At 45.5% G+C, this 288,358-nt stretch overlaps 2 protein-coding genes across 3 annotated transcripts in view; both read right to left on the minus strand.

Annotated features, from left to right (window-relative positions):
- Positions 1-106,440: 106,440 nt before the first annotated feature.
- On the minus strand, positions 106,441-219,109 carry LOC147683315 (uncharacterized). Its single transcript, XM_086943763.1, has 4 exons — positions 218,851-219,109; positions 204,908-205,002; positions 144,388-144,567; positions 106,441-107,669 (listed from the first exon to the last, which is right to left on the minus strand). The coding sequence occupies exons 1-4, from the start codon at positions 218,921-218,923 to the stop codon at positions 107,169-107,171; spliced, it is 849 nt and encodes a 282-aa protein (XP_086799889.1). The 5' UTR covers positions 218,924-219,109; the 3' UTR covers positions 106,441-107,168.
- A 69,136-nt stretch (positions 219,110-288,245) lies between these two features.
- Positions 288,246-288,358, minus strand: part of LOC147683316 (ubiquitin carboxyl-terminal hydrolase 50-like) — a 429,720-nt gene continuing 429,607 nt past the window's right edge. For both annotated transcript variants that reach the window (XM_086943767.1, XM_086943768.1), the window contains exon 12: positions 288,246-288,358. This exon is cut by the window's right edge and continues 1,142 nt beyond it. The gene's annotated coding sequence lies outside the window, so the exon portion shown is untranslated.

The raw sequence follows: 288,358 nt of genomic DNA on the forward strand, positions 1-288,358 counted from the left end.
CTGTCTGGTTACACTGAGTGTATCTAAGGTTTTATTAGAGTCTGAAGAGGTTCATCGTATTATCACATGAATGATGTCATCAGTGATGTGATCAGTGATGTCATTTAAGATGTCATCAGTGATGTGATCAGTGATGTCATTTGAGATGTCATCAGTGATGTCATCAGTGATGTCATCAGTGATGTCACTGACCATGTCATGAATGATGTAATATGTGACATGATCAGCAGTAGATTGCGGGTGCGCGATATATAGTTAGTGCATCTAACTATATATGCGAATTTCAATGGTTTTGTGTGAGTAAAATATGGTTTTGTAAATGCTAATTCCTAACTATATATGGTCTATAACCTATGGTTTTTTTAGTGAATTTCATTGGTTTTTTAAAAGCTAATATCTGTAGCTGTAAAATGCATTTTTCTTTAAATCCAAAAATATATTTTATATGTTTATGATTAATTTTTTTAAAATATTTTTTTTTTCGCTCCCGGTTCGCGAACCGGGAAGCTTTCCGTTAGCTCAATTTGATGCCGCGACCCGGTCCGCTAACCGGTAAACGTTCCGTTTGCGTAACTGGCGCGTTAGAAATCAACATCGTGACGCGTCGCGGAAGCGCAACATATCACGTTGCCGCATAATGCGTCTTATGACGCGCCGCGTTAGGGCACCCGGAAGTGCTCCGGACCGCGAACGAGGCGCGAAACGCAGCTTTCCGGAAGCGAACCGGAGCGCGTAACGTAAGCGGAACAGGTCATGTGACTTGTTAATAAAACTTTTCATCGGTTCATTTCACTTTTGGTTTCCTAATGATGTAAGACTAGGTCATGTGACCTAAAAATAAGACTTTTCATTGGTTTAGAACTATTTTTTTCCCAAATGATGAAAACCCCCACCTTTTTTCTCACTCTGACTTTCAACTTTGAGAAAGGAAGACCTATTTTGGAAAATGGCTTTATTAGTAGCTTCAGCTGCTGGATCCCCACCACCACCACCACCACCTCCTCAAAAGAAGAGAGGACCACCTCCACAGTTCCTGGCAAACCCAGAGGAGGAAGAGGATGAAGAAGAAGAAGAAGAGGAAGAACAGGCACCACAATTTTTAAAAGAGTTGCCCCGGGTATCTCATTATAAAAAAAGTTTTATTTGGCAGTTTTTTTCAATTCCAGCAGGAAAGAAAAAAGTTAATGCACACTATAGGACGTGCCTTATATGCAAGGATGAGTTATCTAGAGGCACTGAAAAGAAGTATAGTTATGGAAATCACACTATGCACCGTCACATGCAGAGGTGGCATCCTCTAAATTATAGCCGGGCAGAGATGCGTGACCTGCAAGATAACCCTCCAACTTCTGTGGCCAGGACATCAGCAGAAATATCTCTGTCGGTTGCAGAAGAACGAGAAACAGTGCCAAACATCCAGAAAAATTTTGTGCATATGAAAATTGTTTGTTTATATTGTGGCGCCTTATTTTCATGTGCGAATATGAGTGTTAAGTTAGTTAATTTAGCCTTTGAAAAACACCAATGCCCTAAACGCCACAAGTAATAATTTTTTTTTTTTGGTCTAGTTGAGACCTTTTCAATGCCTGTTTTTTGTTCTTTCCCTTTCAAAAAAAACAAAAAAAACATAAAATTGTTCAAAAAATACAAAAAAAAACAAATAATGTTCAAAAAAAAAATATATATAAAACAACAAAGACATAAAAAAAAGTTATTTTCAGAACTACCTCCCCTTTATACAAAAATTGCTAGAAAGTGTAACACTCTGGCAAGCTGTTTTTTTTTTAGTTCGCTTTCCGGTTCGCTCGCCGGTACGCGAACCGGGAGCTAACCCCAAAATTAAAAATAAATAAATAAAGGAGTAAGTACAAGGGAAGTAAACAGAGAGTAATGTTAAAAGAAAGACAGCTATAGGGACTAAACCAGAGATGCTGTTTAATAGATTTATTTACCGAAGAAAAGATGGAAGAGGATATAATTGTGGAAAACAAAATAGATAAGGAAGTGAAAGAATCAAGCATTGAAAATGCAATAGGTCACACAATAGAAGAGTTTGTCCTTTTGGTTTTGCAAATGGATGAGTGGCGTTGCGTGGATGAGTGGCATTGCGTGGATGATTGGCATTGCGTGGATGATTGGCGTTGCATGGATGAGTGGCGTTGCGTGGATTAGTGGCGTTGCGTGGATGAGTTACGTGTGTGAGTGGCGTTGTGTGTGTGAGAGGCGTTGCGTGTGTGAGTGGCGTTGCGTGGATGAGTTGCGTGTGTGAGTGACGTTGTGTGTGTGAGTGGCGTTGCGTGTGTGAGTGGCGTTACGTGTGTGAGTGGCGTTGCATGTGTGAGTGGCGTTGCGTGTGTGAGTGGCGTTGCGTGTGTGAGTGGCGTTACTGTGGGGAGGGGGGGACGAGAAATGCACACGGCGGACAGGGGAGGGGACGGAGTCGGGAGAGCAGATTGAGGGTGTAAAGCAGCCGGGGCCTTTGAAGTGAAGCTAATCTTCACTTCAAAGGTGTGGGAGGAGTGCGGCTGAGGGAACAGACGGCTATTTGGTAATGTGCACACGCATTTTAGGTCAATGCACTTGCGCATTGACCTAAAAGCCACGGGCATAGCTCCAAATTTCCACATTTAGTTAAACTTTGTTTAAAGCTCTACAGTCTGAAGCCCTAAAGTAGGTGAATGTGATAGAAATGTAACGAAAAGAGGAGAAAACATTTACCTTATAATTGTTAACTTATTCATTTTTTTTTCATACTTTCAATCTGTGAAAGAGAGAACAAACATTTGAAAAATATTAAAACATGAATTTAAAAATTAGAAAAGACAAGGGAAAAGGTTGAAGGACAAACAGTTTTTCAACAACTTTGACATTTACAGAAGCCTCTGCTTCTCTAGGCCCCCTACACAGTCCTAAAGATATATATTTTAAACTAACAGTATCTTGATGCTGATGAAGTGAGGCCTATTTTGGAACATTGTGCATCTTTTGCACTGCTGATGTCTCACAACAGTGATGCAATGGCAGCGCAAAAGAGATGTAAAGCCATCATAAAATTGTCCCTAACATTTTAAATGATTGTTTCAGGATGCAAATAGGATGTGTCCTTTCCAGAGGTTTGTTTGAGGTGAGGCCTACTCAGGTTTCAAAATAAAACAGTACCCAGAAGTGCAGCACTGTATGCATTAACTTTGACACTTACAGAAGCCTCAGTTTTTCCATGTCTACCTCACATTTCTAAATGTATATCATAAGTACAAAAAGTAGAGAATTTATTATACATGTTAAATGGTTTACTTTTGCTGTTCTCAGAATGTATCAAATTTCACTAAAATCAGTGACTTGAAGGTATTCATCATGTAACAGCGGGGAAAAAAAAACACAATCAAAATGATTGTGTTTAAAAAACCCATACAACATAAGAAATCAGAATTCAAAACTCCTTAAAATTAACTTACTTTCCATGATGTCGAAGGATGTCCTATGAACAGCTTACACTCTGTTGTGCAGTTAATATTTTCAGCCCGCCACTTTCTGAAAGAAAACCTCTATCGTTTTGAAAAATATGTTACATACGATAAAAGACTTCTCACATTCTACCACATGTTTCCACAAGGCCAAATCATGTTAGAGCGATTTACAACTCTTGGAATTCATTCATTTTTTATTTTCGCAAGTTTCAGAAAGAAAATGTTTAAGATTACTTTCACAATCCTGGACTATCTTACCCTTGTTGCTCACTCATGTTCTACATTTCCTATGACACTGATACTGCTTACTATGAATCAGAGTTACTTGCATCAGGTTTATATTTTTGAATTTTTAAAATGACATTATGATCAAAAGTTTGGATAAATAATCTAGACAGCATTGCAGACTTACATTCCCTCTACTCCATGAACCTCTTGAAATTCCTCAGAACAAATCCCGAGATTCTGTCCCTAAAATTTTGGTTTTAAAAACACCAGGTAAGAATTTTTAAGGTCATACGGCAATTTCTTTTTGAAAGTTAAAACAGAATCGTTGCAGAATGACCAGCCGTTTCTGGACTTTAAATAAGTTGTGTAATGTCCTGATGTTGTTGTAGGACCGTCATGACATATAATTCCTGCAGTTACAAAAGTCCTTCCTGATATTGACAACTGCGAAGCAACAACATTTTTTATTAAAGTTGTCAATTTTGTTCCATCAGTCCTACATCGTTGGAACATTAAAATGACATACAGGCCATATCTTCGTAAAAATAATGTTGACATCATTTCAGATTTACATTGGCTACACTCCATGTTGTGATCAGCAGCTTTTACTAGCTTATGAAAGGACACTGATTTACTGTCTGGCAAAGGTAAATATATAAATCTTTCAGAATCTACACTAGTAGTACTTGATACCCTACAATTCTCGCAGTCATGCTGCCATTGATAAGAAAGCCCAAACAGGTGATCTACATCTACACCTTCATCTTGCAATACATGAAGCATATACATTAAAAACTCCTGACAATCCTGCTGAATATTTTCAGAGAATTCTGTTTGACCTGAACATTCGTCTAACAGAAAACGAATTTCAGACACACTTTCTACTCTCGTTCTATCAGCACTACATTTCTCTAACACAGAATTCAACAAACAGCATAAACTTTGTTCCGAATTGTTCACAATCTGTTCTTTTAAAGTCTCTAGTGAAAAGAGAACATTAACCACTACATTAGCATAGCAGTTGACACCAGAACTATTTTCAAATTTAAAACCAACAACATCTTCAACAGAATGCATTTTCTTTCTGCTTATAATTTCAGGTTCATCGACTTTTCGTCTTTTTGCTATAACCTCCATACTATTACTGATATTTCTTCGTTTCCGGCCTACCACACGTTTCTCAAACAAAGGATATTGAGGCAAATGTGGCGCATACTCTCTTCTTAACCTATTGTATTCCTTAACACAATCTAGATCCACACAAATGTTTGTGACATCACAGTCAATCAAGTACAATCCCGATAAAGTTCTAACTCGTGACAATGCCACATATGCCATACCCTCCTTGAACACAGAACTGCCAATATTCACCAAAGCACTATCTACACTTAAACCTTGTGATTTATGGATTGTCACCGCATATGCCAAGCAAACAGGAAAATGCTTACGGCGCACATATAAGTCTTTTACAAGCAAAAATCTGGCAGAAGAACGACCAATTAGCTGTATTTCCTCAATGCCATCACATTTAATTTTTAAAAATTCAATTCCATCTCTATTTCTGTATTTCTCCAAATCAACAACATTACCCATTGATCCATTTACCAGACCTCGTTCAACATGTAAATTCCTTCTCAAAATGATTCGGCAATTTAAGCACACATTCAAAGTCTTTTCAAAACCCGCTGTTTTAGAAATAGTCTTTTCTAATGAATCCAATTTAGATTTCAAATTCTCAGACAAAATAATTGTTGCTCCCATATGCTCTATTTTGTCAATAGCTTCAAGTTTCACAATCTCTTGTTTTTCTAAATTCAACATTTTGTTGTTGAAGATGGCACATTTTGCATGAGTTGGCATCAAACATATTCCAGATTTCTTCACAGTAATTTTCTGAAAAATATTCTCAGGCACAATGTCTTGTTCTGGATATAAATTTGACAGTAATCGTGCATGTAAAGCTTCTTTCGCATGCTCGGTCACTTTTCCAATTCTAACATCTTGTAAAATATTCTTGTAATCTTCATCCTTCGCCTGACGCATATTTTCATACAGTTCAGCATAATTGAAGTTTAACCATATATTGACGTTGCCAATGCTCCGTAGACACTTCCTGGTATCTTCATGCGTGAGTATTTTGAACACAGGTTGTCCTTTCACTGGTGTTAGCTGCAGAAGATCTCCGAAAACAATGATGTGTTTGCCACCAAATAACACATCATACTCTGTTTTAAGAACTTCTTGCATTCTCAAATGCACAAAGGCAAGCATGAGATTTGAAACCATGCTTACTTCGTCAATGATAAGAAGTTTCATCTTCTTCAAGACTCTTGAAACTTCACAACAAGCATCTCCAGATAACTTGTGGTATTGTAATTTGTTGTCATGCTCCACTGGCAACATCAGTAGACGATGCAAAGTAATACCTTTAATGTTATGTGCTGCCAGTCCAGTTGGAGCGGTGACAACACAAGACAGCGATGACTCAGTCCTTTCCTGCAAATAACAAGAAATTGCTTTAATGAGGACACTTTTTCCAGTTCCCGCTTCTCCACTAACGTACAATCGGACAGGCTTCAACGACGTACATGAGCACTCTTTCTTCTCATGATTTAATCCATGCTCAATTTGCTTGGTAACTTCGTCATATATTTTCCTCTGCTCAACGTTGAGTTGTCTTTCCAAGTCTTCTAAGTTAACCGCATCCTCCTGAGCATGTGCCATGGCTCTTTCTACTTCATTCATGGCAGTGGCGGCTTCATTTTCGATAACAGGTCCTCCTAGTGGATCCTGACTCAATGAAACAGAACTCTGACTGTCCTGAGAACTGTCTCTAGCAATCTCGGCTGCAATCGTTGCTTCCTGCTCGATTTCCAAAGTCAACATTTCTAGATATTTGGGAAAAGCAGAACATTCTATGGTTTCCTTGGCGGCATTGAAAGAGTCTTCGTAACAAAGAAAATCTCCAAGCAGTTCTTCTTCTGCACGCCAAGGCTTGAAAAGTTGCAAGAGTGCTAAATAGAAAAACTCTTTTTTTTCAGGAGATTCGCCACTCAATTTTCGATGGTTTACCAAGTGGCATTTTCTTTGCTTGACCAGACATCCCTCACTTCCAATTACAGCATACACTCCTTTCTCAATATCTTCTTTGATGTTCCTCTTGAATATGTAATTTTGTAGAACCTCATATAGACAAACATTCTCGAGGTGACTGCTTCGATTTGGATAATATGTATCCACCATGTTGGTCTTCAAAATGTCGGTACTGTTTGGCTCCTTTTCCGCCAAATACTCAATTTCCCGGACAGGTTTTAGAACTCGATTTCGCGTTGCAGCAAGACCAAGACTCGCCCAAACGATACTCCTGGATTTGGCATAGAGACTTGCTGAAGACAACCGGTCAGAACATTCGTAAGCTCCGATTTCTCGATGCGACAACATCTTCAAACTGAAACTGTACAACTTCTTGCTGAGGCTCTTTTCATGGGAAATATCCTCCCACATATCCTTCAATTCTGTCTTTTCTTTTTTGGTGATGTAAGATGTCATATACCGAGCCACAGCCATACAGTTGTCAGCCACAAACTGTATATCCATGTTAGCATTCCACATGGACAAAATCACTGGGTTGTAGTCGTTGATGTACTTGGACTCTTCGTTTCTTTTCAAATTGTATGTGTTTTTGGGTGATTTCCTCGTCACATTATGTCGCAGCGAAGACATCAAACTGTTTACTCTTCCTTTAGAAATCACCGGTCGTGGAAAGTTGAAACGACATTTGGTATAGAACTTGTCCTTGTTTCTGAATTTACGACGACAGTACTTTCCACAACGATGGCTTTGGAAACGTAGAACTTGTTCTCTTAGGCTTTTCTTCTCCTTTGCGTTTGGAACAGTACACATAGAATACTGTTCTATGAAACTCATCACTAAGTCATCCGGATCTGTTCCAAATTTAGGTGCATCCTTGATCCACAGCAGCATATGTATATGTGGAGCACCTCTTGCTTGGTACTCCTTTCTGCAGAAGAAATCCAACACCTCTCCAAGAGGTGGATTCTTCTTATTCATGATGAAAGACATCATAGCTTCAAATCTATGATTGAAGTACCTGCATACATTCACTGGATCCAAAGAGCACAGTTCTCCGGGTGTCTTGAATTCAATATTTTCAATGTTTCCATTTGCCTCTCGTAGAAATTCAAGTAAGTCTTCCCAGCTATACTCGGCACAGCTGAGAGTGAGGAACCATGTCGGAGTTCCTAAGTTCCTCAGCATACATTTTAAATCACCATGACGACGGTACCAGTACTCATAGTACCACGCTGACACGCCATGAGATTAATTAGGTGAGAATACAAAATACTGTCTTGGACATTGACTTTATCCATAAAGTCCCTTGCCGAGATGTTTCGCATCTGTATACCACTTTTCAAGATGTGGTTCACTGCATATGACAGTCCTGACAGATCGCTTTCAAACAGGAGATGAAACAAATAGGGAATGCATTGTCGAAACCTACCATCTTCCGCATACAATCGTAAAGTCCGATATTCAGAAGCAGGAATTTGATGATGTCGCTCATCATATCTTCCTCCTTGACCTGTTGGAAATAGCTGTGGGAAACACCGAGCTTCCAAACTTTCCTCCCAAACACTAATGGGACTCCCTTTGGCTTGTTTCATTTGAAACAACTCAATAGCATTCCTCATAACTTCTTTGGAATGCAAAGGATGAACACTATAATGTTCATAAATTTCTTCCTTTTTAGAGGCTTCTACTTTTTCAATTTGACCAGGACATAAATCACTATCCTCTTCCTCACTTACTTCCTCTTCTGCAACATATACATTCTTATAGTACTTATTATTTTTTTTTAAATACAATGTTGCCTTTTTGACTTTCCTAACATCCACTAAATCTTGCCATATTTTCTTACTCTTTGTCGGAACACCATTAACTATGATAACTAGAGGTTCCTCTTCCACTTTCTCTACTCCAATTGTGTTAATGTTTTTGTTCAAATCTAGAGGCAAATAAACAACTCTTCCCTTTAATTCTCTCTGTAAATCTGATGGAGGCAACTTCCCCGTCTTTGGCTCCATTCTTACAATAGCCTGAAAGGGATGGATACTTTGAATCAAAATAGATTCATAAGTATTTAAATCCTTCAATTCAGAAGGAATCTCAACCAATTCCAGATTAATATGAACCGCCCTAGCAGGCATCTGGTTTTGGTTTAATTTGTTACAACAATAAGTACACACACGTTGATCCGATCCCAAATCAAAACAATTTTCTACCATCAAGTATGTTGCGAAATCCTTCCATTCACTATTATTTTCCCTTTCACTTTTTGCATATAAATCCACTAACTTAGTCTGATTCTTATAATAAGTGCGTCGACAACACACACTAGTGAAATTAGGCCTCTCACTTGATTTCACCTGAAACGTGGCAATTTCCTTCTGAAAATTATCTGTACTGGAAACCTGTACATTATCTTCAACATTACCCTCTTCTTCTGGGTCAATTTGAACATTCTCCTCTTTACTTCCAAAGTAACAAAACTCAATTTCTTCACAAATATTCTTCACATCTATTTCAGAACCATGGAAAAGAGCAGCACATAATTGTTTAAGCATAATTGCTGGACTCTTAGCATAATACAACATTCTAACTAATTTCCTCACTTTATTATGATGCACTGCTAGCATCCTAAAATGATGAAAAACACTCTGGCATACTCTCCTTGAAAGACAAGCCAGTGAATGACCATGCAAACCTGTCACTTCTCTTACTCTGCAAGGATCTAATTCTTGCAACAACTTCATTTTCTGCTTCAAACTTTTCTTATTAAATGTCCGTACAAAATCACAAAGCAAATTGATTGAATCCTGTCGCACACTGCAAATACTACTACAGTTCCAGGTGTACACAGGACCCTTAGGACTTCTTCCTAAAACCTCATTACCTAACACCTCTTCTGTCTCTGTTGTCACGAGTTTTTCTTTCTCAACTGGACATCCATCTTTCACTTCATAAGCTCGACCACTGGTGTCAACTGCATGCACCAAATCATTATCCTGGAAATAACTCTCCTCATTAAAAAATGCCTCAGAACTTGAACTATGCATCCAGTCTCCTGAGAAAACATCACAAAAATTACTACGATTAATTATTCTCTTCCATCTACTATTTGTTTTGAAATCATAAATTACCTTGTTTACCTTCCTAATTCTGTTGATTATCAAAATAAATAACTTTCGTTTAATTTCAAATGCCTGATCAATAACTTTCTCAACTTTTTCTTTTTCTCTTATAAAAAACCACTTTCTGTTGACCTTTGTTAATATTTTTTAACAAATTGCCAATTATCCTGTTGCGGAACATTCGTTTACGAATGTCCCTAAACTGTTCTTTCCTTCTGCTATCATGCACAGAGTTATCTCTTGCTCTAGCAGTAACATTTTTGATTGGCCCTTCCTTTCCGTTTAGATTGCTTCTCTTTTTCTGGACTGAAACATTTTCTGTAGAAATACTTTTTTTACTACAAATTTTTCTTATGAATGATATCGTGGTCTTACCCGGTGCTTTCTTGGTGACTTGACAAGTTTTTTTTGTAGAGGACTGCTGCAGTAATTGATGGACCTGCTGTCTTTGACGTCTTGTAGCCTTTCTAATTCGATTCTTAGTTGGCATTTTCAAATTTTGAAATAATCTGCAGTTGAATCTGTGCTAAAATATAATAAAAAATGTTATTAATCACTATTACCAAACAGTAAATCAATAACAGTCATCAAAAACTTAACACCCTGCTTGTTATTTTAACATAGAATAATTTTTAGTGCATTGGCAAATTTAGAAATCACAAATAGTAGCAAAGAAATTAAATGCTTCTACATTATACCTGTGTTGTTTTATATGTGAATCTGAACTAATTTTACGAGCATATTTGATTATTTTATTAAAGACACTACACACAAACTATTTTTGAACTTTTGTTTACTTTTAAATGAAATGGTTTACATTTTTACTACATAGGCTCAAGCAGATCAGCTTCCCACCCTATATCATACAATTCTGACAAATCAGCATTCTCATCATATTCTTCATCATCCTCAGGATTTCAATGATCTAAGGGATGTACTTCCACTGACGTTTCAATGACAAGTTCAACGATAAGATCGAGATCAACTGATTGCTCATTATCACTCATGCTTGATGTTGTCGTTATCTTTAAAAAAAGAGAACAACAATGAGATGTTGGAGACTAAGACACAAATCTCAGAGACTAGAATAGTAAAATTGTTTAACAAGAGTATCATTTTGCAGCTATTATTTAGCCATGTCCAGCGATGCTGAAGAGGTGAGGCCTATGTCTAAGTCTTCAGTAAACAGGACTCATCTCTTCTTAACCTAGGATAAGCCTCACCGACTATGTGTCCCCTACACAAACTTAAATGTATAGGGACAGATTTATGTTAACTGGCACATCCCCAGGGATGCACCAGTTAACGTGCACCACTGCTCTGCTACTCATGGTGTGGCACATTTACATTGTGGAACACCATTGAATAAAAACAGCACAGATGCGTCACGCATCAGTGCTGCAAAAGCAACACATTGCACAAGTCACGTCGTAAACACGACATGTCTACTGCAATTCACAGGAGGAAGCCACACATTGCATGGTGCTTCACTCCTTATGCCTGTTTCAAACAGCCATAAGGATTTGATTCAGGAATGCTATAAAGCTGACTCAGTGAAATCTTCTAAATTTCACTGTGTTACTTTTACAGGGCTTTCATGCAAATGAATGCCCACCCTCATCAAAACACCTATATGAAACCTGACGCAAGTTTCATGTGGCACAGGACTTTACAGCATGACACATCTGTCTAGATGCATCAAGTTGAAAATATGTCGCCACATAGCAAATCTTTTGCACCGCCGCTCCAGAGTACAGAGGAGATAATACATGTGAAGGCCTACCAATGAAGTAAGTCATGTCCACTTCACTCTTGAACAAAGGCCAGACCTCTTTTGTGTCCGTGGACAGACCTAAACTTCACCTGCACAATGTTATTCATAAACTTAGGAAACACAGGTGATGTAATTGAAAAATGTGGAGTTTCTTTTCCTCATTGCACAATCACATCACCTGTGTTTCCTCAGTGACTTAAAATGCCCTAAGACACATGAAAGTGTTTTTTTAAAGCCTTTGCACCATTTTTGGATCACTTTTAACATGGCTATGTAAGTCAAATAATCAAAATCTAAATTTGCCAAGCACAGATGGAAGCATATTTACAAGGAATGTGCACCCCGGGGAAAGGTCTTAAATTAAAATGGGAAAAATAACATCAGACACACTTAAATGCCTTATAAATATACCCCAAACAACCTATGAAGCTCTAGCAGTACATATCCAGAAATGTAATTGATTTGAAAAAAACGTTTGTAAACACAACATATAAATCAATTGTATACCTACATTCAAGAGGAAATGACTTAAAATGTCCTTAAGACACATGAAAGGGGTTTTTGATTGCCCTTGCACCATTTTTTGGGACACTTTTAACATGGCTATGTAACTCAGGGAATCAAAATCTAAATTTGCCAAGCACAGGTGGGAGCATATTTACAAGGAAGAAGCCCCACGGCGAAAGCTCTTAATTTAAAATGGGAAAAATAACATCAGGGATACTCAAATGCCTTATAAAGAAACAGACACCATTTTTTCCTTGTGATAAATTTTAAAAGCATTCCTTTTCCTCAAAAACAACAGCATGACACATCTGTCTAGATGCATCAAGTTGTAAATATGTCGCCACATAGCAAATCTTTTGCACCGCCGCTCCAGAGTACAGAGGAGATAATACATGTGAAGGCCTACCAATGAAGTAAATCATGTCCACTTGACTCTTGAACAAAGGCCAGACCTCTTTTGTGTCCGTGGACTGACCTAAACTTCATCTGCACAATGTTATTCATAAACTTAGGAAACACAGGTGATGTAATTGAAAAATGTGCAGTTTCTTTTCCTCATTGCACAATCACATCACCTTTGTTTCCTCAGTGACTTAAAATGCCCCAAGACACATGAAAGTGTTTTTTTAAAGCCTTTGCACCATTTTTGGATCACTTTTAACATGGCTATGTAAGTCAAATAATCAAAATCTAAATTTACCAAGCACAGGTGGGAGCATATTTACAAGGAACGTGCACCACAGGGAAAGGTCTTAAATTAAAATAGGAAAAATAACATCAGAGACACTTAAATGCCTTATAAATATGCCCCAAACAACCTATGAAGCTCTAGCAGTACATATCCAGAAATGTAATTGATTTAAACAAAAACGTTTTTAAACACAACATATAAATCAATTGTACACCTACATTCAAGAGGAAATGACTTAAAATGTCCTTAAGACACATGAAAGGGGTTTTTGATTGCCCTTGCACCATTTTTTGGGACACTTTTAACATGGCTATGTAACTCAGAGAATCAAAATCTAAATTTGCCAAGCACAGGTGGGAGCATATTTACTAGGAACTTGCCCCACGGAGAAAGCTCTTCAATTAAAATGGGAAAAATAATATCAGAGACACTCAAATGCCTTATAAAGAAGCAGACACCACTTTTTTCCTTGTGATAAATTTTAAAAGCATTCCTTTTCCTCAAAAACGATTTTCAAGTAATAATTTGAAAACACTGCACAGCTCCTATGTACAAAAACACCCTGATAGTGCTAATACTTCACATTATTTTCAATTACAATTTCTCAAAGAAACAAAATCTATTTGTAAAACACTTTAGACAAAGCAACATTTTAAAAACACAGCTTTCTTCATAATTTTGTCCTTAAAGCATACTATAGTCTATCTAAATTAAATAAATCTTTTCTCACCTTAGCAAATTCTTTATGAGTTTCAAAACAGTCTCAGAAATACACCAAATTGTCTTCAGCAGAACAAAGAGTATGCACTCCAGAGGCTGCAGCTATAGAAAGCACAGAAATGCAGATATTCATTACACATATCTCTCATGTTAGCCAATCAAAACTCTTCCCTCACTTTTTTCAAATCAAAACCCTTCCCCCCTCTGCCCTCTCTGCCTTTTTTGCATAGCAACCACCTCCTGAAAGACCTCTGATGTTTGCAAGTTCACACAACAATGTTTCAATTGAACTCTGAACTCTCAGTGCACCTGTGTATCCAGTGCAATCTTTCATTAAATATTTTTTCCTTGACCATTCAAATTACATCTTTCAAAGAACACATCCATGCACCCTAACTTTCTGTTTTCAGAAATGGAAATCCACCAATCACTGCTAGTGAATCATTAGCACTGAAACTCCACAGTTTTTTTTTTCTTTACAAACTCCTACTGTTTCATCTGCCATTTCATTAACACACTTCATCTGACTGCAGCAGAAACTTCTCTCACCATGTTTACTGTCTGGATTGTTGGACATAGTTACATCTACTGGGCTCAAAGGTATGCTGAGAACAGAAATTTACCTAACCTCAATTTACAAGATGTGGAAATTGAGTGGTTTGGCCACAGAGGATTAAAATGTCACCAATTGATACCATTGGTGAAAACCTTTATGCATTTGCCAAAACCTGACCTGTTAATTGTGCACTGTGGAGGTAATGATTTGGGCACTTTGACTGGGGTAGGTCTGGAAATGCTTTTAAAGGACACCTTTGAGCAATTAATGGCACTTTTTCCTCAAACTGCCTTGGTATATTCAAATATATGCCAAAGACAGAAATGGAGGTGATCGAACCAATTTTGTCCACAAATTGAGAAGTTGAGGAAGCATGTAAACAAATCTGTTTCAGCTTACATGAGAGACCATGGAATGGGCTCCATGTACAACAATAACTTGCGTTACTGCATGCAAGATATCTACAGAGGAGATGGAGTTCACTTCTCAGATGAGGGCAACAGAATTTTCATTTTGAATTTAAGACTGTGCATTGGTACCTACTTATAAGTACCTAAATGTACCATAAACCCAAAAGCTCTTCTCAGAGCTACCCTACATCTGATCACTCACAATTATTATTTTACTCTAACTTTTTTCACTAATTTTCAACAAAGTACGCTCCCCGGAGCGTTACCCGGTACGCGAACCAGAAGCTAACCGCGCGAAATTTGTAAAAAAAATGTTTTTTTCCCGCACATATGGGCCTCCTCAGCCACCCTCAGAAAACCTAGGGGGTCAAGATACGTCTACCGTGCCCCCTTCTACCCATTCTGAACATTATTTACCCTCCATCTTGTATCTTAATTCGACTAAAACACAAAATGGTGGACTCCCGTAACGCTGCTGGTTCGCGAACCGGGACGCTCCCCGGGAAGCGCTCCATTAAAAAAGGTGGGAAAGTAATTTACAGAAAAACGACTGGAAACACTTTCACCAAATATAGATTAGCTCATACTACATACCAATCCCTACCATTTTCATAAATTTGTTTGGAATTACATTTAGCCATTTAGCCTGTAGACCTCTCTAAATACCCTGAGGTAAATTACTTCACAAAACACATCTGAAGTGTTGGAATTGACAACCAATGAAAATGTTACTTTCATTTTCAATTTTTTTTCCTGACATTTGATTGGTTATGTACCTGAATATATATAAAGGAAGAGAAGGAAACACAGCCATTTTGACTACTACTTCCTGAACTACATTTCAAGAGCATTTTCACCTCCCTGTAAAGTAAATTGATAATTTGTAAGGGGCACTTTAAATTAATTTGTAAAAACGTTTTTTTATAATTATTTACTGTCCCCCTGCTATAGTTATAGCTACAGATAGGCTCCTCTGTTATATTTATTGATTGACTTACACTTCTCTGCTATAATTATGAATTTACTTACTTTAACTTCACTGTTAAAAAAACATAACTACCTGTCTGAACTTAAACCCAACAGTGCCCTAACTCTTCTAATATAATTATTTTTTTATGCAATTTACAGCAAAAAAATGGAAGGGGAGCACGAAAATATCAATGTTTCCTTCGACATTACATCTGAAGAGATTTTAAATGAAGAATTTTTAGATGAAGATTTTATGGATCAGTCTTTTGATGAACAATTTATTGAATGCTTACAAGACATAGAAACATGCATGTTTGAGGAGATTCCAGATGAAGTAATGCTGGAAGTTTTATTGAACTATGAAAATTCTGACCAATACATTTTTATTTAATAATTAAAAATTGTTTGAGACATTATTCATTGTTATATCTAATTCATGAAGTACAACCAAAATAAATAATTTTTTTTAAAAAACCAACAAAACGAACAATCAATAAACATACAATAAGTTAAAAGTCAATCATTCTTTTTTCCTCATAGTACGCTCCCTGGACCGCTTTCTGGTGCGCGAACCGGGAGCTTCCCACGCAAAAAAAAATAAATAAATAAAAATAAATGTGGGCCCCGCGGGGCCCTTTTAAAACCTCCTCTTCAAACCTAGGGGGTCAGGGAGGATCTACTATGCCCCCTTATGGTCATTTCCCCCTTTGTTTTGGCCTCCTCTTGTCTCTCGATCCTACCGAGAGACAAGATGGCGGCCGCTCCGGACTGTTTAGAATGTTGACAGACACCGGAGAGCCAATCAGCTTCGCTTCGCGAAGTTCCGTTACGCGTCAAGTACGCGAACCGGAGCGCTGCCCGGAGTGCTGTCACAGATATATATCTTTTTTTGAACGTTAATTTCTCAAAATCCACTGGAGCACATATATTGAGACCTAGCAAAGGCACATCGGGCTAACAGTCCCTACAATTTTGCAAAGTTTCGTGCAAATCCATTCAGCCGTTCGGGCTAAAAATGAGGCCAACCGCCCTATGGAAAACTCAATGTTAAAAACGCGTTTTGGGACCCCCCTTTTTTCTTAGCCCCCCCTTGACGAAACCCCCCCAAATTTTTAGGGGCTGCTCAGAAACAAAATGTGCCATTTTCCTGAAAATTTCAGCCAATTCCGTCCACAAACGCCAATGTTATTAGACATAGAATTTTCAAAAGTCCCATAGAGAAAAAATCCTAACTATATATACCTACTGGCGACCGCCAGTAGGTAATATATATAAATATATATATATATATATATATATATTTTTGATACCAAATGCCCTGAGCATTGAGAAGGCACACGTCACCTCCCGCCTTCCAGGCTTATTGTGCTGCTTACATCTTGCTTCCCCTGCAATCTGTTCACCTTCGCCGACGCGTTTCGGGGCTCACGGCCCCTTCTTCCTGGGCGTGAACAAACGAGCTCTGAGCCTGCATACAGTGAATGCTTTTTTATTTCACCTCAGCCCCGCCTCCATTGTCACATGTTTAGGTGGTAACACGGGGTGTTGTGGGGCACGTAGTTTCCCATGCAGGATTAGGTTCGAGTTTTCAAGTTCAATTAAAGGTCCATTAATAACTCTGAGTGAGTTGCGGGGAGGTATGTTGTAAGCCCATTATGCACCAAGGGGGATGACGCTGTCAATAGTTCGGATAAGTTCCAAGCTGCAGCTCCGTGCAGTAGATGGGGGGCGTTTCCTTCAGCTGCCGGTGGTGCTCTTCTCCACGGCCGGGCCGCCGTGCGTTAATCTTGATACCAAATGCCCTGAGCATTGAGAAGGCACACGTCACCTCCCGCCTTCCAGGCTTATTGTGCTGCTTACATCTTGCTTCCCCTGCAATCTGTTCACCTTCGCCGACGCGTTTCGGGGCTCACGGCCCCTTCTTCCTGGGCGTGAACAAACGAGCTCTGAGCCTGCATACAGTGAATGCTTTTTTATTTCACCTCAGCCCCGCCTCCATTGTCACATGTTTAGGTGGTAACACGGGGTGTTGTGGGGCACGTAGTTTCCCATGCAGGATTAGGTTCGAGTTTTCAAGTTCAATTAAAGGTCCATTAATAACTCTGAGTGAGTTGCGGGGAGGTATGTTGTAAGCCCATTATGCACCAAGGGGGATGACGCTGTCAATAGTTCGGATAAGTTCCAAGCTGCAGCTCCGTGCAGTAGATGGGGGGCGTTTCCTTCAGCTGCCGGTGGTGCTCTTCTCCACGGCCGGGCCGCCGTGCGTTAATCTTGATACCAAATGCCCTGAGCATTGAGAAGGCACACGTCACCTCCCGCCTTCCAGGCTTATTGTGCTGCTTACATCTTGCTTCCCCTGCAATCTGTTCACCTTCGCCGACGCGTTTCGGGGCTCACGGCCCCTTCTTCCTGGGCGTGAACAAACGAGCTCTGAGCCTGCATACAGTGAATGCTTTTTTATTTCAGAGCTCGTTTGTTCACGCCCAGGAAGAAGGGGCCATTTGGTATCAATATATATATATATATATATATATATATATATATATATATTACCTACTGGCGGTCGCCAGTAGGTAGTTATAGTTAGGATAATTTTCAATGTTAAATCTCAACATTCTATTTTGAATAACTTTGGCGCCGGTTGACGAATCTGCCTGAAATTTTCAGGAAAATGGTCTCATGGCGGTCCGGTCCTTCCCTGAAAGTTTGGGGGGGATTCGTCAAGCGGGGGCCGAGATAAAAGGGGGGTCCCAAAACGCGTTTTCCCCATGTTAATTTCCATAGGGCGGTCGATTTCACTTTTAGCTCGAACGGCTGAATGGATTTCCACCAAACTTGGCAAAATTGTAGGGACTGGTAGCCCGATGTGCCTTTGCTATGTCTCAAGATATGTGCTCCAGTGGATTTTGAGTAATTTAGGTCCAAAAAAATATATATATCTATAGCAGCGCACAGGTGCGCGCACCGGAGTGCGCTCCAGGCGCGACACGCGAGGTGCGCATGGAAAGCTGATTGGCTCTCGGGTGTCTGTAAACATTCCAAACAGTCCAGAGCGGTCGCCATCTTGTGTCTCGGTAAAATCGAGACATAAGAGGTGGCTAAAACAAAGTGGGAACTGACCATAAGGCGTCAGGGATAGACCCCTTTGACCCCCTAGGTTTGATGTGGGGGCTATAAAAGGGCCCCGCGGGGCATTTAAAATATTTTTTTTTTTTTCGTTTTGCGCGGGGGAAGCGCTCGGTGCGCGCACCAGGTAGCGCACCGGAGAGCGTAAAATGAGGGAAAAAGATGACAGAGTTTTAAAAAAATGAAGTTTTCATTTAGAAATTGGAGGTAGTTCTTAAAAGAACTTTTTTTTTTCTTCTTTTTGTTGTTTTATATTTTTTTTGTGTTTTTGGAACTTTTTAAACTTTTTTTGGCTTTTCAAAACAGTTTTATATTTTTTTTGTATTTTTTAGGGGGAGAAACAAAAAAAGGGAATTGAAACTGGCTCAACTGGAGCAAAAAAACAAAAAACCCAAAAAATTATTTCTTTTTGGGGCACTTGTGATTATCACCTGCAAGGACGATGAGCTTAACACTTTGTTCCCCATAGGAGATAAGCTTGCCACAAGCCTTACAAGTAATTTTAAAATCAGCAAATCTTGGCTGAATGGAAGGCATCACCTCAGATGTTTCTGGTTGCGAGGAAGAGGGTTGTTTTCTTTGGGAGGGGGTCCTTGATGACTGGGGGAGGTTACTGGCCAGTTCCCGGAACTCTGCGCGAGAGTAGTTGTTTGGATGCTTTCTTGTCATGTGCCGAATCATGGTATAGTTACCAAAAGAATATTTCTTATTTGGGTTGCCCCGTGAAAGTTCATCATTGCAGATGAGGCAAGTGACTTTGGGCGCATTCACCTTTTTTTGCCCCTCTGGGATTGAAAAAAACTGCCAAATGAAGTGTGGTTTGGGTTTATAAGGTGTGTTTTCTTCAGGCAGCCATCTTCTTCTCCCCTCCTCCTCTTCCTCTTCCTCCTCCTCCTGTTCTTGACCACCAATATAATTTGGAGCTGGTCCTCTTGGTGGTGGTGGTGGTGGTGGTGGCTGAGATGCACCTGCTGCTGCTGCTACTGAAGCCATTTTAAAGTACAAAAAGGTAGAGAGAGTTCCAAACAGATCTTCCTCAGTCAAAGGACAAAGTCAGAATAAGGAAAAAAGGTGGGGGCTTTCATCATTTGGAAAACAAAACTGTCCTTAACCAATGAGAAGTGTTATTTTCAGGTCACAAGACCAGGGGCTTCATCATTATGAAACTAAAACTGTTATGAACCAATGAAAAGTGTTATTTTCTGCTCACATGACCCGACGCGCTTACGCTACGCGCACGGGGGCGCGCAGCGTAAGCGCGTCGGAAGTTTACGTTTTGCGATCGTATTCGTTCGAGTACTTCCGGGTGCGCTTACGCCGTGCGTATCACGCGGTCGCGGCTACGCGATACGTCACGATCATGTTTTCGTTTGCGATATTGGCGCTCACGAGACGCTCCCCGGAGCGCGCCCGGGGGCGCTTTTCAGAAATACGCTTTTCGGGGCGCACTCCGGGGCGCGCTCTGGGAGCGCTCCCCCCAAAAATTAAAAAAAAAAAAATGGGTTAATTGTAGAGACAGGTAGCCCTATTCTGAAGTGGTTTGTAAAAAAATTAACTTTATAAAAATATGTATTGTGCTACATTGGGCTTAATATATGTTAGAGCCAAAATGTAGCCCAAATGTAGCCCAAAGTAGCCCAAAGATGGCCACCAGAGATCAAAAATTGTAAATGTAGCCCAAAATTCAACTAGATGTAGCACAACTGTAGCCCAATGACAGAATGTACCAGAGTGTTAAAAAGAACAACTAGAGTGCTAACAGTCTTATTTATAAAGTGAAACTTATAGTAAGGAATTAGCATTTAAAAAACCTATGAAATTCACTGAAAAAAACCATAGGTTTCACACCAGTTATAGTTAGGAATTAGCATTTAAAAAACCTATTAAATTCACTGAAAAAAACATAGGTTTCACACCAGTTATAGTTAGCTGGAAATTTTACTGACATAAAACCATTGAAATTCCCACGTTATAGTTAGTCGGACTCACTATAACTTGCGCGTGCAATGCACTGCTGATGACATCACATATTACATCACTCATGACATGGTCAGTGACATCACTCATGACATCACTGATGACACCATCCTTGTGACACAGTGACAGACCTCCTTTCAGTGTAATGTAACCCATGAAACACATATTCAAAAATAGAAACTAATATTTTCAAAAAAGTGGATATACCCATACCAGTTACAACAACCAATTCAGTAATACCACCATCTAATACACATCCACTCATGTGTATGTATATGGGTTATTAGATATTTTTATTAGTATCAGTATGAGTGTCTATATGGTTTGGTGGGGGTATTACTTAGCACATAGATGCATGAGTGACTGACTCTTTGTTTGTATGTGTTTTGAAGACAACATATGTACAGGACTGTATGGGTGGATGAGTGTCTATATGTGTTTGTTAGTGAGTGAATGACTGTCTCACTAGTGTCTTTATCAGTAACTACATATGTTTTAATCTAGTATATATGAATATTGATGTATATAAGTGAGTATATGTGAGAGTAAGAGATTGTAAGAGTTCCTGTTTAAATAAGTATGTGTTTCTATAAGTGATTGTTTAAGAGAATAAATATGTGTAATTTTAAATAGAAGTAAGGTGGAAGTGTGTGTATAACTCTATATTCAAATAAATGGATGTCCAATAGTTTATTTGCACGTGTGAATATGTGTGTGAGTAACTTTTGGATGAATGTCGGTGTGTAACAGGATGTATAGGTGTATCACTTCATATGATGAGTGAGTATATGTATGAGTGACTATATAGAACTATTGGTGAATGAGTGGATGTGTATATAGATAGTGGAATTACTGAATTGCTTGTTGTAACTGATATAGGTATCTCCATTTTTAAAAAAATTTCAGTTTCTATTTTTGAATATGTGTCTCAAGGGTTACATTATAGTGAAAGGAGGTCTGTCACTATGTCACAAGGATGGTGTCATGAGTGATGTCACTGACCATGTCATGAGTGATGTAATATGTGATGTCATCAGCAGTGCATTGCACGCGCAAGTTATAGTGAGTCCGACTAACTATAACGTGGGAATTTCAATGGTTTTATGTCAGTAAAATTTCCAGCTAACTATAACTGGTGTGAAACCTATGTTTTTTTCAGTGAATTTAATAGGTTTTTTAAATGCTAATTCCTAACTATAACTGGTGTGAAACCTATGGTTTTTTTCAGTGAATATATATATACACAACATTATGCAAACATTCAATACAACAAATCTAAACAAACCGACAGCCTGTACTTTGCAACTTTGTTATGTACATTTTGTGTTGAAGATATGAGATAGACATCATTGACTCTGAACCTGCTGAATCAGTGGCTGTCAAGTACCATATACAACGTATATTGAACCTAAATATCACTTCCTTAGATGCATTTCTTGCAAATAAACATCTATAGATTCCATTTGTGTTCAATATCTCAAACTTTACACAGATGGGGCAAGAATTTTCCAATAATATACTATAAAGGTCGAAACAAATCTTAATTGGGGATAAATGTACCCTTTAATTACACATGGAGACTAAGACATTTTCAACTGAATACAAAAACGCAATCTTGCCAAAATTAAAATAAAATGGGCTTTTTCTTGTGTTCCTTCAGTGCTGAAGTTTCTGGCAAACGCTCCCTTAAAAACAAACTTGCGTACAGCCTAAGTATATGACAAAAGAAAAAACATAGCTTTAAGATATACAAGTTTGTCAACTGATCATATATTTTGGGTTACATTTGGGGACTAAATAATTGTTTGCTAAATACAAAGCACAGACTTACCAGAATTGAACTAAAGGGGCTTATTCTCTTACTTCTTCAGTGCTAAGGTCTATGACTAATTCCCCATTTTATAAAACAAACTTGTGTGTAGCCCAGGTAATTGACAGAGAGAAAAACATAGGTGTAAGTTATACTGATATATCAGTTAAACATGCAAAAAATCTCAATTCATATATGTCAGCCGTTCAAAATAAACAAGGTGTACCGTATTCCTTTTCGCGGATTGGTATGATGCTCTCGGTATAGTTTTACTCTGTAAGGGTCTAAGAATTGGTCTATCAGCAATATACAATAAGACAAAGAAGAGTTCTCTCAGATCATGTACCTCATATTTCCAAAGTTACTCAAGCTCAAAATAAGACACTGGGCAAACCCCCTCAAATAGTGACCAGCTCGGTAGGCGTTCAACAATACACCAGCGGATAAGGTTAAAGGCAGAGTGTGGGAAGAATAGAGAAATATTGTTCTTGATGGTGTGGCCGAGGGGGTGGAGGGCTGGGGGTCGGGAAATGTTGACCAGTGATGACATGTCTGTTTTGTTGCTATATGAAAAAATGCAAATAAAAATGTAAAAAAAAAAAGAAAATACACCAGCAGGTATGCTGGAGTAACGTGCCATTAAATACACTAAAGATGTGAGTCCCAGCATAAACAAGACATTAGAGGCCATAATAAATTAAGGGGTAATAGTTCCAATATTAGTGTTAAGGTCGCAAGCATTTATCTATAGGAGATATACTCAAAAGAGTATTGTAAATGGGTGAGGCTATTCCATTCCACAAACCAAGTATTCAAACATGCACCAGCTGAGAAGAAAATCTTAAAAAAGAAAGCCTGGTATATACGAGCAAAAGTTTGTGCCATTAAGTCTAGCTTCTAAAGACCTAAGAAGCATTTCCCTGCTATGACTTACTTGGGTTCAAAGGAACGGTCCGTCCATCGTGCAGTCCATGTGATGATGGAACTGTCAAAAATCCTCGCTTTAAATAGCCTGCGCTATAGGTCACCTGAACCGAGTCAGGACCGTAAATAGCCCTAAACAATCGCAAGACCATCCGCCATCTTATAAGGGCATTGGTAACATAGATAAGAAGAAAAATAGTCAAAAGGAATCTATCCAAACAAAATGTCCGCTCTATTCCTGCATCTAAAAAGTGCTCAAAATCAATTAATTCCATATATTGGTGCTTAGAATATTGCCGGCAACATTTGATAAAGGTCGCGTGAAAAACCACCAACTTAGAGAGGTATAGGTTGCGTGAGCACAGTACAGACTTCTTTTGAGTGCCTTCTTAAAGTGTCTTAAGACCCCAGACAGACTCGCATTCTCTATTGCTATGATGCGGGGTACCATCTTATCAGGGGAAAACAGAACGCGTAAATGGCCGCCATCTTAGAATGGCATAAGTTGTGTTCACACAGTGAAGGATTTTTTTGGCGCCATCTTAGAATGTCCAAAGAAGCCAAATGAGCGTGAGCTCTATATGTGTAAATTATGGGCGCCATCTTATCATGGACAACAAGAAATTATTATACAAGATCGAGACAAAAACCGTTGTGCATATGTCCTCAAACTGTAATTGGCCTATAAACGTTTAGACAACTTTTGATAAAAGGATTTATTTGGGAATTTATTATTGAAAGAAGGGGGAATAGATTGGTGCTTTAATAATGGATCTCATTAAGCAACTTACGATGGTTATATTAAAAGATGCAAAGGACAGGACATCTTGTGTTGAATTGCACAATAGGGTCTTTTTTTATATTAATATGCAATTGGCGGTTAGCCACCGATATAGGAGGCAACTATTGTAGGTTCACTTTTTCAAATCTACAATATTCCAACCACAAATGTTATATATTTTACCTGTTAGGAGAAAGTCTTGATTAACAAAGAATAGGCTGTAACTAAACAATCATAAAGCTACTTTATTATATTGCTTGCTATAAATATAAAAAATGGTCTAAAAGTTATTTCCTTGGGATATCGTAAAGCTGCTCTATTATATTGCTTGCTATATATATGATAAATGATCTGAGACATACTTCCCCGGGATATCAATATAAAATACAGAAATAGTGTTCTGTTAGATCATAAGGTATCAACAAACGTAAACAGAGATGAAGTTCTATTAAATCATACGTGGTCTAAAAATAGCCAAGGTATATTGCCGCTACTGTACACCGGTTACATGAGCATTCTGGATCAACAAAAGTAAACAGCAATGAAGTTCTATTAGGCCATAAGAGATCTTAAAATGGTCAAGGTATCTTGTGTTAGGAATTGATTGCAGTCCTCTCTCAGTGACCATGATCTGTTGTCACATGATCTGCCAGTTCAGGATATAGGGCAGTCCTACCTTGCTGTCGGGCTTGTTATTGCTCACCTGTGGGTTCCTGGTTGCTGGTTCCTGTGTTCTTGGATTCGTCTTGCTGTTTCTCACGGGCTCGTGAGAACTGTAGTCATTTCTTTTCCCTTTTCCTTTGAGCATTTTAAGTCTGGTCCCCTTAGTTGGGTTCTTTTTCCCTCGTTGTACCCGGGTAGTTAGTTAGAGTTAGAGACCTTTTTTTCCAGATTTTGTCCCGTTTTGTTTGTACTTGTGCATGTTCCCGTTCTCTTTTAGTACCCTGGGAGGAAGGGGGGGGCTTTAGGGATATTTGTTTTCAACTTGACCGGCACTTTAATTCCCTTTTTTCACCTGGAGAATACGGTGATTGTGGCTGCACTGTCATTATCATTTGCGCTGCTTCGTGAAACACCGCTCCATGTCGTTTGATGCGGAAATGAAATTTTAGGTCATTCCGCAAGCACTGATCTATCCCGTGTTCGTAGAGAGCACTAGTTTCCTTTTAGTCTTCCCGGTACAGATATCTGGTTCCGGTGTTCACGCACAGTTACAAGCGTGAAAGGGTTTTTTTTTCATGTCCAAAATTAAAGTATAGGACGTGCTTTTTTCCCCTAATGAAAGCAATGTGAAGGGAGACACCTCGGATTATTTATCAACCCGATTATTTGGATCCAAGAGAAGAAATCTTGGAGGTGATTTGTTCGAATTGCAGTCTCCATGATACTAAACCTGTACTCCTGACTGGTAAGCACCCATGATTGTTGTAGCAGGATCTGGTCACTGAGAGGTTGAATTTAAGGTAGGATTGGTGTTATGAAGTATATGTTTTTTGTGTTTCCATAAGTGCAGAAGCGTGGAGGAGGGAGCAGATCTTTCTTTGCTCTATAGGGGTGGTAGACTTGGTGTCTCCCCACAATCCACCCCCTTTTCTGGGTCATCAGTATACTCATTGTTTATATCTTGTGAGTGGCTGGTGAGTCGGGGAAGTGGTTGGTACATGCTTCGTTCCTGCAGTGTGCGGGCTGAGTGGGGGCCTAACAGAATAACAAGCCCACGAAAACTCACACTGCCCAGACGAGTATGGATGTGGATGCGCGGGGTCCACCGGGTGGGGGCACTGATGCCCCTACTATGCAGGACGTGATGGGGGCTTTGGCAGCCTTACAGTCCCAGGTGCAAGATTTGCGCCAGGAGAATGTGGGCCTAAGGCAGGAGTTAGGGGCTGTGAGGGCTAGAGAACAGTCACATACTAGAGGGCCTGGCCCGGTTATACAGTCTGCTACGTTCCAGTATGGAGGGGCGGGACAGAGTACTAGTGGAAGTGGGGTCCCAATTGCGGTTACTGTGACATCGCCTGTCCCTGTTCCATTGGCTCCCCCGGAGAGGTTTTCAGGAGATAGTGATTCATTTGGGATGTTTATGAATCAGTGCCAGTTACATTTTTTGTGCAGGCCTGGTGCTTTTCCCAATGACTCTGCCAAAGTCGCTTTCACTATTTCATATCTGGCTGGCACCGCTGCTCAGTGGGCTATTCCTGTGGTGGAAAGTGATGATCAGGTCTTGAGTAACTATGCGGATTTTAAGGAGTTGATGCGAGGACTGTTTGCTAAGCATGCTTTTATGCAAGCAAGCGACACAGAATTACTAAAGCTACGGCATGGCAGACAGGATCTCCTAACATATATAGCCTCTTTTAACCGGTTGGTGTCTGAGACTCATTGGCCTGCGGAGAAGCGGACCTCATTGTTCTACCAGGGTCTATCAGAAGAACTTAAAGACGTGGTATCGCAGGTGGTGAATCCACCGGACGATTGTGCTGCATTTATAGACCTCTTTGTGAAATTGAATCATCGATTGTCAGAGAGACGGGGTGATCATAGTCGTTTTCAAATATCTCGTGGCAGCTATTTAAAATCTAACATTAAGCCGCTTGGGGAACATAAGAGTACCCCCGAACCCATGTAGATAGGGGGAGTAAGGGGACCTTTAACCCCCGATGAAAAAAGACGGAGAAGAGAATTAAATCTATGTCTGTATTGTGGACAGGGAGGTCATTTTGCCAGGGAATGTCCAATTAAACTGTCTGGTGTGGGATATGGAAAGAAGGTTGCCTTTGTTCAGGTAGAAAGTCACCCTCAATGTGTGGAGGAGGTGAGGGGAAGATACGAAGTACTGGGGGCGGTGGATTTGGTTCCTAGACATTTTATTATCACGGCCCATCTGTTGCTCTCAGGGCATGAGCAAGTACCGGTGTCGGTGTTATTGGATTCCGGGGCCACCGGTAATTTCATAGACATTGCCTTGGCGGATAAACTGGAGATTTCATGTCATTATAAACAACAACCAGAGCCAGTAAGAGCAATTGATGGAACAGAATTGACATCAGGGTGTATTACTCGTCAAACCGTTCCTTTGCGGCTGTTGTGTGAGAACGGACATACTGAGATGGTGGTGTTTGACCTGATTGACGCTCCTTCTTTTGGTCTGGTTTTGGGAGTTCCCTGGTTGCAGGAGCATAATCCCAGGATTGATTGGGTGCAGCGTTTGGTGACATTGGATTCCGTACATTGTTTGAAACACTGCTACAGAGAGGCCACTGAAGAGGTCTTGCCTCTGTTTTGTGCGGTGACGGAGGTGGTTTCAGTTCCACCGCAGTATTCTGCTTTCAAGGATGTGTTTGATAAGGGACAGGCTCAGGGTCTTCCTCCACACCGGTCCTTTGATTGTAAGATTGATTTGGTGCCAGGTATTCCTTTGCCATGCAGTCGCATATATGTATTGTCAGAACCTCAAGAATTGCATCTCAAGGAGTATCTTGATGAGATGCTGAAGTTAGGTTTTATTCGTCCCTCCTGTTCGCCTGTGTCATCAGCGATCTTTTTTATACCGAAGAAGGAGGGGACGTTGAGGGCCTGTGTGGACTATAGGACCTTAAATAAGGCCACGGTAAAGAACAAGTACCCTCTTCCACTTATCCCTGTGTTGTTAGACCAGCTCCGCAACGCTAAGGTTTTTACCAAATTGGATTTGCGGGGCGCTTATCATCTTATTCGAGTTCGACCCGGGGATGAGTGGAAGACGGCTTTTAAGACAAAACATGGCCTGTTTGAGTACTGTGTGATGCCGTTTGGCTTGTGTAATGCGCCAGCGGCGTTCCAGTTCTTCATTAATGAAGTACTTAGTGAGTACCTGGATAGGACTGTTATCGTCTATCTGGATGACATCCTTATCTTTTCAAATACCGGTGCTGAACATCAAGAGCATGTGACACAAGTGCTACAGAAATTGCAGGAACATCAACTGTATGCCAAAGTAGAAAAGTGTCAGTTCAGCACCACTGAGGTTGAGTTCCTGGGGTTTATTATCTCAGCGGAAGGCATTCGTATGGATCCAAAAAAGATTCAGGCCATTGTGACCTGGCCTATACCATCTACAGTGAAGCACATTTAGGTGCTTCTAGGGTTCGCCAACTTTTACCGGCATTTTATTTCCCACTTTTCCGATATAGTGGCTCCCATGACCCGTCTGTTGAGGAAGGGGGTTCCTTTCGTGTGGTCTGTTGAGGCTCAGGATGCCTTCCGGTTGTTGCTTAAGAAATTCACGTCAGCACCTGTGTTGACGCATCCTGATCCTGCCCTGCCGTTCTTTGTGGAAACGGATGCTTCCTCGTGTGCGGTGGGTGGGGTGTTATCTCAACGGGAGGAGAGTACAGGTCATATGCACCCTATCGCCTTTTTCTCTAAGACCTTGTTGCCGGCATAACGCAATTACACCGTGGCGGAGAGAGAATTATTGGCTGTGAAGTTGTCTTTTGAAGAATGGTGCCATTATTTATGGGGGGCCGGGCATACAATTACGATCTATACCGACCATAAAAATCTGGAGTGTTTCCGGTCGGCCCGGGCTTTGACTCCGCGCCAGATGCGATGGGTCCCATTCTTCAATGAATATGATTTTATTATAACATACAGACCTGCAGCACAGCAGATTAAATCTGACGCTCTTTCCCGGATTCTCGTTGAACCTAGAGAAGTGAGTTCTCTGAGGGAGGATAGACCGATGATCGATAGTGAGAGGATCATTGGGGTTGTAACAGCTGATGACTTTCCTTCCTTAGTGAAAGAGCGGTTGCGTCAGACGGATTTGGCTCCTTGGTTGGCATTGCCCCAGATAGTATCTCTAGACGGGCTATTGTATAACGAGGGTCGGTTGTTTGTTCCCCAGCTCTGAGAGAGATGGTTTTGGAGTGGTGCCATTCTTCTGCGTTGGTGGCACATCCTGGGATGCGGAAGACGAAGGAGTTATGCTTGAGATGGTTCTGGTGGGAGACTTTAGCGCGAGATATCCAGAGTTATGTGTCCGCTTGCCCTGTCTGTGCCATTAGAAAGCCTTCACATAGTAAACCCTCTGGTCTTTTGCAGCCTTTAGAGGATCCTCCCACTCCCTGGCATACTATCAGTATGGATTTTGTGACTGATTTACCATCTGTGTCTGGGTTGACCTCCATTCTGGTTGTTGTAGATTTGTTTACTAAGATGGCGCATTTCATCCCGCTAGCCAAGATCCCTACAGCTAAGGAGATGGCTTTGGTTTTTATTACTTCGGTCGTGAGGATACATGGCTTACCGTCTGTTATTATATCCGACAGGGGGGCTCAGTTTGTGTCTCATTTCTGGACAGAGCTTTGTTTGGTGCTCAAGATGGAGGTACGACTGTCGTCGGCGTATCATCCGCAGTCTGATGGCCAGACGGAACGCACCAACCAGACTATGGAACAGTATTTGAGGTGCCTGATTTTGTCCCTGTCGTGTGACTGGGTGACTGCTCTTCCTATAGCGGAATTTGCGTATAACAATAGCCTGCACTCCGCTTTGGGTATGACTCCTTTTTTTTGTTCATTAGGGTACCATCCTAAGGCTTTGGCTATCCAACCAACTGGGCATGTGCCAGCCATTGATGAAGTGTGTAAGAGGTTGAGTGATATCTGGGAAGAGGCAGGGACGCGGCTGCAGGAAGCCAAGGCTGCTATGAAATTGCAGGCAGACCGACATCGAGTCCCTGCCCCCTGTTATCAAGTGGGTGATCAGGTGTGGTTGGCCTCTCGCAATCTAAGATTGCAGGGGTCTCGGAAATTGCAGCCACGATTCGTGGGCTCCTTTCCGGTGGTTCAGGTGGTCAATCCAGTGGCTATGAAGCTCCAGTTGCCACAGGAGTATAAGATCCATCCTGTGTTCTACACCTCCTTGTTAAAACCTTATGTCCCTTCCGATCAGGTGTTACCCCCTCCTGCCCCTTTGGTGGTCGATGGACAAGAGGAGTTTGAGGTCCAGGCCATTCTTGATTCCAGGCGTAGGAGAGGACGTTTATACTATCTGGTTGATTGGAAGGGATTTACCCCGGAGGATAGGACGTGTGAGCCAGCTGGGGGGGTGCATGCGCCTCGTTTGGTTAGGATGTTCCACAGACAGCATCCCCTGAAACCTCGACCAGTGGGGAGGATCATTGGGGGGGATACTGTTAGGAATTGGTCGCAGTCCTCTCTCAGTGACCATGATCTGTTGTCACATGATCTGCCAGTTCAGGATATAGGGCAGTCCTACCTTGCTGTCGGGGCTTGTTATTGCTCACCTGTTGGTTCCTGGTTGCTGGTTCCTGTGTTCTTGGATTCGTCTTGCTGTTTCTCACGGGCTCGTGAGAACTGTAGTCATTTCTTTTCCCTTTTCCTTTGAGCATTTCGAGTCTGGTCCCCTTAGTTGGGTTCTTTTTCCCTCGTTGTCCCTGAGTAGTTAGTTAGAGACCTTTTTTTCCCGATTTTGTCCCGTTTTTTTTGTACTTGTGCAAGTTCCCGTTCCCCGTTCTCTTTTAGTACCCTGGGAGGAAGGGGGGGGGGGGGGCTTTAGGGATATTTGTTTTCAACTTGACCGGCACTTTAATTCCCTTTTTTCACCTGGAGAATACGGTGATTATGGCTGCACTGTCATTATCATTTGCCAGGCTTCGTGAAACACCGCTCCATGTCGTTTGATGCGGAAATTACGTTTTAGGTCATTCCGCGAGCACTGATCTATCCCGTGTTCGTAGAGAGCACTAGTTTGTTTTTAGTCTTCCCGGTACAGATATCTGGTTCCGGTGTTCACGCACAGTTACAAGTGTGAAAGGCTTTTTTTTTCCTGTCCAAAATTAAAGTATAGGACGTGCTTTTTTCCCCTAATGAAAGCAATGTGAAGGGAGACACCTCGGATTATTTATCAACCCGATTATTTGGATCCAAGAGAAGAAATCTTGGAGGTGATTTGTTCGAATTGCAGTCTCCATGATACTAAACCTGTACTCCTGACTGGTAAGCACCCATGATTGTTGTAGCAGGATCTGGTCACTGAGAGGTTGAATTTAAGGTAATGTAATGTAATGTAATGTATTGTGACTCATATAGCACGCGTATCACCCGAAGGCATCAAGGCGCTTGCCTTGGGAACCCGTCCTGGCTTTTTCCCTGTGAGATAACCCCTACTGGGCATCCCTAAGGTGAAAACCAGGCATCCCGCAGCGGGTGGGCAGCCGCAGTGGAGATTAAGCAAGCTATTGCCCAGAGTTGCAGCGTGGGACCCCATGATTAGAATAGGCACCAAGGCAAGAATTATCGAGTCCGTGGACATTTTTGGGCTCAGGACCCTGCCACGTCGGGAATTGAACCCTGGTCCCGGGCCAGACCTCTGCATCACGGTCTGCCGCACTAATCAGTGAGCCACTCTCCTCCACTAGGTAGGATTGGTGTTATGAAGTATATGTTTTTTGTGTTTCCATAGGTGCAGAAGCGTGGAGGAGGGAGCAGATCTTTCTTTGCTCTATAGGGGTGGTAGACTTGGTGTCTCCCCACAATCCACCCCCTTTTCTAGGTCATCAGTATACTCATTGTTTATATCTTGTGAGTGGCTGGTGAGTCGGGGAAGTGGTTGGTAAATGCTTCGTTCCTGCAGTGTGCGGGCTGAGTGGGGGCCTAACATCTTGCCGCTACTACACACAGCTTACTTGAGCATTCTGGAACAAGTTATAACAACAGATAGTGCTCCGGTCCCGCTTATACCCAGAACTTTAAATTTGTACATTGCATTATTTGGGTTTTACAAGAAATGATACAATTCATTATTAATGTTCAAACCCTCGTTGATAGTTCTGGGACGGCAGATCCAACCAGCTTCAGCCTGTCTTAGCATTTTTTCTCTGTCACCACCCCTTTCTGGGACCTTCACATGATCAATTGCATGAAACCAGATCGCCGATTCATATGGATGTGACTAAAAAATGTGAGTAGCAATCGGGTATCTGTCATCCTTATTTTTTATCGCTCACACATGCTCTTATATTCTAGTTTTAAGACAGCATATACTGCTACCCATGTACATTTTGCCACAGGAACATCCACTGACGTACACAGTGTATGTGGTGTTGCAGTTTATAAAGGTATTGATCTTAAATTCCCTATCAGTGTTATAGCTGAATTTGGATTTTTTATGTAGTCCAAGTGAGCAAACATTGCATGAACCACATAGCTTCCTGAGTAACCATGAACTAGTGTGTTCTTTCTGCTCTTTAACATAGCCAGGGCAGAGTATGTTCTTAATTGTCTTACCCCTCCTGTAAACTACCCTAGGTTTTGTCGAAACTGTACCTGCGGAGAGCTGTGCCTTAACCAATAAATGCCAGTTCTTGCGTAGTATGTTATATACATGATTACTAAAGGCATTATATTGAGTTATAAAAATTACATTTTCTTTTCTCATTTTGTTCTCCTATTTTTGTCTCTGTATAAGGGTGTTTTTCCTGTCAAGCTTTCGGATTTTTGTTTCTGCTTTTGTGAGGCATTGTTTGGAATATACTCTACTTAGAAAGTTGTTTTTATGGTTCCCAGATTAGCATTAAAGGAGTGTTCCTCACTACAGTTCCTCCTTGTGCGAACCATTTCGCCATAAGGTATCGCATCTATGGTTGCACTTGGATGCGCACTTTCAGCATGGAGCACGCTGTTGCATGGAGTGGGTTTTTTAAACATCTCGCTTGGTATCTTGTTGTCATTTACCGCTAGTTCACCTGTGAGGTGGAATTATTTCTCGAGAGAAATTTCCTAGTGTTCCAGTTGACCAATGCTACTTAATTAGTCATTGCAAAATAATTTCTAGACCAGAATCCAATTGCAGCTTCTACAGAAGTTTATATGGTAAATATAAAAGTTAGCCGTGGTTAAATAGAATATAATTCAGGTTCACAAATTCAATTAGCTATAGCCTGTCAATTTAATGTGTTTCAGATGTCATAACAGGAAACCATTTAACATAAAATAGAGAGAAGCAGTAGCCTAAGCACACATGGTAATTGGAGCTCGCATTTAGAAAATATAAAGTTCATTCACTGCATGCACTGTGTAGGTTTTCATGAAGCTCTCATTACTACAGGTGCATATAAGAAGGTACCAGCAGAGCTGAACCAACATCGTGTACTACGTCTACATATCAAGGCTGTCTCTCTTGTTTATCCACTTCCCCATTCCCCCCTGCTAGTGTGCTGTCCGGAAGAAATTTTATTCTTTCGGGTGGTGTGTTGGTGGTGGGGCATTGGGTCCATCTTCGACTCCTGTGGTTCGGACCTGGCTACTGACAGATTGAAGTGCCAGTATATTTTCCACCTGAGTCGAAATGGTTGAAGGATTGGATCTCAAGACTTTAGCAAATATATTAGATGGGCTACAAACTCAGTTGACACAATATGCAGATGAGAATCGAAGCTAAAGAGAGGAAGTAAGGAGGTCACAGAACGGAACACAACAGATTAGGTTAAGGATGGAGGAGTTAGTTGCGGAAACTACCTCTTTACCTAGAGGGGGCTCGGATAGGAAGTCAGCCTCTGAGGTGGCCACGCAAGTGATACATTCTGTAGTGCCAATTCAGAAAGATTTGCAGGTGACCCACACAAGGCCCAAATGTTCCTCACACAATGTTCCTTACATTTTTTGTGTAAATCAGCGGTGTTTAAGGAAACCAAGGTCGCATTCATGGTGTCCTACATGAGTGGTGATGCTGCTGCCTGGTCCATGCCCATGATATCACGGAATGACCCGGCGTTATTTAATTACGAACTTTTTAGGAAAGAATTTCTGCAAATTTTTGATAGGAGAACCGTAAATCAAGCCACTGACAATGAGCTATTAGAATTAAAGAAAGGCAATAGAGACTTGGTGGCCTATATAGCACAGTTTAACAAATTAATCATAGCGACCAAGCGGCCTGAGAACAAGCGTGCAGCAATTTTTTACGGTGGCTTAAAGGATGAACTAAAAGACGCTTTAGCCCAAATACCAAACAGGCCACAGGAAATTTCTGAATTAATATATTTGGTGTTACAAATTGAACATCGCTTGTTCGAAAGGAAGTCTGAAAAGAAGAAAGAATTTTGAGCCTTCATCCCTCGATTTGATCGAGTCAAAAAAGAAAGTAACAAATCCGAAAGTACTTCAAGTGAGGAACTTATCCAAATAGGCTCTGTTCGAGGACCTCTATCGAAGGATGAGAAGGAGTTGAGACGGTCAAAAAACTTGTGCATGTATTGCGGAGCATCAGGACACTTTGTACGAGATTGTCCTAAGAAGCCAAAAAATAATCAGGGTTTAAAAGACCGATCCCATCAATAGAAGGGATTGCCCTGGTGGGATCTGAGGAAAAGCCAACTCAAGGATCGCAACAACTAGCAAACACCTTGCAATCAGCAGAACCTCATTTAATTGTGTCCTGTACTGTAAAATTTGGATCTCGAGAAGTTAGAGAAGTATCAGTAATAATTGACTCCGGTGACACAAGCAATTTTTGCGATCTACGATATGCTAAATAAATTGGTATATCGGCAATAAAGAAAAGACATTTCGAAGTAGTAAAGGCAGTGGACGGTTCGGATCTCACTTCTGGTCCTATTACGGAAGAAACGGAAACCTTGGAACTGACTGGTTTGCAAGGTCATCGAGAATTCATCAGATTCAATTTGATAGACGCTCCACAATTTCAGTTAATTTTGGGGTTGCCATGGTTGTCAGAGCACAATCCCAAGATTGATTGGGAAAAGAAAACCGTCGAAATGACTTTAGATTACTGCAAGGAAAACTGTTTCATTCATAATGGCAGAGAGGTTGCAAAATCACCAGCTTTTGAACTAGCTCAAATAAACCATTGTTTATGTGTTGTAGAAGTCAAAGAAATTCCAAGGGAGTATCAAGACCTAGCCAGTGTTTTTGATAAGCGCAACGCAGAACGACTGCCACCCCATAGAGAATACGATTGTAGAATCGAATTGGAGTCTGGCGCCATTTTGCCGTGCAGTCGTATATATGCCTTGACTGAGGTGGAAAATACACATCTAAAGGAATACTTAGAAGAATATCAAAGAATAGGTTTCATCAGGCCTTCACAGTCTCCGGTTTTGTCACCACTATTTTTTTGTCAAAAAAAGATGGTACCTTACTTACATGTATTGATTATAAAGCTTTGAACTTGGTGACAGTAAAAAATCGGTACCCGTTACCTTTGATTTCTCAACTTCTAGATCAAGTTAAAGGAGCCAAGGTATACACCAAACTCGATTTAAGAGGAGCCTACCATTTGGTGAGAGTCGCCGAAGGCGACCAATGGAAGACGGCTTTTCGCACCAAATATGGGTTATTTGAATACCAGGTGATGCCCTACGGATTGAGCAATGCCCCAGCTGCCTTCCAACATCTTGTTAATGATGTTCTTCGTGAAGTTTTGGATCGCGTGGCGGTATTGTATATTGACGACATCTTAATTTTTTCTGATAGCATGGAAGATCATGTGACTCCTGTTGGTCCCGCGCAGTGGATTTCGTGCTGCCGCGGCCCCCACAACAAACAATCGCTCCCTGCCACCATCTCGGCGAGGACGGAGGCTACGCCCCTTTCTGAGGCCACGCCCCCAACACCACCCTACAAATAGCGCTGAATACAAGCGCCCCGCACCCAGACAGACCTGTGCTCTTGAGGCGGAAGCCGAGAGCGTTTTTAGCTTATTTTTAAAACTATTTCATTGTTTAACTTGTCACCTTACTCTGTGTGCACTTGACTCTCAGTCACTCCTGTTGGTCCCACGCAGTGGATTTCGCGCTGCCGCGGCCCCCACAACAAACAATCGCTCCCTGCCGCCATCTCGGCGAGGACGGAGGCCACGCCCCTTTCTGAGGCCATGCCCCCGACGACGCCCTACAAATAGCGCTGAATACAAGCGCCCCGCACCCAGACAGACCTGTGCTCTTGAGGCGGAAGCGGAGAGCGTTTTTAGCTTATTTTTAAAACTATTTCATTGTTTAACTTGTCACCTTACTCTGTGTGCACTTGACTCTCAGTCACTGCTGTTGGTCCGGCCCAGTGGATTTCGCGCTGCCGCGGCCCCCACAACAAACAATCGCTCCCTGCCGCCATCCCGACGAGGACGGAGGCCACGCCCCTTTCTCAGGCCACACCCCCGACGCCGCCCCTCCACGCCTATAAAATATGTGCATCTTTCGGACGCGTAGCGGACGAGCGCGGTGGGCGCGCCGCCAGTGCGCCAAAGGCAAGCCCGTCTGCGCCCGTCCGCGCCAGGCCGGGCCCTAGGGCACGCCACGCTGACCATCTCATCTCATACTCGTCTCAATCCCTCAGAGAACTACAGTACCTTGCCCCCCCGCTGTCACCCACAACCACCCGCTGTATGCACACAGCCGGCCTCACGCGCCCTGCTCAACACCATCTATGCGGACGCTCTCCCTCAGCCACACCGATCAGGAACGCTACATCCATCAGGGTGTCATATCTGAACGCTCGCTCGTTAGTGAAACACTCGCAGGACATTTTCATACTGTTGTCTAATAATAACCCTGACATACTCCTGCTTACGGAAACTTGGTTAACATCAGAGTCCCTCCCAGATATCTTGGCTGCCCTCCCCTTCATTATTACATTCTCCACGCCGATCGCCCTGGTGACCGGCCCGGGGGTGGGGTAGCAGCCATCATATCTAAGCGCCTGAACTCTATGTCCTCTATTTCCCTCCTCCTCCCTGAGGTGGATAACTTACTTATCAGCGTGGAGACTGACGCCGGTGCCCTTACCTTCCTCCTCTTATACCGGCCTCCATATCCTATGCCATCCTTCTCTACCATCATGAGCGAACAGCTGTCTAATATGCTAACGCTGCACCCCAGCTTCGCCCTCTTCGGCGACCTAAACTATTGGTTCAATGACACCAACGCTGGCCCCCATGCCACAGAGCTCTTTGAGACTCTTAACAGTCTGAATCTTACCCAACAGGTCACCCAACCTACCCATAACAAGGGCCACATCCTGGAACAGATCTGGACCTGCAATCTGGCCTTGTCCCCGCCAGACATATCCCCCTGTGTCTGGCCCGACCACCACCTAGTTGACACCACCATCACTGTTGCCGGTCAGATTCCTGCTCCTCACGAAAATGGAGAACATATGACTCCCAGGGCTTCCTCACAACCCTGGCCGACACCCGCCCAGTCCTTAACCCCTCCGATAACATCGACGGAATAGAACACGACATCGGATCCTGGCTGAGGTCGGCCAGCGACCTCTTTGCCCCCCTGATCAAATTCCCCCGCACTAGGCATCATTACTCCCATAGGTGGTTCTCTGATGACCTCAAGCATCACAAATTAAAAACGCGCCAGCTAGAACGCATCTGGAGACGCGATTATTCCAACTCAGCCAGACAGTCTTATCTGGCCGCGCGCAAAGAATACAAAGTGGCCATCAGCCTAGCCAAAATGGAACACTTCTCCAACAGGATCTCATCGGCGGTTGACAAATCTAAGGAGGTGTTCAGAGTCATGAACGAACTCACCACAGATGACAGAACCCTCCCAGCCCAGACCCCCACTCAAGAGGCATGCGACACTCTCAACTCCTTCTTTGTGGAAAAGATCACAAAAATTAAAAACTCTATCCCTCCCCCTCCCCAGCCATCCCCATTGGACACTTCCTCTAACAACCCTTCGACCCTCACTACCTTCCCTGCCCTAAACCCCATCTCTTTAGCGGAACTCGCCACTCGCGTGAAATCCGGCTCCCCTAACGACTGCTGCTCGCCATCTGTTCTGCGGAGTATCTGCCTCAACCTACCTGACTGTATTCTACCCCTACTGAACGGGTCACTCAGCAATGGCATTGACCCTAGCTCTTTCAAGGAGGCCATCCTAGTGCCCCTCCTCAAGAAACCCGCCGCTGACCCCGCGGAGCCTTCGAATTATCGCCCGATTTCCCTCCTCCCGTACTTCTCAAATTATTGGAGGCCCACGTCACCCGATGTCTGTCAAACTTTATCGAATTCTCCTGTCACCTCGAGCCCAATCAAGCTGGCTTCAGACCTGCCCACTCTACTGAGGCCGGCATTCTGGCAGTTCTGGACACACTCAGGAGTAACGCGGACGTGGGGTCCCCCCAAGCCCTCGTACTCCTAGACTTATCTGCCGTGTTCGACACAGTGGACCATAACATCCTTCTCCACCGTGTCGAGCAGGCAGGCATCCAGGGTACTGCTCTTGAGTGGGTCGAGTCCTTCCTGACTGGAAGAACACAGGCGGTCCGCCTGGGACCCTACACTGCAACAAAAACTCCCACGTCCTGCGGAGTCCCCCAGGGCTCCTCTCTCTCACCGCTCCTGTTCAACCTATACCTCCGGCCTCTGATCCACTCTCTTCAGAAATGGGACATTATTGTCTATAACTACGCTGACGACTTACAGATTATCCTCCCGCTTAATTCACCTCATGCCATCAATACGTTCCACGCAGTCATGATCCACATCCAACTTTGGATGAACCAGAACCAATTGAAGCTAAACCCCGGGAAAACTAAGCTCCTCCTTCCTGGACTCAGTCAAGCTCACTGGGGCCCGCAGTTCTGGCCCTCGGAACTAGGCTCCCCCCAGTCCCGTCAAAATCAGTAAAGAGTCTGGGAGTGATTATCGACGCTGAACTCTCCCTCAGAGCCCAAGTGGGCCCGGTAATCTCATCCTGTATGTACCAGCTCCGGAAGATCCGCAAAGTTCGTCACTAACTTCCTCCCGCCGCACTTACCCAGGTTGTCATCTCACTTGTGCTCTCCCGCCTGGACTTCTCTAACTCCATCTACTATGGTCTCCTACAAACCCTGCTACACCGCCTCCAAGTTGTCCAGAACCAAGCGGCTCGCCTAATTCATAAAACCCCCAAATGGCAATCAGCCAAACCTCTACTCCACAGTCTGCATTGGCTCCCAATAGACCAAAGGGCAGCTTTCAAGGTGGCCTGTCTCACATTAAAGGCCCTCCACTGCTCCGGCCCCACGTTTCTGAAATCTCTTATCTGCCCTCACCGTCCAACGCAAAACCTCCGATCAGCCCACCGTCATCTGCTAGTCACTCCCAAAACCAAAACCAAGAAATTCGGCGGTCGCCGTTTTTCCCATCTAGCTCCCGGGCTTTGGAATCTTCTTCCTCTCTCCATCAAATCCTCCCCTTCCCTTCTGAACTTCAGAAAATCGCTTAAAACCCACCTCTTCTCTCCCCTTGGCTAAAAATCTGCAACTCTCGCTTCCTTCCTCTGTCTTAAAGTGCCAGGAAGCCTACAGTGTCAGTGCGCTCTATAAATTGCACTTAAGATAAGATAAGAACATGTGCGAGCCATATTACAGAAGCTTTTGGAAAATCAACTCTATGTGAAGTTAGAAAAATGTTCTTTCCAACTGAGAAAGTTGAATTCCTAGGGTTTGTTTTGTCGGCTGATGGAGTAAGCATGGACCCTGCTAAGGTACAAGTCATACAAGATTGACGATCTCCTTCTAATGTGAAGGAAGTCCAAAGTTTCCTTGGGTTTGCCAATTTTTATCGGAGATTCATCCCAAATTTTTTGGCCAAGGTCTCACCCATTACGCAACTGCTAAAAAAGGGGAAAAAAATATTTGGTCCAGCGATGCCGAAGCAGCATTTCAATTTCTCAAGCAGACATTTGTCACAGCTCCTATATTGGCACTCCCGGATCCTGAACAAGCCTTCTTTGCAGAAACTGATGCGTCTGATTTTGCTACTGGTGGAATCTTGTCACAAAGAAACAAACAAACTGGGCAACTTCACCCCGTTGCATATTGATCAAGGAAGCTTTCAGAACCAGAATTAAATTATCCAATTGCCGATAAAGAGTTATTGGCTGTGAAGGAAGCCTTTCAGGATTGGCGGCACTACTTGTTAGGAGCAAAACACTGTGTCACCGTGTTTACTGATCACCGAAATTTGCAGTTTTTGAAATCGGCCAAGACGTTAACTCCACGTCAATTGAGATGGTCACTGTATTTCTCCGAATTTGATTTTGTGATCACGTACAAACCCGGAGCAAGAAATGGTAAGGCCGATGCGCTATCCAGGTTGAACATATCGAAAGAAGTTAGAAATTCATCAGAACACCCCATCATACCATTGGACAAGATTATTGGAGTCATCCAATTAACTGAGTTCGCCAAGGAAATCCATGAACAATGTTTGCAGCAGAGTTTACAAGATTGGGCTAGAGATGATGAAAAGAAGAAACTCATTCAGGAACTTCCCTATTATGAAGATGCATTGTATCTACCAACTAAACAGTTACAGGAAAAGGCTTTGCAAAGTTGTCACGATGATCCTTTGGCAGGGCATAAGGGCAAGAAGAAGACTTTGGATTTGCTCAGGAGACATTTTTGGTGGCCTGGCATGGCGGCTCATGTGGCACGGTATGTTTACACCTGTGAGTTTTGTACTAAAGGAAAAACTAGTAGACAAGCTCCACAGGGGTTATTACAACCCCTTCCAAATGCACCTTATCCATGGCACACAGTGACTTTAGACTTAATAGTTGATCTTCCACTTAGCCAGGGCTACACAACTATTTTAGTTTTAGTGGACACGTTTTCGGAGATGAGTCATTTCGTTCCCCTCAAAGCTGTCCCAACAGCTACTCAGTTGATACATTTGTTTAATCAACATGTCATACACGCACATGGGGTTCCACAAGTTCTTATCTCAGACAGAGGAACGCAATTTGTGTCAAAGGCTTGGAGGACATTTATGCAGGGATTAGGTGTAGACATGCGGTATTCCACCAGTTTCCACCCTGAAACCGACGGGCAAACAGAAAGAGTAAATCAAGAGCTGGAATAGTATTTGAGACTCTACCTGTTGGAGCAGGATGGTGATTGGTCAAATATGCTTTGGACAGCTGAATTTGCATAGAATAATGCTAAACATGATTCCACGGGTTTTACACCGTTTTATTTAAATTCAGGCAGACATCCTAATTTAATGACAGGGAAAAAAAATGAAACAGTCCCTGCAATCACAGACTTGTTACAGCAGTTAGAACACTCTCACAAATTAGCTATATAGAATTTACAGAAAGCTAAAACCTCATATAAAAGACAAGCTGACAAAAAAAGAAGGTTGGGTTCCGAATTTAACGTAGGCGATCAAGTTTGGCTTTCTACTAAACATTTGATATTGAAGGGGAATCGAAAGTTTCAACCCCGCTTCATAGGCCTATTCAAAATTAACAAGAAAATTAACCCAGTAGTGATGAAGTTACAACTTCCAAAACAACTAAAGATACATCCAGCCTTCCATGTTTCCCTTCTCAAAAAGTATCCTCCAGATATGAGATTAAGAAAAACTCCTGCACCAATAGCTGTTGAGTCAGGTGAAGAATTTGAGGTTAGCAAGATCTTAGATTCAAAATGGTCTTGAGGGAAACTGCATTATTTGGTAGAATGGAAGGGTTATGGTCCTGAGGAACGGTCATGGGAGCCATCTAATAATGTTCATGCCTCAAGACTTATAAAATGATTCCACAAGACCTATCCTGCCAAACCAAAAGAGATGGGAGCGCCTTTGGAGGGAGGTACTGTCAGGATCAGTCTAACACAAAGCAAGCAATCAAGAAATAAGAGAGACATTGGACAAAAGCTAATTAGAAAGCATGCCTTGACAGTTACTAGACGCTTTTTAAGGCGTTGTCTTTTGATCCTACAGAAAAGAAACATGGCACCCACTAGCGCCAACGAGGCAATGAAGTCAGCATCCCAGACTTCCAGACGCGCGGTTGAACCAGGGGTTCAACGCGCGAGCAACAATTAGCTGCGCACTTCAACCGTTGCATATTCAAAGTCAGAAGCTTTTTCTTGTGTTCCGTGAGGGACTATCTTAAGGTGTTCTAAACTACTGTAGTTTCTGGTCGTGTTGGTAGTTAAATATTCCAACGCATATTCATAGTTTGTTCCTAGTATTCAGTCTTCAGTTTTTTAACAGAAAATCTTCAACGCATGCGCATCAAGGGAATCCTGCTGTATTGCCAACAACAAAGGAATTCTTCAAGACAGCTGTAGAGGAGAACTGTCAACTCCGATTCCGTGGTCGCGGTGGTAAGAGGTGTCAGTTGACACCACCTCTATTTACCCCTAGTTCACCTGTGAGGTGAAATTATTTCTCGAGAGAAATTTCCTAGTGTTCCAGTTGACTAATGCTACTTAATTAGTCATTGCAAAATAATTTCTAGAGCAGAATCCAATTGCAGCTTCTACAGAAGTTTATCTGGTATATATAAAAGTTAGCCGGTGTTAAATAGAATATAATTCAGGTTCACAAATTCAATTAGCTATAGCCTGTCAAGTTAATGTGTTTCAGATGTCATAACAGGAAACCATTCAACATAAAATAGAGAGAAGCAGCAGCCTAAGTGCACATGGTAATTGGAACTCACATTTAGAAAATATAAAGTTCATTCACTGCATGTCCTGTAGGTTTTCATGAATCTCTCATTACTACAGGTGCAGATAAGAAGGTACCAGCAGAGCTGAACCAACATTGTGTACTACGTCTACATATCAAGGCTGTCTCTCTTGTTTATCCACTTCCCCTTTCCCCCCTGCTAGTGTGCTGTCCGGAAGAAATGTTATTCTTTCGGGCGGTGTGTTGGTGGTGAGGCATTGGGTCCATCTTTAACTTCTGTGGTTCGGACCTGGCTACTGACACCAACACAAGCTAAAATTAAAAACTAGATGAGGACATGGTGGACATGCATTTATTTGTTCAACACGTTCTGCAGGAGCTTTCATTCAAATGCCAAACGTATACTGATCCAGCGGAACTCACCAACAGCCTTTAATATGCATCTCACCCAACCTAGGAGCAATACCACTTTACTCATTGGCGGGGCCCATAATGCCAAGAGTCACATACACATTCACAAACGTACTCCTGGATTCAGTGACAAAGAAGGCGAGCTGCTGGTTAGCGGGGTATCTATCTTCTATAAACATATATACTTTTTATATACTCTTTCAATAAAATGCTATCATGTAATCTGTGAACTCTACATCAAGGTACTGCACTATTTGGTCAATGGATCATCTAGTAAAAGCGTAGTTGATGGCGACTAAGACCAGCTTAATCGCAGTAAACCCATAACTTTAGCATTTTAATTTGTCATGACATTTCTTAAAATAAAACCAAAACTCGAGTTTAAATTTTATATTGAACTAGCAGCCCGTCCCGACGTTGTCCGGGTATGAATTGCAGCCGGCCAGTAGTATATTGTTTTGTAGGATTTCATTTTGATAGCATTTCTTATCTGTGACAGGCCTGTGAAACGCTCCGATTCACAGTGCACTGCTGATGCACTTAAGAGTGCGCGTTCAGTAGTGTGTGAACTCGTTTCCCTACTTTATTTTTCCTTGCAATATTATATAGCGCGAACTCGACAACATGGCACGAGCACAATTTACATTACAGAAGAACACATTCATTTGTGGTAGGCACGGGGAGACAACGCAATTTGCCTGGAATCACAGGATGTTGAGCTGATGCCGAGATTCGAACGTAGCTCCCCAGCTCTAAAGTTCGCAATTCGAGAACTTGTGGCAGGAGGTGTGTCTAAAAGTGTATGTCTGTGCTGGCCATCAATGAGAGAGACCTGTGCATTTTTCAAATGGGTGGTGAAAAAATATGAGTATGTTGCTGGAGATGTGGGCCGCCGTGCCACCAATGTACTTACCGGGGGAGGGTAAACACCCATTATTCCGCAACTTTCTTTCCGCATACCATCACTCCGCATACTTTCATTACGAAAGTACCATGACTCCGCAATGCCATTATAATGCATGGCATTACATTTTATATGCTTTTACCACGCATACATTTACAACGAAATTCGTTGTAAATGCTTGAATTGTAAAAGCATGTTTTTTTTAAATGTTTGGATAGGGTAAGTATGGGTATAGGGGTATATGTTTTGGGGTACTGAGGTATATGTTTTCAGGTGTTTGGGTATTTTAAGGGTTCAGATATAGTTTTGGGTTATGGGGTACAGCGGTAGTTTTAAGGTTTAGGGATAGGTATGGGTTTTGGGATACAGGGGTATTTTTATGGTTCAGGGCTAGGTTTGGGGTATAGGGGTATAGGGGTATTTTTAGGGTTCAGGGGTAGGTTTGGGTTTTGGGGTACAGGGGTATTTTAAGGGTTCAGGGCTAGGTTTGGGTTTTGGGGTACAGGGGTATTTTTAGGGTTCAGGGCTAGGTTTGGGTTTTGGGGTATGGGGGTATTTTAGGGTTCAGGGGTAGGCTTGGGTTTTGGGGTACAGGGTTATTTTTAGGGTTCAGGGCTAGGTTTGGGTTTTGGGGTACAGGGGTATTTTTAGGGTTCAGGGGTAGGTTTGGGTTTTGGGGTACAGGGGTATTTTAAGGGTTCAGGGCTAGGTTTGGGTTTTGGGGTACAGGGGTATTTTAGGGTTCAGGGGTAGGTTTGGGTTTTGAGGTACAGGGGTATTTATAGGGTTCAGGGCTAGGTTTGGGTTTTGTGGTACAGGGGTATTTTTAGGGCTTGGGGATAGGTTTGGGGTTTGGGGTACAGGGTATTTTTATAGGGTAAAGATGGGTTAGTGTTTAAGGGTGTTGGGGTATTTTAAGGAGTAAGGGTGGGTTATGATTATGGGGTGCAGGGGTATTTAAAGGGAGCAGGGTGGGATTAGCACACGATATGAGACATGGCATGAAGGGCAGAACGTACCACAGGCCCCCAGCGTTTGTCACGCCCCCAGCACACGCCCACAGCACAACGCAGACACGCCCACAGGGGACTACTTTGCTGGCACGGTTCTTTTACCTTTTAATTGTATATGATGGGCGTCTGCATAGCCTATGTCCTTCTGCTGCAACTGCCCTTTCCAACGCTGTATTGGGTGTTGTGATTGGTGCTGTGGTTCCTGAGATTACCCGCCTCAAAGGTTTGGGCTCTCTCTTTATTATATTATTAGTATGGATTTATCTAACTCATTTAAAGAAAGAATATTACAATTTATTTAGACAAGCAAGAATGACATTTATTTATACAAGTTAAAAAAATAAGAAATTTAAGAAAAATACATTACCCTCTGTTGTAAAGAAAACAACAGAAACTAACAGGTTCTCAATCTGTCTCTCTATTCTCCTCAAAACCTCCCATCAAAAATTAGGACTCTGCATTCAGTCATCTAAATTTTGCCCCGGAAAAATACAAGTTCTTTTGCACCATAAAAAGAGTTCAAACCGTCAGCATGTCGTGGTGCAATTAAGTCCGTGGAGCAAGTGCCTTTTTTCACCTTTTGAGCACACTCTTTTATACCCTTTTTATCTAACTATCTAATTCTAATGTGTATCATTTAGGGTCCACAGTTCATTCTGATTGGTCCATTTGAGGGGTGGTGAAGATCACCTCATTCATTTCTGTCCAAACCAGTTTATTTTAGCAAAGTCATCCTCATCAAGTTCTCAGGACATCCATCGCTCAATTATGCTTGTCATTTAGTTACAATATCCGCTACATATACTCTGTCATTGTTCCGTTCTCATGGAGTCACAGAAGCAAACATCCCGTGGCAGAGTTCAAAATTTGGGCCAGGCTGACCTTGACATCACTCGCTTTGCGCTCAAACCATTCTGCTTACTCTGCTTTCCTTTCTAGCGCATGTATAAAAGCTTCATTCACGACTTATGCCAATGTTTCAGTCATCAGCCATTTTTCATCATTCTCGCAGATAGACAGCGTAGGCCTCAATTGAGAACTAATGTAAAACAAACACACCAGAAGTTAAGTTTAGAAAATAGAACCCTTATGTTTACCTCCCACCATTCTAATTTCCCAGTTAGTTATTACCTAGCATAAGCAAATTTAAAAAGCACCTTTATACTTACCAAGTATATTTTATTTCTTTTGCGACAACATATATTTACCTTCTAAAAGCACAAATATGCATGCTTATTTACTACATACGCATTAATATAGCTCTATTTTATTAGGACGTATTCACAATTTATGAATATGTTATTTTGCAAAACAGCCATTAAACACAGATCTGTGACTGTGGGTGAATGTTTTGCCATTGTGCAACATTCCGTCCATCAATTGTTGTTTTTGCATTTGTCACCCGAGTGGGATGGGTATGCTCAGACGTGAGTCCCGTGCTCTCTATGCCACTGGAATCAAGCTATCCTGGCTGATGATGGCTGATAGCCAGAAACGGTCCTAGGAGGCTTGATTCAGGTCCAGGGAAGACATGGCTTGGCAGTTCAGGCTGGACTGTTCCCATGAGGCACAGGGTCAAGACTGATATGCATATGGCCATGTCTGAACTGGGGTGGCGTGGTGAGCAAAATAATGTTGGATTAAACCCAGATCTGTGACTGGGGGTGAATGTTTTGCCATTGTGCAACATTCCGTCCATCAATTGTTGTTTTTGCATTTAGCAACTGCTTGCAGACATAGCGGTCCTGCACATCCATAGTCTCTACATACTCTTTCAACAACCTAGAAAACATGTTTTTTGAAAAATCATTAATTGATCTATCTTTATGCAATTCAGTTCTATCTACTAATTGCACTTCGTTATTTTCATTATGTTCTTTTTCACTCTTATTAATACCTTGATTATTATACAAATGTTCAAAACTTGAATGAAATGGAATTAATATTGCTAAAATAATCCATACTAACATCAATAATGTAGTACAAATTAACCACATTCTACAACCTCTTCTAAATATTGCACAATTGGACGTGCTATTAGCAGACATTTTGTTTTTTCAAAGTCTCTTATTTCTTTTCCACAATGTAATGTAATGTAATGTAAATACCAATTTATAACGCGCGACAATCGCTCCAAGGAGCATCTAGGCGCCCAAAAAGGACCACCAGATGTTAGGTAGTTCCTATGCTTACTTGACCGAGACCCGAATTACACTAGGCTTCTGGCAGTCGTATCTTGTAGATTAAAGATCCAGGTTTTTAGGTGTTTACGGAAATCTATTTCTTTATCCAGTAATCTCAACTGGGGGGGAAGGGTATTCCATGCTTTTGCTCCCAGTACCGCCAGGGATTTACCCCCTCGAGTTTTAAGTCTGAAACTTGGGACGGTAAGCAGGTTGGCCGTTGAAGAACGCAGTGCTCTGGTTGGGCAGTATCTGCTGAATTTTTTCCTCAGGTAGGATGGGCCTAAGTTGTGGACAGCTCTAAAAGTAATTAGGAGTACTTTGAACAAAACCCTTTTTGTAATAGGCAGCCAGTGTAATGCCTTAAGGGCTTTGGTTGCAGATGATCTTTTCGGCCACTTTAAAACCAACACAACAATGTCTCTTTGCTATTTCTCACACAATACTATGTGTCCATTTATTTATTATGTCCTTACTGAATTTATTTCATTTTACCTTTTTCTTTCAGTTTTACCACCTTTTTGTCTTTTATTTCTTTGAAACCCAAATTCTTCCTTTTTGCTTTATCTTTCTCACTCACCAGAGTCACTTTGCTCTTCAACGTTACTTTCAACTTCTGGTATATCTGGTAATGAAACATATACCTACTCGGGTGCTTTGTACTTTTGATTTGTTTTTTTTACTCTTTTGGGTCTTTGCAAATTGTCTTTATTGGTTTCTTTTTCCTTTTGGCCTTCTTGACTAGAGATTTCATTCCCTTGTTCTTTTCTTTCTCCATTTACATTTATTAGTTTGAATTTCCGTCCTTTTAATTCTGTAGGCTAATTAGCTCCCTTTTTAGGCCTTTTGGTCACTGGTTCACTTGTTTCACATTCCACTTTCCAAGCCCTTTTTCTTGAACTCCTTCTCAGAGTATCTTCTTCATTACTTTCATCAGAATTTATCTCAAATTCCTTTTCAATTCCTCTTATTTTGAACTTTATTATTTCTGGTTCAATTTCTGAATCTAGTCTCTCTTTAGTCAAATCAGTTCTTTTACGAGGAATTTCTTCATAACTGGTACTTGGAATCTTATCCTTATAGTGAGTTATTTCCTTTTTTCCAGTTATAGGATCAATATTCCTTCTTTCAGAACTTTCTATTTGACTCTCAGACTCTTCATTATTACCAGTTTTCTTTTCTTTCTTTTTAATGTCCAAACTGGTTTTTGCTTTTTCCCGATGTCGACTTACAGGTCGATCTTCAAGATCTGGAATTTCAATTATTTCAGTCTCTGCTTCTGATTCTGAGCTTGTGTCTGATATTTCCAGATGTCGCCCCACAGGTCGATCTTTCTTATCTGGAACTCTGTTTAATACTTCTTCTGCTTCAGAATCTGAACTAGTCTCTTCTTCTTGTATTTGTGGATTGTCTGGTTTTGGAACACGAATAGTGTGGCTTACATGAACCCACCTTTTAACACCTGTACACTTCACTGCAGTAGTGCTGACCAAAATAACTTGCCTTGGCCTATCCCAGTGAGGAACCAGGCAATTTCTCCTTCTGTGTATTTTTATTCAAACCCAGCCTCCAGGACTTAGATCATGAGTTGGATGCTTTTCTCGAGCATATGCATCAGTTCCAACCTGGTGAAACACAGAATCGATGGTGTCAGATAGACCCTTGGAGTAATCCAATATGATATCATCATATACAGCTAGCAGTTTGTTGACAGGTATAAATGCTTGTCTCATCACTCGTCCCATCAGTATTTCATGTGGACTCAAACCAGTTTTCCTGTCTGGAATACTTCTCAATGTCATTAGAACAAGTGGCAAAGCATCAGTCCATTTCAGTCCTGTGGCCAAACACATTTTTCCAATTCTATTCTTAATTGTCCCATTCACTTGTTCAACTACCCTAGATGCTTCAGGTCTGTAAGCACAATGCAGTTTTTGACGAATGTCCAGTGCTTCACAGATTAGTTGTATCAGTTCATTCTGGAAATTACTCCCTCTGTCCGATTCAATTGTCACTGGAAATCCATACCTGGGAATTACCTTTCTTAATAAATATACCAAGTCTGTTTGAACATTCTAATCATCGAATCCCTACCTGTGTGAGCCATATCTGAGATCATGCTATCAGGCATAACAGGTCTTTCATCTTTGTATACCCAAATTTCGTCTTCTTCTCTTTGTCTACAACCTGATTTTATCCATCTATTCTTTTCCCCATCGTCTGCTTCTTCTTGAAATTGTTTTATCTCTTACCATGTCTCAACTATGTTAGTAAGCATTAAAGGACTTTAAACATGTTCTTTTTCTCTGTCCCGATTTATTTTATTACTGAGCAATTGCATCCGCAAATCGATTGCCTTCTGTAATGTAATCATTTCCATTTTTATGTGCAACACATTTTACCACTGCAATATTTTTAGGCAGCTGTATCACCTCAAGCAACATTTTTACAAATTCACCATTTTTTATTGGTGATCCAGCAGAGGTCAAATAACCCCTATGGGGCCACAATTGTCCATAGTCGTGAACCACTCCGAATCCACACTGACTATCAGTCACTATGGTAGCTTGGACATGCTCTCCCAATTTGCATGCTCGTATCAAAACAATCAGTTCAGTTACCTGAGCAGAAGGTATTCCTTTCAGACAAGAGGCTTCCATCACATCAGCTACTGTACATGCCGCATATGCAGCACTCAATGATTCTTCATCATGTCTTAAACAGGAACCATCTGCAAATAGCACATAATCTGATTCTTCCAAGGGTTCATCTTTGATATCAGGTCTCGGTTTGGTACAGTATTCAAGCACATCCAAACATTTGTGATCAACGTCATCTTTTACTTCCACATCTAAAGTATCTGGTAACAATGTGGAAGGATTCACATTTACACACCTTGCAATCGATACATTATCTGCACCCAACATCACTGTTTCATACTTGGTCAGATGGTTGTTTGTTATGTATTGATTGTTGGTATGGGTCAAGAGTATTTCCACTTAATGAGGCACATAAACCTTAACCGGAAAACCCATCACAATGCCTTCACTCTGCTCCAGACTCATACTTGTTGCAGCCACTGCTTTCAAACATCCAGGCAACGCTTTTGCTACTGGATCCAACACTGCTGAAAAATATGCAATCGGTCTTCTCAATTTTCCATGTTTTTGGATCAAAACTGATAATGCACATCCTTCTCTCTCACTGCAAAACTGTTCAAATTCTTTTTCATAATCAGGCATACCCAATGCTGGTGCTTCACATAAACTTGTTTTCAACGTTGCAAATGATTTCATTTCTTTCTCATTCAGCACAATAGGATCTTTAACATCATTCATTGTCAATCTCTGTAAGGGCTTTGCAATCAATGAAAAACCACTTATCCATTGACGACAGTAACCAACCATTCCCAAAAACATTCTCACCTGTTTCTGTCTCTTTGGTGGACTCATTGTTTGTATTATTTTGATTCTGTCTGAAGTCACTTTTCTCACTACTTTGCCAATTTTATGACCTAAATATTGCACTTCTTCCTGACAAAACTGTAGTTTTGATGGGAACACTTGATGTCCTCCCTCTGCTAGATGATTCAGTAGTGCAATAGTATCTGAAATACAACCTTCTTTGGTCTTTGATGCCACTAATAGGTCATCAATATATTTTTCTGGCATGCTCAAACTCTCTAATGACTTTTTCAATAACTGATTGAAAATCGATGGACTTTCTGTATACCCTTGAGGAACTCGGCACCATGCCAAAATACACTCTCCAAAACGGAATGCAAAAATGTGTTGACTGTCTGGGTGTAATGGAACTGTAAAGAATGCATTGTATAAATCAATAACAGTATACCATTCTGCATCATGTAGAATCTGATATAATATCACTGCTGGATTTGGCACAATGGGACAACATGGAACAACTATTTCATTTACCTTTCTCAAATCTTGCACTATTCTAAATGCACCATTTGGCTTTATGAGTCCCATTATTGGTGAATTACTTGGGCTGCTCATGAGTTCTCTAAAAATTCCCTGATCAATCATTTTATTAATCACTGGCGTCACTCCTTCAATTATTTCTTTTGTCAATTTATACTGTGGGATATTTGGATATTCAGCATCTTCTATTATTGTAACTTTCACAGGGTCTACTCCTTTCATTAACCCTATCTCTTCTCCTGTAAAGTCCCACACTTCTTCTTTGATTGTTTCTTTCAATTCACTTGGTATCTTTTCTTTATCAAATATGGGAAATGTCTCACTTCTTTCTGAATCAATTATTGGCATGGTCATTTTATACAGAATATCATCATCTGCAGTTTGAAATGCTATGCCATCTGGTGTACAATAAATGGCACAGTTCATTTTACACAGTATGTCGCGTCCTAATAAATTCACTGGACTGCTGTCACATACCACAAAACGATGCATTTCCTTGAAATTTGCAATTTCTACTTCCACTGGCTGTGTCAATGGAGCTTTAATTTGTCTCTTTGTCAATCCTACAACTTGGATTACTTCACATTGGAGAGGAAGATCTTTGATTTCTACTGATCTAACAGTAGAACGGGTAGCACCTGTGTCCACAAGGAATGTAACATTTACACCACTCACTTTTCCATTCACAAAAGGACCAGACTGATCTACCTCCAGAGTTGTGCCAAGCACGCACTCCTCTTCCTCTCCTCTCTAGTTTTCAAACTATTACTGTTTGAAAACCAAAAGCAGTCTTTCATAAAATGCATGTACAGATTCTTTCGCCTCTTGAATGGTTCTATCAGTCTTTAGTCAATCTGTTTCTTTTGGGGGAATCTTATTTTTCAAAAAGGTAATGACTTGATCATACTTCCTCATAACTTCGGGTCCTGGTGCACCTGTTTTTAGGTCTCTCAGATATTCTGTTTTTGGCAAATCAATTGTGATTTTACATTCTGTCCTTACATCTGCTGGTACAACTATATAAAATAATCATTCCAAATCTTCCCATAGCACTTTTGATACTTTAACAAATCTGTCTACCTGTCTATACCATTCTACTGGTTTTTCTCTCAACCTGGGAAAAACATTTGTAAATGACAATATATCTTGTCTGCTCCAGGGTACATGTACATAACCTCCTCCTGGTATTTCTCTCATAGGGTATTCTGTTGTCACTACTGGTTCTTTCTCTTTTACAGGAAATGCTAATGAAGTTTTATCACTGAATTCTTTCCTTTTCTTTGACCACTTACTTCTCCAACGGTCTACATCTCCCCATTTTCTCATAACACTATCAGTTCTTTTATTTGAGTTAGTCTCCCTGCTGTATTCATATTTATTATGTCTTTTTCTGTCAAATCTACTCTGTATGGCTTCTGTAACATTTTTACCTTTGAGAAATCCATTCCCATGTCACTTGCAAGTTCTTCCAATTTATCATACAGATTTCTAGCTCTCCATGTTATGCTTTTACACATAAATAGCAATTATTCATCCTGATATGTTTTCAGTTTATCCGTCCCTATTGTTCCAATTATTAATTCTTCCATATCTATTTTTAATTTTACCACATCTAGAATTTTTTGTTCCATATCCTTTTGTTTTAACGTTTTAATCCAATCATTTAATTCTTCAGCTGATGGTCCCACAGGAGTTTTATTGCTTTCTAAGTCAAATAGGCTCTTCTCAGGAGTTTCAGATTCTGATTCTGCTCCCATTGGTAATCTATGTATTGGACTGTGATTTAAAGTCAAATTTGGTGGAGTTGCTCTAACCGTATTTTTAGTTTTGTTCAAATCTCGATAAACCCTTTCCTTGACTTTTTGCATACTCGAATTTAAAGGAATTGTTAACGAGTGTTCTTCTATTTTCTGATTTTCAAAAACTGGTATTACAGGACCTATAGTTACAGGTACTGTTACTGCTTCTCCATTTTTAGTTAGCTCTTTAATTTTCTCAGTTAATTCTTTTGTCGTTCTCTCTAATTCTGCATTTGACATTTCAGCTTGTGCATATTCTGACCTTTCAGAGCTATGACTTATTCCTAACCCTCTTATGGGAGACTCATCTGTTCTGTACTCCAGTGGTGGTGCGTTTGGAGTCACCACTGCTGCAGGTGACTGATAGGTCGGAGGTCTTCTATTTAGATGCTTTCCAACACCTCATCCTCTGTATCACTCAATCCATACACACTCTTTTCTGAAACCTGATTATTCCTTTATTCTGTGCATTTTCTCCCTACTGTCTCATCTGCCGTTGGCAAAGGATACATTCCTTCCCACATATCGGCACATCTCCAATTTTTCATTCTACTCTCATGCGTAGTTCCCCAATATCCTTTAAAATTGCCTCGCTTCTTATCCACCGGTTTAAACCTTTCCTCTTCCAAAACATACATCTCATCTTCCCATTCCGCTAAAACTTCAAACTGTGTCAGTCTAGGTCTAGGTTCAAGCTTCATCATCTTTTAACTCACATTTCTCAATACAGCTACACTACACATGCCCATCTCTGGAAATGTCAACCCTCCATCATTCTTAGTGTATTTCGCCCAATTTTCCAACCATATACATGTATGATAGCCATATTTTGTCATCATGTACGATGCAGGCGATGTTGGAGGAGGAAGCAATTTTCCCTCTCTCGTGAATACTTCTTGTCTTTTTTAAACAAATTCTTGAATTTTTTGAACCATGAAGCTTTTTTCCTGTCCTGTTCATAGTAATAATTCATTTTTCGTATTCTTCGTCTCAAAAACAATCATACACTTCCTCTAAATCAGTTCCGCTATTCTGACCAATCCCAGCGCGTCTTCACACTAACGCATCAATCCGTGCGCTCAATGTCACAATCCCCTGACCACACCTAGCGCGTCTCACACTAACGCACCAATTAGAACTGTCTGTGTAACAGTCACGTGGACCAATCCCAGCGCGACTCTTGTTACGTCAGCTTCCACTCCGGTTTCTGCTGACCTCTCCTTTACAAAATTCATCGTCACAATTCTTTGTACAATTTCAATACGGAAACTTGTTAGTACCTACAAAAATACATTCCCATTGCCTGTTTCGCTAAAACCAAAGCGATAGTTTACTCAAATTTACAAGAATTCTGTATTTCCAGTAGGCAGCGCTTACCTCGTCTCTACCACAGAATTTTACTTTTGCCGATAAAGTAGCACTTCCCTCTACCTTACCCTTCTCACAAGCTTCGGAAACAAACCTGCTACTCTCCCAGCGATAAGTTTTAGTCGGAATACCCAATTGATTCCTTTGCTTAAGGCCAAGATTTTACAGATTGCTCTTCGCTGTACATTCACCACTTTCACACGTAAGGTCCCTAACCTGTAACGCACGATGATGTTACTACATTGAAATCAGACAATGCACTGTACGACTTCACTTGCCACACATTTGTCTGCCTGCAGACAGAGTTACCAACTTCCTACATCCCAGAAGCCTCAATTCCGACTACATATAACGCAATATAAACTCAACATGAAGTGTTAAACATTTAACATCAATAATCTCCAAACTAGCCTATAGAAACCAGACCTCTGCTACCAAGAAATCTGATCCAGTGGAGCTCACCAACAGCCTTTAATACTCATCTCAACCCACCCAGGATCAATACCACTTTACTCATTGGCGGGGCCCATAACGCTGAGAGTCACACACACACATTCACAAACTTACTCCTGGATTCAGTGACAAAGAAGGTGAGCTGCTGGTTAGCGGGATACCTATCTTCTATAAACATATATACATTTTATATACACTTTCAATAAAATGCTATCATGTTGTCCGTGAACTCTACATCAAGGTACTCCATTATTGGAGGGGGCGTGGTCTGCATCCCAAGATGGTGGTCGCGTAGGCGATGAGCTCTGGGCCTGGGACTTTTATCCGAGCAATTATCCCTAGCTCCCTACCTTCTCAGACAGTAGACAGGGAGCAGCTGCTGCACAAAGACAGCGGGGCTGCCTCGACGGCGACTTCTAGACATCTAGGGCCCCCTGAAGTGGTCCTGGCGACGGCAGCGATTCCTGGGCATCAAGAGCCACGGCCTATCCTGAGGTCGGGCCGGGCTGTGGGCGCCCTAGCCTGGCAGCGGCGCCCACACGAGTCCCCGGCTCTGGGCCCGAGTGGCGCCTTACCTGCTGTGTCCCCTGAGTGGAGCTCAGCCCTGCCATGCTGAGAGGCGTTGTTTTCCTGCTTCCGCCTGCGGGGACGAGTGCTGCACCAGTGCGTGGGGCTGCTGTGCCCGTTCATGGGGGCGGCTCCCTAGCGGGGGTCCCGAGTGGTTGTGGGCCGCATTGCGCCACGGGTCGTGGCGGCTCCCTGGCGAATCCTGGCACACCATAAATTGCATGCTGATCAGAGGAGTGGCTGGGAGAGTTGGAGTGGTTCCCCCCCCCTTTCTGCTGAGGTGAGGCAAAGGGCGCTGAAGATGAGAGCTGGGGCTTGGAACCTGTGCCCCTTCCCCTGCGCAGGGTGATAGCTGGAGATTCCTCCTGGAGGTGCAAGTTGCTTGGGGTGGTCTCCCTTGTCCTGCCACATGAGGTTAGAGGTATGGAGCGGCGGCGACAGTGTCCCTGAGAGAGTACTCTCACGCTGCGTGGCAGTTGCGGTACCTTGCCCAAACTGGTGCTACCTGTTGCAGAGTTGGGACCTTGGGTGAGCTAGGACTGCCATAAGCCTGCGGTTGGGGCCCTGCATGGGAGTGTTGTTCTTTGGGTGCGCCAGGCTAAGCGGGGAAATACTTGAGCTGCTCTGACCTGGCGACACAGGAGCTGCATGAAACCTTGCTGTGCCATTTCCTTTATTTACACTTCGGAAAGTAGGAGGGGATCGTTGTTATATTGGATAGCAGCTTCCATTCCCTGCTAGAGTGTCTGGGTAGCCCTTCCGCTTGCACTGAGTGGACTCCTTGCTGTGGACCCGTGCGCTTAGCTGGTGGTGGTCGCTGGTGTTTCCGGCACGGCTCTCCGCTGGCTGTGGTGTACTTGTTGGTATTCAGTTGCAGTGGCTGCGGCTCGCTGCCTGGTCCCATCACACTTCTGGCTATGGGCAAGGGAAGGCCCAGGGTGTCAACGAGGTCCGGGAGGGCAGGATCTCACTCTCCAACTTCGGTTCAATCTTCCGTCCGTTCCCACCAGACAGAGGGAGCTGTGGAGACCAACAATTCTGAGGACAAGCTGGACATGATTTTGCGGGAGATTCGAGATTCCCGTGTGGTTTTGGAGGTACAGCTGGGCATCATCTCGGTGGATCACAACGTGCTGAAGGATGATCATAAGAAACTGGCTAAGAGGGCTAGAACGACTGAGTCGCTGGTGGACCTCAGTTACAGGCGCACGAAGAACAACTACAACACATGTATCAGCAGATTGACTCCCTTCAGGCACGGGCGGATGATGCAGAAGATCGGGCACGCTGGAACAACCTTCAAATCGTAGGCCTGCCAGAGGGGAAGGAATGTACTACGCCTACGGAGTACATTGAAAACTGGTTAAAGACAACTGTGGCCCCCACCGGACTGTCCGCACATTTCACGGTTGAAAGGGCGCACCGGGTCCCCACACAGCGTCCTATTTCGGGTGCTGCCCCACGTCTCATCCTGGCCAGGATTTTAAATTACAGGGATCGAGATCATCTAGTACAGGCAGCAAGAGATAATGGTCCTCTACAACTTGATAATGTTAGGATTTCAATATTTGGAGAAGTGTGGCTCAGGCGTTAGAGGAGGCAGACCCGGAAGCTGAGATCGGCCCTGGACCAGGGTTCAATTCCCCGCCTCGGTGGGTCTTGGGCTAAAAAAAAAAAAAAATTCCACAGACTCGATAATTCTTGCTCCAGTGCCTTCTCGACTCACGGGTTCACACTCTGCGACTCTGGGCAATAGCTTGCTTAATCTCCACAATGGCCCCTCGCGGCGGGATGCCTGGCTATCACCTTGTGGATACCCTGCCGGGATATCTCACAGGGGAATACCAGGACGGGTTCCCTAAGCAAGCGCCGGGAAACCCACTGCGGATAAGCTCAAATACAATTACATTTACATTTACATTTCCGGATTACACCCTGGCAGTCCAGCACAGAAGATTTTCCTTTATGGAGGTGAAGGCACGGGATTGAGCAGCGGGCCTGTCATTTGCATTACTATTCCCCGCAAAACTGAAAATCATCTATGATCAGTGTTCCTTGTTTTTTGATACCCCTGAAAGTGCATGGGAATGGCTGGACAAGACGCTCCCCGACATCCAACCAATGCGATGCATGGACTCCTCACTGCCCAAACCGAAGCGTCCCCCTTGGAGGCGTAAGAGGGGCATCCTCACGCAAAGTTCGATCTCCAGCTTCTTGGGCTGTCAGCAAGTACTGGAGGGCAGGAGGAGGGCTATACATGCTGCTTCCACTTTTCGCGCCTCCCGCCCAGAGATCAGCTCTAGCCCGTCGGAAGGATTGAATACGGACACTGATTCAGATGGAAGCATAGCACTGTTCCCTTCAGCGATCTCACGACTCAGCAATGATCCTCTGGCCTCGGCGAACTCTTGATTCTTTGTCTTTTGCCTTGTAGGCTATGCTTGGCTTCCTTATTGTTCTCCTGTCCGGATCGTAGATCTATAATCTACTATATATTAGCGCCTTGAGACCCTCCGGGTAAGTAGTGCGCTATATAAATGTCTGTGATTGATATATGTGCCTTTACTTGACTGGCAGAACATCATAGAACTTGTATGGCGTTTTGACAGGTGGGAACAGATGGTTAAGTTCCCGGGCCCGGTGCACGTTCTGGGCGCTTTTCTGAGTGCCTCATTGCACTTGTGCGACCGTTGATGGTGTTAGCGACCTTCCCCCAAAGGCGGTAGCACTGGTTGAATGTGAAGTATGTTCATGCTGTTATCACGGTTCGGTCGAACGATGTTTGGGCGTTGGACCCAGTATTGGGATTTTGTTGAATTTGATGTAACTGTGCTGCATGGTCGGGGGATTGTGGGGGGGGTGGATGGGGGTGGTTGAGTGGCCTCTAGGGGAGGAGGGAGGTTTTATTCCATTTGACGATGCCTGCTGTTAATTCTTATACTCTTGTCTCATGGAATGTACGAGGTATGGGTTCTATGGCAAAACAACATAGAATAGCTGCGCAGTTGCATCGCTGTAAGGCACACATAATTTGTTTTCAGGAGACCCATTTGATCCCCAATAAAACTGCGAAACTACAAAGGAGATGGCGAGGTCAGGTTTTTGCGACAACATAATTTGGCCTTTTCCAGGGGGGCTGCCATTTGGGTTCGGGCGGGCATTCCCTTCTCTCTAACTGAGAGCAAGTTCGATGAACAGGGCAAGTTTGTTCTTCTGTTGGGAACGCTGGATGGCAGACAGAGAGTGCTGGGATCCCTCTATGCACCGAATACGGACCATGAGGCATTTTTTGTGCGGGTGTCCCAGGTGCTTACTGGCTGGTCCCATGTCCCTTGGCTTTTGGGAGGCGACCTGAATGCAGTATGCGTACTAGGCCTGGATCGTCCTCATCCCCTTTACTTAATACGGCGGCAAGCGCACAGGCTGTAACTTTGACACGTTGGGCACAGGGTTGGGACTTATTGGACGTCTGGAGGGAAATGCATGCGAACATTAGGGAATATTCCTTTTATTCGTATCCCCATAAATTGCACACATGTCTAGATCATTTTCTATGTTCCCCGGGTCTCTCTTCGTCAATTACGCATTGTGAGTTTCTGGACAAGACGATATCTGACCATAATCCCATAGAATTGCGGTTGTCATGGGGTCATTCACCTGCTCCAATTCCAACGTGGAGGATGCAGCCTCTACATTTGGATGACCAGGTGTATCCCGCGGCACTGAATACCTTTGTTGTGGAGAATGAGGGTACTGCTTCGTCTAGGGCTATTGAATGGGAGGCCTTCAAGGTGACTGTCCGTGGGGTTGCCATGGGGACTTTGGTGGGATCACAGAGGGAAGTGATTCGGGACATTACTGACCTGGAGGGGGAATTGCAGGCCTTGGAGGTGGCGGCTCAGAGGAGTGAGGACGGCGCAGAGCTGCTTCAAGCTGTTAGGATTAGATATGCGGAGTTGTTGGAGCGAATGCATCTGTTGGATTTTGATCCTTACACACTGCGAACATACTCTGAGGCAGATAGGGCAGGTACATTGTTGGCGAGACTGATTCAACCCACAATGAGTCCTACTCCTGTTTAGCTATAAACACGGGTGATAATGTGCTGGTTACATCTCAGGAGGAGATTAATGCTGCGTTTCGGGAATATTATGCTCAGTTGTATACTGCCCCATGTTCAGATGTCATGGCTCCCACGCTTTCCTTTTTGTCCGAGGTCCAGCTTCCCACGGTTTCTGATTCAATGGCCAAGGAGTTGGCTGCTCCAATTACTACTGCAGAAATTTGGATTGCACTAAAGGCGTTGGCCCGCAACAAGACACCAGGCTCCGATGGCTTTCCTGTGGAGTTTTATTCCACATTTGCGATAAGTTTATTCCAAGGTTGTTGCAACTCTATACTACTTCTCTAGAGAGTGGGGTCTTGCCTCTTACTACCAGGGAGGCGATAGTCACGTCCTTATTGAAACCGGGTAGGGTACCGACTGATTTTTTATCTTATAGACCACTCTTTATTCTGAATACAGAATACAAGGTTCTGAGTAAGGTATTGGCATCTCAACTCCTTCCACTCCTTCCCCGTTTGATCCATACGGACCAATGTGGCTTCGTACCCCAACGCAGTACATCTTTGAGTATCCGTCGGCTCCATGCCTTGATCCACGTGGCATTCGCCTCTTCCTCTCTTGCTGGTTGCTTGTCTTTAGACGTGCGGCAGGATTTTGATACTCTCAGCTTGCCGTATATGCTTGCAGTGCTGTCTAAATTTGGCCTGCCCCAGTCCTATTGTGCATGGATTCAATTGTTGTATACTAATCCCATGGCGCGCGCTAAAACAGGTAGGATTATCTCTTCCTCTTATTTGATATCCCAGGGTGCACGCCAGGGATGCCCCTTATCCCCCATGCTTTTTGTATTGGCCCTTGAGCCTCTTGCACAACACCTGCGTCAGATTATGATCCCTTATGGCATACAGTTGTGTGGGGTGATACATTCAGTATCTTTATACGCGGATGACATGCTGTTATATTTTCACGATTTGGAAGTTGATAAACGCAAGATAGCTGCTGCCTTTTATAGATTCCGGGAAGTTTCTGGCTTGCGTCTTAATGCCTCTAAGTCGGTGGCCTTCGCTTTCTACAACACTTGTGCGTCTCCTACTCTACAATTTGGTCAAATGTACTGCGCGTTGAGCCTGTCACTTTTAAGTACTTGGGGGTTAATATTTATAGGTCGAATGCTGACACCATAGATGGTAATGTTGCATGTACCATTAACTCGTTGTGCTCCCAGATTGCCTTTTGGAATACGTTGCCATTGACTGTGGAGAGCCGCGTGGCGGTGTAAAAAATGGTTATGCTACCCTGCCTCCTTTATTATTTAGTGAATTTGCCAGTGGTCATTCCGGCTTGGATTTTTAAAGTACTTGATACGTTATTGACATCTCTGATATGGGGGGCGGGCAGACATCGGTTGGCGCTGGCTAAACTGCAGCTACCTAGTACGGCGGGCATGGGGGCGCCTGATTTTGAGACGTATTGTATAGTGGATGGCATATTGGTTGGCCGGTAAGAATTTATTCGAAATTGGATACTCCTTGGATTGCTTGAGACGTGGGTTTCTTCAGGCCCAGCTCTGTCCGGGTGCATGGAAAATGCAGGATCCTCCATACTTGTTCCATGTTGCGTTGCATTATTGGACACAGGCGAAGAGGTTGGCTCAGTTGCCATCTCCGTACGCCCCAAATATCCCCATATGTGGATTGCCTACTAGGCGTGGGGTGCTATTGATGACCCAAATACAGGGATGGACCCAGGAGGGGTGGGGACAGTCGGGGATTTATTTCTCGAGGGCCACTTGATTCCCCATGATGAGTTTGTACGCGCTAACTCGCTGCCTGCCACCTTGTTTCTCATTCACGCGGCTGTAGTGCGTTTTATTCACACTAATTGGTATATAGACCAAACGGAACCCACAACTTTTCAATTACTGAGATCACTACACATTATGGGACATGGCCGATACTTGGTGCAATGGCTTTATCGAGGCCTGAGAGAACATTTGCATGTTCCACTAATACACCTTAGGCGGAAGTGGGACGTGACCTTGGGGCAGAAGCTGGAGGATAGAGAATGGGCCCAAATGCTAGAACATCCCCGGCGAGTCTCTCGGAAATGCAGTCTCAAAACGATTCAGTTACTTGTACTACATAGAGCATACCTTGCCCCAGCTACGATACAGATAATGTTTCCCACGGCGGCCGCTGTATTTGCGCGGTGTAGGATGCATGACGCTGATTTTCTTCATATGATATGGTGCTGTCGGGTGCTGCAGGGGCTCTGGTCAGAGGTTGTCCGGGGGTTGGAGGTGTTGACAGAGCGTGCACCGTGGGACACGATCGAGGCCTGCCTTTTGGGATTAATCCCCCTCCCTAAGAAGGCTAAATTGCTACGCTGATTTGCAGGGTTAGATCTGTTGTTGGCAAAACGTATGATTACACGATGCTGGAAGTCTACTCTAGCGCCGCGAGTGGCGTGAAGAAGTAGGCAGAAGAGCGGTTGCAGAAAGGGAGGCTTTGCACCGTGAAGAATACAGGGGACTGCGAAAGCGGCCGATTTCGTCGGACCGGGCACACCTAGTGGAACAATTCAAGGCTATGGAAGATGTTGAGCCCTCGGGTTCGCATCACAGTAGGCGGGACAGTGGTGCAGTATCATAGGAGCTGCTTACCTACACTTTACCTGGGGGCCTCCTTTCTGCTTCCTTATCCCCGGCCCTGTTCCTTTGTCCCTGTCCCTCTTTGGGTCTTCCCCTCTCCTTGCTCCTCTTTGTGATTCTTTCCCCTCTCCTTCTTCTGACCCCCCTCCCCCCTCCTCGATACACGCCCCTTTCCGGGGTTCTCAGACTGGATGCGCACTGGACGCAGGAACATCAGCGCAGTGTGTAGTCTGTATAGTGGCACTTGAGTTACTTGTTTGTTGGGGTATGGTTTGGGGAGGGTTAGTTTGGGAGGGGAATGTAATGGGTACTGCACAAGATACCACTCATTAGTATTGTAGTTATCTGTTTGGGTTTACGGATTGTACATTTATAATGCAAGTCATGCTGTATTTTCTGCAAGATGTATGCACACCTTATTTTAACATGCGGCCAGGATCGGGGCCGCCTTGCTAATATGCAAGGCCTTTAAAATGCTTATGATTCACCGTATACACCTGTGTATTATTTGCAGTGTTCAATAAAAACAATATTATAAAAAAAAGGTACTCCACTTGGCCAATGGATCATCTAGTAAAAGCGTAGTTGATGGAGACTAAGACCAGCTTAATCGCAGTAAAACTATAACTTTAGCATATTAATTTGTCATGACATTTCTTAAAATAAAACCAAAACTCGAGTTTAAATTTTATATTGAATTTATCTAAGTCATTTAAAGAAAGAATATTATGATTTATTTAGACAAGCAAGAATGAAATTTATTAATACAAGTTAAAAAAATAAGAAATTTAAGAAAAATACATTACCCTCTGTTGTAAAGAAAACAACAGAAACTAACAGGTTTTCAATCTGTCTCTCTATTCTCCTTAAAACCTCCCATCAAAAATCAGGACTCTGCATTCAGTCATCTAAATTTTGTTCCGGAAAAATTCAAAGTCTTTAGCACCATAAAAAGAGTTCAAACCGACAGCATGTCCTGGTGCTAATAAGTCCCTGGAGCAAGCGCCTATTTTTCACCTTTTGATCACACTCTTTTATACCCTTTTTCTCTAACTATCTAATTCTAATCTTTTTTTAAACATATTTTATTGGTTGCATGTTGACAAAGTGCAAGATACAGTACAGGTCACCGCCATAATTCTTCGAGTCAATGTCTAGAACATTTACGTTACAGCGTTTTAAAAGTAATCAATTATTGCATCAGTTATCCAATTCAATAGTGGCATTGTAATCTACTCAAGGCCTCCTGCAATAACAACGCTCTCTATTTATTCCTCCTCCATTTGCTGATCAGTCAGCGATTGCAACAGCATCTCCCAGGCCGTCGCCGACTCCAAAGCTTTCTCATTGTTCGAGCGTCGCGCCTGTTGGAATCTGGTAACTCTCTCACTACTAGCCCATTTACTTAGCTCCGCCCTCCACCTCTTACTGTTGGGACCATCCTTTGACTTCCAGTGCATCGTTATTTCTCTTTTGGCTAGTAGTAACCCCATATCTACAAATTTACTGGTCACCTTCATTTTGGACGTGTGGGGAACCAATGTAGTATGCATGTAGCTATATCAAAATCTAATTGTCGTTTGGTGACTGCATTTAACAGGTCTCCCACTTCCTCCCAATAACCTCCTAGCTTTGGCCTCTCCCATAGCATGTGCTCTAGCTCCACCCCTCCTTTTGCACATCTAGGACATGCTGCGTCCTCTGCCTGAAAGTATTTCCGGATCTTACCCGGTGTTAAGTATGCCCTGCGCAGTATAAAGAAGTGCACCAGTTGGACCGTGCATTCCTAGTACTTTTCCAAGCCCTGCGAAGGATATATCTTCATGCGGTTTCTGGTATGGGCTTCCCGATGCCTGCCTCCCATTTTTGTCGTAAGGTATCCAGTGGTGTTAATCCCTCATTTAGCATCCTTGAATAGAGGCATGTAACCGCCTTGAAGGTCCCTGCTGCCATCACTACGTACTGACATGCCATCGTCGCTTTGGGTTCTACTGACCCCTCCCTCCAATGTTTCCGAATTGCAGAAACCAGAGCAGCATGTATCAAAAATCCTCCCCCAGATAGATCATATCTCTCCTGCAGCACCTGATAGGACAGTAACTCGCCCTCCTCGTATAAATCACCCAGTACCTGAATCCCTACCTGTTCCCACTCCATCAGAGATGTCCAGTCTCCGCCATGGGGTAACGCTGTTATCATCCCCAGTGGAATTTCAGGGGCATAGGGGTGTAGTACTCCAGCCCTACACTGGCTACGGTTCCAGCATGATCTCAACGTTTTCTCTTCTAACGAGAGCTCTCGAAGGTTAAGCTTTTGCTGCAGGACTATAAATGACAGTATGTGTCTTGGGATTCCCTTACCTCTCAAGTGTTCAGGGCCTCTAAACTCCATTGTGACTGCCTGTGTCAAAACCTGTAGTTGTGCTGCTAAATAATAAAGCTCAAAATCTGGAACCGCCAGCCCACCTTCAGCTTTTGGCCTCACTAGTGTTGTTTGGGCCACCCTCCGTCTGCCAGATCCCCAGAGGAACCCCACTATCATGGATTTCAGTAATTTGAACACCGAGCCCGGGATCCAAATGGGCAATGTCCTAAAGAAATACAACAACCTAGGCAGAGCCACCATTTTCAATAAAGCTATCCGTCCCATCACAGACAATGGAAGCGTTGACCAAAATGCCTTGCTACCCTTCAAAGCTCTCACTCATCTCCCTATGTTCCCCTCTAACATATCAACGACCCTATGGTAAATACGAACCCCTAAGTATGTCAAGCATGTCGGCTCCCAGCGTACATCCCAAGAGAGCACAGGTGTTAATCCACCAGGCTTCACCCGGGAACAGGCACGTCTTATTCCAATTCACCCTCAGCCCTGAAACGTCGCCAAACTTTGATAGCAAATCTGCGGCTCCCTTCAGTGCTCCTCCCGTGTCCCCCAAAAACATCAATAAGTCATCCGCGTAGAGTGAAATTGTTGGAACTGGGGGTCTCTAGTTTGCAGAGGTAGGTACCACTGTCCAAATAGGGACCCTTGATTCTAGTCAGGGTAAGGAGGAAACCCTCTGAGATAACCCCTGCTCACCCTCTAGGTAGCTTGGTACGAGCAGTCAAGGCTATTCAGGAGGCAATGTGTAAAGTATTTGTACCAACACTCACAGTAACACAGTGAAAACACCACAAACTGACTCCACAACATTTTAGAAAAATAAAGGTATTTAATCTAAACTACACAAGACCAAAACGACAAAAATCCAACATGCACAGTTCAAGAATATGGTTTCAAAAGAGTTCTTAAGGTTGTAATGTAAGTTCTTTAGGTTGCGATAAAATAATCCACAGATGCGTGAAAAGTTCACAGTTGCGTCACGTTTACTCACAGTACCTTTTAGTTGCGACAAAGTTCCAAAAGCCGAAGCTGGGGCGGTGGAAAACAAGCGATGCGTTGCTCTTGAGACCCTGGGGAGGCGAAGCGACAGCCCCGCTGCAGCAGCGGGCATGTTGTGACGAATCCGGTCTGTATGGGGAGGAAGGCCACTTGTGTGGATTCCGGTGCATAGGTTCCGTAGGAAGTTTGTTCTCGCAAAGGCACGATGCGACGATCTTTGGAGTTGCGACGATCTCCGGGCCCGCGATGCGCGAACCAGCAGTGATCTTCTCTCTCGCAGCTCCTCGATGCGATGGCTTCTGCGACGACACTCACAGCGACGTGATGCGGTCCGCAAGCAAGCAGTGCGGCGATCTCACCCAGCGACGACAGGCTCTGCGACGACACTCGCAGCGATGTTAGGCTTCCCGCACCGATCGGGTGCGTCCCGCAAACGAAGGATGCGACGGCTCTGACAGTGGCAACAGGCGCTGCGACGATCTTGACCTTCGTAGCGGCGGGAAACTTCTCGCACTGTCGGGGATGCGCTCCGCAAGCGAGCGATGCGACACTTTTCAATTGCAAAAGTCTCTCAAGCTTAGTTTCAAGCTTCCCAGCACAGGTACAACTTCCAGAGGCCCCACAACTGGATCAAGCACTCTAGGAAGGACAGAACTCTCTCAGCAGAGTTCAGGGAAGTTGGGGGTGAAGTTGTTTTGTTCCTGGGACTTCAGAACAGGGAGCCAGCTCTTCTCAAGCCCTTGGAGATTCCTTCAAGACAGGGGACACAGCACAACAGCAAAGTCCTTCCCCTCTCTTTGGCAGCAAAGCAACAGGTCAGTCCAGCAGAGCAACAGCAGGACTGTCTTCCTTCTTCAGATTCAGCTTTCTCCTTGGCAGAGGTTCATTCTTGATTCCAGGATGATCTAATTTTCTGTTGTCAGGGGTCCTGTACTTATACCCCTAAAAGTCTTTGTTCTCTTTGTGCATGTGGGCCCTGAGCCCGGTCTGAACCAGTTCTGGGTGTTTCTTGAGTACTTTGTTTTCCTGGCTTCTCCTTTCCTTTCAGAGTGAGGGGCAGGGTCGTCAGCCGCCCAGCAGGAGGTGGAGCCAGCATTGTGGCAGGCAGGCACATCCCTATTCAGGCCCAGGTGCTAACTCCTCCCACCACTCAGGTTGCAAATGCAGTCATTCAGCCTAGGGCTGACTCACCCAGCCTCCTGGGAAATACCCAGCCCCTGTCACTCTCAAACCAGACAGTCAATACACAAACAGGCCAAGGCACACAGAAGGGTCAGACATGAGAACAGCAACTTTCTAAAAGTGCTGTTCTCAAACACAGGATTTAAAAATAACCTTTCCTAAAAGATGTGTTATTAAATTCTGAGTTCAGGGATACTAGAAACATATGTCCTATCTTGTTCCTATGGGAAGAAATGCTGGAAGCCACTGTAGCCAGCATCCCCCATGTTAATCTATGGAGCAAGATAGCCTTACAATAGTGAAAAACGAAAATGGCTGTAACTCACTACCAGAGCATGTCACCTGCACTAGTACATGCTCTACCTTTTACATACACTGCACCCTGCCCAGGGGGGTACCTTGGGCCTTCCATAGGGGTGACTAATGTGCACAAAAAGGGAAGGGTTAGGCTTGGTCAGTGGGGACACTGACCAGGAGGACACGGCAGTTCCTAGACTGCACACAGGCACTGCAGTGGCAGGCCCGAGACACCATTTTAGGGCTACTCATGTGGGTGGCACAATCAGTGCTGCAGGCCCACTAGTAGCATTTGTCATCACCAGCCCTGGCACACCCAGTGCACTTTACTAGGGACTTCGTGGTAATACAAATATGCCAAATCATGTATATCCAATCATGATAACAATTTACATAGGGAGAACTTACTCTCTGGCACTGATCAGCAGTGGCAGAGTGTCCAAAGCATCTAAACCAGCAAAACGAAATCCAGCACAGTATCAAAAATACAGGAGGTAGAGGTAAAAAGATAGGGGGAAACCACGCCAAAAACATCAATAAGTCATCCGCGTAGAGCGAAATGTACTGCGGGTCTCCTCTAAACCTTAGACCCTCATAACTCTGCCCTAACCTAGCTCAAGCAGCCAAAGGCTCTATTGACAGGGCAAACAAAAGCGGAGATAGCGAGCAGCCCAGTCTCATTCCTCGTGCCACTCGGTATCGGGGTGAAATCAATGCCCCCACTCGCACTCTGGCCACTGGAGAAATTTATAACACCCTAGTCCAGCCTACAAACGCATCACCCATTCCAAAACGCCCCAATGTTTTGTATAAGTATGGCCATTCCAAACTATCAAAGGCCTTTTCTATGTCTACTGATAGGATCGTGGGCACAGACGAGCCCTGGTGATCTTCCCCCATAATCCTCAGCAAATGTCGCATGTTTGTAGCTGTGTTCCTAGTTGGAATAAACCCAGCCTGATCCCCATGTATTAAACCAGTCATATGCTGCAGGAGACGGGACACCAATACTCGACTCAAGACTTTATAATCTGTGGTTAACATTGATAACAGCCTGTAAGCTGTCATGTCTGTGCCCTCTTGCCCTCGTTTTAATAAAGGGATAATGAGTGCCTCCCTCATGAACATAGGAAGGGGACCCAGTTCTCGTGCCTCTTTATAAACCTCTAACAACCGCGGAGCTAGGGTATCCACATAGCGCGAGTAGAATTCTACGGGTAGTCTGCCTACACCTGGAGTTTTATTGCAAGACATATGCTTAATTGCGCTCCGGACCTCCTCCAGTGTAATATCCCGGCCTAAAGAATCCGCTTGTTCCTCTTCCAGCTGTGGAAGTGGCACGCTCTCCAAGTAGGCTTCGATTTCTGTCTCTCTCGCCACCAGTGAACTTTCATATAATGCCTCATAATAGTCCAGGAACCGCGCCAGAATCTCGCGCTGGGTGTATATCACACTATCATCCTGTGCTTTCAACACCATAATTGGAGAGCCTCTTGAATTAGGATTAGCCAACCATGCCAATAATTTTCCCGCTTTGTCACCCTCAGCATGAGCCTTCGCAACATAAGTCTTATAATCAAAGCTTCATAGTCTTTCGATTTCCCCTGCAACTGCTTCCTTCGCCTCCACCACTTCCACTTGCACTTCCGAATGTTCCGGTCTAGCCTGTTCAGCTGCTCTCAACCTACGTTCCGCCTTGTCCACATCTTGTAGCAACACCTTCCGTACTCCTACATGTTTGCTAATACAGAGCCCTCTTATCACCACTTTAAAGGCGTCCCACTCCACTGCTCTAGTAGAAGCTGTTCCTTCATTGTCGGTAAAATAGTGCACTATACCCTCCCCAATTTCCCGTTGGAAAACCGGATCATCTAACGTCTCGCGTCGCAGTCTCCAAGTGGGAATGTCGGATTTCACCGTCACCCAGTGCATGGTAATTAATAACGGGTTGTGGTCAGACAGTGTCCTAGCCAGATATTCCGAGCGTGCTATGGTGGGCACTATCAATGCGGAGCATAAAACTGCTTCTAACCGAACGTGGAGTTTGTGCATCGCTGAAAAGAAGGAGTAGTCCTGGTCTCGCGGGTGGTGGTTGCGCCATATATCTACCAGGTTCCATCTAGTTTGCTAGTCCAGTCGACATTTGGCCAATCTACGGATGGGGGAGTATGCTAAGGGGGGGGGGGGGTGATCTGTCCAGTGATATATCTACTATGGAGTTAAAATCCCCCCCTAGCACCACTGGGCCTGCCAAATAATGTGCTAATGTGCCCGATATGCAGTCAAGTAAGCGAGCTTGCTCTATGTTTGGTGCATATAAACTGCACAACGCTATGTCCCTACCATGTAATCACCCCTCCACCACTACAAATCTTCCCTCCGGATCTATTGTCTGTTTCGTGGCCTGAAAAGGGACCCCTGCTCTCACCCAAACCAACGCCCCCGTGCAAATGCCGAGTATGGTGTACTAAAAACCTGGCCTCTCCACCTGCGCTGCAGCGCCTGACCTTCTGCTTTGGTAAGGTGGGTTTCCTGTAACAGCGCTATATGTACTCCTCTCCTGACTAAATATGCTTGGACTTTATGGCGCCTCATCATAGTGTGCAGGCCCCTCACATTCCAAGTAACACAATGCAATTCAGGTAACGTCCCCATTGCAGCCGAACAAGTCCCACCTTTCGCCCTGCACATGCCCACACACCCCAGTGGCCCCTACGTCCCAATCAGAACCCCAACATCCCCCCCCCACCCCCCCAAGAACAGGTCCTAGAACAAAACTTCCAGTCCCCATCCAAACCATATCAACAATCAACACACATCTAAGCCCACCAGTAGTCACTGCAGGCATGCCTTATGGGCAGTTGGGGGTGCTCAGTGCCAACAGGCGACCGCGCAAACTCCAGGACTCATCCCGCTTAGATCCCCCATTAAAACACAGAATCCTCTACCCTCCCGCTCACTTTTTCAAGAACAGTGGATCCCCATAATTGTCCAGGCCCTACACCATAGAGCGATCCCCGAAAGCCCCCGCCCCCATGGGCAACCAAACTCCCACATCCTGAAGCCACAACAGTGTCCTCAAGCTCACCAGAGACTCCCACCACTCCAACAACAACTTCTCAATGTACAAGCCATTACTCATCTAAAAGTCTATCCGCTATTGCCGGGGTGACCTTCGGCACGTGTAGACTGTCCATTTCCGATATCTCAGTGTCTGACTGCGCTTTGTTACTTTCCGAGTCCGTGCCCTCCAGTGAGTGGGTCAGCTGGTCTCCCGATAGAGCCGATATCGCTTCCAGCACCCCTCGTCGCTCTACCTCAGTCTGAGACGTTGATGGTTTCCTCAGCCCCCGCCGTCTGCGGTGTAGCCGTTGTGAGTTGGTGGTCTCTCGGAGGATACGAAACCTGAAGTCCCACTCGATCTGTCCCAGCCCTGTAGGACTCCAACCACGTCTACGCCTCGTCTGGGGTGTCATAGAACTGAGTCTTGCCATCCAAGATTATTCTCAGTTTGGCGGGGAACAACAGGGAGTACTGGAGTCCCTCCAGTCTTAGCTCCTTTTTGATCTATAGAAAGGATGCGCAGTGGCGCTGTATGTCCAAAGTATAATCCGGGAATAGTGCTACCTTGCCGTTTCCGACTTGATACGGGCCTTCAGTGCGTGCCTTCTGGAGCAAAAAGTCTCTATCTCTATAGTGGAGCAGACGGGCTACCACCGGGCGGGGTGGACGACCCGGGAGTGGCGGCCTCGTAGGTACCTATTCGCACATTCCAATGTGTAGAAAGAGGACAGTCCCTCAGGAGCCACCACCGTCTTCAGCCAGTTCTCTAGATACTGCACCATATCCGACCCCTCTTCTTTTTCAGGCAGGCCCACCACGTGGATGTTATTACGTCGATTTCTACTTTCAGCATCCTCAGCTCGCCTCTCCAGCGCCTGGATACGGTCCAAGGCATCTGTCACTTTGCTCGCCAACGCGGTTTGGGCTGGTGCTGCATCCTGGAGTATGCCCTCCACTTGTTTTACTCTGTCAGCAAGCTTAGAGTGATCCACTCGCAAGAGGCCCAGGCCTGTCGCCACCTGCGCAATGTCCTGTTGTAGGGCGGTGCGAGAGTCCGCAATGGCCGCTAAAATGCGGTCGAACTGTTGTTGCATCCCAGGTTCTTGAGGCACTTCCAGGGCCCCCTGCTCATTCTGGGTGGGAGTCTCTGTGTCCTATAGCTGGTGCGCACCATCTTTCTTCCCCTTTGGTTTCACCATGGTCTGGTCCTCCAGCCCGTGCTGCGGTATTTACCGGCGCTCCACCACATCCTGATCACCGAAGAAGACCCAAGTGTGGATCAGCAAGGCCAGTAGCTCCTCTCCCCAGGAATATCCATACTTAGCAGTTCGTGCAACCCCGCCCTATGTATTGCTGATCCCAAAGCCACTTACTTATGGTTGTGCTTGCCGCCAGCCACATCAACCCCGGGTCACTGTCTCCAAGAAGGCCCAGGCTTGCCACCCACACCACCTTTATCTCCTCTCACGGTGTGCTTCTCCCCCCGAGCCTGCTCCGGTATTAAGACCATGTTTCTCCATTAGCTATTCTTGGTCTAGACCGCATCCGTGTCTCCTCTCCACGGCGGGCATTCTGATTACACCCAGCCACCAGTGCCACACCAAGTTGTTGAAGGAGAACTCTCCTTCACCGGTCTCTTCTGCGCTCTGCTGTGCTCCTTCACTCAACAGTGTACGGTCTCAGGGGCCCCAGGTCCGCTCCCACAGCACCTCACAGCTTGTGCACCTCATGGACCTCTAGCCAAACCACGACAATCCTTGTGTCCGCCCTTTCCATCCAGCAGTGTGTGCTCCTCCCCACTCCGGCTCCAGTCTGCAGGCCGCGGCCTCCCATGGAGCTCCGCTGCCACCTCCTCGTCTCAGGGCTCTGGGTCACGACACTCTCCACTCACCCGGGCCTGAACAGGTGTCGCCGTCTGTCCGCTCTGTATTCAGGGGTCCCACGCTGCCGCGTTGTGTCCAAGCTCTCCCTGTTGCTCCAGGGAAGCCAAGTCCTCTGGTCCTGCTCCTCCAGTGTCCGAGCTGCTCACGCTGCTGGAAAACTCCAGTCTGGGCTTCCTCCAAGAAGGACGCTGCAGTCCTCAGTCCCCCTCTCGCGCAGTCCCGATCCGGACCGCGATCAGATCTCCGCTGCTCCGGCTTCGTTATCCCACCCACGTCCGTGCCCTGCAGTCAGCAGTGGCAATCTCCGTTTTTCTCGGCGTTGGGATTCAGAGCCTCGGTGCCGCTGCCATTTTGTTTCCCTCGTCTGCAGACATCCCGGTCCGGATAAACGGTCAAAACTCCTGATTGGCGCTTGTAAAAGCCTCGGGGTCGCGCCAGCCCAGCTCTGTGCCGCTCCTAGCACACTCGGTGCTGCCAGGAGGATCGAGGAATCGATATTTGCCAGGATTAATTCGGGGATTCGTGCGGAGCTCAGTGCTCACGCAGCCTGTCCCATCGGCTTCCAAGCCACGCCCCTAACTATCTAATTCTTTTTTTTTAATTATATTTATTTTTTCCATGTTGCACACACTTTATACATTATAGAATTTTCCAGCATTAATACTTCATGCTTCATAGCTAAATAAACTATTTTTACAAGATATACAAGCTTTTCGTTACACATTTCCACAAACAGTGTTTATAAATTTCTTAGTTAACCACAGTTAAAGCTTAAGCCCTTCTTGGGTCTACCTGAGACCCAATTCCTTCCTTCCAGATACTTATGGGTTGCCATATTCTTAGGCCTAATGTCCTTCCCCTTTTCCCTTTTCGTGCATAGATATTCTTCTCCATATTATACGTATTCAAGAGATTAGCCAGCCAGGTTTGCAGTGTCGGTGGGTTTTTGTCAAGCCAAGCCATTGCTAGGGCCAATCTATATACTGACATTGCCACAAACAGAAATTCCTGATGTGTGTCAGCCCCTTCCAATCCCAAACCTAAGATTATTCTAGCTGGGCTAGGATTGATTTGAATCCCCAGGGATCTATCTAGAAAACCCTCGATGTCCCTTATTAGCGTGTGTAATTGAGGGCATGTAGCGAAAATGTGGATACTCTCTGCTTCACTAGCGTTGAATCGGGGACAATTTATACCCGTGCTCCCTCCCCATTTGGCTATCTTGGCAGGGGTATGATACAGTGAATACATAGTTTTATAGTGTTGTGACTGCATGGGGGATGAGCACAGTAAAGTATGGCCCAGGTCCAATGATTTTTTAAACCACCCAGCGTCCACGCTAAGTTTTTCCGCCCATTTATTGCCCACCTTTCCTAAGTCATCAGTTTTCCCTTTAATCAAACAGGCATAGAAAGACCTACTGGTGCGATCCCCCAAAAGTCTAATTTTTTCCAGTATCTCATTCCTGCCTACTCCCACAGACCCCCCTGATTTATCATTAAAAAAACTCCTAACCTCGAGATACTTGAAAAAATCTCTATTGTTAATACCATATTTAGTTCTTAAATCTGCAAACTGTACGATCCCCTCTATATCAAATAAGTCCCCGATCTGGATAATCCCACAGTTTGCCCATTCAAACATTGCTTCATCTGCAAAGATTGCATGAGGAAACGACCTGTTTCTAAAGAGTCTAGTGTATCTGTTATACTTCCCAATTTTACTTCTTTTCAAAAAGGCAGTCCATATCTTAACAGCAGTTGAGACCGTCTTGAACCTTGTTCTTTTAAAGTAGCCATAATCAATACAGTTTATAAAGCAGTTTCCCGCGTCTGTCCCTAGGACCGTAGCATACACTTTCGTAGACAGGTTATTAACTCTTTCATCCAGGCCATTTCCTCCTATTAACCCCTGCATGTACTGTAGAGCAGCTGCCATATAGTATAACCTGAAGTCCGGTGCACCCCACCCCCCCATTTCTCTTGGGAGCGTCATATATTTATATGCCCTACGCGTCTTTCCATGGGCCCAGATGAATCTGTTGCATAATGTCTCTAATGTATTAAACCAACTATTCTCAATGAATAAAGGAATCGATCTGAAAAGGAATGAAATTTGGGGAGAATCAACATCTTAATAACGTTAGTGCAACCCATCAGTGAAAGGTGTAAATTATTCATCCTTATTAGATCTATCTTTACTCTTGTCATCAGAGGAGCCATGTTTATCTCTACCACCCTATCCAGATTTGCTGATATAGCCACCCCCAAGTACATGGCTGAACCAACTACCCTAGCGTCATTACACCCTGAATAGCTATTTTCAACGATCTGTGTCTTGGGTTTGTTCAATTTATATCCCGAGATTTGACCGAAGCGTTCCGCCTCTGCCTCGATTTCCCTAATGGCAGTGGAGGGGTTAGGTGTCAAAATAGCGACGTCATCCACATACGCAAGAGTTTTTATTGCACAGCCGTTTATATTCATCGGAACAATCTGTGGATTCTGTTCCAGCCTGCGCAGATAGGGATCCAGGTATAGAGCAAACAACAGGGGGGATGATGGACAACACTGTCTGGTCCCTCTACATATCTTGACTGCTGCAGAGTATCCCCTATTGACCCTAATCTTAGCCATTGGATTGATATACAAGGTCTGTATTGCTTTAATGAAACCCTCCCCAATTCCATTCCACCTCATGGCTGACCATAGGTATCCCCAGGAGACCCTATCAAATGCCTTCTCTGCATCTAGAAACTGCGCTGCCATGGGGTCTCCTAGGGTACCTGCTGCATCAAACATGATAATAACCTGCCTGACATGCTGTGTGGTTCCTTTACCTGGGATGAACCCATGCTGGGAAGGACTGACTAAACCCTCGATCACCCCTGCTAATCTTTTAGCTAACATCTTTGACTAAACCTTGACGTAAGCATTCAACAGGACTCAGGGACGGATTCACCCTTTTGTGCCATTGCCATGATGTTAAACATGTCCCCTATAATCGCTGTTTGAAAAGTTTTAAAGAATTCCACCGGGATCTATCTAATTCTAATGTGTATCATTTAGGGTCCACAGTTCATTCCGATTGGTCCATTCGAGGGGTGGTGAAGATCACCTCATTCATTTCTGTCCAAACCAGTTCATTTTAGCAAAGTCATCCTCATCAAGTTCTCAGGACATCCATCGCTAAATTATGCTTGTCATTTCGTTACAATATCCGCTACATATACTCTGTCAATGTTCCGTTCTCATGGTGTCACAGAAGCAAACATCCTGTGGCAGAGTTCAAACTTTGGGCCAGGCTGGCCTTGACATCACTCGCTTTGCGCTCAAGCCATTCTGCTTACTCGGCTTTCCTTTCTCGCGCATGCGTAGAAGCCTCATTCACGACTTATGCCAATGTTTCAGTCATCAGCCAATTTTCATCATTCTCTCAGATAGACTGCGTAGGCCTCAATTGAGAACTAATGTAAAACAAACACAGCATAAGTTAAGTTTAGAAAATAGAACCCTTATGTTTACCTCCCACCATTCTAATTTCCTAGTTAGTTATTACCTAGCATAAGCAAATTTAAAAAGCACCTTTTTACTTACCAAGTGTATTTTATTTCTTTTGCGACAACATATATTTACCTTCTAAAAGCACAAATATGCCTGCTTATTTACTAAATACGCATTATTATAGCTCTATTTTAGTAGGACTTATTCACAATTTATCAATATGTTATATTGCAAAACGACCATTAATTTCCCGTGTGTCATGTAATATGTCTACGTGCATTCTCGTTGATTAGTTTATACATGCTTCATGCTGTTAATTCAATTATGGTTATGGGAGTGCGACTTTGAAAGGGGTACACAAAAATGTTGTCTCTCCCCTGCTCCATCAATACCACAGCTCAAACGCTACTCTAACTTTTGCTTAGTGCGAACTCTTAAATCTATGATTTTCTCTCATAACGAGACCATGTGTGTTGTGTCCTGTAAAGGTAGACACCAGGAGCCAGGATGTATATTCAAGTCTTCTTTAGTTAGTCTTAAGTCCAAGTTACATCAGTCTTGAGTCCAGCCAGCACTGGTGTGGTACCAGTCCCACCAGGAGCAGCCTGCCTAGCTGCTCAGTCCATCTCTAACTGACCACACTCAGACACCCAGGCATTCCATGCATCACAGGCACACCAACATTCCATAACCAACTCACACTCTGGCTGAGCAGCTAGAGGCAGCAGGGCTGGAGTACCAGCAAATACAACTTAGTAGGGTATACCATTATCCCCTTTTCTTCAAAAGAAACGAAAATTGAAAATATATAACAACAGGCAAGAACTATGAACAGAAAAGGTGAGTAATGATACGAAGCTCTGGGATGCAGCAATGAAGACAGAAAATCACAAGAGAGAGAGAACGATTAAGCCAAGAAAGGATGGTAAAGATACGACTACCAAACGCAAGAGCAACAATACCCCCATCCTCCCATAAAAATGAGTATTTTGAAGCATAAGTAAATTGTAAAATCTGTATAAATACAAATAGTAACATTTGTAGCAAAACGTAAAATAATCCCAAAAATAAGGGAACAAACATGTATATAGGTCATCACCGATGGAAAACGCCTGTGTAGGGATGTACCTTGGTACTGCACGCAACTGTAAATGAAGACTAAGTCCATATCCCAACCCAGTGTAAGGGTTAACCAAGATCTCGTATAGAAACTAACCCATACCCAACCCCCTTGAAGAGGTTATATACCCCCATGTAGGAGTAACAAACAGTGAAATGTAATGGGGAAGTTAACCCACAACCATACCTCGTGTATGGGATCAATGTGATGTCCACCCACAGAAAATCAAGGAAGACCCATCCTCGGAAAAGCGTAAACCTGTGGCATCACAACATTAAATGTACTGTAGAAGAAAATTACAATAACTTAAACTCTAAATGATAAGAACTCTATAGCTTTTAACACAGCACTCTAGGCCAAGTTGTGAAAATAATACAACTTGGTAAACGTTTACATAGCTAAGCGGTACTAAGCCTTTGTCATAAGTTATAAACCACACTGTAGAGACTGTCTATAATGAGCAAAAGGAGGTAAAAATTCCCATTGTAAAAACCGAATAGTGAGATATTGAACATGGAGCTACAAGCTACAGATTTGCCAACCTTGAACTCCATGTACAAAAACAGACAAGCATTACAAGCAATGGGAATAAATTAACCACCAATGGACTGAGAGTGTGAGAAATTGTCACTGGATGGCAGCGTAACACAGAGCAGTGAATGAAGAAATGCATGAAAACACGATTTCACAATTTTTAACAATCCTACGCTGCACTTGACATATGCTTTGTAGCCCCATGAAGAAAAATGAGATACAGTACATGGAGTAAGAGACCAAAGCTCCGACAAACCTCTCAGCTATTGTTCTGTCTGTCTCTAAGCTTCAATAAACTTTATTGAAACCACTAATTGCCGAATGGACGTGGTTGGCAAAAAGTGCTGGAAACAATGTTGGCAAAATAAGCTGGATGCAGGATCAGAATGCCTCGTAGAGATAAACACAAAATGGCGGCATGCTAATCACGTGGGGCCAGGAGGCTCCCAGCACGCCTTTGCCCATAATACATCATTGCGGTACAAAAGGGGGTGGTGATGGACGGAGCATCTGAATCAATCAAACACTCACACCCAGTTAAAAGATCTGGGTTTAATCCATCACCGTTCTTTAGCCTACTCTGCCACCCCAGTTCAGACATGGCTATATGCAAATCAGTCTGACCGTGTGCCTCATGGGACCACTCCAGCCCGAACTGCCAAGCCATGTCTTCCCTGGACCGGAAACAAGCTTCCGAGGACCGGTTACTGGCATTTCAGCCGTCTTCAGACCGGCTTGCTTGAATCCAGTGGCAAAGAGAGCAAGGGACTCACGTCTGAGCATACCCTGCCACACTTATGGTGGCCAAAAGCGGTACAAAGAACGGTGATGGATCAAACCCAGATCTTTTGACTGGGTGTGAGTGTTTGATTGGTTCAGATGCTCCGTCCATCACCACCCCCTTTTGTACCGCTTTGGCCGCCATAAGTGTGGCAGGGTATGCTCAGACGTGAGTCCCTTGCTCACTTTGCCACTGGATTCAAGCAAGCCGGTCTGAAGACGGCTGTAATGCCAGAAACCGGTCCTCGGAAGCTTGTTTCCGGTCCAGGGAAGGCATGGCTTGGCAGTTCGGGATGGACTGTTCCCATGAGGCACAGAGTCAGACTGATTTTCATATAGCCATGTCTGAACTGGGGTGGCAGAGTGGGCTAAAGAATGGTGATGGATCAAACCCAGATCTTTTGACTGGGTGTGAGTGTTTGATTGGTTCAGATGCTCCGTCCATCACCACGCCCTTTTGTACCATAATACATCATTGAGCAGCGCTGTTATTCATCAACGGCAGGAAGATCTCCAGTGTAAATCCTCGCATCCGTCACAAACAGGTAAGCCTCACGTGCGTTATGTGTCTTGTGTACAACTTTTTTGAAGTTCAAAGTGACAGGTAAAATGCGCATTGTAGCGTGTGGAGAATAAACAGAATAACAAAGTAAAAAAAAACTAAAATAGCCTCACCATACACGTCCAGCTTCATCAGCAAATAGATAGTCTGAATAACAGATAGTCTGTTAAAAACGTACAGATATCCAACCAAAGACTGTCCAAATTGTGTGCATTTAAAATATAACTGTGCCAAAATCACACAATGTAGGCAAATAGTCTCCATACAACTAAAGTGGACAGCAGATAACACTATCACTGGTAAAACGGTTTCCACATGCAGCATTTTTTTAATTCTAAACGGTGGTTGGGGGCTGCAGACATGAGGTCTCAACCTAGCCCAACAATGTGAGACAAAAGATGTCCTACACACGCAAAACAACATCGCTCAATAGGCAAAGTTCACTATTAGACTTGTCCTCAGTCTGGAGTGTCATGTTGTGCAAACATGTTCTGTCACCTGTAACCACTCCACCAATAGGGCTTGTCAAGGCGAACTGTTAAGTTTTAGGTACCAACATGACAAAGTAGAACATCAAGAGTTGACCATATGGCAGGCGCAGCATGCAGTGTGTTATGACTGCTGAACTCACGTTGGTTCAGGTTGAAGTATGACAAAATTAGGCATCAGGAATTGTCTATCAGTGCAGGCACAGCACGCGGACTGTTGTGTCTTCTGAAGACGATGAGACAACAAGATAAAAGTTACCCTGAAGTCAATGTAGTATTAAAGTCACTGTAGATAGATGTGCTGGACACTAGAAGTGGCTGTAGTGCAACTACACCTCCAACTCACTGTTACTTGTAATTCCATTAGAGTATGATGTGGCTGGAACACCGGATGTGGCTGTAGTTTAACTACTCCTCAAACTCACTGTAATCCTTTAGAGTATTCCCAGGATGTGGTGTCAGTTGGTGATACCACTGGACGGTGGGGCTGTCTGTTGGTAAGGACACGGGTGTGGTACCCGCCCCACCAGGAGCAGCCTGCCTAGCTGCTCAGCCCATCTCTAACTGATCATACCCAGACACCCAGGCATTCCACGGATCACAGGCACACCAACATTCCATAACCAACTCACACTCTGGCTGATTAGCTAGAGGCAGTAGGGCTGGAGTACATGCAAATACAACTTAGTAGGGTATAACAATGTGCGTTTATGCTGCACTGTATGCTGCACCTGTTTATACCCACTTGCCTAAGTGCAATCTACAAAAGAATTGTATTGACAGGAAAGCCCAATAAAAAATGTGCACTTCACTGTATGACAAGTAAATCTTCCCACGTATATTCAAATTTGATTGAAATGAGTAAGAACAGTATCAAATCAGACATATTATCCATTAGAAAAAGCAAAAATGATTAACAAAGAACCTTCCATATCAAGACTCTGGGAGTGGGGGGCTATGGGTGGACAATTTTCAATATTCTTGTATTTGTTTCATCCAGTAGTCTTCATTTATGATGTTAAAATAACACTGTGAAAATAAACACTTTTGTATTGACAGGAATCTGATTTTCAAACTACATCCTTGTAGCTATAGGAGGAAATTATTCAAACCCCAGAAACAGACAGTAAAGTATCTATCAACCGTATCCATTAAAGAAGCTGAGCTTATCAATTATTCCTATTCTGCTGTCTCTCTGATAGGTGTATGGACTATTGCTTTTGCTTGGCTCCTTAGCTCATATCCAATAAGCAAAGTTTGTTTTTATAGCTCAAATAATTCAAAATCGTAAGGTTTCATTACCTGATACAGTTCTCATTAACCAGCACCAATATGGGAAATACAGCATCAGAGGAGTGAGAGTGCTTTAACTGCTGCTGCAGTGAAAAACAATGACTGGAATCAGTCCCCAGGGTCTCACTTTCTTCTCGCTCGGCTCTCTATGCTGAGCACTGCTTATGCACTCATATCCCTTTGTCCTTTAATGAGTATGATCCCTGCCTCCCAGCATACCTGACCTTAGGATGAGCTAGGCAATACCCGAGTGATTTTTTTTTCCGATGATTTTGCAACTTCCTCAACCAGCTCACACTCAGCTCTCTCCTGGGAGGGTGTATGCTACAAATAGGGCACTTTGACCAGTATTCCTACTCGAGTCATTTTGAGGAGGACATAAATTGTTGAACAGAGCTCATCTCTTAGATGGTGTCTAAATAATGCTAATTTTACCTCAACTCAAAGTTTCCTTATTTCAAAACCCTAATTTATTATAGTGATGTATATTTAAATACTGTCGCTTTCCTAAAGGAGTATTATGATCAATTGTGGTGTAGTAAAAACTCAGCTATACTAATCACATCCCCTGACTATGTTTACTCTGCCCATTCTGTGGTGAAAATTGAGTCAACGCCCCATTCTTTCTCTTGCTCCTTTATTTCACAACAAAATGAAGCATGTTGCCTCCTTGACAGACAAAAAGCCCCTTGTTTGTAACCAGAAGTCCTCTGTTCGAGGCATGCGTGCTGTAAATACACATGCTTTGCATAAGTCCGCCATCTGGTGTTGGGCTTGTATGATTAAAGGTTGTTTTTGTTCCAAGAAGTTTTCTTCGAGTCACAAGGCTGAGTGACCCCTCCTCTTGGTAAGACAGAGAATGGTCATCAAAGCTATCTGCATATTGTTTTTTTCTGCCAACAGGTTCGGATGTAGTATCTCACACTCAGGTTCGAATTGCCTTCAGTCCGTTATATCTCTCAATAGTATTGTCTCGATCGGTATTGTATTACCTCCCATGCTTAGCCTTTCGTAGCGGGTGTTCGACTGGTTCCCTTGGCCTACGGGCCGCGCCTGGCCAGGCAACAGTTCTCCATTTCAAACAAGATCAAGAATTACCTGGTATTGAAACACACTCTGTTGCATTTCTGTCCAAAGTGTCACTACAAATACCCTCACACAGACCAACATCCCATTTGCAACTTATGTCTCTCACCCGAACACCGAGAAGGCACCTATGAGGCCTGTAAGTCTTTCTGGTCTAAAAAGACTCTTCGAGATGACAAGAAATGCAGCGCAAGCTAATGGACGATATCCCTGAAATTTTCAGTAGACAAGATGAGGAAGAAGAGTCTTCAGCGGAACAGAGGAATCACTTTCCATACATGATTCTGAGTCCAAGTCTCACTCAGAACTTACACCAGAAAACTGCTCATGGGCCGCCACTGCATACAAACCACGGCGCGCACTAAAAACATGATTCAGAAGCCTCGCCTTCAGGCTCAGCTCCAAAAGTTCGGTTTACAGCAGGGGCCTCTATATCCCTTCAATCCAAGAGCAAAACACCTCCCTCTTCGGTCTCGGCACCGAAAAAAAGATTTGTTATTTCAAAATCAAATCTTCCTCCATCGAAGACAAAGCTTCCACCACCAAAATGATTCATTTTTGGTCCGAAATCTCCTCCAGAGCAAATCCCCAAGCAATTTCATCAAAAGCTCAATCTTAAACAGAAAACACTTCAAATTCAGCCTGGAACAAAGACAATTATGGTACAGCCATCAAAAGAACATATTCACAGTTTCGTGGAGGCTTTGGACATTCCTATTCAATCCCTAAAGAAGAAGAGAAAGGATGCTTCAACAAGTCCATTGCACATTCCCATTCCTACTTCACCTGCAACACAATCAACTCCTCCACCACCCATTCCACCACCTAACTCATCACAATTATCTTAAGCAGGTAACATGTCTCCTCAGTCAACAGTAGAAGATGATCAGGACATCCCATAAGACACACAACCAGGGGATCCCTGGGATGATTATAATATTGACCCTCATGCTGACTCTGATCTTGAATTATATCTAAGGTTCCCTGTTTTCTGTTTTTACAGTTTTTTTACAGATAAATACAGGCAGAAAACAATGTGTTTTCTGTCTGCATGTATTTTTAAATGCGGATAAATACAGAAAATGGTGCTCCATTTAAGTGAATCTCCGTGCTGTCTTTAATAAATTATAGGCCAGCAGCTGAGCATATGGACAGCATGGGAAATTAAAAAAACTGATGACATTTCTTTAAATGACAGCATATGTCAACATACATTTATGGCATAATTCTAGTATTTACCAGTGGAGATATTATTGTGTAATATTTGACAGCTTAAATAGCTAAAACACTACTTACATCAAAGTATGAGTGCATGTCTATCTGTTAAATAAATATGGATATGTACAGTTTTTCAACTTCATTTATACGCAAACCACAAAATAAATATGGATAAATACAGATAAAATGGCCCAAAAATAAATACTGATAAACACAGATGGAAATGTTAAAAAAATAAATACCATAAAACCGGGAGCCCTAATCATATCCCTGCTATCCATCACCACCTGATGATGCATCAGCTTAGGATCTCATAGATAGAGCAGCCACCTTTCATGAGGTACTTTTATACAAGGACTCAATAGAGGAAGATTCCCTCTATGAGACTTTTTCTACTGTACAAAGAGAGGCACAATATTTACCACTTCTCAAAGGTACGACACTTCATGCTGATGACATTTTTAAACAGCCTGTCAAAGCAAGAATAATACTCCTCGCATTGATAAGAAACCACCACCATCAGACCCCATTTTTATTAGAGGTGAATTAACCCCTGACTCTTTAGTGGTATCCAATGCTAGGAAGAGAGCTAGCTCCCTAACAACTAGAGAAGCACCACCACCAGGAAAGAAGTCCCAACTTACTTCCTTATTCCCCAAAAAAAGATAGATCTCTCAGGCCCGTTCTAGATCTTAGACCACTAAATCATTATATAATATCAAAACATTTCTACAGTCACTCTCCAAGAGATTATTCCTTTACTACAAAAAGGGGGCTTCATGGCAACCGTAGATCTAAAGATTTAAAGGACACCTATTTCAATATACCGATTCATCCTGCATACAGAACCTACCTCAGATTTCTATTTTAGGGAAAACATAATCAGTTCAGACTTCTTCCCTTGAGGATCACTACGGCACCAGGAGTATTCACAACATTTTTAGCAGTTGTGGCAGCACAGCTGCACAGAGAAAACATTCATCTCTTCTCTTATCTAGAGATTGGCTAAACAAAGCAAACACATTCACACTTTGCAAACAAAACACTAAAAATACCCTAGATTTACAACTTCAACTAGGATTTACTCTCACCTACAAAATATAATCTACAGCCAGCTGCTACTCAAGTGATTCTAAGGGCCATGCTCAACACAAATCTAGAGTTAGCATCCCCAAACACAGACAGAATACACAACATACTAACATTAATACAACAATTCCAAACAGGAATTCACATTCCTGCCAAAACATTTCTTAGACTTCTGGGCATGATGGCATCTTGTATGTACAAAGTCCCACGTGCCATACTAAATATGAGACCTCTACAACAATGTCTATCTCAACAATGGACTCAGTTACTGGTTCAACTTAACGATCTAGTGTTGGTAAACAAACACGCGTATCACTCTCTGGTGGAATCCACAAAATCTATCCAAGGGATGCCCATTTCCCCAAATAATTCTAACAACAGATGCTTCCCTAACAGGATGGGGAGCACATCTAAACACCCTCATTATTTAGGGACTATGGGAATCCAAACACAAGAATCTCCACATCAATCACCTAGAGCTACACGCTATTCATCTAGCGATCAAAGCCTTTCTAACTCACCTACAGCACAAAGTTGTCCTCATTCGAACAGACAATATGACAAGTATGTATTATTTACAGAAACAGGGAGGATGTCCTCTCCAATTATCTCACTTAGCTCAGAAAATATGGAAGTTAGCAATACACCACAATGTTCATCTGTTAGCAGAACATGTCCCAGGGACAAGCAATCAGATTGCGGACTTTCTGAGCAGATCACAAGTTGACAAATGAGAAATTCACTTTAATGTTCATCAACCATACTTTCACAAGAGGGGGTTTCCAAAGATAGACCTGTTTGCAACAAAAGACAACACAAAATGCCCACACTTCACATGCAAATATCACCACCATCAATTCAAAGGCAATGGATGAACTGGTCAGGGATATTTGCATATGCTTTTCCACCTCCTACACTACTTCTGTTACTGGTCAGGAAACTCAGACAAACATCTCTCACCATGATACTAATAGCTCCCACAAGGGCTTGACAACCATGGTTTTCAACACTCACTGAACTGTCTTTAGTCCCACACGAGAAGTTTCACCTAAACTCAGACCTTCTCACACAAAACCGTGGGAAATTAAGACATCCAAATCCCAAAGAAATTAATCTTGCACTACGACTCCTGAAATCTTACAGTTTGGATACTTAAATTGAACTCAAGACTGTATGGGCATTCTTAAAGAGGCTCGTAAACCTGCCACAAGGCAACGTTATGCAGCAAAATGGAAACATTTTAAAATGTTCTGTCACAAACAAGACACCAACCCTCTTCATGCAAAGGTACAAACTATTATTCTTTATTTATTGCATTTTGAAACTGCAGAGTTAGCACACAGTTCTATAAGGTTATATCTTGCAGCTATTGTGGCATACCTACAGAATATGCAAAACTTATCAATGTTTAAAATTCCAGTAATTAAAGCCTTTATGGAGGGACTTAAGAGGGTAATTCGTCCTAGAATTCCACCTGCTCCAGCATGGAACTTAAACATTGTCCTCACAAGAATAATGGGTCTTCCTTTTGAACCATTACATTCTTGTCAATTGCTATATCCTTCATGGAAACTTGCATTTTCAATTGCTATCACTTCTCTTAGAACAATCAGTGAAATCCAAGTGTTAACTCTCGAAGAACCTTTCTTTCAACTATATTGTGATAAAGTAGTGCTCAGAACTTACCCAAAATTCTTTCCAAAAGTGGTTTAAAATTTTCATATTAATCAATCCAATTATTTACTTGTTTTTGTTACCGCAACCAGACACAGTTGCAAAAAGAGCATTACACATTTTAGATGTAAAAAGGGCACTTATGTGTTATGTTGACAGGACTAAATCATTTAAAAAGAAAAACAATTGTTTGTTGCCTTTACTCCTCATTGTATAGGAAAGGCAATTTCAAAATCAAAATTTCACGATGGATAGTTAAATGTATCCAAACATGCCATATAAAAGCTAAACAACGTTTACCTGTTTTACCTGTTTCCCCAAAAGCTCCCTCTACTAGAAATGTTGGAGCTTCTATGGCTTTTTTGGGGAACATACTTATTGCTGAAATTTGTAAAGCAGCAGCATGGTCTGATCCACATATTTTCTTTTTTTGATAATCAAATTTATTGACATAGAACACAGCAAGAAATTCATTAAGAGCAGCTCACAGAACAGTAAAGACAGTGGTACATAGGCGTTGACACACACAGATGGGAACAGTCCACTCCAGTCCAATAATTCATCATGAGCGACAGTAATAGTACACCATAGGGCATTTCTTTACATCCGGGCCTATGGCGGAGTCTCTTGAACCATTTTCCCCATATTTTGAGGCACATCTCTGGGCAGCCTCTGGACTCGAACAAGGCTTTCTCTTGTGTGCTACACCAGTCCACCCCCCCTCCTCCACCCACCCACCGTGGGAGCAACGGGCTGGGACCAATGGTGCGCTATGTCTCGTTTGGCCATAGCCAGCGCCGTTCCCAGCAGCCGTTTGTCCATTCTCGTCCCATCCAGGCCGTCAAAGAACCCTAGTAGTAGTCGCGTCGGGTCATGGGGTACCTCCCAGCCCAGGGCTTGTGTGAGTTCCCGTTCCACCCTCCTCCAGAACCTCTCCACCACCGGGCACAGCCATACCATATGGTAGAGGTCAGCAGAGGAGAAGCCACATCTCTGGCAGTCAGGGGTAGGGCGGAGGTGTGCACGAAAGAGGCGCTCCGGGGTGAGGTAAGCCACGTGTAGGAAATATGTCTGAATTAGACGCAGTTTAGAAGACGTGGCCAGAGTGCGTGGAGCCATCAAAGCATCTCTCCAGTCTGCCTCCTCCAAGGGGCCCACCCATCCCTCCCACCGGGTGCGGAGCTGGTCCAGGGACGCGGGCCGTTATTCACAAGGGAGCGGTAGATACGGGAGACTCCTCCCTGACCTAGATTCCCCATTGGTAGTGTTGGGCATGGGGGAGGGCATGGCGCTGTTGCAGGTCGGCAAAGGCACGGATATGGTCTCCCACCCAGACGTCTTCAAGGACCGACACCCCATTGAGGTCCCAGCGGCGGAACCCGGTCAAGGGCGACACCTCTCTGAGCCGAGTACCGTGCCAGAGTGACGTCTGACGAGTGAGTTTACAGTGCCACCCAATGTGACGCAGGGCGGCACGCCAAGCCAGGAGGACTGCTCTAGTGATAGGTGCCATTGTTTGTGGCACCGGGCTACCATAGAGGAGCGCCTGGATCCGAGAGAAATCCACATCCTCCTGCTCCACGCGGTACGCTGGGTCGGACCAGCCGCCCGCCAATCATGTATAACTATCAGCTTGGTGGCGAGGTTGTAGAGGTACAGATAAGTCACCCCCAAGCCTCTGTCAAAGGAGGGAATGCGACTGTGTGAAAGGGAGACCAGTGCCCGCCCACCGCCCCAGAGGAATCGGGATAGGGCCCCGTCAAGTTCGCGGAACCAGGAGCAGGCGAGGGGGTTGGAGACGTTTTGCATGATGTACAGGAAGCGGGGGAGGACCATCATCTTGAATAGCGCGAATTCCATGAGGATGTGCAGGCATTTGGGGCCTGAGATCGCCGGGTCCGCGAGGTAGAGGAGCACATCGTCAGCGTAGAGGGCTATTTTGTCTACGTGACTCGCGTTCCAGGCCCAGCCTCGGACGAGGGGGTCATGCCGGATGAGCGTCGCCAGTGGCTCTATTGCTAACGCGAATAGGAGTGGGGAGAGGGGACACCCCTGGCGTGTACCTCTACAGACCGGGAAAGCCTCAGAGAGCGGCCCGTTGACCAGCACCCGGGCCCTTGGGTTGGCGTAGAGGACCCCAACGTACCGGCGAAACATCGATCCGAAGCCCAGCGCCTCCAGCACATCCTGAAAGTATGCCCACCCCACTGTGTCAAAGGCCTTCTCGAAATCGAGGAAGAGCAGGGCCAAGAATTGGGTTAGACGGACACGGTGTGCCAAGGCGAGGTGGAGTCGGCGGATACAGTGGCGTGTGCCTCTGGCCGGCATAAAGCCGCACTGGTCCGGCAGGACAAGATCATGTAAGTGGGGTTTGAGCCTCTGGGCCAACATCGTGGCGAAGAGTTTAAGTTCAGTGTTGATCAGGGAAATGGGACGAAAGTCCGCACAATCCGTGGAAGGCGGTTGGGTCTTGGGGATGACCACGATCGTGGCCAAATCCGATTCGGGGGGAAATGAGCCAGTGTCCACCACATGTCGAAACAGGCTCAGCAATTGGGGAGCTAGGATGTCCCGGTAGGTGGCGTAGTACTCCTGTGGGAACCCTTCCGGGCCAGGTGTCTTACCGGAATGGAGGAGGAGAATAGCCTCCCGGACTTCGTCGAGGGTGAAGGGCTTCTCCAGGGCCTCTGCGGTGTCAGGAGCAAGAGAAGGGAGTCGAACATCAGCGCCACCCAAGAGGGCAGCTAGGGACGCGTCAGCCAGGAGCCTCACGTAGAATGCAGCAAAGGTGTCGGCTATGGCTGCGGAGGTCACCTGAGGGGTGTCATCCACGGTGTGGATTTCTGGAATGATTCGATGGATTTTGGGGTAGGAGACTAGGTTGTGAATAAGCTCGCCATTTTTGTCGCCCCATCCATACACACGCTCCACCGATGAGCACCACAACATTTGGGCCGAGTCCAGCGAGATTTTGCGGATCTCCTCTTGAATCAGCGCCAGTTGCCGAGTCGGGTCCTCTTGGCCAGCGAGAGCTAGCTCAGCCTCAAGTTGGGCAGCTTGGGACTCCAACTCCACAAGTCGGGCCAGTCGGTCTGCCCGCTTGGAATGGATAAGGCCCCTGGCCACCCCGCGAATCACAGCTTTGCCGGCTTCCCACAGGGTGCTAGTCGAAGAGACCGAGCCTTCATTGGTGGCGAAGTAATGGGTGATCTCCTGCTCTAGTGTGTCCACCAGGGCGGGGTCTTGCAGGAACCATGCGTTGAAATGCCAGATCGGTCGGGGGCCCGTTGAGGCGAAGCCGAGGCGGAGTGAGATGGGGGAGTGATAGGAGAGTCCCCATGGCAGGATAGTCGCACCGAAGACCAGATGGCAGTCGGTAGCTGGGAGGAGCAACAGGTCAATGCGGGAGTGGGTGCAGTGGGGAGCTGACGTGTGGGTGTATTGCGACGCGCGGGGGTGCCAGACGCGCCACACATCGCATAGCCCCAGAGCCGAAACCCAGCTCGTTAAGGCCGCTGCAGAGGAGGTTCGGGTCACAGACGGGGTCCCAGTCACGTCCCGCCGAGGCTGCAGGACAGCGTTGAAGTCTCTGCCCACCACTGTGAGTCCGTAAGGGAGGGAGGAGATAATCTGTGTAAGGAACCGAAGGGTAGGGGACAGGAGGGCAGGCGTAACATAGAGGTTCAAGACATTTAGGGGGCATCCCTCCACCGTGCCAGATATCGCCACGTAGCGCCCTTGCGGGTCCGTGGGTACCTTAACCAGGGAGAAGGGGAGCCCCCTCTGGATCAGAATCGCCACTACTCGGGATCCGCGTTGAAACCCTGAATACCACACCATCGCAAAGCCGTATCGGGCCAGGAAGTTGCATTGCGTGCCCAGCAAGTGGGTCTCCTGGAGAAGGAGAATGTCCGCAGCGTGACGGTGAGCCGCTCGGAGAACGGCTGTGCGCTTAATGCGGTCAAGGAGGCCATTGACCTTCCAGGAGAGAACGTGTAGGGGTTTAGTTAGTGTATTTGCCATGAGGGGAGGGAGGTATGTGGGGCAGGATGTGGTCCCCAGGGGGAACACCCAGGGAAGGAGAGCCCATCACGCTGCGCTAAGGCGGGGGATGTGGGGGGGCACGGCGGGGCGGGGCAGGGCCCTCAAAGGCTCGGGCAGTAAGCAAGGAGAGGGGGCGACCGTCCGCAGCCACTCCCTATGCTAGCCTATGTAGGCCCAGGACGGTTGGAGCGTGAGATGGTAGGGAGTAAGTGTCGGGAGTGGATCTACCCAACGTGATGTGGCGTGAGAAGAAGGAGCTGCAACTTTCCGCCCGCGGGCGGTACTGACAAAAGCCGAGGAGCGGCAGAACTGAGTTGAGTCGAAGAGCGGCCCGTAGGTGGCTAAAAACATCAAACCTGTGGGAGTCAACGGACTCCCCTCACCCCAGTACCCCCAAACTCCCCCCACCCTACACTTCGAAATGGGAAGCATCTGTCCCCCTGAAGAAACAGAAAGATCACCCACTTAAGAAAATTCCCCCAGGGGGGAAAGGTACTAAACTAAAACGGTTAGGCAGGACAGTAGCAGAAGTCAAGAGTAGACAAAGGAGGACCCCCCTCCATTTGGCGGATGAAAGCCAGCAGCATGGAAAACATAGCATCAGCAAAGGTAAATGCATTGTAAGACAGTAGCAACAATCACATGAGGAACAAGAAGGAGAACATAGCAGGAAACTGGGATGGCAAGTCAAGAGCCCCGAGAGGGCCCAAGGCATAGGTGATTCGGAAAGCATTCCCTCCGGAGGCCTGCACAGGCGCTCAGATCCGTGGGCTTCATGCAAGGCTTAGAGGTCATGACGGGCAAGCCCAGCAGAGCTGGACCAAGCAGCCGGAGCAAAATGACTTGTGACAAGGAACGCCGGGTCAGGCCTCCGCTTCGCCTGGAGTGTCGCGTATGACAGGACTCCCGGATAAGTCTGAGTCTGATCTTGTCTTGCGGAGGTGCCCACTGGACTCCAGGGCTGGTCGATGATGGTCAAGGAGGGAAAGGCAGCAGAGGGGGAAGCGCGCCGAGCCGGGGCCGGTGATGAAGATCATCGGACTCCCCCCAGGCGAGCGCAAGGCCCCCTGGCGCCGGTGCGCCCGTCTACAGGATCCAGTTTGGCGCCGCTGTGGCCTGGGCGGCTCATGAGGAGGACGGGACGCGGTCCCTCGAACAGGGGATGGGACCCGCTCGGGCAGCAGGGGGCGCTCCTCGGTGAGCCAGGTCCAGGCAGCCTGTGGGGTGTCAAAGAAGAAGGACTTGCCTTGAAAGAGGACTTTGAGACGGGGACGGAAAGAGGAGTCCATATCGCAGCCCCAGAGCTCTGAGTTTTTGCTTGACTTCCTCATAGGATCTACGCTGGGCCTGGACCTCCCAGGAGTAGTCCGGGAAAATCATGATTTTAGAGCCCTGGAAGAGCAGTGGACCCAGCTCCCTGGCGGCCCCCAAGTTGGCATCACGGTCCCGGAAGTTGAAGATGGGGAGGATAAAGGGGCGAGCCGGGGCTCCAGGGGGGGCCTAGGCACCAGGGAGCGGTGTGCCCGTTCTATCGCAAACCAGGGGGAGACAGCTTGACAGACACATTGAACTTTTTAACTTTCTTGACCCCCTTCAATCAGGCTTCAGGAAAGGCTGCAGCACCGAAACCGCCAAGCTTAACATTATAGATGACATTCACCACTCCCTCTACAATGGCGAATCTAGCCTACTGATCCTCCTCGATCTCTCTGCAGCGCTCGATGCCGTTAACCATTCTGTTCTACTCAAAGTCCTTAAAGAACGATTCGGCCTTAATGGTATGACTCATAATTGGTTTGTCTTATACCTGCAACACCGTGCTCAACAAATTAAAATCCACAACTGCCTTTCAAACCCCTCCCCCATCTCTCTAGGAGTTCTGCAAGGATCCATACTATCTCCCTCTCTCTTTAACCTCTTCATGGAACCCCTCACCCTCATTCTCAAACAAGCCAGGATTAACTATCACCTCTACGCTGACGATACACAACTCTACCATAAGATAAAAACCCATGCTGACATCCTCCACCTCAACAACACCCTCATCAAAATTCAAGCCTGGTTACACTCGAATAATCTCAAACTTAACCCCAAAAAAACTGAAATTATTCTTTTCTCCCCAAAAAACAACCAGCTCCCCATTCAAAAGTGGATCACAGACCTTAACGCCCTCAACTGCCCCTTGTCCCTAGCCACCTCAGTCAAATCCTTGGACATCTCCCTTAACAACCGCCTAACTCTCAATGTAGACATCAAAAACTCTGCCAAAGGAGCTCTCTTTACCCTTCGTAACTTTAAGAAAAATTAAGCCCTTCATCCCAATTGATGACTTTAAACTGGCAGTCCAATCTCTTGTTCTATCGCGCATTGATTACGGCAATGCCATCCTCACCGGAATTCCTAAAACCCACCTGGCACCTCTAAAATCAGTGCTCAACCTCGCAGCTAGGCTTATCACGGTCTGCAAACGATTTGACCACATCTCTCCCACCCTAAAAACCCTCAAATGGCTCCCCATTGAAGGCAGATCTACATATAAAACCGCCTGCATTACGCACAAAATCCTCCACCAAAACACACCGACATACCTCTAAAACAAACTGACCAAAGCAGGCTGCACGCGATCCCTGAGAAGCTCCAACACCCTCCTACTTATCCCCCCTTCAGAAAAAGAATTCCACTCAGTCACGCTCCTTTTCAGGCAATGCCCCACTTATTTCGAATACCCTCCCAAAAGACCTCCGTTGTAACGAATCCTACCCCAGCTTCAAAAAAGAACTCAAACTTCTTCTCCTTAATAAATACTGGGGCTTCTAATCCCTTCCTGGTGGCCTCGCCCCTCTGCATCACCCCACCTAGCTGCTCCGCCTATGGCTTTTGACCCCCCGCCTGCCCCCCCTCTTCTTCAATCTGATCACCTTACCTCCCCTCCTTATGACCCTCAGTTTTCTTGCATGTTTTTGTCCCTCCTGCTCCTTGGTATACTTAGGTAAAGCTTCCCACCAAACTGTGACCGCTATATTGTATATCTCATAGTGTCTAGCAATTGTTTTTACTTTTTTATCTAGTTGACATGTATCCTATGTGGACTTGCTCTTTTATTAATCCTTTGTCTGTGCTTATACACACTGTACCTATATTGAAACTCTTTGCAAAGCGCTCTGATACTCCTGGGTCCAGCCAGCGCTATATAAAACCTCTAAAATAAAATAAATATATTGAACATAAAGCACCCCCACACAACAACTAATCAGCGTACCACATTATCAAACAACCTGAGTCTTCTGAATATTAGTTACAAACGTAATCCCTTAAACTACTTTGAGGATCCTCTGCCAGCTAATCTAGCAAAGGAAATGCAGTACTACCTATCTCCTCAGTGGGCCAAAATTATCAACCTTTGTCTCTCTTGAGGTTTTTTTCTTGACTGCCTGAAGGTATGGCAAGTATGTCTCCTCCCTAATGCATCCACAGCCAATCACTGACCTCAACAACTTCTCCCAAATTAAAGATCGCTCTTTTTTGGCAAAATCTTGGACAGCTGTATAAATAATCAAACCAAGCAGTTTGTAGATAGTAATCTGAGGACTTCTAGTCTGGCTTCAAGGCTGGCTACAGCACAGAAACCACTACCCTACTACTTAATTGACAAAGCTTTGCATGTTTTTGACTGTGGGGACTCTTGTTGGCTGCTTTTACTTGGTTTTATCAGCCTTTGATACAGTCAACCATCGCTTACTCATTTACATGGACAGCATGAGCTTAAAAAAGACTGTCTTGAATTGGGTCACATCATAATTTGTAAGCCAATAGCAAATGACCAAAAGTGAGAGTTCCTTATCCAATCTACATAGAGTCTCTCAAAGCATCCCACTAACATATGTCATGCCCCTAATTTGTCTTCTCCCTTGAACCTTTAGGCAACACAATAAAAGAATTTGGCATTGCATACCTCCAATATGCCGATGACACCCAAATACACTTGAAAATCTCCTCCCAAATTGACATAGCATCATTGGCATCATCTCTTACCAAACTACATGACGGAACATCATCTCACATTCAATTCTGAAAAAATTGCGCCACTCTAACGCCTCCCCTGAGGAGGCATAGGATTCTGAGGCATTCCTAGGTGTATGAAATGTAAATCTGTGAATGTGGCAGAATCCATGGGTGTTGTGTGGGAACACCCATGGCACACCCCTTTCAAGCAACGTAATAGGTTAAAACGGCCATATTTATAAGGCACTGAAAGCCACCCAGGGTGGCTTTACAAGGACTTGTAAATATGGGCCTGCACACTGCGCCGTCGGTGCGTTAAAAAATGTGACACACCGGTGGCGCAAGGGGCTTGTAAATAAGCCCCTGAGCTCTTATTGATCTCGCCAAATAGTCCCTCTATCTTAGTCCAAAAATGGCTGACCTCACCAAAGTCCTAGGATGTTCTCCAACCATCACTGAAAGTGCCAAATCACTTGGCTTCATTCTTGACAGTAAACATAATCTTCTTGATCGCATCAACACCATCATCAAGAGTGCTAATTACCAACCTGGACTAATCTAAGGCATGAAACTTTTCTTACCAGAAGAAAATCTAAGCAAAAAGTAACAGGCGCAATTGTGCTTTCAAGACTGGATTATAGTAACATCTTTTATCAGTCATTGGTAAAATTCATCTTTCGCCACTCAAAGCTTCTCTGCATACAACTGCCCTATCTTGTATCAGGAGTTTTACGTTGGACAGCTACACACATTTGGATGTGTCATCAGTCCGGACTGCATGGTACAAAAGAAAGGATCTTTCTCATCTGCAAGCATGGTGTAAATCACAATTTCTAATTAATCCTATCTGCTCTTACATTTCTAAAGGCAAAACAATGAGTTATTCTTCTTACTGATGTAAGTTATATTGCTTCTGGAACGAGAAGGAAAATGTGAAAGCACATTTTGAAATAAACATTATGTTAGCAGTGAAAGGATTTTGAGCAGCGGAGGCATACTAGCAGTTAGGCCAACATTAAGAATGCACAATTGGTTAATGTGAAAATACTACAAGCTAAATCATTATATTTCAATCACACAAACTATGGTCCACACATTAAAACACAGATTGACGTATGATTTATAAAAGTTATAAAGCATTCACTTTTTGCTTCTCCAGTGCCATTTGCAGGTTTCATCCAAAGACCTGTTTTCTGTTTAGGTCTTGGAGAACACATTACTCCATTCCTTTACTTGTTTGGTTGGCTACAGATTGAACGTAGAATCTCTTATAAAATATCCTATATTATTTACAAATGTATTCATGCTGACCATAACTTGTTTATCAATATGTATTAATCTTTACCCTTTTCCACAAAACCTGCCAATCGAACACACTGGCTTGCTACTGTGGCTTGGGACATTTAAGAAACCTGTATAATTTACTGATCTAGATTGTCTTCCCAGGGATAGAAGTTTTTGGTTCCCCCACTTTACCTGCATATCATGGAAGTTTTATCAAGCTTGTGTCATAAGTTCAGGTAGTTAATTTTCTTTTTCCTATGTTTGTTTTCCCCAATGTGTATAGCTATCTAAAGTGCACTGTTGTTCTTCAGCCTTCTGCACACTATATAAAAATATTAGTAAATAAATAAATGAGAGAAATATTGGATATCAAATAACATTTTCTTCCCCTCCAGCCCAGTCCACAGCCAAGATCACTCCGGCTGCAGGGAGTCCAACCAGAAAACAAGCTTTGATCAATGAGATTAGGGAAGTAGCAAGCAAAAAGGCAGCATTGCCCATTCCCCAGGAGTAGTTAGGGAAACACTTCTATTCAGAAAATGTTGTAGTCCCAAAGGCGAGCGAGGAGGTATCTACATATCAAAATTTAGAAACCTCGCCATAAATATTTTTGGTTTGCCACTTACAAAATGCATTTTCAATTCAATGTCAATGTCATGCCTTTGGGGCTCATAAAAAAGCCCCCCAAGGTGAATACAAATATTCTTGCTCGCATAGCGGGTTTGTTATATGCAGAGGAAATGATGAGGCACCCATACGTGGACCACTGCATAGTCTACGCCCATCAATGAGTCTGAGTTTCATGTGAAATGGTATGTACAGTCCTCCTATAACATAGTTTGCTAATTCATGTTTCCAAATTTCACCTACCAATAGAGTCTCTGTCATTCACAGGGGCAGTATTTAAGAAAGCAGGATGGCACAGAGCAGAATTCAAGCACTGTAAGCAAATATATTGCTCCTTTTGTCATATGGCAAGGCTTTGGTACAACAATTAATAAAAACGTGCAAGGTTATATGGTCTCAACAGTTATCATAGTGTTGATACAGCACAATGTTCTATACCTACAGGCTCTGGTGTAGTAAACAAACAGATTGTGCCACTGATCGTATGGACCTTTAGATACCAGCTGAAAGTGTATTCTGGAAGCTAACATCAGTGTAAGTCAAATTACAGTGAACCTCATGTGTCTCTAGAAAAACAAATGAGAGGACGGTTTCCAAACCATGAAGGTTTATTAAAAGGTTTGTTAACTCCTTCCATGCTCATGACGAGCTGAGCTTGTCATGAGCCACGGCGCTCCGGTGCTCATGACGAGCTCAGCTCGTCATGAGCCGTGGAACGCTTGCATGCGGGGATAATTCCCCTGCTGTGCTGAGCGTTCCATGGGAATGGGTGTGGTCATGACGAGCTGAGCTCGTCATGAGCACAGGAGCGCCGTGCCTCATGATGAGCTCAGCTCGTCATGAGCATGCGGGCGCCGTGCGCGCCCCCCAGCACCACGGGAAAATAACCCCGCAGAGAAGGGGCTAAAGTGTCAGTCTTTATTCAGTCAATTAGTCGTTTTTTATTTTAAGCATAGCATTCCATAAAGTCAATTAAAAAATGCAAAGCAGAGAAAATATCAGTTCCATAAAGGAATGTCCCTAGATTAATAATGCATCTAAGGACAACAGGGGAAGATTCCAAGCTGAAGGTGTCAGTCTGAAGTGAACCAAATTGGGATGCAGGGAACGTAAGAGGCATAGGAGTTCAAGAATCTAACTCAAGCATGGGGAATATGAAATCTCAGCAGTGTTAGGGAAAGGGTTTCACTCAGCAAAGTTAGGATAGGATCTCCTAACAACTATTCTAAGACACACAATTAAAACATTGTGTTCCCTTCTCCAGTACTACTTCCCACCAATCCCCTAGAGATGGGACTAATCAGGTCGCGCCTTCTCCTTGGAACAGGTAAACTCCCTACGTTGCCATCATTGAACAAAAGCACCCACAGCTACACAAATTTGGATGTGTCATCAGTCCAGACTGCATGGTACAAAAGAAAGGATCCTTCTCATCTGCAAGCATGGTGTAAATCACAATTTCTAATTAATCCTATCTGCTCTAACATTTCTAAAGGCAAAACAATGAGTTATTTGTCTTACTGATGTAAGGTTTATTGGTTCTGGAGCGAGAAGGAAAATGTGAAAGCACATTTTGAAATAAACATTATGTTAACAGTGAAAGGATTTAGAGCAGCGGAGGCCTACTAGCAGTTAGGTCAACATTAAGAATGCACAATTGGTTAATGTGAAAATACTACAAGCTAATTCATTATATTTCAATCACACAAACTATGGTCCACACATTAAAACACAGATTGACGTATGATTAATAAAAGTTATAAAGCATTCACTTTTTGCTTCATCAGTGCCATTTGCAGGTTTCATCCAAAGACCTGTTTTCTGTTTAGGTCTTGGAGAAAGAGTCAGGGGACTTCAGAAGGATGTTGCCAGTTCTTCCAAAACTGAGGCAGTCAGTAAATTGGCTGGCTTAACCCCTTCGGTGCCGAGGACGTAATGGTTACGTCCTAGGTAACAGTGAAGCTCTGCCGCGGACGTAACCATTACATCCTGGCACAGGCCCGCGGGGAAGCGCTGGCGATCGCCCCATGGGCCTCCCCCCCTACATGTCTCCACTGGGGAAGGCAGCGGAAGCACTTCCACTACCTCCCCCAACCACTCCCTCAGCAATCCAACGACGTTGGCATGCTCACGGCGCGCCGACGTCATCAAAGGTTGCCGGGGATGCGCTGGAAGCCATTTGTTTCCAGTGCTTCTAGAGAGAGGACGCTTAAAGGGAAGTCCTTCTCTCGGGGTGGGGGGTGTTTTGGGGGGAAAATGGACACAAGGGAAAGGAAAGAGTTTTTCCTTTCCCACTGTTCCTGTTTCTAATGGATCCGAATGGATTCCTGGGGGAGGCCCGCAATCGTGGAGCAGGAATCCATCCACTGCAACACCAGGGATGTTTTTTTGGCAAAAAATAAAATATAAACAAAAAGATGATTTCGTTTTTTGCACTGGGTGGGGGAGCATATGGGTTAAAAAAGAAAACATTGTCATTTGTCAATATGATCCAATTAGACTACGGCACAGTTCAGCCTTTTTAGAGAGTTAGAAGCATCCGAAACACCTCAGATATCTTGAGTTACCTAAATCACTGTCTATATGATGAACTCAGATAGACCCAACATTTATTACATTTTATCGTGGAACGTCAATGGCCTTGTAGTTGTCTCCAGGAGAAAAAAGATTTTAGAGTATTTGAGACTCTCGGAAAGCGAGGTGATATTAATACAAGAGTCTCATCTATTAAAAGATGATTGGGCTGAGATACTCAAAGGACAAAACTGGGTGGAACATTGTGTGTGCACCACCCAAAAATGCCCGACAAAGGGAGTCACACTACTATTTTAAAAAACATTCAAGCCACATTGGTGGAATATGTGGCTGATCCCCTCAGTAGATGGGCAATTGCTAGGGCCAACATCTACGGATCTTGGCTGACCTTTGTGGGATACTACGGCCCTAATATAGACGATCCGGCCTCGCTACGTATCTTTCTTCTTCATCTCGTAGATATTAACAATCCTACAATACTTGGTAGCAACTTTAATGTTGTTATAGATCCAATTCATGATACAACATCTAAAAGGGGGCGCTGTAACTCACGAGATGAGAAGTTCTTTAAAGCAATTGATGGAAGACATAGGCCTTGTTGCTGTATGGAGGTAGATGGGAGAAAAGGCTGGGACGGGTGGGGGAGCCTTTACCTTCCATAATAAAAAATGCGGCCATCGATCCAGGATCATTTTTTTTCTTGTGGACACGTATATCAGTAAAAATACTATTAAAGTTACTCACGCCCCGGAACATCTTTCTGACCATTCAGTAGTTATCTTAGAGGTTATGTTGAGAACAATGCTGCTCTCTCGTAGGTGGACTCTAAATAGATCTTTACTTTTAGATCCCCAGCGAGTGGAGAAACTGAAAAATGACACAAGTGAATTCTTTATAGTTAATATGGATTTGGCTCCACTTTATGTGGTCTGGGACACATATAAGGCCTACATAAGGGGCATTGTAACCGGCCTATCTATCGTACATAGTAGGACAGTCAAGGATGATATAAATAAACTGGAAAATATAATTCAAGGCTACCAAGTAGAATTTGAACAAAACTCTGGAAGTTTAAATGTGTTCCAATTAAAGAATAAATTGCAAACTGCAAAATTGGAGCTGGCCGATTATCTTGAGGCAATCATTAGGAAATAATGGGAAGCGAGCAGACTTTCACACCATGAATATGGAGAGGGGTGCAGGAAACTGCTTGCATGGAAAACAAAGGCTAACCAGACCAGAAATCAGATTAGGGACCTTAGATGTCAAATTTCTGGAGATATAATCGCTGATGAAGAAGTTATTGAGAATGCATTCACCTCCTTCTTTCAAGACCTTTATAAAGAAGATATTAAAGTAGATGATAAGAAAATTTAAGATTTTCTTCAAGACATCAAACTCCCCTCATTGCAGGATTTCGAAAAAGATAGACTAAATAGTCCTTTTGGTCTTGAAGAAATACTTTCATTATTAGGGGCTTGCAAAGGGGGAAAGCTGCAGGTCCGGATGCTCTCCCAAACAACATTTATATTATACTGAAAGAGGTGCTTGCCCCGATATTATTGCAATTGTTTAACTCTGACTTTATTTGTAGACAGAACCTCCTGTCGTCTTGGGATATGGCTACTATAACCATACTCTTAAAACCAAATAAAAATCAGAGGGTCTGCCAATCATGTAGGCCAATCTCTCTTCTTAACAGTGATTACAAAATCTATACCCTGGCTTTAACAAAAAAAACTGGTTTAGGTGATCAAAAAGGTTTTATAAGGGGGAGGCCACTTTACGAGTTAACTCATGAATTAATTGCTACTATAGATCTAGCAAAGGAATTTGGGAATCCCCTGACAGTGATGACTCTAGACGCCGCTAAATCGTTCGATAAAGTTAGTTGGTCTTTTTTGTATAAAATGATAGAACGTTTTAACATAGGAGAACGTTTTTTAACAACAAAGAAAGCAGTATATAAAAATCCTTCGGCAAAGGTGTTAGTAAATGGGTATCTCTCTAAATTAATTAAAATTGGTAGCGGGACTAGACAGGGTTGTCCTCTTTCCCCCCTCTTATTTAACATTTACATTGAGCCTCTGGCTTGCAAATTAAGGGCAAGCCGAAATATCCATCCTTTTGTCTGCAATGGATGGTCAAAAATAAATTGGTCTATATGCCGATGACTTAATGATCTTTACCGGTGACATAATTAATTCACTTTCGGCTATTTGGGAGACTCTGGATCAATATGGAAGCGTATCTGGATATTCCGTAAACCAGCAAAAAACAGAATTGATACAATGGAACACCCAATACAGCAGTAACTTGATAAGGCAAGAAATTAAATACTTGGGAGTACAAATAGTTCACAATTTGGAAACATTAGCTCAGACAAACTTTGACAAACTAGTTACATCAGTTAAAAAACAAAATCAAGCCTGAGGAGCCCTGCCACTGACTTTTCATGGCAGGTCAAATCTTTTAAAAATTCCCTTAGAATTTAATAAAGTATGGAGAGAATACAAGGAGAGTTTACTAGTTTCATCTGGGGAAATAAATGTCCCAGAATTGCTCTGAAGAAACTACGAAGGAAGAAAGAGCAAGGCGGCATTGCCACCCCAGATTTATACCAATATTACCGAGCCTCCCAACTTAAGAATTTTCGTCAACTTCTAAAGGACAGTTCGAGCTTAGTTCCTTATTTAAAGGCTCTCGTAAAGGAACCCCAAGTTCATTCAAAATCTTTCCTTTTTAAATTTGGCCATCCTGAATTTAAAAAAAAAGTTAGGTTAAAGATTCTTCAGGGTGCAGCCAAGTCTGGTATCATATAAGACTCACATTGCAAATATCATATTAGTGTGATTCTGCTCCTATTTGGGACTCTCCGGGTACTTCTGATTGCCTTTTGGACTCATTAGCAACCCCTCTGCGTGAGTGTGGGATCAATTATTGGGGACAGCTCCTAGAAAATTCTAAACTAATTTTGTGGTAAAGACTGTCAGAGATTTTCAGTGATTCTGTCTCAAAATTTAAATATTATCTGCTAGTAAGCTGGGCAAATACCTTGGCCAAAAATGGTGAGGGGAATCTGGAGGCGGAGACTAGGATACGTCTACGTCCCATGCTGCGGAAAGAAACTGCAGCGTGGTATTGGATGTTGATTCAGGCAGAAGAAGGGGCACAAATTCCACTGATGGAGAGCTGGAAGAAGGAACTGCTGGACCAGGATCATGAAGCTTTATGGTGAGTATCTATGGCTTATTTATGGCATTATGTGAGACCCGCTCCACTGAGAAAGAATCATCTTTTTACTGTCCATTAGGCTTACTGGACACTTCAGAGGTTATCGAAGATGGGAAGTTAAGCAGTAAAAAAATGCTCCAAATGCAGCAAATAAAATGCGGACGAAGGGCATATGTTCTGGCAGTGTCCCTCAATCCAGACCTTCTGGGATAAAGTGGGTAACATCATATCGGAAGTCGTAAGCGAAGAACTAAAGTTGAGCTTGGATATAGTCATCTTTGGGGTACTGACGGGCGGGCAAAAAATATTAGCTTTACTAAAATTCAAATAACCATTAACTTTGTCTTAATTCTTCTCGCACGTAGATAGCTGTGCAATAAATGGATACTTCTAAGCCCCCCTTTAGAGGTGGAATGGATCAGATCAGTAGAAAGCGTTGCAACTCTTGACCGAGCTATTAAGAAGGTTAAGAGAAAAACATTTTGGGAATCATGGGACATATGGTTTGAAGTGTATGTAACAATTTCAACTCTTCAGTTTTGAAACACTCTCTAATTTTAGATTTTAAACTTGATTGGGTCGAAAACTCCATGGCTTGTAAATCTTTTCCTAAGTACGGTCTTCTGGTATTTGTTTCTTTTGTTATATCTCTGGTCCTATGATTAGTAATATGCTTCACAGGTTGGTCTGATTATCTCAGAGCCACAATTTCATTTACCTGTTCAGTGAAGTTAGTCCCTTTGACCGGACAGGGGCAAATCTGTTAACCTGGGATGCTTATTACATCCCATCCTTATGGAGAGACGGCTACCCCGGTCCTAGTAGAATGGACTCTCTTTGACATTTTAGCATATTGACCAATGAGGACAAAAGAAAAATGTTATGCGCTGTAGTGACATGCTTTGTACTGGAATGCGTTGTAATGGGATGCGATGTAAAGGCAGTTGCGTTGTAACCGCTGTGTTGTAGCAGTGCGATGTAATGACTGTGTTGTAATGGATGATTCCCGCAGCCCCTAAGCACAAGTCAATGAAGCTTCATGGGTAGGTTATATCACTGTATTATTTAGAAGTTCCTCTAAGCAAGTGAAATTGATTCTAATCTAGAGTACGTTGCTCCTGCACTGTTAATGACATCACAAGAAGTAGGAGATACTTCAAATGTAATCAGTGACATGAGCAGGAGGTCCAGATTGCTTTCCAGCTATCAAATTCAAGGCAGACCCCATTTTGTGTAGGGGTTTACTAGTCTATTCTTTAAGTGGTATCATGTACTGGTATCATTACTTAAGTGAAGCTAGCTACTGGTATCATTCCAGACTCATGGTGTTGAGCTATCATAAAGCCGACCCCCCCCCAAAAAACAAAGTCAATCAGAACCTTCAAATTACAGGCGGATTTTTATTTTTGACACCACTTCAAAGAATTATGGAAAAAGTATCTTCATTCACCTTGAGAAGTGGGCATTTGCATCAGATATTTATTCCAAGAGAACAGGATGGCTTCAGTGGAAATTACTCCACGGTGGATTACTGTTTGGCCCTTTAGACTGCAGAAAGGAAACCCTTTTTATCAACTGCCACATTATGCTGCTGCTTTGTAGACTTATGCGCAACTTTTACCATGCAAACAAATTAAGAGCTTTAACATCCCCAAAAACGTATTAAACATGATCCAGCAGTTTCACTCATGAGATGGGGTTTAGGTAGATCTGGTTACTCCATAATGCTTCATTCTGAGCAAGTTAATGTCTATAAGTACGTAAGTCTCACCTTTGTAAGCAATCTGAAATGGGCTAAAGACTTGAGAGCTTTAAAAACCTCCAAAATGGCATTGGTCAATTCTCTTAAAAGATTTAATGCTCGCTATAGTGCCTTATCAGCTAACCCTTTAAAGAGGAAAATCCTGGCTCAACATATCCCACAGGTTCCACATTGAGCCGAATTGTTGTGTTCTGATCAAAGCTCTAGTCTTATCAGGGTGATAAGTTGGAACACAGCAGGCTATGCAGCCAGGGATGAGTGTAGAGCTTGGTTTTCCTGTACTGAGAGTTTTCATATGGTGCTGGTACAGGAGACTTGGGAAGTGACTGATATCTAGCACAACCGATACAGTTGTAATTCCATCGCAACTCAGCCTTCTAGATCAGGGAGAGCAAAAGGGGGTTTATCAATCTGGCTGAAGCTATTACTGAACTGTGAGGTCAGCCTCGTTCCTGTACATAGCTGTGTGACACGCCCTAGTCGTCAAATTTAGTACGTTTTACATTATGCTTATTTAACTTTTATAATTATGAGTTTCTTATGCTAATAATGTTAACTTTAAGAAATTGTTGAAGTAGAAGATATGGTTATCAAGCAACATGGGATGGGATTGAGATGTGCAAGTGTAATTGATTTTGTGGAGATTTTAGTTCTGTTCTACATGCATGTGCTCTAATCTCGAGAGACTGAGCTTGGCAACCTGGTCCTCGAGAGAGATTCGATAGGAGGAATTGGCATAGGGCAGCGCCGCAAGTTTTCGTGCGAATCTGCCCTACTCCAACGTGAAAGGGCAGGAATGCAACGTATTTATGTTAAATATATATTTTTAATGCTTTTATCTATTCATGATTTTATGTAATTTGTGCTTTTAATTTGTCATTGATTTATACATTGATTGAGGAGTAAGCTGAAAGGAATATGAAAGGATGTGTTAAAAAAACACCCATTCTTTTGCAAGATTTATTCGTTTTTAAGAAATGCATGTGGTCAAAAAGTCTTGTTGTAGCAATCAAGAAAAAGAAAACAATGGAGAAATCCCATGCTTATATAGGGTACTGTAAAATAATGTAAATCCACAGGTGCGCCATTGTGCCATTAAATAGAGGCATAGGCCAACTACGAAAGCTTTAGAGTAAACCTAGCAACAGGGATTGTAGAACAGGGGTGGAACAAAACCAAGAGTCACTGACCCAGTAACTGGGAACTTGCAATGATAGGGAAGAAGAAGGGGCAAAGTGGGGGAGGGAGGGTCTGGGGCTATAAAAAGTGGAGGGGTACTCTCAATTCTTAGTGATGGTGGTTGAGTTAGGTCTCTGGTGAGAAGTGTAGCCACAGGGACAACATATGTGAGCAAGGCAAGTGGGGGTCAGGTAAGCAGTGCCGGTAGAGGCTAGAACAGAGAGCACACCTGCTCACGCAGTCATGGCCTCATAGGTCACTAAGAAGGAGTTTCAGACTGCCTCAAAAGCTTCAGATTTTTCATTCAATTTATAGGTTGTGCATCTGTGGCTGGCCAGCCTATGGAGATCAATCCGCCACTTATTGGAGGTAGGAAAGGTAGGTTGTCCCCAAGGCCGGAGTCTGCAGCGGTTTACCATGGCAAATGAGATCACTGGTGCTCGTTGGACGTCAGGTTGGAAAAGTGTGCAATGTCATATAGGATGGCGAGCTTTGCGGTGAAGGGGAGTTGGAAGGGGCTGTGACTATGGAGTAGGGACCATGCATCTTTTCAATTTCTCTTGAGCAATGGCAATGACCATAGGATATGAAACGGGTAACAGTGGTCTGTACTGCAGTTCCAGTACCGGTCATGAAGCAGGAGCTTAGCTTAGTATAAAAATTTGTCAGGATTCTCTAAGCGCTCTGTCATGACCAGTCAGTAGGGTCACCTACTCCTCGAGTGAATAGGTTCTGTCCAGTTTCAGTTGCCACGCCAGTCTGGTCGTATTACTTAAGGGCCCTGAGTGGGAAGATTTGATGAGCACACCATAGAGGCGGGAAACTATTCCCTGATAAAGTCCCAGGACGAGCAGGTATTGAACGATTGGGAAGCAGGAAGCTCCACCGGTGGGGGTCCAAGAACTGCTTGTAGGCAAATGGTGAGCTGGCAGTAGCGCAGTGATCTACTGGCCAAACACCATTTGTAGCGCTGGGAATGTTTTGAGGAGGCCACCGTCATACATTTGGTCCACTTGCTGTAGCCTCCTTGCATGGCAAGACTCTAGAAAAATGGTGCTCCCCTGATACAGGGAGCCGCATTTTTCTATAAAGGCGCCTTATGGTATAACAGTGATGGCACCCACTTAAATATGCACCTCCTCCATGCCACTGACTTTGCTGCCAAAATAAGGTTGGAGGCCATTGTTTTATAGAAAGGAGGGCAGATAGAGCAGCAGCGAAGGGCGGGAGCTGAGGAGGAGGTGGTGTTACTGGCGAGCCCACAATGGGGCATCTCATTTGGAGGGCCCAGATGCGCTGCCATTTGAGAGAGGAAAGATGATAGGATTTCATGTGAGACAATCTTAATTAAATAAACTTGTTCATGTCTGACAAACTGAATGATACATGACCTAAGGCTAGAGCTGGTACTGACCTATTTGGACTTATTGGCTAAATCTCATCCACTATGGTTCCTATTGACTATAGTAAAGAACCAGGATATGTATAGGTTCTCCATCAAATTTTTCAAGGACGCACAGAATCAATTTAACACATTTTTGCATCAAATTGTAAACTTTGCCTCTAACTGGCATTGATATTCTCAATACAGATAAACAATTTTCGTGAGCAAAGAAAAAAGACCATCTCAGTGAAATGGTTAGAGAAACCAGCCAAAGGAATGATAGGAACTTATGTCAACTAAAAAACTGATAGCACACTCAACTCAGTCTAAGAGACGAAGGGGCTTTTCCCCAATTATCTCAAATCCCAATACGTACTCGGACGAAAATTCTATTGACCCATATAGATAATAATCCAATTTGGGGAATATTGGGGCTCAGGTTGAGACGGTGCCAAAAATAATGATTATTTATCATATAAGCAACTCTAGTGCTAAATATACCACAGCGCATCTGAAATCTTTCATCCAGTATTTAGAAGATACATTTTAACTCGAAATGATGCACTAGCCAATTTATTCTCAATTAACATTTTTGACATAGTGATTGCTATTGCAAGATATAGCAATGTTATACATCAGGAGTAATTTCCCATTATAGAAGAATTTCTTGATTCTCTTAATTAGTATTGAAATTAGGAGGATATTTACCTAAATTGGGATTGATTATTTTGGTTCGTTGAACTTTGGAATTGTTGACTTATTTTTAATCTATGATAGATTTTTTATGTTAATCAATCTCAAATATGAAAATGACATATTTCTATAAGATAATTTTTCGGAAGTATATATTTAACCACTCTAACGCAGGACTGAACAGCTTATGTAACTGTAGATAATGAATGCAAGCAATGGATCCGCCAACCTAAGTCATGTTTTCTGAGCAATCAGTCAGAGGAGCTCAGCATTACAGAAAGAGGCAGTTGGAATTCGATGGGAGATGCATAGGACCATAATACTGATGCATTTTCGCACGTCCCTTTGTAATCAAGACCCACTTGATTCGCCTTGGCTCTCTGAGAAGCGCGGGCTTGAACCAATTTACTAGCTTGAGTGGGATTAACCGATCAATATCGTCCCATGCATCTCCATCAATCTGTCTAGAGATAACACACGCAGGTGTCAGCTCTAGTCAGAAACTGCCAGGTATAGGTTTTATTTCAGTAGGTAGATGGAACAACTTTTCCTGAAGGATCCAGGCACACAAGAACAAACACTATTGTTTGTAGAAGGCTTTATTGTATATCAGAGCTCTGTATTAGTGCAGAAGATATGAACACGTGTAATTGCAGATATTAACATTATGGTGAACAAAATAAAAATACATGTAAATAGCACCAGAATGGGAAACAGGATGATGTCAATCTTTAATTCAATTGATGATGACAGTAAATTCCCTTCTTCCCTTGTCCTAGGTAATGTTTACATTAGCACCAACCTTTTGCTGGAAATAAAAGCTTACGAAATGGCACATACTCAAACCAGCTCATAGCTCAAATTTTTCCAGTCTGTCACTTGCCTTTGGAAAAGGACACTCTTCATCTGCTTTGTTGTTCCACAGATAGCATGAGAGCAGCCTTAGTGGAGTTTTTTTCTCTCGAATGTGAAGTGTGAAATCCCTTTCCGAGAGTCTCTCAAGCGGATAAATAAATATCCGTTATGAGGGGGCTCAGAACAATTGACTACCCAGTCTTTTATGGTTTTTAAAAGTTTTGATGATGATGATAACTGCCCTGTCTTCAGTTATTTTTAAATACTAAATTGCACTCAGATATGGTAGCATGACTGTATTACCATGTAATGCTGTTGATGCTATTTGATGCATAAAATAATAAAATGTGTTTTAAAAGAAAGAGGGGGCTCACACACAGAATTATAGCAAGACATACATTATCAATAGATTTGCCCACTCATGCATGCACCTAAGAATAAATGTCAAATTTAGACCTAGAGGGATAGTTCATTCATTTGGGATGGCAGGCTTGCACATTGTGATCCCCCTGACCAGACCGGAATAGTGGTTTGCTTGGGCGCAACAGGCATGGCACAGGTCATGTAGTTGGCTGCTGGCTTCATCATTTGGCAGGTCTGAGCAGTGTTGAGACAGGCGAAGCAGAACTCCACACCGCAACTGCAGCAAATTACATACTTGCACATTTCTTTGTGCTCAATGAGGAAACCACAAGTGGGGCAAGCACGAATGGAGGGGCAGCCCTTTATGTCACTGTCAGGCAGGTCGATGACCTTGCAATTCTGAAGTATCACCAAGATGTGGTCTTTGCACTCCTTATTCTCACATCCCACAGAGGATTTTCCGCCACCTTTCCAGGGTCTCAGACACTGCCAGCAGAACTCATAGTTGCTCCCTTTCTTGGCTTTGCAGATGGTACAGAAGACTCTCATGTTGCTCTTGTCTCTGCGTTCCACCAAGGACCTGCAGCCAGGGCACTAAAATGAGAAAGATAAACGTTTGCACATTTTAAACACGTTATATTGTCTTTGCACATATTAACCAAATTATCTGAACCGCTAGCAACAGGTATGACAGCCAGAATACACTTGGAACTAAACCTACTGGATATATGCACCTCATGGTGGAATCCAAATACTTTTCAAGCCCATGTAAGATACTGCCAACAACTTATGGAAAATCACCTCAGGAATCAACCCAGGCAAAGACTACAGAGATGAGGAAACTATTAGGTGCTTCTGAAGACAACGCTAGGAAGAGGCTCCGGGAGGTCTTTGCCCTGAATGCTAGCCACCGAGCCATATATTGTGAATAACGGTACCAAAATAGTGAGCAGACAGTTCATTGGTAATCATCATGCACTTGGCAGTTGCCAGTGCTTTAAATGGGCCGTTACTCACCGGTACTGAGTACTGGCAATTCTCAGATTTCTCCCCTTGAGTACTAGAACTTCTCCTGTGCTGGGAGTGTACCAGTACTCCTGGTGGTAGCTGGGGTCTGGCTTTGAGTGAAGCTTGTCTGTAAGGCACCTCCACAGTCAATGGTGAGTGTATTCCAGTGCCAGGTTGCTGCTGCAGCCTTACACTCTGACTGACAGCGTGGCAGGAATGAAATGTGGCTTAATGACAAGAGCTTCCTACATTGGAACTCTTGGGCTGTCAGTTAGAATATAGGGCTGCAATAGCAAACTAGAGCTGGAATACACTCGCCATTGACTGACACAGTGCCTATCATACTTTGAAACAAGTTCTACATGAAAGCATACTTTTTTGGGTCGAGCCAAGCAGTCTCTCGACATTCTGAATTCAGTCATGGGGCTTACAGACCTCCTCCAGCTTCTGATTGGCTTTTGTGAGTGTCCTTTAAAAAACGCTGCTTCTATTTGGATAATGGTCCCACATTTTTTTCTCAGTTGTTGACTCCCATGGATGCCCCCCTGGACTTGTTCTCTTCCACTAGTTTCTATTTACTTTCTTCCCAGGGACTTTAAAAAAAAATCAAAATAGCTCTTTAGAGCTCTTCAACTGCATAATACATTTTAATCACAATCAGTGCGACAACCGCTGTGCTTCATTTTAACTACGGCAGCCACGTGCCTTTCTTCTTTTTAGCAAGGGCTGCATAATAATTTTAATTACTGTCCGCGTGACTGCCAGTGCGCTTCACCTTTAACCATGGCGGCAACGGACCTCTCTTTTTTTCTGAAAGCATTGCTATTTATAATGCTATCCTACGCCTAAGCTATCCGTCTATATCGGAACTGTGGCACACAGACTCTGCATTTGTAGCTTATTCCACCACGCATGGTAGCAGAGCAAGAATTTACGGTAACCATTGCCCATCGTAGCCAGCAACGCACCATTAGATGGGGCTGCTCCTTTCACATAACTAACCACATTGCCTCCACGTAGATTACCAGAAGAACTGTGTTGTGTTGGAATCTTACCTGTTCTTAAGATTCTCTCCTCGCTCTGCTCTTTCTCTATGTTCCGTGTGGAACATCTGGTACACGACACTCGAGAGTTGACAGTTGTCCTGCGCTGTCGAGGTGGTCGGATGCCAGGTTGCTTACTTCCAATAAACTTACCTGAACAAGGCCTTCGTCTCCTGTCTCCTGCTTTCCTGGACGTAAGAAGCATCACAACATTTTTGGCGACGCTTTCCTGATGCTTGGATCTGCCTCACTCGATTTCATCGTATGAAAAGCAACCTGGTAATTCCACGACGTCTCCTCCAGCCCTGAGTTTGCCTTCGGCTGCCTTCGGCTGCCTTCCGGATTTCTCCGCAGTGATTTCGTCTGTTTTGGCCACTTTCAAGGTACTGTCTTTAAGATTTATTTCCTTCGCTTGTCGAACTTCAACGTTCCAAGCTCTTCGGTTTGCCCCACGTCACTGCACCGCATCTGACGTCTTTGCAACGCTCCTGACGCTTTGCGTGTTGACGTTCTGGCGTGTCGACGTGTTGACGTTCTCACGTCTCTTGACACCCGTTCTTCCTCATTGGAACGCATCGTCAGCCTCCATTATTACGTCTGCAAGGAGTGAACGTTCTGCTATCTCCCACGCAGTTCCCTTTGTTTTCTTCAGTCCTTCACCGCAGCTCTTTCTTACGTTCTAATGGGCTTTATGACATCATCCTGACTGCCTTTCGGTGACTACGCTGATCCACCCAACGTTCTGCAGACACTTTCACGGTGATTTGCACACCCTAACTTGCAAGTTTGACGTTATCATTACTTTTAAAGTGTCTATCAATATTGTATGCATTTGTTCTTCACTATGGCCTCAAATATTGTTATGCCTCCTATGTTTCTATCCGCTCCAGGTACACCATCAATAGATTGGGAGGACTGGGTTGAAATGTTAGACAATTATATCACTGCGCTTGATGGGAAAAACTTCCACCCTGAAAGGAAAAAAGCGCTCTTGTTAAGCACTCTTGGCAATGAAGGCCAAAGAGTATTTAAGTATTTACCAGTTGCCTTAGGTCCAAATGGCCAACCCATGGATGACGCATACAAAGAGGCTCTGAAAAGACTAGAGACTAGATTTGCCAAGGAGGTCAACCTCGTTATGGCAAGATATCGCTTTTATACTCACCCTCAAGCTGAAAACGAGAGTATTGATGAATTTGTGTCCAGGTTACGTGAACTTTCCATCAAATGTCGTTTTGGTAACATGACTGATGAGTTAGTTCGTGATCAGCTTATAGTACAATGCCGTCATAGGAAAATTCAGGAAAGGCTATGGGCTGCCAAAGACCCCTCCTTAAAAGAGGCAATTGATATGGCGAAGGTTATCGAAGAATCTCAGAAGTGTATCAAAGAATTAGAGCGTAAAGATAAGCCTTCCTCTCAAATTGGCAGTGTTGATTATGAAGAGTGTGTGGAAGGTTATGAAGTTAATGCTGTCTCTAAACGTTTTAACAAGAGTAACCCTAACAATTTTCCTTCTAGGGTCAGGAGCAAAGAATGTTGGCGTTGTGGAAGCCAATTCCATTCAGGTGATTTTAAGAAGTGCTATGCCCTTGACCAGATTTGCCGAAAATGTGGTCGCAAAGGTCATTACCTTAGAATGTGTAAACTGAACGAGGGTCCTGATAAAGCTAAGTCTTCTGACACTTTTGACAAACCCAAATCTAAAGTGAATGTAATTGACAACAGGATTTTAGTTGTTCAACAATTCAGTTGTGACTTAGTTAGTACCACAAGTGACTCCCCCAGGTTGTCTAGACCGTCCGCAATATTTTCTATTTGTGGTCAAAATGTGTTACTTATGGTTGATTCTGGCTCTTTGTTCACCATCATTCCGGAATCTACCTTTTCTTCTTTGTGGCACAATATTCCTCTCACTGAAAAAGACATTGATCCTGTGGGATACCAAGGAAAACCAATTGATGTTCTGGGGTACATGTTTGGGGTCATCGCTTTTAAATCTAGGAGTGTCAATGGGAAAGTGTACATAGCTAAAGAAGGTCCTCCAATCTTGGGGTGGATGCACCAGTTTGATTTGAATATTGTGATCAATCCCTGTTCGCCGGATGTCATTATGACAATTGAGCGTGATGTTCAAGTTAAAGACATCTTAGATGCTGCTCATAGAGTATTTGCTGACAGGTTAGGATGTGTTAAGGACTATTTCCATAAAATTGTTTTGAAGCCCAATGCTTCTCCCGTGCAGCATAAACTAAGGAGAGTTCCCCTTTCTGTTAGACAGGGTTGGAAGGATTTGTTACATGACATATTGTCTACCAAAGTGATTGAACCTGTGGAAGCTTCGCCCTGGATTTCTCCCGTCGTAATTACGTTGAAATCCGATGGGAGGTTGAGATTTTGCATTGACCTCAGGTCCCTCAACCAGGAGATTATTACTGACACCTTTCCCCTTCCCAACATCAATGAGTTGTTACAATCTGTGGGGGGGGGGGTAGATTCTTCTCAAAGATCGATTTGAGGAGTGCGTACCACCAAATCAGATTACACCCTGACTCCAAACCTTTGACTGCCTTCATTACCACCGAGGGTACCTTCCAGTTCACTCGCATGCCGTTTGGCCTCGCCTCGGCTGCTAGTGTCTTTCAGAGGATGATGTCTAACATGCTTAAAGGTCTGTCTGGGGTTGTCTACTTTCAAGACGACATTCTAGTGTCTGGGAAAAGTGTGAATGATCACAATTTAGCTTTGCGTCAGGTCCTCTTCAAATTAGAAGACACCGGTTTAACTGTGAACAAGGATAAGTGTGTTTTCCTAACTGAAAAGATCGAGTACTTAGGTTATACTATCTCCGCTGATGGCATTGATCCCAAAAAAAATCTGTTACTTGCCATCAGCCAGGCCCCAGCACCCAGTGACAGGGATCAGCTTCGCTCTTTCTTGGGCTTAGTCGAATATTATTCGAAATTTGTTCAAGGTTTTGCTTGTCTGTCCGAACCTTTGAGATTGTTACTGAGAAAGGGCAACAAGTTTGTTTGGGATAAAGCCCAAGAGGACTCCTTTCAACAGATCAAGGAGAATATCTGCAATGCTGGTATTTTAGCCCCCTTTAATCCTGGGTGCAAATCCTTCTTGACCGTAGATGCCAGTCTTACGGGCATCGGTGTGGTGTTCTCACAACTTCAGCGTGGTCTTGAAAGAACCGTTGCTTTTGCTTCAAGAACACTTACCCAAGCTGAGAGGAACTACTCGGTCATTGAACGAGAAGCCTTGGCTGCTGCTCGGAGTGTTGAGTACTTTCGTGTATACCTGTGGGGTGTGAGGTTTGTGTTGCGAACCGACCACAAGCCATTGCTGAAAATTTTATCGGGTGGTGGTGCTGGAAAAGGTTCTGCTCGTCTTGCAAGGTTTGCTGCAAGGCTCCAGGAATACTCTTACGAAATTGTTTTCATTCAAAGATGGAAAAACGTTCAAGCGGATTGTCTTTCTCGCTTGTCTGTTGACTGGAAGTTGGTTGATCAAGATCTTGAAAAGTGTACTGTGGATGAGGCCGTTGCTGTGGTTGGGGATGTTTGTGAATCTCCGGTGGGTGCCTTTTCTCAAGACCAGTGGTTGACCGAGATGAGGAAGGACTCTGTCCTCCAAGAAGGTATTCTTCTGATTAGGAGAGGTGCTCCCAGAGAAAGCATGGTGCCTGTGGCTGTCAGGCCCTTTTGGAAACTCTTAGATGAGTTGTCTCTGGCAGGTTCAGAGATCATTATGAGGGGCGATCGTTTTGTGCCACCTGCTGGCCTGAGATCTCATATTTTCAAGCTGGCACACTTGGGACATTTGGGCCAGGGCATGACTATCAGGAGAATAAAGCAAGAGTTTTGGTGGCCGGGCATGGATGATACTGTTCGTGTTTGGGTGGAGAATTGCTCTTTTTGCAAGGAGAGCGAAAAAAGGTTGAAAGTTGGTCTTCAAGCCAATCAAGGGCACATTTCTGATCCTGGTAAACCCTGGTATAATCTGTGTCTAGATTTCATTGGCCCTCTGTCCGGTCTTCCCCTTGATATGCGTTTTGCTGCTGTGGTCATTGATGTCCATTCCAAGTGGCTTTGTGTGGAGTTTCTTAGAGATGTCACTACTAAGTCCACCATTGAAGTGTTTGAGAATTTGTTTTCTTCAGAGGGTTTCCCCAACATGGTTTTGACTGACAATGGCACCCAGTTAACCTCCAATGAGATGAGGTGTTTCTTTGAGAAGTGTGGTGTCAAACATTCTCGCACTTTCTTGTACAACCCCATGGGCAATGGAATGGTTGAAAGGTCCAATCGCCTTGTTAAAGGTACCATCCAACTTGCTTTAGTCAACAATTTAGACCCCAAACGTTTGGTTCAAGACATGGTTTGGTCTTACCGGACCACCCCCCACAGTGTCACTAAGATGTCTCCTTTCCAAGTCATGCGTGGGCGATCCCCTGGTTCTAGAACTGTCCCTGCTTGGTTAAAGGATTGGGTACTGTCCGATGGCGTGAGTTCTCCTGTTGTTGTGTCCGGGAGGATCGCTGTTGGCGATTGGGTCAAAGTTAAGTCCGGCAGAACTAAGGCTGGTCTGCATAAGTTTAAGGGCCCTTTTCGTGTTGTTTCTGTCAGCAAATTTTCTCTTGTTCTGGAAGGTGGTGACAGGTGGAACCTTAGGAATGTCGCTCTTTACCAGAAGGGTGGTTCGTTTCATATCCCTGCTTCAAGTGGTGAGGGGTGCTCGGGTGCTATGCTCATGCCTGACTCTGATTTCAGAGACCCTCGGTCCCAGGATTCGGTCTGTGATTATGGTCCCTCTGTTTCAGGTGCCCGCGAGTCTTCGTGTGATTCCCTTGTTCGTCCTCCTCCAAGTGTGAGTTTGCCTGTTGGGCCCAGAGTGCATAAGACTCCTGCTTATCTCAATGATTATGTCCTTTCTTAATGTTTTTATGTTTTGGTTTGTTTTTTTTCTCCACCGAAGTGGGATGGATTCTGTATGGTTTTCATGTTTTTCATGTTAGGTTTTCATTTTATTCATTGCATGTTTTGATAGATCGTTTGCATTTGCTTTCCTTTCTTTCACTCTCTTCTAGGGTAGAGGATGTGTTGTGTTGGAATCTTACCTGTTCTTAAGATTCTCTCCTCGCTCTGCTCTTTCTCTATGTTCCGTGTGGAACATCTGGTACACGACACTCGAGAGTTGACAGTTGTCCTGCGCTGTCGAGGTGGTCGGATGCCAGGTTGCTTACTTCCAATAAACTTACCTGAACAAGGCCTCCGTCTCTGGACGTAAGAAGCATCACAACAAACTGCAAGGAGTGAGGAGAAAGGGGGTTCAGCAACTTTGAAGCAGCAATCTTGTTGAAGCATTATTTGCAAATGCTCGTTACTGCTTTCTGATGTGGTGGGCGCAAAGCAGGGGGGGGCTGAGTGTTATTAATTTTCTATGGTCCTTTGCCCCCCAAGCACTGCTCCGTGTCTGGCGCCCTGCTCTTGGGTCAGCACTCCTTAGTGGTCAAGATCCAACAGGTTTTACCTTTGATCTTAGAAAGGGGATCTCTTTCATCGTTTTAACAGTAGAATGAGGTGAGATACACATAGAGTAGACTTTATGGCTTTGTTGGGCGTTGTACACTGTATCAGCTACACTTCTTGGGTCACACCGAGGGCCTGTTTCAGTTTTTACCGTCTCTTGTTTTTGCACCCTTTCCAACCTACTATGTGAATGGCTTATGTTGGGGTCTTAAGCCCTAAAGAAACCAGTCAGGCAGTCTTAGAATTGCCATGTAGTGTTAAACATTTGTTCATTGTTTTCAAAATTATTATCTGCACACATTGTGCACGTAGTTTTGTGTGCTGCCACACTACTTGTTTTGCTGTCTTCAGTAGGGGCAGAGTCTTTGCATGGGATATTTTTCAGATGAGCCTGCTGGGAAGCGATCACTATGGAGCTTGGAGACATCAGCCTATCCCGGTTCGCTTTTCTGGTAGTGCTTTCAAGTTCTTCAAAGATATGCCTTTGGTTTCCAATTTTGTTTCAAAGAAACCTCGGAGCAAGTACTGCTTATAGAGGGTGTGATAAGTAGCAAGAGTTAATTTACAAAAGTATAGCTGAAAAATAAAGAGGGGGTTGTTGGATGGACCAGAGCTGCTAATTGAAAAGGGTCATGGGGTTGGTGAGTTGGTTTTCCTATTCAGAGCGATGCCGCAAACGCTTGACCGATCAAAGTGTTCAATGTTTTTTTCAGTGTCCTACGTTGGCTTCTTGCCTCATTAAAAAAAGAAAACAGTGACTTGAGTGCTTTTAGATGGGGAGTGATCAGATATGTTCTATAATGCTTTACCTAGTGGTTTACTTTGTCTTAAACTAACTTTGCTATCTTTCCAATCGGCCTGGGTTCTCCAAAGCAACCCTTTCTGAAATCAACTCTCATGTGAATGTCTGGCAGAATATCAATGGACAGAAAATCGACCTACAAAATTATCGACACAAAAATATCGAAGTCCAATCTACATAATGGCAAGTACAAAAATATCGGAAAGAAATATTGTTGTCAAAATATCGATGTTAAAAATGTTGGATTTTTTCATGTTTTGATAATAAAGTAAAATTAAGTAAATAATACATATAATTAAAATATAGTTAAAAATATTAAAACATATTTGAAAATAATAACTACTACATATGTTAAAATAAATAAACATATACATTTAAATTAATATATACTTACTCTACATAGTTCAACAGTAGGGAAAGCATTGGATAGCGTAGGGGTTAAAATTACTATTCCCACTCCAGAGAGTGCAACAGTAGGGAAAGCGCTGGGGTAAAAATTACTATTCCCACTCCAGAGAGTGCAACAGTAGAAAAACTTTGGATAGCGTAGGGGTAAAAATTACTATTCTCACTCTAGAGAGTGCAACAGTAGGGAAAGCGTTGGATAGTGTAGGCGTACAAATGACTATTCCCACTCCAGAGGGTGCAACAGTAGGGAAAGTGTTCGATAGCCTAGGGGTAAAAATTACTATTCCAACTCTAGAGTGCAACAATAGGGAAAGTGTTGTATAGCGTAGGAGTAAAAATTACTATTCCAACTCCAGAGAGTGCAACAGTAGGGAAAGTGTTGGATAGCTTATGGGTAGAAATTACTATTCCAACTCCAGAGGGTGCAACAGTAGGGAGAGTGATGGATAGCGTAGGGGTAAAAATTACTATTCAAACTCCAAAGAGTGCAACAGTAGGGAAAGTGTTGGATAGCGTAGGGGTAAACATTTCTATTCCAACTCCAGAGAGTGGAACAGTAGGGAAAGTTTTGGGATAGCGTAGAAGTTAAAAACAACATACTTGTAAATAGATAAAATATAAAAAAAATATTAATGAATTAATTATTAAATAACTATAAACTATTTACAAATACCAAAAAATAATTAAAAACATAATTACCAGTGAATAAATAATTAACAATAAATTAATAATAAATACCAACAAATAATAATTAATTAATATTAATTAAAAATTAATAACAAATGGTAAAAATTTTAATAACAAAAACATATTAATTATTACAAAGTAATTACCAATTAACAAATATTGAACAATTAAATAATGGTGTATACCCCAAAAAATTAATTATTAAACATTAATTACCAATTAAAAATTACTTAATATTATATTCATTAATAATATCAATATATAATATTTAATATGTAATTGTCAATTAGTGATTAAACAACAATAATGTAATATTTATAAACATAAAATTATAATTTAAATAATTAGCAATTAATAATTATTGTGCAATAAATTAATTATTAATACCAACAATTAATTTAATAATTACTTAATTAAATTCCAATTACTTCCAACACTATTCCCCTATAAACACACAACACACAATTAATAAAAATTAATTACCAATTAATAATTATTAATTACCAATTAATAAAAGTTGATTACCAATTAATAATTTATTAACAATATCATTATCAATACCAATTATTAAAAATAAATTATTACTTAATTACATTTAAATTACTTCCCACCCTATTCCCTATAAACCCACAACCCGCTACAGAACTTAAACACAAAAGAAAATTAACATTTATTTATAATTCCTAAAAAAGAATAATTAATTTAGTATAATTAAATTACTTCCCACCCTATTCCCCTATGAACCCACAGCCCGCTACGGTACTAAAACACAAAATTAACTTTAAAAAAAACATTATTAACATATAAAAATTGTATATATATATTTTAAAACTAGTAGCACATTTAACAAAAAACATCACATATACATATTCAATTAATAATAAAATACATGACAATAATACAAATATCGATATTAGTAACATCGATATATTTGATATCGATATTACTTACTTCGATATTACTTACATCGATATTAGTAATTTCGATATATTTGATATCGATATTACTAACTTCCATATTAAAAACAACGATATTACTTACTTAAGGGTCGATATTCTGTCCATCGAAATTATTGACATCGATATTCTGTACCATTGAAATTAAAACATCGATATTATTGTAGGTCGATATTTCAATTTCGATATTTTGGCTACTCACCCTTCCATGCACTACACTAACAGACCATGGAAGGCAGAGCAACTTGCAGTCTAGACTTTCTTAGGGAGTAGAGATACACTGCATATCTTGTTGACAACAAAGGTTGTCTTTATCAGCGGAGGCGTAAAGACAGTGTTCCTCATGATGGGCAAACACACGCTACGGAGGCATTCTTTTCTTCCTCCGGGACTCAGCTTCATCAGCTTCGAACGAGAAAAGAACCTACCAAGTGTGCTGGCAGTAGGTGGGATGATCTCTGGCAGATTTGCGGGCGATAATCTGGGCAATGGACCTCTCCTGACAAGTGGTAGTTTTTATATACTAAATCTTATCAGAAATTGATATTTCTGAAATAAGTTTAGAAATGTCTGACATATATTGTGTGCATCAATGTGTGCGTCCCAGACGTTTCCTTATGAATATTTAAGGTAAAAAGATGTCAAATCAGACTACATTATTTTGACTGTCTGTTTGTGTTCTTAGTTAACCTTGACATGATGAAAAGTAGACAGTTGAACCAGAAGAATGTTGCATTAAGAGTAGCATTAATGTCATTGGTGAAATGACTTGATGCCATCATTGTTCTTAAAAAGTTAAGGTCAGAGGGGCATGGCTACGGCGCCACGCAAAATGGCCGAGTGAGTCTGCTCCTCCGCCGCACTGGACCTTTTAACGGACCCGTCACAGCATCTTTCTGGTGCCCGGCCTGACGCCGCTGCTATTTTCTTCAACCGGAATGTAAGCGGCATTGGGTGAGCTTTTCTGTAGCAACCGCGACGCACCACCTCCTGCTTTTCAGACGCTTCGCATTTCTAAGCCGGCAGCGCCCGCCATTTTTGCTCTGCATATTCTCCTCACGGAACTGCGCGCCCTTTCCTGAAGGACTCTATCAACGCATTGCTGTGCCCAGCGGTGATTAGTGACTGTTTTCCAATGCCAAATTGAGTACATTGCTTAACCTACCGAGATCCCAGTCTGTTTCGTCCCCTTGGTAGCCAACACAACCTTTGACCTGATGGATATCATTAGACGCTTTCTGTCTTTAAGCAACTGGAGTGGTTGAACAACTCAATTTTGGATCCCTTTACTCAGTAAATCAGTTCTCGAGCCCGTGGCAGATAACTACCTCCTTCATCTGTAATGGCATTTGTTTAGATTCAAGCGCCCTAAGGGTATTTCAACGCCTGCCTTAGAGGTGTATAGGATAAAAGGATCAACAGTCATTTATCAGGGAGATCGTTAGAATTTTGGTGTTCCACAAATGTACATGCTTGTGAGATAATCAACATCTGACCATGAGGTAAAATAATCAGGAACACCAAATGCTAATGAAAGCGAACGCCACATATTGGATAACTTGTGAGATTTAAATACATTTACTTATTTTATTTTTGCTTACAAGAAGGCTGACACATTACATTGGCTGGGGGGTCCTTTACGTATGTGCAGCTAAGCAGATATTGCAAGTTAAGTCATTAGGAATATTTATCTGAACATTTTCAGGGTGCTGTGTCAACTTCCTCACTCAAGCTCTCAGTTGTATCAAATTCTAAACAAGTTTGCTTTGATTAGTTACTATGTAATAAGACTTCCTTGGAAAGTGTTGACCATGTTGTCGTTCAGTTTCTTCTTGTGACATAAGGAGCAGTTTTCACCATTTTTACACCAGTGATTTTCTCCACAGGCTTAGGCATGGATGGATTTTTCACTTTCTCTTATTGGTCTAAACTGCCTCTACCTTTATAAAAAATGGTTAAATGTGCTTTTTCAATGTAAATTCTGCCTACATGTGCTATAAGGAGCAGCTTTTACCGTTTTTTCATCAGTATCATTCTCCACAGGCTTTGTCATGGTTTGATATTTCACTCACTTATTCATACTAAATGTGCATATATGAATATTCTTTATCTACTCCCAGCCTTAGGATTTTTTTTTGTTCCTATGTTACATTGCTGTCTTCATTCATCCGTTGGCTCAGTAATACGTCCTGTCTCTATTCATTAGCCCACCTGTGGGTTTCATTGCCCTAATTTTTGTCATTCAGGTTTCCTGTGTACTTCCAGTAATATTGTACTTCTTATGGGCAAGCTGCGTCAACCAAAGTTTGTTTTTGTACCTTCTAAGAATCCTCATACGACTCCTCAAACGACGCTACCTTCATCCTCCGGTATTTCTACTGTTGCAGATCAAATGGCTGGAGCTAATCCCAACCGCGCTTCTTCAACACAACCAATGCCTAGCAAATCCTCTCCTCCTATCGTTTCGTCCAAACGATTGAAACAGGACACTTCATCTTCAGACAAGCCATCATCTCCTATCTCTATGGAGCTGCTTCTGGAGGAGATTTGCGCTTTACGTCCCTTTGTTGAAGAAACTAATAATAAAATGCAATTCTTGAAGGACAAGTCGTTGGCCATGGATAACAGGATTACAACTGTGGAACAGCAAGTCCCGTAGATTTCAACCAATTCTCAACGCATCACGTCTCTGGAGAAATCGGTCCTGGCTCTCCAGCAACATACTGAGGATTTGGAAAATAGGAACTGGAGGAATAACCTACGAATGTATGGCTTACCAAAATCTATAGAAGGTGACAACCCTGTGACATTTTTCACCTCTTTTCATTCCCAAGCTCCTAGACATGCCTCCCACTACTTCTCTCAGTATATAAAGAGCACATAGACTGGGCCCACGTTCAGCCACTCCTCCTAGGCCACGAGGAGTTATAATTATTTTTTTGAAATTCACAGATCTCCTTTCAGTTCTCTCTGCAGCTAGAGCTAAACGTCAAATTTCCTGGCTGGGTCAGATAGTGTTACTCTCTCAAGATGTCTCCAATATCACGGCAGCAAGAAGAAAAGAATTTCTGAATCTCCGAGCGCCTTTACGATCTCTTGGAGCTAGATATGGCCTATTTCATCCATGCATTTTTAAGGTCACGCATCAAAATCGAACATGGACTTTCCAAGATCCTGGAGAACTTAAGAACTTTATCCATATTTAATCCAACTGTGCCATGGATACCTCTTCTTCTCCTAGTGGCTGATTGAGTTATTGTTTGCGTTAGCATATCTCCGACTTTGTTTAGCCTTTCTATTGATGTTACATTTTCAGGTTTATCTTTAAACAATTCACATATTTAATTGGTTTTCCTTTTCTCCATTATTAGCTTTTCTCATATTACCATTATTGTTTATGGAGTCTTTTTGTATCTTGTACGTCCCTAATGTTATTCCCCTATTATTACTCACCTTTATGTACTCCTTTATAGGTTTGTGAAGCTCCTTCCCCAACCACTTGTGATCTCTTTTCTCCGATTTTGTCCTGGTGCGGGTTGGAGTCCCACTCTTCGATCGGTCCGTCTTGTTGAGTGTCGCCACTTCCCCATCTTCCTCTTGCATGCTTTCCTCAGGTACGTTACTTTCAGTCATCCTTTTGGATATGTACTGTCTCTTCTTCTATTTCCTTCTTCTCTCCCTTTCTTTTCCCTTCCCTTCCATCTTTCCTGTTCTTTGGTCCGTATCCTTTAATCTCTGTATTTCTCCATTTTTTCTCCATTTTTACTTTTTCCCTATTTCTACCTACATTTGAATTTATCTTTTTCTTCCTTCTTTATTTCGTCTTACTTCTCTTCCAGATGTATTTCTTTATATTTACTTCTTCATTTGTTTCTTAGCTGTTTATTATGTATAAATCTTATTGCAATTTTGGTTTTTATTAATTTCATGTTTTATACACATTCAGAGTTATTTCCTGGAATGTAAAAGGTTTTAATAACCCCATTAAGCGGCAGAAAGTCCTTTCCCATTTAGCATCCTATAACCCTGATATAGTCCTTTTACAAGAAACCCACCTTACTGAAATCGAGTCCCTTAAGTTAAAGCGGAATTTGGTTGAAACTGTTTTATTTTCCCCTTCTGCTAACAAGAAGAATGGAGTTGCCATTTTATGTAATAAAAAATTAAAATGTAAAGTTTTATCACAAGAAAATGATGACGATGGTAGATGGATACTGACTAATTGCTCATTAACTCTATTCCTTTAACTGTTTTTAATGTTTATGGTCCTACTCAACCTGATTCTACTTATTGGCCTCTAATCACTAACAAATGTATTCAGCATAAAGATGATTTCTTTATTTTAGGTGGGGACTGTAACCAGATTGTGGATCCATTCCTTGACTGTAAATCCTCAGTTCGCTTTACCCCTCATAAACCACACAAACAATTTCTTGACACAAAAGTCACGTCTCATTGACTCTTGGAGACTTTCTCATCCTGACTCTTTGGATTATTCCTTTTTCTCTCCTCCTCACACATCTTTCTCTCGCTTAGACTATATTTTTCTTTCTCAGACTCTATCTCAAAACTTACTGTCCTCTTCTATTGAACCAATAGTGATTTCGGACCATGCTCCCATTGTAACGGATCTTGATTTACTTCCACCGCGTCCCAAGCCATATCGTTGGCGTTTTAATAGCGCTCTTCTTACTGATCCCAAATTTTCTTCCGCATTTTGTTCCTTTGCTAAGGACTTCTTTCAGCTCAACTCTGACCCTTCTACCCCTCCTTATATCTTAAGGGACTCCCTTAAGGCCACTGCTAGGGGATTCATTGTAGATTTTGTATCTAGGAAAAAGAAACAATATATTCAAAAACGTAAGACTTCCCTAGCACATATAAAATCTTTAGAACATAAATTTTATACCCCTTCGGATAAACATATGTCTTATCTACGAGCAAAATTAGAATTTAATACATTTACTACTGATAATGCTTCTTCTTTCCTCCTTCGTTGTAGTGCTCATTATTATGGGAGTCGTAATAAATCTGGAAAGCTCCTAGCCAATTACCTTAAATCTCGTAAAGAGCATACGCTTATAGAACCCATTTACTCTCCCAATAATACTCTTCTCCATAAGGATAAAGAAATATTAGATCAATTTCAAATGTTTTATCAACAGCTTTATACCCCGGAATCGCCTCCCACTTCTTCTCTTATTCAACAATATTTTGAGAATCTTCCTAAACCCTCCCATTCTCATGTCAACTTTTCTGCTCTTTATCTTGACCTTTCTTTGCGTGAGCTCTCAGTGTCTTTGACTTCTCTTACTAAGGGTAAAACTCTTGGCCCTGACGGTTTTCCTGTTGAACTTTATTTACATTTCTCTGACCTTTTATTGCCTAAACCTTTATCGCTTTTTCAATCCTTTTTCTCATCTGGTAATGCTGAAGGTACTTTTCAAGATGCCACAATTTGTCTTATCCCGAAAGAAGGTCGTGATCCCAAATTATGTAAAAATGATCGTCCAATTTCTTTAGTTAATGTTGACTATAAATTGTTTGCTAAATTAATTGCATTACCTTTGGATCCTTTGATGCCACATCTTATTGGTAAAGAACAATGTGGTTTTGTAAAAGGTAGGCTCACTTCTGATAATTCTCGTCTTTTTCTTAATGTTTTGAATAAAGCCCCACTTCTCCATATTCCTTTAGCTGCTATCTCTGTTGACACAGAGAGAGCCTTTGATAGGGTGGACTGGTCCTTTTTATTTGCTTCACTTCGCTGGCATGGCTTTGGTTCCAAATTTATCTCCCTTGTATCTGGTTTATATTCTGCGCCCAAAGCCTCAGTACTTGTGAATGGTCAGCTTTCCTCCTCCTTTACTCTTCAGCGAGGAGTTCGTCAAGGATGTCCACTTTGCCCACTTCTTTTTGTCCTTGCCCTGGAACCTTTTTTAATCTTCCATTCGTAACAATTCTTCTACTTCTGGTTTTCCCTATGGTGACAATCAATTGAAACTTTCTGCCTGTGCAGATGATATCCTTTTGTTTATTTCGAACCCTGAGGTTTCTATTCCTCCTTTACTTTTTGAATTTCAAACCTTCTCCCTCGTCTCAGGCTATAAGATTAATTCAGATAAAACTGAAATTCTTCCATTAACCAAAACCTGTCTTCCTCATCTTTTCTCTTTGACTGGCTTTGCCAGGAACAGTTCAAAGATTAAATATTTGGGTATTTCGTTTTCTAACTCTATCTCCTCTTCCATTAAATTAAACATGACCGCTGTCTTATCTCGTATTGATCAAATGTTTTCCTCTTGGAATCCTCTTTTCCTTTCCTGGTGGGGTCGTCTGGATTCAATTAAAATGCTGATAGCCCCTATTCTAATTTACATTCTTTCTATGTTGCCTGTCCATAATCCCGCCCTTTATTTTAAACATATTGATTCTACTCTTTCAAAATTTCTTTGGAAAAATAAAAAATCTAGAATTTCTCTTGTTGCCCTTCGCAAATTTAAATCTAATGGTGGGGTTAAATTTCCAGATTTCCGCCTTTACCACAAATCCTTTTCTTTGTGTCAAACATCGCAATGGCTCTCTTTGGAACCTTCCCCTTTTTCTCCTCTTTGGCTTCTCATTGAACAAACTTTGTTACTACCTTTCTCTTTTACTGAAGTAGTGCGCTTCTCTACCAAATCTCCTTTTACATTATCTCCTTTATTCAAACATACCTCTTCTCTTTTAAAGCCTTTGGCTCTTCCACATGATATCACACGTGAATAATTTTTAAATACCCCCATTTGGTATAATTCTCTTAAATAATAGACCTATATCTTGGCTCTCTTGGAGATCAAAAGGCATTATTTGGGTTCATTATCTTTTTGATGGTTTACTCCCTTGTTCTTTTCCTTATGTTCAACTTCTTTTCAATTGCCCTCTGTCTTTTTTACAGAAATGTACCACTCTCATGGCATTAATTCTTGATCGTTATTATTCTCTTCCTCACTCCTCAACATCATTCTTACCTCAATCCCCTCTTCTTACTATCCTTGCCACCTTTACTAAAGCTTCTCTTATTTATAGATTCTTTTCCTCTCCTAACCCAGGCCGGCCTAGGACCAAAGTGAAGCTTGCTTGGGAAGCAGATCTTGATTGTACTTGGTCTGTTGCGCTCTGGGATAACAATTGGTCCAGATCTCTAAAGATTTCCAGTTCTGCTTCTCTTACTCAATCTTTATTCTATCTATATCATAGACTTTATCTTTCTCCTCTCTCTTTATCTCGTTTCACTCCTTCTTCTGACTCTACTTGCTGGACTTGTGGTGCCTTACAAGCAGACCTCCTACACCTATTCTTCTTCTGTCCTGTTATTTCTCTCTTTTGGGACAAAGTTTGGTCATACCTTTCTCGCATCTTTACTCTTTCAATTCCATACACTCCCACTATTCTCTTTCTGGGTAGTCTTTTAGATTCCTTAGAACTTCCTCCACATTCCCATGGTCTTTTCGATCTCATGCTTGCCCTAGCATTTCTACATATCTCTTCCAACTGGAAATCCCCTACTAATATTTCTGTACAGGCCTGGTGGAACACTTTGTGTCATTTTCACAGACTTGATGTTGCCTTTGCTTCTTCATGTAAACCAATACGTAATACTGATTTATACTGGTTACCTCTCACCTCATATTTGGCTCGTTTGGCTTTGAAACAACCTACTCATGTCAACTCGACATATAGAGAATATCGACTCTCTCCTTTTTATTCATTTTATCTTTTACAGTTCTTTCACATGCTTTATTTTTCGTTATACCGTTTAACTTTGTCTTTTGAAATTGAACCATTTGCTTATCTGCCGTAACTATTCTTAGAATTATATGTTCTTTATTGCCATTGTCGTTCTCCCTTCCCCTCCTTCCCACCCCTTTCTTCTTTAAAATTTCCAAAAAATGCTTTTTGCCTTCCATTCATTGTCATTAGCATACACTGTTATTTGTAATGTTTTTCACAAATGTATTGTTCTCCTGCTAATGTCATTGTTTGCTCATAATTACTTTAATAAAGCTTTTTAAACTTAAAAAAAAAGTTAAGGTCAAAAGACACCTGCGTAGAATGGCAGAAATGACAATGATTCTTCATAAATTGGAAAAGATGGCGACTTCCAATGTTTAAGATGAGAAGTTGGCAATCTCCATTAGCCAAGATTGAGCTGGGCCTACATAAGATGGAGTCGGTCCGTTGGCGCTTTACATCAATGGAACACTAAGGTGACATGCAATATCCTTATAATATACAGTGAGTGGTATTTTATTCCTTATAATGAATGGTCACAACATCGCCCTGTCCACAACTGCATAAATCCGTTTACTAGCTCTTTATATCAAAAGCGTAGTATGATGGGAGACATGTAGGATATAAGCTGAATCTAGTGCAAAATTAAACATATGAAAAGTAGTTAGCAATTTGGGGGGGGGGGGCGTAGCTTGGAGCACTGCAAGATGACGGCTCCCATGTGAGCTCCAGAGATCACCTGTCTCCCATCAGTTTTGCTCCCTAAGCAGCCAACCAAGCCACAGAGGACCAAACCGTAGGACATCTAGAATGAAGGAGCGATCTGTGTTATATCTGTCTGATACTGTTAACTGTAGTTTGGCTCTAAATTTGCCTGACAATAGCACTCAGCAAGGAAGGAAGATAGCGGTGCACGGCAGCAACACTTGCATCTCCTGATGTAACATCACTTTGCTACCCATGTTGTAACTATAATAGGACCCCAGTGGGCTCTCACATTGTTCCAGAAAGTGGTGGATCCTTGGTGTGGCGGTCTGGGTATGCTGCTGCCAGGTTAACTCATTCTGACGCAGGTGAGCAGAGCGTTGTGTATGGGAAAGGGGTACCCTTAACCACCATTTCAGTGAGCTTCGCAGCCCTGTACAACATCCTCTACAAAGCCAGGCAGAGTGTAGTGCACCCAAACTCAGGAATATGTGATGCCTGCTGATCCAGTGGCTCATTGTGTTTAAGGCGTAGCGGGGGCAAGTAACCTACAAGTAAATATTGTCACCAACTAGAGGTTAATGCTGAGTATGTTTGGCAGTCTTCTTTAAGCACACACAGTATGGAATACTTTTTTCTTCATCTCTACTATTGTCTTCACTGCGGGCACACAACTTCCTTGGGCTGTGCTCTGGTGTGACAGGTCTACTAGCATATGATCTTTCCTTAATCTCCAGAGCAATGCTTGTGCTGAAGCTCCGGTTTGCACCTCTTTCCTTGTTGTAACCTAGCCTCTTCCTAGAGTGTACATGTGCACAATGCAGATTACCAACATCCACACTCATTCCAAATGTGTAGAGATGTAGAGCATATACCGGTGCATCCATTACCATTCCAACTGTAAGGAACTGTACTAGATGGCACTTATATCAAAGGAATAAAGGCAATTTTTCATCCTGCAGCTTAAATTGTCACATACATGATCTCATAAGTGATCAGCACATATGTGACCAGGCCCTTCTCCTCCATCGTGGTGTTGGGGTATTACGTTCATTGTTGGGCTTTCATATATGCAGTCTCAGTTACACTACCAGGATGTCAAGTCAAGTCAATAAGTCTTTATTTCGACACAAGTAATAAAAGACAACACAGTAAAACAATAAAAACCCAACATTTCATACTTGTTAACAGGATGTCTTAAGTGAAGGAACTCAAAGAAAAAAATAACCAAGTTAAGTCTAAAGAGGTCCAAACAAAATCCTCCATGTCTGGATTCACCTTTCAAAGATAACAAGGACAATATGACTACATTTGATAAAATCCCAAAGAAATTCAATGCAGTTCATGACATTGCGCAGCGTACCAAAACCAATATGGATCTTCTACAGGTTAAAAGGGTGGGAATCAGAAAGGACTTAAAAGATTCAAAGATGAGACTTACTAATGCAGTAACCAGGATCAGCGCTCTGGTGGACACAGTAGTCACCAAAGCAAACAAATCCATAGCCCAGACAAACTGATCAAGACCCTAAATTGAAAAAACATTGACTAAGAGGACTGTAATAGAAGGGTTACTGTCAGTATCGGCCTCCTGGAGGGGCGGAAGACTCTCCTCTCTCAGTGATTGAGATTCTCGAATCTTGGATCCCAAAAATACTAGTAATTTCCCTCTTGAGAGAGTTTGAGATAAAGTGTTCCTCAGTGCCTAATTTGTAATGGAATAAGTTCTGGTGCTCATAGCTCTGATCTGAAACCCGCAGCTGGTGCAATTAAAGATTGCTGAAATGAGCTACACATGTTGAACATTTATGACAACCCCAAAATCAGAGATTTCCTTAATGCCAAAGTATACCTTTTATCACATGATGTGCCCATAATTTGTATGGGTGATTTCAATCTTCCTATGGACCCGATGCTGGATAGACTCTCTACTCCTAAATCACATAAAGCTACACACAATCTCTGTACTAGCCATAAACTCAATAATGTATGGAGATTTCCTAACCCAGTAGCCAACGGTTTTACCTTTTTCTCTTCTTCCTACTTAAGTTACTTATGCATTGATTATCTTCTCGCAGTCTCAACATTGTTACAATCAGTTTCTGATGCGACGATTGACACATCATTATATCTGTTCATGCCGCTGTGACCCTAACTCTCTTAATTACAAGTGAAATGGGTAAAACCGCCTCTTAGCGTCTCAAAACTGAATTATTAGAGGATGTTACTGAGGCCCAATCGTTTTCAAAACAATAAGAGCTATTCCTTAAAGAGAACACATAATCTGTTTTTTCTGCAGTGACCCTATGGGACACCCTGGAATGCTACGTTAGTGGCCTGGCCATCAGCAAAATGTCCAACAAAGCTGGCAGGTCACTAGTTGCTAATCTGAAATGTAAAAGAAACAAATAACTGATTACTAGTATCAGGGGGATGTATGGATCCATTAGAATTAGACTATAAGAAATAGCAAATGTTTTTAAAGGTTTTTACGCTTCTCTCTACGAGCCAACAACTCTTGTTGATACAGACACCTTCTTCTTAAGAAGAATCTGCATCTCAATTTTATTTCAGATAATGTTAAAGCTAAACTAATTTTAAGAGAGGAAATTACTGAAGACATAAGATCAACCCCTAGTGGAAAGGTTCCAGATCCGGACAGATTCACAATGAGTTTTTATAAGTCCATGTTAGAGACAACTCTTACACCCTTTGTAGATAGTCTTCACCACTTTGCACAAACGGGGAGGGTCTCGGGTACTGCAGCCAAAGTGACAACCCAGCCCCAAATAATTTCCAGCCTAGCTAACTAATAAATATGGAAGCTAAAATCTACAGGAAAATACTTGCTAAATGACTCAAACCTTTTATTCCATATTTGATTCATAAATCACAATCAGGGTTTCTAAAGAGAAGAGTATCGAAAGAGACCATCTCTCCACCTCTCCCTTGGCGGCCTTTGACAAGGTAACTTGGCCCTACTTCGAGGCGATTCAGTATTACCAAAACTTGGGCCCTGGCTTTGGACGTAAAGTCATGGCCTTTTACACCTGCCCGGGAGTTGGAGTCCTAGTCAACAGCTGGCTTTGAACGTCTACCCCCTTCATGAAGGCACCAGAAAAGGTTACTCTTTCTCTCCCCATTATTAGTTATGTTGGCAACTGACCTCCTTCTGCAATTGATTAACCGTTTTGAGGCCATTAAGGGTTTTTGCTTCAAATCATTCCAACTCAAAATGACAGCTTATGCAGACAATATTTGTGTCTTTAATGAGAAAGTAAACTCAGCCATCTTTGCACTTCTGAATTGCATCTGATGTTTTTCGACAATTCCTGGCTACTGCCTAATTAGGGACAAAACTAAAGTCCTCACTCTAAATGTACACTCTCTCCCTTCATGCTTAGGTGACTCCGGGCTACTCAGGCAACCCAAAATTATTAAATATATTGGGGTGTGGTTTTACAATGACCTCCTTTCTTCACTAAGACACAACAAATTGAAAACCTCAGACAAAATTAAGGATCATCTAGTAGATGCTTGGTGTCCCAAAAACATCTCATTTTGGGGGCAGACTTGAATCCACAAAAATGATGATTACCCTATTAATTGCCTTCATCTCTAGTATGTTACCTTTACGCCTGTCGGAACATAATTTCTTTGCAGTTAAAAACAATTATCTCCTATATTCTTTGGGAGACTAAAAAGTCCAGAATCTCCTACAATAAAACCTGACTTTGCAGAAAAGAAATGGTGGATGTAACCTCCCCAATTGGTTCTATTAGCAAAATGCCTTCTTTGAGACACAAGGAGCAATATGATTTATAGATAATAACGAATCCCAACTGCCTAGGTATTGGGTGGAAAGAGAATTAGCTGCCCCTACCCCTTAGTCACACTTTTTTACAATCCCTCATTTCACCATTTACATTCCCAACAAATTCTTAAAGATACCATCACATCAATTCTCTTGCTTATATATAATTCCACCCTGTTAACTCTATGGGAGTGTAAAGAAATTGTAATTGATCCTACACATGTTATTGAGCTCCTTTGGGCTGAGAAATGTATCTGCCCAGCCACACATTCATACAATGGGCCAAGACCACTATCATTTGAGGAACTTCAGCCTTCTAAACATATGTTCAAAATGGGAAACAACCGTTACAACGCAACTATTACAACGCACACCATTACAACGCAGGATCCTTTACAACGCATGCCTTTACAACGCATGATATTACATAGCAGATGCTATTACAACGCATGCCATTACAACGTAAGTATAGGTAAGTATATCATTTGTTTAACCTTTTTTTTAATTTCAAAAATATTAAAAATAAATTAAATAAATGAATTAAAGTAATTATATAAATATATATAGTTTAGGTTTTGGGGTACAGGGGTATTTTTAGGGTTCAGGGTTGGGTTTGGGTTTGGGATACAGGGGTATTTTTAGGGTTCAGGGCTGGGTTTGGGTTTTGGGGTACAGGGGTATTTTTAGGGTTCAGGGTTGGGTTTGGGTTTTGGGGTACAGGGGTATTTTTAGGTTTCAGGGTTGGGTTTAGGTTATGGGGTACAGGGGTATTAGGTTTCAGGGTTGGGTTTGGGTTTTGGGGTACAGGGGTATTTTTAGGTTTCAGGGTTGGGTTTGGGTTTTGGGGTACAGGGGTATTTTTAGGTTTCAGGGTTGGGTTTGGGATTTGGGGTACAGGGGTATTTTTAGGGTTCAGGGTTGGGTTTTGGGGTACAGGGGTATTTTTAGGTTTCAGGGCTGGGTTTGGGTTATGGGGTACAGGGGTATTTTTAGGTTTCAGGGTTGGGTTTGGGTTTTGGGGTACAAGAGTATTTTTAGATTTCAGGGTTGGGTTTGGGTTTTGGGGTACAGGGGTATTTTTAGGTTTCAGGGTTGGGTTTGGGATTTGGGGTACAGGGGTATTTTTAGGGTTCAGGGTTGGGTTTGGGTTTTGGGGTACAGGGGTATTTTTAGAGTTTAGGGTTGGGTTTGGGTTTTGGGGTACAGGGGTATGTTTAGGTTTCAGGGCTGGGTTTGGGTTTTGGGGTACAGGGGTATTTTTAGGTTTCAGGGTTGGGTTTGGGTTTTGGGGTACAGGGGTATTTTTAGGGTTCAGGGCTGGCTTTGGGTTTTGGGGGACAGGGGTATTTTTAGGGTTCAGGGCTGGGTTTGGGTTTTGGGGTACAGGGGTATTTTTAGGGTTCAGGGTTTGGTTTCTTTTTTGGGGTACAGGGGTATTTTTAGGGTTCAGGGTTGGGTTTGGATTTTGGGGTAAAGGGGTATTTTTAGGGTTTTGGGGAACTGGGGTATTTTTAGGGTTCAGTTTTAAAATAAATAATTTAAATTAATTAAAAAAATTAATTTTAATAATGTTATTATTTATTAATAATAATTCTTTATTAATAATAGTTCTTTTATTTATAAACTTAAAGTAATTTTATAGCCTACACTATCCAGCACTTACCCTACTATTACACTCCCCTGGCGTTAGATTTTTTATTTTTAAATACCTAAACTATTTTTTACAATATATATTTATATGTACATAATAATTATTTTAAAAAAATTTAATTTATTAAATTAATTAAATTTTAATTAATTACATTTTTTAATAAAATAATATACGTACTATACTTACGTTGTAATGGCATGCGTTGTAATAGCATCTGCTATGTAATGTCATGCGTTGTAAAGGCATTCGTTGTAAATGCATCTGCGTTGTGAAAAATGTGTTGTAACGGTGTGCGTTGTAAAAGTTTGCGATGTAACGTCATACATCCGTTCAAAATGGATGTCTACACTTTCCTGAAGTTAAAGACAAAGTTGACAAAAATTGGTCCGCTCAGAGACCCTGACATAGATCAACTGTTAGTAAAATGGGTTTCTTTAGTCCACACCACCTCTAAGCTATATAAATATGTAATTTCTCACGCAATCAAACCATTCTCACATCTACCTGCCAAGTGGGCCAAATATTTCAGCGGCTGATAAGGAAGCTCCCAAAGAGGGATTGTGGATTAACATTTCCGCTACTGCGCTACACCACACAATTATAACTTCTATCACACAATCCAATTTGTTTACACTTCACATCTAGCATAATGGTCAACTTATAGACTGGCCTGTAGACTTCCAAAACTCAAATTATCTGACTCTAGTTTATGTTGGAACTGTAAGAAACATGACCTCATCTTTTTTTGGCTGTTGACTTCTTCAACCCTTCTGGGACACTGTGACGAAACAACTCTAAAACATTTTCAATCAAGTCATTTTACTGGATTTTCCAACAGTTAAATTGGTCCCTCTGGTTTCAACAATCCACGTTTTATTGATTCGTATTGTGTATACATGATTAGAACTTCTGTTAAATATTGTGGTAAAATAGATATTGCTTGATTAGATAGCTGAAAACCTAATTTCTTTCCATACCTGGTGAGTATGCATTACCTACCACAGAACATTCGTATATCGCATTCCCTATTCAGGCTTCCAGGAAGGGAATCACTAACACCTGGCATCGTCTTCATAGATTTCTAGACACAGAAACTGACATATAGCCTTCCACCTCCTTAAGCTACTGGCTTAAGTCTGTATGTCTACAGAAGTTAACATCTCTGTTGCTACTGCTTTGCTGATAATTGCCTCCCCATCACATTTTTCTCCCTCATTCTCCTCACTCCCCAATTGACCCCACCCTCTTTGACTCTTGAAAATACGTCTTTCTAGGTTTTCTGGGGGCTTCCTCGCAGTCTTGTCTCTAGCTCAAAGGGTTTTTCAGATATGCCATCAGATATCAAGTTTAATGATCATAACTCAAACTGTTTATGCTGTGATGAATATACATGAACCTCTTTAATGGGCCAACCTTCATTGTCCTTTATATTGCATGCTCACATGTGGCTCAGATTTGTTCGCATAGTACCCCCCTTTATTAAGGGGTGTTCCGGATATCTTTTTATCTTTTTCTCATTTGCTATACTTCTTTGTCGAAATACTCAATAAAATGCATTGAAATGAAAAAGAAGAAGTTCGTCATTTGCTGCATAAAGATATCAGATTAATGTAAGTGAGATTAAAATAATGCTGAGAGTCAAAATATGTACAAAATGCTGAGAGGTTCTATTTTTCCAATAAACAACTAGGGCCCACGCCCCGGCGAAGGGCCAGTCACTTGCTTAGCATCTGTGCAAAAGGTATTGCTCAATGCTTTATCATAAAAGTTTCATTCTGTGCAATGCATTTATGGATATTGTTGCAGGGCATGAAAGTGCTGCTGGAGAAATTGGAGGGGGGCAGTTTAGGGCGCAGGATGGAACTGTTCACTCTCTACGACGGCGGGAGGGATGGTTCTGATGCAAAGCCCAGTGGGTGGGGGGAGGTTCTGGGGTTTCAAACTGTTTTAGGTGGTTTTTGGGGAAGTATCAGGGATCCATGTCTGAGTGGTAATTTCTCACAGTATGCTACGTCTAACATTAAAATGGTGGGATGGGAACGGAAATGTGACACCATCTACATAATCTGATGGCTCCCTCCCTGACGAAGTTCCTTACCTGGAATGCCCGGGGGATGTCAATGCTTGAAAAACGTAGACGAGTGCACTCCTACTTATGGCGCTACAAAATTGCCATAGCTGGGGTGATACATTACTCTATATCTGGTGTAGATGGTGAGGGCAGCTTTATGCCACTTCGTTCTCTGGATTTGCACGGGGTGCTGATATGGGTGGCCCCGGGGACTCCCTTCCAACATATGCACCATGTGCTTGATCCTGAGGGATGTTTCGTGATCTTCCACAGGAGAATTGACGGGCACGAGATATCTCTTATAAATGTGTACGCTCCTAACTCAGATGCCCACAATTTCTTTTACGAAGTGGTGACGGCAGCGACCCCCTTTCTGCGTGGGGACATTGTCCTATTGGAGGATGTTAATTGTGTGATGGATGGGATGCTGGACCGTAAACCCCTTTGGGCGAACACTAAGCCTGGTATGACTGGGGCCTTGATAGGCGAGATGAGGGAACTGGGTCTCGTGGACGCATGGCGGGTTAGACACCCGGACACTAGGACATTCTCCTGCCACACCCCTGCAGCCAATACATTTAGCAGGTTAGATCAATTCCTCTTGCCGTCGTCTCTGATGCCCAGAGTCAGGGAGATAGTGTACCTCCCGAGGCATATCTTGGACCATTCGCCAATGCTCCTGACCTTGGGTACTACTAGGCCCAGGGCGGCAATCCCCACGTGGCAGCTTCCGACTGAGGCACTGACTGATCCACATTTTGCCAGGCAACTGGAAGAAGAGATCTCCAATTACTTTGAGACAAACTGGGGCTCGGCATCCTCAAGGGGTGTGGCGTGGGAGGCAATGAAGGTGGTGGTCTGGGGTTTTTGTCTCGGGCGACCTATGGGGTCCGACAGCAGCTTGAGAGGGACATTAAGGGCCCGATGTAGGTAAAAGGGATTTTCCGATTTCAAAATACCGAGGCGGGCCGAATCGGTATTCTGAAATCGGAAAACGAGATGTAGCAAACAAACGGCGAAATAATACCGAATCGGTCGGCATCGGTAATGTGAATCGGTACGTACCGATTCGTCACGGACCGAATCGGAAAGTACCGAATCGGCTACCACCGAATCGGAAATAGCCGAATCGGCTACCACCGATTCGGAAATAGCCGAGTCTGTAAAATCCGATTCGGCAATTAACGAATCGTAGGTATGAAAACACACTCATGGCCAAAAAGCCCATAGGAATGCATTGAAGAAACCGAATCGGTAAAATCCGATTCGGATAATACCGAATCGGATTTTACCGATTCGGTAATATCCGATTCGGTAAAAGCCGAATCGGCAAAAGCCGATTCAGCCAATGAGGTGGCTCCCCCTCCCCCACCCAAACAGGGAGTGGCAACCCCGGCAGGTGCAGCTAATTAAGAACTTTCTGGAGAGCCAGCCTGAGCTGAACACTCACAGTTAGCAGCAGTGGGAGTAGGAGGTAGTGAACTGTTCTGATCAAGATGGAAAACCAGAGTGAGAGCCAGAAGTCCACCCAGAAGAGGAAGCCTAAGTTCAGCAGCATCGAGCTGCAGGTGTTGGTTGAGGAGGTGGTGAGGGTGCACCGGCAGCTATTTGGAAAGCTGTCCCTCAATGTGCCAGACAGCACCAAGAGGAGGATCTGGAGCGAAATCGCCCAAAAGGTGAATGCTGTGGGTGTCACCCCCAGGTCCCTGGATGAGCTGAAGAAGCGTTTCTATGACATCCGCAGCCTCACCAAACGGAAGATGGCAGAGATCCAGAGGCAGGCTGGAGGCACTGGTGGAGGCAGGAACCCGGCGCCACCCCTCACAGACCTCGAGGAAATGGTGTCCACCACCATTGAGAGGGAGAGCGTAACTGGAATTGGGACCCTGGACAGCTCAGCCAGAGCTACAGCTACAGGTAAGAAGCATGCGCATCATGACACACCCTACCAGACACCTCCCCATTAGACACAATGCATAGCCAAACCCCAGCACAGTACTGTAACCAACATACAAGAGACAAGCATCATGGTACATGTAGTCAGCAGAAGTTAGCAAAATATGGCAGTGCAGAATCACAAGACAGGAAACAGTGGAACACATTCTAAGGAGATGCAAGGACATGTGGAATGCTTTAATTGTACTGACTGTAATACATCGGCACTCAATTTACAAATGCTTCTTTGTACCTAGGGGCACCATCAGGCGGACAAACAATGACTACAGAGGCAGCAGCACCATCCACCACTGCACTCGCAGGGCCGAGCACCAGTCAGGCTGCCGAGGAGGAGGAGGACGAAAACACCATAGGGCTTGGTATAGAGGGAGACCTGGTAATAGACTTTGAAGCACTGCACTCCCCACAAATGCCGAGCACACCCCCCTTGCAGTTCTCCCCAGAGAACTCCCCCACAAGGGACCTCCTTCCACCTACACCAGCTCCTGCCGCGATCATGGCTGTGGCACCAGTACACCCTGTCCTGGGAGCAGGGGCTCAGGCCCCGGCCAGCACCACACCCCCACCAGTGGCACCCCAGCCCACTCAGCAGGCCGGCAGCAGCAGTACCCGGCGCCGAGCCATTCCCACCACTGCAGCACCAGCACCGGAGGGCAGTGTCTTCCTGGGCCTCGAAGGAAATATGGTCAAGATCCAAAGGCAGCAGGCGAAATCCATCATGGCCTGCCAACGCCAGCTCCTGCAGCACAACCTGCAGATGGGGGAAATGGTGAAAGGATTTCAGGCCTTCGTGGATTCAAACAAGGAGGTAGCAGCAGGGTTAGGCAGGCTAACCACTGCCATAACCCAGTTATGTGGCAGACTGGAGGAGCATGAGGTGGTGCGCAGGCGGGATGCCCGGGTGCAGAACCGCTCCATGAGCCGCCTTGCTGCGGCAACGGCACAACTCTGTCAGCGCAGTGCCAACATGGAGTCTAGTCTCACACAAAATACGGCAGAGATAACAAGGGGAATGGCCCGCATCACGACTGCAATGGAGGCCATGATCATCTCTAACACTGCAGCAAATCCTGCCCTGGACCTGGGGGATGCTGGGGACAGCAGCAGCCGCAGCAGCCCGGCCAGCGCTGCGTCAGAGCCACGCAGGAGCACCAGGCGCTCCGCAGATGCCGCTGGTCATTCTGAGGGGGCTGAGGGACACCCCAGTGGGGCTGCCAAGCGGTCAAAGAAATAGCCTTGCAAGGGCGGGTGAGGCAACCTGGACCTTGGACTTTTGTTTTCTTTGCCATTACACCTTTTTTTTGTTGCACATCAGTGCAGTAACTGTGTTGCAACAGTATTAAAAATTGTTTTTTCACAACAACCATTTAGCTGTCTTTGCATCTGTACTCACTCAGAAATAGTTTTCTGTAATCTCCTCACGTCTGTATCTGCCATCACTTGGCGTACACACCCCAGCTGGCTGTGTCAGTGGCACAGCTTCGTCGTCGTCATGGTCCTCGTAGTCAGACAACTCCCCCTCAGTGCCCTTCTTCACCGCAAGGTTGTGTAACATTGCACATACAGCTATGATCTTGCAGCAGGTGATGGGGGTATACTGCCTTGCACCTCCACTCTTGTGCAGGCATCTGAATCTACTTTTCCAGATGCCAAAGGTCCGTTCGACGACATTCCTTGTGCGTATGTGGGCCCGGTTATACCTCCTTTGGCTGGGTGTGGAGGGGTTGAGGTAGGGGGTGAGTATGAATGAGCGGAGGGCATATGCACTGTCGCCTGGAAGAGAAAGGGGTAACATTACACACATGCATAAATGTATTCCACCTAGCTACTGTGTGTTATGGGGGTCTGATGATGTGTCTCACCTAGGAGGTATCCTTCACCAAATTCGCCAGCCATCAGCCGTGCATAGATGCCGCTCTGTTGGAAAATATAGGAGTCATGGGTACTCCCTGGAAATTTTGCTACCAGGTCTGTGATGGTGCACTTCGCATTGCAGATCACCTGCACGTTGATGGTGTGTGTAGACTTCCGATTGCGGTATATGTATTCTGTGTCCGCTGGTGGGCAAATCGGAATGTGCGTGCCATCTATGCAACCAATGATTTGGGGAAATTGTGCCATCTGGTAGAAGTCAGCTTTAGTTTGTAGCAGTTCTGCGTGGGTTGCAGGGAAAGAGATGTATTGGTCCATCCTGTGTATCATGGCGTCAAGGAATGTGTGGAAGAACCTTGACAGGCTGCTCTGGCTCACCCCTCCTACCGCCGCAACTCCACTTTGATAGCTGCCAGACGCAAACAGGTGTAGGCTGCATAGCACCTGGACGTGTGCTGGGATGGCGTGTGCCCTTGGGGTGTGGTGGTCCAAGAATGGTTTGAGGTCCCTGATGAGCTCAAGTATGGTGTCAGAGTCCAGCCTGTATCTCTGTAGGATCTCTGCCTCTGTGAGCATGAACAGGGTTATCCTCTGTCTGTAGACCTGTTCATTTCTTAGCCATTCCCTCTGTCCTTCCTGCTGTAGCCGTAGCCGCCTCGCAATGACATAAAAAGCTGCCATCCTGCAAGTTGCAATGCATTTTGGGGCTGTTTATATGGGTTGGAGTTGGTTACCACCTGATTGTAATCCATGGTAAATACCGAGTGAATTCTACCGAATTTGAGCCGATTTCGGTGTTTCTGTGCCTCCCTACATCTCCCCATCTGTCGGAATCGGGGAATTTCCCGATCGGTGATTCATACGAATCGGTATGTTCTCCGATTCGGCTCATGTCCGATTCGGTGTGTCTACCGAATCGGTACATGGACCGAATCGGTTATTTTCCGATTCGGTGTGTCTACCGAATCGGTACATGGACCGAATCGGTTATTTTCCGATTCGGTGTCACTACCGAATCGGTACATGGACCGAATCGGTTATTTTCCGATTCGGTGTCACTGCCGAATCGGTACATGGACCGAATCGGTTATTTTCCGATTCGGTGTGTCTACCGATTCGGTACATTGACCGAATCGGTGTTTGCATCCGAATCGGTGTGTTACCGATTCGTTACATATCCGATTTTCGGTATGTACGTATCGGATTCTTTTCCATTCGGTACTCATTCCGAATCGGTTTTCACTCCGATTTTGATTTTTTTTTGTTCCCTACATCTCGATGGCTGTTTACCGATCGGTAAGGGCCAAAAATCGGTATTTTCGGCCGTTACCGATCGGTAACGGCCTACCTACATCAGGCCCTAAGTTCCTAGAGAGAAGGTTAGCCAAGTTGGTAGTGGTGTTACCCACAGCTCCCAATCGATTGAATGGGTGGCGGGATGTACAAGAGGACCTACTGGCGGCGCTATGCAGACTTGAAAAATGTCATTATACTGCGTACAGACAGGGATTACATGCGGAGGGCGATCTATCTGGGGCGCTTCATGCCAGATTTATTTGTAATGAGACGCTGGTGTCCCCCATAGTGCAGATGAAGATGGTGGACGGCTGCACAGTGTATAGACAGCAAAGAATTTTGGATACACTGGCGGATCATATGGCTGGAGTATATGCAGGGTGCCCTACACCAGACCTGGACTATTTGATGTGGCTTCATACCATGCTGAATTTACCATGTTTAGATAGCGAGACCAGTAAATTTCTGGATGAGCCGTTCTCGAAAGAAGAAATCCTAGCGAGTATTAAGTCCCTGAAATCTACAAAGAGCCTGGGGAGTGATGGCCTACAGGCCGAGTTTTATAAGAAGTTTGCACCTATCCTAGCGGACCGCCTCCTTGAAGTACATAACAAGGCATTTCAAACCTGTGCGCTCCCACCATCCATAAATGAAGCCATGGTGGTTAGGATCCCCAAGGCAGATAGGGACATCCAACTCCCGGGGTCATACAGACCCATCTCCTTATTAAACATCAATATGAAAGTTCTTAGCGGCATCATGGCTACTAGACTGCAACTGCATATGCAATATCAAACCATCAAGCCGGATTCATCCCCAAATGCAGCATCGCCCACAACTTGAGGCGGCTGGCCCATGTGTGGCACTCACCAGTGCCGAATCGGGAAGACTGTGCCCTGGTGCTGTTAGATATCGAACAAGCGTTCAACTCAGTTGGGTGGGTGTATTTATGGGAGGTCCTCGGACAATGGGCGTGGGGACACAATTCTTGAAATGGGTGCAGTTATTATACTCGAAGCCCAGTGCTAGGATAAGAACGGGGAGGTTGTTGTCGCGGGCCTTTCGGCTACAATGTGGCACGAGACAAGGATGCCCATTGTTGCTGCTCCTTTTTGCTACGGTAATGGAACCCCTAGCTGCAGGCCTACAGAAAGAGATGGAGGCCTATGGGATCCCGCTTGGAGAGACTAATCATTTGGTGTCCATGTATGCGGACAACACCTTGATATATGCCCGAAATCCTGCCCGGGCGATACCGACATTGTTGAGCACCCTGGAGAGATTCGGACACGTGTCAGGACTGCAGATTAACTCAGGGAAGTCTAAACTAATCCCAATATGGAGACTATCGTCACTCCCAGATGTGGGTCTGCCAGAGGTGGGGCTCCCATGGGTAAGGACCGCATCACGGTATCTATAGGTTCGACTGGCGGAGATGGCCGAGGACTATTTGGCGCTTAACATTGGGAAAGTAATTGAGGGTTTGCGGGGGGTCCGTTCGCTTTTGGTAAAAGTGGCCACTATCTCTCATGGGGAGGATTGCGTTGACTAAAATGGTGGTCCTGCCAGATGCCTATACACAATGCAGCACTCCCTTTTCAGGATTCCCAACACTTCTTTATCACGTTAGACAGGCTACTGACAGATTTATTATGGGGACCCAAACGCAAGCGGGTCAGACTGGTCACTCTGCAAAGAACCTGGCAGAACGGTGGGTTGGAGGTTTCATGTCTGGAATTGTATTATGCAGCATAACAGTTGCAACATGCAGTACATTGGCTAGACGGTGACGAAAATAGGGAGAAGGCCCTGCTGGCAGGGACCTGTGCAGACAGGGCGCTACTCAAATTATTATTGCTGGGAGCACGGATACCCTTGACGAGCCCCTATATTGTCCGGCGTGTGGTGGAGATATGGGAAATGGTAGTCCGTAGAGTGCTAAGAAGAGCGCCTTATGCCCCTGATATGCCCCTGTGGGTGGTTCGACCCTTTTGCCAGATTTCTGCATCTATGTCTGTGCCCCAATGGCTAGAGGGGGGTGCCTGACCATGGGGGACCTACATGAGAACAAACAGTATGTCATGCGCTAGCAGGTGACGGAAACCTTTGCGCTGGGCTCTGGACAGTTCCTACAATGCGCAAAAATAGCCCAGGTGGCTAGAGAGCTGTGGCCCATGTTCCCTGTAGAACCCCCCCATCTCTAATGTGTTGCAGACTCTGATCATGATGGCCAAGGGCCGTAGATTAATTCCACCCCTATCCCGGGCACTTCGGGATGACAGGGCAGTCAAGGTTCTACCAATCCAGGCAAACTGGCAGGTACTGAAGGGTGACCCCATCACAGAGAGGGACTGGACTAGAATTGACGAAGGGGTCAATCAGGCATGGAGAGCAATGCTGGGAGAGTCGACAAATGAGGGGGCCGATAGTACGACACAAGAGGAGGTCGCGGGGAACGAAAGGAATGATAGCAGGCCAGGTGATAACCAGGAGAAGAGGAAGACACTAGATAGTGCTCCAATGTGGACCACCGGGGGGGGGGGGATACAGTAGAGACATGGGAGGGAGAATATGTTTTAGTTGTGGGTGGAGGATGGGTTGTTGGGACTTTCAATATAGGTTTGCTTTTTGAAATCTAGAAGATATAGGCCAAGATATAAAATCCCATGGGGAAAGAAGTACAGTAAGAGAAGACTCTAGGATGTAGGGTCCAACTCTGTATTAGCTTGTCAAAGCTTGTCCATAAATGTACCTTGCCCACTTAATCCTATGTACACAAATGTTGATGCTTCTAATGATATGGTCCTGAGGCTATGCATATTGGTTTTGTATTGAAACTCAAATGCCAATAAAGATATAAAATAAAAAAATAACAACAACTTAGGGCCAGATGCACGACCATTCTGTTTTGCGGGTTGCAAATTGTGTTTTCTTGCGACTCACAAAATGGAATGTACTAATGTGTCTCAAACACATTTAGGGATTCCCATTGGGGTCACAAATCACCTGCCTCATCAAAATTCATAAGCAGGTTGCAATTTACAACCCATATGGCAAGGGCTATGTTCACAGGGATGGTGGCCTCTGGAGACAGCAGACCACCATGTCTGTGTTTGCTTTTTAAACAAAACAACATTTTCTTTTTTGAAATGCAGCCCATTTTTCATAAAGGAAAATAGTATGTATTTAAAAGAAAAAATGAAAAGTTTTCTTATCATTTTTTAAGGGCAGGCAGTGGTCACGCACAAAAACTTTCACTGATTGTTCACACAGAACGGTGAAGCTTAGAGTAAAACTGTTTCCTTTGTAGTCACTGAATCACTTTTTTTTAGTCTTGATTACATTTTATACATGAAATAGTTCTGTAATAGTACTCAGTTGAAAATATTTTCACTGCCAAACCCAAAGGGGAAGGGGTTCCCTTTGGACCCCTTCCCATTTGCATTTGGCTTACCACCAATTTGAAATTGGTGGTAACTGCAATTGTGTAGTGGCCGCATTTGCGGTCGCAAAATAATCTTATATCCCCCTTCGACTCCCTAATGAAAAGGAACGCCCTTGGCACAACCCTTCCTAATAGCGACTCACAAACCCTATTTTGCGAGTCAGTAATAAGTTACCGACTTGCAAAATAGGGTTTGTACATGCGTCAGCCCTTTTTAGCTATCGCAAACAATCCGATTTTCCGTTAGCAACCACTCAAACAGTACTACATCTGGGCCTAAGTGTGCAAAGAAATATACATATTGACAAACATATCTCCTTTCTGCTCCTCACTGTTTGTTTAAAAAAATATATCGAAAAAAGGAAAAGCCAGTTGTTAGTTTTGTTTCTTTAAACTGCATCGGTAATTATTAGTTATGCAGTAGACATTAAGGGCCTCATTTACTACATAATGACGCAGCACGGCGCCGCAAGCCATTCTGCTGCGCCGGGTTGCGTAATTTTAAAAGCATAGAGATGCGTCGTATTAACAACAACACAACACATCTGTGTGCTTTCCCCTGCACCGGCACACAATTGGCTGCCATGAGCCAGCACAGGCACCCTTGTGTCATTTTGCAAGGGTGTCTGCGTTGCCGGGATACTTGATTTTGTGCAGGAAGGAATATCTTCCTGCATAAAAACAATCACTGATGGCATTTTCCTCTTTCTATGCAGCACGCATAGAAAGAGGACAAAATGAGGAGAAATAAAAGTATTTCTCCTCGTTGCGCAACTCCTACGCCTCTTCTGTAGCGGCGAAGGATTTTGACGCAATCCCAGCTTTGCGAAATGTTGTAAATCTGGGTAAGTGTCAGGTTCCATGGATGTTGCATGGGAGTAATGAGTAAAAGGGGTCCATATTTACCATGAAAAGCACGCGTTTTTTTATTCCTTCTATGTGTGATGCACTCTGCAGCAGGCATAGAAAGAGAAAAATGCCTCAGGGATTTTTTTGTGCAGAAAGGTTTCCCTTCCTTCATAAAAACAATCCTTCTTACAACACAGACACCCTTGCACCATGGAGCAAGGGTGCCTGCGTTGTTGGTAGGAAGCACAATGTGTAGTAACGTTGGGAATAACAGGAAAGCAACGTATATTGTTAATTACGGTGCATTCCTGCCCTTTCCCTATCATGCTGCGCAGCATGGTGACTTGCTGTGCTGTGTGAATTGTTCATAAATATGCCCTTGAGACTTCACAACTCATTCTTTATTACAGGTGACTAGAGACATCACAAGTGGCCTGTAAGAAGAAAATTAGAGGTATGCCTTTATACAAGGATGGGAGGCTCCCATGGAGTATAATATATTTTAAAATCCTAAACATTTCATCTGTTTTACCAGCGACACTAATCCCAATGTACGTGCTTTCTCACTCAGTGCCACTGGGTTATAGGCAAGAGAGAGGTATTTAAATTTCTGACTATCCCCTGGCCCCTAGATCAGTGTTTCCTAACCTGTGGTCCAGGACCTCCTGGGGGAGGGCCACAAAGCCTACTCAGAGGGTCCGTGTATGCTTAGAACATTTAATAATATTAACAGATTAATACATTGTGTATAAATAAAGACGCAAAATGTACAACTGAAAATGTTAAAATGTTCTGTAAATGCAAAGAATTTGAAATTGGAGGCTAAAAAATAAGTTACTGTACTCAGATAGATATGTGGGAGTAGTGGCAGTGCTTTAAACAGAAAATCATATGAATGATGAGTTGCCTCAATTGAATTTAGAAAAGAGCCAACCTTTCTATTATAATTTTTTTATATATATTTGCGAATTACATTAAATATTGTATCATTTGTTTGATGAATACTTGTTTCTGTAAACTGTGTATTGTTTTGTGATTCAAATCATCGAAAACGCTTAGGCCGGATCCCAGATTCCAATAATGATTCAGTTGCGGTCCCCAGTTTCAAGTAATGAATAAGTGGGGGTTTACAGAAGTCAGAAGGTAGAGAACCACTGCCCTAAGCTATGTAACAATAACACAACCATTATAGGATAAACAGGAGATGTGCAACAGCCTTAAGTATCTGTGACTAGGCACACATACTTCACACATCCTTTTAAAACATTAATCCTCTAAGAAGATATAATTACCTATATATCATTGAAGACAAACATAGGACGACCATCTACATGACTTATTTATTTTCCAGTGGTGCTGGCGGCCTTGGGCACAGTGTAAGTTGGGAGGCCTTAGATTTTGTGGGACATTGCTTGGCCCTGAGCATAACAAACACTCACCTCTTTATACTGACAACACTGTTTGGCTGCCATTGTAGCCAATTTTTCTTCAAAGTCTTGGAGTCTCTTAAGTCCCTCCTCAATGTTCATCGCAGCATTCTGGATAAGGTAAAGTTTCAGTTCCTTCCCACAACATGCGCCATCTTCATTCAGAGCTGGGCAATAAAAATTGGTTTTACCCTAAAATCAGAAAAGATAACATGTTGCCATTTATTTACAAAGCCACTCTGAGACATAGATCTTGACGTATAAAATGTCACATGAATGTACAAACACATGTTCAATATGAAAATTATGGAAATGTTGCTGTTAAATAGTTCATTAGCAATACAAATATGTAAAGCCAAGTCTGCCTAAAGCACATGTAGACTGACCAGTGCAGGAAAAGTAGAGGGTAACATTCCAAGAACCATCAAATGCAGCCTTTGAGAAAATAAGCACATAAGTCTTAAGTGGTAACATGCCAACAGAGTAGCATGAAGGTTCTACACCCAACATGAGAGTGATATAAATGGGCGGAGCAGTATCTCTTAGTGATAGAGAGTGACACCCCAACAACTGTCACAGCTTCTCAATTACTCACTTGAAGTACCACTTACCCTCAAACATTTAATTAAGGCTGTGGATTTCCCACTCCTTAAGAAGCCTATCTTTCACCCCATTGGACCTGTGAGCAAAAACCTAGTTCTAAAAATATCTAAATCCTTTAAAGTCCTTGAACAAGTGGTCACCTCACTACTCAAGACATATATGCAGCATAACGATTTGGTCCATTCCCCATAGGTGACAATGAAGAGTGGCAGGGCGCCAAACCATTACTTTTTGCTCCAATGGCAGAAATTCTGTAGGTTATAAATACCAGCATTGTTTTGAATCAGTTGTATCTCTCTGTAGTATTTAAGACTTGTTGTGAACGTATCTAGGACCCTAATTAAATATTCCCGATTTATGCCCTTATGTGGTGATAACAAATCATATCCTTATAAAGGCATAAGAATCATATCCATATTTAGTAATAGCCTATGCAGTCCAAATACGGCAAGGCTACTTCCTTAGACTCCTAGAAAGTACAACAAGTTCTTTAAACAAACCAAACCTCCAGCAACCCGGGAATTCCCCCTGCTTTTGTTTTGATTTGTCCTAGAACTCCTGCGAGTCCTGAAAGAACTGCCAGTTCTTAGTGACAGTTCTTATTGACGTCTTATGTCCAACCTTACGTCAAACACGGCACCTTCCAGGTATAAATATACCAGCATTTGCCTTAAGCAACACACTGTGGTTTGGAGCAGAGTGGCTATCTACTTACCCGAAGCCCAGATGATGCGAGTGCCGAAGGAAGCCGTCCCTCCCATTTGACGCACGAGAAAGACGCTGTCTTTTCTCCTGCCGAGAAAATCCAGCTCCAGTGTTTCCAGTCACCCTTGCGGGTCACTGGGAGATCGAGTCCTTAGAACGAGATACAAGACCTGCTTCATTATAAAACCAAGGTACGGAGCTGATTAGACCCTTAGAGAATTCTTGATTCAGATTCTTGGCAAAGCTAACTTAACTTAAACTGCAACTCCCTTACCCCTTCCCACGTACTAGGCTTAGGTTAGGTACACGGGGGCGTATCATAGAAGCACCAGTTGAGTACGTTTAGTCAACTTTTATCATTGTATATAATTGTATATATTTTATCCGTTTTAAGTATCATATGGCTCCGAAACCATATCAATGCTTTTACAGTATTATTTCATAATACTCATTTTACTGTACGCACTTTACTTTATGACAAGTATTGCAATTGTGGCAATTCACTTCTCTTGCATGAGAAAGAAGACTGCTCAATAAATAACACCTTTTATTGAAAACGCCCGTCCCTCTATTTTCTCTGCACTCTGGTGAAACTAAGAATGCATGATTGACTGAGTGAAATAGCTATCTATTGTTTTCACACGACTCTGGAGATATACTCCTTATTCTGGAGGGAGCAAAGTTGTCATGTTTATGCGGTTGTCAGAAGCTAATCCCTTCTTGTCTTATCAGGGAAGTTAACTCCTCCCTGTTCATTCGAGAAAGTTTCTAGTGACCTCTGAGCTAGCTGGCATACCTAATTAGGTCTAATATATTCAGTAGATACCTAGTCGACCTCAGTCCTACGTCTAAACTGCCGTTTATGTTATTCCAATGCGCAGAGCCTATTGGGAATATAGGAACTACACTACACACTCACAATCATGCTACCCCAATTCAAGTGGCTCCGCAGGAGGCTTCTCACCAGGTCATTGGAAACATTCTGCTCTTGCTCTATCTTTTCAAGCTCTTGTCCTCTGACTTCTAGGGTGAACTCTGATCTTTTTAAAGCATATTCTCAGCTTCTTGCCTCTCTCTTTTTCTGCTATGGACCATGATATTCAAAATTATACAAACTGAACTGTCAGACTAGGCAAGAATTCCCCTCTCAGTTCCAAATTAATGATGCGATTATCTCATTGCTGTGCATCACTGGATGAATGTTTCCATTCTTATGCTGCACGGCAAACATTTATGTACTGATCTGCAGAGGTGAAAAATTGCTCTGGGGCCTCCAAACTCTGACCTGTGGTTTCAGGGTCCCATTATAGCCCTGTGGCAATAGTATAACAACTAGGAGTCCTCTTTGATATGCTGTCAGACAACATTCAAAATATGGTTTTAGCGACATCACATTTTCACCAACAGTGGTTTTAACACCGTTTTCAATCATAAGATAGGAAGATCATATACAGTTATAATGAATATCTACCACTACAAAATGCTAACTTGATTGCAGTGGTCAAAGTGGAGTAAAAAAAGTAGGGGAACTGTGGGTGGAGAATTAGGGGGCGGGAATAACCGAAGATTGGATCAGTGGGTGGAGTCAGGGTGTGGCTAGAATTAGCAAACCATACCAATTTTTTGTACCTTTAGCATTTCACTGACCAGTTACAGCTTATAACGTTATTTAATTCAAACAAAGGATAAACATGTGTATTTGAGGTTTAATTCAGGAAAAATCAAACACTCATAGGGAATACAGGTTTATGTAAAGTGTGCAAAATATAAGCAGGAACAACATGTTACCTTAATGCTTTTATTCCTATTGTTCAGAAATCCATGAGTATTTTTTGTCTCAAACATTGAGGGCAGAAATACAGGGCTCCACCTGTGCACATGGACCCAGTAATATGCAAATCAGTCTTGATCCTACACCCAATGGGAACATTCCAGCCCGAACTGCCAAGCCAGGTCCTCCCTGGACAGGAAACAAGAATCCTAGGACCGGTTTCGGGTTTTCAGCCCTCATCAGCCAGGATAGCTTGATTTCAGTGGCATGGAGAGCACAGGACCCACGTCTGGGCATACCCGTCAATCAAAAAGAACAACTGATGGGCAGAATGCAGAACAATGTCATACATTTACCCCCAGTACAGAGATCTGGGCCTAAATCCATTGTTTTTTTTGCTCACCATGCCATTCCAGTTTGGAACCAGCCATTTGCAAATCAGTCTTGATCCTGCCCCCAATGGGAACAGTCCAGGCCGAACTGCCAGGCCAGGTCGTCCCTGGACTGGAAATAAGCATCCTAGGACTCGTTTCGGGTTTTCAGCCCTCATCAGCCAGGATAGCTTGATTCCAGTGGCATGGAGAGCACAGGACCCACATCTGGGCCTACCCATCCCACTCGGGGTGACAAAAGCAAAAAGAACAACTGATGGACAGAATGCAAAACAATGTCATACATTCACCCAAGTACAAAGATCTGGGCCTAAATCCCTAGTTTTTTTGTTCACCGCTCCTGTCCGTTCACTGCTCCTGAGAAACCAAACGCTATAGTAGGGCTAGAGGGATGTTTAAAGACCCAGCCTAAGTAATATCCCCCGTTAGAACTAAACTTGTAAACACCAAACTTAGGGGTCTGAATCAGAATCCAATAGTGATTCTCTAATGCTGTACCCATGCCAACTAGTGTGCGTAGGAACCAAAAATTATAGGTAGAAATGACAAACCATATCACCAAAATGTGAGACACCGGTAACCGTGAGTCACCCCTGGTTGAGGATTCCCATCAAAGTCTTGTATGGATCAATATTCTCATCTGGTAATCCTTATCGGGTATTGTGTCTCTTGATCATTGAGACCACTTGCATACCCTGATAGCCGGTTCGGGGTAGCGACCCACAATCACTCGGATATACCACATGATGTTGACATGATGGGAATGTGCAGTGCAAAAATGATATATGTGGTGATTAAAAAGGGATAGGGAACTTAACAAAAACCTATTTTAATGAACGTTAGCCCCTTCCTGTTTAAAAACAAGAACAGTTTAGCATAATCATCGCAGTACACACAAATAGCTGCGGAGAGACCAACATTTTTCAGCCTCAGGGGGAGATTCCCCAGCCTTTCGTCAGGGTCTCTGTTCTCTACCAATGCTACTGCTTTTGAGTGATGAATAAAGTGTGAAAAACTTTATGAAAAAACACACAAGTGAAGTATAACAGTAAAGGATATAATGTTCCTTCGTCTGTGCGAACTCCTCTTCGGCACCTGGTGTCTTAGTATTGTCTGTGGGGGACAAACGTACAAGTGAATCACATTCAGCTACCCTGGTCTGTACAGGGAGATACACCATTTCAAGAATATTTACAACTTCTTTACTCACCCAGTGTGTCCGGGGAGTGGACCTCACCTCTTCCTGGACCTGGCTCAGGATATGTGAGACCCCGCTCTACAAGGACAGAAACAGACTTCGTGATTACAGTGAACAGAGGGATCAAGGGTTGATCTGCTCTGACAATACACCATCTACGAGGTCATAAGGTCTTCTGAGCGTAGAGTTAACTGACATATACCCACTAGTTCCTACTTCAAAACTCCCTATCCGTTATATCGTTAGCTATAAGCTACAAATGTAGCTATATTTGTTATGATTAGTCTGGAATCGGACGACAAGAAGCAAGCTGGAGAACAGCCTTGCTCTAGACAATGTGGATAGACTTAGGAGCTGCAATCCTACCTGTCCGTCGTTGTCTCGAACTGTGACTGAGTCAGGGGGAGGCAACGGGCTATCATCGTCACTCATACTTCAATGGTCTGGTCTGCAAACTCACAGCCAATCAGAACCTCCGGAGGAGGAGTTATGCCGAAAGGCTATGGTGAATAACCTTGTCATTCACATTGTCACTCATCAAACACTGATGTCAGGGATTGTGCTCATGGCTAAAGAAGTCAAGTTATGTACTTGCATGCTCCCGATGTTAGCGTGGGCATTACTCTAGCTCGTAGTTTCGCGGAGCTATCGTGCTTGGAACTACAAAGTGATGCGGTGCATGGAGCTTATGTAGTTTATTGGATCGACCTCCGCTAGGAATAACGATGCTATTCGCTCACATGTTAGGAACTACATAATGACAACGCCCGCTCAGTGTGTGTAGTTCAGATGACGCCAAACCGCTGTGGGGCATTTTCGCGGGAAAAAGTGGAGAACTACAGAATGACGTGATGTAGCTTTACGTCGGTAGTTCATGTAGAGAGCAGTCACCACGTAAATGCTTTAGCACAAACAATCCTACCCAAATGAAAGACGCCCTTCTAATATGTTTAAGATAGACTGAACCAAGGTATGTCATCATTCAGTCCTTGTCTATCTGTGCCCAGTTTAAATACCCACTTTTGTTCTTTACGGAACAGAAAGTTGGACACATCGCTCACGTGTGGCGGAATGAACGGCTTTTCCAGGACATGCCACTTGAAATCTGTTTCTCCATGGTTGTGTGTTATGAAGTGTTTGGTGAGTTTTGAAATGTCCTTCTTGCACCGAAACGTGCAATGTCCACACAGTGGCAAAGACAAAATTGAGTTCCCGCTTTTTGCCTTTAAACGTTCCAGAAACCTCAGGGACCGTCTGGTACACACTCGTCCCAAAGGTACACCTAGGAGAGAGGTAGGCACTCTTTGGAACCTACCCCCCGTGCTGGGTCACCACCCTTGTGGTGGTTGCTCTGTTTGTCCGTTGACATCAAAAATCACCAGTGTGGACATTGGAACTGATCGACCCTGGGAACTGCGACAGTTTTCGAACTGTAATAGCACCAACCTGATCTACCTCCTCACCTGTACATGCAATGAACACTATGTGGGTATGACCACGAGAAAGGTGCGCGTGAGGATGCAAGAACACAAAAGCACGTTTCGGTGCAAGAAGGACATTTCAAAACTCACCAAACACTTCATAACACACAACCATGGAGAAACAGATTTCAAGTGGCATGTCCTGGAAAAGCCGTTCATTCCGCCACACGTGAGCGATGTGTCCAACTTTCTGTTCCGTAAAGAACAAAAGTGGGTATTTAAACTGGGCACAGATAGACAAGGACTGAATGATGACATACCTTGGTTCAGTCTATCTTAAACGTATTAGAAGGGCGTCTTTCATTTGGGTAGGATTGTTTGTGGTAAAGCATTTACGTGGTGACTGCTCTCTACATGAACTACCGACGTAAAGCTACATCACGTCATTCTGTAGTTCTCCACTTTTTCCCGCGAAAACGCCCCACAGCGGTTTGGCGTCATCTGAACTACACACACTGAGCGGGCGTTGTCATTATGTAGTTCCTAACATGTGAGCGAATAGCATCGTTACTCCTAGCGGAGGTCGATCCAATAAACTACATAAGCTCCATGCACCGCATCACTTTGTAGTTCCAAGCACGATAGCTCCGCGAAACTACGAGCGAGAGTAATGCCCACGCTAACATCGGGAGCATACAGGTACATAACTTGACTTCTTTAGCCATGAGCACAATCCCTGACATCAGTGTTTGATGAGTGACAATGTGAATGACAAGGTTATTCACCATAGCCTTTCGGCATAACTCCTCCTCCGGAGGTTCTGATTGGCTGTGAGTTTGCAGACCAGACCATTGAAGTATGAGTGACAATGATAGCCCGTTGCCTCCCCCTGACTCAGTCACAGTTCGAGACAACGACGGACAGGTAGGATTGCAGCTCCTAAGTCTATCCACATTGTCTAGAGCAAGGCTGTTCTCCAGCTTGCTTCTTGTCGTCCGATTCCAGACTAATCATAACAAATATAGCTACATTTGTAGCTTATAGCTAACGATATAACGGATAGGGAGTTTTGAAGTAGGAACTAGTGGGTATATGTCAGTTAACTCTACGCTCAGAAGACCTTATGACCTCGTAGACGGTGTATTGTCAGAGCAGATCAACCCTTGATCCCTCTGTTCACTGTAATCACGAAGTCGGTTTCTGTCCTTGTAGAGCGGGGTCTCACATATCCTGAGCCAGGTCCAGGAAGAGGTGAGGTCCACTCCCCGGACACACTGGGTGAGTAAAGAAGTTGTAAATATTCTTGAAATGGTGTATCTCCCTGTACAGACCAGGGTAGCTGAATGTGATTCACTTGTACGTTTGTCCCCCACAGACAATACTAAGACACCAGGTGCCGAAGAGGAGCTCGCACAGACGAAGGAACATTATATCCTTTACTGTTATACTTCACTTGTGTGTTTTTTCATAAAGTTTTTCACACTTTATTCATCACTCAAAAGCAGTAGCATTGGTAGAGAACAGAGACCCTGACGAAAGCCTGGGGAATCTCCCCCTGAGGCTGAAACATGTTGGTCTCTCCGCAGCTATTTGTGTGTACTGCGATGATTATGCTAAACTGTTCTTGTTTTTAAACAGGAAGGGGCTAACATTCATTAAAATAGGTTTTTGTTAAGTTCCCTATCCCTTTTTAATCACCACATATATCATTTTTGCACTGCACATTCCCATCATGTCAACATCATGTGGTATATCCGAGTGATTGTGGGTCGCTACCCCGAACCGGCTATCAGGGTATGCAAGTGGTCTCAATGATCAAGAGACACAAAACCCGATAAGGATTACCAGATGAGAATATTGATCCATACAAGACTTTGATGGGAATCCTCAACCAGGGGTGACTCACGGTTACCGGTGTCTCACATTTTGGTGATATGGTTTGTCATTTCTACCTATAATTTTTGGTTCCTACGCACACTAGTTGGCATAGGTACAGCATTAGAGAATCACTATTGGATTCTGATTCAGACCCCTAAGTTTGGTGTTTACACGTTCACTGCTCCTGTCCGTTCGCCGCTCCAGTCCGGTCACCGCTCCTGCCCGGTCACCGCTCCTGCTTCTGCTCAATCGTCTCTCCTGCCTCGTCACCTCTCTTGCCCCGTCTCCTCTCCTGCCTCGTCACTTCTCCTGTCCCCCCACTTCTCCTGCCCGTCACTTCTCCTGCTCCGACAATTCTGCCTCGTTCACTGCTCCTGCCCCATCACTTCTCCTGCTTTGTCACTTCTCCTGCCTCGCCGTCACCTCTCCTACCCAGTCACCTCTCCAGCCCGTCACCTCTCCTGCATGTCACGTCACCTGCCCGTCACTTCTCCTGCACGGTCGCTTCTCCTGCCCATCACTTCTCCTGCCCGGTCACTTTTCCTGCTCGGTCACCTCTCCTGCCCGGTCACCTCTCCTGCCCTGTCGCCTCTCCTGCCAAGTCACTTCTCCTGCCCCGTCACCTCTCCTGCACGTCATGTCACCTGCCCATCACTTCTCCTGCCCGTCATTTCTCCTGCCCAGTCACTTCTCCTGCCCCGTCACTTCTCCTGCCCCGTTCACAGCTCCTGCCCCGTTCACTGCTCCTGCCCCGTTCACTGCTCCTGCCCCGTTCACTGCTCCTGCCCCGTCCTCTGCTCCTGCCCCGTCCACTGCTCCTGCCCTGTTCACTGCTCCTGCCCCGTTCACTGCTCCTGCCCCATTCACTGCTCATGTCCTTTCACAGCTCTCTCCCGGTTACCGCTCCTTCTCATGCCTAATCACCACTCCTGCCCCATCACTTCTCCTGCCCGGTCACCTCTCCTGCCCCGTCACCTCTCCTGCCCAGTCACCTCTCCTGCCCCATCACTTCTCCTGCCCCGTCACCACTCCTGCCCGGTCACCACTCCTGCCCAGTCACCTCTCCTGCCCAGTCACCTCTCCTACCCAGTCACCTCTCCTTTCCTGTTGCCTCTCCTACCAGGTCACCACTCCTGCCCGGTCACCAGTCCTGCCCAGTCACCACTCCTGCCTGGTCATCACTCCTGCCCGGTCACCACTCCTGCCCAGTCACCTCTCCTGTCCAGTCACCTCTCCTTTCCTGTTGCCTCTCCTGCCCCGTCACTGCTCCTGCCCGGTCACTGCCCCTGCCCCGTCACTGCCCCATCACTTTTCCTACCCCGTCACTTTTCCTGCTCCATCCCCGCTCCTGTCCGTTCACTGCTCCTGCCTGTTCACTGCTCCTGCCCGTTCACTGCTCCTGTCACATCACTTCTCCTGTCCCATCACTTCTCCTGCCCCGTTCACTGCTCCTATCCTTTCACTGCTCCTGCCCGGTTACCGCTCCTGCTCATACCTAATCACCGCTCCTGCCCCATCACTTCTCCTGCTTTTTCACTTCTCCTGCCCCGCCTTCACCTCTCCTGCCCAGTCACCTCTCCTGCCCGGTCACCTCTCCTGCCCGGTCACTTCTCCTGCCCGGTCACTTCTCCTGCCCAGTCGCCTCTCCTGCCCCATCACTTCTCCTTCCTTGTCACTTCAGCTGCCCTGTCACCTCTCCTGCCCCATCACCTCTCCTACCCTGTCACCTCTCCTGCCCCGTCATCTCTCCAGCCCCTTCACTTCTCCTGCCCGGTGACCACTCCTGTCCAGTCACCTCTCCTGCCCAGTCACCTCTCGCTGCCCAGTCACCACTCCTTTCCTATTGCCACTCCTGCCACTGCCCCATCACTTTTCCTGCCCCATCACCGCTCCTGCCCGTTCACTGCTCCTGCCCGTTCACTGCTCCTGCCCGGTGAGCACTCCTGCCCGATCACCGCTCCTGCCCATCACTTTTCCTGTCCCATCAATTCTCCTGCCCCGTTCACTGCTCCTATCCGTTCACTGCCGCTATCCGTTCACTTCTCCTGCCTGGTTACAGCTCCTGCTCATGACTAATCACCGCTCCTGCGCCGTCACTTTTCCTGCCCCTTCACTTCTCCTGCCCGTCACCTCTCCTTTCCCGTTGCCTCTCCTTTCCCGTTACCTCTCCTATCCCATCACTGCTCCTGCCCCGTCACTGCTCCTGCCCTGTCACTTCTCCTGCCCAGTCACTCCTCCGATCCGTCACCGCTCCTGCCCCATCACTTCTCCTGCCCGTTACTTCTCCTGCCCCGTCACCTCTCCTGCCCCATCACTTCTCCTGCCCCGTAACTTCTCCTGCCCCGTCACTTCTCCTGCCATGTCACTTCTCCTGCCCGTCACTTCTCCTGCCCGGTACCTCTCCTGCCCGGTCACTTCTCCTGCCTGGTCACTTCTCCTGCCCCGTCACTTCTCCTGCCCCGTCACTTCTCCTGCCCGTTACTTCTCCTGCCCGGTCAACTCTCTTGCCCCATCACCTCTCCTTTCCTGTCGCCTCTTCTGTCCCGTCACTGCTCCTGCCCAGTTCACTCTCTGTACAACATTGACAAATTACACAAGGTGGCAAGTTCCCCCTCAATACTCTGTTTGGGAATCTCCTCTGTAATCACTAACTCTGATCTCACTGGCACATGATATGCTAAAGTCAGAGAGGGCGGGCGCATTGTCATTCCAAAGGGGATAATCGGCCTCAATCGGAATGACAATGGGCCTGCCCACAGTCTGTGAGAGCTCAGGGAGGGGCTGCTACAGCCTCTGGAATTCAACAGAGAAGTGTGAGCCGCCCCTGGGCCACCACACAAGCTGAATGAAAAAGTTATTGTTTTAAAGTAGAACTATTCTTGCCGTCCCGGGATGCTTTTTTGAAAGAAAGAAGTAGGGGAACGGACTGAAATATTATAAGTAGGGGCACGTCGTGCACTTCCGATCCGCCCACTTCTACCACTGGATTGCCTCCTTTAGTGTGTTAATATTCTCACCACACAATAAAAGCTTAACATTTGATAGAAACTCTCCACACGGCAGGACACAAATTTGGGGTAGAATCCAGCCTCTTTCAAGATAAGGGACTTATCAGTAAAAACATGGACACGCGTTTATTGGCTACACAAGCTCCACCAGTAACCGAAGTTTAAGAGTGATCTTAGACACTAATGATTGGCGGCATTGCTCTCCCAGGCGCAGCAGTGGTTGCTCACTTTGATCTGTGATGTCCCTGTTTTCAAAGTATGAACTTTACCTGTGCCTATGCGTCCTGATTGTTTGCCTCAGACAACTTTATTCCTCATAAGTCTAAATCATGTTTTCCAATGGTATAGCAATATTATTCTTTTTTAATATTAATGTTATCTCATAGACAAATGTCTGAGTTGAACATAGAAGACATAGCCATCTCTCCAAGTTTATACTTTGTATAATCTCCCAACTGAATGGTATTTAGAATACCTTCATTTTTATAGAAGGATGTTCCTATTCTCTCCATGTTATTGCTGATGTCATTTCATTCAGCAGAACAGTCCATGTCACTACTGTGTTCCCATCAAGCGGCCTCCTCGCTGCTACAACCATGACACTTCAAAGCCTCTTGCCTACGGTTCCAGTTTAATTGTGTCATTTGTCCCACTTGGGCTTGGCACTGGCATGTACTGTCTGAAAAATAATCGGCCAGAACGATGCAGGATGTATCTGGAAGTGGGCCTTAAGACCTTTGAACTCCTAGGCTGCCAAATCGCTCAAAGCAACATTAACCCGTTCCATGCTCATGACGAGCTCAGCTCGTCATGAGGCACACTGGAGCTGTGCTCATGACAAGGTGAGCTCGTCATGAAATAATGCCTTTCAAGCTTTTCCAGCACAGGAGGGGAAAAGCCATAGCAGCCAAAGTGTTAATGTAGGCAGCAATGGTAATCAATGTTTTCTCCACCTGGTCTGCTCCACTCCATACCAGGATATGAAGCTTCCTTTTATTCTAGCAGGGTTCACATCAGCAGGCCTTCTTCTGTAGTTCTAAATGTGGATCTTGGGTGTGAAAAAATGTAGGAGAAAAAATATCGTGTGGACAAAATATTGTGCCAAGAATATCGAGAACAAAAATAATATGAAGGTAAGTTTCTGTAGGTAAGCAATGTTTCACTATATATAACTCCACATACATGTACCTTGACAATATATATATATATCTTCAAGGTACGCAGATGTGGAGTTAGGATTTGTAAATCTATACTTACCTATTTGCACTTTCCTTTTTGAATTTTGGTCCTCGATATTTTTGACACAATATTCTGTCCATATGATATTTGTGTTTCCTATATTCTGTCAGTGATGCGGTTCTTGGCCTTGAGGTAAACGATATGTTCATGTAACATATCACTCTGGGCTAGTAAAGAGATATCCTTATTGAGGTCTTGACGAATTACAGTTTACTAGCTCAAGGGAGCCAAAATTCGTCATCCTTCAACAGCAAAGGCTGAAAGCACAATCAAAATGATAGGTACCTTCAAATTGTAAATATTCCTCCAATCCAACCTGTCTTTTTCTACAGGACATTCCTTTATCTTCCAGGGGTTTTTGAAGTGCAGGGAGAGGTGCTTGGCATCAAATGGCTAACTGAATGTAGAATGGTGTTATATCGATACTAGTAGTTTGCCTTACCAAGTGAGTTTTAACATGACAGAATGCCTATCGCACAGTGAGGCAGCATGTTTCTATGCGCCATGCTCGGTGCATAACTGGGTGTCCTCACAGCCTACACTGGACTTGTGTTTCCCTCATTGCAGTCACCTAGAGGGGTGCTTCATGACATGTGTGAAGCATCAGCAACAGTAGGCAATGGTTAGGCACAGTCCTTCACTGAAGATATGATATCAAACTTGAGATTCTTCTTTTGCATGCCTTGTTGACAGCAAGGCTCAGGTAACTAACATTTGATGCTGGTCCCATGCAACCACCTATGGTTTTTGATGCAAAACTCAATCTACTAACAATAGGAGACACAGCTTTGCACCGAAAAATGTTTCCACTTGAAAGCAAGCGTTAAAAAGGAGAAATGCATCATGGCGGCAGCTTAGAGGAACAGCTCCGGGGTAAAGGCGGCCTCTCACGTAAATCTGCATAACTATCCGACATCCTGAAACCTTGGACGAGAGGACCCAGGGCCGTGGACCGGGCGGCACCAACCGGTAATAATCCGGAGAGCGACTGAGTCCGGAAAAGGGCATACCGTTCAACACCAGGGTACGGCCTCTGCAACAGCGTGAAGCACCGCCCCAAAGTGACCTCGGCTGGCCGGGCGGAAGTGCAGGAGAGCCGGGGAAGGGCCACCGGAAGCCCGCCTTGCACCGCAACGCGGAGCACAACGTGGCGGAATAGAAAGGGCATTGCGGGACACCCTCGGCTCCGACGACCTGCTGTGCGCCCTACATATCGCGGGAATCTACATCGGAGGCGGGGGAAACGGCGCGATCTAGGAAGAACTGCCTGCCGCCCACAGGTAAGCTACCATCCAGTGTGGGGTGACCTGTCACGTTCAAGGGCGCTGCTATTGGTGTGGGATACTGGCAATTCCCCAATTAAAATCTCGGCATATTCATTACACAGGCCAGGCTCACAGACAGAGATGAGGCATATCGGGACTCGTTTACACACCGCCCAGATTGAAGATTAGCAAGGCGTGATCAGTGGTCTGGAGGCCACGCTGACACAATTGGGCGGTGGTGTGTACCCCATACTGTACCCCGAAAAAGCGAACAGAGGAACCTTTCATAGTGGCACAACCGATTGCTCGGCAGCTGGATTGACTGAGCCGGGGGAAAAAAAACACGAGTGCTTGGAGACATACAACCGGGATGCCCTGTGACCGGGGGTGCTGAGGGAAAATGAATAGTGGGAATACTGACAGCGAGGGCGTCACAACACGTGGAGAAGACGCTACTCTCCCAAATCAAAGCCCGGCATTAAGGAACAAAGCAGCAAGCTGCTGGCAGCTGGCCTGAGTGGCAGGAACAGGCGTTGAGGGGTGTATAATCTGGTACACATCGCCCAACACGTCCTACATACCCGCCAATCACCGGAAGCTCGACACAAAACAGGGATTGAAGGACTCGGAGGCCGTAGAAAACGCCCAGGGCCCGGTAAAGGTTGTTAACCCTAGAGGTCAACCTGAAAAACCCAGTGGAGGTGGGGCGCGGACGGACGGAACCATGGCTGGCAGAGGCACGAAACACAACTCGATGCAAGCCAAGCTTGACAAATTTGCATATGACAAACACAATCCCCCCCACACGGAGCCTCGCACATCCACGGGGAAGTCACCGGAAGGTGAAGGGTCCAAGAAGATAACGCTTGCGGACGTGATGCGAGCACTGGGGCAGGTCCAAGCCACGGTGGGGTCAACGGCAACGGAGGTCACCCTATTGTGAGCAGACTTCCACAAAATGAGTGGGAAGGTGAAATAGGTCGAGGTGGTCACGAAATCCTTGGTAGAAGATGTTTCAGAACTACAGAAAGCAGTGGAGAGAATGGAGGCCGAGAATAGATCACTCAAGGAGAAGCTGGATGATCAGGAGGGGCGCTCAAGAAGAAACAACGTACGAATTCTTGGGGTTCCGGAATCGGAGGGTACGCTCGCAATGGACCTCTACGTAGAAGAGCTAATCAAAACGAAACTACAGCCTAAGGGGCTTTCACACTTCTTCTCAGTGGAACGGGCGCACAGAGTCCCCGGTGGGAAGCCGAAACCGGGGGCCCCCCCGAGACCAATTCTGGCAAGACTGTTTAACTTTCGGGACCGAGACACCATTTTGCAGGCAGCGAGGGTATCACCATCAATCCAGGTCCAGAACTCGGAGGTGGCCTTCTTCCTGGACTACACAGCTGAGGTTTCTCGCCGGAGGAGGACTTTTCTAGAGGTCAAAAAGGGTTTGCGGGCAAAAGAAATATCCTACTCAATGCTTTTCCCGGCTCGCCTCAGAGTGGCTGCGGACAACAAGGTCTGGTTCTTTGACACGCCGGAGGCGGCACGCGACTGGCTAGAGGGTTGGCGACAGGCGGGGCAGCCCCGCCACACACACGGGCCCAACCGGGGTCACCGGGAAGGCAGCCAAACAGGATCACGGACATCGGGCAGAGATGGAACGGCCCAGTCATCTCCGCGACAACACGGTGGAGCAGAAGGGGGGGTGGAATCCTGATTACCTGGTGCGGACCTGAGCGCTGATGGACCAGAACTTTGACGGTTGGTTGCGCTTGGGCACTGGCTTGGGGGTCTCCGAAGAGGGCAGAGAGGCCGCCGGCTCCGGGGGACACTCTACCCCAGCAAGCAAGTACATTGTTCATGGGAGGGGTGAAGCACTTGGCTAAGTTGGGGGGGCGGGCGGTTGTATGACCGTCGAGCAGGGAGGCAGGGAGGTGGGAGGCAGGGGGGGGCAGGTTTGTTGTTCTTGCAGTTCTACAAGTAAAGGCACAACACAGTACGAGGCACGCACACTGCTCAGGTTTCTAGGACGGACAACACACTCCGGCTATGGGAGGTGTCTGGCACAAATATGGCTACAAGAATAAATATGTACGACTCACAATCTATTACATCTGAGGGGGGGACGTTGAGGGCACAGATCGCACCTCTCCGAATTATGACATGGAATGTGCGAGGACTGGGAGACAAGATAAAGCGAGATTTGGTAATACATGCAGTGAAGAGGCAGAGACCAGCCTTAGTACTTCTACAGGAAACGCACCTCACAGGGGGGGCGTCTAAAGCACTAGATAGAAGGGGATACATGATGGCGGTGCACTCGGACTTTACATCAGGTTCTAGGGGTACTGGCATACTAGTTAGGAAGTCATCACCGTTCATCCCACTGAGCACTAAGGTCGATCACCAGGGATGTTTTGCAGCGATTCAGGGACAGTGGGAGGGGAGACTTCTAAACGTCATATCAGTGTACATCCCACCGGCACTCCACTCAGTTACACTACCTGCATTAGGCGACTTTCTCCTAACCCTACCTGAGGGAGATATCGTGCTCGGTGGAGACTTCAACGCGACAGTGGACACTATAGTGGATAGATTCCCGGTAGTGGCCCAAAGATTCCCACTTCCAAAGATTCCTAAACGCCCTGGGATTGGTGGATATATGGAGACACATGCATCCCAACACGAGACAATACACTTACCATTCCACGGTGCACAATAGTTTGTCTAGGATAGATTACTTCCTGGCGCCGGGAAATGGCATGCAAAATGTAGATAGTATTGAAATCCAACCTAGGGGGATATCAGACCACTCCCCAGTTGTGCTGACCCTTTCCACCCAGGAAAGATCACGTAGAAGGATTTTTCCCATACACGCATCATATCTCACGGTTTCCAGGGTTAGAAAGGCACTCAAGAAAAGGACTACACATTATTTTGTTGAAAATACCACTTCGGTGCAGTCTCCAACGATACTATGGGAGGCGTATAAGACGGTTCTGCAGGGCCAGGCTATAGCTTCCATTACGGGCTATAGGTGCAAAAAACTACTAGAACTATCTGAGCTTGAACTAGCACTGCACGATGCGACCGCGGCCCATACGGCAGCCCCGACACCAGAAACATTTCGCACACTACTCCTACGTCAGCAGCAACATAGGGAACACCTACGACATCAAACGGGCCTGGTTGGACAAGAGAGGAGGATGCAATAGGGGGATACAACAAGTGTATGATCAGAAGGGAGACGCACAAACAAGACCTGAAGAGATAGTAGAGGCCCTTGCGGTACATTTTGAAGGCATATATACCCCGGATAGAGCAGTGTCGGCGGACATGGCTCGAGCCTCAATTAGTCACATAGTCACACAGACGCTGGATTCGGAGACAAGTGAGGAACTGGAGGCGGACCTCACGATGGAGGAAATACAAAAAGCCATACACGCGGTGATTTCGGGGAAAGCATTGGGACCAATCGGTATCCCGATTGAATGGTATCAAGCTATGTCGGAACGGCTCAGCTGGCCTTTGTTGGCTATGTACACCGACAGCCTGGATAAGGCTGAGCTTCCGTTGGATCAGTGGACCGCCCCTATCATGGCGATCCCCAAACACGGGAAACCATCGGCGGAATGTACATCATACCGCCCCATATCCCTTCTAAATGCGGAAGTTAAAATATTGGCGAAGCTCCTAGCTAATCGGTTGATCTCTTGCCTCCTGCACCTGATACACCCAGATCAATCGGGCTTTATGCCCCACAGAAACACCGCGCTCAGTTTAAGACGGGTACATGGGGTACTGGCTAGGGCACAATCGCACATGGAGCCAGCGGTAATATTGGCTCTTGATGCGAAAATGGCCTTTGATATGGTGGAATGGCAGTACCTTTTCGAGGTCCTGTCACACATGGGGTTTGGCCCTAAATTCATTGCTTGGGTTCGGTTGTTATACACTAATTCCATAGCACAGGTTGTGGCGAATGGCCATATTTCCCATAAGTTCCCGTTAGCACGAGGTACCAGGCAGGGATGCCACCTATCACCGTTGCTCTTCGCAATAGCGTTGGAACCCCTGGCAACACTAATACGCTCGACCCCGATGTTGAAAGGGATTACCTGGGCAGAGGGATGGGAGGATCGGCTCTCGCTCTATGCGGATGACATGCTCGTATATCTCACGGTTCCGAATCGTAGCATACCGGCACTGCTGGCACTGTGTGACGAACAGGAGAAAACATCTGGATACACCCTGAACTGGGCAAAGTCCGAGATGTATGTCCTGCAGGGACCGGCCCCGATTCTTGACAATGACTGTCCCTTAAGAATAGCGGGGTCTTCCTTTAAGTATTTGGGCATCCATGTCACCAAAGACCCAATGGAATTTTATGACAAAAATCTGAAACCACCACTAGAAAGGTTAAAACAAGACGTAAAATATTGGGCGACACTACCGTTGACGCTACTGGGCAGAGCAGCGCTCTACAAAATGAAGTTGCTGCCACGATTTGTATATGTACTGGATAACACACCATACCCGGTACTGCCCGGATATTTCAGGCGAGTGTCGGCGCTTGTATCCGGCATCCTGTGGAGCAATCGCCCGGCGCGTATAGTACAAGCTAACATGAACAGGGGTTGGTACGACGGAGGGATTGCGCTGCTGAATCTGCAGTTACACTACTGGGCGGCTCAGTTGAAGCCCATTAACCAGTGGATACACGCACCCCTGGAAGACCCGGCATACAAGGCTGACAGGGCCCAAATTGGCACCAACAGAATGTTAGCAACCCTTTACGATAAACGCCTCATGCACAACTTGGTGGGACCCACGAAACTCACTACCGCACTGTGGTACACGGCACAAGCTAAATTGGGGTGGAAGGAGAGAATTACTAAACTTACCCCTCTGTGGGATACCAGAGCCCTGGGGAACCTGAGCAGCTGCAACAGCAGTATGAGTTAGGACTGACGGAATCGTTTAGATATTTACAGATTCGGCACGCACTGCTCTCCGCCATTCCGCCCGACTCGGAGGTCCCAGAGGCATCTCCTCTTGAGGACCGCCTCCTTACGGATTATATGCAAGAGCGGGCTACATCACTCACTTATCGTAAATTGCTCAACAACCTACCGGACCCTACATTAAAACTGAGAGATAGGTGGGTGGCGGAGGTAGGAGAGAAGGACGAGTCTGAATGGAATGAAGCATTGGCATCACCAAGGGAGGTGGGCATATCAGCTAAGCTCCGTCTTGTGCACTCAAAATATTACACAGGGTGTATTACACTAGAACGACACTACACTTAATACAGCGGGCACAACATCCCTACTGTTTGCGCGGATGTGGTGAGGAGGGTACGTTTCTTCACACCATGTGGTATTGCCCTCGCATCGTGGAGTATTGGAGACAGATTATGCGCACTATATCTCAAACTACAGGGTTGTCCCTGGTTCCTGAGCCACGTAAATGCCTTTTAAACATTTGGGAATCTAACGATCTCACCAGACCAAGCCGGCAGTGGTCCGCGATAGGTATGATGATAGCGAAAAGGGATATAGCACAGAAGTGGGGCGCGGTAGAGGTCCCCACACTGACACAATGGTGCACGAACATGGATAGGGTAATGATTACGGAGAGGGCGGTTTACGCAGCCAGGGCCTGCCCACGTAAATGGAACAAGATATGGGCCCTGTGGAATGTATTCAGAGGGGAGATTTGCGATCCCCTGCAGGAAGACGAGCACGCCACCTCTGATGAAGAGGAAGAGGATGAGTAAGAACAGAAGGGGAGGGATGTGCAAGCACGAGGACCCCTGCATTCCAACATAGTATACAAGTCAGTAGGGAAGGGAGTAGTGGTCTGGGTAGTCCGAACCAATACAGCTCATACATTGATTCATCTCCCAACGAAGAGAAGTTCGCTGAGTTAGCAGTGGGTGGAGGTCAAGTTCTCCCACAGAGTGCAATTGATACGTAATGATGGGGCAGGTGTGGTGCTCTTCTTAAAATTGTCTGCCTTACAGTTAATGCTCTGTTAGCTTTAAAGTTGAATTGTTGCTACAAAATAGGAAAACCGGACCTACAATTAGCAGATGTACACATGAGTGTTAGGTACGAACAATTGATCGACCACGCCGCCGGACTCCCGAGTTGTCGGAAAACAGGCTGTGTTATGTAGAAATTTTTTGTATCACATTCGAATATGCTGCCGCTGGCCCTAGGGGTTGTAGGCTATAAGCTGTGTAAAATTGGAACCGTACAATAAAGGTTTTCAAAAACAAAAAGGAGAAATGCTTTAACTTCTCCAAACTTTCCCCACTTTGAATGTGTGCTGCACTGTATAGGACTGTATAGGTCAGGGGTCTCCAACAGGTCGATCGCGAGCTACCAGTAGCTCGACGACCCTCTGGGAGTAGCTCGCGCTGCTCTGTAATTATAAAGATGTATTTTAAGCATTTTATTTTTTAGCCCTTCATTGTCTTTTTCGCGTTATAAGCCATTGCCCGCCGTCACACTAACCAGCTGCTCTGATTAGCTGAAATGAGCTGAGCTGGGGCGGGGCGGGTCAATAAACGTGACATTCTTCCTGCTGTCACACGCCGCCTGCATTTTTCAGGCAGGTTCCGCACTAAATACTCATCCTCCTGGGAAGCTGCGCAGGACTGGAAAGTGTGCCCCTGGCCTGGATTTATAGCAGAGTTGTTAAATCCGGCTAAGTGCATTGTAAGTCCTTTGATTTTAACATCGGTTGCCACTGGGCTTTATATCGGACTTCAGTAACAAAGCGCAATGGCAGCCGATGTTAAAATCAAAGCTCCTTGCAGGCACAGAGCTGCTACCGCGGTCGCAGCAGATGTAAAAATCCAAAGTCCTTGCCTGCTCGAACTGCTTTCACTGACTAGAGCACGCTTTAAATTTGCTTTGTATGGTAGTCAGTGAAAGCTGCTCAGTGAATGCAAGGAACTCTGATTTTAACGTCTGCTGCCTCCGTACTTTTCTACTGCCGTCGGTATATAAAGTGTGGTGGCAGCCGACCTTAAAATCCAAGTTCTGCGCAGGCACTGAGCTGCTACCACGGTGGAGGCCAATGTTAAAATCAAAAGACCTTGTCTGCCCTGAAGTGCTTTCACCGACTTCAACACGCTTTATATTTGCCTTCGTGTTGAAGTCAGTGAAAGTGGCTTAGTGCATGCAAGGCCCTTTGATTTTAACATCGGGTGCCGCCGTGCCTTATATCTGCCTTTGGTAATAAAGTACAGTGGCAGACTCGTATAGGGCATTACAAGTACTCTAAGTGAAAGTATTTTCTAAAAACAAATGGAAAGACGGAGAAGTGTATTATGAACAGATAGTACGCTATGCTGTGAGATAATGTCTGTAAAAAGATTATTGTTGTAGCAGTGCTGCTATATTGAACATGGCTGCTTGTGCAGTAATAAGTGGCATGGGTGTGGCCCGCTTAAAGAATGTAGGGGGAATTTACTCTGCAATGTAAAAAATGAAAGCACAAAAAACTATTCAAATATGGTAGTATGCTACAATATTTGGCAATACTGCGGTAAAAGGGGATTATAGCAGAACTGCAGCTAGGGGTATGGTGGCTGCCTGTGCAGTAACAGAACATGTAGTATGTTTATTCATTGTATTGTTTGGCAAGGTTAAAGCATGTACAGCGATTGTGTATAGCCACGCTGTACTTTGGACACCACCTGCACAGAACATCGGCTGGCTTGAACCTGTTATTGATCTGACTATGAAGCTTTGGGTTTATTGTGGTATGGCTGAAGGACATTTCCATATGTTTCATGCTACTACAATTACTGGAAGTAGAAGAGGACTGTGCAGTGAGTGCAAGGCTTAGCAGACAGCCTGTTGCTGAGCATTGCAGAGCTATGCATTTTCTGAAAATGTACTTTGCAGAGTTAAAGCATGTGTTACTGACCTGAGTGAAGTGCTTTATAATGAAAGTAAGGTTGCAGCCGTTCCAAATATCGGCCATTTATTGTTCCAATAGTCTGCAAGCTTAACATATTAATATAACGTGTATTTGTAAAGCGCACGTACATCCAGAGGTCACTTGGTGCTGAATAACAGATGTTCATTGTTACCCAACTCAATGGTACTCATGCAAAGGCCCGGACATGAATGAAAATCATATGTATTCATTTGTAGCATAACTTTTCTCTCTTTGTTTTAGTTTTTTTCATAATGAAGAAAGGGGAAGCCTTCTGTTGCAGCATGTTTATAGTGCTTACTTATGTGTGGCACTGAAGCACTCATTTACAGGGTTAGCAAGTTATGGCATGTGTCGGGTGGGTGGTTCAAAGTGTTTTCTTTGGTTTTTGACCCTATGTGGTAAGTGTTTCCTTGTCTTGCCTGATGAACACCAAGGTGCAGTTATCGTTATCATGTTATGGGAAGCAGTGTGTAGCATTGTGGTGAATGAGGTGTGAGACAGATATACAGTTTTGTTATGAATTTCAGCTTGCTGACAGCTTTTAACTGCTCTATAGGTCTATTTTGTTAAAACCACAGTATGGGCCACAAAGTAATTAGCCTTAAATACAATGAAACAGGGCGTGGGAGGTGTCTCCGAAAAATGGGCGAGTTGCTTTGCCTTAAGTAGCTCACGGCTATTTTCACTGATCAGTAGTAGCTCTCACTACAGAAAAGGTTGGAGACCCCTGGTATAGGTCATATCCAAAGTGAGGCAAGTTTTAAAGTTTGTCTAGGCATAGTATTTTCTACAAAACCTATGCTAGGCTCCTGCAGACACCTTTGCACCAGAGTCGCCCTTTCCACAGGAAATTAAAAGGGAGACCTTCATGGCGTCCAGCCCTTAGCAAAGGAAGAGTCAGATTCTTGCTGTCAAGATTGTACGGTCCGTAGACAATGCCAAGGACAATGTAAAAGAGAGGTGTCCTCAGGTTCTGTTACTCAGGGAGAGTACCATGCAGAGTCTCACATCCACAAGGAGGAAGAAAGGCAGCCTATGTGCGTTATGCATTGTGCACAACAATCTTGATCTGGCATAGCAGACAACACATGTTTAACTTTACACATACACACAAAGCACCCCACAACTCCCGTACTAAACTACAGCACATTATGGCAAGTCTAAGGAGATTTTAGGGAAGTTCAATGTGAGTGGTGGTATGAATTCTCAACTTCAACAATACAGGAAAACTGTCTGTGCAATCCAGTGTATCCATTACTTGAATGAGGCGTACAGTAGCCCCCCAATAATGTGTGGTACACGCTGAGCTATCCCCTGGTACAAAGAGCCTGTTAAACAGCGGGAGGACTTTGCCATAACTGTGGAGCACCCCATGTCGGCTCAAGATTGTCAAGTGTACTGTTGAAAAACACAGGCAAGACATAAAATGTGAAAACCGGGTTTGTGATGCATTTTTCACTGTCATGCAAGGACTTTCGAACCTCAACCTAGGCACTTTTTTGCAACACCAGCACTTTGTCACAAGTTGAAAACAAAACAGTGATAACCCCTCTGTAGCAGACGGAACTCCTTGATTTTATGGTGCATTATCTTGAAGGTGATGATCGAAACCCTATGAAAAAGAATGCCTATATTAATAAGAAAGATATGCATGGCACTGGGAATGAAAATGATCTTGCCCTGTGAATCAACAAGGATAGTGGACATACTGTCTTGCTCCTTTGAGGTGATATATATCAGTGGCCATGCACTACAAGGCAATACAAAGGATCATGATTCATCGCCTGTGGCAGGATTTGGAAGACATGAAATGAATACCATGGGCAGACCCTATTTGTGGTTGTGCCATTGGAGCATGCAGAGGATATCTTCAGAACCTCCATAAACCTTGGCACAGATTTGGATGGGAGAAACCTGGGTTTAGGGCAAAGGTGGGGGGTGTAACTACTAGCAACAGACATGGGTCATTGAAGAAAACAGACATTCAGATCAATTGTGTAGAACTACTGGTTTTGCAGGGGAAACAACACTTACAACGCAACTTTTACAACGCACTACCTTTACAACAAAACTTTTACAATGCAACATCCATTACAACGCATGCCATTACAACGCAACCATTACAACGCATGTCACTATAACGCATACCACTACAACGCATGTCATTACAACGCAGTCATTACAACGCATACCATTACAGTGCATACCTACACTATCCAACACTTACCCTACTGTTGCACCCCCTGGAGTTAGAATAGTAATTTTTACCCCTACACTATCCAATACTGATTGATTGATTGATAGGCTTTATTTCGATATAAAAATATCATAAAAGCATGTACAATAAATATAAAACACATCATTTAAAACAATCAATTTCCAATTACACAAAAGGAGGGAACAAAAGGAAAAATGTTAAGAACAATTAATACAGAATTAAATTGACAATGAAAGCCTTGCACAAATCAACCAAGACCACTTTAAAAATTTTGACACGGTACAAACAATCAAAGTGGATGTGTCAGACATTAAAATTCGTAGCGCCACTTTATGTTCACGGGTACCTAAGAGTCTACATAAGGGTTTAAGCCATCGCCTCCTAGGTGCACAATAATCCGGACATTCAAAAAGAATGTGGGCTACCGACTCCACACGAGTGGGACAGCGCGCACAAAAGGAAGAGAACTGGTAAGGGGATTTCCAACCGGCAACTCATTCACCTACTGGTAAGGTCCCCACCCTGAACTTAAAGTACAGGGTACGGTCAAAAGGGATGGAAATCATGTCTAAGTAGGGTTCATAGGCCACCACATCTTTAATCCTCAAAAAGGCTACAGTGGAGTTACAATGACTTGAGTCTGAGAGTAGTTTGGAAGAGACCCAGTTCCAGTACAATTTCTTAATCATAGCTTTAGGAGGCGCGGTTCTCAATGCCCAAGCCTCGCCTAGCCCTATCTCCACTTTACGTCCCTCAACCATTTAATCCTAGACCAGCCTACCATTGCCATTACCTCTGATAGCGCTTCTGCGTAGGAGGCTAGTTCGGGCACCCGCCACAACCGAGCCCAAAGAAGCAGAGGGCGAAGTTGCGCATGATCTTTGATCGATTTGCAGCCTAAGTCGAGTGACACTGGGATGGTTGGAGTACTCAACGGGAGAGCCATCAGGTCTTTCAAAAATTTGCTCTCCGATTTTGCTAGTACATCCAGGTTACATGTACCCCACAGCTCAGCCCCGTATAGAGCAGCGCTAACCCCTCTAGCTTTGTAAATCTCCACGACTGGGGCTATAGGTTTACTTGTGGAGGAGCGTTGTTCCTTAAGTAATACTCCACCCACCCTTTTGTGGCCAAGGAGCATTTTATTGATGTGTGAGTTCCAACTAAATGAATCAGTAAGGCGGATACCCAAATAATCAAACTCAGATACACTCTCCAATAAAGCAGAATTTAAGGTTGGAGGACGCCCAGGATTTTTTGGGGGATTCATAATCAAATACTTGGTTTTATCGGTATTGATTACCAATCCCCTCAGCGAGCAAAACTCCTGAAAACTATTCAGGAGACTCTGAAGGCCCACGGGGGACTTTGAAATAAGAAGGGTTTCGTCTGCGAAAAACAGTGTAGGAATCCTTTTACCCGCCAGGGAAGGAGCATCAGAGGGATGTCTTAACAAATGCTCGACCACTCCGTTCACATAGAGAGAGAACAGAGTGGGAGCTAGCACACATCCCTGGCGGACACCCTTTCCCACAGGAAAGCATCTGTGCAAAATTACCATTGTGTAGTCTCACAAGGAGAGATAGAATATACGAGGACAACCCCAGTTCAGATAGGACCTTCCACAACTTCTCTCTAGGTACCAGGTCAAAGGCAGTCTTAAGGTCTATGAAGGCCAAATACAGACTGCCTTTGCCCAGCACCACCACCTTCCAGTACAAGAGAGCCAGTCTAAAGGCCTGTTCAATAGTCCCAGTTCCAGCGCGAAAACCGGCTTGGAGGTCCGACAGAATGTTGTTGTCGTCCACCCACTGGAGCACCCTTCCCAAAATCACCTTCCCTGCCACTTTTTGGGAAGAGTCATTGAGACTTATTGGCCTATAATTAGCTGGGTTGTCCCGACACCCCTTTTTGAATATCGGGACAACCTCGGCCCCCTTCCAGGAATCTGGTACAGGCGCACCTCCATTAATGGCGTTGAGCAAGGAGGAAACCAGCTTCCCCCACTCCTTAGGGCTAGCCCGTAGCAAATTGCCTGGTATGCCATCAGGCCCTGCTGCTTTAAGAGGCACCAATAATTTAATTTCATCTTCCACCTCTCTGGCGGTAAAAGAAACACCCTCACTACCCCGTGTGCAGTCGGCCATAGAAAAGGTGGTATTAGGGGCCACCCCAGTAGGGGTATAGAGAGATGAGAAGTGGTCGAACCAGTTCTGGGCAGGGATGTTGCACGTCAGCAGAGTGCTATCTGGCCTATCTCTAGATCTTATAAGGTTCCAGAAGCTTCTGGCATCCCTGCCCGTGCTTGCATCCATAAGATCCGCCCAGAACCTATCCTCCCATTCTCTCTTTGCTGCCGAAGTAGTCCGGGAGTACTCTTTCCTGGCCAGTCTAATTGCAGCCTGAGATTTGCTTTTAACAGCACTAATCAGGGCATTTTTCTTCCCCCTACATTTTTGAGTATACCAACCCGGCGGGTTCGGCAACTTTTTGCTCTTGCCAGATCGTGAGGCCATGTGTGGGAGAGTGAAAAGGTTGCTCAGGGCCTTGGTTGTGTCACAGAATAACACTGTGACTTCCCCAGACAAAGGGGTCATCAAATCCGATTTGGACTGAGCTATGTCTAAAAGTGCCCCAATTGCTTGCACTTTCTCTTCATCCATGATAAGCTTGCTCCATTTCAAGCGTCTGCCACAGTTAGAAGGAAATACTTCCTGAGGGGTAGGTGCTAAGTGAGACATGAGCGCACCCTGGTTCCCAATCCAGAAAGGACGGAGAACAAGAGAGAGGAGATTGTGATCACTCTCGACTGAAGGGAGTATCTCCATATCCTGCAAAAAAGACCAAAGTTTTACGTCAAGGAGAATATAATCGATCCTGGACGTGTGGTTCACCCTATTGTAGGTATGGGCTCCAGAGGGGTCTGACAACGACCTTCCGTTAACAGCCCTAAGGCCGAATTCCATATTTAAGGAGTTAATTTGGATCACCACTTGGGACCATCTCCTAATGGGGGGTATAGTTAAGGGTGGTATCCCTCTCCTAGTGTCATCCTCGGTGGTTCCCAGGGTGTCCTCCAGGCCGAGGGGCTCAAACGTGCAGTTTAGGTCCCCTGCGGCCAGGACATGAGAACAAACGGGGCGCTGCCTAAGCAAGGACTCCAACCCTGTTAATATAGTTGAGTGCGAACCTCCCTTCGTGCCCCTAGCATAAATATTATAGATGTCCAAAATCAACCCTCCCCGCGGACCTTTGAGTGATATACTCAGTAGATCAGGAGAATCAGACACATGCTGGGAAACTTGACACCCAAGGGAGATAGCAACCCATATAAAGAGGCCTCCTGAGTGGCGGCCCTTCCCCAAAGGGGGGGCACTGCAGGTACAAAAAAAGATGAATAACCCACCTTGTGACAAGGCTCTCTGCTCCAAGTTTCTTGTAAGATACAAATAGAGTAGCCTTCCACAAGGGTGTTCCAGTCAGGAAGGGCCAGCTTCCTCAGAATGCCAGCAACATTCCAGCTGAGGATCCTTAAGTTTGGATCCGCCACAGCAGGCTCGCTGCGGGATTCGGGGCTAAGTAACCCCTCTCTCTCGGCGAATGTCCAAAGTGCACTTTCTCCTTGTCGAGTCCCTACAACCGGGGTAAAATCGTGAGTTAGAGGGCTACATACAACAGGTGTAAGTGGCGGACTATCCAATACTTACCCTACTGTTGCACCCCCTGGAGTTAGAATAGTAATTTTTACCCCTACACTATCCAACACTTACCCTACTGTTGCACCCCCTGGAGTTTGAATAGTAATTTTTACCCCTACATATCCAATACTTACCATACATGCAATGTAATGGTATGCGTTGTAATGGTATGCGTTGTAAATGTAGTATGCGTTGTAGTGGAATGCGTTGTAACGGTAGTTTCAAAGAATTTGTTGTAATGGCATGCGTTGTAATGGAATGCGTTGTAATGGATGTTGCGGTTTAAAAAATGCGTTGTAAAAATATGCGTTGTAAAAGTATGCGTTGTAACGACATACATCCGTTTTGCAGCAATTGCGGAAACAATCCTGTTTTCACTATATTTGAAACAAGATATATTTTTCCTTTTTTAAACATGTTTATGCCGAGAGGTATCCCTCAAAACAGCTGTGAATGAAAAGAGACATAGACCAATATTCGTGTGGCATGTTTGGAACCTATTCGGAATCTATTGGTTGTTGGTGGCCACAGCTTGACAAATGTAGATAGATATATGAGATTGTAAACTCTCTTGCTAATTCTTCCTTCTGCAGTACCCTTTGAGTCTCTTTCCAATGTTTCCAGTATTCTCACAATAAAGCAGTTCATTTCTATTGTTTTTTCCAAACAAAATTCTGTCTGTCCTCTGATTGCCATGTTCTGTCTGTCTGTTTCAGCTACCCCTGATAGCCCCTGTCTGCCTTGCTTTTCCCTGATTTCACTTGAGACAGCATTACAATATGTATCTAACCAAACAAAGTTGCCTCCTTGGACCTTGCCATGCTAACATTTACTTACCTGGTCCCAGTGCAGCCGGTCCTGCTTTTGAAGAACTCTACAATTTGTCTTTTCTCCAGTTCTACCGTGCCTACAGCATAGAAACAAGGGCTATTCGTTAATCCATTGAAACATCCCTCAGGCGATCGCACCATTTGTAGCAACTTCTACCCATTTCTCTGCTTCCCTTACAGACCAAGATCCTGGAGAAAAATAACTTTTGCATTTTCTAGAGCCCCACAACATATTGACACATAGGGGCTTATAACGATGTCCGGCAGACACAAGTCTGCCCGACATCGTCATGGATACGGGTCCGACCGACCTCCGGTTGACGGTCCCGACCACCTAATTACGAGGTGACCGCACATGGTGCGGTCGTATACTCATATTTCCCTGGGTACAGCGGACTAGGGTAGGTCTTATCAACAGCTCTGATTCATGGACGAGGGACACTACTGTTGCATGTCTCTTCACATACCGCTGTACCAGAAGAGGCCAATACTCCCTGTAGATTAGGCGGTCTCGAGCTCCTAGGAGGATCTCCCTAGGACATTGGAAGGTGGCAAGTAGAACTAATTATTCTTACCACCCGTTTTGTAGATAGTTCACCCCCCTTTGTACTTCACATGCACATTACACGGTCCTGAAGAATCGACCATGATCTTTTTTAGACAACCTAAGGCGAGAAACATGTTGACCCAGAAAGGAGTAGAGTAGAGTAGAGGTTCCTATACCCCTTGTGAGAACCCACTACCCTCCTGATTTATTTTTAACTAGGTAAGGTACCCAACAGAATAAAGTTATTTAGAGGACTCCTTAACCTATTTTAACATCACCTCACTAACATCTACACAGTTAGGTCCCCTCACCCCCACTACACCCTAACGGCGAGGAATAAAAGATCTCCGAAAAAGAGCCCCTTTAAGGGTGCCCGTTTGGGCATTGCTGCGCTGGCACAACGAGGAGCAGGCTCAAATGATGAAGCATGACACCTAGCTTGCTGGGTGTGTGAGAGCCCAAATTCCGAAAGGAGGAGGGCCCCCAACAGGAGGCCACAAACTGGTGGAGGCCCTGATAGGTGCCACCAAACTCACTTTCTGACAGGTTTTCAATGTTGGAAAGCCTGCCAGAAACCAGGCATTATAATCCGGATGATGTAAAACACCATCCATATGGATTACCAGCCGGTCTGGCCGACAGGCTCCCTGAGTCCAACGGAATCCAGCCAGAATGACCGGCCGGTTTCACTTCAAATCGCCTGTTGGAAATGGCCCTTTTTGTAGGATATATCCCCAAACTTTTTGCTTCTTCCAGCTATTTTTTCCTGACCTGTTGTTGCTGGCTATAGGTCTTTGGGCACTATCCCATGGCTGATCAGTGCTAAAGTGCATATGCTGTCTGTGTAAATTGTTATTGTGATTGGTTATCCTTGATTGGCATATTTGATTTACCAGTAGGTCCCTAGTAAAGTGCACTGAGTGTGCCAGGGCTGGTATATCAAATACTTCTAGTGGGCTTGCAGCACTGATTGAGCCACCCACATGAGTAGCCCTGAAAAGGCGTCTCAGACCTGCCACCGTGGTGCCTGGGTGAAGTTTGTGAACGGCCATGTCGACTTGGCAAGTGCACCCACTTTCTAAGTCCTACACTTCCCTTATCTTAGACGTAGGACACCTCTATGATAGACCCTAGGTACTCCCCAGGACAGGGTGCAGTGTATGTGAAAGGTAGGACATGTACTGGTGTGTGTAACATGTCCTGATAGTGAAATACTGCCAAATGTTGTTTTTCACTATTGAAAGGCTATCTTGCCACATAGGACAGAATGGGGAATGCTTTGTAACATTTTACAAGCATATCTTCCCATAAGGATAAGATCGAAAAATTGAGTTTAGTATCCCTGAACTCAGGATTTAATAACACATCTTTTAGTAAAGATGGTTTTTAAACTGTATGTTTGAAAATATCACTTTTTAGAAAGTGGCAGTTTTCTTGTTCAACCATCATGTGTGCCTCTGCCTGGCTGTGGACTGACTGTCTGTCTTTGGAATGACATGGGCTGGGGAGGTGCAGTGGCTCCAGGAGTCTGGAAGAGTCAGTACTATGCTTAATAGGCCTGATCTGCATTTGGAGTGGTAGGAGGAGTAGCACCTGTACCTAAATAGGGCTGTGCCTGCCTTCCACAATGCTGGCTCCACCGCCCTGTGGTGTGTTTGGAGCCCAGGCTCACACTGACAATGGATGTTGTTGTGTACTTAAAGAGTGCCCCCCAGAACTGGTTTGAACTGGACTCAGAGCCCCTTGCACAAAGAGAACAAAGACATTTTGGGGTATAAGTATCAGACCCAAAACCCCAGAATTTAGATAATTCCTGGAATTCAAGAGGAAGCTTTGCAAAGGAGAAGAGCTGGAGAGATTTAGGAGAAGTACTGCCCTTGCTGTGTGTCTGGGGTTGACCTGCAGTTGCTGTTTCTGCCAAGGAAAGGAGAAGGACTTTGCTCTGTGCTGTGTCCCCTGCTGTATCCAAGGGCCTGAAGTGAGGTGGCCTCCTGTTCTGAAGTCTCAGGGCCACAAATACCTCACCCCCAGCTCCCCTCAACACTGCTGTTGTGAGTTCTGACCTGCAAGAGGTGCCTGTGTCAGTTTTGGGCCTCTGGAGGTTGTTGCTGCTCTGCGGGAGCTGGAAGACATAAGAGACTCAAAGAACTACAGATATTGACTGTTAGAACTGGCTATTTCTGGTAGGCTAAGGCTGACGCCAAAGCCAGGCAGAAACCACCATTCTAGTCAGGGCAAGGAAGTCACACGCCAAGATAACCCCTGCTCACCCCCTTGGTAGCTTGGTACAAGCAGTAAGGCTAAACTCGGAGGCAATGTGTAAAGCATTTGCGTCAGCGCACAACAGCAACAACATACTAGGCACACCACAAAAGAGACTCCACACAAGGTTATTATAAAATAACTTTTGTATTGTAAAAACACATCAGATAGTATCACACAATATACATGGTGCCAACTGGCACGGGCAATATTCACATGGGATTATTTACAAGACAGGGCCACATGGGCCACTGTCATAATCCACACTTTTAGAACTTAGAATAAAAGAATATAAAATCACTGTAGCACAAAGTAACAGTTATAAATCACATTCAGTATCTACTGGGAACAGGTACCAGGACCTTACTAGGACCACCTGTACTAAAAAGAACAACCACCTAAGAATAAAATACATTTAGGGGTATACACAAGAACACATTACCCATGATGCATGAAACACATTCAGAGGAGTAATAAAGAGAAACACATGATGCCTAAAACATTCAGAGGTGTTAAGAATAAAGCACATGATGCAATAAAATACATTCAGGGGTGCAGCGCAAGAAGACACATGATGCCTAAAACATTCAGAGGTGCAGCGCAGGAAAGAAAGACACATGATGCCTAAAAACATTCAGAGGTGCCAGAACAATACCATAGCGCAAAAACACACAGTAGGCAGTTACCATCCTAGACATAGCAGATAACCACATTGCGCACAACTTACATAAGCTCCCACCTGTGGAGGTCCCTAGGCCAACTGGCCTTGTTGGGACAAAGATGCCCGGGGTCCAAATTTCAGGGCGCGCTGCCATGCAGAGCCAGGCCAGGGTGCCCACTACTTGCTAGGCACCTGGGAACACTCTCAAGGGCCTAAACGCTGCAGCTGGCACTAAGTGCTGCGCAGCTGTGACTGGCCGGGCACCTCTGTGCCATCTCTGTCCCTCTCAGGGACTCGCTCTCCATCTTGCGCCTAAACGGTGCAGCTGCCCACTAATTGCTGGGCAGCTGGAGATCAAAACTGTGACAGGGTCCTCACTGACCCTAGAAGCAAAGTCTGTGCCACAGGCTCGCACTAGTCCTTTAAACCACATTGCGCCAAGATCTGCACAGACCCTTCTGTCGGAGCCACACAGGCTCTCTCAACAATGATGCCCCCACGTTGGACAGGGAGCCTCGGGGCTCTTATTACCGTTGGGGCGACCCGCTGCCAACCGGGGCCGCCCTGACTCTGCGCCTCGCAACCGGCACTACGATAGTCCCCTCGCTCCTGGGATCAGAACAGACATGCCCCCTAGAGCCTCCGTGGCTCTAAACACAAAAATGGCCTGCCGTTGGAGCCTCATGGGCTCTCAAAATGATAGTGGCGCCCTGAGCCCCTCGGGGCTCTCAAACCCATTGCGGCAAGAAGGGAGGAGCGGCCCGCTGCCATGGGGCCGCTCGAACACTGCCTCGTTCAGGCACTGCCGCCCGCGATGCTCCCCGCCTACCCCCAGCCCCTTGACACTCACCGGGCTGGTCCGGAGGGGCTCTGCTTCACTCGCGGTTTCCTCTCCTCTTGCGGCAGGGCTCCCTCAGCTCACGGGAGCTCTGTCGCCGGCCGCCATGATTCTTCTCCTTCAGGGGCTTCCACAAGCGCTGGGCCAATCCCAGCGCGGCCTTGGAGACGAGCCCCTTGTGACGCCGTTGCCTCTTCCGCCAGGGCCCAATTGCAGCGCGGCCCTCGGGACGAGCCTCCCTCTGACGTGGCAGCTCCTCTCACGCTGCCCAATCACCACGCGGCTCGCAGGACGAGCCCCTCGCAGCCAGCCAATGGATTCGCGGCTCCTTAGATCAGCTTCCCTCGGCGGCCATGAACCACAGCTCGGGCCGCGGCGGTGAACGAAGGGGCATAACGAGGGGTGGGCACCCTCGGTCACAAAAATAAACGTAGAAACGGGGTGAGCACCCGTTAGGCACTTAAATCAATGGGGTGGCACCGATCCATAAAAATAATGAAAACACAGGCAATAGGCAACAACAGCGCCCGACGCTGTAAGAGTTGAACAGTACTCCCCAGCAAGGAAAATAAAGCGCTCTCAAGCGCTGCAGGCAATTCACAGTGCTCCCCAGCGCTGAAGGTCCCGAAAAAGCGCCCTCAGCACTAGAAGGGGGAAATAAAGCGCTCCCAGCGCTATAGGCAACCAGAAGAAGGTCTCTGCCTCAAACAAAGCACTCCCCCAGGGCTACCAGCAAAGTCCAACAGCAAGGGAAGCAAAGGGGACCCAGCAAAAAGGTCTCCAGAGTTCAGGATAGGTCCATCAGGCATCCAGGGCAAAGCAAAGTCCCCCATCAGCCCAGGCAAGGCAGAGGGGTCCCCCAGAAGTCCTCCAGGCATCCAGGGGCTGGGCAGCGCCCGCCCCTGGTAGATTCAAGTCAGAAACAAGAACATTTTGGAAGGGGACACAGCCCCTTCTTATACACAGAAAAGTCTTTGAAGTCTTTGTGTAGGCAGTGTGAGAACCAGCTTGAACTGGTTATAGGGAAGTCCTGTCAGTATCAGGGACAGAGGTGACAGTCGCCCAGCGGGAGGTGGAGCCAGCTTTGTAGTCAGGCAGGCACAGCCCTTCACTATCAGGTGCCATCTCCTCCCACTTCCCTGGCAGCAGATGCTGCCTTTCATCCATGGGCTGACTCAGACAACCTCCTGGGCTCTCCAGCCCCTGTCACCCTCAAACCAGACAGTCAATCCACAAGCAGGCCCAGGCACTCCTGACCCAGGCTCACCAGCCAATCACATGCCAGACACAAATTACACAAATATGCTAACCTCTAAAAGTGGCACTTCTAGACTAGACACACTCATGCCGCATTTCGCAGCATTCAGTCTCACAAGTTCTCTCATACCAAACTCGCCCCTGCACTCCCCACACATCAGGAACTACCATGGGCATACATATTCCCCATTCATTCCTATGGGAGGGCAGGTCACTCACCACACATACACAGAGAGCTCAAGCACTTTACACTGTACCACAATGAAAAAGTGCGCAGAGGCCTAAAATCACCAACACCAGGTCACAGAAACAGGCTAGGAAAAAGCAAAAAGTCTCGGGGTGAACCTGCCTAAAGGGCCGGGTCCAACACAAACCCCTTCCAGCCAAAACGCAGGGTAGACCAATCACTTCACTGATGGGCTTCCTTGCTTTGGGTGACAAAACACGGACACGGACCCGCACAGCAGGGACACCTTCCGGTTCTACGCCACTCTGAACCCACATGGTTTCCTCTAAACAATAACTCTCTGACACAACTAGGATACCCCACTGGTACTCCCTAGTCATCCACAGCCAAGACCATCCAAATATCACAGGTCCTAACCAATCCACAGAGCGGGGGCAATAACCCCTGGCACACAATAGCCATTCTCCACTCTTCCTCAGTGTAGCTACAACTACCACTGATCCTTCAACCTAGGGACCATACCCTCAGGCTGACCAGAGGTCACGGGCAAGAATGCCCCACCCTACCTCTACTTCTGGGTTTCCGCACCCTCACAGAGAAGCACTCACCAGAACGCAATTCTCCTACCAGATCAGGACCTCACTCCATCACTGGTCTACCACCTGGAAACTATTCCGAGCTACATTGGCTACCCTTAAAACAACGTGTGGCTTTCAAGTCCCTCTGCATTGTCTTTAAGGCTCTGCACGGACTTGGACCCAAACCTCTGCAAGCCCTGTTTCTGTGGTACACTCCTGCCAGAGATCTACGCTCATCCTCGGCCTGTCTGGTAAAGGTACCCAGATTCAATAAAACCAGAACAGGGGGCAGATCTTTTAGGGTTGCAGCGGCCAAGTTGTGGAACAGCCTGCCCACTGACATACGTCAGATTTCACAACTTCTTCCATTCAGGAGACGTATCAAGACCTGGCTTTTCCCCCAATAAATGCCCGTCTGACTGTTCTCCCGGTTATCCGTCAGCAGAGTATTCTCCAGCGCCAGGAAGCCTGCAAGGTATCAGTCGCGCTTTACAAATACTCAAAATAAATAAATAAATAATTCTGAGGTACAAAGCACACAGCACAGTTCCTCTTCAAGCAGGTGGGGGGACACAGCACACAGCAAAGTCCCCTTTCCTTTACCTTAGTGGAAACAACAAACTGCAGGTGAGCCCCAGAACACACAGCAAGGGCAGCTCCCTCAGTCTCTTCAGCTGATCCACTTTGGCAGAGATTCCTCTTGACCTAGAAGTTTCCTAATCTCCCAACCTAAGATCTAAACCCTCAGGTTGCAACGGGGTGAGAAGTAAGGACACCGTCCCTCTGCACCCCCTTCCAGTTCCATGACTACAGGCCCAGTATGTCTCAGGCTAGACAGAGCACACGCCAGCGGCGTATCAGTGACACACTTTCCTTCAGTACTCCTTCCAGGTCAGGCCACAACCCCAACCTGGCTTTCCCCCCTCCTCGGGGAACGACCTCCAGAGGCCCCACAAATGGTCAAGCACTCTAGACGGTCAAATGCTCAGCGAGCCAGGACTTCTGCACCCTCCACTTAGGAGCGGTACTTCCCAACACTAGGACCGCCGGAGTTCTGGTTACAGACACTCCCCGTCCTCTAGACACAGGAAGATCCTCCTCAAATGACCTATGTACAGCTTAGCCCCCTGACCTGGTGCTCCCTTAGGGAACCCTCCAGGCCCTAAGATAGGGTTTCAGGCCAACGTGGGACACACCGTCCCACACTCACTCCGCCTCCACTGAGACAGGGCGTGAGCCCCTACACCCCTACCATACTACTGAGACCTAGCTGGGTTACACATGAACCTCTTTCCCTTCATAGGATCATCAGATACACAAGCCACTCCTTTTAGAATCACTTCCTAATGCCTCTGCAAGACATCTAGCACACCGCCAGACATCCACCTTCCTGTCCAGTGCCTCTGCAGGACCTCCTGCACACCACCAGAGGTACACCTCACGTGCAAGCTCCTTAAAAAAACTCACACCAACTCCTCCAGTTCAACACACCACTCATTCACGCACAACCCCCCCTTCGTACTGGTAAGGCAGTTTCTACCACCCCTGATTCCTCAACCTGACCACACGTGACACAGGTACCAAACTCTGGGAGCGGGGCGGGGAACAAATGTACTGGACACTATTAAGCTGCCACCACTGGATCCTACCACACTGGGGAATCCAGACACACACACTACACTCAGGCGATAACCACCCTCCTGAGCTAGCCATTTCTCCTCCACACCCCTTCTCTCTCCTATCTACCCACACACACACATGGGGACAGGAACAGGGATTGGGCACTGGACCCAGCAAGGGATTCCTAAGCTATGGGAACCTCCCCCTCTACTGGCGACCCGCCCTGTCAATTTCTCTCATCTGCCACTAAACATAAAGCGCAGAAACACATTTGAAAATGACACTTTGAGGAAAAACAAAAATCAAAAACAATAATCCCAAACATGTGACTATCTGAAAAAAATTGCAGAGTTTTGTAATGTAGCCAGTTGTCGCTGTGGCACTGCGCAAACACAAGTCCAATTCGCACCGCTGACCAACAATGTTAGAACTGGCTATTTCTGGTAGGCTAAGGCTGACGCCAAAGCCAGGCAGAAACCACCATTCTAGTCAAGGCAAGGAAGTCACACGCCAAGATAACCCCTGCTCACCCCCTTGGTAGCTTGGCACAAGCAGTAAGGCTAAACTCGGAGGCAATGTGTAAAGCATTTGCGTCAGCGCACAACAGCAACAACATACTAGGCACACCACAAAAGAGACTCCACACAAGGTTATTATAAAATAACTTTTGTATTGTAAAAACACATCAGATAGTATCACACAATATACATGGTGCCAACTGGCACGGGCAATATTCACATGGGATTATTTACAAAACAGGGCCACATGGGCCACTGTCATAATCCACACTTTTAGAACTTAGAATAAAAGAATATAAAATCACTGTAGCACAAAGTAACAGTTATAAATCACATCCAGTATCTACTGGGAACAGGTACCAGGACCTTACTAGGACCACCTGTACTAAAAAGAACAACCACCTAAGAATAAAATACATTTAGGGGTATACACAAGAACACATTACCCATGATGCATGAAACACATTCAGAGGAGTAATAAAGAGAAACACATGATGCCTAAAACATTCAGAGGTGTTAAGAATAAAGCACATGATGCAATAAAATACATTCAGGGGTGCAGCGCAAGAAGACACATGATGCCTAAAACATTCAGAGGTGCAGCGCAGGAAAGAAAGACACATGATGCCTAAAAACATTCAGAGGTGCCAGAACAATACCATAGCGCAAAAACACACAGTAGGCAGTTACCATCCTAGACATAGCAGATAACCACATTGCGCACAACTTACATAAGCCCCCACCTGTGGCAGTCCCTAGGCCAACTGGCCTTGTTGGGGCAAAGATGCCCTGGGTCCAAATGTCAGGGCGCGCTGCCATGCAGCGCCAGTCCAGGGTGCGCCACTGGCGCAAAACCTAAACGTTGCAGATGCCCACTACTTGCTGGGCACCTGGGAACACTCTCAAGGGCCTAAATGCTGCAGCTGGCACTAAGTGCTGCGCAGCTGTGACTGGCCGGGCACCTCTGTGCCATCTCTGTCCCTCTCAGGGACTCGCTCTCCATCTTGCGCCTAAACGGTGCAGCTGCCCACTAATTGCTGGGCAGCTGGAGATCAAAACTGTGACAGGGTCCTCACTGACCCTAGAAGCAAAGTCTGCGCCACAGGCTCGCACTAGTCCTTTAAACCACATTGCGCCAAGATCTGCACAGACCCTTCTGTCGGAGCCACACAGGCTCTCTCAACAATGATGCCCCCACGTTGGACAGGGAGCCTCGGGGCTCTTATCACCGTTGGGGCGGCCCGCTGCCAACCGGGGCCGCCCTGACTCTGCGCCTCGCAACCGGCACTACGATAGTCCCCTCGCTCCTGGGATCAGAACAGACATGCCCCCTAGAGCCTCCGTGGCTCTAAACACAAAAATGGCCTGCCGTTGGAGCCTCATGGGCTCTCGAAATGATAGTGGCACCCTGAGCCCCTTGGGGCTCTCAAACCCATTGCAGCAAGAAGGGAGGAGCGGCCCGCTGCCACGGGGCAGCTCGAACACTGCCTCGTTCAGGCACTGCTGCCTGCGGAGCTCCCCGCCTACCGCCAGCCCCTTGACACTCACCGGGCTGGTCCGGGGGGGCTCCGCTTCACTCGCGGCTTCCTCTCCTCTTGCGGCAGGGCTCCCTCAGCTCACGGGAGCCCTGTCGCCGGCCGCCATGATTCTTCTCCTCCAGGGGCTTCCACAAGCGCTGGGCCAATCCCAGTGCGGTCTTGGAGACGAGCCCCTTGTGACGCCGTTGCCTCTTCCGCCAGGGCCCAATTGCAGCGCGGCCCTCGGGACGAGCCTCCCTCTGACGTGGCAGCTCCTCTCACGCTGCCCAATCACCACGCGGCTCGCAGGACGAGCCCCTCGCAGCCAGCCAATGGCTTCGCGGCTCCTTAGATCAGCTTACCTCGGCGGCCATGAACCACAGCTCGGGCCGCGGCGGTGAACGAAGGGGCATAACGAGGGGTGGGCACCCTCGGTCACAAAAATAAACATAGAAACGGGGTGAGCACCCGTTAGGCACTTAAATCAATGGGGTGGCACCCATCCATAAAAATAATGAAAACACGGGCAATAGGCAACAACAGCGCCCGGCGCTGTAAGAGTTGAACAGTACTCCCCAGCAAGGAAAATAAAGTGCTCTCAAGCGCTGCAGGCAATTCACTGCGCTCCCCAGCGCTGAAGGTCCCAAAAAAGCGCCCTCAGCACTAGAAGGGGGAAATAAACCACTCCCAGCGCTATAGGCAACCAGAAGAAGGTCTCTGCCTCAAACAAAGCACTCCCCCAGGGCTACCAGCAAAGTCCAGCAGCAAGGGAAGCAAAGGGGACCCAGCAAAAAGGTCTCCAGAGTTCAGGATAGGTCCATCAGGCATCCAGGGCAAAGCAAAGTCCCCAATCAGCCCAGGCAAGGCAGAGGGGTCCCCCAGAAGTCCTCCAGGCATCCAGGGGCTGGGCAGCGCCCGCCCCTGGTAGATTCAAGTCAGAAACAAGAACATTTTGGAAGGGGACACAGCCCCTTCTGAAGGGGACACAGCCCCTTCTGATACACAGAAAAGTCTTTGAAGTCTTTGTGTAGGCAGTGTGAGAACCAGCTTGAACTGGTTATAGGGAAGTCCTGTCAGTATCAGGGACAGAGGTGACAGTCGCCCAGCGGGAGGTGGAGCTAGCTTTGTAGTCAGGCAGGCACAGCCCTTCACTATCAGGTGCCATCTCCTCCCACTTCCCTGGCAGCAGATGCTGCCTTTCATCCATGGGCTGACTCAGACAACCTCCTGGGCTCTCCAGCCCCTGTCACCCTCAAACCAGACAGTCAATCCACAAGCAGGCCCAGGCACTCCTGACCCAGGCTCACCAGCCAATCACACGCCAGACACAAATTCCACAAATATGCCAACCTCTAAAAGTGGCACTTGTAGACTAGACACACTCATGCCGCATATACCATTTCGCAGCATTCAGTCTCACGAGTTCTCTCATACCAAACTCGCCCCGCACTCCCCACACATCAGTAACTACCATGGGCATACATATTCCCCATTCATTCCTATGGGAGGGCAGGTCACTCACCACACATACACAGAGAGCTCAAGCACTTTACACTGTACCATAGTGAAAAAGTGCGCAGAGGCCTAAAATCACCAACACCAGGTCACAGAAACAGGCTAGGAAAAAGCAAAAAGTCTCGGGTGAACCTGCCTAAAGGGCCGGGTCCAACATTGACGCATCGCTTTTTATGCGGCTGTTTTCCCGACGCATCTCCACGGTGTGAGATGGATTTCCATGCATAGCCGCGCCGCTGCGGAAACCGCAGCATCACCTGTCGCCACTGCAAGAATCGACGCTTCGAGGGATCGCGGCTGAAGAGGACCGACGCACCGCCACTCAACGCCACTGCATCGATCGCCGATGCATCCTGTATTTCCAAGCATCGTACCTGTGCGGCACGCTTTCCCGACGCATCACCTGTGAACCGGAACTGTCACGAAGAATCGACGCATCACTCCCCATACAGACCGGATTCAACGCAACTCATCCTCTGCATGTCGCAGAACTGTTGCATCGCCTCCCCAAGGTCTCAAGTTCTCAAGAGTGTCGGATCGCTTTGTTTTCCGACTCTGAGGCTGTTTGGGTTTTGGAACTTTGACACATCTACAGGTACTTTGGTGAAAAGTCACACATCCATAGTTTTCTACGGTAAAAGATCTTGAAACATTTTGAAAGTCATATTTTAACTGCGTATGTTGGATTTTTGTTGTTTTGTTCTTGTTTCGTTTAGATAAAGATACTTCATTTTTCTAAACTGGTGTGATGTCCTTTTGTGGTGTTTTCACTGTGTTACTGTGAGTGTTGGTACGAATACTTTACACATTGCCTTTGGGATAAGAATGTCAGCTCGTGCCAAGCTACCAAGGGTGTGAGCAGGGGTTATCTAAAGTGTGTATCCCCCTTACCCTGACTAGAAGCAAGGGTCCCTATTTGGACAAAGGTACCCACCTCTGCTAACTAGAGACCCCCATTTCGAACACCGCCTAAATTGTAAATGAGCAGTCGGAAGTGAAATCGACGATCTAGGTCGGAAAGCTTCCAACCTAAGGTCAGAGGCTTCCTTCCAAGGTCATAATCGGCCCCTTAGTAATTAAGCTCCTATCCCCCACACAGTACTGAACTCTCTCTAGTTTACATTTTGGCTGACCTTATGCTCATGGCAGATATGAGAGTCACAGCCGCCCTCATCCTTACCGACCTTTTTGTTGCCTTGGACATGGTGGCGCACAGGATCGTGCTCTACCGTCTTTCCAATATTGGTACTGCAGACCACACTCTTCCTTGGACTGCTTGGTATATAGCTGACAGCTTACAAGGCATCCACATCTCCCCTTCCAGATCTTCTTTCAAGCCAGACAATATTGTATTCCTCAGGGATTTTCGCTCAGTCCCACTTTGATGTGTTTGTTTCTCCTGAACAGGATTATCCATCCATTGGTCTTTCTTTCAAGACCTATGCCTTCGATTCTCAGATTCTGAAGCTCCTTGGCTCAACGGAGGCCATACCCCATGCACATCTCATCTCCTGCCTCGTGGTAGTGGTCTAGTGCGTGACATACTTCACTACCAATCAAAAATGACAAAACTGACAAATGACAAACTAATCACCAAGGAGCTATTCTTTTATATCTGGATTATTGAAACTCTCTTTATTAGGACCTTTTGGTGCTGTCAATCTTCAGACTGTCTAGAATCCAAAGGGCAAGGGGCCTGTGATCTTCCAGCTCACTCTCCGAACTCATCTTTCTCCCTACTAGCTTATTTGCACTGTCTGACTATTCCCAGTTACTTTACTGTGACATTCTGTGCCTAGATAATACTCAGTCCCTCAAATCTGCCTTTGGTTGCCTTTTAGAAGTCTACAGGATATGCCAGAACCTTTCTGATGGCAGCCTTTTTATAGTTCTGGCTGCTGGGCCCTGGAACACTCACCCCTACTATCTGCATATTATCAGCCACCACCTCACTTTTTGAAGATTCACCTTTTTGCCACTGCTTACTAGCTTCCATCTCTCTCTCTCTTGAATGTACCAATTACTCTAGTGCCAGGATGTCTTTACCGGGTGACAGCACACTTTATCAACACATGAGCAAAGCACATAAGTCTAACTGAGTCTACCTAAACCTATTTGCAGTTATAAGGAATGTCTTGTGGTCTGCCAATTACACCATACTTTATGAACACGTGGTACCTGGATTTGTACAGTACATTCCATGGATTCTGTGTAGCTCAGAGTGAAACCATGCAGAGGTGCATTATAGTGTCGTTCTCCCATGTTTACACACTATTATATACTAGTTCGCCCTTCCACAAAGACTTTAAGCCTCACCCATTACAGTGAGCTCATATCACTTCCAGACCTTCTCTACTTCATCAATATGGCTGCACTTCTCTTCCACTAAGATACAATTTGCAGTTATTACTAGTAACAGGAACTGTGCTTCACAAATCTCCTTGTTTCCGAATCCCCGTTATTAAATACTTCTTTGAGGAGATTAAGAATGCCTCTCATCAAGTTAGTAGACTTAGCCCACCCTTGAAATTCAATGTAGTCCTTTTAAAACGTATTGGTCCTTCAATATTTCACACGATTTACGCCATTGTTTGGGGAATTATGCCTAATTCACAACAATCACATCAGCAAGTAGGGTTAGTGGGAACAGCAGGATTCAATTCAGGAACCTACCCTTTTAGAAGAGTCCCAGATGCCAAGCTGACAACTGTATTTGCTGAAGTTTTGAGTTTGGAATAAGGAAGTGATCACTTAAAAAATAACTTCGCACTGACATGCTTTTATGCGCATATCCTGATCTATATGGCTAGTTTGATATATCCTGGACTGCATACTTGCTCTTTCGAAGTGTTCGGCCCTGGTCAAGCCATTTATCCCCTGCACCCTCTGAAGTTTAAGTAGTTGACCACCCTGACTTGAAGAAAAAACACATACAGCTTGCACCTGAGCTTGAAATTGTTCTTGAATGGTCCTTCTACAGCCAGGAAGTCAAATGCCTGGTACTAAATGGAAAATGCTGGCTCCAGCTATGCACCCACAATGCAGGTAAATGTGATGGGGCACTGTAACTCAAAGTACCTGAAAGACACAGCTCTTGGAGGCATGTCCCTTCTGTATTCCAGGAAGAAACAAGGACAAGGGCCTCTTGCACCATGGACCTTTTTGTGCCAAGGAGGTTAGAAGTTTGTATGGGTTTTCCTACAAGTCATCCTAAGATTATACACTTTCTGGGGTGTCTAACAGATTTCTTCTTGTCCAGACTGGGGTTGGATTCCCTACATCCTTGAGAAGCATAATTTCAGGACAGGGTTGGAAATTCCATCCTATTGTTCAAGGATAACATCTGAGGTTCCGTGACGATCGTAAGTGGTGTTTTTGACTCGCACGAATATGGTCGAGTCTGGTATCTATGAACCGCAAATGACGAGTTTAGTGGGAGTACGCAGTTTCGCTGTGCTAACCTAAACCGTTCGTCTGTTTCGTGGGTTTCTATATCTGTACCCACGGGTTCCATCTTAGATACGGCATCCATTTTGTCTCTTGCCCTCAAGTAGCCAGCGAACGGACGCTGTCCGCTTCGCGACCCTGGGATTCCCAAGACTTTTGCGGAAGACACGTTTCCTTTGAAAGTGTCTTTATGATGAGGGGGATGATACTGTAAGGCAGATGGCCCCGCTCGAGGCTCATCTTGCCGTGCCGGTTTATTGTCTCAGCCGTGCATCTCATTAGGCGCGTCCCTTTGATGCTTGCAACTCGTGTTTCCCGACACCACCCCTTTTACACCCTTTTCGATCTCCCCACTGTTTCTGCCTTCCTCTGCACCTGTCCCTGTTCCTTCTTCGATCTGTTTACTGCCAATTGGAATGTACTAATGGTGGGAAGATGGGTTTTTACAGTTGGGAACCACCAAATGTTTCCGTACTTATGTTCCGGGCCTTGAACGTATGAAAGCAACCTCCTTGTGGTTTATGATGGGAACCAAGTTGTAAACCTTTGTGTACCATGTTAACCTATGAGAGAAATGTGTATAAAAGGAGCGACCCACAGTAGCAATTTGAAGCAGGCTCCGCGAACCTACATGCTATGTACTTCTCGTGACTTCTGTGTTCCCTGCAGTAATAAACCTCGAATCTTTGACGCCGAAGGAAGTGTCCCGTGTCTCTGTCATTTGTACGCCGGAACAGGTTACCCACGAAGGTTTCAGGTGTTGTCCCCTGGCACCGCTGGGTCTTAAGAAAACCCAGTCCTTCAGTTGGCGCCCAACGTGGGGCTGCATCAGTGGTACCGGTCCAAGCCCGACGATCGTGAGGAACTTTGTGTGAAATCTCCAAGGGAAGGTGCACCCCGCTTCATCGATCCCGTTGTCGAAACAAGTGGCCCGACGACTTTTCCCGCGAAGATTACCGCCTCCTGACGGCTGCGACGGACTGCTGCCCTGACTGTAGACCTGTTTTGGCGCCTGGCGTAGACCTTTGTACAGCGAGACGATTGACGGGCCTTCCTGGTGACGCCATCGATCTTTGAGTTAAGTATTTGTGGGTCGCTCCCAGAGTCCTTAGCTGTGGGTGCTTAGTTGTTGCATGGTTCCATTGCATTTGTGGTTCTTAGTACTTGGTTCTTTGTTGTGATATTTGACGTCTGCAGTCGCCAAAAACCGAGGGTTTTTGCTCTTTGCTGGGACTTGGTAAATCCCGTAACCCTTGAAGTTTGTGAAACTCGGCTAGTGTGCAAGATGCCTGGTCGTAGTACTTTGTTCAGTTGTTTTGGTCGTTGTGGTGCGGATTCCCGACTGGAGGACTCGTGTCCGATACCTCCGGTTGGAACTCCAACTTATGAATTATATAGCAAGCATGGGTTAGGTCCGATTACCTTTAATGAATATTGGATTCGTTATACCAAGAAAGACGGTGTCCTTAGTTGGCCACCTCATGGTAGTTTCGAGACCCCGATTTTAGATAACCTCGAGGCTAAATTGTTTAAGAAAAAGTCAAGGCCGGCCATGTTTGATGCCTTTCAGTTGTGGCGGAAAGAAGCCAAACAGAAAGAAATCAGACAGACAAAAGGCAATCAGAGAGATGGAGTTGCTACTATAGTGAAGAAAGCAGAACAGTTTCAGCGAGATAAGGAGGAAAAGGAAAAGGAAGTTTTCGATAGGCTTCAACGTATGTCTATAGATAAATGTTACCCCGCTTTGCCAACGGAGTCGGATAAGAAGGAGGAATTAGTTGAGGATCCTTTGATGTCCTATCTTTTGAAATCACCACCTCCGTACGCACAGGGTACCGCAGCTCCTGTGGTTCCCCCTGTACCTGCTCCTGTGCCCGTTCCCCAACCTGTTCCTCAACCTGTACCCGTTCTTCCGATTGTTCCTGCTCCCTTGCCTACTGCTGTTCCTACTGCTCCACCGCTTGTCCTTCCTCATACTCCTGCTCCCGCTGCTGCTCCTGTTCTACTTACTCCTGTTGTTTCATCTGCTTCTAACTCTTCTCTTGTTAATCCTCTATGTTATACTTCTCCATCTACCCGACGTCGTACCCCCTCTGTTGCTGCTAATTTCTTTAATTCTCTTGGACCTATTCTTGAGTCCGCTGGTTCGGACGGTCCCCAAAGACGTAGTCAGCTTCCCGGTAATCGGGAACGTGCTGCATTGTATAATATGGCGATGGGCTGGATGAGATACCCTCTTAGAAATCCACCACGTGCGGTGCTTGACACGTTCTGTCAATTCAATATACCGACACAAAGATACGTTTTCGAAGAAATGTGTAAAGTTTTACGTGATCAAATATCGGCAGATGCATCGGACGATGTATTGACTGCGTTGACTAATCTGCAGCTTCAGTTTTCGAGCGGAATGATAGTCGATTCAAATGTTCAACGCGCTGTTGAGCAGCTGTTATCTTTTCGTCCTTCTATAATGCCGAGAGCATTGTTTGTAGAAGACATTGAGGGACCACTAGAAGCACCTGGTCAGTTTCCCATGCGTGAAGTTCCACCAGTGTGGATGCCGGGTAACCCTGGTGCTGCTCCACCGATCTTGCCGCATTTCCAGAGAGTATGGATACATCTCCCGTGGAAACGATCGGAAGTTCTCCAGGTGAAGCAATCTTTGCCTGACCCTCGCAAAAATCCTGCAGGGTATTATAAAGAATTATCGCAGCTCGTAGACGCTACGATAATGAATCTTGCCGATATTGATATGCTGTTTGGCAATGTTGTACCGCAACCGGTATGGACAAAGATTCGTCAAGAAAACCATGCGGCAGAATTAGGTGGTGATTGGGCTGCTCTTGTAGCAGCAGATACACGACAAGTTGGTGGGGCTAAACCTGAACAGCTCATTACGGCTTTGCCTCAGAGAATTATCGCTCTGATGAAAACGCTTATGCCAGCTATGAAGGTAAATTGGGACAAATTGTCCGCTTGCAAACAGAAGAAAGACGAGAGTGTCTCTGATTTCTTTACGAGATTTGAGGAGGCATTCATAGATCATAGTGGTCAGGATATGGGTACCGAAGGTGGTCAAAGGTTGTTTGTGGACAAATTTGTTTCTAACTTATTGCCTGACTTAAGCAACAAATTACGAAATTCTGAAAGTGCGTGGGCTGTCTCTACGTCTGCTCAAATATTGGCTACGGCACAGTATTATGAGAATAGGGAGAAAGAGGAGAATGATCGTGCTGACAAGAAGACGAAAGAGCTCAAAACTAAAGTGTTGTTGCAACAGGCGTATCCTCCGCGTTCAAATCAGAATGATTCGCAACAACGTAATCGATCGCAGTCTCAGTCAAATAGGTCGCAATCTCGAAATGATTCCTCTTCGCAGAGATCTTCGTTGAGGTACAATCAATGTGCCTATTGTAGACAGGAGGGTCATTTGAAATTTGATTGTCCAGTCCTTAATGAGCGTAATAGTGGTAATTCGTCTAGAGGAGGTCGTGGTGGTTCTCAACAGACATCACGTGGTAGAGGTCGCGGTGCTCAGAACGATCGTTCCACTAACACTTCTGACTCCAATAATTGTTTTGATCAACGTGGATCGTCACAAGGGCGATCTGCTCAGTATTCTGTGGATGATTATTACGTCGATCAGGATGCTGACGACGGTAATTACTAGGACAGCCATAGACAAGGAGAGGGAGTAGTATCAGTTCCGGTTGATCAGAGAGGGCCTTACGTCGCAGTTGCCACCTCGGGCGTCGTTGAGCCTTTTCTGTTGGACACTGGTGCGGCGAAAAGTTCCATAAAGCATTCGAAACTCCCTGGCGCACCTTTGTCTGGCTTAACAAATGTTTCCGTTGGATTCTCTGGCGCCCCTGTTAGCAATCTGGTTTCGTGCCCTTTGCCTCTTACAATTGGGCCGCGTGAGCTCAAAGCTCCGTTGATTTTGACCACTGGGTGTGGTGAAAATCTTTTGGGACTGGATTTGCTAAAACGTCTGTATGCGACTTTGTATTGCTCTCCTGCGGGAGTGAAGCTTACTTTGGGTGAGAGAGTTATCTCTCCAATGTACCTGTCTCTCGATAAGCTTCCACCGGAATTGAGTTCTCTTCCTACATCTTTGTGGGCAACGTGTCCCAATGACGTGGGCCTGCTTGACATCTCCCCTTATGTTGTTCACCTGAAATCTAATGTGCGATTGCCACGTATTCCCCAGTATCGTATCTCCCTTGATGGTGAACGAGCATTGCTAGCTATTATCTATGACCTGATTGAGAAAGACGTCATCGAGGAGACACGGGGAAACGTGTGCAACAGTCCTGTGTTGCCCATTCTAAAACGTACTGATCCTTCGAAACCGCCTGTTTATCGTTTTGTTATCGATTTACGGGAGGTAAATAAAATTGTGATTCCTCAGTTCCCTGTTGTGCCTGACATCACGGCGCTACTGACTCTGATTCCAGCCTCGGCATCTTGGTTTTCAGTGATCGATCTGAAGAATGCGTTCTTCAGCATCCCGATTGCTGAGGAAAGCAGAGACCTTTTCGGTTTCTCTCTTGGTGGTCGCAGCTTCCGGTTTAAACGTGCTCCTCAGGGCTACTGTGAAAGTCCATCGATATACAGTCAAGCCTTGAAGGGCCAGCTGGATGCGTTTGTGTTGCCGGCTGGTGCAGCATTGATCCAATACGTTGACGACCTATTGGTGGCTGCAGATACTCAGGACATTTGCAAAATTGCTACGGTATCATTGTTGCAACATCTCTGTGACTTACATCACAAGGTGTCTCCTTCTAAACTTCAATATTGTTGTCAAGAAGTAACCTATCTAGGTGGGGCGCTAGAGGGCGCACAAGCTGAATGGCCGCACTCTAGTGTGGCTCTGGCTGCCTGGCATTCCTATCCTGCTTTAATCCTTTAAATCTGCGACCACCCGCCTGAAAAACGACTGGGGGGTAGATATACCTCTGCTGCACACTCTGTCCGAGTTTGGTGATCCTACGACCTGAGGTGACGGAGTTAGACCGAGGTGAATCTGGAGCGGCGGAGGCCCCGGGCTGGGTTCTCGCTGGCGGCGGCGCTGGAATTCACGCGACGCCCAGGACTGACACGTGGCGTGTAGGCCGCGAAACGCCGCGCGCGCCAAACTCACACGAGCCCGTACCCAGTGGCCCTGGTAGTGGGTGTCTACCTACCCGGGTGGATTTCTATGCCGGCTACAAACCCTGTGGCGCATTGGGAACTGAGACAAACACCGCTTGGCTACTGAACGCCGGGTCTCGCCGGCCTCTGGGTGCTGCCCGCCCGCGGAACCCCTAACAGTGCGGCTCGGACCCGTGGTACGCTTTCTGCTGTCCCGGCATGGGGAAACCGGACACCCGGCAGCCCAAGCTGCAATTTGAACCAGCAACGCAAAAGAAAGGGACTAAGCAGACGGGGGACAGCACTCAACCGAGGAGCCCGGCAGCGGAGGTGGCCCCCATGGTCCCCGAGATCGCCACAATGCTACAAGAGATGCGACAGGGATTTGCCACGGTGGTGGACAAGGTGGACAGGCTCTCCGCTCGGATGGACGGCATCGTCCAAAAAATGGATGTACATGAAGAGCGGTTGACGGAGGCCGAGCACCGAATATCCGAAACTGAAGATGCCACTACATCGCAGGCCACGAGGCTCTCTCGCATGGACAATGTGCTAACGGTGATAGCCGCCAAGAACGAAGAATTGGAGGCAAGGAGCAGGCGGAACAACGTACGAATCACGGGTGTTCCGGAGTCCACAAACACGGGGCGGATGGAGCTCTATGTTGAACGACTGTTAATGGCCACGGTGGGGGAAGAGGCCCTCTCCAAACAGTTTATAGTGGAACGTGCCCATCACTCCCTTGGACCCCAACCTCAACCAGGTGCCCCACCAAGGCACATTATTGCACGGCTGCTAAATTATCGTGACCGGGATGCGGCGTTGAAAGCGGCCAGAGCGAACCAGAATCTTGCCTATGAGGGAGTGTCCTTTTCCATCTACCCGGACTTTACACCGGTAGTCCAGGAACAACGCAGAAAATTTCTGGCTGTAAAGAGGAAATTGAGAGGGCTGAATATTGACTATGCATTACTTTATCCCGCCAAGCTGCGTGTGACCCACCAGGGCACGCAACACTTTTTCTTGAATCCACAGCAAGTCGAAGACTACATTAAAACCCTGCCTAAACGAGACAAGAGAGCTGCACAGGCGGAAGGCGGACATGACTCTGGAGCGGAATGAATAGGATTTGAAACTCTCCACATTTGCTGGTTAATGTCGACTACTGCATTGGATTGCAGCTTTTGCGATGACCCCCCAGGAGGCTAGGGCTGGGTGGTCCCGCAGGTCCAGTTGCATGCCAGGCCCCCACCCCCCCATGCTCTCTCACTCGCCCGGACAGTGACGGTAAGAATGGAGGAGACTGCGGAGAGGAGAGGTGGGGGTGGACGACGGTGCACCTCTAGAACCCCGAGCGGGTGTACCCCACAGGACTTGCTAAATGCACTTTTGCTGTTGTGTTGTTGTGGGTTTGCTAAGGGAGGGGGGTGGGCACCGGGTACTGGCGAGTTGGGGGCGCTTCAGTGGGAGGGGGGGGGAAGCTCTGCAGGTGGTACGCTCGTGCTTGTCTGGACCATGAATCTCACTTTCAACAAGGTGGGCCTGTGCCCCCGGATAATTGCGAGGATGCTGACTGCTCCTTTTCATGTGTTTTTGTGCACAGGAGGGGAGGGATTGTTTATCGACTGGCCTGCCAGTCACAGGGGCTTGCTTGTTGAACTATATACTTTGCGACTTCTTGAATTGGTCACCTGGGTTTGCACTGGGTTTAAGGTTTTGTTTTGTTGTCTAGCATGTGCACTTCTAACTCTTCGACCATCTGCCTACTGCGGGGTGGGATGGTACACTGGTATTGCTATGAAGGGGGGGACCGTAGACCGCTCGGTGTGGTCGACCAGGCTGTTATGTGACGTAAATACTGATGGCTGCATGGTCTGTCAGTTCGTATCGATTTTACTGTTATGTGGTAGACTCTCAGGATGGGGGACACCTGTTTGAATGTTCTTACTTGGAATGTGCGGGGATTGGGGGACCATCGGAAGAGGAGACACGTTCTGGGCTACCTGGACCGGCATAATGTACATATAGCCTTTCTACAAGAAACACACTTTGCACCTCACAGGACACACGCCTTCGGTAATAGATGGGCTTCATGTACTGCGTACTCATCGTATTCCTCCTATGCCCGAGGTACTGTAATATTGGTGAAGAAATCTACTCCCTTTCATATGGCTGGCTCAAAGGCGGATACACAGGGGAGATATTGTCTGGTGTGGGGTAGATAGGGGCGTGTGACAGTGACCCTTGCATGTTGTTATGGGCCTAATGTGGACGACCCGCAATACTTTGAAACGCTTTGGGCTGCGATATTGGAAACAGGGTCGCAACACATAATATGGGGGGGAGATTTCAATGTTGCTGTTAACCCGACCCTGGATCGCTCACATCAAGCTCCGTATCACTACACGAAAGGGCGGGAAGTACTGCGCGCCATTTTGGAAGAGAACCACCTTGTAGATGCCTGGCGCGCACACTGCGGGCCGAAGAGGGAGGGTACGCATTTTACGGCACAGGCTAAATCCTGGGCTAGGCTTGATTATCTTTTTCTGACTACACACCTCTATGCCTCACTAACTTGTGCGCGACACCTCCCCAGAACATATTCTGATCATGCCCCAGTTCATATTGCCCTGCGAGGGGCGGAGTTAGGCCCCCCTGTTACAGCGTGGCGCATGCAGACTGCGATGCTTTTAGATGAGGAGTTTAAGGAGGCACTTCGTGAGGAATGCTTGGATTTTTTTAAACGAAATAAGGGCTCTGTGAAAGATGTCGAGACTATCTGGGATGCCTTTAAGGTCACACTGCGAGGTTTCTGTATTGCAAAGGGCTCTGGGGTGCTTAAAGCTATCCTGAATCGATTGAAGGCTTTGGAGGCGAGGCTGGGACGGGCGGAGGAAGCCCTCCGAACACGCCCTACTGGTGACACGCTTACGGAGATAAGAGACTTAGTTACTGAATATTCGGATGAAGCTGCACGCGAGGCGAAGTTTAGGCATAAGTATTGGGTGGCGCGGAGATACGGGGAGGGTGAGAGGCCCGGGAAGGCGTTGGCCGCTACAGTCAGGCTTATGCGGACGCCTACTGCCATTCTGGAATTGGAAACTGCCGAGGGGCTTCTGCTCCGGGACTCCACGCAGGTACTTAATGAATTTGTTAACCATTATAGTACTTTATACACCTCCAGGGGGTCGGGCGGGCCGTCTCTAGACGACTACCTCACGGATGTCGCGCTTGGGTGGCTGAGCGACGCTCAGCAGGCCTTTTTGAGTGCCCCGTTTGAGCTTGATGAGGTCAAAGAGGCGATAATGAGTATGCAGTCAGGCAAGGCCACGGGACTCGATGGCATCCCTGTCGAATTTTACAAAACCTACATTGAATTCATGGCCCCGGTACTGCGGGAAGTGTATGAGGATGCCCTGGAGGTGGGTCATCTCCCTGCGTCCATGAGGACTGCGCTGATCATCTCACTACTTAAGCCAGGAAAGCCTGCTTCGCACTGTGACTCCTACAGGCCCCTCTCGTTGCTAACGTGCGATGTAAAGATACTGGCTAAGCTTATTGCCACACGAATTAGTCTGTTGCTGCCAAACCTTATCCTTCCAGATCAAGCGGGCTTCGTCCCAGGGAGAGCTACGTCCCACAACCTACGCACCTTCTTCTCAGTGTATGACTCCGTACATGAGGACTTGCCCATGGCGGCCATCTTTCTAGATGCCACCAAGGCATTTGACTCGCTGGAATGGGAATATGTCTTTAGAGTGCTGGGTCGCATGGGGTTTCCGGCCATCTTCATTTCCTGGATAAAGCTACTGTATACACGTCCTGCAGCCAGGGTCCTTATTAATGGGCAGCTCTCCCCAGAATTCGAGGTCTCCAGAGGGACCAGGCAGGGGTGCCCCCTATCCCCCCTCCTTTTTGCCATCGCCACAGAACCCCTAGCTGCTAAACTGCGGCAACACTACAAGAACAGCGCGCTAAGATGCTTCCAGAGACAGATCCTCATATCTATGTACGCAGACGACATCACACTGTATGTTCGATATCCACGGGATAACCTACACCCATTGCTTAGGGAATTCATTAGGTTCGGGGCCCTCTCAGGAGTGCAGATAAACTGGGCCAAATCTTGTATCTTCCCCCTCACTGCGTCCACGCATGCATTCCCACTGGAATACCCGCTTACATGGACTGAGGGTGACTTTAAGTACCTGGGTATTCACATCGAGAAGGATAGGGAGGCACTCATGAGGGCGAACTATGGTACGGCCATCAGCAAGATCGGCGACCAGGTTTCGCGGTGGATAACGCTTCCCCTTTCGATGGCGGGAAGAGCCTCTCTGGTTAAAATGATTGTGCTTCCGAAACTGCTTTATCTGTTCCTCAACATACCCTTTCACCCTGGTGCGTACTTCTTTAAAAGGCTTTGATCGGAAATGCTTAAACTGGTGTGGGGTGGGAGACAACCCAGGCTCAAGTGGGAGGTACTGACTAGGCCTTATGTGCGGGGTGGGTTCGGAGTGCCTGATTTCGAACTATACTTTCGGGCGGCCCAGGCGCATTACGCCTATTTCTGGGTGAGACAGCCTAGGTACATGCCGCAACTGGCTGCGGAGCATTGGCTAGCGCACCCCACGCCTATAGAGGGAGCACTGTACACCATTGTGGAAGGTAGGGATAAGACCCCTAACACTTTGTCTGGCACTGTCACGGCCTGGGTGCGCATTTGTGACATGCTGGGACTGCAATTACTTTACGCCCCACTTATGCCCCTGACATACCACCCACAACTGCCACTGCTGCAGGAAACTGGCTTCCGAAAACTGCTGTCCAAAATTCATGTACACACGTGGGGGGACTTGTATAACAATGGCACGTTCCGCACCAGAGACCACCTATTTGGAGGCATACACCCTACTTCACTGGAGATCTTTTACTACCTGCGCCTGCGGCATGGGCTACAAGCCCTCACACCCGACTTTCCGCATGAGCCACCTGTCCTATTACCCTTGCAGCACATCCTACAATTTGAGAACCCACGCAAACTGGTGTCTACGCTATATAGATCCATTCGGACCCACATTGAGTACACTACACTTCCTGCCAGGGCAAAATGGGATCGGGAACTGCCTACCCCCCTCACTGATAAACAATGGGAGGTCTGCTTGCAACAGACGGAACGTATATCATCCAGCAGCAGGTATAGGATCATCCACTACAAATTTGTGCATAGATTATATTACACCCCGGCTCGCTTACACAGATTTGGACTGCGGGATGATGATACCTGCGACAGGTGTGGGGCCCCTGGGGCTGATTTTCTGCATCTTGCTTGGGGGTGTGCCCGAATACATCAGTACTGGGACCAGGTATTTCAGGCCCTTTCTACAATGATAAACACTGAGGTAACACCGACTCCTGTGATGGCTCTGTTGGGGTATGTGGAACCTTTGCAGGCGGCTCACCGCAAATATGTAGCGTTAGCCTTGTTGTTGGCCAAACGTAGGGTGGCCTGTAGATGGGGCAGGGGAAGGGCGCCCAAATTTAAGGAGTGGGTGAGTGACCTGGTATATTGTCAGGAACAACTTCACACGTATGCAGAGTTACTGCCGCTCTCATCCAGGCCCACTGATATCTGGGCCCCGCTGCAATGCTACCTGATAGTGGAATCTTCACATAGTGATGAATTGTGAGCTGCGGTTGTTGTTCTAGGAATGGGGAGGCGGAATTGATGGGGTGTTGCGGAATGGTCCACAGCTCACTGTGCCTCGCGATTGAAAACTGCACTTTATTCCCTTTGTGTTATCCCTTACCCCCCCCCCACAGCTCCCCCCTCGGATGTCTCCATTCTACCATAAACTGTAACTGTCCTTAGCCCACATGGTCGCCACGCGGTGCCGCCCCCCCCCCCCAATGTGTTTTTCTGTGGTGCACATGCTTAGAGTTTGTTCTGTTCTCTTTCTTTACTGTTTTCAAAAACTACAAAAGTGAGACGAATTTATATGCTTTACTTCTGCCTGTACTGTTAATTCAATATTGTGCTGATATGCAGATCTGCAACGGCTGATTGTTATTTGACCATTTTCCTTTCCCTGATTGGCGACTTATGATATGGCAGCCGGCCTCCGGGTTGTGGCAGTATGCTGTGTACACTTAACGGTACTTAATAAACGTCTTGCACCAAAATAAAAAATAAAAAGTAACCTATCTAGGTCACTTATTGTCAAAGGAGGGAAGAAGGTTGACCCCAGAGAGAATTGCAGCGATTGCTCGAATGACTGTGCCAACAACTCAGAGAGATCTGCGTGCCTTTTTAGGTATCACGTCATACTGCAGGCAGTGGATCCCAAATTTTTCATTGCTCGCGAAACCATTGGTGGCTCTTACGTGCAAGGATGTTCCAACTCCTTTACCATGGACGGAAGAATGTCAGAAAAGTTTTTCTGAATTGCGTGACGCGTTGTGTTCGGCTCCTGTGTTAGGTACCCCTGATTACAGCAAGCCGTTTACACTATACGTGCACGAGAGAGAAGGTTGTGCGTTGAGTGTTTTGACGCAACCTTTTGGTGGTAAGCAGCGTCCATGCGCATATTTTTCCTCGACCTTGGACCCGGTAGCTAGAGCATTGCCGAGTTGTTTGAGAGCAACTGCGGCAGCTGCGGTGTCCATCCGACAATCAGCAGGATTGGTCATGGATAATATGCTTACGGTGATGGTTCCGCATGCAGTTGACACTCTCTTAAATCGTACGAAAACTCAGCACTTGACGAGTGCAAGGTTGTCTGGATACGAGTTGACGCTTTTGGCAAGTCATATTCAGATAAAACGTTGTAATGTCCTGAACCCGGCGACTTTGTTGCCCATTAGCATGGAGTCAGACGAAGTGACCCCTCATGACTGCTACTTGCGGACTGAGGAGGAAACAAAAGGTCGTGTGGACCTCAAAAACACTCCTTTGGAAGATCCCGATGGGACCTTGTATGTGGATGGTTCGTGTTTTAAATTACCGAATGGTGATGTGACGACTGCGTATGCTGTGGTAACGTTGAATACTGTTGTCGAAGCTGCGAGATTGAATCAGAACTCTGCCCAAGCTGCAGAACTGATCGCTTTGACTAGAGCGTGTGTGTTGTCGAAAGGGAAACGGGTGAATGTGTTTACCGACAGCCAATACACTTTTGGCGTCGCCCATAGTTTTGGACGATTGTGGAGAGAGAGAGGTTTTATGACATCGCATGGCACTAAGATTCAACATGGACAACTTGTGAATGATCTTCTGGATGCACTTACGTTACCTAAGCAGGTGGCGATTGTTAAATGTAGTGCGCATCGTAAGGTGACGGATGATGTTGGACGTGGTAATGCGTTTGCGGATGAGACTGCTAAGGATACTGCCCGGAACCTTAGCACTAGAATGTATGTGACGAGTTCGGTTAGGTGGCCTACAGAGACTAGTATGTGCGAGGATACCATCGAGAGTGTGAGAACGATACAGAACGAGGCCACTGAGACTGAAAAGACGAAGTGGAAAGAGAGTACGGGAAAGTTGGATGCGAATGGTTGTTGGATTGATTTGTCAGAGCATAAGAGATGGATGTTGCCAGATGCGTATGTGCTAGCTGTTGTGACGATGGCACATGGGTTAGCACATATCAGTGCGAAAGGTATTTGTAAGTTGTTGTCCCCTGTGTGGAAGAATGATGGTATCACTAAATGTACTGAGAGATTGGTGAAGAATTGTATGATATGTATGATGTACAACCCTGGTAAAGGAACACCTACACCTCCTGGCCATTTTGCTCCCCCTTCATATCCCTTTGAAGTGATTCAGCTAGACTTCATCCATATGGAGCGATGCAATAACCTGAAATACGTTTTAGTTGTGGTTTGCGCATTCTCCCGATGGATCGAGGCCTACCCTCTTAAAGACAATACAGCTCTGTCCACTGCGAAAATCCTACTGAAGGAATACTTTCCTCGGTATGGAATGCCTCGGATTGTATGGTCGGATAACGGAAGTGAGTTTGTAGGGAGTGTGATGAAGAGTGTGTGTAAGGGCCTTGGAATTACTCAGAAATTCCATAGCGCCAATCATCCCCAGTCAGCAGGTTTGGTTGAAGGGTATAATGGCACCCTTAAACTCAAACTAGCGAAGATTCAGGCTACGACTGGTCTTTCGTGGCCTGACGCTTTGCCTCTAGCTCTGTTGTCAACAAGGGCGACTGTACACTCCCGAGTAGGGCTCAGTCCCTATGAAATAGTGTTCGGCCGTCCTGCGAATGTTTGGGGGGTCCCTAGACCGAGTGTGTTTTCTGATCTTGAGTATCCAATGTTGATTGATTATCTTCATGATCTGACTGCTAAACTGAGGTTAATTCACCAACAGGTCTTTGAAGCACTGCCGACGCAGACGGAGGGTCCAGGCCACCAGCTCCAGCCCGGAGACTGGGTGGTGACGAGGAATTTCGGAAGAAAAAGAAACCTCGAGCCTCGTTTTACTGGACCCTTCCAGGTCCTCCTTGCCACGAGAACTGCTGTCCGTTTGGAGGGCCGGAAGAACTGGGTGCATGCCACCCACACCAAAAAGGTACCTATACCTTTACCGGCGGACTCGTGGGTGAGGAAAGGCATTGCTTCATCTGAAACGGAGAAATTACAGACCTTCGTACCTTTTAGCAACGCCGAACCTGTCGGAGAATCCTCAGTGCAGCAGAACGACATTGTTGAACATTTGTCACCCCAAAGCTCAAGATCTGAAAATTTGACTGATCAGCAGAACTTTGTTCCCTCATCGGATCCATTGTTTGACGAACAGACACGTCCTGGAAAGAGCCGATACTTTTTGCGATCTAACACCAAGGACTAATAAAATTTGCTCTTATTCCTCGGCATTTACGTTACCCCATTGACACGATCAGTCTAAAACACTCGTATAACTATGATTTTGTAAATATTGAGTTTTTTCCACATCTGTGTTTTTGCTTCCACAGCTGAAAGACTTTTGTGCATATTTGTGAAATTAAGATACCTTGCATCCAGGTGTACCGTAGGGCCGCGCGTGTACTTCCTTCTGGTTAGTAGGTCTTGACACTAGGTCAAAGACCGTCGGTTCCTGGGAACTCCTAGGGATTGACTACTGCTACACAGAACGAAGTGCGTCAAGAAACGTTGCGGACGGTTTTAGAGGATGGCATTTTCGAAACTTGTGGACTTGGAAAAAGCTCAGGCGCAAAGATTCAGACTGCAACAAATTACCCGTACCAAATGCTTTATGTTTCAGGTATTCCTACTGTTTTTACCTGTTTCTTCATTATTGGTGGGTGGGGTGTATTACCTGATACTGACGTTTTTACCTTCTGCCATACCTACTCCTACTTCTGACCCTAAACTTACCACCACTGTTTCTCCTCATTCCTTTCACATCTTACCTCAACACGAGCAGGCTAGACGCGCAGAATTCAGAAATAATTCCTTCATTCAACTCCTTCATCAGCATCAGTTAGTGGTAAATACTACTAATTGTTGGGTGTGTGGGTTAATGCCACATACCACGGATAAGGGAATTCCATATCTGGTCCTTCCTTATAGTTCCCAGGGTTCAGCTCGAGCATTCCAAACTATGTTTCGAAGCGCACTAGATTCCTACCCCAATCGAGAGCCATGTCCTTCCCACTTTGGTCCTGGTCCGTATCACAAGCCTTTGGCCATAGCGATTGCGGACTTAGATAGGGATATCTATGAGCCGTCGCTCATCCCAGAGGAAGAGGTGCGAGCCTATAGGGACCTGAGTGAGGCTGAGTATAGTGCGCTCGTGGGTGAAAGACAGCTCAGAAGCTCGCCTCCGATATGGATCGTACCCCACCTTGGTAATTTCTGTCTACTAGGTCGTGGCCGAAGATCGAGAGCTCGTCTTGGAGAGAGCGCTTGCACCGAGACTTATATCCTACCGATGCTCTCTTCCCCTGTGTTTCTGGCTGCCAAGGGTACATACTTCGTCTGTCATGATCGTGCGTATACGTGGTTGCCCTCTGACTTTGTGGGCTCATGTTACATCGCAAATCTGTTGCCTCCGACGTTTACTGTTGATGCAGATTATCACAAGACTAGAATTGTGAGGGGCGTGATTAGCGAAGAGGACACTGCCGGTCAAGAGGCAGGAGACTTTTTCAAGGGTTTCTTTCCGTTTTGGGGGCCTATGGTCAATAGTAGGAACCTGAGACAGTTGACTCGAGTAGTGGAATCGACAGCTAATATCACTGCCAGTGCCCTTGGTAATATCACCACAGAACTTCAGGCGGATAGGCTCATGACGTTACAAAACCGTATGGTTTTAGACGTTGTTTTAGCAGATCGAGGTGGAGTATGTAAGGTGATCCATTCGAGCTGCTGTATTTTCATTCCAGATAACGCTCCGACTGTCTATCAAGCCACCTCAAAGTTGCATAAGATCTCTGAGTCCATACACGTGGACGTAGGGGATTGGACGCTACTTGGGTGGTTTTGGGGCCTAATATCGACTTGGGGTTGGAAGATTCTGATGATCATCGGGGTTGTCGTAGCGTTTCTGTTCACGTGTTGCCTTTGTGTGCAGTGTGGTCCTGCCTTATGTGGCCTCTGTGCTACGACGTGTATAAGACAGCCGCCTGTTACCAAGGGAGCTCAGATGGATAGAATTATGCTACAGCAACATCTAGATGGTCTGATGAATATCGAATATGATTCTGACTAGTGCTTGCCTACATGAGGGCAAAAGGAGCGTCTGAGGTTCCGTGACGATCGTAAGTGGTGTTTTTGACTCGCACGAATATGGTCGAGTCTGGTATCTATGAACCGCAAATGACGAGTTTAGTGGGTGTACGCAGTTTCGCTGTGCTAACCTAAACCGTTCGTCTGTTTCGTGGGTTTCTATATCTGTACCCACGGGTTCCATCTTAGATACGGCATCCATTTTGTCTCTTGCCCTCAAGTAGCCAGCGAACGGACGCTGTCCGCTTCGCGACCCTGGGATTCCCAAGACTTTTGCGGAAGACACGTTTCCTTTGAAAGTGTCTTTATGATGAGGGGGATGATACTGTAAGGCAGATGGCCCCGCTCGAGGCTCATCTTGCCGTGCCGGTCTATTGTCTCAGCCGTGCATCTCATTAGGCGCGTCCCTTTGATGCTTGCAACTTGTGTTTCCCGACACCACCCCTTTTACACCCTTTTCGATCTCCCCACTGTTTCTGCCTTCCTCTGCACCTGTCCCTGTTCCTTCTTCGATCTGTTTACTGCCAATTGGAATGTACTAATGGTGGGAAGATGGGTTTTTACAGTTGGGAACCACCAAATGTTTCCGTACTTATGTTCCGGGCCTTGAACGTATGAAAGCAACCTCCTTGTGGTTTATGATGGGAACCAAGTTGTAAACCTTTGTGTACCATGTTAACCTATGAGAGAAATGTGTATAAAAGGAGCGACCCACAGTAGCAATTTGAAGCAGGCTCCGCGAACCTACATGCTATGTACTTCTCGTGACTTCTGTGTTCCCTGCAGTAATAAACCTCGAATCTTTGACGCCGAAGGAAGTGTCCCGTGTCTCTGTCATTTGTACGCCGGAACAGGTTACCCACGAAGGTTTCACGTGTTGTCCCCTGGCACCGCTGGGTCTTAAGAAAACCCAGTCCTTCACATGGTCAAATGGAGATCTAGATTTGTAGCATAACCAAAGATGTGTTTTATGGTCTCACTGGTGAATAATTTAACAGTGGCATTCGATGCCAGCAAATTTAGTACTCACCAGTAAAAAAAAAATCAGCAATTTTCTTGAGAATAAGAGGATGTGTTTGGACAGTGGTAGATAACTTTTGTGTGCAGACTTTTAACTGAAGTACAATATAAGACCTCCAGCTTGAAAGTATTCACAACAGTGGCACATGGACACAGTTCTGGAGATATTTATAGCATGACCAGGCAATTATCAAATTCATAGAGCTGAACTGATGACGCTTTCCATGCCCCTATGCCTAATCTAAGCAACAGGAAAAAGATATACTGTAGATTTGTGTGTTATTCTGTTAAAATACAAAAACATTCACAGGATGATTATTTTTCAGTTATCTGAGAGACTTGGACAAAACCTTGGACTTACCTGTACATTATGCAATTGGCGTTTTGTGATTTTTTTTAAAAATCTTAAGTAAGAAATTATTACTTTTTACACTAATATCGGTAGTTCATAATTTCAATGACTTGATGAAACTGAAATAACAACACTTTGTGCTTCCCCCTTCTTACCTGCTCCAAACAAGTACAGCACCACTGGAATAAGGAACTTGGGGCAGCGGTGTGTCCACATGGCAACTCCAAACGAAGATCAATGTCATCATCACCTACGAAGTGAATAAATACACGTAGGTCAAAGGTCTCAGCATTAATAGAAGGTTTTTTTTTAAAAACTTAGATCGATCCTGGCTGTATGCATTTTTCCAGTACCTAATATGCTCTAAAAATGTTTACTTTTAGCAGCTGAACCAGGAACAGGGGCAAAGCTTATCTCTAAGCATTTGTGACAATTGCCTAAATCACAGGCTCCAAATTATCTATATATATATAAAAACGAAAGTTTGTCTGTCTGTTTGTCCTTTATGCATTACTACACCATTCATCCGATCGGCATGAAACTTTGGGAAGTTGTTGAGTACACTCCCGCGAAGGTTTCTGGCTAATAAAGAAAAAATAATAATAATTTTAAAAAAAGTTGTTGAGTACACTCCGGCGAAGGTTTCTATAAAAAAAAAAGAAACATTTGTTAAATATCGGCCACCCAGGGCCCTCATAATCTTTCCAATACTGAACGTTTACAGTTTCCGGTGCGACTCGCTTTTGCAATGACCATCAACAAAGCACAAGGACAATCGCTGCATGTGTGTGGACTAGATTTGGAGAATCCGTGCTTCTCACATGGACAACTGTATGTGGCCAGCTCATGCGTCGGAAAACCTTCTGATTTATTCGTGTACGCACCAGACGGAAAAACAAAAAATACAGTGTAGCCACAAGCACTCGAATAAATAAACAGAATTAAAACAACACTTTATGTTTTCCATATTAAAATGAATAAGTTTCAATAAAAATGACACAATGTAAATTGAATGTTATCATAACAAGTTTCCTTACATTTCCTTTCTTCTGAGATCGCAGCAACGCGCGACGGGTAAGCTAGTAAATAATAAAAGGCTATTTTCATAATTTAAAAAACACAAACCTCACAAGCGTAAATGGGGTCAGGCACCCTAAATGTAGAACAAACTTACCTCCAATTGTCATAACTAGTCCCTCACACTTGTAATAGACAGACTGATATGTACTTTGATCTCTGTTAGGTCTCTTGTCATATTAACTTTTACAACCCCTGTCTGTAGTATGCATAGTGCTGGTATTGCCTTATCATAACGGCACGCATCTATATAAAAAAATACCATATTTCCCTCAGTCCCGCAATACCACTGTCTCCTTGGGTCTTCATTCCTTGGCCTTCCACATTTTTTGGATGCAGCGATTTGCTTTGTGTTGCGTTGCTCCAGCTGTGGTGGGAGCCACTGGGCAGATTTGGGGCAGGGGTCTGTTAGCTGGTAATGTTGGTGAAGTGGACAAAGGAGTGGTAGGTCCAGGTGAGTTCCGTGGTGGGGCGTTGTCTGATGCGGTCACAGGAGATAAAGGTGGGGTTTAGCATGAGGCCTAAGGTCTGCGTGGGGTTGTGGATGAGTTGGGTGAGTATTTATTTATTTATTTATTCAAGAGTTTTATATAGCGCTGGCTAGACCCGGAGGTATCAGAGCGCTTTACATGAGGTTCCACAAAGATTACATTACAAGATTACATCAGTTCAATTGCCATCAGTTGCTAGACAAATAAATGCAGGAGCATAGAAGACGGGATGATTGAAGTGTAGAAGGGAAGGGGGTAAGGGTAAAGGGATAGTAGGGAGATAACGGCAGAGAGACGAAAGGAAAGTCTGTCCAAAGTCCGGCTGGGTAGGTGACGGTCGAGGGGAAGTCCCAAAACCCATCTCCTCTATAGCTATCAGGTAGCTCCACCGGGCGTTGGCCAAATGGCTCAGTCTCAATGGGAAAAAAACAATTTTAAAAAAAACATGGAGGGCAAGATAAATGGAGCGTAGAGGGGAGGGGGCATGGAAGGAGAAAAAGGGGGGATAGGGGAAGAGACAACAAGGAGAGACAAAATGAAGTCTGTCTAATGGCCGACTGGGTAGGTGACGACCAAGGAGGGAGTCCACAGCCCATCTCCCCAATAGCTAAACCAGGTAGCTCCATCGGGCATTCGACAAAATAGTTCAGTCTCAAAACATTGAGAGAGGAGAGAAGGAGAGACAAAGATAGAGGGAGGATGCGGGAAGAGACGACAGGAGAGACGAAAGGAAGTCTGGCTGACGACCGACTGGGTAGGTGACGTCCAAGGAGGGAATCCCCGACCTGTCTCCCCTATAGCTAAACCAGGTAGCTCCATCGGGCATCAGACAAAATAGCTAGATCTCACATGACGAGGGAAAATTCACAGATAGACAGGGTGGGGACCAAGGGCCAGGGCAGGTGAAGGCAAAGGTCAGCAGCAGGAAAGTGGAGAGGAGTAGAGAGAGGAGATAAACAGGGTGGGAACTAGGGCCAGGATAGGTGAAGGCAGAGGACAATAGCAGGAAAGTGGAGAGGAGTAGAGCGAGGAGGGGTAGGGGGAAGGTAGTTCGGCCAAAGTTCCCATGGATCTGGTGGGCTATAGTTGCCAGCTTAGCCAATGTGCGGGTACTCGGATGGTTATCCGGTGCAGTCTCAGGTACAGTCAGGTTCTGCAGGATTTTTGTTATCCCCATTGTGCAGGCTGGAGTGGATCTTTGCGTGCGGGGTGTTGCCGGTGTCCGGGACATGTGTGGCCGAGCCTCCGTCTATATAGTGCCCCAGTATTGTTCACGGCCGTCTAATGAGCGCGCCTGGTTCCTTTTCAGGGCCATTCGGGCAGCTACAAGCAGCCAGAGATCCAAATAGGTATGAAAGAAGAATCCGCGGGAGCCATGCAGGCGAACACAACCACTAACCTCATGTGCAAGTACTTGAGCTAGGGCAGGGCACAGAGGAGCATGGTGTGCAGGATGTCTGTCTCCTCCAGGACGAGCACCGCAGCACAAGACTCATCAGCCGAAGCAAAAGCTGTAGAAACACACTTGATGAGCAGGCAGGGACAGCGAAAGCGATGTGTTGTAGGTGCCATCTTAGAATCAGGCAGGAGGTCTGCGTGGCAGGGCTATATGATGCGCTCCTCAGTAGCAAACAGGGGTGCGTGGTGGAAGTCGCGCTGTCACTCCCAGGGCTCTCCACACGCCACCAGGCCCCAGGAGTCCACACGGTGAGCAGTGGGAATTAGCAGCGCTGCTGGGTCACGGGCGCCGCCATTGCAAAGTCAGGCAACCAAAAGGCACCCCCTTCGGGCAAACCCCTCGCCGCAAAACAGGTAGCACCTCTCGATATCCCCTCTGGAGGTCTGCTCACCTCGGGTGTGGGGGTCGATGAAGGGGAACCCAGGGCTCGGAAGCGTCGTCCTCCACGGAGCCGATGTTCGTGCTGGCTGAAGATATTGATGGCAGCCTCATTACTGCGGTCCCTCCGATGTCCTCCGCCTGCAAATAATATATTCTGGATTTCGAACTTTGAAAATGGACTGACTTTACTCCAGAAGTCTTCTTTTGCTATTCCTCTTTCTTTGCCACTCTTTAAATCACGTCAGCAGGCACGGTCGGCGTCCTCTTCCACCGCCTCCCTTGTGTGCCCGTCGTCGGTCCTGGTCACCAGCTCATTGGAGGAAGGTGAGGATGTAAGGCCGTGTGCCAGTTACTGTTTTTGGTCAGATGGAGTCTGTGGTGGGTTCGGGGTGGGGCTGGCATGTGCTGTGGCAGGTAAAGTGGCAGTGGGTGCAAGTGAAAGGTCCTAATGTGGAGCGTTGGTTGGCGCGTTGGCAGTGTTTATTGTGGTGTCCGCTTATAGGGTGTAAAGTTAGACAATGGTGTATCTGATGGGGCCAGGAAGGCCAGGGGTTGTTGCGCTGGGTGCAGTCCAAGACTTCTGTTGGTGGGAAGAACGGTGAGCGGAGACCCCGGGCCGGAAAACCCGGGCAGTGGCAGTGTCACTGGATCAGGCTAGAACAAACGGGAACTGGAGGCCACAGGCAAGGACAGGCTCGGTGCCCAGGTGCCTACTAGAGTGGTTGCACTGCAGCCTGTATTAAGTAGGTACTGGGGTGGACAGGACTTCTGCTGTCAGGAAGAACAATAAGCGCAAACATCCGGGCAGAAGAAGTTATGTTATGTTATTTTAATTTATTATGTGCTCAAATCACCCCCAGAGGGGTATCTCGGTGCGGGAGCAGGATGTTATGTTATGTTATGTTATTTTTATACTTCTATAGCGCACGGCCACTCCACAGAGAATCCCGGCGCTTTATCGAAGGAGACCCAACCGAAGAAGGGAGAACATAACACTGAGAGGACGTGCAGACACAGGAAGCAACATCAAATTAAGGGAAAAGCCATGTCTTAAGGGCCTTTCGGAAGGACAGAAGGCTAGAGGTCTGTCTCAAAGAGGTCATTCCAAGCATGAGGGGCTAAGTAGCGAAAAGACCGTCCTCCTGCTCTAGCACGCTTGATAATGGGAACACTCATTTTAGATAGGGACGAAGATCTGAGAGATCTGGGGGGGTTATACCAGGACAATCGTTTGGAAATATATTTGGGGCCTATACCATGTAGGGCCTTGAAAGTCGTGGTCAAAGTTTTAAACAGAATCCTTTTAGCAATAGGAAGCCAGTGTAGTGTTGAGAGAAGATCAGTGGCTCTGGCTTTTCTTGGAAGACCAAAGATGGCTCGGGCTACAGAATTCTGGGCGATTTGCAGACGCCTGACCAGATATTTGGGAAGTCCCAGAAACAAAACATTAGCATAATCCAGCCTAGAGCCAATCAGTGCCTGGACAATGATTTTTCTGTGCTGGATGGAGACTAGAGGGAGGAATTTACGAAGCATCCGAAGGATGCCGAAACATTTCCCAGTAAGAGATGAGATATGTGGCCCGAAAGATAGCTCATTGTCAATCAAAACTCCCAAATTTTTGGCTTTCAAAGACGAACTAGTGGGAGGAAACATATCTTGCGGCCACCAGGGTTTCCAATCAGGCTCAGAGGTACAACCAAAGAAGAGCAACTCCGACTTGTCGGAGTTGCACTTCAGCCCATGACGACCAAACCACTCAAAAACAGCGCTCAAACAGCCCTTGACCTGGGCATCGTCAAACAGGCCATCCTTGTTGCTTACAAAGAGGAGCTGGGTGTCGTCAGCATAAGTGACAATCCGGGCGCCGAAAGACTCCGCCGTCACCGCCAGGGGGGCCATAAAGATGTTAAAAAGGAGGGGGCTCAGAATGGAACCTTGGGGAACCACCACTTCTAGCGGTGACATTTCGGCGGAGTAGGGAGGCGCCCAGATTGTCTGCCGGCGGTCGGCTAAGAAGGATTTAAGCCAATTCCACACCGTTCCCCGCAGACCAAAGTCCCAGAGTCTGGAAAGAAGAAGTGCGTGGGGAACGGTGTCGAAAGCCGCCGACAGGTCTAGCATAATCAGTACCACTTTTTTTCCAACATCCAACTCCTCCCTGATGGCATCTGTGACTTCAAGGAGCGCAGTCTCCGTGCTGAAATTTGCACGGAAGCCAGATTAAGTGCCATGCAACAGACCCTTTTCCTCGATGAAATTAGAGATAGATCTGTGAACAAACCTCTCAGTCACTTTCGCCAGAGCAGGGAGTAGGGAGATGGGTCTGTAACTGGCATGGACTGAAGGGTCGAGCGCTGGTTTTTTAATGAGTGGCAGGATCATGGCGCTCTTCCAAGCTTTGAGAACTACCCCGGAAGAGAGCGACAGATTCAGGATGGGATTTACCAGGTCATTTAGAACAGGTGCCATATTTGCTAGACACTTGGCCGGGCAAGGATCCCGTGGAGATCCGGATTTAAGACTTGCCAAGATGTCAAGAGAACTCTCCTGATCTAGTGGGGGAAATTCACACAGGAAGGGACCATGGTCTGGTAAGGGGCACCCCAGACTTATCGTATGCTGCTGAAAAGTGGCCTGGAGAGATTCTTGAATAGTGGTAATTTTCTGTACAAAATAGACAGCCAATTCCTTCAGCCAAGCTTCTGAATGAGCATGGGTTGGAGTATAAGCGGAAGGAGAGGTGAAATCTTTTACCACCCTGAAAATTTCCTTGCAAGAATGCTCCGCTTCATTTATTCTAGATTCCAGATAGGATTTTTTACCTTCCCAAATTGATTTATGGTAGGCTCGAGTCAGCGTCTTAAAATTTAGTCTCTCAGTATGATCGTAAGATCGCCTCAATGCTCTTTCTGCTTTCTTAAGATCTTGTCGTGCTTTTTTTAAATGAGGGGTAAACCAAGGGGCAGATGTCCTCTTATCGGCAGAATTTTGTTTCTTGGCTGGAGCCAAGCTCTCTAGACGATCTGTGAGCCAGTTGTGAAAGAGAGCAATGTAATCCTCTACATTGTCAGAGGTGGGACAAGGGAAGTTTGTTAAAGCACTTGATAGCATCTCCCTAGTAAGAAGATGGAAAGATTTAGAGAGATGCTTTAACGACCCAACAGGTTTGGACCGTGATGAAGCCATGACAGGGATGGAAAAAGTGATGAGAAAATGATCTGACCACAAAACTGGCATGGGAGGGTCAACACAGATAGGAAGAGTAGAAAAGATCTGGTCCAACGTGTGGCCTTTGTTATGAGACGGTCCTGCCACATAAGGAAATAGGCATAGCACGGAAGTAATATCCAACAGTTTTTGAGTGTCCGGATCTGAACTATTGTCCATATGAATATTTAAGTCACCCAATAGAAGGCAATGATTAGACCTAAGGCATGGGGTTGATAGGGCTGCCTGCAGTTCTTCTAAAAACGGCCCCACCGAGCCTGGTGGTCTGTAAACAAGAATACCAGTGCAAGCCTGGGAGGATGAGAGCTGGAGAGTGAAGCCAAGGGCTTCACTGCCCTGTATATTATCTACAGGGAACGTGCAACATGCTATGTTCTTATTTACAATGATAGCCACTCCACCACCTCTACCAGATGGCCTGTCTTTCCTATAAATATTGTAGGCGGAGGGTACGGCGTTTGCCAAATCGGGGGAAGAAGAGTCAGACAGCCAAGTTTCCGTTAGGAACAAACAGGATACCTTCGAATCCTGTAACATATTCCAAATGTCTAGAGCGTGGCCAGGTAAGGATCTGGTATTCAGTAGTAAACATTGATGGTGGATGGGTGGGCTAACCTGTGTAAGTGATTTCCGATCAGGAAGGCGCCAACCACATGCGCTACACCCTTTCTTCAGAGCCCGCCCTCCTGGGAATACATGATGGCAGCGGCCACACGGAGGACGGAGAGTACGAAGCTCGGGGCTGGAATACGTGAGCACACTAAGGCACATATTGCCACTAGCTCAGGAAAAGGAAAAAGTAAATAGCCGTCCGGCCCCGTCCGCTTCCGTGCCGCTGACTGGCGCAGACTGGCTACTCTTTGGCGCCTCTTCGGCGCGTATACGGCGCTACCGCTGCGCGTCACCGCTGCACTAGGTAGTGAGAGGACTTAAAGATTAGGTGAGGGTGGAGACTAGCCCGTCAACCTCCCCAAGATGGCTGGCCAGGATGGAACAACCAGGAACCAGGAAGTGGTGTCGCTTCAACCTCCCTCCACAACAATCAGCACAGAAGCTGTGGTGGACCAGGGAGTAGCGAGCAAAATGCAAGTAAGAGCTCAGAAATCGTTTTTAAAAACACATATTATCACACTCAATAGGTTTTTAAAATATCAGTAAAACAGAATAGAATGCTTGCAGTAATCCTAGTCACAGTCAAGTGCTAGCGCTACGATCTTCGTTGGTCAATGATCGTGCGCGAATGACTCCCGCCCTAAAATAGTCAGGGCGAGGGGGAGACTAGCCCGTCAACCTCCCCAAGATGGCTGGCCAGGATGGAACAACCAGGAACCAGGAAGTGGTGTCGCTTCAACCTCCCTCCACAACAATCAGCACAGAAGCTGTGGTGGACCAGGGAGTAGCGAGCAAAATGCAAGTAAGAGCTCAGAAATCGATTTTAAAAACACATATTATCACACTCAATAGGTTTTTAAAATATCAGTAAAACAGAATAGAATGCTTGCAGTAATCCTAGTCACAGTCAAGCGCTAGCACTACGATCTTCGTTGGTCAATGATCGTGCGCGAATGGCTCCCGCCCTAAAATAGTCAGGGCGAGGGGGAGACTAGCCCGTCAACCTCCCCAAGATGGCTGGCCAGGATGGAACAACCAGGAACCAGGAAGTGGTGTCGCTTCAACCTCCCTCCACAACAATCAGCACAGAAGCTGTGGTGGACCAGGGAGTAGCGAGCAAAATGCAAGTAAGAACTCAGAAATCGTTTTTAAAAACACATATTATCACACTCAATAGGTTTTTAAAATATCAGTTAAACAGAATAGAATGCTTGCAGTAATCCTAGTCACAGTCAAGCGCTAGCGCTACGATCTTCGTTGGTCAATGATCGTGCGCGAATGACTCCCGCCCTAAAATAGTCAGGGCGAGGGGGAGACTAGCCCGTCAACCTCCCCAAGATGGCTGGCCAGGATGGAACAACCAGGAACCAGGAAGTGGTGTCGCTTCAACCTCCCTCCACACCAATCAGCACAGAAGCTGTGGTGGACCAGGGAGTAGCGAGCAAAATGCAAGTAAGAGCTCAGAAATCGTTTTTAAAAACACATATTATCACACTCAATAGGTTTTTAAAATATCAGTAAAACAGAATAGAATGCTTACAGTAATCCTAGTCACAGTCAAGCGCTAGCGCTACGATCTTCGTTGGTCAATGATCGTGCGCGAATGACTCCCGCCCTAAAATAGTCAGGGCGAGGGGGAGACTAGCCCGTCAACCTCCCCAAGATGGCTTGGCCAGGATGGAACAACCAGGAACCAGGAAGTGGTGTCGCTTCAACCTCCCTCCACAACAATCAGCACAGAAGCTGTGGTGGACCAGGGAGTAGCGAGCAAAATGCAAGTAAGAGCTCAGAAATCGTTTTTAAAAACACATATTATCACACTCAATAGGTTTTTAAAATATCAGTAAAACAGAATAGAATGAAGGATGACGGACAGCGGGCAAAGAAGGAAATCTTAAACTAAGTAGGTATTTAGCGCTTTCCTGAAATGGGAATGATTTTCACGGGTGCGTAGTTGCAATGGCAGTTTGGTCCAAAGGTGAGAGGCAAGGAAGGAGAACGATCTGCAGCCTGCCCTGGCCTTTCTGAACCGAGGGACTCCATGCCAGGCCTTGTCAAAAGATCTTAGAAGCTGGGGAGGGGTGTTGAAAATCAAAAGTTTGGAGGACAAATATGTCCCTGGACAAACATGTCCATGGAGGGAGTTATGGGTTAAGCAGCTAATCTTGAAAATAATTATGTTTCTCACCGGTACCCAATGTAGGGACTCAAGAAGAGGGGCAGTTGCTGTGCCGGTGGTGGTTTGGGGGTCACAGACGAGCGTGCGGCGCTGTCCTGAACTACCTGAAGTTTGGAGAGCAGCTTCTCATTAATGGAGGCCAAGAGTGAGTTACCATACGCCAGACAGCTGATGAAGAGCGCCTGGAAAAGTGTTTTTCTTGAGAAAAAGGGCAATAAGGGAAATACCCTTCTCAGAAACCCCAGCATATAAAAGCAAGAACATGTAATAGCTGAGGTTTGTTCTGTCATGGAGAGGAGTTGGTCTAGATGGACTCCATGGTTTCTTTACTATTAATTTAGGAACCGGGGCTAAGCCCAGGTCTGATGGCCACCAGTCCAGTGACCAAAGAAGTTGGGCCTGATTGCATAAGATAATTTCAGTTTTAGCGGGATTGAGTTAAAGTCTGTTTTCCGACATCCAGGTGGCAAAAGCGTTCATCACGGCGGAAAATAATCCTTCTGATTTGGACAGATTATTTTCAGAAGAATAAAGCAATTGCATATCACCAGCATATGAGACAATCTCAAGGCCAAAATCTTTGGTAATTTTAGCAAGAGGGGCCACATAAATGTTAAAAAGCGTAGGGCTGAGACAGGAGCCTTGAGGGACACCACAGTCAAATGGCCGGGTTCTAGACTTATAGGGGCCCAAGATGACAGTTTGCGTTCTGTTAGATAGGAAGTCAGCTCACCATTTAAGAGTTGAGCCATGGATCCCGATCTCCTGTAGATGGTCAAGAAGTCTCTAATGAGACACTGTATCAAATGCTGCTGACAGGTCTAACAAAACAAGCAAAGGTAGGAACACTTGCATCAAGGAAGCATTTGATATGGTCAGTGACCGCTACCAGGGCTGTCTCTGTGCTGTGACGCGGTCTAAGACCCGACTGGGAAGAGTCTAAAAAGGTGTTTGATTCAAGGTATTTTATCAGTTGCTTATTAATGTGTTTTTCCTGCAGCTTCACCAGCAAAGGGAGGAGCAAGATTAGCAGGTAGTTGGTGAGGTCAGTTGAGGCTAGATTGGCTTTTTTTTGGATAGGCCTAATAAGTGCTGACTTAGAGTCTAAGGAAACTTTTGCAGTAGTTATTGATAGATTAATTAAGGAACAAATTTGGGAAGTCATTTTATGAGCAAGGTTTGACAGTACTCTGGACGGGCAGATGTCTGTTGAAGAGCCCGATTTAAAAAAAATCAGAAGATTGTAAGTGATTTCTGGAGAAATGTCTTCAAATTTGCATTTGCACTTTCACTGCATCAGACTGGAACAAGAAGGAACTGGAGGCAACAGGCAAGTTATGGTATGTTAGTAACACTTATATAGCGCATTATTACCATTGATCTCTTAGCGCTTGTCTAAGGATTAACCACCTTGCACCAACTAATACTTGACAGAAACATTCGATCAGGCTCTACCAAAGGCCTGTTCATACAAAAAGGTTTTCAATCTCGTACAAAATAGAAGTAGGGGGTTTTCTCTTCGCAGACTTTCTGGGAGTCCAATCCACAACTGAGGTATCAAGACTGAGAAAGCCCGACCGCCACGGTCAATTTCCTAAAACGTGGACGGGTCAGCAAAGTTGCCTCAGAGGAGCGAGGATAGCATCCTGATAAATATCGCCTTAGATGGTCCTTAATATACACTGGTAACATCCCATGCAGGGTCTTATGTGCCCTTGAACCTGGCACTCTGCTTTACTAGCAGCCAGTGCAACTGTTGCAACAATGGCGAGGCATGAGCCCATCTAGGTAGATTATATATTAATCTTGCAGCGTCATTCATGACTACTTGGAGCTTATCCAGCAGCTTGACTGAAACTTCAATGTACAGAGCATTGCCATAGTCCAGTTGTGACACAATCAGTGCTGCCACTACTGTTCGCATCATTGAGACGGATAGAAGAGTCACCAATTTCCAAAGCTGCCTAAGTAGGCCCACACAGCTTCCCATCACTTGCTGCCCAGTCATTGCCAGATTCTTGTCCAATTTAATTCCAAGGCTCTACACAACAGGCACAGATTTCGGGGTAACACCTAACTACTGAGGCCAAAAACCATCCATCCAAGGGTTACTATTGGTGGTGATTGCCAAGACCTCTGTCTTGTCTGGGTTCACTTTGAGCAAATTAGCTGTCATCCAGTTCAAAGTAAAACTAAGGATATTCTGCGAGTTCAACTGCACCTGGCTAGAGTTATTAATACGTAGGATCAGCTGGGTGTCATCTGCATAATTAAACAGTTGGCAGTCTAGCTGTGCTAGTGCCACCACCAGAGGCTGAAGATAGATAATAAATGAAAGTGGGGGCAGAGCAGATCCTTGGGAAACCCTGCACAGGAGTACTCTTTCTCTAGAAACATAGCCACCCAGCTGTACCTTCTGTGACGTGTCCTTCAGGAACAAGGGCAGACTCTGTAATCCCCTGCACCCGTTATTGGTCCATATGCACTTGATGGTAACTGTGTCAAACGTGGGTGTGAGAATCAATAGGATCATCACGAAGGGCTTGTTCCTGTCAGGCGCCAGCTTGAGCTCATCTAGTACTGAAAGCATCACCAGTTCTGTACTGTGATGGGCTTGAAATCCCATGGCAAAGGCCATTCTGAACACCTTGGGAGGGCAAGTGACTCCCGGCAAGCCAGAATTAATGGTGCCGTTGACCGTGCTAGGGCCTCGAAGTCCAATGGTGGAAACGCTGAAAGCTTCTCACCTCGGAAGCCAGGCATCTCATGGACAAAGCTGGGTGTTTCTAAGTGGCAGGCTAGGTGTCCAGGTGCCTACTAGTGCAGTCGCACTTGGCCTGCATTGAGTAGGTCCTTGGGTAGGCGGGGCTTCAGCTGGCGAGAAGAACGGTGAGCGTGAAAACCCAGGCAAGAACACTCAGGCAGTGACAGTGGATTAGGCTAGAACAGGCAGGACCTATAGGGAACAGGCAAGTCACATGCTAGGTACCCAGGTGACTACTTTGCATGGAGTAGTAAAGCCAAGTGATCAGTCATTTGGCAAATATTGAGTTCAGGATGCAGTCCTGCGCATGAAGACTCTTAGGTTCTTGTGAAAACGTGCTGTGCATTTCACTAATTGTGCTGCACAAGTGGAGATGAAAGAAAGTGCCAAACTTGTACATTCTGTAGCAAATGGAATGCCATGAATGGTAATAAAGTTACTATTGGGATCTTTATATGCAGGAAAGTGTCCCTTCCTGCACATAAGCAATCAATAATGGTGATTTGTTACTTCTATGTGTGCTGCATCCTAACGCCTGCTATTGCATGGCGTTAGTTTTTGGCATTCTTTGTGTGGCTTAAAGCCGCCTTATGAATATCACCCCTTAACACGCATCATTTTTTTTTAAAAGGGGCGTGCAGTGGGTTTTGCTGTGGGAGTTCAACCCAATTGGTGTTGTGGTGGAACTCCCATAGCAACACCCACTGCACGTCCCTTTCACGCAAAGTGATGCATGTAAAGCGGCGATATTTACAAGGCGGCGTTAAGCCACAAAAAGTGGCTTACGCTGCCTTGTAAATATAGAGAAGGGCATAGTGCCACCAGAACGTCACTAAAAGTGACATTCTGGTGGCGCTATCCCCTTGTTAATATACCCCATTGTGCCTCAGGTAGTCACCGTGTGAGGCAGGCCCAGAAGATGTTACTGTGGTGCTGGGCAATATCCGGGCCTGACTTGTTATATTGTATACATGGCTCTGCTCTCATAGGCCCCTTAAGTTATATGGGACCCTCGTGGCATCTCATGCTGTAATTGGTCTGCTTGGTGGGTTGTCATGAATAATCTCTTTCCTGCTCAGACAGGATGCCACCACCCGACACTGGAAACATCACACACTGCCTGGATCATCTTGCACCCGGATGCCGCTGTGTATAAGACCCAGCCGTTCTACGTCATAGCATGAGTGGTATCCAGGAACCACACCGAATGAGGACAGCTCGGGGGTCGGCTCAGCCGTGGACTATTCCCAATAGTCGGTGCTGGGAATGGACATTCCCTGTGGGTTTAAGACAGCTGCTGCAAACATCTGTGTGTACCAGGCGAGTTCAATGGAATAATTGTGCGAACATAAGTCTCTGGTGGTTAATGTACTGCAACTGCAAAGATATGCTATACTTTAATTGGCTTTCAGTACTCTAAGGTTGCAAATAATGGTTCATTTTGACAGTGAAGTACTAATGCTACATAAATCGCTGTCAGTTTAATTACTCGACAAATGTATGAGGTATTTTACAGCACATGCCGTATCTTTTACTCACAAGAACAGCTTGGAAAAATCTGAAACTTTGTCCGGATGGTTAGTGACCTTCCATTTCTGGGATTATTCTGCTTTTCAATGCCTTCGAGTTTCTCATTGTTCAAAGGGGGCATTTAAGGAGTTCACGCGCACTTCCTTGTTTCGTTTTACTCGTCAGTGTCACTTTTAATGGCTCTCTCTCATTTGGCAGTGGAACGTCAGTCATAAGCACACTGAAACTGTGAAACCATGCACATTTCACACGTAAACAATTTAAAGCTGAGAAGCAATGTGCAGCTCTCACCTCACGCTAAACAAATACATCGAAAACAAAACCTTTCAACAGTGATTTGCATTTCGTGAAAACAGATTCGAAACGGCCCGCACCTGCAATGTCGTCCCTTCCCTGGACAAAGTTCATTTCAGCCTGATCCACGAGACAGAGCGTCGGTGTGGCCATGGAACCAAGGGGCTGGAGTCGAGCTGACAGAGAAGAGGCTCCCGCTTTTCTGGAAATAACCCGGCGCTTTCAAGCTGTCAGTTTTGTGTAAACGGGTGGCACGCAGAAAGCAACTCAGTAGTCGGCGAGATCTCCCCGCCTTTTTGAAAATTCTCGGAATAGACCTGCACTTTCACTTTCAATCTGACTCTGTGTTTACTCTGCCGCCTCAGAGAAATGGTCGGTTTCTTGTAAATGCATATCTAGAAATCAATTGGATTTTCTAGCCGGATGTTCGGACAAGCTCGTTAACCCTACAGTTGCCATTTTTGAAGACATACCTTTTTTTATAACGCATGTAATCCTAAATCCGTATGTTTTCAACTGGTTCTTATGTAAATCAAAAATTTGCTAATTCTTTTTGTACCGTCAGTCCTTATGTTTGAAACTGGGTCCTATGTAAAGCGCTCTGACACCTTCGGGTAAAGTTCGCGCTATATAAAATCGCATAAATAAATAAATAAATAAATGCATTTGCAAAGCCAATAGGTCTGCGTTCTGACTGAAACGTTATAAATAGAAAGCCTGCAGCTGTGAAAACAAAAATAGAGAAATTAATTGTTTTGTTTTTTGTGTGCAAAGCATCTATGAGATAGGGCGGACTATTTATAAGCCCTTTGGGCCACCAGAGTGTCACTTTTTCTGAAGCTTGGGTGATACAAAGTGCAGGCCTATCTCTACAAGACTGTGCAAACTCAAAGCCACCCTGCATGGCTTTTAATGGCCTTGTAGCTATGGAGTAAGGCGCGGCAGCGCAAGTCGAGCTTTGCCTTACTCTGTGTAAAAAAGGCGTTCCATGGGCCTCATTTACTAGGACTGCCGCATTGATGCTGCAAGGCAGCGATTCGTCAGAAATACAGCGATAAGTAATTTTGTAATGCCATGGTTGTGCCATATTTAGGATACGGCACACCATGTCGTAAGGAAAAGGCAGGAGTTAAAGAAACTGACGCATTGGTGGGGAGGGATGATGCAGCGGAAAGTCATGCAGCAGCTAGAAAAGTGACGTATGGCTGAATTTGGGCTTACAGCAAGCTCAATTTCATCTACGCATCAAAAACACAGGCCATACGTCGTTTCTAACTGACGCAAATGGCCCAATGCATCAGAAATATTGTAAAAAGTGTAATGGTGGCAAAGTCACCTGGGACACCATACCATAGGTCCTGGATGTAAAGCATAAACGTGTGAAATATGGCTATGTGTCACATTGCAGTGGGCATAGTCTACGTATGTGTAAGATACCGAAGTATGTGTGATGTATTGAGTGAAACAGTAATGTGAGTGGATATATGTAAGTAAAGTGATGTAAACTGACAGGTCCTGTGTTACCTACTTTATGTGTGTACTTACCTCTGTCCCAGGTGGCTCCTGGGGCCCACCAACATTTTTGATGCCTGTGTAGACATACTACTAGTTGAGGGGTTGTGATGTAATAACTAAAGTGTTTAAAGTGAATTCGGCTGGTCGGAAAACTAGTTCAGAGCCAATGTATCAGTCTTACGCCGGGTATTTGAGTCGCAGGAATTTTGACGCATTGCAGGCTGTACGTGACGATTGCGTCACTTTCTCTAACACTCGTAAATACAGCAGTGTCAGTTTTACGATAGAAAATAAAAGCTAACACCAACCTTGCATGGGTTTAATGCAGCCCATTCAGACTCAGGAACAAGCTAACGCAGCGCACCAAAAAGTGATGTATCTGCCTGGATGGATCACTTTGTAAATATGGAGCAAAGAAAGTGCAGCTGGTGCATTAAAAAAAGTGACGAGGAGCCAGCGTCTTGTAAATAACCCCCCATGTGGGTTGCTGTAGCTCATCACCCATGGAATTTCACACTGCCCCAGATTTACAACATCAGGTAATCCTGGTGCAGCTCCAAAACTTTGTGTCTCACAAGAGCAGAGGTAACGAGGAAAAATGTTTTCATTTCTCGTACTTTTTTTCCTCTTGTGATTATTTATGTGCAGGAAGGGGCCCTTTCCTGCACAAAAACAATCCTGCCACCAACGCACACACCCTTGCACCATGGCTGAAAAATATACGGTGGCACTGGCTGTGAAGACAGGAATGCACTGTATCTTGTAAATACAGTGCATTCCTATCCTTACAGATTGGCGAAGGGCTGCACAGAAATAAGCCCCTCTAGGGTGGTGCAACTGGTGCCGCGGCTGGGGATGCCCTGTTGCACATATATTATGGTTTTGAAAACACCTGCTGCCCTGTTCCTTGCATTCAAAGGGGTCCCGGACTTATACAGTGATTGATATATAGTAAGGAGCATAGAATGGAAAAGAAATCAGAAAGGAACAAACAAATGAGGTTACGATGTTTTAATTCACAAAGTACCTATATCAACCACTTCATGGTTACGCTATTTTCTGTAAAGTTATTTACGCTTCATAAAACAATTGTGCCCACATGGGGTAGGGGGGGAGGAAAAGTGCTGTGAGGGAATTGAGTGAACAGAAGTGAAATGCATAAACAATAGTCAATTGTACATCATTGATCAGTAGTTTAAATACATTCTGAGATGGTCTCCCAAAGTCGGAGCCAAAAACGGAATTAAATGACAATTTGTTGAAAACCAATATCTCCTCTTTCAGGCTGTTCGAATCCCGATTAACCATGGGAGTAAGATTATAGAAAGCAGTCTACGTTTCGACCCTAGCAAGCTGTAGGGTAGTTGGCCCTTACAGAGCGGGTCTTCATCAGGACTGGGGGGCAGTGGGCAAGCCTCCTAGGGTAAAAATGAAGAGGAACTCAGAGGGGTACAGATTACCCGTTTACCTAAGCGTTGTGAACGCTTGGTCATGGCATTTAGACAAACACTGTTAAAAGGACTACATGATCGCTGAAATTACCTTTGGAGCGGAGGACCGATAGAGTTGCCATCAGGTTGGGTCTGTATCGCCTTATGAAATTTCTGAATGTGAAAAAGACCGTGGTTTAGAAAAACCCTAGTCGAGTAAACTACATGGTACACAGTGGGTATAGCGCGTGTAAAGTTACGCATTAAAGATTTACCTTTTGTCCCGTTACGGGCGTCGTGATCAGTGTTTAACAGATCGTATCTATGGAAACAAGTAAAAAAGGGGGGCCTCATGAGTATGTGATCATAAGGGTTATGGGTCATGCCATACTACTTCTTCCTACAAAGTATTCCAGTGGGCTTACCTTGTTAAACACAATGTCGCATCAGCGAGGTCTCGAGGCAGTCAATGGACGCAGCTCTCGTAACCAGGAAGTGAGAGTCAGGGGCGCGGCTACATTTATATAGCGGGTTACTGAAACTGAGAAGGGACTAACCTCGTTGTTGCCAGGAAACCAAAGGACGCTGCGTGGTCATGGCCAGCGTGAAAACGTAGTCTATTGGTATTGGATTTGTTAAAGGCCCTTCAAATTAAAAGGGGGGAATGTAAACCTAGTCAGCAAACATTCGGAAAAACGTCTTGGTGTACCTAACCCACATGTTGGTAAAACCAATAAACTTCACTTTACGTACATGCGTAATTATCATCTTGTGGGTGCATGTACCTGCCATTCAAGGTGGTATAAATGCATTATCACACAGGATCATTAAAGTTACGTGTAAAAGCACGTGATAGGTTTCAGAAAAAAGAAAGAGGAAAGTCAAGGTAATATTTTAGAGGGTAGCTAGTTGTGCAAAACTGCTCTCAGACTCATTCAAACCAGTTTGCACTGAATCAAAAAATTGCATCCATTTAAGTTCTCTGACGTTGAGGACAGGGGCAATGTTGCCTCCCCTGGGACCAAGTTTTACTTGTTCAAGTACGACCCATTTAAGGGTTTCTGGAAGATGGTTCTCTTTCATGCAACCACGGTCTTTTTCACATTCATAAATTTCATAAGGAGATACAGACCCAACCTGATGGCAACTCTATCGGTCCTCCGCTCCCAAGGTAATTTCAGCGATCATGTAGTCCTTTTAATAGTGTTTGTCTAAATGCCATGACCAAGCGTTCACAACGCATAGGTAAACGGGTAATCTGTACCTCTCTGAGTTCCTCTTCATTTTTACCCTAGGAGGCTTGCCCACTGCCCCCCAGTCCTGATGAAGACCCGCTCTGTAAGGGCCAACTACCCTACACCTTGATAGGGTCGAAACGTAGACTGCTTTCTATAATCTTACTCCCATGGTTAATCGGGATTCGAACAGCCTGAAAGAGGAGATATTGTTTTTCAACAAATTGTGATTTAATTCCGTTTTTGGCTCCGACTTTGGGAGGCCATCTCAGAATGTATTTAAACTACTGATCAATGATGTACAATTGACTATTGTTTATGCATTTCACTTCTGTTCACTCAATTCCCTCACAGCACTTTTCCTCCCCCCCCTACCCCATGTGGGCACAATTGTTTTATGAAGCGTAAATAACTGTACAGAAAATAACGTAACCGTGAAGTGGTTGATATAGGTACTTTGTGAATTAAAACATTGTAACCTTATTTGTTTGTTCCTTTCTGATTTATTTTCCATTCTATGCTCCTTACTATATATCAATCACTGTATAAGTCCGGGTCCCCTTTGTCCGTATCAACAATTACCCAGGTCCCAGTGACTATTTTGGGTCGAACCCTGTTTTTGTACAGCGCACTGTTCCTTGCATTCAGCAATTTTGAAGCAACAATAAAAATGTGAAGATAACTCTAGTGATTAATGTTCTTCCTGGAGAGAGATTGAGTTTTGTCTAGTGGAAGTTTTGACTCCTCGTAAGGTAGCGCAAAGGGTTAATATGCCTGCAAAGAAAGTTTACCATGCAGATCAAAAAGTGCATATAATGAAAATAGATCAGTGTGTTACTGCTTTTGTCAGTGAGATCCTTTTGTTACTTGCAGTTTACAAGTTAACACTGTAATATGTAACAGTGGGCTATGAACTGTGATCAAAGAGCTGCATGCGAACTGTAAGCTATAGATTGGAGCGTTATGATGTTTCCCAGGTTTTCATTATCCTAATGTTGAAAAAGGGCTTTATTTGGTAGAAATAATTTCTTATTGTTAAAGAGAACCCCCAGCCATGGTGCTACTTTTTAAAATCTGAGTTTGCACTACTCCAGACTAAGCACTCTTTAACAATACTGTCTACCAGTATGGATGATATGTGACTCCGACACCTTGCAGTCTTCTGTCTAATGTCACATTTCCTATACACTGCTTTGCAGATGTATGATTGATTATCTCTAGGTAATGTGTGTGTGATGTACAGAGCTTTGAAACCCTACATTGATATTAGTGGTACTATAAAATTAATTAAATGCGTCTGAGTGAGAGAGAGGTTATGGAGACTTGAGGGGCACTGTTAAAGGGTGGTAGTGAGGGAATTCATGGAGGAGGTGGTCATTGGGGGGCGCCTACAAACATTATCGCAGTCGGCGCCAGCGCTAAAGCAGACCCTGCCTTGCTGCTCTGCCTTATTCCAATTTCTTGTAAATATGCCCCAAAAAATTAAAGGGCTCATTTACATTGAGCTTGTGCCGCCGTTGTGTCATTTTTTTTTTACACACTGACGGGGCTTTCTGTGCTCCATATTTACAAGGTGACACATCTAGGCAGATGTGTCACTTTTTCTCAGCCTGCGTCGGTTTTGACCTTTGTTGGAATTGGCTGCGTCGTGTTAGAATTAATATATGCAAGGTAGGCGTTCCAAAGTAAAATCCCCCGTTAAACAGACACAGTGGTATTTATGATATTTGGGAAAAGTGACACATCGTCGGGAAGCAGGCAGCTACATTTGCAATGTGTCTAAATTCGTACTCCTCTACAACCCCGACGTAGGAATGACGCATTGGCTGTGGCATAGAAATCTGATCTGCTGAAGTCACTTACAACAATGTAATTTGCAAGGAAATTACTATCCTCTCAACAGGTACGTGCAATTTAAGGTAGGTAACACAGTAAATCTCACATTAAACAACATTAATGACTTGTATCCACACAGATAGTAGCCTCACACAACATGTCACACATACATAGGTATAGTGGTACACAGAAGTACACTTTGCATACTTGTTTGCAAGCCATATAGGTCCAATGTAATAGAGTCCACGTTTAGTTTTTCACCTCTTCACACTCTATTATATAGGTCCCCATACAGTAGGGGCCAGATGTATTAAGCGTTTTACCGTTCACAAATAGGCCAATTTTGCAAATTGGCCCTTTTGCGAACAGTAAAAAGCCTTTTGGGATGTATCATCTCAAAAGGCATCCGCAAAATAGAGAATCGCAATCAATTTTTGCGATTACCTATTTTGCAAATGCATTTATGGAATCGCAATTTGTGATTCCTTAAATGCAATGCAAGAAGCAAAAAAGGAATGAATGGGAAGCCATTCCTTGTTTGTAACTCGCAATTTGAGAGTCGCAAATAAGGAATGCGTAGGAATCGCAATTTCATTTTTGAAAGCTACATACATTGAATTTTGCTAGTCTATAATAGCGAATCGGTAAAATTCGCTATTAAGGACTCGCAAAATACAATGTTGATACATTTGGCCGTAGGCTACATAGGTCAGCCAATACTGACACATCGCGTTAACAAAAGCAACAGGACAACACGACCGAGGTTCAGCAAAACCAAATCACTAGTCCAGACAAAAGTAATGGTGGTGCAGCACACTTCCCGTGCCCGTTGTCCCTGAGCACAAATACAATTCACAGGTTTGGAAAAGGAATGGAATGTGCACTCAAAGGAATTACGCAGGTACTTGTGATCTTGAGTTTTCTTTTCTTTATTTAGGTAATTATACCAAGAAGGACATACACAGCCAACGCATTTCGTTACTTGTTGTAACTTCGTCAGGGCTAAATCTGTATTGTTGGTATTAGGCCATGAACAACAATGAAGTTAAATGGATAGGCGTGGTTTGGAGCAGGCGCAGTTCCAGATAACGGAAAATCCTTCTTTGTATTTTCTTGGAATTGTGTCAAAGAGCCCGATTCCTAGATAACAATGACACGGAAGCAACAAGGACGCGTCCACAGATAACGACGGGAACTCAAATAATATGTTTGGTAAGGATATTCGATGTGCCCGGTTCGGAATGAAGTAAAATGCGACCTGCGGCCGTTAGTAGACTTGATACTTGTCTCTACGGTGTAAATAGAGATACTTCTATGCAGGATGTAGCTCACCACGTGTGTGGTACGCCTCAATAATTAATGCGAGGTGTGCTCTTGGACTGTGTCGAAAATCCAGACAGCAGCCCCATGGACATGTTAATCTCCCCAATCAGAGATGACGGTCTCCCGGCACGGTAACACAGGTTTGTGACAGAGTACTGGTACTGACACATCACCTCTGTTTTTTTATGCACTGCTGTAGTTGTGTCAGTCTTATGACCAACTATAGCAATGTGCCACTTTTGGACCTCATGCCTTGCATCAGCCTTCCCACATATGGGTCAGTATATCAGACACATCTCAGGGTCCTGGTGTCTTGGAGCCCCGTATTGTAAATAAGGTGCATCCATGGTGTTGCAAAGATTTTTGCCGCAGGCACAAGTACATTTGACGCATCAATGCACTACTGCAGCATTGCCCCATTTCATGTAAATAAGGCCCTTAGGGGTACATTTACAAATATTTTGTGCTGGGTTAGTGTCAGAAGAGTGACGCTAACCAGCACCATTTTTTTCCAAATTAACTTTCCAGTGTAAATCTTGTTTAGCGCTGGAAGGTACCCAGAAAGTAATGCAGAGCAGCGCGCAGCACTGCTTTGCGTTACTTAGAGCCAAGGGGGCGTTTTATCGGTAGCACATGGGCGTTCCATGCTACCACCCATGCCTTTTGATGTCAAACCCTATATTAAAAAATAGTAGACAGGGTTTAGCGCCAAAAGTTAATGCCATTTCAAAACAGGGGTTAAGAGTAGAAATCTTTTCATTTCTCCTTCCTATTCCGACTTTGCATGCGTGCTGCACTGTGCAGCACACACACAAAGTAGAAAAAGTTTTAAAGTGTGTCTAGCTATAGTATTTTGTACAGGAAGGGTACTATTCCTGTGCAAAACCCATGGTAGACTCAGGCCCGCACCCTAGCACTATGGTGCTGATCTGTGTGCCTGGCACACAGCAGCTGAAATCCGCACTGGTGCTAGGGAGAGGGGAGGAGAGATCCATATCTCTGTAGATCTGGTGCTCTCTTGCTCCCTCCCTGTCACGCAACACAGTTCAGCATTTTTGGCTGCTGTGCTGCATTCCGTGCCTGTATCTCGACGTTTTCACAGGCCCTCCCCAGTGCAAAATCGTCTCAGCACTTCATAGATGGCGGAAGAACACAGGCCAGCCAATAGCATAAGGTTAAGAAATATTTGCCTTGGCGAAGCAGAAGTCCACTTGATTAATATTTTAAAGTCTGGGACACAATAAGTCATGTAGATAGTTGAGTTGTCCAGCCAATCCATAAAAAGCAGAAGGTACACAATCATACCTGATTTTTCGCAGTATCTGAAACTACTATCCAATTCAACAATATTGTTGCTTGTTGCCCAGGCATGCCACGAGTGAGTAACAAAATTACAGTTGCGTAATGTTTCCCAGAAACATAAGGTTTGGAAACAATGTTAATGTCACTAAGCAAGCCAACTATCACTTTATAAGAGTGTTCGATGAAATATAATCAGTTTTTTGGTTTTACAAAAGCGATCTAATTGTAACCATGCACATCTAATCGTTTTTGAAGGCCAACCAGGGGCGTAGCGTAGTCTTTGAGATTCGGAAGTATGAATCTCACATTTACAAACTAATCAGCAATGTGCTGCAGGGTGGAGGAATGAGAAAACCAAGGCTTGGGATGAACTGTTTCCATAAATTGGAGGGTCAGTGCTAATTTGCATTAGATTGACCACTGTCTGTACTGGCACAATGGAAAAAAATGATGGATTTTAATAGTACCCCAAACGATTCTCAATGCTTAGTTGCTTTGCAAGCATTCATCACATGACCTTTTGGGTATTTGATTGCCATTGTATGCCTGGAAATATGAACTAAATCAAAAAGAACAAATGATTGACGAACTGCTGAACAATTCAAACATTCACCCCAGTCACAAACCCCGGTTTAGAGCCAGCCATATGCAAATCAGTTTTGACTCACGTCTGGGCATACCCTTCCCACTTAGGATGACAAAAGCAAAAAAAACAAATGATGGGCAGAATACTACACAATTTAAACATTCACCCCAGTCACAAAGATCTGAGCGTAATCCATAATTTGTTTCCTCACCACGCAACCCCGGTTTAGAGCCAGCCATATGCAAATCAGTTTTGACTCACGTCTGGGCATACCCTTCCCACTTAGGATGACAAAAGCAAAAAGAACAAAAGATGGGCAGAATACTGAACAATTTAAACATTCACTCCAAGTCACAAAGATCAGGGCTTAATCCATCTTTTTTTGCTCACCATGGCGTCCCAGTTTAGACCCTGCTAACTGGAAATCAGTCTTGACCTTGCTCCTCATAGGAGCAGTCCACCCTGAACTGCCAAGCCAGGTCCTCCCTGGACAAGAGACAAGTATCCTGGGACCGCTTTCAGGGTATCACCCCTCAGAAGCCAGGCTAAATTAAATCCAGGGACACAGGGATCACTGGATCCACAACTGGGCATACCCTTTCCACTTAAGGTGACAAAAGCAAAAAGAGAGCATGATGGACAGAATGCTGAACAATGCAAACATTCACCCCCAGTCACAAAGATCTGGGTTCAATCCATCATTTGTTTGCTCACGTCGCCCAGACTTTGGACCCAGCCATACGCAAATCAGTTTTGACCCACCTCCTCATGGGAATAGTCCAGCCCAAACAGTCAAGCAAGGGCCTCCTAATCCCAGAGACAGGCTTCATGGGACCGGTTTTGGGGTATCACCCCTTATCCTCCAGGCTAACTTGATACCAGTGGCACAGAGAGCATGGGGCCCATGTCTTGGCATAACCTTCCCACTTAGGGTGACAAAAGCAAAAAGAATAAATGATGCGCAGAATGCTGAACAATGAAAACTTTCACACCCAGTCACAAAGATCTGCTTATATTAAATGTTTTTTTGCTCACCCACCACCCTAGCTTTAGACCCAGCCATAAGCCATAAACCAGATCTTTGTGACTGGGGGTGAATGTTTGCATTGTTCAGCATTCTGTCCATCATGCTCTCTTTTTGCTTTTGTCACCTTAAGTGGAAAGGGTATGCCCAGTTGTGGATCCAGTGATCCCTGTGTCCCTGGATTCAATTTAGCCTGGCTTCTGAGGGGTGATACCCTGAAAGCGGTCTCAGGATACTTGACTCTGCTCCTCATTGAAACAGTCCATCCCGAACTACCAAGCATCCTGGGGCAGGTTTCAGGGTATCACCCCTCATCAGCTTGGCTAGCTTGAAACCAGTGGCATAGTGAGCATAGGACCCACATCTGGGCATACCCTTCCCACTTTGGTTGACAAAAGCAAAAAGAACAAATGATGGACAGAATGCTGAACAATCAAAACATTCACTGCCAGTCAAAGAGATCTGGTAAAATTCCTCGTTATTTTGTTCACCAGGCTCACTTGGGATCCAGCCATATGCAAAACAGTCTTGAACCTGCTCCTCATGGGAACAGTCCACCCCAAACTTACAAACCAGGTCCTCCCTCGACCGGAGACAAGGACTGGTTTCTGGATATGACCTCTCATCAGCCTGGCTAGCTTGAATCCAGTGGCACAGTGAGCACGCAACCCACGTCTGGGCATACCTTTTACAGTTGGGGTGACAAAAGCAAAAAGAACAAATGATGGATGGCATGCGAACAATGTAAACATTCACCCTGGTTGTGGTGCCTGAAATATGAGACATATAGCCCACTCTTGCGGATGCCTACTGGGGCAGTATGTTGTAGTGAAATAGACCAAGCGATTGAGCGTTGAAGTTTTTTATAATGCAGAAAAGCTGCGATTAGATGGATGGAGGGCTCATCAATCATTGTAAATGTATAGGCATTTATATAGCGCACTACTTACCCGTAGGGTCCCAAGGCGCTTCGACCGCTGCGAAACCCTTCCTGGCTTCCCTGAGAGATAGTCCCTTAATGGGTATCTCCAGGGTGAGACCAGGCATCCCCGGCGGTCTGGTGGGGCCGTTAGTGAAGATGAGGCAAGCTAATGCCCAGAGTTGCCGAGTGTGATCGCTGATCAGAGTGGGCACCGAGGCGAGAGAATTATCGAGTCCGCTGACCCTGGTCCAGAAACCTGCCGCGCCGGGAATCGAACCCTGGTCCCGGGCCGTCCTCTGCTCTCGGGTCTGCCGCCTCTAATCAGTGAGCCACACTACTTCACTGTCATTCTGTCTTGTCGAGGTGTAAAATATTTTTCCCATATTAGGAAATTACTCCGACAAGCAGATCAAGCAAATATGAACACTGGCCGATAAAAAATAATTATAGGTTGCCCGAACATTACAGGCTATACAGCACTAAGCATTTTAACCACATGGTTGGTTTTAAACTAGTAGCTTTTCATCCACCAGGGCTAGTTGCGCCTCCCTAAATAAGAGACAGTTGTGGTTTGTGATAATGATTTTTTTATTATGTTAGTGGAATACAAAAAGACATTTGACTTCCAGCAAACCATCTTGTATTTCATTTTACCATGTACCAATGATTCTTTTTTATGTGATACCACGTTTTTAACCTGCTGATGTTTATTAAGTAATTTGCAACCTATTTGAGGTTCTTGGCATACATATTCATCCCAGGCCCTTTCTTTTGGTGGGGCCTTGAGGATTGTTTCCTTTATTCCTATTTCCCGGTTCCCATGGTTTTTCTGTGTTGTTGTCCATGGGGTTTTAGTTGTTTGTTCTATCGATGGAAACCTACAGGTGCGGCCCTCATTATTTAGGGTGACTATTAGCGGAATTGAACTACTTTGTTCCTCGTTATTAATTTGGGTCTCTGTTGATTGTTCTGGCAATTGAAACTTGCAAGTACGACCCTTCGTATTTCTAGTAACAGTTATCGAGGTTGGGCTGCTGTAATCCTCGTTTTAAAGTTTGACCAGAGATTTAGCCCAGGTCTTCCTTCTGCTTTTTCCACTGATTTTTTTGCTCTTGTACATTGTACCCGTTACATTGGCTTTGGTCTCTGTGGCTTTGGAGTGCTAGTTCTATCTTGGCCCGTGAGGTTATTCCTACTTCTTCTCCATCATTGCTCAAATGTTTTTGCTCTAGTTTCTCCTTTTCAGAGCCTATCTTTTGAACCCCTTTGAGGACCTTTTGGTTTTTAGTTGTATTGATGTATTCCTTACTCGTTTTTTCTTGGTTGCTTGAAACATTTACAACCGAAGGCGGGTATGTTATGATAAGTTTATTTGGGTCTGTTGCCATGTTTGATAAGTTGGACCCTAAGGTGGATAAGTCTAAAGATTTTTCTTCAAGATTCCTGTTTTTTCCCGTTGTCAAGATTTGGTTGGAAAAAATTGGATAAATATTCCCTGGCCCTGAGATAGTTTGAGTGGTTTCCTTTAATCTGGCATTCCTTGCATGCTTTCTTTGTCTTTTGGTTGGTTTCCAGGTTTGAGAGAGGTTGGCGGAAGACGATTTTGCCTCTATTGGGTTAACCCCTACCCTACACCTAGTTTTTCCTCTTCCTCTGCTTCCCCTTTATTTTTGCCATTGGTCGCTGTAGTCTCTATTGTTGTTTTTAGGGACTCTGCTTTGGCTTCATTCTCGTCTTTCGCTTGTGGTCCTTCTCTAGGTTCAGCTTTGCGTGTTGGTTGCACTGCCCCCAATATATCTGTCAGTATTTCTGGAAGCTTGGCCAGTTTGTCGATAATTGTACCACAACCACAGGTGACCTGCTGTTGAAGTTATGAAATGTCCCTGTCGTTGGGTAGCGTCGTGATTATGTCCAATTTTACATTTACACCAGCTATATGTTCTGCAATCAAGTTGATGAGGCCTATCTGCACCTCCATTTTATCAGACTGAAAATTTAGAGCACTTGTTGCTTGCTCCAGTGCACTTAGCAAGGATTTGCTCCATGGGGCACTTGGTATCTCTTGGGTAAGTATTCCTGATGGCCCCAACTGTGACTCAATCCTGCTTACCAATGAAATTGTTATCGGAGGTGCCGAGCATGTGAGATTGGTTTCTATTAAGAAGCTTCCTTCTTTTGACTTTTCCTCTTTTCGGAAGTTTCTAGGAGTCAAGTTTAGGGTAGTTGAGGTTACCCCATACTTCTCCACCAGATGTCCATTCCTTGGGGGAGATATTTGATGGAAATTTACCTTGCTTGGCTGAGGCAGTTGTATCTGTTTTTATTGTATAAATTTCTAAGATTTGAAGGGGATTGGCGTCAGAGGAAAAAGAGAAGGAGCAGGTCCCAAGCTTCATCTGGATTGGCTACCTGGCTGCCAGGGTTTTTTGGCGGATCTTTAGTTGAAGTTGAAGTTGAAGTTAAAAGTTCTTGATAGAGCGCACTGTGACCTAGCGGCTTCCTGGCGCTGAAGTAGAAGGCTGAGATGAGTGGAATTCTACTGAGAGGAAATCAGCAGGAGTATGCTTGAGAGAACAGGAAGGTCTTAAGGGCCTTGTGGAATTGTAAGTAGACTGGAATAGATCTGATGGACAGTGGGAGACTGTTCCAAAAGCAAGGGGCTAGTACAGAGAATCGAGTGCCTCCAGTCTTGGATCTGCGGAAGTGCGGAACACTGAAAAGGGCTTGATTGGAGGAGCGGAGGGCACGGTTGGGAGTGTAGGGACTGATGAGGGAATTAATGAAAGCCGGGGCAATGCGGGCACGAGTCATAAAGGCCAGACAACCCATCTTGAAAAGGGCTCTCTGGCGGATGGGGAGCTAGTGGAGGGATTTCAAGACAGGAGTGATGTGGAGGGACTTGGTAAGGTGAAGGATAAGACGGGCGGCCTGATTCTGAATAGCCTGAAGGCGGCGTAGTTCGTAGGCTGGAATGCCCATGTAGAGGCTGTTCCCGTAATCGAGACGAGAAAGAATCATTGCCGAAATAATAAGTTAAAGAGCATCAGAAGAAAAGAAACGGGACACTTTCCGAATGATCCGGAGGGAAAGGAAACAGGAGGAGACAACTGAACTAATCTGGGCGTGCATGGAGAGGTCCCGACTGACTTTAATGCCCAAGGTTTTAGCAGAAGCCGCTGGTATGGGCGGGGGGCCAAAGGTGGAGGGCCAAAAGGCAGCAGACCAAGGGGAGGTGGCAGGGCCAGTCAGGACCAACTCCGTCTTGTCCAGATTGAGTTTGAGTTGGTGATAGTTCATCCACTCAGAAATGAAAGCTAGGGTAGAATGGAATTTAGGTAGGGAATCTAAAGGAGAGGAAAGATCAAATACTAACTGGAGGTCGTCCGCATAATTTTACACGGAGACCCCCATGTCAAGAAGAGAGAGAATGAGGGGGTGAATGTAAAGATTAAAGAGGAGGGGGGACAAGGAGGAACCTTGGGGGACCCCGCAAGAAACCAAGCGGGAGGGGGCAGTGAAACCGGAAAGATGGACCTCCTGAGTCTGTTCTGTAAGAAAAGAGGCGAGCCAAGAGAGGGCAGTGCCCCGAACGCCCGCCGCGCGGACATGGTCGAGAAGAATGGAGTGGTCAACCGTGTCAAACGCAGCGGACAAATCAAGGAGCACCAAGGCTTGGGGTAGATTAGAGTCAGCCTTGCTCTTTAGTTCGTCTAGAACGGACAGGACCACTGACTCAGTGGAGTGGGCCGGGCGGAAACCCGCTTGGTGTGAGGCCAAAAGATGGTTGTCCTCGATAAAGGTGGAGAGGCATGTTGTAATATAGCTCTCTATCTAGCTCTCAGTTGCAGCATTGTTGTTGCTTATTGGTAAACATCTTCCTGTTTTGATGTTATTTCTCGGGGAGATATATTCAGGTGGACTTGTGCTGTTGTGGTTAGCTGTCTGCTTGCTTCAATTATTCCCTGTGAGGGCTTGGCTCTCTGTTTGAATTTTGCGTCGGACGGTCCCGGGGGAAATAAAACTCTTTTTAATGAAGATGGGTGTGTCCAGTTGTTCTGGCCCCCTTAACTGTAACAGCCTTTTTTCTGATGTATTTGGCATTATGGGGCTGGGAAATCCTGATATCTCTTTTGCTGGAGCTTAGAATGCAGCCATTGGGTCCTTTAGGAAGAAGAATTTCTGTTTTCCATTTTTATTGCCAAAATTGAAGAGTGTAGCTGCTGGTGTTGGTGCTGCAACTAGCCATTCTCTCGACCTGGGTATCTTCTTTTTTTTACTTGATGGAGGGGTTTGAGCTGTTAGGGGGGTATTTTTTTTATTTTTCCTTGTTGCCACCTGGCAGATTTTTTCTGATCTCATCTTCCGGAAATGTATTGACTTTCTATTATTTGCATAGTTTTTGGGAAGTGTATTTGAGAGTCTTTGTTTCCTCTATTTAGAGTTGCAATGCTATGCTATTGCAGTTTCTGGCCAATCTTACTATCTTTTTCTGAAGCCCAGCTAGGACTTCACTAGGGCTCGGGTATAAGGCGAGCTTCTTATACCTTACTTTTGGCTGAGGTGTCTTTTGTTTAATGAGGATGCCTGAGATTGCCTTGAAGCTGATGAAGAAGCTGAACTGAATCCCCAAGCTCAAAATTTCCCAGTGCCACTTCAAAGCGGCTGTAGATGTTAAAAGCTACTGGTGATGAAGAAATTTGAATGGATTTGAAAGGGACGCTTGAAGAGCGCGAGAGGAGAAGATGAATAAACAAATGGGCGTGTGACTGGCGGATAGCAGGCAGTATGCTGGGCAGGAAGCTGGACAGGAAAAGGACTAAAAGGGTGGGGGCTGAAGGTCAAGGAGCGCCGGGGAGCAGGAGAGCCGAAGGAACCGAGAGCAGGGCACACTGGCAAACCGCTAACCGTTCCCAACCTAGTTGGGCCGCTTCCTCAGACTCACCGGGCTTGCACTCAGCGGCCGCCAATAGTGGCGGCAGCGCTCTCTCACTTGCTTGCTCATACACACTCTCTTTGATTCTTCTCCACTAGTCCCCTCAATTCCTACGTTGTCCAAGCTGCCTGGAAGTAACCTTCCTCTGACCAGCTGACCGGCTGTTACACCCCTCGCTAGAAGCAGGTATTGACAATTCTCTTTTCAGTCTCCTCCTTGCAGGATGCAGGGGTGCCAGGGGTGTCGAGTGAGTTGCGAGGGCGGGCAAGGGCTAAATAGTCCAAGGTCTCTATCTCGCTCCTCTCGCCCCCGGTCTTTTCCTGCCTTTTTCTTCTGTGCACCAATGTGCCTGTTCATCTTCGGTATGGCGCTGGCGGGCCCTTGACCGAGGGCTCTGTGTTAGGTCCGGTCGACCCGCTCTTGTATACCGCATGGGGCCAGAATTCAATTCAGCAGTACAACAAGCCGGTAACGCCTGGCTTTTGGCAAAAGTTGCAGGAGCCGCAGGAGGCCGAAAATACCACGGGAGGTGGCAAGCCATGAAACAGTGGGAGGCCGCAAGGCAGCTATACGGCGTCCTCCTCCTTGCTCGCACTGCACTAAAGGCGCGGGAGGCAGCAGACAGGGAAACAGCGAGGCGGCAAGGCAGCATCCTCCTCACTCTGCTACTGGTGTTTGAGTTTGGCGTTTGAGTTTGGCGGTCAAGCGTGAAAACCTGATCAACCAGATAGCACAGGAAAAACTCTGGATTACAACTGCTCAATCACGCTGTGGAACAGGGAAATTTGAGAGCCCTGCAATCACGAGAACTAATCTCACTTTAGACTACTGTAGATATTCTAATTATCAATTAAATGAATATCATTAATTTAAAAAAATGAAAACACAAAAATTAAATAACTTCCCACCCTTTACCCCTAACACCACCACCCACACCTGACATTAATTACACAATTCCCATATTTAATTTTCGATTAAGGAAATAATATTAACATCTAATTAATAATTCATTAAAAATAAAAAGTACTTCCCACCCTTTACTCCTATACACACCACAACATGCACCTAAAAATAATTACACAATTTCCATATTTAATTTTCAATGAATTAATTAGCAACCAATTAATAATTACTTTAAAAATAAATACTTCCCACCCTTTACGCCTATAAACCCTGCAACCCACACCTAAAAGTAATGACACAATGTCCACATTTAATTTTCAATAATTAATTAATATTAATTAACAACTAAAGATTTATTAATTAAAAATGAATTGCTTGCCAACCTTTACCCCATAAACCCCATAACTTGCACCTAAAATTAATTACACAATTTCCATATTTAATTTTCAATTAATTAATAATTAACAACTAATTATTAATTAAACATAAATTACTTCCCACCCTTTACCCCTATACACCACACCACCTTCCCCTAAAATTAATGAAACAATTTCCATATTTAATGTTTGAATAATTAATTAATATTAATTACCAAAATAATAATTCATTAATAAATTACTTCACACAATTAACACGATAAAATATCAAATACATATTAATAAATGAAATATATAATTCATTTATAATAATTTAATAACCTCCCACCCTATTCCCCTATAAACTCACAACATGCTATGGAACAATAAAACTTCTATTGTAACTCCAGTAAAATTGATAACTACTAAAAATGTAAAACATATTTTTTAAAAACTATACTTATTTAAAAAAAAATCTATATTTTAAACAACTACTTTTTTGCAAACGATAATATTGACTTCTATGTTTTAAAAAACGATATTTCTTACAGTTTATTCAGTTTATTATGTTTTGGCTCTCAGAAGAGGGCCACATAAAATTTACAGGGTAAAAAAACAGGGCAAGTACATATCAAAGAATATGACATTTGAGAAACATGTTTAAGTACAAAACTAACATACAAAGACAAATCTACAGCAGGTCGCAAAGTCAAACATCTACAAAGGCAAGTTAATAAATAGCTAAAAAACCTTTAAAAAAAATAAAAATATGGAAACAGAACATTTCATTAGGAGGGCAATAAAGTGCATGAAGAAAGCCGTTCAAAGTGGAAATGCCCAGCCGGATACAAATAAATTTTAACCATCTGAGACGCAATTTGCGAAGCGCGGGGCAGATCAATAAAACATGCATACAGTCCTGGGTACTCAATTTACATACATTGCACATAGAAGAAGAGCCATACCATTTGGATAAGAGTAGATTTAAAGGTACTAAGTCTTAACGATATTTCTTACCTTCAAATCGATAGTCTTGACCACAATGGTCTTGCTGTTGATGTTTCTCATAAACAATATTTAGGACTCGATATTTCTGTAGTTCGAAATTTCTAACTCAATATTTTGTCTGCACACCCAACAAAAGGAAAAATAACAAATAATGGACATAATGCTGAAAAATGCAAACATTCACCCCCAGTCACAAAGATCTGGGTTTAATCCATATTTTTTTTCCTCACCACGCCACCCCAAGTTTGACCCAGCCATATGGAAATCAGTCTTCACCCTGCTCCACATGGGACCAGACCAACCCAAAAAGCCAAGCCAGGTCCTTCCAGGACCAGAGGCAAGCATCCTGGAACAGGTTTTGGGCTATCACTCCTCTTCGGACAGAAAAGCTTGAATCCAGTGGCACAGTGACCACAAGAGAAATGACTGGGCATACCCCTCCCACTCAGGGCAACAAAAGCAAAAACAATAAATGATAGACTGTGGTAGAACAATGGAAACATACAACCCCAGTCACAAAGATCTGTGCTTAATCCATAATTTTTTTCCTCACCACTCCTTCCCATTTTGGTACCAGCCATATGCGAATCAGTCCTGACCCTCCTGCTCATGGGAACTGTCCAGTCTGAATGCCAAGCAAGGTTCTCCCTGGACCAGAGACAAGCATCCTGGGACAGTGTTAGATTTTGATGTCTCTAGTTGGCACAGGTAGGTACTTGTGACAAATAGGGACCCTTGCCTCTAGTCAGGGTAAGGTGGTACACTCCTAAAATAACCCCTGCTCACCCCCTTGGTAGCTTGTCACGAGCAGACAGGCTTATCTCAGAGGCAGTGTGTAAAGCATATGTGAACACATACAGTAATCAAGTGACAACACTACAGATGGACACCACACAAGTTTTATATCAAAAATAAGTATTCTTTATGTAGATTTATCACAAGACCACAAACGACAAAAATCCACAATACTGTACCTAAAATGGTAGTTTTAGCTTACTTCTTAAAATGCAACACTTTGAGTCAATGTACCTTACGATGCGTCACGCTACCAAAACGAAAGTGTTGCAGGGACGGAGATGCGGCAAAGATCCGGTGCAAAGAAATAAAGACGTGAAGTTCTTCTTGATGCGCACGCTTCTCCGATGTTGTGAGAAGTCTCGACTTGATTCGTCAGCTGCAGCGGCGACACCCTTTTTCAGTGATGCGACGACAGCGGCTTTTGCAGCGACACTCTTCCCCAACGATGCAAGACGATTCTGCTCGATGCGACAACTGCAGCAGCAACACCCTTGTTCGGTGATGTGATAACAACAGCTCTGACGGCGGCACGCTTCTCTGTGGATGCGAGGTGCTTCTTGTGATGCGGTGCAATGCGACAGCTACAGCGGCGACATCCTTACTCAGTGATGCAACTGCAGCGACTGTGATGGCGACATGCCTCTTCCTCGTTGCGAGACGCTTCTCTTGATGCGGTGCAATGCATCAGCTACAGCGGTGACATCCACGATGTGATGGCAGTGGCTGCGATGGCGACACGCTTCTTCAGGATTGCGGGACGTTTCCTGAGATGTGGTGCAATGCGGCAGCTACAGCGGCGACATCCAGGATGCAATGGCAGCGGCTGCAACGGCGACACGCTTCTCCCTCTTGAGTCGTGCTTCAAGCTCCTTGCGACACACAGTCCCTCAGAAGGCCCAAAACAGCAGCCGGCACTTCCAAATAACTCTGTGGAGCTGGGGGTTAAAGTCTGTTCTCCCTGAGACTTCAGCAGGAGGCAAGCTTATTTCTCAAGCCCTTGGAGATCCTTCACAAGTTGAATAAAGTGCACACAAAGTCATTTCTCCTTTCTTTGGAAGTCAGGCAACCAATGTAGGCCAATCCCCCAAGCAGCACAGCCCTATTCAGGTCCAAGGTGCAACTCCTACTCCCACCTAGATGCTGATCTCTCCATTCACCACTGGGCTGACTCACCCTGTCTCCTGGAATCCCCCAGCCCTGTCACTCAAACTCCAGACAAGGAATACACAACCTAGCAGAGGCAGGCTTGTTTAGTTAGACAAGAAAATACCTACTTTCTAAAAGTGGTATTTTCAAACACAGAATGTTAAAACCAACTTCACTAAAAGATGTGCTTTATCATTCTGAGTTCAGGCATACTAATCTCGAATTTCCACCATGTTCCCTGAGTCAGTTAGGATTATAACATGTAATAATCTAACTACCCATTCTGGCCTATGGAGAACAGTTAGCCTTGCAATAGTGAAAATCGAAAATGGCTGTAATTCCCTTTTAGGACATGCCACACACACCAGGGCTTGTCTTACCTTATACTTACAATGCACCCTGCCCTTGGGTCTACCATAGGGGTGTCGGATATGAAGAAAAGGGAAGGTTTAGGGACTGGCAAGTGGGTGCACTTGCCCAGTCAGCATGGCAATACCAGACTGCACACAGGCTCTGCAATGGCAGAACTGCGACACATTTTACAAGGCTGCTTCTGTGGGTGGCACAACCAGTGCTACAAGCCCACCAGCAGCATTTGGATTTACAAGCCCTGGGCACACTCAGTGCACTGTACTAGGGTCAGACAAGTAAACCAAACAAGCCAATCATAGATTCACTAATCCATACATCAATTTTCCATAGGGAGAGCATATGCACTTTAGCACTGATCAGCAGTGGTAAAGTGCCCCAGAGTCATAAAACCAACAAAAACAGGTCAGGCAAAATACAGGAGGAAGGCAAAAAGTTCAGGGATGACCCCCAAAAAACGGCCAAGTCCAACACAAACCCCTTCCAGCCAAAACGCAGGGGAGACCAATCACTAACCTGATGGGCTTTCCTACTTTGGGCGATAGAACATGGGCCTGGCCCGCAACAGCAGGGGCATATTCAAGTTCTACGCCAATCTGAACCCATTTCAATCTCTCTGTCCATACTCTCAGGGCCCATCAAGCTAAACCATGTGGAACCCTTCTCCTCCTCTGTCGACAGCATCTGTGCAGCACCTTACCTTAGCTTTCTCACAGGTGTGTCCCAACAGACAGACAGCAAGCCACAGTGGCCACTGATAGTAGTCAGTAATGAGACCCAGGCCTTATGCCTTTCAGGGATCTCAAACCTATGTGGCGTCTTAGAGCAGGGGGCAGTAACCCCAGGTGCTTGGCATCCTTTGTCCACTCTCCCTCCTGTCAGGTCAGGTATGACATCCTGTCACTGACCCACCAGCCCCAGGCCTGTAGCCGGCGGCTGGACCAGAGACTTGGGTGGCCTCTCCCACACCCGGTCCTCCTCCTTGGGGCTCTGTACCCTCCCACCTGGAGCGGTACCTCCTTCCAGAATTGTCAGGGTGCCTGTAGCAGGTGTCCTACACAATTCGCCCACCAGTTTAGGGGTTCTATCCTGCAACTGGGCTACCAGGTCAAGGGGGACACCCTGAACCTGGCCCTCAATCCTAGGGTCTAAACGCTCGGGCTGCACCGGAGTCAGAGGCAAGGACTCCCTCCCTCTGCACCCCCTTCCAGAGCACTGAACCCTCCCAACTGGAGTGGTACCTCTAGAAGTGGCATGGGTCAGAACCATAATTACAGTTGTCCCACCCTCCAGGTCAGAGAACACCTGAACATGGCTCTCCAACCCACGGAGCAACCCCGACGACAGCGGCTTTGGCAGCGACACTCTTCTCCGACGATGCAAGATGCTTCCGCTCGATGGGACAACTGCAGCGGCGACACCCTTATTCAGTGATGAGACAACAGCTCCGACGGTGGCACGCTTCTCCATGGATGGGAGGCGCTTCTTGTGATAGAGTGCAATGCGACAGCTACAGCGGCGACATCCTTACTCAGTGATGCAACGGCAGCGGCTGTGACAGCGACACGCTTCTTCCTCGTTGCGAGAAGCTTCTCTTGATGCGGTGCAATGCATCAGCTACAGCGGCGACATCCACGACGTGATGGCAGCGGGTGCGATGGCGACACGCTTCTTCGGGGTTGCGGGACGTTTCTTGAGATGCGGTGCAATGCGTCAGCTACAGCGGCGACATCCACGATGCAACGGCAGCGGCTGCGACGGCGACACGCTTCTCCCACTTGAGTCGTGCTTCCAGCTCCTTGCGACACACAGTCCCTCAGAAGGCCCAAAACAGCAGCAGGCACTTCCAAATAACTCTGGGGAGCGGGGGGTAGAAGTCTGTTCTCAGACTTCAGCAGGAGACAAGCTCTTTTCTCAAGCCCTTGGAGATCCTTCACAAGTTGAATAAAGTGCACTCAAAGTCCTTTCTCCTTTCTTTGGCAGTCAGGCAACCACTGCAGGCCAATCCCCCAAGCAGCACAGCCCTTTTCAGGTCCCAGGTTCAACTCCTACTCCCATCTAGATGCAGATCTCTCTATTCACCACTGGGCTGACTCACTCTGTCTCCTGGAATCCCTCAGCCCTGTCACTCAAACCCCAGACAAGGAATACACAACCTATCAGAGGCAGGCTTGGATAGGTAGACAAGAAAATCCCTACTTTCTAAAAGTGGTGTTTTCAAACACAGAATGTTAAAACCAAATTCACTAAAAGATGTGTTTTATCATTCTGAGTTCAGGCATACTAAACCTGGATTTCTACCATGTTCCTTGAGTCAGTTAGGATTATACAATTTAATAACCTAACTGACCATTCTGGCCTATGGAGAACAGGTAGCCTTGCACTACTGAAAAACAAAAATGGCTGTATTTTCAGTATTAGGACATGCCACACACACCAGGTCATGTCTTACCTTATACTTACAATGCACCCTGCCCTTTGGGCCTACCATAGGGGTGTCTGATATGAAGAAAAGGGAAGGTTTAGAGACTGGCAAGTGGATGCACGTGCTCAGTCAGCATGGCAGTAATAGACTGCACACAGGCTCTGCAATAGCAGATCTGAGACATTTTACAAGGCTGCTTCTGTGGGTGGCACAACCAGTGCTGCAAGCCCACCAGCAGCATTTGGATTTACAAGCCCTAGGCACACTCAGTGCACTGTACTAGGGGCTGACAAGTAAACCAAACAAGCCAATCATGGAATCACTAATCCATACATCAATTTACCATAGGGAGAGCATATGCACTTTAGCACTGATCAGCTGTGGTAAAGTGCCCAGAGTCATAAAACCAGTAAAAACAGGTCAAACAAAATACATGAGGAAGGAAAAAAGTTCAGGGATGACCCTGCAAAAAGGGCCAAGTCCAACAGACAGGTTTCGGGTATCAGCCCTCTTCAGCCAGACTATCTTGAATACAGTGGCACAGTTAGCACTGGAACAACATCTGGGTGTACCCATTCCACTCAGGGCAACAAAAGCGAAAGGTACAAATGATGGACGGACTGTTGAATAATGGAAACATTCACCCCAGTCCCATTGATCTATACTTAATCCATCATTTATTTGCTCACCACCCCATCCTAGTTTGGATCCAGCCATATGCAAATCAGTCTTCACCCTGCTCCTCATGGGACTAGTCCAGCCCAAACTGCCACGCCAGGTCCTCCCTGGGCCAGTGACAAGCATCCTGGGACAGGTTTCGGGTTATCACTCCTCTTCAGCCAGAATAGCTTGAATCCAGTGACACAGTGAGCCCAGGACCAACGACTGGACATACCAATCCCACTTAGAGCGTCAAAAGCAAAAAGAACTAATTATGGACATAATTCTTAACAATGCAAACATTCACCTTGTCACAAATATCTGGGTTTATTCCATCGTTATTTTGCTCATTACCCCTCCCTAGTTTGGATCCAGCCATATGCAAATTAGTCTTGAGCCTACTACTCATGGAAACAGTTCAGCCCAAACTGCAAAACCAGGACCTCCATGGACCAGAGGCAAGCATCCTGGGACTGGTTTCGGGATATGACCCCTCATCAGCCATGCTAGCTTGAATTCAGCGGCACAATGAGCAAGGGAATACGTTTTGGCATACCCTTCATACTTAGGGTGACAATAGCAAAAAGAACAAATGATGGAAGGAACGCTGAACAATGCAAACATTCACCCCCAGTCACAAAGATCTGGGTTTAAGCCATCATTTTTATGCTTACCACGCCGCCCCAGTTTGGACCCAGCCATATCGATATCAGCCTTGACCCTGCTCCTCATGGGAGCAGTCCACCCCGAACTACTAAGCCAGATCCTCCCTCAACCCAAGACAAGCATCCTGGGACTGGTTTGGGGGTATTACCCCATATCAGACAGGCGAGCTTGAACCCAGTGGCACAGTGAACGTGTGACCTACATCTGGGCACACCCTTACCATTTAGGGTGACAAAGGCAAATAGGAAAAATGATGGACCGAATCCTGAACAATGCAACCATTCACCCCAGTCACAAATATGTGGGTTTAATCCATTATTTTTTTTGCTCACCATGTCACTGCAGTTTGGACCAAGCCATATGCAAATCGGTCTTGACCCTGCTCCTCAGGGGAACTGTCCAGCCTTAACTTCCAAGCATCCTGTGACCAGTTTTTTGGTAACACCCCTTATAAGCTGAACAATGCAAACATTCACCCCAGTTACAAAGATCTGGATCCAATCCATCGTTTTTTTGCTCACCATGCCACCCCTGTTTGGACTCAGCCATCAGCAAATCAGTCTTGACCCTGCTCCTTTTGAGAATATTTACAACAAGGGGTGGTGAGGGACAGAGTCTCTGAATTGAGCAGAAAGCTCTCACCCAGTCAAGAGATCAGGGCTAGATCCAACACCGTTTTTTAGCTCACTGCACCATCCCAGTTTCAGAACCTGGCTGTATGCAAATTAGTCTGTTCCTGTCCCAGTGCATGATGGGAACAGGGCAAACCAAACTACAAAAGCCAATTCTTACACTGGGAAGGAAACAAGCTCCCAGGGACCGGTTTCTGGCATTACAGCCGTCTTCGGCCCGGTTTGCTTGAATCCTGATGGTGCAATGAGCAAGGGTCTCACATCTGATCAAGCCCTGATCTTTGGACTGGGTAAGAGTGGTCTGCTTAATTCAGACACTCTGTTCATCCCCACCCCCTTTTCTGAATCGATTTTGGCCACTATAGGTGTGGCAGGGTATACTCAGACATGAGTCCCTTTCTCATTGCACCATCAGGATTCAAGCAAGCCGGGCCGAAGACGGCTGAAATGCCAGAAACCGGTCCCCGGTAGCTTGTCTCCTTTCTGGTGAAGAATTGGCTTGGTAGTTTAGTCTGCCCTGTTCCCATGATGCACTGGGCCAGGGACAGACTGATTTGCATATAGCCAGGTTCTGAGCTGGGATGGTGCAGTGAGATAAAGAACGGTGATGGATCAAGCCCTGATCTTTGGACTGGGTAAGAGTGGTCTGCTTAATTCAGACACTCTGTTCATCACCACCCCCTTTTCTGAATCCCTTTTGAGAATAGTCAAGCCCAAACTGCCAAGTCAAGTTCCCTGGGACCGGTTGAAGTATCACCCCTCATCAGCCAGGCTAGTTTGAATCCAGTGGCACAGTGAGCACAGGACCCCCCATCAGGGCATAACCTACCCAAGCAAAAAGAGCAAATGATGGCACACATTTAATCTTGTTTTTTAGAGCTCCAAATTAAGCCCTAGATGTTGCATGATTTGAGCTCATTCAGGATGAGCAAATTATTTAGGGAGCTCAACACGACTGAATTAAAACATGTACTCTTGGCATCCAACATGTTGGTGGAGCCAAAGCCCGTCTCTAGTGACACTCACATAAATCTCCGGCAACAGCTGCACTGCAAAGCCAGACCATAAAAATACTGCAGTTAATTACACTTGAATAAATTGCATCGCGTACCTCATTTTTCATAGTGAAACACCAGGTACCTAGGTTGATGCTTTCCCCTAAAGATTGGCTGCCTTTGTCTATTGCTGTGGAATGTCTGTGCCTGTTAAGTAAGATCATCCTTTGGCGGCAGAAACAAGCATTGGCATGCTCACAATATTTAATGAAGCAACAGCATTTACATTTTCAACCCCTCCAAAATCTGCAACCAGCAATTTTCCAGTGCCGGTTGCAGCAGTGCCATAGATCACTACTAGAGGCTGCTGGAATTATACACAAGTGCTTTCTGATAGCATGCTGCAGTACTGTAAGCCCTTACAAAAGTTTCACCATTCATAATGTATTATTTTGGTGGGAGGTATGACAGGTTTGATAAAAGAGGTAAGATAAACATGATAATTTGGGCATGGAAGGGATAGTGCTCAACATATGGTAGATCAGGTAAAATGGGTTAGTATGGTAGGTAAATAAGGCAGGTAGGCATTGTTGGTGGCTTTGATAAATAGGTAGGTTTTGTCGTAAAAACAAAATAGGCTTTTCATACCTACTCCAAATGTGAACATATTTATTAACCCATTCGTGGCCAGGCCTTTCCCCCACGTGCTTAGCCTTTTTTTTGTTTTAGGCCCCTGTAATCTTTTGTCCACATAAGGTATCCATGCCTATGTTGGGCCTTTACCTCCAACATCTTGACAATTCTAAAGATACCCAGGGTTTGTTGGGGGTGGGGGGGGGGGGCTGCAGAAGAAAGTGTCTGTTTTTTCCTGCAAAGGGTATCAACAAAGCGTTTGCGGGGCTAAAATCACCATCTGCCCGTCATTCAGGAACAGGCAGACTTTTGTAAGGGAACCAAACTTTTCTACACATTTCTGGTATTTTATGAGACATAGCCTACATTGTGTGCTTTCGACCTCCTTTCAGTTAGTGGTAGAAATGGGTATGAAAGCGATAATGGATCCTGGACAGCTATACATTTCTGAAAAGTAGACTACATTCTGAATTCAGCACAGGGTCATTTCTGTAGATACTTCAAAGTTTCTCTTAGGAAATTAACAGTTGAAATAAAAATATATTGAAATTAAGTTGAACAAAACAGCCATTTCTGCCAACATTTTCACCTGTAACTTCTTCTAAGTATGGCAGATGTTTGACTGCAATATACTGTTTTGTCCACTGTACCCTTCTGGTTGTGAGGATATATAGGACTTGTAGGTTCACCAAGAACCTGAGGTACTGAGAGCCAATAACTGAGCTGCACCTTGCAATGGTTTTTCTTTTTGTACCAGGGATTTAGCAATTAATTTGGTAAAATACAAAGAGTGAAACATAGGTATCAAGGACACCTATGTATTTCCAAAATGGGAACGAAATATAGAGTTTAGAAGTAGTAGTTATTTGCACATCTCCAAAATTGTGGTTACCCATACTGGCAAGTGAATTAGAGGACATCTTTTAAAAATTTTTTTTACACATTGTCTTACATTTGGAAGACAGGAATGCATTGAAAGTCAATTCGTAATAACACCTTTTCTACAATTCTGAGTTCCCCTAAGGCTCCCGATAATAATTGTACCTCAATTGTGTGGGTAGGCCTAGTTCCCGCACAAGGAAATGACCCAAAACGCAGTGAGGGCACATCACATTTTTTCCAGTGAAAACTGACCCTTTTTTTGCAATGTTCCTAGCTGTGGATTTTGGACCCTAGCTTAACCATCACCCAGGGAAACCTAGTAAACCCGTACATTTTAGAAAACTAGACATTCAGGGAAACCCAGAATGGGGTGACTTGTGTGGCTCTCACCAGGTTCTGTTAGCCAGAATCCCTTGCGAACCTCAAACCTTCTCCAAAAAACTAATTTTTTCATATTTCCACCCACCCAACATTCCTCCAAGTCTCTAAATAAAATGGCACCTCACTTATGTGAGTAGGCCTAGTGCCCGCGACAGGAAAAGACCCAAAACGCAAAGTTGGCACATAACATTTTTTCAGTGAAACCTGACCCTTTTTTCGCAATGTGCCTAGGTGTGGATTTTGGACACAAGCTCAGCCAGCACCTAGGGAAACATAGCAAACCTGTACATTTTTTAAACCTAGACACCCAGGGGATTCCAGGGTGGGGTAACTTTTGTGGCTCACACCATGTTCTGTTACCCAGAATCCCTTGCAAACCTCACACATTGTCAAAAAAACACATTTTCCTCACATTTCTGTGATGTGATTGTTCTGGAATCTGTGGGGAGCTACAAACTTCCAATCACCCTGCATTCCTCCAAGTCTCCCAAAAAATGGTACTTCACTTGTGTGGGTGGGCTAAGTACTTACGGCAGGGAAGGGCCCAAAATGTATTGTTCAGACATCAAAATTATCTATTACAAAACAACCTGTTTTTTGCAATTGGGTTAGCTGCGTTCTTGGTACCAGCAGCAATCTAGGCAAACCTACTTAACTCAGACATTTCTGAAAACTGAACACCCAGAGGAATCCAGGGAGGTATAGCAAGCGTGGATATCCTACATTTTCCTACCCAGAATCCCCTGCAAACCTCAAATTTAGCTAAAAACACACACACACAAGCACTGTGGTGCATGCTGGAACCATTCTGTCATGCCCACCGGAAGGGTTAATTAAAAATAAGCTGAGTGAGAAGCTATAATGGCTTCCTCTCTTAGCAGTGAGCATCTAATCCTAGAATTACTCCTCCGCTCCTCCCCACTACCCATTACATAGAGGGGTGTTGCATCATTTAAAAAACGCAGCGATGTGCTGTTTTTACAAAAAATACCGCAAACCCTTGTGTTTTCCCTTGTACTAAAAAAGCTGCCTAGTGATTTACCTCTACATTTCAGTCTTTTTGGCACAAAATGAGTGAGTTGATAGTAATTGGTAGAGATAAGATTTGTGATTGGTATAATATGGCTAGTGGTTGGAGATAGTTAGGATCAGATTTGAGCTTTATCCTTTACATTCTATCGCTCCAGTTTGCTAGAGGATTCTGAGTGATAGGTGTAGTGGGAATGCAATTTAATTCTTAAATCCTTGCAGAATTCCTGTACTACAGATGAAACAAAGTGGTGTCTCCTGTTACTTGATGGCACAAAGAAACCCCACTCCTAGATAAAAAGCCCTGAGGAACATGTTCACAGCTGTGATAGCCTCTGCCCATGCACAGGGCTACACTCTATCCATCCAGATAATATATATACAATTACAAAAACTATAACACAGCTGTAGCTGCGATTTTTCAGGTTGTGACATCAAAAGGGTATATTATTTAACAACCAGTGCACTGACATCAGTTCCTGTTTTTCTATACCGCATCAATGTGGGCCTTCATGGGTCTTGGCCTCATCATCTGAGGCAAAGTTGAGACCGACAAAGGCACTATCCTTGTGTTTTTTTGGGGCCTCCCTTAGAGCTTACCCTGAAGTGGAAATAGCCACTGCCTACTGATCTTGCTTCAGTCAGGGTATAGATAAGAGAGAGTATCATCCATATGGAAAGGGAAAAAGTAAGTTAAACTTCAACAATAAATTACTATGCAACTCCCTTCCCCGGGCCCAAAGGTTCTCCATTTAGAGAAGATGTGTGGCTCAGATTCAAATGCCTTGCTTATGGAGGATAGGGCCTTTATGATAACGATGGACTTTATTTAGATTCACAAAACGCCAGTGGCCTAAATACTTCTCTAGAAGTGGATATTTCTTACATATCTCACCCTGCCTCTCAAATTTCACAACAGTTGTTTAGAAGTCAGCGGAGGTCCTGGAACTGACTTTAGCGCAGGTTAAGTTGAAAATTCTGAGAGAAATTTTACAAGGCTCCTTGGCTATAATGACTGAATGGGAGAAACCATTTTTGGGCCCAACAGTCACTAGTCAGGATGCCAGATTAAAGACTGAGAGAGACTGAGTCAGAGAGATGACCTCGCACTGTGGGTTTATCCAATTGGATGTTGAGATTGCCTAACACCAGAAAGTGACTGTATCTAAGGACCTGGGGTAAATCGCCTAATTAATGGATTTCAAAAATGAACCTGCAGGGCCAGGGGGGCTGTATGTAAGTGCACCCACCAAGGGTTGATGCGCTGATAAGGAGCTGTGAAAACCTAGTCATTCCGCGCCCTCCAGCTCTCCCAAGGAAATAGCGGGGCTGGCATATTCTTGCTTAAAAATAATGGCTAATCCACCTCCTTTACCTACCGGGCGGTCTTTCTTAAGAGCCTTGTATCCAGGGAGAATAGTTGCAGCGAGGGTGGGATTCGATAATTAAATAAGCCAAGTTTCCTTTAGAAACATTAGCTCAGGGAGTCTTACAGAAGGTCAAAGACCTGACATTCGTGTTTCTGCAGGCAGTGTGTGTTTAGCAGCAGAGCCTTGAATTTCCCCCCATGATTGGCCTTGCTGCAGCCCGTAAGACTATTAGCTGCCCCCATTGGGGAACTCTTGTCACCACAAGTTAAAACCCAGTCACAGCGTGCATATTTGAAAACAACTCCCTTCCCCAAACCGCGACATTACCCTTGCAATGCTGAGCCATACCTAGTCTGAGAAGCTTAGCTCCATCATACTGTATGCGCTGCTCAGATCCCCTAGCCGAACAGGCAGCATGGCCAGCGCTGGACGTCTCCGGGCGCAGGCGGGCCTGCCTGAGCCGCGCCGGCGGCGTGCATGCTCTGCACGTCCGCGCTGCGTGTGCCAGGGCCTCTATTTTCAAACATGAGGACTAGAGCGCGCTCTCCCAAAAATGGCGCCACTCAACATCCTAACCAAGTAGAGAGAGTCAGAACTGCTTGGTGAAATCCCCACCTCCCAGGTAGCAACAAATTCAGCAAACAGTGAATAGTACAACGCACCGTCACATGCACTAAAAATTACAGATTTCAAGATGAAGGTTAAAATACAAGTGGAGAAGCGAGGGAGTGCAGGTTAAAAATTAGACAGAGGCCAACAGCGTCCACGCAGTGACTCTGCTTTCAAACATGAGGACTAGAGCGCGCCCAACCAAAATTGGCGCAGCACAATGTCATAACCGAGAAGAAAGTCAGAACTGTTAGGTGAAATCCCATACCTTACGAGCCTTCTAAAGGTGGGCTGCCCCGTTGCACATGGGATTGCCTGAAATTGCCTGAGGATCAGCCTATGAAGCTGCCTTTTTGGGGAACACTCCACAGCCACGCACTTCAGACCCGATAGTGCAGAAGCCTGCCAAACATCTCCCATTGCATTGATGGATCGTACTGGAGTACAGGAACTACTGAGGGAGGCAAGGAACAAGCTGCTGCACGGTACTCCCACATTGCCGAGGTGACCTAACGCAGTGACTAAATTTGGCACTGGCCTTAGTGACTATGTGAACCCATCTAAGCTATGGGCCCGCTTACTCTAACTTCTTGGACCACCACAAGGTACATTTCTCCCACTGCCGATCTGCCAGAACTGATCCGCTTCCCAGCCCCCTGGTTCACCTCCCCCATTTCCTCTATTGGTAACTTGTTCTTCTGTGTTTGACTATGCAACTGTAACTAATGTAACCATGAAAAACAGTTTTTCTTGTTATCCCTGACCGCTGAGACCTGAGAAACATGGCTGATGCCCTGTGGAGCCCCCTCCGCCGCCACCTAGCCAGTCGGATATTGGTCACTGTTCTTCCCGTCTCCCCGCTGTGTATCCTTCCTCCCCCTCCCTTCGACGAATTACCGTAACATTGTTTATTGCCTGTATTTTACTATGCTCTGGTAACGGATGTAATTTGTAACTTGGAACTCAACGATCATCATGTAAAGCGCTCTGACATCTACGGGTCTAGCCAGCGCTATATAAAACTCTGCAAATAAATAAACAAATAAATAACAGTCCCCACATTCCAGCTATATAACAAAGTCAGCAAACAGTGACAGTACAACGCAGGGTCACATATACTAAAAATTACAGATTTCAAGATGAAGGTTAAAACACAAGTGTAGCAGTGAGGGAGTGCAGGTAAAAAATTAGACAGAGGCCAAACTGCCTCCGCGTAACTCCTCTGCTTTTAAACATGAGGATTAGAGCGCGCCCAACCAAAAATGGCGCCGCTCAAGTCCTAACCGAGTAGAGTCAGAACTGCTTGGTGAAATTCCGGAAGTAACAGTCCCCACCTCTCAGCTAACAACAATTTCAGCAAACAGTTAATAGTACAACGCACCGTCACATACACTAAAAATTACAGATTTCAAGATAAAGGTTAAACCACAACTGTAGCTGCGAGGGAATGCAGGTTAAAAATTAGACAGAGCGTGATGGACACTCCCTTAACCACAGCTGCTGCTGGTCGTGATTTACCCCCGTTTTACACCACGTTGCAGCCAGGTGGCTCATCTTCCGAGGCTGATAGCATGGCATTGGCTGCCCTTAGTCAGGGTTCTCTCTGGAGGCATGCGGTTTTTAGAAATGTCGTATTCGTTCTTGACTGTGTATTTGTTTGTTGTGCTTTTCGAAACCTCATCTCTAATTGGAAGCGAGAGGACATATTTAATTCTCACCCAGGCAGCCCTGAAGATTCCTGTCTTTATAGAAAAACACGGATATCTTAAAATGTAAAATTTCGTGAAAGAATAAAATGCTTTTATTTAATAAAATATTGACAGAGTGTAAAACGTTTTAGTGGCTTCCTACTCGTACTGTGTTTTGGCTCTATCATGTGGCAAAATAAGGCAACTGCAGGCATTAGAAACAGGTTAGTATGGAATCAGAAAAGTGAGTTCCTATTTGTCTTTTTCTGTAGAAACCACTAAATAGCATTAACTATAAAACAAATCCAGCTATGAAGGAGAAGAAAAAAAAGAAGAATTGTATGTAGTTGCTTTTTAGCATGGTGATGATTAATAATAATAATATTATTGTAAAGGGCCCCTTAGATGTGCAGATTACATTTGCAGAGTTTATATGTACTCAAGTCAAGTCAAATATAACTTTATTCAATTGTTACAAAGCAATCATAAAAGTGTACATACAGAACATTCCATAAAAATACATTCCAGTTCATTTTACAATCTCTCAGTGTCGTACAAAAAATTCATTAATAACAGAGTTTCCAATTCATAACATCCTTAATCTTATTAAAGTGCATTATATGATCATACTTTTCCTAGTATGCATCACTTTTTTCAAAAACAATGTAATTGTTGCAACACATAGATGATTATCCAGGTATTGAATCCTTAACATAGCCAAACGGCATTGCCGATGGCCCATCTCTCTCAGTAACGGCAGTAAAACACTATGCCTAATCAGGCAAAAAAAATTACAAAATAAAGGAACATGCATAGTTCTTTGGGGGGAAACATCATCACAGGGACAAGGCGGTAAATCCTGCGTCCAATTATTTACTGTTGAAAAAACTAACCAGTCTATGAAAAATTCCAAATCTAAAACGAGATAATAGGAATCTGTCATAGTTATCAGGGACATAAATCAGATAGGGTTGAATATTAAAAAATATAAATAACATTTGGTGTTGCAGGACAGTAGGTTTTAAAACCTCAGATGTAATCCTTAAAGAATCCAAAAAAGCCAAACCCTCCTTCTTCAAGTCCTTACGTGAAATGGCTGAGATAGTAGGGGGGTTTAGAAAGTAATCCAACTTTCCAATATCTGTTAGAAATTTACATACATAGCTCAGCAATGGTATCCTCATGGCTCCTTCTAGTTTCAGAATATCTGTCATGATATCTCTATTAAGCTTGGTTTCTTCTTCGGTCCACAGCCTGTGCCATAATAGAACAGGCTCAAGCTTAATGAGATCAGATACAAAGGCAAGACCCAATTCTGCATGGCAGTTGTAAGTAGGAGTGCTCTTAGGAACTGCAAGGATAAACTTTAAAAAGGAGTTCTCAACTACCTGGATGGGCATAGGGTCTGCAAAACCCCATACCCCACTGCCGTAAATTGCACCAGATACACATTTGGCTTTGTAGATCTTAATTAACTCCACAGGGGGTCTGGTGCCTAATTTCTTCGAGAAAGTCTTGAGGGCAGCCGCCGAGCGAACCATCGCGAGTTTTTTTGCTGCCACTACCTGTCCCCATGACTTGCTCTGGTTAAACAGTATGCCTAGATAAGAAAATTGCTTAGTGGATTCAAACTTCTGTCCTGCTATAAAAATAGCCCTCTTGGTTTTAGAGTACCTGCCGCAGCGCATGGTGAAAGTTTTCGACGTGTTTACTCTTAGGCCCAGCCCGTTCATGAAGAGGGCAAAACTATCCACCATGCGCTGAAGCCCCACTTGAGTACGAGACATTAGCACAGCATCGTCAGCGTACAGAAGTGCCGGGATTTGGCGGCCGGCTGTGTTAGACCTGGCACCTTGGCGTGAGTCTCCCTTCCACTTTTTGCTGATGTGCCTCCGATGTTTTGCTGGTTTTCCGATACTCAGGGCACTGCGCCACGGCTGACCCGTGCCGCAGTGCAAGTGCTCCCTACTGTAAATTGTACATGCGATTGGTATCCATGATTGGTTCATTGGATTTACTGTTAGTCCCTAGTAAAGTGCACTAAGAGTGCCGGGGCTTGTAGATGCCAATACTGCTGGTGGGCCTGCAGCGCTGGTTGCGCCACCCACCGAAGCAGCCGTAAAGATGAGTCTGGGAACTGCGACCGCAGAACCCGCGTGCGGTCTCGTACTGTCACGCTAGCTGGGCAAGTGCACCCACTTGCCAGCCCCCGAACCTTCCCTTGACTACATATTCGTCACCCCTATGGTAGGCCTGCGGGCAGGGTGCGTTGTAGGTGTAAGGTAGGACAAGCCCTGATGTGTGTGGCATGTCCTAGTAGTGACTTACAACCAAAACCGTATTTCACTATTGAAGGCTACCTGCTCCATTAGGCCAGACTGAGCTGCTGGAATTATTACACCCTATAATCCCAGCAGGCTCAAGGAGCATGGTAGCGAGTCGTGTTTAGTATGCCTGAACTCAGGATGATAAAATATTTCTTGTAGTCAAGTTTATTTTAGTATCCTGGGTTTGCAAATGCTACTTTTAGAAAGTTAGCATTTGCTTGCTTAACCATTTCAGCCCGCCTCTGCTGGTATGTGTATCCGACTGTCTGGGACGTGTGAGTGACAGGGCTGGGAGGATGACAGGTGGTGAATGCGCAGATTACACCTTAGTGGGAGGTAGGAGTGCCTCTTGACTCGAACTGTAGCTGTGCTCGGCCACCACAATGCTGGCTCCACCCTCCTGGGGAGCGGCGGATGACTCGGCCGGCACCTGGCCCAGGAAGGGCGAAGCCCCCATCAACAAGGTACTCTGGCCGCCCCTGTCCGCACAATGCTGGCTCCACCTCCTGTGGGGCGTCTGATGCGCCTGCCCCTCACTCTGAAAGCAGAAGCCGGAGTACACCCACCGGGGTACTCAAGGACTGAGAGTGGCTATGCAAAGGCCCCCCTGGCCTGCGAGAACAAAAGAATTGGCCTATAAAAGAAGGAGCCCTGCTCCTTGAGAATTAGATCCTGTTTGGGCCACAGAAGGACTCTGCCCTACGAGAAGGACCGTGAGAGACAAGGAAGGGTGCTGACTCTTGCCTGTGTCTGGTGCCTTGCTGCCGAAGGAGAGGAAGAAGAAAAGACTACGAGAAGACTTTTGCTTTACTTTGTGCCAAACTCTGCTAAAGAGATCTCCAAGGGCTTGCAACTGAACTTGCCCCCTGACCAGCGTCCCAGGACCAGTGGACGCTACCCCCTGAAAGAAAGCGACTGCGGGTGCTGACCATCGCCGCAGTACCGACGGAGGAATCTCCTCCAAGGCAACGACATCCACCTGACCACCGTGACCGGGGCCCAAAGCAACAGCGAGAGCAAAGTAAGGACCAGCCGCCGCTGGCCCGAACACCGTGACCGCAACTGCACCGGGAGCCCGAGAGCAAAGCAAAGGAGGACCCGTCCGGTCCGAGCTCTCGAGTTGACTGCGCAACGAGCAGCCACTCACCTGCAAAGACGGACAGTTGCCCTGTGAGAATCCGCAAGGTCGGTAGCCTGCCCGACAGCCCAGCTGTGAGCGCACAGCTGCACCGGCACTTGGCTGGGTACGTCCTGCACTCGAGGACCGTACTGCCACTTGCCACCACCGCACAGCCGCCACCTCCAGGGTCGGAGCGGACGACGAGAAGAGGACCCTGCCGCCACAGAACACCGCTGCCCCGGATGACCCGTGAACTGCTCGGCTGAGAGCCGCAATGAACAGCGACCCCGGGAAGGCAACGCGACGTGGGACAGATCCCCTGGAAGCCGCCGGCTCCACAAGAACTTTTGTTGACATCGGCCTGAGGGCCCTAAGAGAACGCTTAAAACTGCTGGAAAGAACTGTGGTAACCTGAACTGAGTAACTTGCAACCGTTATCATAAAGTACGTTGACTGTATTCACAAGCCTGCTTAAAATCTATATAAAGATATATATTTTTACAGAATACAGTCTGGTCTCGTTGTGTGGTGGGTTGGTTGTAAAGGTGTACTATTGCAAGTGTTTAACCTATATGCCCCAAAGATTAGCCTACGACTGCTTAAGCCACACTACCTAGAGGGTAAGCCGAGGTTGTCTGGAAGGTAACCCTCAGCCCTGACGAGGAAGAGGAGAGTCCCTGCTTGTCGCTAGTGTTGCACTGCGCCAACTAGAGACTCCCCCTTCCTACATTGGACGCAGCGGTGAGGATTTCGGATTTACACTTGCGATAGCTATACCTGAGCTTCTGACCACTACACAAGGATTACGGTCCAGTTACTTAGCCACAGACTTTGCTTTTTGAATTTTGCCGAAAGAAGATTCCGAGTGTGAAAGCCATGCCGGGCACGAAGAGCCTGGATGGAGCGGAGTCCACGACCTCCGAGGTGTTGGAGGTGGAGTGGGACCCCGCAAAACTGGATAAATATTCCAGGGATGAACTGAAGTTCTTTTGCAAGAAACTCAAGGTTCCGCACGCTGGTTGCAAAAACAAGACCCAGCTCTCCATGTCCTGAAAGCCTGGGTAGAGTCCAGAAAGACCCCGGAGGATCAAGACGCCCTCGCCGAGCAGAATGCAACGGAGGAGCAGAATGCACTTGGGGATCTGATTGACCTCGAAAGGCAAGACAGCGTGCACAGCTTTGGTAAAGGCCTGTCACCAGAGGAGCTGGCAGACAGGAAGGAAACAAGGAATCACGAAAGAAAGCTGGCAGAATTGAAAATCCAACTGGAGCTTGAAACGAAAAGAATGGCGCTGGAAGAGCGAAAGCACCAAATGGATTATGAAGTAAAAATGAGGGAGATAAGTCTCAAGGAGAGAGACTTGGATCGTCCTCCCTCTGGTGGCAGCACATCGCCAGTGCAGGTAGAGTCAAGAGTGCACATCCCGAAGGACGTAGTTAAGGAGTTCTTTAAGGGGGATGACATAGGACAGTGGTTTAGGGCATACGAGGTAGCCATGTCCTCCCACCGGGTCCCTGACAAGGATTGGGGAGCGGGGTTGTGGGGAAGGTTCCTTAGCGAAGGGAGAGATACCTTGCTAGATTTGCCCGTTGAAAATCAGAGATCCTATTCCCACATGAAAGAAGCTTTAATGAACAGGTACGGGCTTACCCCTGAAATGTATAGACAGAAGTTTAGGGGATGTACTAAGCGGCCTGGGAATACGTATGTGGAGTATGTGACTTACTTTTGCAGAGCACAGGATGGTTGGGTGAAGGGTAGCAAAGTTAATGATTTTCAAGGTCTCTTTGATTTGATTGCATGGGAGCACTTGTCTGATCACTGTTTTCCTGAGTTACGCCAACACCTGATCGATAGCAAGCTGTCCAACCCGAGGAAGCTTGCTGAGGAGGCGGACCGCTGGCTCAGCACCAGGGTCCACAAGGGTCCCGTTGGAGACTCCGCCAAAAGTGGGCAGGGTCCCCAGCAGAAGAGTGGGGGGGACAAGGGGGGAAAACAGAAAGGGTTCCAAAAAGGCCCCCAAAGTAGTTCCCAGGGGAGCCCGCAGCAGGGTTCTCAGCCTCCCCCACCCCCGAAGCAGAATGGAGCCCCGACAGGTAAACCTGTTCCAAAGGGGCCCTTCAATTGTTTCAAATGTGGCGAGCCTGGGCACATATCCAGTGATCCCAAGTGTCGCCTGTTTGGAAAACCCGCACCCACTGGTGCTCCGCCCCGTCAAGTGACTAGCGTTCACCTGGGAGAAGAAATGATGGTCCCGGGGGGTGGAGATCCCGTTCACATGACCCTGGTCTCGCTAGGAGACAGTGAGATGATCCCTACGAACTACCTGCCCTCTAACACTAAGAAATATGGGCAGGTGGTGATCATCAATGGTAAGGAAGCTGAGGCTCTTAGAGATACAGGAGCCAGTGTGACTGCAGTGAGGCAGCACCTGGTGTCTCAAGAGCAGGTTGTACCCCATGCCTACTGTAGGGTTATCAACGCTGATAATTCTGAGAGTCAGTGTCCGATGGCTCAAGTTCCCTTCGAGTGGGGGGGGGTCTCTGGTACTCTGCAGGTCTGTGTGAGAAAAACCATGCCTGTTGACTGTTTGCTAGGGAACGACTTGGAGCACTCCCCTTGGGAAAAGGTGGAGAAGACGACTCACCTGCGGATGGTGGGTCTGCCTGACTGGGCGTGCGTGACCACCCGGTCGATGGCAGCCAGTAGGGGTGATCGAGAGGTCCTGGGGCCTGAAGGAGAGGCCCAGGAACTGGCCTTAGGGAGAAGGCGCAGGGGGCGCGGGAAACCGGCCCCTGAAGTTCCCACGGTCCAGGAGGAAGCAGACCTTGAGGGGGATGCCCTGGAGCCTACAGGGGAACAGATCGCCGAACTGGGGGACCTGCCTGAGCTGACCCATTGGCAGCAAGAAGGAGGACCCTCCAGGGAGGAATTCTGCAAGGAGCAGAAAGAATGCCCTTCTCTCGTGGGTATGCGGCAGCAGGCTGCAGACCAGGCCAATGGTGTTCAGGCCAAAACACATTACGTGTACTGGGAGAACGACCTCCTGTATTCGGAGCCTAAGGCTGCTGAACCTGGGTCAGCCCGTGTGCTGGTGGTACCCCAGAAGTTCAGAGCCTTCCTACTGGGTCTGGCTCATGATGTACCTTTAGCAGGACATTTGGGGATGGACAAGACCTATGACAGGCTTGTCACCCACTTTTACTGGCCCCAAATGCATAAGAGTTCAGATGCTCGTTGCAGAACCTGTCCGACTTGCCAGGCAAGTGGGAAGACGGGAGGGAAGAACAAGGCTCCCCTCCAACCCTTCCCTGTGGTCGGTACGCCATTCCAGCGAGTGGGTATTGACATCGTTGGGCCTCTGGACCCCAAGACAGCCATGGGCAACAGGTTCATCCTGGTCTTGGTGGATCATGCCACCCGGTACCCTGAAGCCATCCCTCTGAGGACAGTGACGGCCCCCGTGGTGGGACGTGCACTGATGGGAATTTTCTCACGAGTGGGATTCCCTCTAGAGGTGGTGAGCGACAGGGGGACCAATTTCATATCCGAGTATATGAAGTCCCTTTGGCAAGAGTGTGGCGTAACGTATAAGTTCACCACGCCTTACCATCCCCAAGGTAACGGGTTGGTTGAGAGATTCAACCGAACCCTGAAAGGCATGATCATGGGCCTAGAAGGTCCGATGAGGCGTAAGTGGGACGTCCTCTTACCATGCCTACTCTTTGCATATCGCGAGGTGCCACAGAAGTCCCTAGGGTTCAGCCCCTTTGAACTACTGTACGGTCACCCCGTGAGAGGACCGCTGAGTTTGGTAAAGGAAGGCTGGGAGCAATCTCCCAGGAAACCTCCCCAGAATGTATATAGCTACATGCTGGCCTTCAGAAACCAGACCAGACGCTTCAGACAACTTGCCGAGGCAAATCTGGAAGCAAGCCAGGAGGAAATGAAGCGGTGGTACGATCAGAATGCCACTCTGGTCGAGCTTCAGCCTGGACAAGAGGTGTATGTCCTGGCCCCAGTGGAGCCCTGTGCCCTTCAAGATAAGTGGACAGGCCCATTTGAGGTTGTGGAGCGCAAGAGCCCCGTGACATACTTGGTGGACATGAAGACGCCCAGGAACCCTTTGCGGGTCCTACATGTCAACCGCCTCAAGCCCCACTTGCGAAGGTCCGAAGGGGGCATGTTGTTGGCAACTGATGACGGAATGGAGGAGGAGTCGGAGCCTCTTCCTGACCTCTTGGTGGCCTGTGAGAAAGATGGGTCAGTGGATGGAGTTAACCTCTCACCCACCCTGACCGCCGAACAACAGGAGGACTGCCGGCAGTTGCTGGGGCAGTTTCCAGATCTGTTCTCCCTGGTTCCGAGTGTCACAGATTGGTGCGTCCATGATGTGGACACTGGAGACAGCTTACCTGTGAAGCATAAGGCTTACAGGGTGACTGACAGGGTCCGGGCCTGCATCAAGGAGGAGGTCTCCAAGATGCTTGCCCTCGGGGTGATTGAGTCTTCCAGCAGTCCTTGGTCCAGCCCCGTGGTCTTGGTTCCGAAGGCTGCTGCGCCGGGAGCCACGCCCGAACTCCGGTTCTGTGTGGACTACAGAGGACTCAATTCAGTCACAAAGACTGACGCGCACCCCATCCCCAGAGCTGACGAGCTCATTGATCGGCTGGGGGCTGCCCGGTTCCTCAGCACGTTTGATTTAACGTCTGGGTACTGGCAGATCGCCTTGACCGATGGGGCAAAGGAGAGGTCGGCATTCTCTACACCAGATGGGCATTTCCAGTTCCGGGTTATGCCATCTGGAATGAAGAATGCCCCTGCCACCTTTCAGAGATTGGTCAACCAGGTGCTGGCTGGGCTGGATGAGTTCAGTGCCGCCTACCTGGATGACATCGCGGTGTTCAGTGGCACCTGGCCAGAACACCTGCGACACCTCTGGGAAGTGTTGATGGCCCTGCGCAGAGCAGGCCTCACAATCAAGGCAAGCAAGTGCCAGATTGGGCAGGGTTCAGTGGTGTACTTGGGACACCAAGTTGGGAGTGGCAAGGTAGCACCCTTGCAGCCCAAAATTGAGACCATCCTGGCTTGGGAACCCCCCAAGACCCAGACTGCAGTGAGAGCCTTCCTGGGGCTCACTGGGTATTACAGGAGGTTTGTCAAGGGTTATGGCACGATCGTGACCCCCTTGACAGAGCTGACTTCGAAGAAGCAGGCCAGGAATGTGATTTGGACTGACACCTGTCAGAAGGCTTTTGACACCCTGAAGACTGCCATGTGCACGGCGCCCGTGCTCCTGGCCCCTGATTTCTCCAAGGAGTTCATAGTGCAAACAGACGCTTCAGAGCATGGTGTAGGGGCGGTTCTTTCACAGATGACTGAGGAGGGCTTTGACCAACCCGTAGCCTTCATAAGTAGGAGGTTACTTCCACGGGAAAGTAGGTGGAGTGCAATAGAGCGTGAAGCATTTGCTGTGGTCTGGGCGCTGAAGAAGCTAAGACCCTACTTGTTTGGGTCTCACTTCCGAGTTCAGACGGACCACAGGCCCCTCAGATGGTTGATGCAAATGAGGGGTGAGAACCCGAAACTGTTGAGGTGGTCCATTTCTCTACAGAGTATGGACTTTACGGTGGAACACCGCCCTGGCACCGATCACGCCAACGCTGACGGTCTGTCCAGATTTTTCCGCCTTAGTGATGTGGAACTCCCTGGGGAAGGGTAGTTCCCCCCACATTTCAGCTGGAGGGGACACATGTTAGACCTGGCACCTTGGCGTGAGTCTCCCTTCCACTTTTTGCTGATGTGCCTCCGATGTTTTGCTGGTTTTCCGATACTCAGGGCACTGCGCCACGGCTGACCCGTGCCGCAGTGCAAGTGCTCCCTACTGTAAATTGTACATGCGATTGGTATCCATGATTGGTTCATTGGATTTACTGTTAGTCCCTAGTAAAGTGCACTAAGAGTGCCGGGGCTTGTAGATGCCAATACTGCTGGTGGGCCTGCAGCGCTGGTTGCGCCACCCACCGAAGCAGCCGTAAAGATGTGTCTGGGAACTGCGACCGCAGAACCCGCGTGCGGTCTCGTACTGTCACGCTAGCTGGGCAAGTGCACCCACTTGCCAGCCCCCGAACCTTCCCTTGACTACATATTAGTCACCCCTATGGTAGGCCTGCGGGCAGGGTGCGTTGTAGGTGTAAGGTAGGACAAGCCCTGATGTGTGTGGCATGTCCTAGTAGTGACTTACAACCAAAACCGTATTTCACTATTGAAGGCTACCTGCTCCATTAGGCCAGACTGAGCTGCTGGAATTATTACACCCTATAATCCCAGCAGGCTCAAGGAGCATGGTAGCGAGTCGTGTTTAGTATGCCTGAACTCAGGATGATAAAATATTTCTTGTAGTCAAGTTTATTTTAGTATCCTGGGTTTGCAAATGCTACTTTTAGAAAGTTAGCATTTGCTTGCTTAACCGTTTCAGCCCGCCTCTGCTGGTATGTGTATCCGACTGTCTGGGACGTGTGAGTGACAGGGCTGGGAGGATGACAGGTGGTGAATGCGCAGATTACACCTTAGTGGGAGGTAGGAGTGCCTCTTGACTCGAACTGTAGCTGTGCTCGGCCACCACAATGCTGGCTGCACCCTCCTGGGGAGCGGCGGATGACTCGGCCGGCACCTGGCCCAGGAAGGGCGAAGCCCCCATCAACAAGGTACTCTGGCCGCCCCTGTCCGCACAATGCTGGCTCCACCTCCTGTGGGGGGTCTGATGCGCCTGCCCCTCACTCTGAAAGCAGAAGCCGGAGTACACCCACCGGGGTACTCAAGGACTGAGAGTGGCTATGCAAAGGCCCCCCTGGCCTGCGAGAACAAAAGAATTGGCCTATAAAAGAAGGAGCCCTGCTCCTTGAGAATTAGATCCTGTTTGGGCCACAGAAGGACTCTGCCCTACGAGAAGGACCGTGAGAGACAAGGAAGGGTGCTGACTCTTGCCTGTGTCTGGTGCCTTGCTGCCGAAGGAGAGGAAGAAGAAAAGACTACGAGAAGACTTTTGCTTTACTTTGTGCCAAACTCTGCTAAAGAGATCTCCAAGGGCTTGAAACTGAACTTGCCCCCTGACCAGCGTCCCAGGACCAGTGGACGCTACCCCCTGAAAGAAAGCGACTGCGGGTGCTTACCATCGCCGCAGTACCGACGGAGGAATCTCCTCCAAGGCAACGACATCCACCTGACCACCGTGACCGGGGCCCAAAGCAACAGCGAGAGCAAAGTAAGGACCAGCCGCCGCTGGCCCGAACACCGTGACCGCAACTGCACCGGGAGCCCGAGAGCAAAGCAAAGGAGGACCCGTCCGGTCCGAGCTCTCGAGTTGACTGCGCAACGAGCAGCCACTCACCTGCAAAGACGGACAGTTGCCCTGTGAGAATCCGCAAGGTCGGTAGCCTGCCCGACAGCCCAGCTGTGAGCGCACAGCTGCACCGGCACTTGGCTGGGTACGTCCTGCACTCGAGGACCGTACTGCCACTTGCCACCACCGCACAGCCGCCACCTCCAGGGTTGGAGCGGATGACGGGAAGAGGACCCTGCCGCCACAGAACACCGCTGCCCCGGATGACCCGTGAACTGCTCGGCTGAGAGCCGCAACGAACAGCGACCCCGGGAAGGCAACGCGACGTGGGACAGATCCCCTGGAAGCAGCCGGCTCCACAAGAACTTTTGTTGACATCGGCCTGAGGGCCCTAAGAGAACGCTTAAAACTTCTGGAAAGAACTGTGGTAACCTGAACTGAGTAACTTGCAACCGTTATCATAAAGTACGTTGACTGTATTCACAAGCCTGCTTAAAATCTATATAAAGATATATATTTTTACAGAATACAGTCTGGTCTCGTTGTGTTATGGGTTGGTTGTAAAGGTGTACTATTGCAAGTGTTTAACCTATATGCCCCAAAGATTAGCCTACGACTGCTTAAGCCACATTACCTAGAGGGTAAGCAGAGGTTGTCTGGAAGGTAACCCTCAGCCCTGACGAGGAAGAGGAGAGTCCCTGCTTGTCGCTAGTGTTGCACTGCGCCAACTAGAGACTCCCCCTTCCTACAGGCTGCATATGGGGAATCCAAACTATTATTGCACAGGGCTTCCTCCAAACCATTTATGTACAAGTTAAAAAGGAATGGGGCCAGGACACAGCCCTGCCTGACACCAATCCTGATTGGGATTTTGTCCGTGCGTTCCCCCTTCAGGCCATAACGGATGCGGGCTGAAGCGTCACTGTAAAAACGTTTATGAAAATAAATAATATTTTCTTCAACCCCAAGTTGTCCCAGCAATATCCATAGTTTGGAATGAACCACACAGTCAAATGCGGCCGAGAGGTCAACAAAGGCCAGGAACAAGTTCCCTTTCTTGGCCCTTGTGTACTTCCCGACCAGCATTAGAAGATTTAGGCCCTGTTCGACTGTTCCTAAACCAGAACGAAAACCATATTGTAGATCAGATAAAATAGAGTTGTCTTCGGCCCATACCAAGAGCCGGTCCAAAATTATCTGGCCCACTATTTTAGTAAAAGAATCTAAAAGGGAGATGGGTCTATAACAACCCAGGTCATGTCTATTTTGTTAATGGGCACTATTATGGACTCCAGCAAGGTAGGCAAAAATTCTGAAATACAACTAGCATTAAGCACCTGGACCAGAAGGGGGCCCCACAGAGGAATAATGGCCTTAAAAATGTCTATGTGGACGCCGTCCAGGCCAGGGGTTTTCCCACCCTGACTTACATGCAAGGCTTTTTCAACCTCTTGTAGGGTGAACATTAAATTTCTTGAGGTGGAGTAGGCAGTGGGGATAGAAGGAGAACTCACCAGTCCCTCACCCTCATATACTTTAGAGAAATGCCTAATCCAGTCTGATCCAGGAATTGCTATCTCTAGTCTGGGACCAACCTCTTCCCTAAGAAAGGGTGTTCTAATAATCTTCCAGAAGCCCACACTGTCGTTCCTACCGGAAGCTAGATGCAAGGCTTCCCAAGCTTCTTCTTTCAGCTCATCCTTTCTGTCTTTTATGGCAAGTTTATACTCTTTCCTGAGTCTACTGACTTCCTTAGCACACTTAAGTTTCTAATGCAGTTCTTTCTTTAGAAGTGCATAAGCTGTAGTGCAACTAGAGTTAAACCAACCTCCTTTTTGTTTAACATTTTTACACTGTCTCATAAGGGAGGTCCTAATTTCATTGGAAATAGTTAGGAAGGATGCAAGGATCATTTCGGGTGTAGAGTCTTCCCCCAAACAAATCGCTAGCTCAGATGTGCATTTACCAATTACTATATTACGTTTTTCAGTTTGATCCACCATGGCCCATCTTAACGAGTAGCCATTTATGCTACCAATGGACACATTTTCGTCCACACTGTCCCTTTCTATATTACGTTTTATAGTGGACTTCTTTGGGATTAAGATGGCTACATAGATCGGAAAATGGTCACTTAAAGCAATATTTGAGACCTTAAAAGAGTAAATTCGATTAGCATGCTTATTAGTTACGAGGGCATAATCAATAGTAGAAGCACAACCCCTCCCATTAAATGTTGGAGGAAGGGAAGATGGTGTCATACAGACTTCGTTTGCAAATCCCAAATCAAATTTACCAAGTAGTCCATTAAATTGTTCACCTAGGGAGGAATGATTCAAATTTGACTGGCACAAGCCGTCTTCCTGTGTCATTCCACACCTGTTATCCTCCATCATGTTACAAAAGGACAATTAAAATCACGGAGAAAGAGTATCATCAGGTCATGACTAAAAGTTTTTCCTTGTAAAAACAATGTTTTGGCCAGTTTTTTGAGGACGTTAGATACATCGCCAAGGGGAATATTATTATATAGATTAAGCAGGGCAATTGGAGTATCAGAGTCCAAAACAAGTATCAAAAGTTGGAAATAGATATCTTTAACAGGCTCTGTAACCTTTGTTATATTCAACTTATTTGACAAGTAGATGCTCAATCCACCCTTAGCTCTTCCGTGTATAATGTCAACAGCTGGAGTATGGAAGGTCTTAAAACCGTTAAGGTGGAACGGATCCCTACTCCATGTTTCTTGGAGGCAGATCAAATCTTGGGTCTGAATAAAGTCCTGCCAAATTGAATTGCCAATTTTAGACTTAATGCCGGCAATGTTCCAGGAAGAAACACTGCATAACGGCGGAACCAGTGGGGAAGAAGCAGGAGCAACAGGACTAGGACCTACAATTAGGGTCAAAGTCCTGTGCTCACTTCCTACCTCTAACCCAACATCCAGGACATCCAATCCCCCTGTATGGCCCTCAATCCTTATCATATTAGAAACTTTCCCCTTACCTTCCTTTACATTTTCCCATGGCTGAGAGCAGGCATGGGGTCAGCTACTATGCCTGAAAGATTTTGTGGGATGTCTAACTGCAGTCAATCATTATTTTCTAAACCACTAAGAATGTCAAAGGGATTTAAAGTTGGGATACAGTATCTTCCTCCCGTTGGGCGGGATTTAATGGTGGACAAAGGGGGCCTGAACACCTAACTGGCCGTGGTGGGCAGTAGAAAAAACCGAGGGGGAGAATGTTAACAAAATCAGGGTCAGCTGACCCACTGCAACCCCTCTCAATTATATTACGAACCAGTGGCGGTGACCGAAATGTTAAAATTACACAGTACCCGCTCAATGATTTACTTGACGTGCCCAACCAGCTAACTCTTCTGGCCATCTTACATTCGGAGAACAAAGAATTGTTATTGAATCCGAGCTTATTAGATAGGAAATAGAGGGATTTGTTCCTCAAAGTCGACCAGTGTTCAAAGACATTAGGGAGGAGAGGAGGAACACTGGCTAACACCACTGTGTGTGGTGTGGCTTCAGGAGGTAAGTTTAAAATAGGTAAGGTTGAAGTTGCATTAACCTCTCTAGTATCCTCAACTCTTCTTATATGACTTATGATTTCGTTAGTAATTACTTGAGCAGGACCAGACGGACCTAGTACGTTAATTCCGATATTACCCCTTGGCATTTTGGGCTCCAGTCGTCCATTAGCCTCACCATTTTTGGACTGGGTTTGAGTGACTGGGACCCGTGATGTATTATTAGTCTTTCCATTTAAGTCATTAAAGATTGGTTGAGCTAATATAGGAATTAATTTGTCCTGAGTAGGCTGCTGGTTACTAACAAACTGTTCCTCCATATTGGTTACCCTAATTTCTACATTCGTAACTTTTAAACGGATAGGTTCTGGAAGAGTTGTTAAAAGGGTCTCCATTCTTCCCCAAAAGCACTCCTCAACTGCTGGATTACCTATGCTAGTTGGGGGAAATGCAATCTCTGTCTGACTGTTACCCTTATTTCCTTTTGTTCCAGTTGGTTTTACAGCAGTTTTTCTCTGTTTATGGCCAGCATTCCCTTTAGCATTTTTTACAGATGATCCTTTCTTATTGGTATGCTTTAGGTTACGTCTTGCCTTCTGCCCTCTAGTCTTTACACAAGGGCTGTCACTATTTGCACTTAACATTGAAACAGACATCGGACTTAAAAGCGTATCACACCCCAGCTTTTCTGTAAGATCCTCAATCGAAAGTGGAGGCTCAGAGGTTACATTCCCGGGGAAAACTGGTTAAAGAGGGCAAGGGTTCAGGTGGCACATTACCCGTAATAGGCACGATATCATGAGTTACTGGGATAGGTTGAACCCCCGGCAGGCCAACAAAAGATGGTGCTAGTATAGAGTCCTGAGAATTTATTATGAACATCGATATATTTGCAGCGGGCAAAGGGGGAAGCGTACCAGCTAGAAGGGAAAGGGGCCTTTCTGTGCTTTCAATAGCAGACGCAACCACCCCTATAGTTTTCTGCAGCATTCGATCAATTGCTGTCAGACTTGGGAGAGTAGTATTTGAAACTACTCTTTGCTTCATGACAGGGGCAGACTGTGCGGGTATATTCTTCCCCATGATCTAACACTAAGATATGCAGAAAATATCGGAAACAATACGATAATACCAGCGTACGCAAAACGATTCTAACACTGAGGTACGATAAATAAACTCTTGTTTAAAAATAAGATTAAATCTTTAGTACAATATTGCTATAATTATTAATAATGGTGAATATTTAACACCAGAAAATCATTAGTTCGTTCCATAACCTAAGACCAAGAGGGGTGGCCCAGCCCAGCCTCTCCCGGCCCCAGACGGCCACAGACGGCCCGCCCTTTACCAGGGCTTTGCCCGGGCGCGTCCGCGCGCGTCCGGCGGTGGGTGAGCCTTGGTGTCCCTTTATGCGCCTCCTAGCGCGATGGCTGCAGGCGTGTCGTGCGTGGCGCAGGGGACGCTGGGAGTTGTAGGCTAACTCCCCTCTGGCGCGTCCCTGCACGGTAATGACCCCCACAGACTCCTGGTGCCCACGGATTCCTGGCGGTGGCGGCAAGGGCACAAAGAACTTCCAGCTGCCCCCGAGGTAAGGCTCGTGGGACTCCTGGCGGTGGCGGCGAGAGTTAGAGAGTTCCCACGGTGCGTGAGCCCTGGCGTCCCTTTATGCGCCTCCTGGCGGGCTGGCTGCAGGCGCATCGTGTGTGGCGTAGGGGATACTGGGAGTTGTAGGCTAACTCCCCTCCGGCATCTCCCTGCGCGGTAATGGCCCCCACGGACTCCTGGCGCCCACGGACTCCTGGCGGAAGCGGTAAGGGCACAAAGAACTTCCAGCTGCTCCCAAGGTAAGGCTAGTGTGACTCCTGGTGGTGGCGGCGAGAGTTAGAGAGTGTTGTCAAATTGAGACAGATGATGGCGTTTGCAGTACAAGTGGTGAGCTTAAAAGACATACAAGGAAAATATTTCATAGAAGAAACTTTTGACAGAGCCAATATTGTCATTGAATTTCTAAAAGCCTTTGTTTGTATACTCTTTACTTTGTGAACAAAAAATCTGTAAATCCAACAATGTTATCATGATAGTTAAGTAAACTGAATGGACTCAGAAGGTCGAGTAGTTAATATTTTCTGACATCTTAGGCATCAATGTGGCAAGCAGAAAAAAACATAAATTAGCTATTAAAATGTTGTTGTGTCAGAAAACTAAATACATCAAAAAACACAAATTGTATTTTGGGAAGGTTTGTCCTTTGCATCTATGAGGTTCAACAGTTGCCTAGAGAAGGTCTCCAAATGGATGGCAGCCAGGAGCCTAAAATTAAACGGGGATAAAACATAGATCATGGTGGTTGGCAACAACCCAACACTTTGGGACCAGATTAGCTGGTCTCTCTCTCAAGGAGAACGTCCATCCACCTAGCTGGAAGGTACTCTGGACAAGCATCTCTCCATGGCATCCCAAGTAAAGAAGGTGGTAGGCAGCTGCTCTGGCCTCCTGAGAGCTGTAAGGAAGTCTTTGAAATGGCTCCCAATGAACTGTGATTCAAGGATTGAGTCTTTACCTCCTTGACTATGGCAAGCCACTTAACTTGAGCAGTCCAATGCCTGTCACAATAAAAACTCCAAGTCATTCAGAACGCGGACGCTCAAATACTGGTAGGTATTTCTAAAATGCAGTAGGTATGTGCAGCGCTCAAAACTCTTCATTGGTTGCCCATAATTTGTAGAGTACAATTCAAGGCACTATGTATCACACATCGGGCAAAACACAAAGGCCCACATGTTCTCTATCAAATGATCATCTCCCACTGGACCAAGAGGGCTCTTAGGTCAAACAATCTTGATCTTCTTGCCCCCAGAGTCAAGAGAGCTAGAAGTGGAGGTCACTTCTTCACATTTCTTGCAAATACACTCTGTAATTCTTTGCCTATCAGCCTGAGAATGGATGACAATTTCATGAGTATTAGAACGAAACTAAAACCTATCTTTTCCCCTAATCATTTTTAATTACCCTCACTCTAACCAGATAAAGCTGGGAAGCCCGTTGTCGGGAAACCATGTTCTTTACAAAACAGACGAATAGAATAGAATGGTGAACTTGCATGTACCCCTACCCGCAGTGCCCGACTGCTCCTAAATCTGGCATCCTGACCTTGATTTTGGCCCTGGAGTCACACTAATATAACCTCAACAGAGGGATAGGCCTCTCCCTGGAAATGCAAAGCCCAGCGCCTGGTCTGTGATGTGGCCTAGAAGGGTTCACTAAGCATTCGCTTATAGTGGACTGAGAACTATCCCCTAGATTCATCAAAGTCCCGTTTTGCGAGTCCTTAATAGCGATTATTAAGGAATCGCAATTAAGGACTTGCAAAACGGGATTCATGTAGGAATCGCTAAATAAATTGCGATTCCTATACATTCCTTATTTGCGATTAGCAATTTGCTAATCGCAAATAAGGATGCGATTTCAAGGGTGCTAGGGGTGTCCAAAGGACACCCTGTAGCACCCCTGAAATGTCATCCATATTGGTGTTGCGCACACACATGTCCAAAGGACATTTGTGTGTGCAACATGCAACTTAGAGAAATGCATTTAAAAGCATTTTTCTAAGTTTTCGCTATTTACCACAAGGTTTGACCTCGCGGTAAATAGCGGCCCGAAATTGCGATTTCGCAATTTAAAAATGGTTAATGAATTGCATTTAAGGAATCTCAAATAGAGATTCCTTAAATGTAATTCCTCGCAATTTGGAGAATTCGCAATTACCGATTTTTGCATTTGGGATGATGAATCCCAAATGCAAAAATTGCGCACACAAAGGGCCAGATTCTCAGAATCTGGCCCTTTGCGAGCCGATTGTTCAGTGATGAATCTACTTGTATGTCCCTTTACTAGATTAGGCACATAAAGTGATGGTAGCAGCAAATAATATTTTGTGAATCTTTAGTGGGACCAGATTTTTTTCACCTGTGTCAATGAGAGTGAGGTCTACTGGCCCCTCTTTGATAAGGTTCTGCTGTTATGTGATACTCAGAACCTCGTGCTGCCCTGTTTGCATGTTGAGTGTTTGTCGATAGTGATTGAATAAGAGTGGGAGTAGGGCTGTGTGTAAGAGCCCGAGTACTGAAGACAGTGAATCCATTTTGGATGATGATAGTTTAGCATGACACAAAATAGGTCATAACAATAGCTTCCCCTCGACAGTGTAAGTGTTTTGTCTGTATTCTTGTGGCTGGAGGGTGGCAATCCAGACAATAAAGAGAGAATAATGGACGCAGGATTACCTTTAGAAATTAAGGTAAAACTTTGTTAGCTAAGAACTCCTGATTCGTTCTCCCTGAGCACTGCTATTTGGTTCATGGCAGTAACGAGGGGTGGGTCTGCGGTTTCTGCTAAGCAGAGACATTTACTAGGTCAGGCCTGCCCTTTTTGTCTCTCCCTGGTTACTCTTCTGGAAGGATGATCACAGCCAGGTGCACAAACGTCAATCTTCATTGTGGCCATTTCATGGGTGCTCCAGCTTGGAGACAGCCCCGGGGCTACCTGCGGTGGGGAGCATCACATTACAAAAAGGCTGTATCTTGAGAGCTGCCTGAGAAGGAAACTTGAAAGAGAGCCCCCCCACCCAAAAAAAGCAGTTCTCAATTTTGAGACTGTGTATCTGCATCCACTATCTAGAATATGTGTATAAAAGTGGGATCAAACCATCCCACATGGTTCCAATTCCAAGTTCTTCAGGACCACAGAGGGGAGTTATCTGCAGGGTACACAAAGTACTGCTGCTGTGTTACAGGCAGGATGTATGACTGTTAGCCAGTCTCCATGAGGAGACATCACTTGAATTATGAACTTTCTGCTAGAGGAGGTGAAGGTCCATCTAGTGCCTAGAAGCCCGCTTGCTAAATGAGGGAAGGAGGCAAGCTGGCCCTGCAGCAGGAAAGATTGTCCAAATGAAGGCACGCATGTTCCTGGCCTAGAGCACACCCAGAGATCGCGGCTTGAGACAGCGGTGAAGCATGCTGCAAGTAGGTCTCAGGGTTCCTTTGACAGTTCTTGTCGAGAACTGCACCTGAAAGACTGCAAGATTAACTATTGGTGTGCTTAAGACTCTGCCACTGCTGAGCGAGAGCCGATCTTCCTAAGGAGGCTGAAACTTCGAGGAGCACACCCATGCATACATATCAGCTCAGCAGAGGGAAGCAACTACCTTCCCATGATATTTGTTTGCTCTGACCTTGAATAGGGTTGCAACTTCCTTGTTGTGCGGTTCCCAGCTCAGAAGAGGGCAACAACCACCTTGCCTTAGGATCTGACTCTACCGGCCCAGATAAGTGCTGCATCTGCAACAGTCGTTGGAATCAGCTGATGGAGTGGTGCATAGTACAAAATAACACTAACTGGATACCAGCAGTATCAGAGAGTATTGGTGCTGAAGCCTATTTATCCAACAGCTTTAATGAACGCATGGTGTGGGCTATACAAGGTAGTGCAGAAGATTTCAGAAGAAAACTACTAGGTGGACAGACGTGCCACAGTGGAGCCAAAAAAGGTGTCCACAGATCCAGAGGTACCTCACAGTGAATCTCATTCAACTCAATGAAGACAGTGATCACGTCCTGCCCTGCTGCAGGCTAGTGCAAAGGATGGCTCCGTGGATGGTGTAAAACCAAACCTTGGCTTACGCCTGAGCATCAGAGAGAGTGTAGTGAAGTGTGTGGATCATTTTCTCAAAGGAAATGATGCGTTGACAATACAAGCACTCACCCCCAGTCAACTGATCTGGGTTTAATCCATCACCGTTCTTTAACCCACTCTGCCACCCCAGTGCAGACATGGCCATATGCTGGGGTGAATGTATGACATTGTTCTGCATTCTGTCCATCAATTGTTGTTTTTGATCATTTTCTCATCCATTTTCGTTGATTCCAAGGTTGACACCTGTAAGTGTCTGTTACATAGACATATGTGATTGCTTACCAGTTAAGAGCAAGACTTACTGGATGCGTGAGAGAGTCTAGGAGTGCATCACAGCAGAGTTGCCAAGATGTTGGAGTTAAGGGGCAATTAAGCGTTCTCCTAGACCTTGGGTCTGTCCAGTAGTATTTGTACCCAAGGAAGCATCCACTGACTTGTGCTTTTATGTGGACCAGCAGGCCCTCAATGAGGTGTATTAAAACCAATCTGCACCCAATCCCCAGAGCTGAAGAGCTACTGGGTGCTACTTGCTTCGTGAGTACTTTCGACCAGACCAGTGGCTACTGGCAGGTCACATCAGCACCTAGTGCCAAGTAGAAGGATGAATTCACTACACCAGAAAAGTAGAATCAGTTAGGGTGATCCATTTGTGTTGAAGAATGTTTGTGCCACTTTTCAACACCGGGTGAACATTGTTCTCATGAGGATTTAAGAGATATTTGTGGCATATCTTGACAACACTGCCATATTTATCAATTTGTGGAAGGACCATCTGAGGCACCCAGATCAGGTGTTTGTCAGGATACAGATTCCGTAAAGTCCGCCTGCCACCGAAGCAGTGTGCGGGACCGGCCGCCAGCGGTGTGGTGGTCCTGCACCGCTACTTAGGATGGGACCACCACGGTGGCGGTCGTAGTCCGTATCTTTAACACTGCGGCGGGTGCTGCTGTAAGTCGCATAGAGGCATCGCCGCCATGGAAAGGCTTTTTTCCGCCAGGCATCATAGAAGGCACTTCCACCATATTATGCCCTAGTTCCGCCCGGCCGGCAATTGGAACGATTGCCGACCGGCGAAAAAGAGGTAGATGGACTTTCCATCTGCCGCGGTACCCCCAGCCATGGTAATGTGGCGGGGGTAAATGGGGTTGTGATGGCGGGCGGATCGCCACCACCGGACGGGCAGTGGCGATCCGCCCACCATCATAATCACCTCCATAGTGTCCTCTCACACCAATTAGTAGCTCACCCCTAGGATGAAGTAAGTGGCAGGTTAAGCAGTCCACTGTACTCTATCTTGGACACTGGGCGGGCAAGTAGAAGATCTACCCATTAGGTGATCAGATGCAGTCTGTGCCTGAGTGGGAGGTTCCGAACCACCTAGACTCAAGATAGAGCCTTTCTAGAACTAACTAGCTAATACAGAAACTTTATCACCAACTATGGGACCATAGTTGCCCCCTTGATAGCGCAAATATTCAATATAAGCAGCCTAAGAAAAATATCTGGACAGTGGAGTGTCAGAAGGCCTTTGAGGGCAAGATGAAATCACCATGAAATGCACTTGTGTTAAATGCAGCTGCCTATGGTTAGACCTTCATTGTACAGACTGAAGCCTCAGATAAAAGACTTAAAGCAGTAATGGCTCAACTTAACAATAACAGTAGAGAATGTCCAGTGCCTTTTAACAGCTGCTGGGTGCCGCCTAGAGAACAGAACTCAGCGGCCTTTGAAAAACAATGTTTTGCCACTGTATGGACCTTAAGGCAGCCATGGCCTTACTTTATTAGTTCCAGGTTTTTGTTCTTAGTATGAGGAACACACAGAGAAACTGGACAGTATCCGAGAGCGCCCCGGAGGTGACCCTTGCTGCCATGTGGGTCCCTGGAACTCCCTTTGAGGATTTGGTCCAGAACTGTACAAGAAGGACTACCAACATCAAGTAGCCATATGCCCCATGACGGCCGTTAAGGGCCACAATTCAGGGTGGCCTCCTTGAAGGCTTGAGTCACTACGGCTCTGCTGAGGGACAAGTGATCAGCCCAAGTTGGCTGCAACTGGCAGGAGCACCCAGCTGCAGATGCACCAGCCTGTCGGAAGGCCGCAAATACCTTACCATAATCCAAAAGAGTGTCATAACTATCTCACCTTGACATTCATCTTCACTAACCCAGAAGAAGGCTACAATAACCTTGATGTAGGAGCTCCCTGCATCAGCCAAGACAATGGCTGCAAATGAAGTAGGATCACTATGCCAAAGCCTGCTGAGCTGCAATTAGTTGTTCTGATGGAAGGAGCAGCATTCCAGAAACGCTCCCTCCAAGACTGCCAGGAAGACAATGAACGAGTAAGCATAGAGAACCAGTGCGTGGGTTTGAATACTTTCTTAACCAAATGACAAGCACTGGACTGGACAATGAGGTATTGTGTCTGTTGGCTGATTGTTGAGTTCTGAACTCTTGCTCCCGACACTACCTCATGAGGAGCTGGTGACCGCTAACCCTTGCTACCCTTCCAGTCAAGGGTGGGGTTTTACTTGGCCCACTTTACAAAGCCATAGTAGCATTGACCCCAGAACACAAGTGTCAACAACCTTTACCATCACAGATGGGGCCCAATCGCCCAAGTCTGTATGAGCGGGTCTCACAGTGGGGATTCATTTCAAGCATCACCTCAGGTTGCATACAAATTTTAACAAAATGACTACTTGATCCTATCACCAAAATCTAATATGACAATGTAAGTATCCTTGAACTAGCATTACCTATTAAAGCCAAAGCAAACCATAAAAACATCTGAAAGCCAACGGCTGAAGAGGACTGATCCATATCTAAAGCTGTTTTCCTCGAGACCTACAAAGGCAAGCACCATTTGAGCAGTATCCGGAGATGCTGACACTGAAGCGATATCATTTTACACCGTCGCTGAAACTTAGGAGCTCAAGTTATCATGTTTGCTCTTACATTGGACTACCAACCAGCAGGTGCACGGAATCCTTGCAAACCCTCCAGTTTATGATGCTGTGAAGTTCAGAAGTACTCTGAAGTAATATTAAGGAACGTTACACAAACTCTGACCATTATATTTTGTTAATAATGGATTGTTATGCCCTGAAGAAGCGACAATTATCTATGAATTGTTGCACAACTCGTTACATTTTTCTAAAGTTGTAGAGCCCATTCTTTAAAACTGAACTACTTATAGTAACAATTCAAAAACAATGAACTTTAGAAATCCAAACTGAAGACTGTGTTACCTTTTTAAGATCTCATTCCTGTCCGTTTTAGGTTAAAACTATGCAGTGCTAGGAAGAGGCACTGCAATTTCTTCCTGGGTCTTCTTGCCAGTCCGTTCAAAACCAGTTTTCCTCTTTTGATTCTGTCTGAGCAGGTGCAGTGCTTGGCAGAAGAGCCATTAGGGTCCACTGCATATCCCATCAAAGATGTGTATCAGAAACAGTACCAGACTGCTTTCTCCAATGCTGCAATCCACAACTTCAGCTATAGAAATTCTACTTTAATTACTAGTTTGTGAATGGGGCATGCAACATCTTGTCATCTTGGTGCACACCAGTGTCTGTAGAATGGGCATCTGAAATGACCAATTTAGAAGGCTGGAAGAGATGATCCACCAAAATTCAATATTATCAAAGTATCAACAGTGAAAATAAGTTGGAACGTACGTTTAAGTGAAGGCATTAAACTTGAGAATGTGATAAAAAAAGATCTGCTTAGGCAACAGTTAGAACATATAGATTTGTATCTAGAATTCTCTCTTTGGCTGTCTGCCTAGAAGTGTGTACAATGCTAAGAAATGTAATTGAAATTACTTGCACTCTCCCTATGACTACTGTAGTGTCCTCCCCAGCCCGGGAGCATGCAAATGAAATATGCTGCACATGGAGCTCTGCAATACACGTGTTTATTCTTCAACATACAACCACAAACCGCACACATTACGCTATACCTTTTATTACCGCAAGAGTCCTAGCCCTCATAATCTCAAGACACTACATCTCCCCCTTAGTTAAATAAAAAGTAGACAACATTAGATCATTCCGCAATGAGTCATAAAGTTGCCCCCACTGGTCGCCTAGATCGGGTGGTATAAGGAAATTGAGGGGCACCTTGCTCAAGCATCGCTGGCATTGGTTCAAATGTCTGATCTGGACAGGTAGGCAAGGTCACCTCACTTGTGATATCAGGAGCAGACGAACATCAAGATAGATGTTTAAAGTGTGACAAGTCCCATGTGGATGACTTTCCTAGGCAATGCGCTGTCACCATGTGTCCTTTGCACGTTACAACCCTCAAATTGCTGACATCAAACGGAGCATCCTTTTTTCACGTCCTTTTCTGTCTGACCGCTATCCATTCTCCTTTTCCAAAGACTGTTTCCTGGCGCGTCGGCACTGATCAGTATAGGTTTTCATCTTGCACTTTTGAGAAGCATCTGTGACACGTACCTCATTGGCATTTATCGATCAATCCGATGTCCATTGTGGTAGTCTGATGGCTTTCTCAAATAGCAAGGTGGCAGAACTCTTACCAGTTGTAGAGTAAGGAGTTGATCGATATGCACGAAGGGCTTGACACATGGCTTGGTTGAGATCAAATTTCTCTATCGATGCACGCTGAATTAACTTCTTGAGGGTATCTATAAATTTGTTCAACCCCACTGGCTTGGGGCCAGAGAGGTATACTATTTTGTTGCTTGACAGCGAGTCGAACAAGAAACTTCTTGAATTCTTTGCTACTTAAAGGTGGGCCATTGTCAGATTTGAGATGCCCCATACTGTAAAGAAGTTATCAAGCCGCTCGATGACTTTGTCATGAGTTGACGATGACAAGTTTTCCACCAAAAGAAAACATGAATACTCATCAATGACTACCAAGAGATCATGTCCAATTCCTAAAGGCCCAAAGAAATCAACAGCAACGCTCTCTCAGGCATGTTATGTTATGTTATGTTAATTGTTTATTTATTCAGAGCACGTACGCCCATGGGCTTCATGGCGCTATTGAACAGTGGGTTTGAAGACATAACACAGCAAGGCATTTTCGGCAGTCATCTATTTAGAGTATGCCTGTTTAAAAAGCCAGGTCTTGAAAGCATATCTAAAAGAAAGAAGGTTTTCAGTTTGTCGCAAGGATTGTGGCAAGGAGTTCCAAAGGGAGGCTGCAAGGTAGTGAAAGCTGCTGCCTCCCTGACGTTTTTTCTTGTACTGGGGTACCAAAAGTAAATCTTTATGGGCTGAACGAAGGCTGCGTGAAGGGATATATTTACATATCAGCTGCCTTATAAATTTCGGGCCCTTATTTTGCAAAGCTTTAAAAATAATACATCCGGCCTTGAATACGGCTCTCTGCGCCACAGGCATCAAGTGTAGTTCTTCTAAGCCTGGCCTGATGGACTGCCACTTAGGTTGCTTATAAATAAGCCTGGCTGCCTGATTCTGTAGATACTGCAGTCTTTTAAGCTGACCAACTGGAAGACCCGGATAAAGACTGTTCGAAAAATCAAGGCGGGATAAGACCAAGGCGATGACTGCCTGAATCAGAGCCGAGTAGGTTAAAAGGTGGGCGATTTTCCTTATCTTTCTCAACTGGAAGAATCCAGAAGAGACTACCGTTCCTATCTGGCTTTTCAGTTAGAGATCCTCGCTGATGGTTACCCCCAGACTCTTGACGGAGTGAGATTTGCTGGGGGGGATTTCCCAAGTCCAAGGGCCAAAAATGGGGGCCCCAGCTGATTTCACTTTTCCCGGGCAAGACAAGTTCTGTCTTGCCCGGGTTCAGCTTAAGATGGTTCAAAGTCATCCAGCTTTGGATGTGGGTCATAGTGGCTTGGAATTCTACAACTGCATCAGGAGAGCTCAGGGAAAAAATAAGTTGTAAATCATCTGCGTAGTTGTATATCGTGACATTGTGATTTTTCAAAGAATACAACAAAGGGCGCAGATACAGATTAAATAATAAAGGGGACAGGGAAGAGCCCTGAGGAAGGGCAAGTGGAATGTGCAAGAAGATCAGACATTGTCAATGGATGCTGTGTCACTTTGGTGGCTAAACAGTTACAAAGGTGTCAAATTCCCAGCTCTTTCTTAACTCGTTGTTTTAGGTGAGGGAACCACACTCGGTCTCTTAGGGCTCTTTTGGTGGCTACAATGCCACACTGTCTGTCTAGGGCTAGTTCAATAATTTGCTGTTTCAGGCTCACATGTTGGACGATTCTCCAGCCTCTCAGTATGATTTTCGGATGAGAGATAGCTCATCGTGTACCTGTTTGAAATTCGACATCATCAGCAAAAGGTTGTACACTTGTCTTCCAAGATTGCATTGTAATGATGTCTTTGAGGATGAGCATGTCTATCTATGAGTTCATAGCAGCAATAATTGGTTCAATGGATAGAGCTGCTGGTGTACTGGACCACACAATGAAGTTGAGATACTCTTCAGCAGCCTTGGACGTTGAATTGTGGCGATGTAGTGACACTCATGAAAAGTAGTCGGTAGAGTTTTAATATTTCCCCGGTTTGTGTACAATTACATAGTCGTACCCTTGCAGACGCAACCCCCAACTCTCAATACGAGAGGGCATCTTAGCTTTCAGATCTCTGAAGATAGTGAGCAATGCCTTGTGGTTTGTGATGATATTGAAACATTTCCCAAATAAAAACAGATGAAAATGTTTGCAGATCCACACTACAGACTCTTCTTCTCCGGCTGAGAGTGGGCAAGTTCTGTTTCAGACAGGCTTCTTTTGGCATATGTTACAATGTGTCTCTGGGCATTCAAATGGTCATTATGTTGAGCAAGGATTTCCCACAGCCCCACTGGGCTCACATCTACCGTGATTTCAGTATGTAAACTGGAGTCAAAGTAGGTAATTCCAGTTGCATTCTTAATCGCTTGTTTTATGTCCTTGAAACTTTGGTCACATTCAGGAGGCCACTGGAAACGGACATTTTGCTTAGTTATGCCTTTTAATGGGGGTACTCACTGTAGCAAAGTCATGAATATATCTTGAGCAATAACTGACCATGCCTACGAAGGATCGCAGCATGGCTACATCTTGTGGGGAGAAAGCAGATGACAATGCTTGCACTTTATCGGAGTCAGGAGCCATTCCCCTTCAGAGAATATGTGCACAAAGAACTTGAGTTTGGTTTTGTGACGGTCACACTTTGCGTCATTCAAAGTGAAACTTGCATCAGCAAGCAATTGGCACACATACAAAGGCTTTGTCATGCTCCTTTTGTGTTGTCACAAATACCAGTATGTCATCACTGTAATTGAAAGCATGTGTGGCGGATGACATAATGAAATATCTGCACAGCCGACAATACTCCAAAACTGTCTTTTGTATCTGAACAAACCAACATGTGTCGAAAAATGTTGTAAGGTACCTACAGTTCTCTTCCGGCATGAGTATATGTTTACTTTTGTTCAGGTCTAGACAGGAGAAGACTTTTGCTTCTTCGTTTAGCTGTATCATCATATCCGCGATGTGGGGACCAGGATGTCTTTCTCGCTCAATTGCTTTGTTGGCCTGGAGCATGTCAAAGCAAATGTGCACTGAACCTCCACTGTCCTTTTTGTCACAACTGCATAGGACCGGAGGAGCATTCAATGATGTTATGTTTTAACAATGTTTCTAGTTCTTTCTTAACAGCTTCTTTTGAGTGGAAAGCAACTATGTGGTGCAACTAGGCGAATGTCCTCACTAATATGAAGTTGCACTTTCATTGTCTTGAGTCTTCCTAGGCCACGAAACAACTATGGGAACTGACTCACAATTGCAGATTGAGCATAGATGTTGTAGCTGTGAGATATCAGTCCCATGTCAGCACCAGTGGTAAAGCTAAGTAGGCAGGCACTCAATGAAATTCCCTAAAGAACGTGAATCAGGTCTTGAACTAACGTCATTTTAGGTCACATGGTTGCTGTAGATGACCTCTGACTATGTAACAGTTTAGACACAACCCATGTGTATATCTTCGTGTTTAATAGACTGAGGCATGGCACAGGAGATAGATAAACTGTTAAATTTCTCTACTGGCATGATATTAAGCAAAGGAACCACTGTCTAAATGAAGGTTATGGGGCAACCGTTCCACTTTTAATATAATTTTAGGACAGTGTCCAAATGAAACTTTTCACTCTGTTTGGTGCTTCTCATTTGACTTTATCTTTTTTACAAATAGCTAATCCTACATGTGCATGCCGTTCTTTGGTAGATAAATCGACTCACATCTGTCTTCTTCACTGGCACTGGATAATGACACTGAAGGACCTTAGTATGATGAATTTGACAACAATTGACTTTGTTTTGTCTCTACCTATCGTAACTGATGTTGCCTTTTGGCATAGTGAGAATGCTTCTGGAACCTTCTGGTGGCCATTTTCTCTTCTCGCTGTGATGCATTTGGTTTCTCTTTCCCTTTGCAGATGGTTAGGAAGTGGGGTTTTTCATGCAGCCCTTGCATAGTTGGCCTATGGTTGGACATTTATCTTCATGGGAAATGAAAACCCACATCGGAAGCATGCTTTTTCTTTCTTTGGAGAAGTTAACTTGAGCGCATTTGTTCTGTGTTTATGCTTACTTTTCCTGATAAGAGCTGAACCATTTCTCGCAGTTGTATCTTTCCTATCACCAGCTTGTCCATCTGCTCGTTCGTCTACCCTCGAAGCCAATAGTATTTTCTCTAAACTCAGTAGCTCTCTCAGCATACGTCTTCTGAAAGAGTCCGAGAGACAACCATCAATGACTCTGAGGCACATAGCTACTTCATCATTAAAATCACAGAACTATCCCCGGACTTGCGTCGCGGAAGGGCCCGGCCTTCTAGCATTGCGGAGGAGAGGGGCGGAGGCAGCTGCGGAGTAGTGCCTGGGGGAGCCTACGAACTTTGAACCTCGGCTTGCCAACTGCCGGGGGGGCTGTATTACGTTGGATGTGCGGGGAGGCTACACTGGTGCGGGGCCTGCTGAGGCTGGAGAGTGGGCACCACAAGCCCGGTCCTAAGAGCGAAGCACACTGTACGGCCGCACGATCTCTTCCCCCCACCCTGCTTTGACCAGCCTAGATGGATGTAGCTGCCTGGCACCCAGGAGGGTCTCACAGGGGGTCCGTTGCGCTCTCCTACAGTGGCTGCTGCTGAAGGATTGTGGAGTCGCGCTGCCACACCTAGGACTAACAAGTAAGACCTGGTGGCTCTGCACCGTGGGGAGCGCCTGCATTTGGCGTCGACAGGCGGTGGCGGATCGTTGGGGTGCCAGTCGTGTCGACGGGTGAACGACCGGCCTGAAGTTGGGGGAACATCGCATCCGGATCGGGAGGTGCCACGATGTCCGCCGCAGCGCGCAAAGGGAAACCTGGGAAAGATGGCGCCGCGAAATCTTCTCAGCAACCGGCGTCCCCTGGACCCAGCGCATCGCCCAAGAAATCGGACGATAAGGCACCAGCGACCAAAGCCTTTATGGCGGAGCTCTTTGCTTCCATTAAGGAAGATATCTCGGAACTTCGCGCCCAGCTTGCGTCGGACCTCCGAGAAGTGCGAAGACATGTGGACGGTATTGGGGAGAGGGTGGCTACCCTGGAGGATCACGACTTAAGTATGACGAACGATGTCCACCAGCTACAGCAAGACATCATCCGGCTCACGGAGCAAAACCTGGACCTCCAGACCCTCACGGAGGACCTGGAAAACCGTTCCCGCCGGAATAACATCCGCATCCGCGCTGTACCATGGGACGGCGAAGCGGGAGATCTGCGGGGATATGTCCAGGCCCTTTTCCTGCAGGTGTTGGGCGACGATGATGTTCAGGAAATCAGGATGGACAGGGTACATAGGGTTGGTCTTCCTAGGAGAGGGGGGCCGCCCCCCGACATCTTAGTCTGTGTTCATGATTTTCAGCTTAAAGAACGCATCTTACGTAAGGCACGGACTATCTCATCACTGCGATTCAGGGAGCACCATCCGCAGCTCTATCAGGACCTGGCAGCTTCGACCCTTCAGAAACGGCGGGAGTTTCGTCCAGTGACCACCATCCTCCAGGAACGCGGCATTTCCTATTCGTGGGGCCATCCCTTCCGAATCATCTTCAGGTGGGAGAACAGGCTGGTGCAGATCCGCTCTCTCCAAGCGGCGAAGGATCTTCTGGGCCTGGACAACGTGGCCCCCTCGCAGGGAGCTGGCGGCTCGCCGCCGCGGAGGCGTAGACGTTCCTCGTCATGGCAGAGAGTGGGCCCGGATATGGACAGTAGGCGACCTGACCGTTCAGCTAGCCTGCTGGAAAGGGGAGATGCTGTGGCTTCGGTGGCCTCGGTGACTTTGGCGTCTTCCCAGCAAAGCTCAGGAGCAGCTTGATCTTTCAGCCGCCAGCTGGTAGGTGCCGGAGGGGCACATGACTTCAGGTACCGTGGGTTTGATTGTACTTTTGGAGAAGACACCCCGGTCCGTGGTCTCTGGGGGTCCTGACACTGGTCCCCCGGCCCGTCCCAGGAGGATTTCCACAGACTGCCATCCACTGGGACTGCTAAGTACACTTGTTTGGTTTTGGGTTTGGTCTTGGGGAGGGGAGGTGGGGGGGACATTGGGAGCCTTTGGGGGGGGGTTGGAGAACGGGTGGGGGTTGGACGGGGAGGTGGTGGCGTCCGGAGTGAATGTGTAGTTTGCTTCTTTCTCTCTACATCTGAATCGATTGTGCTCTTACTTACCGGGCCTTTGGGAGGAACTGCTTACTGGGTGGGTGCTGTTGCCGTGCTTGGGCACCCAAAATCCGGGAGGAGTGGAGTGATCGGTGGGGGCTTGGTGCTGGATGGGGCTCGGGGGTCTGCCTGGCTGCCTTGGGTGGGGTGGGGGGGGGGTGGCAGGTTGTCGAGTTGTGCATGCACATGCAGGGGGGGGGGGTTCTGATTGTCTCCCATGCCGCTTAGTATTGGGACATGGAATGTAAAGGGCCTCAACTCCCCTCAGAAGCGCCAGAAAATTTGGAAATATGTGTCCGACCACCACTTAGATATTGTGGGGCTCCAAGAGACCCACCTGGCACGCAAGGATGTACTTCGATTGCGCCATAGACATTTCCCGCTCATCTATAGATCCTCTGCAACTACCAAACATAGGGGGGTGGCACTCCTGTTCCGAGCGTCCCTGCACTTCCAACCTTTGGGGCTCAGCTGTGACAAGGAGGGGCGTTGGCTGATGGTCAAGGGGTACTTTATGGCACGACCTGTACGTTTGTGGTGGTGTATGCTCCCAATTCTGGGCAGAATGATTTTCTTCGAGATCTGTTGGACAGGGCGGGGGACTTTGTTGAGGGGCATGTAGTTCTTATGGGGGACTTCAACATGATTTGGGACAAGGACTTAGACAGCTCCCGAGCTCAGAGAGTGGGTACTGGGTTTTTTTCTACGGAAACTCAGAGTATGGTTGGTGAGCTTGGATTGATTGATAGCTGGCGATTCTTGCATCCACAAACGCGAGATTACACCTTCTTTTCCCATGTTCATCATACCTACTCCCGGCTAGATCATATCTTTGTGAGCCAAGCCCTCAGGGGAGATGTCCGGGATTCTAGTGTCTTTCCTCTCTCGGTGTCAGACCATAGCTTGCTGGTACTAGGGCTCCACTGGCCGACCAGTGGGGACGGGGTGAGGAAATGGTATTTTCCTCCAGCGCTTGTCCGGGATGACACCTCCTGCAAGGACTTGCGTAAAGCGATAGGGGAGTTTCTGGCCCTCAACCCGGCCTCGGACACCTCCCTCTTTAATACTTGGGATGCTTATAAGGCCTCCCTGCGGGGCACCTGTCTCAGTCTCAACGCCAACCTCAATAGGTTGAGGAGGAAGGAAAGAGAGGACTTGGAGGCGGAACTGGCTGCTTTGGAGCAAGCCCACAAAACCAATCCGTCTAGACTGACTCTTAGACCACTGACTGCCGTGCGGGGCAAGTTGAAGGCCCACTATAACAACCGTGCAGAGTTTACCCTCCTGCGGCTTCGGCGTGTTTCCTACTCACAGGGGAATAAAATAGGCAGGCACTTGGCTCGTCAGCTCCGGGACAAAAGGGAGAGGGATTATATTGGCGGCATTCTGGACTCCTCTGGTTCATCACACCATAGAGATATAGATAAGGCAAATATCTTTGGCTGCTTTTATGGGGCACTCTATAAGGGTGACTCCCTTGATCGAGCGGCTCAGGACCGCTTTCTTGCTGACCTTCCCATCCCACGGGTGTCGAAGGAATGGAATGAACTTCTCACTGCCCCCATCTCCAGATCAGAGGTGTTAGACGCTATTAGGGATCTGAAACTCCACAAGGCGCCGGGTCCAGACGGCTACGCGGAGTTGTTTTACAAATCGTTTGCGGCAGAGCTCTGTGACTTCCTGGTGTCCCTATTCAACGAAATGGCGGCCACGGGGCGAACCACGGGCTCTATGGCTGAAGCTGTGATCACCGTGATTCCCAAGCCGGGTAAGGACCTATCTCATTGCTCATCATACCGCCCAATAGCTCTTCTCAACGTTGATGCTAAACTATATTCCACTATCATTGCCCGCAGACTCCAGGATCTGATGCCTCCCATCATCCACCCGGATCAATCAGGGTTTATTAAAGGCCGTCAGATGCATGACAATTTGAGAAGGGTTATACACCTCATAGAGAAGGCCACTCGGTTCCGTATCCCAGCGGTACTGGTGGGGTTAGATGCGGAAAAGGCCTTTGACTGGGTGGACTGGGGATTCATGTTCCGCACCCTGGAGGCCTTTGGCTTCTCGCACCACTTTATCACCATGATCCGTGCGAACTACAGCAATCCCAACTCCAGGGTGGTGATTAATGGATGTCGCTCCGCTAGCTTTGCTCACTCCCGGGGAACAAGACAGGGCTGCCCTCTTTCAACTCTTCTCTTTGCCTTAAGCATTGAGCCTCTGGCCCTTGCGGTCCGTGAGCGAGAGCAGATAAAGGGACTCCCCTTTTCGGGGGAACAGCATAAAATCTCCCTTTTCGCGGATGACGTGTTGCTTTCGGTGGGGGACCCGGCTCAATCTCTACCACACATTCATACTCTGCTGTCTGGCTACAAAGCGGTGGCCGGATTTAAGGTTAACTTTGACAAATCGGATATCTTAAATTTGACGCTCCCGCCGGCCGAGTTGGAACGATTGCGCCCGCTTACACCTTTGGCATGGGCGCCAGCCTCCCTGTTATACCTGGGTGTCCGCCTGACACCTACCGTTGGATCTTTATTCACAGCGAACTTCCCGCCCATGCTGACGGCTGTGCGCAGAGAACTGGATCAATGGAAGCCGAAGTACATCTCTTAGCTGGGTAGGATCCATGCTATCAAGATGGTCCTCCTCCCTAGGTTTTTGTACCTCTTCCAGGCTCTTCCCATCCCTATAGAGATGGACTTCTTCCGGCGCCTTAAGACTCTATTGCTGAAATTCATCTGGCAGGGAGGCCGGGCCCGCCTTTCCTTTGCGACTCTGCGGCGCCCGCGAGAGGAGGGAGGAGTGGGTCTCCCCGATATGCACTTGTACTATAAAGCCGCGCAGCTGCGGGTGTTGGTGGAATGGTCGCAGCAAGAGTCTGAGAAGCATTGGCTGCATATGGACAGGAGTGTGGCCGGGAGATCGATCTGGGACCTGGCCTGGAAACCTAAAGTGGACAGGCCTAGAAACGCCTACATCAGCACGCCCACTGGCACTGTCTTGAAGGTGTGGGACACGGTAGCGGGAGATGAGCGCTGGACATCGTTCCCCTCCCCCTTCACTCCTTTGCATTTTAATCCGGCCTTTCCGCGGGCAATGCAGGAGGGACCATTCCGGCGTTGGAGAGAGGGAGGTTGTAGAGCCCTTACGCACCTGTTCCATGGCACCGAACCTCTCTCATTTCAACACTGCATGCGCGACTATGGCCTTCCACCCACGGAACGATTCCGATATGCCCAACTAATCCACTGGGCAACCTCGGCGGGACTGAGAGAGGCGGCTACTAGACCGTTCTCGCTTTTTGAGGCCTTCCTTCTACGAACCTCCACGATGAAGGGGACGATTTCCTTTCTATATAAACTCTTGCTAACCACGGTAATCTCTCCTCGTCCCCGCTACATGGACCACTGGGAGACTCTTCTGGGCCGGGACATAGCTGAAGGGGAATGGAAGGGTCTCTGGCGAGATATTAGGACTCACAATCACTCAGTGGACGTACGGGAAGCTCATCTTAAAACTATGCTCGATTGGTACCTCTACCCCTCAAAGCTACATCGCATATTTCCGGCGACCTCGGCCCGATGCTGGAGGGGCTGCGGTTTACTGGGAGATTTCCGCCACATATGGTGGGACTGCCCGGTCATACGGCCTTTTTGGGCTGAAATTCTATCGCATATCAAAGATATATTGGGATATCCAATCCCGGATTCCTTGTCCTTTGTCATCTTGGGCCTTCGGGATCCATTATTGGAACACCAGACGAAGGCGGACAAACAAATTCTATAGCTATGCCTGGGAGCGGCTAAGCTTACGCTAGCCGCGGCCTGGAAGAAGCCGACGGCCCCGGCAATGTCATTATGGCACGCGAAGCTATGGAGGTTGATGAGCATGGAGAGAATGGCGGACATCTTCCTGGGCAACTTTAAGAATTTTATGTTTCGGTGGGGACCATTGGTCCGATTCTTATCGCGAGGTTTGCCATCTGCGGTATCTGAGGTATCACCTCTTCCAGATCTAATTAGGCTGCGTGAATGTGAGACTGAGAGCTAGAACGTGTGTTGGCGCCACCACCTGGGGCGGGGGGTGTAGCGGGGGGCGGGGTGGGGGTAAGTTGGGGGGGTGTTTGTACTTGTTGCGGCACCGCATAGCTAACGGAAGATATTGCCTGCTTGCCCGAGGGCTCTTGAGAGCCCCAGATTTTGCTAGATTGACTTTCCCTTTGAAGGAGGCAGCCGAGGCATTAAGAAGCGACTGACTATGAGTCCCTTGACTCTCGCTGGCACTCCTTGCCTTCAGAACTGCCCGGAAGGATGTGGGGTAACGATGTAAAGGCTTATGTCTGAGTTCTTCCCAAATCTGCGTATGTAATGCTGCGGTTCTGCCGCCTGTTTTTCTTCTGTCTTTTCTCTCTCTTTGTCTCCTCCTTTTCTGTTTACTCTGCAATAAATAAAAATTTTACCAAAAAAAATATCACAGAACTTACAGTGTTTGCGTGAAGTCTCTCAACAAGCTCATCCATTGTTTCACCAGCCTGTTGTCGGACTTGGTTGAAGACGTACCTTTCATAATTGAAATTTGGCGTTGTATTGAACTTTACTTCAAAGGCTTATTTTGTCTTTCGATATGATATTGCATCAGTTTGTGAGACTTTCTTTACCGCTTCTTTCACTCCATCACCGGCAAGGTTTTTCAAGTATTTAATGATTTTCTTATCATTTTCTTCTTCTTCTAGCTTATCTATGAAATCATCGAACGTTTCAATTCATGCAGATAATCTAGCACCGATATTCAGTTTCTTCACAGTGGGAAATGGAGGTGGCATCCTAAGGAATGTAGCTGCCTTCCTCGGCCACTTGGAGCAGGTGCGTCATAACTTTTATAACCACACCTTTACACTGCCCAACAGTTTACATAATTCCTGTTTAAAGTCTGCCCAGAACTGCAAGGGTCCTAGCACTCATAATTTCAAGTCGCTACAACTACTAGTGCATATGAAAGTATATTGATATTCTCTACTATCTTATCTGGTTCAGTGTTTTAAACAATAAAAAGTTGTTAAAAAACGTTTAATTGTTGGCATAGGGTTGCAGTGCGAGGTCTGAGTTAGTAATTTGGTTTGGATAATATTACAGCTATGTGCTATTTCTGTGAGACAGATTTGGTGAAATGGTATAAATCTACAGGATATTAACAATGGGTTGCTGCAGATGACAAGTCTCAATCATCTTAAGTCTGACATGCAGAACACCATGGTAAAACCATCACTGAGAATCAGAAAGGCAACTGGCTTCCCGGAGGAGGTCATTCTTCTGTGTGCATTGGCCAAGTGGTATCAGCAGATCACTACTGTCTCCGACAAAAATTCTGAGAATCTTCTTGTGCAGATTCCACTACTGAGTCAATTATACATTTTCTATCAGGAGATTTAGCAGTGACATACCATTGCAATGGCCACTTTCGCTTCAGAAATTCTCTTTGTACAGCATAAACAAGATCCAGACATGTAGTCTGAGACTAGCCAGAGAATAAGAGATTCCGAGATTAGCGATGTATTATTATCCATGCATCATCTAGGACAAGAGTTTTAGTCACCCTGTATAGATTGAGAAATGTCACCATAAACAGAAATGAAATTACTGTTATTCCACCCCGCAGAATGAATTGTGAATTAATTGTGGTCCCTACAAGCAGGAATTTCATTACTTGGTAGTGTCGTTCAGTCACTAACCCCCACTGCCCCGCCCCAACACACACAGACCCACAACCAATGACGCACACAATTGCAGACATAACCTGCACTGTTATGGGGGATCTCCTTCACTTAGGTCTTGGGGTGCAGCTGTGGTCCAATTGTTCATGCAAGTGGAAAAGGGGGAGTACTGGGGGAATGTTGCAGAGAATGAGGAGAAGAGGCAAAGTCAGACTTGGAAATGGGGAATTGGGAGTATTGTAAATTTACCACAAGTTTCAATTCTCTTCTGCTGAAGCTCAAGGTCCAGTCCTTTGAGGACTAAGCCAAACAAGAACGAGAAGAAAAAGACACGTGAACACAATAATGACTGACTTGACAACGAGAACAGATATGTTTAGATTTTAGTAATCACATAATTATTTCAACATAATTATTTAAGCTTAAAATCAAAATGTAGTCAATATTAATTTAGGCAAAAGTTTTTAAAAAACTGCTGA

This window comes from Lissotriton vulgaris, chromosome 11 (assembly GCF_964263255.1).
Source record: "Lissotriton vulgaris chromosome 11, aLisVul1.2, whole genome shotgun sequence".
In the NCBI taxonomy this organism is placed as follows: Eukaryota; Metazoa; Chordata; class Amphibia; order Caudata; family Salamandridae; genus Lissotriton; species Lissotriton vulgaris.

Coding starts and splice junctions, on each gene's coding strand:
- LOC147683315 (XM_086943763.1), bottom strand. CDS start 218,923: ATGGCCACACCGACGCTCTGTCTCGTGGATCAGGCTGAAATGAACTTT. Junction 205,003..218,850: donor GGGAAGGGACGACATTGCAG/GTGCGGGCCGTT, acceptor TTCACTTCGTAG/GTGATGATGACATTGATCTT. Junction 107,670..144,387: donor AGTGTTGTCAGTATAAAGAG/GTGAGTGTTTGT, acceptor TTCTCATTTTAG/TGCCCTGGCTGCAGGTCCTT.